Below are 214,555 nucleotides of genomic sequence, written 5' to 3' on the forward strand. Positions count from 1 at the left end.
AGGATTAGGAAAGGTCAAGGATCTATCGATGAGAGAACATGGAGAATTCGATCGATTCGAATTTTCAAAATTTTCGAAAAATGTTACTTCGAGATCACGAGAGGGTTAGAAAGAGTCAAGGATCTATCGATGAGAGAACATGGATTGGAAAGTTCGAAAAGTGTTAAGTCCATGTTTCCATGTATTTTCGAAAGATCACAAAGGGATCAAGGATCTATCGATGAGAAAACATGGATTGGAAACTTCGATCGATTCGAATTTTCAAAATCTTCGAAAAGTGTTACTTCGAAATTAGAAAAGGTCAAGGATTAGGAAAGGTCAAGGATCTATCGATGAGAGAACATGGAGAGTTCGATCGATTCGAATTTTCAAAATTTTCGAAAGATTACCTCGAGATCATTGAAAACAAGAGAATCAAGGATCTACCTGGGAAGAAACATAGACTAAAAAATCCGATCGATTCGAATTTTCAAAATCTTCGAAAAGTGTTTCGAGATCACGAGAGGGTTAGAAAGGATCAAAGATCTATCAATGGAAAACATAAACTGGAAAGCTCGATCGATTCGAACTTTCCAAATCTTTCAAAAGATAACTTTCAAAATCTTCGATAGATGTTATCTCGAGGATCTATTCGAAGGGAAACTGAAAAGTTCGATCGATAATTTCCCGATTCGAATTTCCAAAATCTTCGAAAGATCACGAAGAAAATTAAAAATCTACCGGTGGCAAACATAGACTAAGAAATTTCGTTCGATTCGAATTTTCAAAATTTTCAAAAAGTATTACCTTGAGATCATCGAAGACTACAAGAGGATCAAGGATCTACCCGTGAAGAAACATAGATTAAAAAATTCGATCGATTCGAATTTTCAAAATTTTCGAAAGATATTACCTCGAGATCACGAGAGGGTTAGGAAGGATCAAGGATCTATCGACGAGAGAACGTGGACCAGAAAGTTCGATCGATTCGAATTTATCGACGAGAGAACGTGGACCAGAAAGTTCGATCGATTCGAATTTTCAAAATTTTCCAATGTTCGAAAGAATTGATTCGTCATGCGTGCTTGAGAAAGAGAGAGAGAGAGAGAGGAACGCGGAAGGATAAAAAAATTCGCGCACGTTCGCTTTTTTAAAGTCCAAGTTAGAGGAGGGAGATGGCTGAAAAGCGGCGTGGTCGTTACTCGCGATGCGATAGAGGACGAAAATCGAGCGCGCGGTCCGTGCGACGAATGGCAATCCCACGCGCGTGCAACGTACAACAAAGGCTCGACTTTCTCGTCACGTATCGATAATACTTTGTCAAATCGTGGCTGCGTCGGTGCCGAGCAACTTCCTGTTCCTTCCTCGGCCCGCCTTGCGCTCCTTATTTATGCGTCGCAGCCTCCTATAGAAATATGCATTAAGACGTTCGCAGGTCGTTCAACCCTCGCCTCCTTCCCTCTCATCAATCAATTTAATTCCATCCCGTCAATCTCGAAGCCCATTCTTCCCTATTTCAAAAAAAGAAGAAAATGGAAATCTGAATAATATACGCGAGATACTTTTCTCGATCGTTAAGATTTCGAAGGTAGATAAGAATCGAAGGAAAGGTAAAAGTTTGAATTCAAACCGCGTATCTCTTTAAATTTTCTTTTTCAAGAGATTACGAATTAGATTAAACGATTTGTGAATTGATAAAGAAAGAGAGAAAGAAAAAAAAAATTATATTCTCGCATTCACCCTTCGCGTGTATATAATATTCTTTTAAAGGTTACAAGGATCGAGTAAGTTTGAACGGTTGTGAACCAAGACTTATGAAAATGAATGGAATTTTAAAACGGTTGTAAATTATAATATAAAACTCGTGAAAAAGAAGAAGACGCAAAAAAAAAAAAAATAGCAATGGACCGTAAAGGTGAAATAAACATCCACGAAATAAATATTTGAAAAAAAATATTCGAGGTATCGATAAAAATTCTTTCCCCGTCAACATTCCCCCGCGAATTAAAAAAATTCCGGGAACTCGGGTCAAAGAGCGTAGCCCCCGTGGAATTCCACTTCCAACTATGCAAATTTCAACCGACCAAAAATTCCAATCCTTCTTCTCGGGCGAACGGATCGCGATCCCGCGACGAATTCAATTCCTCAATTGTTTTTTCGAATCTCGCGTCGCGTTCGAAACCGCGAAGCGAAATTATAGACCAGAATTCCCCTTCCCGAGATTACGATCGAATCGAGTTAATCCGCGTTATTATCACCGTCCGATGATCTTTCGCAACTAAATCTTTTTTATCCGATCGTAAATTTGTTTTACGACCAGCTTTCCCCGACCGAGCGTAAGTCAAAGGTTATCTATTTATCTTTTATCATGCAAAATTGCCTTTTATTTTCTCTAATAAATTATTCAAACCCAGAAGTCTTTCGTTTCTTTTTTTTTTTAGAAAAAAAAAAGAAACATTAATTAATTAAATGATTCGTACGTCTTTTTCTCTTACCAAGCTTCTTAATATCCTTCCATTTCATTATTGCCTCTCAACAAATTCGATTCCTCGAATCTCGATTCCGTTACCGATATAACAAAAAAAAAAATAATAATAATAATAAAAAAATAAGAAAAAACAAGAAAAAAATTAAAAAAATCAGGAAATAAGAAATATGGATTGGAGGATTGATCGAGGAACATTGGATTCCGCGTTACGCAGGTCGGAATCAAGAAGGAAAGGAAGAAAGCTGAGAGAGGCAAACGGCCTCGAGCTGTCGATCGAGACCGCTAAGAAGGTCTCGGGCTGGCCGGCATGGCACGCAGTTGCATGAAGACACGAACGTCGTCGTACAAGCTTTTGCGCAAGAGGCATAATTANATAAGGAATATGGATTGGAGGATTGATCGAGGAACACTGGATTCCGCGTTACGCAGGTCGGAATCAAGAAGGAAAGGAAGAAAGCTGAGAGAGGCAAACGGCCTCGAGCTGTCGATCGAGACCGCTAAGAAGGTCTCGGGCTGGCCGGCATGGCACGCAGTTGCATGAAGACACGAACGTCGTCGTACAAGCTTTTGCGCAAGAGGCATAATTATGGCCGAAGAGGAAGCGAGCCGAGTGCGTTAGCACACATAGGACGAGCGTTGAACGATGAACTTGACACTGTGTATGCGCGCGCACCTCTAACAGAGGTCTGCCCGCAAGAGAGAAGAGAAAGAAAGAAAGAAAGAATATATGTGTATATATATATATATATATGTATCTACATACACAATGCTCTTCCTTAACCGCCTACCCATTTTCCTCGCGATTTCTTTTCGCGTTCCACGAGATGAACGACGTTGTCACTCGACGAGACACCTCTCCTTCTTTCCCCCACCTTTCTGCCTGGCTTATCTCTCCTCGAGACGAGGAGGTGACGAAACATTTAAAGTGCAAACGAAAGCGCCACGCTTGCTTTCTCGATCCGGCCAGATAGGGACAGGGATACGGAGTAGCGTGCGCCTATAAATCGAGATTAGAAAATCTAGTTAGAATGGAGGGAGGGGAGTGGGGGGAGACGACCGCGTCTCGATTTATGACACGCTTCGTCTTATACGTCTTACGTATACGCTAATGCCACGGGTTAGATATTATTGGAGAGGAAGAGGAGGTTAACCCCTATCGCGTGACGAATTAAATTTCAGAGAATTAAGCGGTCACGCGACCACTTACGTGTATACGGAGGATTACATTCGTTTGTTTCCGAGTGATTTCCACGTAACCCGTTTCTTTTTTTTTTTTTCTTAAAGAGGAGTTGTTGGCCGAAGTTGAACAGGAAAGTTGAAAAGAAGGAAAACTTTGACTATTAAATTGTCCATCAGGTGGTAACTTTTTTTTTTTTTTTTTTGCTCTCATCATTCTCTGATGAACCTTTCCTATTTGTCGAAAATCAATTTTCTCGATTTCTATCATTCTCTGAATTTTTTTTATCTTCAATTAAAAATCAATTCTCGATTTCTATCATTCTCTGAATCTTGATGAATTTTTTCTATTTTCTATTATTTATTCAATCAAAGATCAATTTCTCGATTTCTATCGTATCGTGTTAAAAGTCGAGAAAATTCGACGATCGAAAATACCAGACCAATGTTCATCGAATAATTTTTCTCAGTATTAAAATTTCAAAAAAAAAAAAAAAAAAATATCAAAATTTCATTCAAAATTGACAAGTCTCCCGCACTCGATGCTTAAATTAATCAATATTCACCATCTTCGATTTTTAGTGTCGAAAAGAATTGCATCGTGTTAAAAATCGCGAAAATTCGATATCGAAAATATCATCAATGTCGATCGAATAACTTCTCTCAGCGTTGATCACCGTTTCAAATATTCTTCGTTCTCTCGACAAATCTCTTTGCTCGATGAATTAATCAATATTCACCGTCCTCGATATTTTGGCCGCGTTAAATTTCTTTTCTATTCGAATATTATTTATTCGTTCGGTCGGTAAGTCGAGCAAAATGGACGCTTCTCTCTCTCTCTCTTTCTTAGAAGAAGAAGAAGAAGAAGACCGTTTATGAGCGTTAAATAGAACGGTGAGAACGCGAAGATGGAGATACGGGGCACGTATATAACACAGGGAAACTTTGGCTCGGAGGCGAACACGTCGTGTAACGCTGACGCGTCGCACGATCACCAAGCCATGACGTATTAAGATCGCGAATTAAGATAGACGATGAATCCAAGGCGAGAGCGGTAAAAGGATATCACACGGGCCCCTCGTACGTGTCAGTTTAGCGTGGAGCATCGCGGAAGAATCGGCCTTCCTCCACGCACGGCCATCCCCCTCTCGACAATTGCCTGCTAACTGCCACTTTATTCCCTTGATAAATTGCGGAGACAAAAATTATATCGCGCTTTTAAGCCCGCCTTAATGGATCCATCCCTTTCTCTTCCGCTAATATTCCGATGACGCGAATAAATATATATATATTTTTTTCCACTCGCAGCCTGTTTTTAATGAAATCATAAACGTTTCATCCAGACAGGATATATATCTCGAATCTTTATCCTGATTATTAATCGTGGCGGAAAACGACAGTTTTTCGAACATACAATTTTATCTTCGTTTCGTAAAAATTTTCACTTTAACACGTTGACTGCCACCCGTTTCTAATCTCCTTCAGGCCACAAGCGTCGCTGTATCGTACTCCAGTAGTTTTACCGATGTTTTAGTAATGCGAGTCTGATGGTCGCAAGAATGTCTCGCATCATTACTATTCTGCAATAAAAGTATTGATAATAGTAATTGTATCGACAATAGTATTGAACAGTAGTACTAACTATATATATATTATATTAATAGTATATTTTGAATATTTTAATTTGGATAACTTGGATTATAATTTGGATAATATGATTATTGAATACCCTTCGACTAGTCGTAATATACTTCTTAGTTGTGAATTGTATATTCGTGTGGCTTTTCCATATACAACTTCGGCCATTTGACAGTCATTTACGATTATTATTATTATTATATAAATATAAAATTATGTTATTATTATTATTTGTTATTATTATATAAATATAATAAAATAATTAAAATGAATTTATTCTTCAATCATCGAATCCCTCTTCCATTTTTATTCTTAATTGTGAATTGTATATTCATGTGGCTTTTCCATATACAACTTCGGCCATTTGACAGTCATTTACGATTATTATTATTATATAAATATAAAACAAAATTATGTTATTATTATTTGTTATTATTATATAAATATAATAAAATAATCGAAGCGAATTTATTCTTCAACCATCGAATCCCTCTTTCATTTTTATTCTTAATTGTGAATTGTATATTCGTGTGGTTTTTCCATATATAACTTCGGCCATTTGACAGTCATTTACGATTATTATTATTATTATATTTTATATATACGATTATTATTATTATATATACGATTATTATATAAATATAAAATTATGTTATTATTATTTGTTATTATTATATAAATATAATAAAATAATCAAAGTGAATTTATTCTTCAACCATCGAATCCCTCTTTCATTTTTATTCTTAATTCCTAATAATTATTCCTATTATAATTCATCCTTTTTTCCACATATATATACAACTTCGGCCATTTGACAGTCATTTACGATTATTATTATTATATAAATATAAAACAAAATTATTATATTATTATATATATTTTTATTTATATTATATTTATTAATTATTATATATATTATTATTATTTGTTATTATTATATAAATATAATAACAAATAATCAAAGCGAATTTATTCTTCAACCATCGAATCCCTCTTCCATTTTTATTCTTAATTGTGAATTGTATATTCGTGTGGCTTACGTTAAAATGCTCGAATAACATTTATTCCTATTATAATTCATCCTCTTTTCCATATACAACTTTGGCCATTTGACAGTCATTTACGATTATTATTATTATTATTATTATATAATTATAAAATATAAAATATAAAATATAAAATATAAATATAAAACAAAATTATATGTTATTATAATCGAAGCGAATTCATTCTTCAACGCATTTTATTCTTCGAATCGCTCTTCCTAATCCAATTTTTCCTACAAACTATTGCATTACATATATACATTCGCTCCCACGTCGAGTCGTACGTTAATCCATCCACCATTTCTAATTATTTCGAAACAGAAATCGCCGGTTAATTAACAATTAAGATCCGGCGAGTCGGTGGTTGAGCAATCTCTCTCTCTCTCTCTCTCTCTCGAAAAAGAAAAAGGGAGAGGAAAAAGAAGGGGAGAAAGAAGGAAGTGGGCGAATCTGGAACGAGATCCAGGCCCCTCGTGGGCTCTCTCTTATGAGCGGTGGAACGCGGCTGTGCGCGGCGAACTCATCTCGACCGAGGCCGACCTTTGCGAAACCTGCAAGTCTCGCGTAACAATCGGCCCCGCTAATCGCTCCACCGATCCCCGATAACTGGGTTAATTATTTTTATACCCGATTATCTCGCGCCAAGATTTATTGGATTACGAGCCGCCGCTTTGCCTCGCTTGTTCCGGGAGAGCGAGATTTGACGAGAGATAAATTTGTTGATAAAGAGAGGCGTAGGATGAAAGTTTTTTCCCCCCTTTTTTTTTTTTTTTTTTTTTTACTTTTACTTCTTCTCGAGCGAAAATTTTTTCTTTTATCGAGACACGTTCGCACGTTTGTTCAAACTTGTTTATTGTTATTATTTATATCCATGTGTCGAGTCGATTTTTTAAGTCGCGAAATTATTACAAGTCTTGTTGGTTGTTGAGTGGAGAAAAGAAAGAAAAGAAAAAGTAGATAGGTAGATATTTTTATAGTGACGCAATGGATATTCGTTTATGTATCCAACATTTGCGAAGAAACGAGGCAGATCGAATTGTTACGCGAGAAGAAAGATATTGGAAAAGAAGAGGGAGAAGAGGATAGAAAAACCGTTTCTTATAATAGAATCCTCGGGGACAGAAATTATCGAATCGACCAACGATCACGAATTCCATTCCCGTCTTCTCCACTTCTCTCACGATTTGCGAGAAAAATTACTCGCAATAATTGCTAATTAATGATCGTGCACGAAGAACAAACGAAGAACCGTTACGTTTCGACAATAACGTGAAACGTCAAAGAACGGCCGTCGCGTTTATATGCAAATTCGAATCCTTCTCACGTCGAGACGATGCCGACGATTTCCTACACGGATATATATATATATATATATATGGATATTCAAAGAGAGAAAGAGAGAGAGAGAGAGAGAGAGTTAAAGAGAAAAAAAATAGAGGAGAAAAGCAACGAGACCGGATTATTATCATTCAGATAGCGAGCGAGCGAGAGAGAGAGAGAGAGAAAGCGTGGATCTATCGGCCACGCCACGATCCATTAGTTATGCAACGCGCAAACCTACCACGCACACACGTATGCGCGCGCATCTCTTTTTACTCGCCTACCGGGTGACGAATAAATTAAGCATCGGATAAACAATTCCTGTTTTTGCGAACTGTCCAATATAAACCGTGATTTATGCACGTGATTTTAACCGGTGATTCGCGGGAGGAGGTGGCCGCATCCTCCGTGATTTATAGACTGTTTATACACGCGTGGTGTCGTCCTTGCGCGGCTCATTTTCACGGCCATATACTTCTTCACGCGGGGAGGTTTAGATTATGGAAATTTCTGGTTGACCCCTCTCCCCTCTTTCGTCGACCCGTTTTTGAATTACGGGATCACGCGATATATTCCGAGCAGACAGATTCGTGGCGAATTGTGAAAGAGATTCGCGGAGTCGCTGTTCGAAGTGAAATGGCGGAGCAACGGTCTGTCTGCCCGTTGCGGTATCATTCCACTCGTCGGCCCACTCGTCGCCGAGGAGACGAGGAAAGTTCGAGGGATTGTTTGCGAAGTTATGGAAGTCGGTCGATATAATTCGAGAATGATCGACGAAGAGTTTGAACAGTCGATTGTATCGATAATTGATTTTAAGAAAAGTAAGAATTATTCAATTCGACAGTCTAATTAGTTGTTCGATATTATACAGAGAGCGAAGATGGTATTCTCCTTAACGCGTCTGTCCATCGCGCTACTATTCTACTCGAGAAATGTAACGCTTGTCCATCAGTGATCAAAATTTAATTTAAGTTGAAGTAAAGTCACTTCGATAATTTATCCTTCGAAAGAGAATAATAATAATCGGAAATAATTATGGTTATGGTTATGTGAAAAGCGAATCGAGTATAATAGCTGCGAATACAAATGTTATTCGAGCATTTTAATTTTTGAATAATTTTACTCGCTTAATTCTATTGTCAGTAGAGAATTGGATAATTGGATAGCATTAGTTGAAAAATTAATTAGTGTAAAATTTCGAACAAAATTATTTTACTTAAAACGCTCCAATATTATTTATTATTCGTTAACTAATAATTATTCGATAATGAATTATCCAATTAATAATCCAATTGAAGTAATTTCGCCGCGAACAAATATTAATAGTGAGAATAATTCTCGAGACATCTATTCTGTTAAATTGTGAAGCATTAATTGAAAAATTAATTAGTATAAAATTTCGAATAAAATTACTTTAACTTTACTTAAAATGCTCGAATATTATTATTCACTACGATCACGATAATTATTCAAGAACGAATTATCCATCTAATAATTCAAATTTGAAGTAACTTCGACTGTTAAAATTTCGCCACGAACAAATATTAATGGAAAGAATACTTTTCGAGATATCATTGTGAATTAATTGAAAAATCAATTAGTGTAAAATTTCGAATAAAAATAATTAAAACGGTCGAATATTATTTATTATTCGATATGATTAACTAATAATAATAAAATTTCGCCATGAAAAAAAAATATTAATGGCGAGAATATTCCTCGAGACATCTATCCATTGTGAATTAATTGAAAAACCAATTAGTATAAAATTTCGAACAAAACTACTTTAACTTTATTTAAAACGAATATTATTCGCTAAAATCGACAACGAATTATTCGACAACGAATTATCCAACTAATATAACTTTGACTTAAAATTAAAATTAAAATTCGACTTAAAGTTAAAATTTCGCCACGAACAAATTTATTAATGATTAAAAATTCTTCTCGAAACATCTCTGTACATTAGGAATAATTCAAAAAAATAGAAAAATCAAATTTCGAACAAAACTACTTTAACTTTACCTAAAATGCTCGAATATCATTCGTTACAATCAACTATAATTATTCGACAACGAATTATCCATCCAATAATCCAAATTTGAAGTAACTTCGACTGTTAAAATTTCGCCACGAATAAATATTAATGGCGAAAATACTCCTCGAGACGTCTGTCCATTGTGAATTAATTGAAAAACCAATTAGTATAAAATTTCGAACAAAATTATCTTAACTTTATTTAAAACGCTCGAATATTATTCGCTACGATCAACTGTAATTATTCGACAATTCGAATTATCCAACTAATATAACTTCGACTGTTAAAATTTCGCCACGAACAAATTTATTAATGATTAAAAATTCTTTTCGAGACGTCTCTGTACATTGTGAATAATTCAGAAAAATCAAATTTCGAACAAAATTATTTTAATTTTACCTAAAACAGTCGAATATCATTCGCATTGTACAAAACTACTTTAACTTTACCTAAAACGCTCGAATATCATTCGTTACAATCAACTATAATTATTCGAATTTCAACGAATTATCCATCCAATAATGTTAAAATTTCGCCACGAATAAATATTAATGGCGAGAATATTCCTCGAGATATCTATCCATTGTGAATTAATTGAAAAACTAATTAGTATAAAATTTCGAACAAAACTACTTTAACTTACTACTTTACTTAAAACGAATATTATTCGCTAAAATCAACTATAATTATCCATCCAATAATTATCCATCTAATAATCCAAATTTGAAGTAACTTCGACTGTTAAAATTTCGCTACGAACAAATATTAATGGCGAGAATACTCCTCGAGATATCTATCCATTGTGAATTAATTGAAAAAACCAATTAGTATAAAATTTCGAATAAAATTAATTAAAACGGTCGAATATTATTTATTATTCGATACGATTAACTAATAATAATAAAATTTCGCTACGAAAAAAAAATATTAATGGCGAGAATATTCGACAACGAATTATCCATCCAATAATCCAAATTTGAAGTAACTTCGATCGTTAAAATTTCGCCACGAACAAATATTAATGGCGAGAATACTCCTCGAGACGTCTGTCCAGTTGCGGTATCATTCTACTCGTGGCGCCGAATCAACCGAATTGCTCCACCGAAATTGAAATCCGCTCGTCAGCATTAGTCGTGGCTCGTTGCAAGCCCCGTCCCTACGAATCAATAAGCGCGCAAAGCCACGTGCGATAATAAGCACGTGTCCAGGGGTGATTAAGCGGCCCTTAAGCGGCCTCCTTCCTCTCCAACCTTGATAATTTTCGCTCGCTTAATCTGCCCCCTCGCAAAAAGCCACGATCGTGGAAACGCCGCGCGTAAGGAGAACGCGTTTTCCGCTTCGTTGTCCGCTTCGACTTACGAAAGCCAAGTATCCTCCAGTATTTCTCCTCGAAAAACTCTCTTTCTTTTTCCTTTTTTATTTTTTAAAAAATCCCTTTTCGTTACAGAGAGCGCGCGTTTCGATTAAGGAGAAGGTTTTCCGCTTCGTTGTCCTCCAGTTTCTCCTCGCAACGCTCGACTCGAAAAACTCTCTTTCTTTTTCCTTTTTTATTTTTTTAAAAAATCCCTTTTCGTTACATAGAGCGCGCGTTTCGATTCGATTTTTATTCGAAGGATGATAAATCGTAATAAATAAATATTATTTATTTATTATAGGGATTATCGTGAAGGTGGATGATATTTGGATGAGAAACGAAAATTCAAAGGTTTTTCTTTAAATTTTGAAATCTGAATAGTGATCTTGTGGAGCGCGGGTCGATAGGTTCGATCGAGTGGAAGAGAATGTGAATCCACTTGTTTAGGGATGAGACGGGGTTGTTTAAATTGATCTATATTAATTATGATAATTTTAAGAATTATTTATAGAAAATTAATATTTAATTTAATAAATTTTAATTTATATAGAATTAATTTAATATTAATTTATAAATTTATAGTATTTAAAATAATTTTTTTAGGTCTAATTTTTGGTTATAATTTTTATATATATACGTTATTAGGAAATAAATATGGAATATTTTATATATCATTTATATTTATAAATTTTATTTATAAAAAAATTTATTTAAAATTAATTATATTAATTTTTTTTAATTATGAGGTTTATTTTGAGAAAACTATAATTGAAATGTTTAGTGGAAAATTTATAGTTTTAATATTAAATTTATATGATATAAAAATTTCAAATATAATAACAAATACTTTTTTGGTTATAATAATTTATTTAATTTTTTTTATAGTTTATTTTATTGTTTTTTAATTTTTTTATATAAAAGTATATAAAAATTATTTAAATAGCTTATATTTACAGCATAATATTGAAAATATTAATGAAAATTTTTTAAATTTTTTAAATAATAACAAAATTTAGTTAGAATATTTAATTATTCAAATAATTTATTAACAATAAATTGCTAAATTTTAGCTTTAATTAATTTATATACAATATATATATACATATATTAAATAATGATTATTACTAAATAATAAAAATAAAAGTTGTTTAAAAGTTTTTGGTCGAGAGCAAATGTTTGCCGCGGCGACACAGACTCGGCGCGAATATCAGTTTAAACAGAGTGTGAAAATATTTGACGTGGACAAACGGAGAACGGATACCGATCGGTTGGCGGAAATACTTTCGCTCCCCGCGACTCACGAGCAAAGGGGAGCGGGCAGCCGCGACATTGAGCCAAATACTTTCCGTCGACCTATACGACGACGACTCTTGCAAACGTTACGAAACACCTACCTACCTAATATCCTATACCGTATATAATAATCGTTATATCGGTATAATTTATCATCCACTTTCATTTCCATCCCGCGTAATAATTCTTCTAAATACAACTCCACTTTTTTACGAAACGAGAAATTACACTCGAAAAATTTATTAATCCGTCTACTTTCGTTTAATAATCCGTTTTAATAATCCTCAAATCACCCGATGTTTACGAAACGAAAAATTAACACGCGATTATTAAAAATTAATTAGAATTACCGCGAGAGAGAATATTTTTAGAAGGATTTTTTTCTCTTATAATAATAAAATTTAATTAGAATATTTAATTATTCAAATAATTTATTAACAATAAATTGCTAAATTTTAGCTTTAATTAATTTATATATAATATATATATATATTAAATAATGATTATTACTAAATAAGGATTTTTTCTCTTACGCGGATTTCTTACGCGGAACGAAGAAGAATTTTCTTGCAACGAGAAGAGAAAAAGGATTATCGAGTTACTCATCCAAGACGCGTTACTTTCCTCCGATTCGTTTAGACGATAAACTTTCTCAACGCGTAGATCCTATCTCGCGTACAGAAGAGGAAAAAAAAAAAAAAAGAAAAGAAAAGGAAAGAAAAGAAAAAGAAAAGGGAAAAATCTCTGACTAATCTTTACACCAAGAAGATCGCGCGATAATGAACGTTCATCCGGTCGAACACAAGCCGGGGACGAAAAGGAACGATATCCCTCGAACGAGATAATTTATACACCGCGCATTATCATTACGACATTATTCACTTATTCGATCGGTATTACCAAGCCCAATTATCAGCTCCGCCGGAAGGAAGTGGCGTGCAATAGCGCGCTCTCTCGCCAACCAACCCTGTCCCTTAATCACTCGCATTGCCACTTGGATTCTTACCTTTCCATGCGTTCACCGATAAAATCCTAAAAGCGAGCGAGAGAGAGAGAGAGAGAGAGAGAGAGAGAGAATGAGATTTTGGCGGGTTAATCTATTTCATATTTGACAATTAAACGTAATGGATTGCAAAAGCAAACGATGGATGAGAGAAAAGAATTCGAGAGAGAGAGAGAGAGAGAGAGAGAGAGAGAGAGAGAGAGAGAGAGAGAGANAGGTTGATGCATTTCATATTTGATAATTAAATGAATCATGATGGATTATTTGCCAGCAAATGATGGACGAGAGGAAAGAAAGAATTCGAGAGAGAGAGAACGAGATTTTGGTAAGTTGATCTATTTCATATTTGATAATTAAACGAATGGTGGATTGCTAGCAAAGCAAACGATGGACTAGAGAAAAGAAAGGATTCAAAAGAGAGAGAGAGAAAAGAAAAGAGCGATTTGATCGCCATCGAGGAACGAAAGAGAGAGAAAAAGAGAAAGAAAACGAGATTTTGGCGAGTTGATTTATTTCATATTTGACGAATATTCATATTTCGTAATTATAAATAAAATATAATAATAAAATATTTCATATTTCATAATTAAACGGATGGTAGATTGCTAGCAAAGCAAACGATGGACTAAAGGAAAGAAAGGATTCGAAAGAGAGAGAGAGGAAGAATGATCTCGCGTCGTGGAAGAAAAAAAGAGAGAGAGAGAGAGAGAAAAGAAAAGAGCGATTTGATCGCCATCGAGGAACGAGAGAGAAAGAGAAAGAGAGAAAGAGAAAGAGAGAGAGAACGAGATTTTGGCGGGTTGATGCATTTCATATATTTCATATAATTAAATGAATCGTGATGGATTATTTGCCAGCAAACGATGGACGAGAGGGAGGAACGATCTCGCTTCTTCGATCTCGGAAGAAAAAAAGAGAGAGAGAAAAGAAAAGAGCGATTTCATTGCCATCGAGAAGCGAGAGCGAGAGAGAGAGAGAGAGAGCAATTACACGGCCGATAATAGGATTTCACGAGCGGAGGGGGGGATAGTGCCAAATTGTGCTCGAGAAAGATCGAGGAAAACGAATCGATTCGAGATAATTTGACACGATGATGATGATGATGATGATGATGATGATGATGATGATGATGATAATGATGACTATGCGCGACGATCGATGTCAATAATGTCGTGGGATAAAATCCAATTAGATTCGAATGGAACAATTTTGGTTAATCGTTACGAAGACGATCGAATTAATTGCTACCGAGTAAATGATTGTTAAACGCGTGTTTTATGATCCTATTGTGTACGTTCAATTTTCGTGCAACGAATTATAAATATAGCTGGCCTCGTCTCTTTCAGAAAATCAAACTTTTTCTTCATAAATACACTTATGATTTTTTTTTTTTTTTTTTTTNATAGTAAACCCACATAATTTAAAAGAAAAAAAATGAAAATTTAACATTCAACTCAACACAAAGTTTCACGAAACGAAGAACAATTACGAAAAGACGAGATATTCTTTTCCTTCGTAACAAAGACTCTCGGTAACTCTTGGTCGAGCACGAACGAATGTACATATGTTAAAAAGATACACCGATGAATTTCTGATCATTGCTCACAGAGAACGGTTGTGAAAAGTTATGCTGTCCACGAATAATTAACCGCAAATCGGTTAAAATCGAAAGATTCAACAATTATTATTATTATTCTTACGTATATTACAAATTCGCACGAAGGGAAGGGAAGAGAAAAACAATGGAACATCGGAAAAACAGATTTCAGAAGATGAAGCGTAAAGCAGGTGGAACTCATTCGTCGTGCAAATGGTTCTCGATTTACGCGATGGCCCGATCATAATATCGCGTTACACGAGGCCGCGAATTGGTAATTAGCAATTTACATGCTGCGACGAAATCATTTTCCCCCCCTCCCCCTCCTCCTCCCCGGGAGAAACGCAACTCGATTCTCGACTCTCGGTTAAACGGTTATTAGGGAGGGCGATTCCTATGCCCTCTTCCTGTGCCCCCTTCCTCTGCGACGATGGCGTTGCAATCGACGGTGACAATTTTATGGGCGGGGGGGGGAGAGGGGGAGGGGACGAGAATATCGCGTGTATCGGCGCCATCGACAACGCAACACCGATCGAATCGTTCCAACGGCTAATTTCTCAGGGGCCGATATCTGTGCTCTCTGTCGCGGAATTTTAACGAGATCGGTCACGTGACGTGACGCTTCAAGGGAAGAAACACCCGTGGAAATTTAAACATCGCGATCCCCTCCCCTATCCTTAGTAATAATAATAATAATAAGGATGATGATAATAATAAATGAAAGAAAGGAAGAGAGAGGGAAGGAAAGAGGGAGAAAACTTAGGGGAGAAAAATTAGCTCGGCTCGATTATTATAGGGGCGAAGGGATGGACACCATTTTCTTCCTTCCTTCCACCAATCTATGTCCCCGTGCAATCTATATATATATATATATATTTCATCGAGTAATTTCATCGATAAAAATAAACGATCTGGAAGAGATCCGAAGAATCCATAACATCCATGTATGCCAGGCATACAAATTGCGACGTATCGTGAATTATAGAAAAGATCGAGAGACGCGCGTGCAATTCTGGAATCCGTGTCAATCGCGAAAATATATACATATATATATATATATAATAAACCGCGCTCTTTATTCCTTTCTATTTCAGGCTTAATTTTCAAACGCTTCGTTACCCCTCGCCCCCCTCCCTTCTCGTCCACCGAGAAAATACGCAAATACGTTACGCCTTTTTTCTTCTCAATTTAACTTTTCCAACGGAGGGAGGGAGAAAGAAGGAGAGAGAACTCGTCATCGGTAACCGAGCAATCGTATCGTATCCTATAAAATCCGTGGAGCGAGTTTTGAAAAGTAAGAGAGAGAGAGAGAGAGAGAGAGAGAGAGAGAATGGTCTCCAATCTACATAAAAAGGCAATAACCCGTGTTTACAATCGCGAAACGACGACAGGTTGAAAAGCTGTGGAGAGAGAGAGAGAGAAAGAGAGAGAGAGAGAGAGGGGGTTCGTCGAACTTTTTCACCGCGTAACCGTCTAATTAGCGTCGGCGTACAAAGTGGAGTCGCGCGAACGTGACGTCACGTATTTATAAATAATTACGTTATGGGAGGAGGGAAGCGTCGTATCGTCACGTTTCAATGCCGCGCAACACCACCGTCTTGTAATTTTATTCGCCAATCGTGTATTCTCGATCCCTCCTCCTCCTCCTCCTCCTCCTCCTCCTCCTCCCTCAAGGATACTCTTCTCTGCACACTCTCTACAAATCTTTTATCCGACGTAATTCTTTCGTTACGAAAAAAAAATTCTCGGTAATTCCATCCACTCTTTTCCTTTTTTTTTTTCTTTTTTTTTCCCCCCCTCTTACTTACGAAAAGGAAAATAAAATCGTAATCGAGAATAATACGAAGAAGATCGAAAGATCATTTGCCAAGGGATATCTGGGAATATAAATTTCCTCGGGACGAGAGAACGAGTGTTGTTGTAAAAAGGGGAAGGGGAATTTTTCGTTCGTTACCACTTTAATTTTCCCGTATCTCGACATGAATATTCAAGCTCGTTTTCACGGAGAACAATTCAACGGGCTCGTACATATATATATATATACCAACGTGCACACGAGGCGAACACGTGCTAACAGCGCCGCGAACGCGATCTCGATCACGCTAAAGTGCGTGTCGATAGATACGGAGAGGAAAGAGAACGAGACGCAATTACGCGAATGTGTCCCGATCGTTCGTCACGGTATTTAGCTTCGTGCTTTCTTTCGGCTTCGGTTAACAATGACGCGCGCGTAATAAATATACGGAGGCGAAGGGAAAGGGGGGGGGGGGGAAAGAAAAGAAATATTTAAAAAGAGGCGGTTGCTCGAGGTAAAAAAGAAAAGAAAAATGGACGTCGTTTGTTGGCGAGAGGAAGAGAGAGAGAGAGAGAGAGAGAGAGGGGGGGATATCTGTAATTATCCAACGAAAGCAATTAAACGGTCAAGCATGTGCTCAGCATCACTGGATTTCCTGTCCACGCGTGTTTTGCATTAATTATTTCGTCGGTACACGTTCTTCCCATTATACGAGACACTCGGAAACGTATAACCATAGATCGAAACTGTTAACCACGATAAAAGTACCGTACAGCAAAAGCTGTATAACTTCTGTTGGACCAATCGCGTCGCCGCGTAGCTCTCGATACGACTCTCTGTCGTCCTGTCGTTTCTTTTTCCTTTTTTTTTTTTTCTTTCCTGTTACTCGAAACAAGAGTTGAACTATTATCTTTTGAACGGGATATCGAAATTAATAAGGGGACAATTCGATCGATTATTCGTCGAGATGAAAAGATGGGGGGAAAAGGTTGACGATGGAATGGAATGGAATGGAATTTTGTGAAAAGAGTTCACGATTTTACAAAATTGGAATCATTCACGTCGAGGTATAGAAATTTATAATTCCTTTTCGAAATACCCGATTCCGTGTAAAAAAAATTTCTAAAAGAAAAAGAAAATCCAAGATTCCTTTCAAACCTTAGAAATTCTCGAGGCTTCTAAGTAAGAGGATGGGAATAGAAGCAGAGAACGTAAAAATTACCAATTTCATATTCCATAATAAAGTAAAAAAAATTCCTATAAGAAAATCCAAGATCTAAGATTTCGTTCCTTTTAAACTTCGTGAGAGGATGAGAGCAGAAGCAGAGAACGGGTCAACTTGACGATTTCTACGTCAAAATAAATTTAAAATTCCGTTCCAAAACGCAAAAATTCGATTCCATAATAAAGTAAAAAAAATTCCTATAAGAAAATCCAAGATCTAAGATTTCGTTCCTTTCAAACTTCGTAAGAGAAACAGAAACAGAAACAGAGAACGGATCAACTTTGACGATTTTGATCGAAGTATAAAAATGTATAGATTCTACGAGTAAGGTAAAAAAAAAAAAAAAAAAGAATTCACGAAAAAAATTCAAGATTCCCTTCAAACCTTAGAAATCTTCGAGACTAAGCAAGAAGAGGATAAGCAAAGAACGAGTGAAAATAAATTTATAATTCCAAAACGCAAAAATTCCCGACTCCATAACAAAAAGTATTCCTATCGCGAAGAAACTCCAAGATTCCCTTGAAACTTTAGAAATCGTGGAGGGATTCGAGGCAAGAAGAGGACGATAGAAAGAAAAGCGGGGAACGGCTTATCGGCCCGACACCATCGATTCGAAAATAAAACGCGGGCTTACGATATCGTCCCGGCCGGCGATAAGCGTTAATTAACGAAGAAAACCGCGAAAAAGGGGGTATCTATCACGGCGAACAAGCCCGTGGCACGGTTGGCGCCGTCTCCGGGCCGCGATACCCCGCTAATTGCGGCTAATTACCGCATCGATAACGCCCCGTCTCTCCCCTTTGCCTCGCGTGATTTCGATGCCACGAAACGCCGCCGACCGTTACCATATACCCCTCCGAATCGGACCATCGAGCGTCGTCATCGATTACGCGCCGTCCACGTAAATCGAGAGAGAGAGAGAGAGAGAGAGCGACCGATCGAGCGAGAGAGAGAGAGAAAGAGAAGCTGGTAGTAACGCGGCACAGCCTCGAGGAGCCTGAAATAGAGGAGAGCGAAACTAGTTTTTACCGTAAATCCGCGAGCAGAGAGAGAGGAGTCGGAAGAGTTGTCGCGGTCGGATAGAGTGGAAGGGAGAGAGAAAACTCGAGCACGAACGCGACCTTCCGAAGGGGACAAAGGGACTCGTGTCCCGACCACCGCCCTACTCTCTCGAAATACTCTCCTTCTCTATACATCTATATATCTACATATATCCCTCTATATCGAGGACAATTCCAGTAATTCTTTTTTCTAAAAGAAAAAGAAGAAACCGAACTTCGAGATTAGAAAAATTGAAAAGTATCATTTACTATTTAAATCTTAAATAGTATTATTCGTCTCTCTCTCTCTCTCTCGTTTTAAAACAACTCAACGTGGACGACGAGATAAGATTTCGAGCGAAACTTTGCTCGAAACTTTGCTCGAAAGGTGGAGCAAGGGGAGGGAGAAAAAAGTAGCGCGCACCGTGATCCCGTGGCGTGCTCGGAATTGAATCATACGAGGCGATCGATTCCAGCATCGAGATACCACGTACACCGGCCAACCTCTCTCGCCACGCTCTCCGACAACACAGCCGTAGCCGGCTCAAGGTCGCGGTCCGCCAGCCAAGGGCTGCATGCAGCACCACGGCCCGCTGAAAACTCTAGCCTTCGGCCTGTACGCGCATCTCGCCTCGCAATCCTCTCTCTCTCTCTCTCTCTCTATACATACAAACACACATAATATACATATATATATATATATATATATATACATATATATGTTTATATATATGTTTATATATATATATATATATATGTATATATATATATGTATATATATATATATGTATACACATACGATTGGACGATTTCGGTGGCTCCGTTTCGGCGATTAATCCCCCTCCCTCCCTCCCTGGCCGCGCGTTCCTTCGCTGGCGCGGCACGAGCGGCAGAGCGGTGAAATCGATCCGGTTCGTTGAACCTCGAAGGATGAAGGAGCTGCCTTGTCCCGACGTATTCCGTACGAAACGCTCGCAGCCGATCCGATCGAACGAGACGCGACGGCAAAGCGGTTCGTAAGGGGATCTCTCTCCTTAGAGTCGCTTTTCGAGCAATCGAAAAAGAGGGAACGCGGAGGAGGAGGAGGAGGAGGAGGAGGAGGAAAGGGGGAGAAACGGCGACCACCGTTTGTCCCGAGCCATTGATCTCTCTCTCCGAGGAGAGGGATTGCCACTTTTTCACCAACGTTTCCACTTCTCGAGCTGCGTCCCGGAGCTTCGTCTAGAGCGCGTCGACTCGATTAACCGAACATAAATACGTTTGTTGGAGGGGGAGGGGGAGGGGGCAAAAGTGGACGTCTCTGTTTCAGCTGCGAAAAGAAAGGAAGGAAGGAAGATGATTCGTCGAATATTATTATTATCACTTTTAACATCGTTCGCTTCGGTTTACACGATAATTTCCTTCGATATTGCTTCTTCCCTTCCCGCAGGCCGCGTTAAGTGATTGCCCTTGAACGGCCGTGTCATTATCGAAATCGTCGGTCCCTCGTTTTTCTCTCTCTATCGACTCTTCTATTTCGGATCGATATTTTCCAGGATGAGAGTTTCTCTAAGAGCGCGATATCGTGACTCGGCTTACCAACTTTTTAGCTCCCAGTCCTTCAGCTTTTACGACTCGGTTGCGACTGCAACGGCAAGTCGTGTAAAAAAACGGTTTTTTATTTTTCAGTTCTTTCTTTCTGCGCGAGGTAGTATAAACGAAACGAAAGTTGCGAGGATTGAAAACCGTATCGATACAGTAATCGCACTTGAGGATACTTTTGCGATTCAATATTCGTGCATCGAGTTATATATAAATTTAAATAACGTTTAAAGTACAAAATAAACGAATAATATTTTTAATTCTTCTCCGTTATTATCTACTTAAAAATCGCAACGACGATATTTATAATTTCAATTTATTATATCGAGATGAATCCAGATATTTTCCTTCTCCGCTACTATCTAAAACTATTTAAAAATCGCAACAAGCGATTCATTTCTATATAAATTGCAATTTTTATTATTTACTTTTATTATTTATTTTCTGACGATTTGAAAACAATCGTGAGATAGAAGAAAAGAATCGAGTTAATCGATTGATTTGAGCGATGTTTGATTCATGGATGGAGCACGAGGGGGGGGGGAGAGAGGATTAGGAGGTAATTTGGATGGAGGTCCGGTTTTTCGCGGGCGGAAACAAAAACGTAATGAGAGCGCCCGTGAAAAGAGGGACGCGCAGCCGCAGAGGGAAGCTTGCGCCGTGCAAAAAGGCAGAAAGCAATCACGATCAGGCCCGAATATGGGCGAGTAAGGTCAGGGTGCGAACGCAGCTGAGAACGAGGAATGCCATTACGCGCGTTTCCAACCCACTCGTCCACGCTCGTCTCGCTCCTCGATCCCTTTCTCCCTGACCCCATGCACTCTTCCTTCTTTTTTCGACAAACGGCTCCTCTACGTCTCGAGACCAAGATTGGATTTCTCTGCTACCCCCCCTCCCTCCTTCCAACCTTGAATTTTCTTTCTCTAGAGTTATCCGCGCTGCGCTCTCTGTGTGCGCGCGCGCGTGCGTGTGTGACTACCGAAAAAAAAGAGAAAAAAAACAAAGAAAATAAATCTTGCACGAAGGTAGAAAAGATTGGATTCGTGATATGGCGAATCTCGATTATTTTCTCGTTCACGGAATTTAACGACAGAGAAAGTAAGGGCGAGAGAAATAAGAGAGGCGTTTTCAAAAAGTTTACAAATAATTCGCCCTCCATAGTTTGCCCCCCCCCCTCCCCGAAAGATCTCAACGACCCACTTTTCTTCTTCTTCTTACGTACAATTTCGAAAAACACGAAAGGAAAGGAAACTTTTCGAGCGTAATAATTCGATTTCCTTGTAAAGAGGAAGAAAAGGAAAACAACCTTTCGATTACATCTCTTTTCTCAAATTTCGTCTCCGAAAAATTGATGTATCGGGGGCCGGTTGCTAGACTAGACTAGGGGGGGGAAAATTAGAAGGGGCCAGGATGGGCCACCTCGCGTTACGCGCGGCCGGTTATTTAAAAGCGTGGAGAGAGAGAGAGAGAGAGAGAGAGAGAGAGAGAGAGAGAGAGAGATGCGAGGTGGATACATCCTCGCGTGTTTCGATCCGCGGCGAGTAGCGCGCGCACGCCGCGGCGTGCATCGCAATGCAGCGCAGCCAGCATAAAACAAGCTGCCATACATGGGGCGACCGTCAGCCGACTCCGGGTTATAGCAGGACCAGTGCCCGCTTCGAGCGCTCGGACCGAGACGAAGAAAAGGGGGGACGGGCGAGGAGAGGGCGAGGAGAGGGCGAGGAGAGGGCGACTCGGAGGAGGCAGAGAGAGAGGAGGTGAGTTTAGCCGGGGTAGAGCGAGGAATCGAAGATCGAAAGGGAGGAGAGACGCGGTGGGGGAGAAGGAAGGAGAGAGAGAGAGAGAGAGAGAGAGAGAGAGAAGGTGGAAGAAAGAGTGGACCGAGGTGGAATCGAAGATCGACGGGGGAAGGGGAGGGGGAAGAGAAGAATCGTAGAGAGGAAGAGAGGAAGGAGGAGAAAGAAATCCGGAGAGTTGGTGGAGCGGCGTGTTATCCACGGGTACACGCGCACTCCGAGGCCGTGTTCGTGAAACCGGGCCTCTCGAGATAAGCCCGGACTCGCTCCTTACGAACCGAGCACGTGAAAAGGTCTCGAAGGTCCTCGACACCCTCCCGCCTGCAACTCGATTTTCGTTGGACACGAGCGTACAGAATGAGAAGAAGGAGCAAACTTTAGGAATAATATCCGTCGAAACGCGTATCGAGAGACGAGTTATCCATCGATTCTCCGCGAGCAATTATAAATCCGAGTGGATGCGCATTAGCGTAAGAAGCGATGAGGCTTTCGTCCTCGTCCACGTCGGAATTCATTTATCCGCGTCGGGCCCATTATAACGTTCGACTACTGCTTGCACCCGCTTGCCAACGGGAGAAGAGAAATCTTCCCGACGATCCTAATCTCCTAATCACCTTCCAGGTTGGCGAGAGAGAGAGAGAGGGCGTAATTCAATTCGAACGATTTACGGCGTTTCGCTCGTTCGATAATCCTCTCGGCCAACTTCCGATACCATTACGGCCAACGATAAAATCGGCGAGTCGATCCCGAGTATGATGTAAATTAACCGTTCCCCACTGTCGTAACAGCTCTGTTACAGGCATCCGTTTGGTTATAAATGTATGTAAACCACTTAAGACTTAAGGGATTAAGTAAAGGAGGGACGACGCATTGTCTAATCGTTGTTCAACTTTCGTTTTAGAATTGCAAATTAGCATGCGTGTCCCCCTGTTGGGTGGATACTAGATACGAGACTCGTTTCAAACTCGTCCAAAATCGTACGACGTAATGGTTATGCGTGTTCGATCGTACGAAGATATCGAACGAATAATGGCCGGATCGTTCCAATGACAAGAAATCCTTGTACCCAATATATATATATATATATATATATATAAGAACGGCTGTTGTGAAAAATGTAAGTAGATGTATTATCGGTGAGTTATCTCGACCAATGGATTCAATTTCCTTTCGTTTCTAAACCCTCTCTCTTTCTCTCTGTATCTATATATCTCTCTCCAGAGATGACCCACTTTTTAATTCCTTTGTCCGTATATAGATCCGTAGACAAAAGTCGTTATCGTACGTATCGCGTTTTATAAGAATATTTCTCAACGTTTGCCTCGAAAACGATTCCCTTTCTCCAAAAATGGATCAAGCGAGATATGTAATTTCGAGGAGGATACAATTTTCTCGAATAAATAAATAACTTTCGTCAACGACATCGTCGCGATTAAATTTCCAACGAACATTCAACGATTAATCTCACGAGATATCTTTGGACGATTCGTTAATGGGAAAATGGCGATTGGACGGAAAACGACGAGATCGAATTCCGCGCAACCTTGTAAACTGGCGGTTACAAGGCGTTACACATATCGCGGAAGGTGTCGAAGTAACACGCCCACGCGAGCACGAGTCAGATGGATTAGACAGATACATATGCTTATTGGGTTGCCACGCTTCGTCTTCTCGCCGCTTTTCTAGCCACGCTTCCGTGGAACGGGATTTAATTTCAGGGAAGCGTTGAACAAGATGTTTATTCGAGTTGGATTTTACGACGCGGATACTTTATCTCTCTTTCGATTTTTTTACGGTGTGCGTAACGCGTGTTAAAAGTGTGCATCGCAGGTTAGGTTCGATTAACGAGTTGGCTATTGTTGTGATAATAATCCAAATGATATATCTCCCGTGTTGCAACTAAGTTTTGCTTCTTTTTCGATCATTTCGATCGCGTGAAAAATATGTGAATTCGCGAGGAAACAAGTTGATCGGTTTTTCGATAAAGTTCGAAAGAATACGCATGCGCGTGCGCATGCGCGGTACGGAAATATCCCTATTCTAACCTCCAACATCGAGCGATCACGCGATGAATAAATTCTTTCTCGGATTATTTTCGAATGTTACGGTGAAAAAGGGGAGGGGGAAAAAAGTACGGTAAGACCAAAATATGAACCGGAAAAAAGGCGAGAAGGATTTTCCGCGTTTCCACTCATCCACGAAATTAATAAATTATTACGAGAAACGGTAAATCGAAGCAAAAAGCGCGCGAGCGTTCAAAAAGTGTGGAAGTCGGGGTCAAAGACAAGGGGAAGAAATAACAGTATTAGTCATTTTGATTCCGCCTTAACGATTGAAGCTTAATGTCCAGGAAGAGTCGGCGGATGGAAGATTGAACCGTGCACAAACGCCGGTTTTCTTTCTCGCTTATCACCATATTTACAGAGAACCCGCAATTTCATTCACGGAACGATGACTCGTCGAATCGTTTTGGAACGGAGGGGAAAAAAAAAAAAAGAAAAGAAAAGAAAAGAAAAAAAAAAAGAAAACGTTCGCGCCTCTGTTCTCTCTCCGCGAAACACATCTCTGACGTTGCAAATTCGTGTCGCGAAACGAATCTCGGTTTCACAGGACGGAAAGTTAGTCTCTGTTTTTTTTTTTTTTTTTTTAATTGAACGTCGAAAACGTCGAAGGCACGACTATTCGCGTCGAGCTATTAACGACAGGCGATCGCCTTGACATTTCTCCACGGAGAACACAAAGATAAGGAAAAAGAAAAAGAAAAAGAAAAAAAAGTTATCTCCAAACAAACCTTGAACTTCTCCGTACGAGATTATTAATTTTCTAAAAATTCTTCTCCTCCGTTGTGAAAATTAAAATTTTTTAATTTTAAGAGATATACAAAATCCACGTACCTATTTTATTTATAATTAATTCCCCGCAAGTTGGAACGATCGTCGAAAGATATCTTCAAAATACAAAATATTTTATTACGTGGTAATGGTTAAAAATTGAGGAAAAAATCACACAATCGGAGGAATAAAAATAGATAATCGAATAAAACGTTCCGTCGAAACCGATTCGCGGTGAATTTGCCGGACAAGTCGGTCCCCGTTCGAGAGGATCGAGAGTTTCAATGACGAAACGAAAGCAAAAAGCGGGCTAACGGGAACGATCGATCGTTTCGCGCGGGACCGTGTCTAAACCGACTCCGATCCGGAGGAGAGCGTCCTCGATCTAGAATCGATCCCTAGGAGAATCGAGGGAGGGAGGTATCCTTGGCGGAGGGAAAAGAAAAAAAAGGACTCGAATCGACCTAAACGCGACAGATCTATTCCTCTATTCATCGCTCTTGCGCGCGTCCCTTTGCCCTCGATTCGATTTGTCACGCGGCAGCCACTGAACGCTATCCATACCTCTCTCTCTCTCTCTCTCTCTCTCTCTGCGTCTGGCTTCGCTGTCCATCAGGAATCGACCAACCCCGATCAATCTCCTGTCCTTGGGCCTTCGAGTATCAGTCTATCTTGCAAATTGAATTTCCGCCAGTGTTGGAGAAGGGAACAAGTTTTTCAAGGGGAACAATTTCTCAAACGTTAGAAAGATTTTTGAAAGGCAGATCTCGGGCAGCGGTTTTCAAGATCGAAGAAATTTTTTTTATTCTACGCGATGCGCCAACTTTCGTTTTTCAAAGAACATTTTTCAATAATATCTTCCAATTTTTAAAAGATTCTCGAAATATAAATTTTTAGAAAGTACTAAAGCGAAAGCGAGATGTTTCAAAGGGATTACTTATATCAACTTATATCATTATGATGGAGAATGGTTGCAAGTCGCACGAAACGAACGCGACCTCTCGAAATCGAAAACGCGGGAAGGAAGTGGAAAAGGAATCTCGACACGGGGAGGAAGGAGAGGGGGAAAGAAGAATCTTTGAAGAAAATCTGGCGTAACGCTCGGTGAGAACGGAAGCACGGCTGAACCACGTTGCTCGACAACACGAGGGGAGGGAAAAGTTGGATCCCTTCGCTCGCCTCTGAAATTCCATCGTCCGCGTTTTCCAGGGGAATGCGCAGCTATGGAAAAACGAGATCCGGACTCGTGGAATCTTTTCTGCCTCGTGGCGCGCATCCTCGTGGCCAGTTTTCTTTCGTCGCGTAGGGGGGCAGGAGGAGGAGGAGGAGGAGAAAGAGGATGATCGGTCGCAGCCTTGAAAGCTGTCCCCTCGGGGCTGGCAAGTGCAGGTCGATTTACACGGCGCCATGGCCGGTGGATCGGCGTGGAAATGCGTGGCAAACGGCGCCTTCTTTTTATTAATGAGCCATCCTCGAGCGGCGAAGGTCGTGCCTCCGGATGATCCTGATTAAACGAGCATTGAGCCACGATCCACCATCCCGAACGAAAGAAATTGATTATTTCTGCCCGTACTTTAATCCGTTTCTTCCTTAACGCGACTGATCCATTAATCAAAGCCGAGTCGCACTACAGGATTCGATTCCATTGTGGCCAGGGAAAAAGAATCGCGCCGCGATCCAATCGTATATGCTATATATATATACGTTGCGTGTCGCTCCATTGGATAGCCTTTTCAACCGGCTAATGCGTGATAGGCGTTCCATATAAATTGTGTTACGGTGCAACTCTGCTGAAATAAGGAAACGTATATATATATATATATATATATATTGGAATTTTTCTTTTCATTTTTCTTTCCTTTTCATTCAAAAATTATTAATTTATTTAAAAATATAAAATGTAATCTCAATATTATTATTATTAATCTAAATATAAATAATAAAATTCCACAAATTAATATTTTTATAATAATTTAAAATAAATAATAATTTATATCGTTGATTTCACAAATCAATATTTTTATTAAACTATTTAAATAAATAAAATATAATTTTAAAAATATTAAATTTAATGGAATTCAATGTATTAATAAGATATAATATTCAATTATTGAACCATTACTAACTTTAAATTTAATATAAATTTTCCCATGATTAATAACTATAAATAAATAAATTGAATAGATAAATCTAAATAAACAATATATTATTAAAATAATAAATAAATATTTTAATCAAAAAATTAATCCAATTATTAATATTACTTCTCTTACTAAATTTAATGATACAGGAGACCCTATATTTGATGAACATAATATAAATCATATTAAAGATACAGATGGTATAAAATTAATCATTCCTTTATTTATAAATATTAATCGTCTATTAGTTTGCTTATAAATTACATTAATTAAAAAAAATAATCCAGAAGATCTTAATCCATGAGAAATTATTATTATATATCTTCCAATTAATCTTAATTTTAAAAATGTTAATTTTTAATTCCGCTCAATAGAATGGAAATTTAACGATGCCATGCGGATTTTTCATCCCATCCTATGATTGAACCTTTCCAAGAAACGTTAAACGTGATGCTAACACGTCTTGTCGTCACTAACCATTTTGGATTTCGTTTTTATATTATATATTCAATCGAGCATAAATGTGTGCAACTTTGCTGAAATAAGGGAATGTATATATATATATTTTTTAACTCAGTTAAATAGAATAGAAATTTAACAATTATTGCGGATTTTTTGTCCCATGATGATTGAACTTTTCCAAGAAATGTTAAAAATGTTTTTGTTATATTTTTCTTATGATTGGATTGTTAAAAAATGTTAAAGATGATTTTGTCATCGGACATAGCAATTTTGTATTTCGTTTCTCGTATTTATGAGAAAGTAGATTATATATATACTTAATACAACTTAAAATTCTCATTCCAATAATTAAAATCCTTCTAATCCTCTGTCCTAATTTCCACGATAAATTAGTCTCATTATTCGATGAATTGAATGAAAAGTAAATTATCTTCCATCCATATAACATGTCACCAAAAATAATCTCTCTCTCTCTTTCTCGCGGACACGATCGAAGCGCCATCTCGATCGAGGCGCAATCTTATCCAGATTGTCGACAATAGTACGAATTCGTCCTACGAAAGAAAGATATATGTTCGTCAAGAGACGCAACTTGTCCCCTGGATTTTCGTTCTCGTGCCAGAACGAGAACTTTTTCTTTTTTTCCCAAAAGTCGCAGTTTTAACACCGCAACGACAAAAGTCGAGAGCTGGTCCAGTCGAACAGCCGGCCTTTGTTATTTACGATCGGCGATACGAGTATTAAGTAACGCTGCTTTCACTGTCGCCTACACGCCCGCTCGAATTCCTTTTTCGATACTCCCAAATCCGATCGACAAAACTCGTGTCGTTCACCTGACTCGTGAACAGGATTCTTGCTTCCATTCCCCATTGTAATCCATTGTATTCGATATATTGAATATTGATATGATTATTTAATAGCTGACGAAATACGTTTGGAGAAAAAAAATCGATTCTCGATTTCAATAATAATTTGATCCGAGATCGAAGATTCGAAAGAAAATTACGAGACTCGATGTCCAATCCAATAAAAAAATTTGATAAGGATAAAAATCTCCAAAGAGAATTTAAAAAAGAATACACGGAATGAATGATAATTGTCGATAAAGTTCCGCTACATCGTTCGAACTCTTGCGAAGAATTCGATTCGAGCAAGATTTATTATTACACGCGCGGTATGACGCAATAGGATCTAAAAGTGTATGACAACCGAGATATCCACGACACTGTGCTTCTCCACGCTTAATCTCCCTCTATATCTCTAACGTTACAAGATCTCGAATGCCCGATAAGCCTGCCGACCAATCAACTTTAAGCAAGATAAACTGCCCCAGCGAAATCCCCTAACAATTTACCAACCTACATTCATCCGTATGCTCCAAATGAAGTCATAGTCTTCCTTACATACATATCCTATACGAGACAAATTATTCGTATTCGATTCACTCCTTCCGATCTATTATTTAACTTATATTTCAAAAAATTCCCATTGCTTAATCTCAAACGTGACGTAGAAATCGTTGATGTAGAAATCGTTGACGTAGAATCGTTGTTCCGTGATATTTTCCGGTTATCACGGTTATCCGGCAAGCAAGTCGACTCGTGAGACGCAACGAGGCTCGAGATACCCGTTCTGGATCCCGACAATGGGGTAACCTTGAATTTAGCGGAGCGGAAACGGCGGGCCGCCATCTCTCTTTCTCTTCCCTAATTACTTTCTCTCCGAGCGAGCGCCGTCTATCGGCCAGATCTGGTCTAATATGAGCGCGAAGGAACTATCCTTGGCGCGCGCGCGCCTATGACGTAACAGTAACCTACTTCCGGATGGCGAGCGCGAGCTTCGTTCATTCACGAAGGAGGAAGAAAGAAACGGAACAAAGAGACGCTTGGAACTCTCTCTCTCTCTCTCGTTTTATCCTGGCCTCCGTGTTGCAACCTCCGAGTGTAGTGGTTTTCTTCACGAGTTCGCGCGAGGTGTATATGGTTAGAGGACGAGCGTGTCGTGGTTATCGGCGTGGCATCTGTTGCACGATACCAGGCCGCGGATCGTTGCATTAGACCAAAAGCGGCGATGAATGGCCGTGGAAACCGTTCTCCCTCCGACGACACCCGACGCCACGGGAGATCCTCCTTGTAATTGGCTTCGAGCCGGGAACTGGGTTAATGACGCGTCGAAACGTGAACGCGCGCATGCGCGCTTTTGCAACGACCAGTCGATACGACAGTTTTTCTCTTTTTCTTCGATCTTTCGTTTCGAATTCTCGCTCGTTCGATCGAAAATTTTCTCTTTCGCGTTATCTTTCTATTGAAGATTTCGTTAAGCGGGGAAAAATTTCCGTTCAAAGGAACGAATATTAAGTGTGCAAACAAGTTCCTTTTTCTTCTACGATCGTAATTTCTCACCGAATTCGAGTCACTTTATCGTTCGTGGCGCCAGAGAGCGTTCTTTCGTTTTTAAGACTCGCTCTAAGAGTTTCCTGTTCTGTGCAACAATTTCGAGCAATGCTTACTTTTTTGCGCTCCAGCTTAGGAAGAATCAGGTATCGAAGCTACTGAAATGGTTTGTTCTCGGCACTGGGAGAGAACGTTATATCTTACGCAACGTGCGAAAAGTGGTAACGAAGCCGGAAATTTTAATTCGGTAAACGACGATCGTTCAGGCGCACCGAGAAAGTTCGACTGTACGGTGAGTCAGATAATCGCTCGACGCGAAGAATTGGCAGAAAGGCAAGCGGTATCTATCCGACAATCAATAATCTTGTACTTGATTTATACAATAAAAGGAGGAGGAAATGGATAAAATCTTGAATTTGGAAAAAAAGGGAGGGGGCAAGGAACTTATTTGCACACCTAATAAATCTCGCTTCTCCAAAAGGAATGGAGAAAATATACATATATATATTAAAATTCCACGATTCCAATTTACAAGTTGGAAGAAAAACATTGGATTCCAGCTTCGGCGCGAACGATTCCAACGGCGAAACGATGGAAACGGAAAGAGAGGGAAAGGATCGATATAAAGATCGAAGGGTCCGGTAATAAGGCTGATTATGCGTGTAGAGTATATTCGCTACGGCCAATTTGGAGGCAGGGCCGATATAAATAACGAGTGCGTGGCGGAACGGGCGAGCGCATGCGTAAAGCTTGCGTAAAAAACGGACGTGGCCGGCACGCATCCACCCCGGGGAACGTGCGAGGCCTGGAGCCTGGCCTATGCAACCGGCACCACGGCCGTTCGTGCGCCGCGAAATAACGCTTGGCTAACGATCGACGCTAATGGCAAAGGAGGAAAGGGATATTAACCGTCCCCTTTGCGTGGGAGCGACTCTTGCTTTTGCTAGAAACCAACACCGAGCCGAGAAGGGAAGATCGAACGGCCAATCGTTTGCGACCCTTATGAGAAACACGAGAGGAGGAGGAGGAGGAGGAGATTCGATCGTTTAGAATCTCGCATTGTTTAAATTTTAAACTTAATCAAAGCTTCTAAGTTTATGTGAGATTAAAAATAATTTATATTTCTCGTTAAACTTATTTAAAAAAGAAATTATATTGAATATAATTTATTTATGTTAAAATGTTATAATTAATTACCAATTTAATTTGTAAATTTATATTAATGTAAACTTTTGCCAATGTCAATTCGAAATTAATTTTGCAAATAATTTCTCCACGAATGATTTCAACATACTGATATTAACGCGCTCGTTCGATCGGCAAGAGCGGTATCGATAATAAAGGACGAGCAAAGGGAAATGGTATATAGGGAAACTTGTTCACCTGAACGAGCTCTATAAGTATGATAAATTAAGACATTCGTCGTCCGTAACGTGCAATATACATATCTACCGGCAGCCGGCCGGTAAAAAGTGTCCCCGACAGGGTGTAATTTAATTCAAGAGATTACGGGTGAACGTATTCCTTTCCAATAATTTTATTAACCCTTTATACAACCATCGCGATTTATCGATATAAAAATTCACATTCGATCAACTTTTTGAAATTTTATCGTACCGAAAGGAAGTCGTAATTCAAAAAACAAACAAACAAATATCCTCTATCCCTATGATTATTTTTAATCTATAGAAAAAAAAAGAATCATCCATCTTCGAGGATTTCCAAGATTCTCCAACCGTCTCGAATTCGATCAACTTTTTGAAATTTTATCGAACCGAAAGGAAGTCGTAATTCAAAAAACAAACAAACAAATATCCTGTATCTCTATGATTATTTTCAATCTTTAAAAAAAAAAAAGAATCATTCATCTTCGAAAATTTCCAAGATTCTCCAACCGTCTCGAATTCGATCAACTTTTCGAAATTTCATCGAACCTCCTCTATCCCTATGATTATTTTTAATCTATGGAAAAAAAAAAAAATCATCCTTCGAGGATTTCCAAGATTCTCCAACCGTCTCGAATTCGATCAACTTTTCGAAATTTTATCGAACCGAAAGCAAGGCGTAATTCAAATAAACAAACATTCTCTATCTCTATGATTATTTTCAATCCGTGGAAAAAAAAAAGAATCATTCATCTTTAAGGATTTCCAAGATTCTCCAACCGTCTCGAATTCGATCAACTTTTCGAAATTCCATCGAACCTCCTCTATCCCTATGATTATTTTGAATCTATGGAAAAAAAAAATCATCCTTCGAGGATTTCCAAGATTATTTTCAATCTATGAAAAAAAAAAAAAAATTATCCATCTTCAAGGATTTCCAAGATTCTCCAACCGTCTCGAATTCGGTCAACTTTTCGAAATTTTATCGAACCTCCTCTATCCGTATGATTATTTTTAATCTATGGAAAAAAAAAGAATCATCCTTCGAGGATTTCCAAGATTCTCCAACCGTCTCGAATTCGATCAACTTTTCGAAATTTTATCGAACCGAAAGGAAGTCGTAATTCAAAAACAAATAAACAAACAAACATCCTCCCTGTGATTATTTTTAATCCGTGGAAAAAAAAAAGAATCATCCGAATAAAGGAAACGCGTCATCATCCATCTTCGAGGAGGGATTTCCAAGATTCTCCAACCGTCTCGAATCGTCCGGTAAGAGGAAAAGTACAGGCGGAGTAGAGGAGATATTACCATAAAGTATACGTATACGCGAAAGGATCACTTTCCCCGTGTACGTACGTATCGAAGGAAGAAGAAGAAGAAGAAGAAGGGGACAGGCGAATCTAAGGAGGATGGCTGTTAACTCGGCACGGGTACGGGATGGCATGGATATGCCGCCTTACTAAATATGCATATTCTCCACGCTCTCCGTGTCCCGGCGCAACAACGGTCGAAACACGTTTCAGGATATCATCCGAGAGGCGAACACAATGGGGAATGAAAAGGAGGAGGGACGTAGGCGCGCGTAGAAAACCTTCTCTCGATCCCAGATGTTGCAGAATGCGGTTGACATTTCTCGGCAAAGTAGAACGTTACTACTACGTTCGATTTGCCATCGATCTGCTTTCTCTCTCTCATCCTTTTCGATTTCACTCGAAGGGGAGGAAGTATGTAGCATTGTTAGTCGAATCAGTCAAATCAGTTTTCCTATATAAAGATTAATTATTATGTAAGTTCGTTGTTAACAAGTTCGATCGAAAGTCCATATGCTAATAGACGGTTTATTACTGAGAAGTTACAAGTTGAAAAGTTCTTGAAAGGGATTCTAAGAGTTCGAAAGATTCCTCCAATTCTCTCTAAGCCCCATCCATGTTCATCGGTGGCTACACAAGCGACCAATAACACTGTGGACCAAGCTCGATCTAAGGAAAATTCGCCATTCACAAGTTTTCCCAGAAAACTGTTTACGATAAATATTATAAAGCGATCGTTCAAATTTTTCAATGTCTGAACGATCGTATGTGAACATCGAATTCTCGAGAATTCGAAGATACGATGACGATTCGAGAATCTAGAATGGATCTTTGGAAAAAGAATTTTTGACGAAGGATTATTAAAAATCAAAATGTGAGGAGAGGGGGAGTCTTCTGATGAATCATCGAAAGGAATCATCGGCCACTTTACAGTTGTCGGCGATAAATTTCTATCCGCGCGGAGAATGCTCGCGCATCAACGGATCGATCAAGATGAACGGAAGATGAATATATTCCTCTCCGTAAATGGAAATGGATCGAAAAGACTCGTATCGTATAAATATAAATGGATACAGCGATCACGAGTATTCAAAGGTATTTATTGGCATAAAGCATCGATAGATCGATAGATCGATCGATCGATCGACGAACGTGTCGCAACGCGGAGGCGACAGTCATTTGTAGGGAACGAAATATTTCTTCGGGCGTTACGCGGCGCTCGTGACATAATGAATATAGTATGCAAGCCGAGCGGGGCCGAGCTTTTCAGGTCAGCTTCCTGCTAACGTCGACAACGTAATTGATGGATAGCTCGGTTTTGCACGCGTCTCGACACGTGTCGAAACATCTGTTCGATAAATAATTATTAATCTCCCCTCCAAACCTGCCTACGTACGGAGAACAAAAAAAAATGAAATCGGGATAAGGCTATTATCTATTATCGTAGCAAGTATTGATATGATTGAAACAATCGCGAACCAGACCGGTCCATCCATTAACTGATGAAAATTGTGCGTGGAATATCGACGATTCTATCATGAGAAACGATGCATCGAATTAGAACTGGTTAAAAATTTCCAGAATAAAGTTACTTCGAGTAATTACTCGTTATAATTGCTCGAATAATATTTATTCGTGTTATTTATTACAATCGATTCGTTTCTCGTATAATCTCAGGCCGTTTCGCATTATTCGCTATTATTATTACGTTTCGAACGATAAATTATGAAAGTAACTTTATTCGCAACTATTAAATTTTTCCCCATCGCTACGCGATTCTCCAATGTCGCGTGAGTCATCATCCACTTAAATTTATCGCTTAAACGCGTTTCGACGTGTGCTGCCCTCTTAACGGACGGAATCAGGGAATAACTCTATTTATTATCGGAGTAGTATTGAAATCGATATTTTGAAACGGTCTGCAGACGTGTGTCCAGATCGTGAACCAGATCCACTATGGAATGAAAATTGTGCGCGAAAAAAAACGATGGACGGGTTCGATATTGGAATTCGATCATGTTCCAGAATTGGGCATTAAAAATAAAGTTATTTTAAGTAATTATTACTTATTAAAATTGCTCGAATAACATTTATTCGTATTATAATCGATTGTATTATAATAATTAAATGTAATACCTATTATAATCGATCCGTTTCTCGATATATATATAATCTCAGACCATTACGATTATTCGAGATTATTATTACGTTTCGAACGATAAATTGTGAAAGCAACTTTATCCGCGACTATTAAATTTCTCCCCATCACTGAAAATGTTCCAATGTCGCGTGAGTCATCCACTTAAACCTATCATCGCTCAAACACGTTTAGATGAATTTCATTCCACGTGAGGAAAAACTTTCGTTCGATTTATATGGAAGATTTGTACGAAACGGAAAAAAATCCTTCGAGGATGGATAATTATTGAATTACAAAGCAAAAAAAAAAAAAAAAAAAAAAAAAAAAAATTGCGTTTAATCGTGGCGGTAATGTAATTTTGTCGTTAATAGTTGATTATTGAGATTCGAATCTCGAAAGCGCTACCTGGCTATTATACAAACGATGGTAATTCGTGCCATGCGAGTAATTAACTGCATCCAAACGATGTATTTTGCAACTGTTTGGTAGATATGAAAAAAAAAAAAAAAAAAAAAAAAAAAAAAAGAAAAAAAAAGAAGAAAAGAAAGAGCCGGGGTTCTTAGCTCGCTTTCTTATGCGGATGATTTATGAGCGGGGATCGCGGGTCTCGCTTGCTAACAAGCTGGCGCAACTTGCAAAACGTCAAAGCAACGAGCATCTTGTGTATAATTTCGAGTGACTGTTTAACGATTTCTTTTTTTTCTTTTTTTTTTTTAATTCGTAAAACCGTGCGAGATTCGAGACGCGACATAAAAAAAGGGGAGGGGGGAGGAAGAAATTTGGATGTTAACGAAGGATTATAACGCGAAGGAGCTCGTGTTAATCTCGAAGAGACAAAGAGAATTCTTAAGATACCAACAATTTTGATGTTATTTCATCACTTGGCAATCCTTCTTTTCGCGTTCCTATTTCGCCCATTCCTATAATAAATATCATACGAAAAAAATTTTCGTATGAAAATTGTAGTTTCTCATTTATACCAAACTAAATAAATCTAAAAATAACAAACGATATCTCGACGATAGTTTATATCGTCGATCAAAGCGAACGTGATCCCGGACACGTTTTCGTTCCAATCTGTTATTCCGTCAGAAAATTCAACGGGGATCATCATCGAACACGATCATCGATCGATGGGTAATCGATGGCGAGAGAATTTCGAGGAGAAGTGGTTCCCGTGGCAGCCTTCAAAACGTCGTTTTTCCACGTTCTCGTGCACGCTGGATTACACGCGATAGGTCAACAACACGTTGCTCGGGATTCTATCGCGGCCGAGCATGAAAGTGTGTCGCATTGTGTATGTGTGTACGTGTGTGCGGGAGAGGGAAAGAGACGCAACGATCGCGACCGATTGCGCAAAACGCTTAAATCTTTGGAACGAGTATAACGGGTATCCGTTCAGTATGCCACGACAGCGGCATACAATGTGCACTAGCCTATACTTGTAACACTTCCCGCCACCCGTTTGCCCTCTTGTGTCTCGTTGTCGGATCGTCGTTACTACATATGTACGGCTCGGAGGGAAATGGGCGCGTGCGACGTTCCATCGAGCCGGCTGAGAATCGAACATATCCAAAATTCCAAGATCGAATTGTCTCCTCTATCGGTATAGTAGAAATCTGTACACTTTTATCGCGAAAACTCTTGGCGCGAGCCAATTGATTCAAACCCATCCCTCGAATCGACGCAATTACAATTTTAACAGTCTCGAGTCGAGATCGATTAAGATGTGTAGATTCGTGTTGATGCGAACGGACGAGCGTGTCAAAATATCGTAAAATACAAAAGGAATCAAAAGGATGATTGGAAGAAATTCGAATTTCGGTTCCGTAATTATCCAATTGTGAAATCTATCTAAACGATCCCATCGTCGGTTACCGTGATTTAACGTTTCAAATTTCAAATTGCGTGTCCTATTAGAGATTGGTGCGCGCGCAGAGTGGCAGTATACCGTATCTAATCGCAGCACAGGATTTGTGCATATGGAATAGCGAAGCGCGCAACACGGTGATCTTACACGACTGCCTATTATCTCGTTATAAACGTTACAAACAAACCAGTCCCTCGTAACGCAATGCAACAACTGTCAACTTCATTTACCAACTTCAACGTTCGCATTTATCCCTATCGCGTACGTTACCCACTGACAATAAGTGTCTAGAGACTTATGGATGACAATCTACAATCGTGCGCGATGCATAATTCCCCGCTTTAATAACCATCATAACTCGCGAGCGGGGATAAAGAGCGTAGAGTTCTCTTCGCCCCATTCTAACTCTATCGAATGCTTTTTTTGTTTGGAAACGAACAAAGCCGCGTTTCGGTCTGGTCACACGCGCACGTACACACACACGCCCTATCTTCATAGATCATGCGCACTCGTCCTTCGTCACGTTTCTTCTTTTCTGCGCCTTCCTCGTTTTTTCGAGGTCCTATAATCCCAGCGTTTCTCAACCTGCATTAGATCGATTCGATTTTTTTCTTTTGATCTTTCGAGAATTTTCTTTTTTACGATTACGTCGTTTGGATTGATTTAAAAATTAATTGTAACGCACTTTGGAATAGAATTCCTCGTTTTATGGATCGTATTAAATTTTTTAATGCCTCGCCCCAACACTTCGACAATTTTTTTTTATGCTTCTCCGATATATGTAACAGTTGGTTACGCCGATGAATTACTTTTAAAAAATTAACTACCATGCATTCTGGAACAAAGTTTCGTATTTTATGGATCGCATTCGATTTTTAATATCCCGTATGCCTCTCTATCGATTATTTTACCGTAACACGTTTTCTTTCTCTCGAAAAACACTACGATGAACGAACGAAATTTCGTATAAATGTACTATTGCATCTCGTTCGATTTTTAATATCTCATCACGTTTCAAAATCTTATATACCTCTTCATCGATTTCTTTTCCATTGGATCGCGTATCATCATTGCAAACTAAAAAAGAAAAAAACGTTATTATTTAATTATTTAACGTATTATTTACGTTATTATTTATGAAAAAAAGATGGAGAAACGCTGCTACAATATATATATATATATAATCGAATCGAGTTTAATTTGCGGTTCAATATATCGATCCCTTCTCGATCCCTTCTCGATCCCTTCTCGATTTCTAGGAAGCGGACGCGGCTTCGTTTTCGTGGATGAATGGGGAGAAGGCGGCGGATCCCTGTTCCAAGGATTTGCTCGGGGTTTTGTGCGCGTGAGAATGGTATCCCGACGGTATTTCGTAGGTGATCTGGGTCAGTAATGGGAGTGTGGGTTAAGGTTGTCTCGGGGTTAATCGAAGGTTAATTGCGCGCTATTTTTATCGCGGCGAGGGATAGGAAAGGTGAGATCAGACGAGGAGACGAGCCGTGTTCGAAATTCAGTTCCCCTTTAATCGAGTCCCATTTCTATTCCATTTCGGATTAATTCGAGGATTAGCTCGATTCGATCGTAAAATTCAAAAGTCTTCTAGGAGAGGGGGACGAGGAGGGAAGGAGGTATAATAAAATGAGCAGTAAAATCGGATTGAAAGTTTCGCTCGTTTCGATGTACTAATCGATTATTTATTTTCTAGATAGAATTTCGTCCGTTTTCGTATTCAATTTCGCAAAGACAATTATTCGAATCACAAAATTTTTCAACAATCACGACCCTCAACCCTTCAAAATTCTGTATCGAATCGTATGTAGCGTTTTATTCCTCGATAAAAAAAACATCGAAACTAGGTCCCCCCCTTCAACTTTCCAGAAACCGGCTTCACGGATTCCTCGCGATCGATCTAAACTCGCCTCGACGCGGTCTCGGTAGAATTAGCACGCAATACCGTTTTTTAACCTAGACACAGAAAATCCACGAGCACGGTGCACGTTCCCTCTCGAAATCGAATGTCTCTTTTTTTAACGATCGTTTTTAACGAACGAATATCGGGGATAGGGAAAGGGGCATACTTCGAGCGTCCACGAAGGCCGCGAAATTTACGCTCGCAATACGGAATCGGGCTTACAATCATCGCCGTTTATCGGCGCTGGTTTATGTCGGACGAGAGGGCATGGTAATACGCATCTCTCGCGAGGAACGAGGCAATAAACGTTGTCCCAGACAACCGAGGAATTCATCTCACCGTTTTATTAACACCACTCGTGCTCGCTTTTTACGCCGCAACGCGGCGTTTAATAACAATAATTTATAACAATACCGCCTTCCTTCCGACCCGACCAACCTTTCCACCACCGTTCTTCTTTTCTTTCCAGTTAAGGATCGGTGTATACGTTCGACGAGTAGAATTCTTCGTTCGTCTTTTTTTCCTTTTTCTTTTTTTTTTTTTTTTTTTCTTTTTAGTATTCTTCTCGTGACAAAGGAATCGACCGAATTGGCGAAAAATGATTGCTTTAGAGACGGGGTCTTTCTGAATTGTAATTAGGGAAAATATCGAAGAAAATTGTTCCATCCTACAGCAACAGTTTAATTTTCTAATCTGAGAAGAAGAAAAATCGAAGAAAAATTCCATTATTCCATATTCTATTCAACGAATCTCCAAAATTGTACAGAATCTTCTAAATTCACGAGATCCATCCACGAAATACGAATTCAAATCGACACGATCTTCCGTAGAATAGAGATGCGACAGCGTCGATAATAACCCTCTTTACCGTCCGAGAGCAAACGACAGAACTTTGAAAAGAGAAACCGAACCTTTCTTCTTCTTCTTTTTCACCGCAGAAACGATCACCAATTCTACCGCGATTTCTTCCACTTTCTTTCGCCTCGAAAGAGGGACACGAATTATCGCGGTCGTTACGCCGTCTGAAATTGTACGCGCAACACCGTGTTATTCGCGAAGGTCGTTACAAGCGACGAGCGAGCCCCCGCCACTGTGTCAAACGGTTAGAATTGCCGTGGCGAACAACGTGAAAATGAAACGGGAGCAACCGGCGAGAGAGGAGGCCTCCCCCTCCCCTCCCTCCACTCCCGCCACCGAAGCTAAGAAGCGAGCCAAGCGAGCCTCCATTGTGCGCCGTGAAATCTTAGACACCGGGTCAGAGACGAGTGGATTATCCGTCCGCGGGTTAAATGACAGAGGTCGCTAGGTTCTACGCAACCGTTCCGTTGGGATTATTCGAATCGCTTGCGTTGCGAAGTTTCGCTTAAGGGGGGAGGGATCCTCGTGCGAAAAAGTTGAGCGGAGAGTTATTGGCTTCGGCTCGATTATCGATCGTTCGAAATTTAGACGGGGTAAAGTTGTTTTTAAACTCTAACTATTTCTTCCTTCGAAGATTTTCCAATGTATCAAAGTACCATTCGCTGCTGGAAAGAAATGCAAATGGACAATAAAGACGATCTGTATCTAAACCTCGATACATAGAATTCAGAGTTATTCTAACGTATCGATATGACATGACAATTTTTTGGGGGCTAATTATGATTCGTAACGATTTAATCTATAAATGTAATTTCGCATTCGAGTAGTTAAAATGATAATCTAGACATATTATAGATAGTTTTGAAAATAATTTCTACGATTTTGAATATTCAAATTATAGCTCTTCTATCATTATATCAGACAAAGTGTCTGAAATGGAGAAATAGGTTTGCTGCGAGACTTCTTTTCAGCGGTGAATAGCAAGTGGTAATAGTAGAAAAAAAAAAAAAAGAAAAAAAATAATCGATAAAATTTCGAACGAAATTGGAACGATTAGAGCGAGTGTTATCGGTTTTGAACGCGCAACGAGGAATCTCGGGCTCGAAATCGGGTAAAAAAAATTCCAGCGGCCGCCCCTCGTTTCACAAAGGGCGGTAAGCGATACTTAAGGGCCAGGTGGTCGAGGAGCGCGCACCACTCTTTTAATAAAGTACACGGGGCGTATTTGGTAGCAGAATCTTTATTGATTTCTGATCCCGATCCGCACGCGTAATACACGGCTAATCACCGCGATGCTGCACCACCTGATCTCCCTAATACCAGGGGCCGGCCCCTTAATAGGTACAATCGGTATATGAAAGCGGTGTACCAAGATCGTAAACTTTAATACTCGATCTCCGTTCGTCCAGATACGTGCTCTGGATCGTGCTCTCAATTTCAAGTCAAATTATAAACTTGATCGATGTGAGAAATTGGAAAATTCAATTTCTCCGCTACATTTTTACGAATATATATATCACGAGGACGATTACGAGATAATCCACTATGGTGGATGAACGGAAAAAGATATCGGTGATAAAGATCGAAAGATCGTTTCACTTTTCAATTAATTAGATTTTCCTCCAAGCCTAATCCCTCCTGTATTCTCACCGTCGATCACCGTCTCGAATCTGAACTTACCGATAACATCTTCCAACGTGCTAATTATCCGACTTTTCAACGAAACAATCGGCTGAAAAAGGTCAAGATCTAGGCGTGAGACGAGCAACGCCACGCGTTTCCACACGACAAAACGATAAAATCTCGGGACCTTTTAAGACACATCCGGGAAAAACTGTTCGTTCCGGTCCAATAAACGACAGCGATTTTCGCACGATTGTAATTGAAATTTAATTTTAATTACGTTTCTTACTTTTCCAGATTATTAAACCTTGCAATTTCCCTCGAGTAAAGATATCCATTTAATCGTGCACGAAATCGAGCACGAAATCGAGCACGTTCATCTTTCTCATTATTCTCTCTCTCTCTCTCTCTCTATTTTTCATTGCTCGGAAACTTCAATTACGCGTGTCCAAACATTATACCCAGAGACCCAATTCGCCACCGCCATGGGCGATTATTATTATTAATTCATGCAGCTGTGGTCGTGCAAAAAAAAAAAAAATAACACGTGACCGAGCTTCCTGAGCTGGTTTCGCCTGGGATCGTAATTATCGTCTACTCGAGTCGTCTAAGCGCCTTTCGTGGAAGCGTTGCGTGAAACTCGAGGAGGAATAATGCCGTGAAAGTGTTCCTCTCTTCTGTGTTTCTGTGTGTCCATCCGAACGATAGTTGGCCCGATAAAATAGCGCATTTACGACTAGTAGAAGAAAAGAAGGAAAGAAAAAGAAAGAGAGAAACGCGCGCAGCGGCGAATGGACGAGTTTCACCGAACCGAATGTGCTGAAACTGAGGGGAAAAAAAAAGAAAGAAAAAATTATCGTGTCGATCCGTTACGATGAAAGTGGAGACGACGAGTGGAGAAGATTGGCCAATGTTGGCTAATGTTTCGACCATTTCAACGCTTTTTGCCATTCCTATATATTCCTCCAACAAGAATTTATTTCGAGACGTCTAATTAGCGGTTGTTATAAGTTGTATCTACACATTACTCACTCGATTATTATTCGTCACTGTCTAGTCCAAGGCAGTTTTTTTATTTAGGAGATAGAAAAATAGACGGAATGGAGAGAAGGCAAAGTCGCGTGAAAATATCGAACGATTGTTTTCGCGAAACGTAATTAAATTATTTCTATTTTGAAATTTTACGTTCACAGAATAATGAGAGTTATTAAACCAATCTGATATATGATACAAACAAGGCTGAGAATATAAAATCGTACTCGTTAAAACGAACTGATCATACCCGTCCCTATGTATCCCAAAATGTTAATTAAGTCACGTGATTGATAAAGTAAATAGCGGTGGTTAAGCGTGGACTTAAAGAGTCGAGCTCGGATCATTGGCTTCGGGACAGAGGCGCCACAGTTATCGTAATTATTGTAATTGGTGTTTACGAGAGGCCATGAACAGAGTCACCGGTCCGGGAGCATTCGAGCGAAGAAGACGACTCGATCTTCCGGTTCTTCGACGATCGAAGGTCGGTCGAAGCCTCGCTCCATTATTCGTTTCGTTCACCCACTGTGTTATGCTTTGATCAATCAATGGCGGGGGAATATAATTTATAAACGATCGTATCATGGAACGTTATCCTCGGAGGATATTAAGAGACATCGAACTTTCGTTTTTTTTTTTTTATTTTTCTTCGTAGAATGTTCGTAAATTTATCTATCATCATTTTCGATCCCTCCTCAATTCTTTTTTCTATCTTCTTTCTCTCGTCGAGTTTTCGTGCGCAATTTGAACATTAAGATAATTAACGAGTAATGGCGAGGGAATATAAACTTTTCTTCGAAAAATGTTCGTTTCTCGATCATTCGATTTTTATCTTCCCCGTACAATTCTTTTTTTCTTTCTTTCGTCGAGTTCTCGTGCACAATTTGAATATTAAATAATCAACGATAATTAACGAGTATCTAATGGCAAGGGAATATAATTTATAAGCTTTCGTAGAATGTTCGTTTTCATTTCTCGATCATTTGACTTTTATCTTCCCCGTACAATTTTTTTATTTTCTTTCTTTCGTCGAGTTCTCGTGCGTAATTTAAGCATTACGATAATTAACGAATATTTAATGGGAACGTTATATTATTCCATCGGAGGAGAGATATCGAATTCTCGTTTTTTTTTATTTTTCTTCGAAAAATGTTCGTTTCCATTTCTCGATCATTCGACTCTCGTCTTCCATGTACAATTCCTTTTTTTATCTTCTTTCTTTCGTCGAATTCTCGAGTTCAATTTGAGCATTACGATGATTAACGAATATTTAATGGAAACGTTATATTATTCCATCGGAGGAGAGACACCGAACTCTCGTATTTTTTTAATTTTTCTTCGAAAAATGTTCGTTTCCATTTCTCGATCATTCGACTCTCGTACAATTCTTTTTTCTTTCTTTCATCGAGTTCTCGTGCACAATTTGAATATTAAATAATCAACGATAATTAACGAATACTTAATGGCGAGGGAATATAATTTATTTAATTTAAGCTTTCGTAGAATGTTCGTTTCCATTTCTCGATCATTCGACTCTCGTCTTCCCCGTACAATTCCTTTTTTTATCTTCTTTCTTTCGTCGAATTCTCGAGTTCAATTTGAGCATTACGATGATTAACGAATATTTAAAGGGAACGTTATGTTATTCCATCGAAGGAGAGAACTCTCGTATTTTTTTAATTTTTCTTCGAAAAATGTTCGTTTCCATTTCTCGATCGTTCGACTCTCGTCTTCCCCGTACAAATCCTTCTCCTATCTTCTCTCTCTCTCTCGTTCTCGTGCGCAACTTGAGCATTACGATCGATAATTAACGAGTACCTACTTCCTCGTACAATCTGCTTTTCCTACCTCGTAATTCAAGCAGTTCCAAAAGAAAAATTTCGAACCGCTTTCCCTCGCTCCGATTTACAAGAGGATGAAAACGAAGGAAATTATGGATAATGGGGTGAGTAAGAAGGTGATCGGCGCGTATGCAAATTCCCCTTTAATTCGAGGGGAACGTTAAACGACGCTAATTCGCGAAACGATGAATCGGCTCCATAAATTTCACCGTAATCTCGGTTAACATCGATCAAATCGGTTTACACGGCGACGTATTTAGACTAGGGCTCGCGTCCCAATTAAAAAAAAAAAAAAAAAAAAAAAAAAAGAGAGAAAACGTATCTCCCATCCATATAGGGAGCGACAAACGCATCCATCTCTCCACCACCACTCCACCACTTTTCCCACACGGATAACTATTTTGCATTCCAGAAACGATCGTTTTCCAACGGCCTCCTGTTTTGCTCGATCGGTAATTGCTTCTGATAAAACGTTGCTTTATCGCGCTCACTTCCTACAACCAACCTTCTCCTTCGTGTACTCCTCCTTCCGCGGAAAGAAAAAAGGAATTCCCCTCCTCTCCCTTCGTCGAGGAGGGAGAATTCGTGAACCGAGGATTCGAAAAATCACGATCATCGTTTAACCACGATGCAATCTGACGCAACTTCTCAAGCCCCCATAATATCAGCTTACGAAAAGGAACCGGTTCATAAAGCGTTTACCAAAACTATTTCGAACGTAAGCACCACGAATTATCGAGAGCTCCCCTCCTCCCTCCCCGTCATCCATCGAGAGGGGCTGTTAGCTCTTGAATCGAGATCAACCTCGAAAACCGCAACAATGTTGCTAAGTAATCCCAGATCGAATTTCATCCTTTTTTCTCCCTCCCTCCCTCCTTTCGTGCTCCAGAATGAGAGAGGAGGAGAGAGTATCTCGGCCGTCGCTCTGTTTCGATGTTCGAAACTGATAATACAGATGTTCGGATAACTCGCTTGAAAACGAGAGTCCGCTCGTTTTATTTTCCGCCCATCGCTGGGATTACTCTAGCGTGGAAAGTCGGTAAGCGTCGCAACGCATCGCCGGTCACAGTTCGATGAGCTCTCCTTCTTTCTCTCTCGAAAGAGAGAGGGAGAGATCTTTGAATTCCTCTTCTGGAAAATATTTTGTACAATTCGTGCTCAATTTCTCTCGATTATCAATTTCGATTATACATATTCTTGTTATCAATTTCGGCTTGCAAAAGTTTTTTTCAGGTGCTCGAGGGAGGAATGGAAAGGGGAGGGAAGACGCGAGATCGTTTGCAAGACACGTCGCGCGATGACAAATTTACGATTCAGATCTAATCGCGTGTGATTAAGGAAGCTCTCTCTCTCTCTCTCTCTCTCTCTCTTTCTCTCTCTCCGCGAAACCCGTCCTCGTTCCTGGGATGTTCGCAGATCGAACTGAATCTGTGGTATCCCAATTAGCGTGCAATCGGCATAATTATCAGGGAGGGTAACGTCGGGTATAAATATATGTCTTAATGATGATCGAAATCAAAGATCTCGGACGAGGACTTTCGTTTAAAAAGAAGAAGAAAAAAAAAAAAAAAGAAAGAAAAGTCACTTCCTGTTTACGATTTACCCTTCTCAGAGTAAAAGTGGAATAGTAACTCTTCTTGCAGAATTTTAATTAACAATGTAAATTCTCGCTACGATTCTCGATCTTGAATTAAAATGTTTCGAATTCTAAGCAGAGCCTCCTTTCTAGATCTAGATTCTAGATTCCACTCCTCTACTCATTTCAATCTTCGTTTTTCAAATACGCGCTTCTCTGCCTTATCGATAGAGACCGATCGAATCTCGACTCGATTCGACAAGAAAGCTCGGTGACCGTCGCTTCTTCGAACGAAACGAGGAAACAAAGATTCCGACAAGATCGATCGTCGAAACGCGGGACGTCTATCGAGCAGAACGAGAAACGGATCGAATCCGTTCCCTCCGCGATGGAGAAATGGAGAAAGATGAGCGCGGTGTTGGTAAACAGGCGGAAAATCGATCGATCAAAGCGAGCGGCGCGAAGAGGATCATCTCCTCGTTCCTCGAACTCGTTCGATTTCCCTCCCGTTCGTAAGGGGCGTCCGGCTAATTAATCAGCCGCTTAGTCGGCAATTATTCAGCCTCGTTAACTCGCGAGAGGAAACGAAGCGAGCGCCAGTGTACGATCTTTCCGATTGAAAACCGATCCAAACCGATTCTTTTCCGTTTCGACAAACGAAACCGACAAACCGGAGAACCTGCTCACCTTCGCGGAATCGATATCGATAAGCTCGACGATTGATAAACGACGAGCCTCCCCTCCTCCCTCCTAATCGAGCTTCCTTGTCACGTGTACGGATAGATCTGTTCGCGCCTCGTCTTATCGGCGAGATTAATTCAATAAAATTTTCGCGAGTCTCCTTATATAAGATATGATTTGTAAAAATTCGAGGGAGGGGAAAGGGAGGGATATCGAGACCAGCGCTGTCTGGCGGTGATCGAGTGACGGGGGATCGATAAGAATCGTGGAAAATAAACGAGACTGACCGGCAGCCATTTCAAGCCGCTCGACGACCGTGTCCTTGCGCGCATTGAAATCACCGGTATCAACCATCCGGATTATTAAGACGTGTACATCACAAGCGAAAAGTTTAAAAGCGAGCGATAACTTTTGAAGAAAGTCGAGACGCTCCCCCTGCTCGCTTCTTCAGGCAACGTATATACGAAAAATAAACGAACGGATCTTCTTAATTCGAGAAATCGATCTGCTCGATACGATACGATACGATGCAATGAGTAAAAATTATTCGTCTTTTCCTCGGGATATATCGAATAAAAAAAGGGGGGAGAAGAAGGTGATGATCGGATAAATAGGCGTAGAGGGGATCGATAGGAGGCTGTGTGCGAAGTCATCCTGAACTTCGTACATCAGCCTTATCTCGCGATACATCGAACCGCGGTAGAAATGTTTAATTATCACGTCCATTTCTTCCCCGTCCAAAGCCAGTTAACCGGATAGCCAGTCTCCCTTTTCCTTTCGTCCCAAGGCGAGTAATACTCTCTCTAATACGACACGTATACGTACGACCGTAGTACGTTCCTTTACAAATATCCCACCAATTTTCTTTATCTACCATCCTCGTGTCGCGACTCTCGCATAATGTGTACTTTGCATCTCTATCGATCCATGCTACGTGCAAAGTACATACACGCAGTATATACGTGTATATATATATATATATATGAGTTGTTCGGAAAGTAATTTCGTTTCTTCACGCGAACGTCGCTAGTCGAATGTTTTATCCAGCCAACTTCATTCTAAACCGTGTTGTTAATTATTATATTTTGAGAGTTGACATTTCGTGGTTTATTTATATAAGAAAAATTCGTTTGATTCTTTGTTTTTTCTAGTACGTTCCTTTACAAATATCCCACCAATTTTCTTTATCTATCATCCTCGTATCACGACTTTCGTATAATATATACTTTGCATTTCTATCGATCCATACGCGCAAAATACACACCCAATATGTATATATGAATTGTTCGGAAAGTAATTTCGTTTCTTCACGCGAGTGTCGCTAGTCGAATGTTTTAACCAGCCAACTTCATTCTAAACCGTGTTGTTAATTATTATATTTTGAGAGTTGGCATTTCGTGGTTTATTTATGTAAGAAAAATTCGTTTGATTCTTTGTTTTTTGTAGTACGTTCCTTTACAAATATCCCACCAATTTTCTTTATCTATCATCCTCGTATCACGACTTTCGCATAATGTGTACTTTGCATTTCTATCGATCCATACGCGCAAAATATACACACGCAGTATATATATGAATTGGTCGGAAAATAATTTCGTTTTTTCACGCGAGCGTCGCTAGTCGAATGTTTTATCCAGCCAACTTCGTTCTAAATGTTATTGTTATTATTATATTTTGATAGTTGGCATTTTATTTATATAAGAAAAATTCGTTTGATTCTGTGTTTTCTGCGCGTGATAAAAAAGACCAAAAGAAGCATTTTTATCTATTTTACTCTTTTATCACCGAAAAGGTAAGAACATCAGTATCAAAACTGGTTTTCAAAACTTCGACATTAAAAATATGCCACGGAGGACACATTTCTGGAAGACCGGTTGAACATGATGAAGACAAAAAAGACAAAAGGCTTAAAGGCACCGATCGAGGGAAACCGACGACTAAATAACCGACTGGAGAAACTGCCACGAGATTGAATTTCTCCAATGTGTGATCTCGCGAAACGTGAAACGATTCGATGTTTCATTGAAAAAAGAAAAGAAAAAAAAAAAAAACGAAATTACTTTCCGAACAAGCCAATAACAAAAGACATACAAGATACACAAAGGAAGGAGGAAAGGAAGGATATTCGTGAGTTTGCGCGCGTGCCCTATCCCAGAGAGAATATACAAAAGTATCGCGAGAACTAGATGGAGGGCGTGATTAAGGGGCAGCGGTGGGACCACACGGGGCCCTTTTACGGTCAGCCGGGACCCGTCCACGGCTAACAATGTTTGTTATACGCAGAGACGCACGTCGCGGAATGTACGCATTATATCATTACGCATTATTACCCATTACATACCTCGTTACACCGTGTGTATATCGTATATTATGCCGCCAAGTCGACGGAGGAAAAAAAAACTCTGTGCGATTTCTGTGGACCGGTGATGGGACTGACTCGCGGGACCATTACCATGCAACCTGCGAGAACCCGCGTATATATCCGCGTAATACATGGCAAGGGATATCTAATTGTATAGTAAATAACCTTGGTAAATTACGCGTATAACGCCGGATAAGGAAGGGGTATTGTGCGCCACCTATCGCGACATCGCGTCAATCTCCACCATTGTCGCGAGTACATTCGAATGCGCGATCATAGGCAACGCTATGGTGAGTTATGGTGTTCTCTCTCTATCTCTCTCTCTCTCTCTCTCTCTCTCTCTCTCTCTCTCTCTCTCTCTCTCTCCCTGCGATCGTTCTTTGAGGCAGGATTATTTTTGAGAATGTTTCTTGCGGAATTAATTATAGTGTGGCGAATGTATGATTTTTGATTGGTCATTTTTTGAATTGGCCATTTGAAGAAGATTTTTTTATTAGAGATTATAAAATTGGATGAAGACACTACGTTGTAACAATTGCGAATAACAATGTGCAAAAGAGATTAGAGATTTTTATGGAGATAAGATGATAACGAGATATTGTGGTGATATCGTAGATAAATTGTTGCAAAGATTGCAAAAAAAAAAAAAAAGTTTTAAATACGAGTAGTGCGAAAACAAATCGATTTAATTAAAACGACAACTCGATAATTCCGGAATTTATCTTTCGATAAATAATTCATATCTACAGTTTCATCGTAATCCGATCTTTAAACTCTTGAAAAAAGTTCTCTTGAAAAAGAGATAACGAAAATCATAATGCATCATCTCCATCCGTGATGTCACGGCACTCACAAAATTCGAATTAAAATTCCGAACAAAGAGCCGATTAATGCATAGATTACTCACGAAAAAGGCGATTCCGCGAATTGAAGCGTTGAAAGAACCGTGAAACCGACGCAACCGGGTCCGGGCGTAACCCGGAACAGACAGGGGTTACGCAACCCGTACGAAACCTTCCAGCGTAACATTGACTTTTTCAAGTGTAATTGCCTCTCGCGCGCTCCGATTACTAATCGACGCGGCCGGTGAACGTGACACACATTCGATTTTAACCTCGCCGCCAGCCACTGGTGCGCACCGCGTTTGTACCGGGCCATTGTCCGCTTCGAGCATAGAGAGAGAGAGAGAGAGAGAGAGAGAGAGAGAGAGAGAGAGAGAGAGAGAGAGAGAGAGAGAGAGAGGAAAAAACCGCGGGAAAATCGTCGATCGCTCGTGGAAAGAAAGAAGTGTTTCGAAATGGAAGAGAAAAGGAGAGAAGAAACGAATGCATTCTGGAAGGTAAGGAAAAAAGAAAAAAAATGATACGTTTAGCCTTCGAGCAACGAATGATTCCAATTGAGTCATACGTGGGTTATTACTTTTTTCTTTTTATTGCTATCTAGAAAAAGAAAAGAATTCTGCAAAGCTGAAAAAAAAAAAAAAAAAGGCAGGTATAGCCTTCGAACAATGCGGATAGTTTGGATTGAGTTATTACTTTCCTTTTATTTAAAAAGGAAAGGATTCCGAAAGATTATTTTTTTCGAACGAAATTTACAAATATGCGCACGATGATTGATGAAAAAAGATGTAATGCTTTTTATCCGTTTCTTCCCGAGAGGTAACGTTAGAAACAGTTGCGTGAAATTGTCCGCGAATTTGGCTCAAAGGGATACGAAATCGAGAAGGTGTAGTTTATATGAAAATAGGGATGTAGATATTATGTTAGATAGCATTTTGAATACGTTACGTGATTCCGTTCTGTAGCGGAGACACGCTTCGAGCGGTGCACCGCAAGGGAGGCAACGTTACGAGGATCCGGATTTTCAAACCAGTTCGTCCGAGTATTAACAGTTAATAATAGTAACGTGTAATTGCGATATTCTAATATCGGGCGTGGATCGAGAGAGAAAAATGCGAATAACACGTCGAGTTTGTAACAGCTGCTCGGATCGAACAATATGGCTTGACGCGATATATTACTATAATAATTAGGTTCATCTTTGATCGGTGCAAGAGACGATTCATTATTCAACAGAGTTGTAACGTGTTAATATAATGAGACAGCAAAATTATACGTCTCGTTCGATCATGCGAATATAGCCACTTTCTTCTATTAAATCTTGGAAACTGGATACTTAAATATTTGAATATCTTCGAGAGATATTAAAAAAGCATAAAAAAATTTAAGCAATACAAGTAATACAAATAATAAAAATTGCTCGAGCGTGGTGATATAAAGAGAAATAAGAATTCAAAATATCTCGAAAAATAAAGGGTTCGACGAATCAAATATGTATTGGATATTTTCAAAAAATTGGCAACTCGTAGACTAGTGTTCTGAAACTTAAGTACTCGCAAACTCGGCTACCCAAGAATTTATGTACTCGCGAATCAAGGTACCGGAGAACACGGATATTCGAGAATACAGATACTCTAGAATGCAGGCATTCAAGGGTATAAATTTCGACGGCGATCAACACGCTCCTCCGTTCGTAGGACGAACCACTAACGGTAAGGGATCAGCGAGAAAAAGGGCAAAAAGACGAGAGACGAAGAAGAGAAAAACGACTTACCAGTCTCGATTTACGATCATCTTGTGGGAGAAGTCTCTGCCCCTTTGACCGCCATTTTTTTAAGATGACGCTAACAAATGGAGCGCATAGAATGTTTCGGAGCCCATCAACTCAGAAGGGGAACTCGGAGGGGTCGGCTTTGAAATGTACATGAATCACGATGAACGAAAAGGTTGCCGCACGTTTCGTGGAAGACGACGAACACAACGATTGCGAAGAAAGTTTTTTTTTTTTTAACGACGATTCGACATTGTAAACAATGGAGCGTGTGCCTCTCTTCGGGCAACGGAACGATCCTAATCGTGAAACGTGGAAACTGTGGTAGCGATAATCGTACGAATCATATTGTGTTGCTTAACTATGATCTATATTGCGAATGATAACCTTGGTCTCCAGAAATGGGACGCCATTTGTTCGACCATGAAATAAATAAACTTTAACCGTTCCGATATCGGTTTAATTCTTTTACGGATTAATATCAGTATAACCGAGTAATTACGAATCTATCTACCGTACGACGATCTTTAATAGATCGAGTGGTAAAAACACTCGATCGGTTTTCAGGACGTACAATCACTCAGCCTCGGACAAGTATCAACCGTTTTCTCGATCGAACATGGAGAGTTCCGTTACCCTATTAATTCGCCAAAAATTCCAAGAAACCCGATGAAGCAACCTGGCCCTCCGGGACATAAGGTCCACTGGACACGTCGCTACGAAAAGGATATCCAACTTAAATTTCCACTCACCTGCTCCCACTGCCTCCGATCCAGAACGTGGTGAACGACGGTCGCCGTGAGGCACGTCCGCTTGCAAACTAATTTTTGTTTTCCCCACTGGTAACTCCACTATGGCACTGTATTACTGTATGTGTACTATACGTATCTAACTTCTACAAGTATACGTAGATACCGGGCGTATGTTCCCGAGACCACGAAAAGGGGATGCGTTCGCGAGCCGAGGCGACAAATACGAGAAAATCACGTGAAACCACCGTTTCGTATTTCAATGTGCGCCGGACGGAAAAATGTCGAAAAAAGACGAAATAACCGGCGGAGAGAAAAGGAGAGTGACGACTGGCCCTGCTCTGACACAGATCACTGACCAATTCCGCTGGAGGACTGACGCGATACTGACTCGACATCGCATCTGGCGAGGAGCGCGACAACCGGCTTCGCGGCGTTCGGCCGGCTTCGACCAACTTCGGCACCGTTCGCCACTCGAACCTGTGGCTACGGATTTGTACGCGTATTCAACGAACGCGCGTCCCTACGCGATCGTAACAGTGTGTGCGTACAAGGTACTAGGTATAGTACATCAAGGTAAGTAACGTGTACGAAGGTATAGGTACGCCCACGCAATTTAGGCCCCTGACGATAATGAAGAACTCGGCTGTACCTTACGTGAGCGTGCATTATGGCCGCGTTCGCGCGTTGATACCGCCTCGCGGAACGTGCGCATTTCGATGTGCGCAGTTTGATGGTGTGCGTGCGCACACCATGGAATTCGAGAAGCGATAACGTTGCAATTTTTGGCAAGAATAACGTTAATCGTACAAACATTTCTTCGATCGTACGTTTGCTTCTGTGAAAACGGTAGGTTTAGATCGCTATTATCGATAGCATTGCTTGAAGAAAGAGATACGCCGGAGGATGGATAGAAATGTAATACCGAGGGCAATACGACGAAAAGTCACGTTAATTGCGGGATTATTGCATTAACCCTATTTTTTTTCTGCTTCGTTTCACATTACGCTAAGTGTATTACCTTGTAGAAATATTGCCGCGTATCGGTATCGGGCCTTTCTTTCCTATGGAGAGAAACTGGTTTCACGTTTTGCACACGCGTTCACTAATAAAATCGCGACAGCCGCGAGCGATAATCGCAGTAACCGCGCTCGACTTTTCGATTCGAACTAATTTTCGATACGTACGTAAAATGGCGTGGCGCGGTGATCGATGTTCACACCGGCCCCCTCTATCGATCGTTCGGCGAATCGTAAACCAGGGAATTATACGATGCGAATATTATATATTTAATAAAACGTATTTCATCAAGAATCATAATTTTTGCACTCGCTTTATCCATATCAATCGATCTTCTTCGAAGTAGTAAACAAAAAGAATCTTCCTACATCTATCACCCTCCGCGTTAATTTGTCGTTGAAGATGTAACGAGCACACGGGGGAGTATGTACAAGTTACGCGAGTACGTTACCGCATCTTACGCGTAACATACTGCAAACAACCGAGTCCGACCGAGAGTTGAAAGAGAGAGAAAGAGAGAGAAAAAAAAATCGGATGTCGCTTTCGAGGATCTTTAGACACGCATATACGAACGAGTCGCATATACGAGAGGACGCGCGCGTTACCCGGCAGATTTAATTATAAGTAATCCCGCGTCCTCGGTGAATTTAATGCGCATGACCATGGATCGAAGATGCAAGGATTTAAAGCCGTGTTACCGGCCCCGTTATGAAAAACCGACATTACGCCTGATGATACGGACTCGCATGCGGTGCCACGTTTCTGAATAGCGGAGGCGGAGGAGTGGAGGGGCGCGCGCGGTCAGACGGTAGAAAGAAAAGGGAGGGGGGGAGGGGGAAAAAAAGGAAAAAGAGATAAAGAAAAAAAAAAAAGGAAGAAGGATCCATACGCGGCAAAGCAACACGCTAAACAGTACATTTGCAATCATGAGGGTTGGCGGATATGTAAATGTACGTGAGACATTGATCACGCACACAAGGTGCGCCATACCGCGCGGGTGTTCGCGTAAATCCTCCTTGTTTTTCCGCCAAGGGAATAACGAATGAACGCCAGCGGATTCCAGGAGAGTTCGGACCCCCTCCCTCCCCCGCCTCCTCTCGCGCACAATTAAAACGAGAAACACGGTGGACAAGGTGGAAAAGCGTTGCGATGTAAGACACGTTTTGCGAATATATCAGACTACGTAGCGAAATTCTACCGAGGTCTTGCTCGAAACCGGCTTCCTTAATGAGAATCCTATTTTTTTTTTTTTTTTTTTTTCCTTTCCTCCCTCCTCAGATACTTTAATTGCCCGCAACCTCCCTTTCTCGCCCTTTATACCGATCCTTTCTCGCTTGCTTTTAACGCCCTTTATTTGTTTTGCATCGATCCACGCGCATTCCCCGCGCTTTATTGCCGATCGAAGAATTTACAATCCGGTGTGTATAAAGCGTTCGAGACGAAATAAGTGGATAAAATTTAAGGACCGACGATTCTCCAAGTATCACTCTATATACATATATATAAAATGGAATCCAGAGAAATAAAGAAGACAAAAGAAGGAAATAAGGAGGGGAGAGTAGGAATCGTAATCCGCGTGGAATTAATTACGTAATAACGAATCCATTTCAACCCCTTCCACTTATTGCACGATAACTTATTACACGATGGCCGCGAATCTACGTGGAATTTAACCTCGAACTTCCGTCCAGGGTTCGCACGGGACAACCGTGTCTCCGGTTATGAATCAGGTCGAACGTTTTCCCTGCGGTGCAGCAACGACGACGACGACGAGACGATGAACCGCGAGGCCGGATCGTGAGATAATTATGGAAATGAATTTCGATCGTTAGGGAGGCGTGGACGCTGACGTCCTCTGTGACACGACCTGCCCTCGACCGAACATACCCACCATCATTTTCCCTACAATTTTCGTGCCTGCGTGTAAACACACCGAACGGTATATTATATCGTATTACTACGTTCCTCCATCGCTGGCCAACGAACTTCTCCACAAGCAACCTTTTCGAAACGGTCAACGTGGTTCCCCGTTTAATTAGAATCCAAGCGCGACGACAATTTGCACGACGAGAAGTTTTTCTTTCTTTCTTCGGTGAACGGTTATCTCTCGGGTCTATCGTGCGAGATGTGCTTAAATCTTAGCTCAATGGTTGTGTATAGTATTGTATATAAGTGTTAAGTGATAAAGAGTTTAAAGAGTTTGTAAATTTTTAATTTCGCAAGAGAGATGCGATTAATCTTCGAATTCTTCCTCGCGCGATACTCTTCCGTACATTTTTTCCCTTCTCGCTAGGATTAAACGTAAAGAGAGAAAGAAAAAAGAGAGAAACATTAATTTCCCCGTCAATTTCTTATCATGTTTCGTTACAGGTGACGAGCGACCTCGAAATTCCAAATGGTCGATTTTCGAGCGAACACGCTCGATTCCTCCGCTTAATTACGCATAAACGTCGTTAAGATATCCTAATCGGCCGGGGACAGAGACCGTTGGGCCGGTTGGTGAAAATTGAATTCGATCGAGGCGAATTCAGAGACATCTAGGACGGAACATTTAACGGAAAACGGCTGGACGCTTTAACCGTCGGATCGGGTCCGGGTTTCGAGTCGTTAAAAGCACGGTGAATAAATTACGCGTGCAATATCCTATCTTGGACGGAGTAATTATGGATCTCCTTCCAACGAAACGAGTAAATATGTCTCGCGGATGAGATAGAAAGAAAGGGGAAAGGCGCTCGTCAACCGGATTGGATGGAAATACCGCTTCCCGACCGCGTAAAAATCGTGCAAATGAATTGGAAGTTGTTACATTCCGTGCGAAAAATCCATACGTGATTATGGTTACGAGTCGCTAGCGTACGAGTAGCATGAGGAGGATCACGGAATGGGCTTGCCTCGTCTCCACTTCATTAGCTCCTCGCTTCTTTTATCACGTGTCTTCGAGATATATATTTCTCGAAAATAGTCGGAGAGCGTAGAAACGGGGAATATATAGGCGTTGTACATCGATTTTAAATCGCCAAGATCTTGTATCAAATTGTAACCGATCGACACGAATTCCTAAATAGAGATTATCTCTTGGAACAAGTTTGGTATGGGATAGGAAGATTTGATACGGTAGGGATCTTGGAACGAAGCGTTTTACATATAATTTTCATAATATCAATTTTTTTTTTGAATCGTAATAAACGAAATTTATCGTAGAATTAGTATGTAAATTGTCGCGTAAATGCCACGGTAAATAAAGATCAAGGACTAGTAACAAGAATCGCGTATTTATTTCTTCCATGATAGAAATTAGTACTAATCTAACTTATCGAGCGATCTATCGATGATTTTTACAAAATCCTCGTTAAAATCGGATACCAACGGATTCGAAAAATTTCGAATAAACTTTATATATATATCGTTATATTATATTTCACTTATTCGATGCTTCGAATGATATAATTTATATATAACTCGTTGAGATAATTTTCTAACTTCACATCCGTGAAAAGGATAATCAAGCGAAAGAATATGCCATTGGAAAGAATAGTTAAAACTTTCGAACAAAGTTACTTTGACCGATTATTCGTTAAAATGCTCGAATAACATTTATTCTTAGCTATTATAATAGATATTACTTTTCGTATATAATCTCGGCAATTTGCCGCTACAATTATTTCCAATCATTATTATTACGTTTTGAACGCAATAAATTATGGAAAAGTAGCTATTAAATCTTGCTCATCACCTGACGCCTACAAGTCTCACCGACTGCGGTCCTTGCCACGATGCGCCACTTTTAGGCCGCTGTTAGAACTTACATACATCGATTTTGATCCCGTTATGGTCGCCGTGTTTTTCCAACCGACACGGTGCACGTACACGCGCACGCGCGTGTACGTATCTGTGCGCAAGCGCATGCGTGCGTGTGTCGGCCAGCCATTCCGCCTATATCTGATCTTTAGCGTCGTCATTACCGTAATTGCGGTTAATCGTGTTTGCAATTTTCTTTCGTACCCACGTGATCCGCGCGCGGCCTCCGCCTTCAACTTCTTCGCCGCCCCGGCCGACGTATGGTTAATTCATGCTGCCAATTAGAATAGTAATTCCGTTTCATCCTCCGCTTCCACACCACGAGCGAAGAACCCGATCCTCTGCCGTGTGCCGTGGCATGGCCTTGGCATTGTGACCCATAAATAGCAATGGAAATTGAAATAAACCACGTTCCTTCTCTGATATTCGCGTTCTTCGTTTACCGAAATACGAAATCCCCGAAGGAGAGAAATTTCGTAGATTTTCACCGCTATTCTTCAATGATTTCTTTTTTTTCTTTTTTTTTTTTTTATTTATCGAGCTTTTTTATTTATCGGATGTTTCGTCGTCCGTGTCAATTTTTTTCCCGTTTCAGAGATATTTATCAAAGACGAGTACGTATGTTACGGGAATAAGTTTTCAAAAATCATTCGAGATTTTAATTCTCTTCGAGATGAAAGGGATCGATTGCACGAGAGAAGAAAAAAAGGAGGGGTGAATGATAAAATCTTCGGTTTCGCGTTATCACCTGCCACAGAAACTTGGCACCGCTCGCTTCAATGGCTTCCTAACAGTGTACAACGCCACGAGAAACCTGTTTGTCATGTAGCTCGTTCTATGGATAATATTAACAGCGTTCTGTTGCTCGAAACGTACCGGCTTAAAGGAAATCGTGTTTCTCGCAGCCCGCTCGCCGATATTACGCGCCGGACAATAAAACTTCCTTCCTCTTCCTATCACGTGACCCCCCCTCCCTCTCCTTTCCAAATCACCGGTTGCTATAGCAATGACTACACGGCTAATCCGTGTAAATTAGTTCTGAGGAAACGATGTGAGTGAAAAAACGCTTGGACAACTCCGTCCCCATTTCGTGATAATTTCGACAACAAACGAGACGTGCATACTATTTTGATTCGAAAATGTTTATTTATCCAAACGAGACTCGAGAGACGAACGATTCGAAGAGTTACGTCTTTCGCTCCTTCGCGAACAAACGACGATACTTTTATCAGACGATTTCTCGCCGCGTGTTTCCCCCTCCCCTTTCCCCCCCCTCGCCGTGAATAATAATATTTTTTAATCGCGACAGATATATAATTGCGCAAATTCAGTTATTGCGCGCGTTATTGATAAAAGAGATAAGAGACGTTCCGTTACGATTTCCTCGATTCTTTCGAATTGCAAGAAAGAAAAAAATTAAAAAAAATTGAAAGATATATCGATGATAATTGTACAAGCATATCGATACGTGCAGAAATGTCAAGTTGGAGGAATCGATCAAACTCGTCTCACTCACCGAAGAGCGTGTTTTTTCCAAAAAAAAAAAAGAAAGAAAGAAAAAAACGACGAAACTGTTATTCATCCTCGACTCGATCTTTCGATCGAAATAACAAATAAAAGGAGAGCGTTGAGAGCGATTGAGCTCACTTCCTGCTCGCTCGTTCGACCCGGTGGCGCGATGTCGTTTGTCACGTTCTTTCCCTTGCTTCCCATTTTTCTTTCCTTAAGATCCTCGAGGATCTTTTTTTAAACGTCATCAGACGGGAGAACCCCCGTTACCACGACACGCTACGCCTGCCGGTCCCCTACCAGCAGATCCAGCCTCGCATAATTTTCACCGCGGAAGATGTATGAAATGTTTAGACCCGGGGAATGTTCGCCGGGTCAAAGTACGGGGTTTCGCGCGAGGGAGGGGGGGGGAGGGGAGGAGAGAGAGAAGAGGAGACGCGCGTGTATATATCCGATTGTCGACGATTTCAACCACCCTGCCAGTGAAGAACTAACCAGATGAATCGTTGGAACGTAAAAGTGTATCTGATTCCGTAGGAGGTCCCGCTATTTGCCCCGTTCTAAATGGAATTTCGAATGGAACGCGAGTTTCGAACCTCCTCTTTTCTTAAACCCTTTTCTTGCGCGTTTGGCTCGCTCCACGCGATTTCATACCCGTTCCGTGAATTTCTTTTAAGAGTTAAACTTGAAAATGAGATTTCGCGTACGAATCGACAAGTATGAAACTTTTGTAGCTTTTGATAGTTTATGTATCTTTATTTATCTTTTGTAAGGAAGGAAATTTTGTCACTACATTGAAGTATTCGTTATTATATTTTAATAATAATAATTATTGAGATTCGTATTTATTTCCTACGTTTTCCAGGGCGATGAAATATCGTTCGATATGTTTCATTTTTGTTATTTTTAAGTCGAGAACAGATCTTACAGTAACGTGCCCTCACACTCGCCGTCTATTATTCTTATTTTTCTTATACGTCTTTATCTTCTTTATCTCTATCAATTTCTTAAGGAATAGAAATAATTTCGTTATTTAATAACGAAAGATTATCTTGAACCGATGATAACGTGCTCTCACATTCATGTCTATTATTCTTATTTTCATCCTCTTGTGCTATCTTTATCTTCTCTCTATCAATTTCTTAAGGAATAGAAATAATTTCGTTATTTAATAACGAAAGATTATCTTGAACCAATGATAACGTGTTCTCACATTCATGTCTATTATTCTTATTTTCATCTTCTTGTGCTATCTTTATCTTCTCTCTATCAATTTCTTAAGGAATAAAAATAATTTCGTTATTTAACAACGAAAGATTCATCTTGAACCAATATCCAAATAACGTGCTCTTACATATTCACCGTCTATTATTCTTATTTTTCTTATGCTACGTCTTTATCTTTATTGCTATTTTCCTTCTTCCTAATTCAATTTCTTAACGAATAGAACTTATTTAATAACGAAAAATCAAACTTATCCTCCAACTAATTTCATTACCATATTCCATGCTTACAAAACTCGAAAACTTTGAAAATAATATTTCTATTCTTACAATTATCAAATTAGGAATAACACTGAAAATGTATTTCCAATTTTAGATAAAAAAATCTAACCTAATTCGGCAGTATATTATTCCACACTTTATAAAATTATAAGCTAATTAAATTATATTCTAGGAATCTATATTCGCGAAGCGATATTTTAAAAAAATCAAATGTAAATAAATATTGTCGATCGAATTATCGCATCGAATAATGACTGAGAGTCACCATTCGAGCGCAAAGGATTAATATTTCGATCCTTACTCTCTTCTATTCTTAAAAAAAGAAATATCCAGAGAATAAGAAACCTGAACATCCATCGTTTGAAATCTCTTATCAAAAGTGAAAAGTGGCTCATAAATTTATTACATTTATATTATATGTATAAATTTATTATATTTATATTAATAACTCATAAATTTCCCTGGCAATCGCACGCGTGCAAATATAAATTACAAGAACTGAAAAACTCCGCTTCTCGAATCGACCTTTCTCCCTCCGAAGGGGACAACATTATCAAATGATTAAATTTTTTTATCTCAAATTAAAACTAAATTTTCGTTTAATTATCGTTTAATTTAAAAATATCGTAAAATTTTCGTTTAATTTATGTTAATCCGAGTATGACAATCGTAAGAATAGAAATATTATTTTCAAAAAAAAAAAAAAAAAGAAATCAAAAAAATATTATTTTCATTCATATATTCGTTAAGAAATTGACAACGCGGTGGAAAAAGAGGGGAAACGAGGTATTGACACGTTCAACAGGTGGCTGCGCGTCACACGCGGAAAATGATAGATGGCGATCCACGGCGAAATTCTACTCCACGCATTCCAAAGGAGGACTCTATTCCCCTGTACATCTCGTGGATTCCGCGATCGAGTCGATCTGTATCGAAGGATGTATATATATATATATATGTATGTATATGTGTGTATTTATTTATTTATTTATTTATTTATTTATGAGGCTCGTAGCAACAAATTAAAGCATCGACATCAATCACGCCTCCTCGTTTTCGCTTTTCTCCATTTTCTCCTCCTCCTTTTTTTCCCCCCGCGGAAATTCGTTTAACGATGACGCGTGCGCTAATTCTCTAACGAGAATTCTCCCGTAGATCATCGTAGGACGCGGTTCTTGCGTTTTACGTTGCAACTATTAGAGCGAGTTGTTAAGAAGCTCGATAGGGGTGATCGATACGAGGAGATAAGATACGAGATTTCAATCTCCTCGAGATGGAATTTTTTAAATTCCGTTTCGAAAATTCATCGAGATTGTTCACACTGAGAGAGAAATTTTGTAATAAAAATTCCACACGATTCGTTTATCCATCTCGATTTTCTCGATACTCTATATATATCTTGAGAGAAAAACAGAAATCGTTGAATATCGATCGAATCGTCTTACGACTCGATTTTAGATATATCGTTTTCGTTCGAAAAGATTTTTAAAATTTCTTGGGATTAAGATGCGAAATTAAGAAAGATTCGATTAGGGAAATGTCCAATCTTGAGAGAAAAACAGAAATCGTTGAATATCGATCGAATCGTTTTACGACTCGATTCTAGATATTTCGTTTGAAAAGATGATTTTTTAAAATTTCTTGGGATTACGATGCGAAATTAAGAAAGATTCGATGAAAAAAGAATCCAATCTTGAGAGAAAAACAGAAATCATTAAATATCGATCGAATCCTCGAGTCGTCTTACGACTCAATTTTAAATATACGTTTCGTTTTCGTTCGAAAAGATTTTTAAAATTTTTTGGTATTACGATGCGAAATTAAGAAAGATTCGATTAGGGAAATGTCCAATCTTGAGAAAAAACAGAAATCATTAAATATCGATCGAATCCTCGAGTCGTCTTACGACTCAATTTTAAATATACGTTTCGTTTTCGTTCGAAAAGATTTTTAAAATTTCTTGGGATTGCGATGCGAAATTAAGAAAGATTCGATGAAAAAAGAATCCAATCTTGAGAAAAAACAGAAATCATTAAATATCGATCGAATCCTCGAGTCGTCTTACGACTCGATTTTAAATATACTAAAAAATATATAATATTTCGTTTTCGTTCGAAAAGATTTTTAAAATTTCTTAGGATTACGATGCGAAATTAAAAAAGATTCGATGAAAAAAATATCCAATCTTGAGAGAAAAACAGAATATATATACTCTTGATTCTTCGATAGCGATATTTGGAAATTTATATTTGGAATATTATATTTGGAATATTATATTTGGAATATTATTTGGAAAAAGAGAAAGATTCGATAAAGTATCGATGATCATCACAATGTGAACCACCGTAACGACCTATGCAAGATCGTATTGCTTTTTTGCCGAAAATAATCTAAATTCCATCGTTCCAAGATCCGAGCAAGTTCCGGGAGAGTTTAATACGAACGCGAGATCCGTCGTTACGCTTTATTTGCGTATAGAGCCAATCTCATCGACATCCTACACTTAATTAAAGAAAAAGAGTTATCCGCGCTTATTACCACCAAGTAGTAGCAACGTTCCCACCGCGATTCGATATATCCACTCTCTCCTTCTCCCCGTCTTCTTTAAAAAGGTAAAATGGTAAAACGCTCGATCCCGATGAATTACACAATATACGAACGCGTTATTCGCATCTCCATCGCGGGAGAAGACGCGACCGAGTTGCGGCGAAAAATAAGATGATGGAAAGATAAATGATGAGACGGATCGAAGCCGATGGATCTCGATATTTTTTTATTTATCGATATTCTTTTCGGGATGCGAAACGAACGGAGCGGATGATCGACGATAAAGCCATTTCAATCAGAGGAACATCATTGATAATCAAACGCGGTAGGACCGCAGCGTCACGCAATCTACGTCGCTAGAACGAAGGCTGGAACGCCGATGATAGGAAACGACAGGCGTCGTGACTTTCCGCTCGGAATATTCACCGTTGTTGAAAAACGAAAACTCAAGTAGGTATAGATGTGTGTGTATATGTAACTGAGTAACGTGCTATTTTTCGAATACCAAAGGGCTAATATAGGCGCGTGTAACAGGTTCTTCGATTCTATATTTTACCAATTTTTGCTATTACGAGTAATAATTCGTTTATTAATAACGATCTGTGGTTATCGAGTTTAACGTCGAGTTTAACGTCGTTTCCGAAATTTGCACAGGATTCTTTCTTTCTTTCTTTTTTATTCCCAGAGAATATTGTTGAAATCGTTTCGAGTAGTAAGACGCGAGGATTCGATCGATATTCAATGATTTCTGTTTTTCTCTCGAGATTCGATAACGCGACATCGAATCTTTCTCAGTTTCGTAGCTTTAAAAATTTTAAAAATCCACCTTTTCGAATGAACAAATTAAACGTAATTCTAGAATTGAGTAAGAGGATTCGATCGATATTCAAAGATTTTTTCTCTCAAGATTGGACATCCCCCCAATCGAATCTTTCTCAATTTCGTATTGTAATCCCAAAAGAATTTAAAAATCCACCTTTTCGAATAAATCAACGAAACAATTCTAGAATTGTTTAAGGATTCGATCGATATTCAAAAATTTTTTCTTTCAAAATTGGACATCCCCCCAATCGAATCTTTCTCAATTTCGCATCGTAATCTCAAGAGAATTTAAAAATCCACCTTTTCGAACAAACCAACGAAATAATTCTAGAATTGTTTAAGGATTCGATCGATATTCAAAGATTTTTTCTTTCAAAATTGGATAACGCGACATCGAATCTTTCTCAGTTTTGCATTGTAGCTTCAAAAAATTTTAAAAATTTACCCTTTCGAACAAACCAACGAAACATAATTTTAGAATTGAGTAAGAGGATTCGATCGATATTCAAAGATTTTTTCTTTCAAGATTGGATACCGCGACATCGAATCTTTCTCAGTTTCGTAGCTTCAAAAAATTTTAAAAATCCACCTTTTCGAACGAACAAATTAAACGTAATTCTAGAATTGAGTAAGAGGATTCGATCGATATTCAAAGATTTTTTCTCTCAAGATTGGACATCCCCCCAATCGAATCTTTCTTAATTTCGCATTGTAACCCCAAGAGATTTTAAAAATCCATCTTTTCGAACGAATTCTAGAATCGAGTAGTCGTAAGAGGATTTGATATTCGATATTTAAAGATTTTTTTCTCTCAAGATCGGACACCGCGACATCGAATCTTTCCAATTTTGCATCCCCAAGAGATTTTAAAAACCCACCTTTTCGAACGAAACGTATTCCTACCAACAATCATGCGAACGAGAGACGCGTGAAACTCTCGAAACCCCCTTCCCCTCCCCTGTTCCTTCCCAAGTGTTCAATTTCGCGGCCGATCTGCCTCGTAACCGCGCCTAACTAACTAAGGCCCGAGCGTTTCCGCGAGCGAATCGCGGGGGAGAGAGAGACAGAGACAGAGACAGAAAAAGAGACAGAGAGAGAGAGAGAGACAGAGAGAGAGAGAGAGACAGAGAGAGAGACAGAGAGAGAGAGAGAGAGAGAGAGAGACAGACAGAGAGAGAGAGAGAGAGAGAGAGAGAGAGAGAGAGAGAGAGAGAGAGACGCTGTTAGGTCATCGACGTCCCATCGATCTCTCTTACCTCTTCCTCTACTCGCCAGACACCATATTGTTGGCGTTCCCGGTGTTCGCCTCTGTAATTAGTAATTACAGAGGCCGACAGAAGTCACGGCTCCGGAAGCGAGCCTTGTCCGCCGCGACTCTTCCATCCCCCTTCGCCCCGTACCCCTCCGCTCCTCCGTCTTCGGTAGGAGAGGAGCAACATTTAATATCCCCCCGGGGAGAATTGTCCAATAAAGCCGAGTCATTGATTGGCAAGACTGGTTGGTGGAAAAGGTGGTGTTGGTTCACAACAAATAGGCCCGGATAAATCTTGGCCTCGATTAAATTTCCTTGGTGCGTTTCCTCGGATCGGGCGACAAGGACGCGAATCATCGTCGCAGGGGAGGGGGAAAGGAGAAAATAGGGGGATTAATAGAGGGAGAGGGGGATGAGATACGGTGCCTCGTAGGCATTTCGAAGAGGGTTCTTGGAATTTTGGATCCCTTCGATTTCTTCGCCGAGTTTACGTGGATGTGATCGAGGAGGAGGATATTGGAAAATAAATTTTATAGATTTCGAGTAAAGAATTTCTTCGAATCTTCGATTTCTTCGTCGAGTTGCATGGATATGATTGAAGAGGAGGATAAGTTTTGTAGATTTCGAGTAAAGAATTTCTTCGAATCTTGGACCTCTTCGATTTCTTCGTCGAGTTTGCATGGATGTGATCGAGAAGGAAAATAAGTTCTACAGATTTCGAGTAAAGAATTTCTTCGAATCTTCGATTTCTTCGTCGAGTTGCATGGATGTGATCGAAGAGAAGGATATTGGAAAATAAATTTTATAGATTTCGAGTAAAGAATTTCTTCGAATCTTCGATTTCTTTGTCGAGTTTGCGTGGATGTGATCGAGGAGAAGGATATTGAAAAATAAATTTTATAGATTTCGAGTAAAGAATCTTCGATTTCTTTGTCGAGTTGTATGGATGTGATCGAGAAGGAGAATAAGTTCTACAGATTTCGAGTAAAGAACTTCTTCGAATCTTGGACCTTTTCGATTTCTTCGTCGAGTTTACGTGGATGTGATCGAGGAGGAGGATATTGGAAAATAAATTTTATAAATTTCGAGTAAAGAATTTTTCCAAATTTTCTTTGTCGAGTTGTATGGATGTGATCGAGGAGAAGGATATTGGAAAATAAATTTTATAGATTTCGAGTAAAGAATTTTTCCAAATTTTCGATTTCTTTGTCGAGTTGCATGGATATGATTGAAGAGGAGGATAAGTTCTATAGATTTCGAGTAAAGAATTTCTTCGAATCTTCGATTTCTTTGTCGAGTTGTATGGATGTGATCGAGGAGAAGGATAAATTCTATAGATTTCGAGGGGCTTGTTCAAATCTTGGATCTCTTCGATTTCTTCATCGAGTTTACGTGGATGTGATTCGAAAATAAATTCTACAGATTTCGAGTAAAGGGCTTTTTCGAATCTTGGATCTCTTCGATTTCTTTGTCGAGTTGTATGGATGTGATTGAAGAGGAGGATAAATTCTACAGATTTCGAGTAAAGAATTTCTTCGAATCTTGAACCTCTTCGATTTCTTCGTCGAGTTTACGTGATTCGAAAATAAATTCTACAGACTTAAAATAAAGAACTTCTTCGAATCTTGAATCTCTTCGATTTTGCATTCACCGAGTTTGCATGTTTGATGTGATCGAGAAGAAGAATAAATTCTATAAATTTCAAGATAGATTTTTAATTTACAATAAATTTGAATAAGAACTTTCTTTCAAAATGGAATATAATATTTTCCAGATTTCCAATTCATTAATCCCAAATCCAGATAAGAAAAATCGTAAAAATAGAACATATCCTCGATACAAACAAAATAAACTTCTTCACTTTCACAATTAATATTTTCCCTTTGTCCCATAATTTTAAAAAATCTTTCGCCTCCTTCGAAACGAAATTAATTAAATGAAACGAAACGAAATGAAATGAATTTCGCCACGTTCCTTTTCCCCTATCCTTTCCTATCTAGACCACCTCTCCATAGCTTCCATATCTTATCGATACGGGGCATGGAACACACCTAAGCGCAAGAAGATCGATCGGTGAATAGGCGAGTTAAATGGGCGAATGAATAACGGGCCAGCGCGGAGCGTGAAGAAGATAATTGAATGAGAAACGAGGATTTTTATCGCGCCACGCGGATGTTGCGCGTCTATCAAACCGGAATGAAAGCGGCAGCTCTCTCTCTCTCTCTCTCTCTCTCTCTCTTTTTTCCCCTCCCCCCTTTTTTCCTTTCCCCTTTTCCTTTTTAGTCGGGGTCCACGCCGGTTGCGATAGGATCCCGATAGGAGGTCGAGCATTCGCGATACACGTTTCACGAGATTTATGTAATATCGGGCAATGGACAACGAGCAACTTTGCTCTCGGTTTTACTCGCTCGCTCGCTTGTTACGTGGGCCGCCGATTGCGCGGATCGTGCTGCGACCGTACTTTCGCTGTCGATGCTTCGACTATGCGTGTAGAAAGCTCGATTTACCGCGAAAACGTGTCAAAAGGTTTTTCTTTTTCTTTGACAGAGAGAGAGAGAGAGAGAATATATATATATATGTATATCCGCATTCCCAACCTTGACACGTGTGCGAATTGGTGAATCCTTTTGAAACTCGATACCGAAAATTCGTGACACGGTCCTTTCTCTTTAATCCTTGCGAATCCATAAGCCGATTTCAGCCGATTCGATGCGCCAGCGTATATATATATATATATATATATATATAATTATTCCAACCTCTCTGGCTTCTAGATCAAAGCGTTTAAAATTGATTTTAACGCGGGGACTTTGAATTGTAAAAAAAATTTATTCTTGTAAATATTTATGTGTGTGTGTATATGTCTGATTCATGAATATTTATTAGAATCAGAGAATTATTATTTTAATTGTATATCGAATTGTTCATCAAAATTTTTGTCATCCAAATTTTTCCATACATTTTCTACGTTCGAATGTGCAAGGATATTACAATATCCAAATATCTCGTGAATTCTATAGATTTCGAGATAGATTTTTAATTTATAATGGATTTGAATAAGAACTTTCTTTCAAAATGGATGTCCTCATCCATACGTTCCAACGTTTAGATATTTTGTTATAAATTTTTTATATCTGATTCACAAAATTTTCGATTCACTATTTTATATTATAATATGCATAGGATATTACAATATCCAAACATTTTCTTACTATTCAGACATTCCTCGTCCATACGTTTCAACATCCAGATATTTCATTTATAAATATTTTATATCTGATTCACAAACTTTTCGATTCATTATTCTATATTCTAATGTGCAAGATTTGAATATTATAATATCCAAACATTTTCTTACTGTCCAGATATTGCTCATCCATTCCAATGTTCAGATATTTCGTTATCCAAATATTTCATATCTGATCCACAAAATCGAAACCTTTCGATTCACTATTTTATATTATAATATGCATAGGATATTACAATATCCAAACATTTTTTTACTATCCAAATATTTCTCATCCATACATTCCAATGTTCAGGTATTTCGTTATCCAAATATTTCATATCTGATCCACAAAATCCAAATCTTTCGATTCACTATTTTATATTATAATGTGCATAGGATATTACAATATCCAAACATTTTTTTACTATCCAGATATTTCTCATCCATACATTCCAATATTCAGATATTTCGTTATTCAAATATTTGATATTTGATTTACAAAATCCAAATTTTTCGATTCACTATTTTACGTTCCAATGTGCAAAGATACAATATCCAAACATCCCCATCCATACGTTCCAATGTCCAAATATTTCATAATTAGAATATATTTCATATATTCTAATTCACAAAATCCAAACCTTTCAATTCACGTTTTAATGCAAGGATATTACAATATCCAAACATCCGTATCCATACGTTCCAACGTCCAGACATTTCGTTATCCAAACATCTTCTTACTATCCAAATATTCTTCATCCATACATTCCAATGCTCAAGTATTTCCTTATCCAAATATTTCATACCTGATCCATAAAATCCAAACCTTTCGATTCACTATTCTACATTCTAATGTAAAGATATTACAATATCCAAATATCTTCTTACTATCCAAATATTCCTCATCCATACATTCCAATGCTCAGATATTTCGTTATACAAATATTTCATATCTGATTCACAAAATTCCTTTCAATTCACTATTCTACGTTCTAATGCAAAGATATTACGATATCCAAACATCTTTTTACTATCCAAACATCCCCATCCATACGTTCCAATGCCCAAATATTTCATTATCCAAATATTTCGTACCTGATCCACGACATACAAAATCCAAACCTTTCGATTCACTATTCTACATTCCAATGTAAAGATATTACAATATCCAAATATCTTCTTACTATCCAAATATTCTTCATCCATACATTCAAATGTTCAAGTATTTCCTTATCCAAATATTTCATATCTGATCCACAAAATCCAAACCTTTCGATTCACTATTTTATATTATAATGTGCGTAGGATATTACAATATCCAAACATTTTTTTACTATCCATATTTTTCATCCATACATTCAAATGCTCAAGTATTTCCTTATCCAAATATTTCATATCTGATCCACAAAATCGAAACCTTTCGATTCACTATTTTATATTATAATGTGCGTAGGATATTACAATATCCAAACATTTTTTTACTATCCAGATATTTCTCATCCATATATTCCAGATATTTCGTTATCCAAATATTTGATATTTGATATTTGATTTACAAAATCCAAACTTTTCGATTCACTATTTTACGTTCCAATGTGCAAAGATACAATATCCAAACATCCCCATCCATACGTTCCAATGTTAAAATATTTCATATCTAATTCACAAAATCCAAATTTTTCGATTCACTATTCTACGTTTTAATGCAAGGATATTACAATATCCAAACATCCGTATCCATACATTCCAACGTCCAGACATTTCGTTATCCAAATATTTCATATCTAATCCACAAAATCCAAACCATTCGATTCACTATTCTACGTTTTAATGCAAAGATATTACAATATCCAAACATCTTCTTATTATCCAAATATTTCTCATCCATACGTTCCAATGCTCAGATATTTCCTTATCCAAATATTTCATACCTGATCCACAAAATCCAAACCTTTCGATTCACTATTCTGCGTTCCAATGCAAAGATATTCCAATATCCAAACATCTCAAATATTCAAATATTCCCCATCCATACGCGCAGACAAATATCCAAATATTTCGCCAATTCATTGTTCCAAACGCGCGCAAATATCAATCCGGAAATCACTTTTTCACCCTTATTTAAAAAAAAAAACCCTGTTAATAAATTAAAACCGATACCGAGGAACGCAGCGAGGAGGAAGAGAGTTGAAACACGAAGGAACGTTATCGACGGCGCGTAAACCAAAGGAATGCACGGTGCACCATGACCGTAAACCTAATGGTTTCTGTCATTATACGAACCACTAATTATCGGGGAGATTGATGGGGACTTGGCTGACTATTAAGTGGCCGCAAATGATACGCGGCGGCCCGATCCCGGCTAACGTACAAATTAGAAACGGATAGGAAAATACAGATCGTTAAAGTTTAGACCCGATTTATTCCGATTCGAGAATACGGTCGCATAACTTGGCGCGATACGCGTATACGAATCTTTGTTTAATTAAGTTTTCCTTACGCGAGGCGAGTAATTCGAACAGAATTCTTGATCTGGATGGTTGGAAGCAAAGCCTCTCCCTCCGTCCCCGCAATTAAAACCTCGCTCGCAAACTTAGATCTTTATCGCGAAAAGAAATAGTTTAATATCATCCGCGATAAACGAGCTCTCTCGAATTATTTATTCGATTTAGAATCGGATGGATTTCCCGTCGAATGGATTAACTTTTGGATCTTCTCCTCTCGGCAATTTTTTTTCGATTGGAAATTGAAATTTCGCGTAATAATTTAAAAAAGGAACGAATTTGAATTTCCCCAATGATCGATGCATTTAATGCGATTGCTTCGTGAAATTTTCCTTTCGAGAAATTTTTTTATAAATTTTTCAATTTTTGTATATTTTTGTGTTATATAATATTTCGAGTATATCCCATCATCGGGTATTTTCCTATAATTATTGTTCCTAACGTAACAAAAGAATGTAATGTAAAAAGAAAAGAAGCGAGCTTAAAATTAATCTTGGCGATTAATCGAAACTCCAAGTTGGTAAATTGGAGTTTTTTTCCGCGTCCGAGAACGCCATCTATTGCCATAATTCGATTATTTTTCAATGCACGCGATATCCTTACCCTGTACAAGGGAACTTTTACCATAAGATGGAACCCTCTCCCTCCCCCCTCCCTCCCCCCGTGTACATACGTGCCAGTCTTAATCTGATGGTCCCTTATGGCGAAACTAGAAGTGGACAAGGGTACAAGGCTCGTTATGGGAATTCGATTCTCCTAGAAAATTCTTCGAAGCCTCGAACACCGAGATTTCCAGGAAGAACAGCGTCGGTCGTGTTCGAGAGGCGGGTCAATGCCAAACTATCGTCGCAAGTATTTGACGAGAGTCTCTCATCTCGTCGTTATTTGTCGTAATATATAGGCGTTACTCGTGCCTGTTACGTGATGAAGTTTGGAAAAAAATATTTCGACGAATGTTTCGAAACAACACAAAAAAAAAAAAATGTTATCGAGTAATATTCAAATATATACTCGAAATATATTTCACTCTTCACTTCGATGTGAATCCATGTGAAACAACGAAGTTGATCGATCAATTTCAAGGTTCGATAAATTGCCAACGCATGGTGAGTTTTAAAAGTGGCTTTGTCGGATAGATTGATTATCGTTTGATTGAATGGCAATCGTACGTAACGAGAATCAATCGAAACACGGGATCACATGCGTGATACATCTGTTATATTCGTTGTAGGAAGTTGCGTCCGATTCTTATGCTTAATAATATATTCTACGAATACGGGTCACGGTTCAGGGATAATCAATTTGTTATCCACGAGTATCCTCGTGGATCCGTCACGTTCTATTCGCTTGATTAAAACGTCTTTGAATATTTTTGAATGTTATGCTCGGGGAGACGATTTGTCTATAGATATTTTTATAGAAATCGAATTAGGATGCGAATTGAACGTTGTAATACGAAATATAATGGGTATATATTTTTTTGCCATACCTGTGCATTAAAATATTTTAAAATATCTTTTAAAAAGAGATATTTATTGAAATATGTATGTTAATTCCATGATATATATAGGAATGTGAACATATATAATAAATAATGCGTAAAACATGCAAAAACTGGACCGAATAAACTTTGTTAAGATTTTGAATCGATAGGTTAGGCAAAAAAAAAATATAAAATTAATGAAATATGTTCATCATCTAATGATGAAGAAGAAAAGAGAAATAAAGTAAAAAATTAAAATTAACACCATCTTTGAAATATTGCAAATGAAATATACATAAAAGAAACAGAAAATATAAGAAAAGTATAAAAATAAGGTAAATACGTACCGTTAGCGCCATCTCTTCGCTTTTGAAGAGATATTTCTTTGGTATTTCCAAAAAGGATAGAAAATAGTAAGAGAAGGATAAAAAATAGTATAAATATGGACTATTAGCGCCATCTCTTGAGTATCAAAGATATCTTTTAAGAGATAAAAATTGACTACGAGCGCCATCTCTTGACTATTTTGAAAAAAATATTTCTTTGGTATTCCAAAGATGGCACTGATGCGATTTATCGACGCAACGCGATTATTTATCGACGCGACACTAATTTTTAAAATCTAAATCTAATATAAAATTTAATATTCTATAAATGAAAAGTTACTTTAAATATCATATATACTCGATAATAACAACTCGATATCATAATCGCTATATCATAAATTCAACAGAAATAAAATAAAAAATAAAAAAAAAAATAAAAAAAATAGGCTAATTCATAAGTATAATAATTGAAAGCAATCGCGATATTTTTTACAACGCAACACTAATTCAAAACGCGAGATTTTTAAACGCAACTCTAATTCAACACGTTATTAATCAATCGCAACACTAATAAAAAAATCACGATTTCCATAATGATTGGATCCTGTGGGCCTGCATGCAATCGGCCAGATAACACAACAACAAATACTACATATTAAAACGAGCATAGTGACAAAGTAGTAACAATGACTTCCCATTCTTTGGACCCCAAAACAAATCCAAAAAATGAGAAGCCATTCGTCGCAGCCCTCTTCGTGACAATTTGTCGGGCCTCTTCGGTCTTCTTTCTTCGGGCGCGATGCCCGCTGAAACTTACAACTAGGCTCGAGATTTCCTAATAAACGAAAAAAAAGAAAAAAGAAAAAGAAAAAACAATCTGAACGCGTATGGACGACCAACGATCGCAGTGACCATTGTCCGCGCATGCGCAGAATCTCGAGCTCAACGGTCGCGACCGCGAAATTCGAAAAATCGAAAGAAAAGTCTCAGCTCCATTCTCGATTTTTCAAATTTGATTTCCAGAAACAGATTGTCACGCGAAAACGCGCCTACCCGACCAGAGACTGTGACAACCTGCCCGGCCCTACCTACTTATTAATTAACATACACACCAGAAAGTATGCTACCTATCCTACCTAACCCTATATTTAAAAAATGACAAAACAGGCATACCAACACATTCATTCAACGATTCTCAGGCATAATACCCGGGCGCAAAAGCCTACACTAGGGAAAGCGTCCCGGGACACCTCCGACACCCGAGCTTGGCACACTACTTTCACACTCTAACTTTACGTACCTTTTAACTGAAATCGATTGACGATGGCTAGTGATCATTGCATAAATCGCGATGAAATATTACGTTTCAATTTTAATTACGAAAATTTGATCAATGAATTCTATGTATTATCTTTGAAAGAAATTATTGAGATAAATGGTACGAATTTCGGTACCGTTATTTAATAAAAAAAAAAATAATAGAAAAATCCGCGTGTTTTATTTAATAACAATATTAAATATTTTTATTGTAAATTGATAATTATGAATAAATTTATAATCGTAACGACGCAATTCCACAGCCTAACCACACACACGCAATGTGGAAAATACGTCGTGCACTATCACTAACTCATCGTCAATCGCTGTTAAAAATTAATAAATTAATAAATCATCGTGCACATTACTTCTCTCTCACCCAAGTAGCACCTGGGCACGTGAATGAGATCGAGGCAATGAACACGGAAGGGGTTAAACCTGAAAATCCTGAGCTAAAAAGATAGATTAATAATGTTTTGTATCTAACGGGCTAAAGAATTTCAATCTTATGATTTCATGATATTTCAAATTTTTAAAACTCAATTTTATACTTTACTTTTTATCGATATAAATTGTTCATTAAATATTTTATAAAAAGAATTATTAATTAAAAAGAGATATAATAGAAGATTAGAATACAATTCATTGAAATAATTGATTAAGAATTAAAAATTAATATCCTCAGACGATTTCTCCATCAAAGCATATTTTCGAAAATGTGAAAGAAATTAAAAATTTTTAGCTTTGATTTCAAAATCTGTCTGTCGCGAAGTGTCTTCTTACACTTAATATTTAATATAATTTCGAGAGGAATAATTAATTTGAAAAATTAATAATATTTAAAAAACGCGATGTGCAAGAAGACCTAGCCTAATTAATAATAAATAAAACACAGAAAATATTACTACTCATGGGTATAATAAATACCCATGGTCACTATGCTCGTTACACAAATCTACGTATACAACCAATCATCCGTGTCGATTCGGACCTTTCGTCCTACGACATGATTGAATGACCGGAGGAAAAAAAATGCATGCGACTCACCATTAGATGCGAAGATGTTGCTGATCTATTAGAAAGTGGTCCATCGTGAAGAACATCATTGTGTAGGAGGATATGGAAGCTTCTTTTTGAGAGAAACACTGATTTTAATATGTATCCGAAACGAACATTTTAAACTATTAACTATTAAATTATAATCGATGAACAAACTGACTCTAATTTCGCGTTATTTATTTCAAAGAATTTAAGTAAACTATTACGAAGCAAACACTGACTCTAATTTCGCGTTATCCATTAAAAAATTTAAATGAATTATTCCGAAACAAACACTGATTCTAAACGATTAAATAAGTAAATAAAAAATAGTTTATTATTCAAAAAATTATTAATTATAATAATAATTAGTGATTGAATATACGCGTATTAATTAAAAAATAATATTTAAAAAACAAAAAATAATATATATTAAGAAATATAATTACTGAAATAAGTAGTACCTGCTACAAATTAACACGTCTAATCGGTACGAATTTCGACGACAGAATGACGCGTTACGACTCGCGACATTTCTATTATTGAAATTTGTATGGGAAGGAATATGTTCGATAGATTGACAACAAACATATATGGAACATATATATAGAAATATATCGAACATATATATATGGAAATATTCTAAATACATTTATCATTGAAATTATGTTGACAATCGAATAATAATTTACACAAACGAAAATCACAATTGTAAAATAAATGTTTAATAATATTAAAATAATATTAAAACGAAATAATAATTGAAATCAAATTCGAATCGAAGGCTTGATACAAGCAACCGGTAATTGTCAAATAAAAGAGTATCGTAAATGATAAAAAAATATAAAAAAACTATTTAATTTTGAAATATTGCTTAATGATTAAAACAAACACATATTATTCAAGACTATAAGGCAATAAATTACACAATTAAATATATAATTACACAGAATTTATGAAATACAATCTATCACCATAATTTTCAACTGTAGACTGACGTCATGCGCATTACAATGCGCACTAAACATTATAGAAGTCGAGATGGCGCTATTAACAGCGGAAGGTAATTGTAGTGGTAACTACGTAAGTAATAATTAGATGTAAATTTAAAACTGAAAATTTTTAAATATGAATTATAATTTTTAAGATTATATTAATATTTTATTAATTTCAAAATTTATTAATATGATATAATAATTTATAATATAATGATATATTTATTAAATATTGTATAAAATTTCTTTTGACATCAAAGTTATTTGTATATAATATAAAATTATGCGTAAATTTCAAATACACGTTTTATTCGTTTATTTATTTATATTTTTTCGTTTTTATTTATTATTTAAAATATATTTATTTATAACTACAATTGTTTCGCATGTTTTATTCGTAATTATCAATATATTATTATGATCGGATGAAAAATTGTTGTTTATTATCTATAAATGATAAATTAAATATTTTTTGACATAAGTGATTTATTTTTTAAATGTTTAATTATTTTTTTAACTATTTATTTATTAATTTTATTTTTTAATTATTTATTTGTTTTTTTATTGATTCATTATATATGCAATAAATTTGAACATTTTTCAAAGAGATGGCGCTACTAATTAAATGGTAAAAAAGAATTATATTTTTATATTTTTATCATACATATATTTTAAATATTTTGTATTTTTATAAATAATATATATATATATATTTATTTTATTTATATTGTTTAATGTTATATTAACTGTCTGTTTGAGATAATAATTAATAATCGATATGAAGCTACTGAATTAAATATGAATTAATTATAATATTAATGAAATAGAACATATCAAACTAATATTATTGAATATACTTCGCTCATAACTTTTTTTTGATAAATTCTTCTTTTTAATTTGAAAAACTCTTCAATAAAGATCGATAATCATCACTACAGCAACAGATTGCAATTAACTGATGTTCTTTGCAACTATTCGCATGCAAAAATCGACAATCCGCTAATTTACATTGGTAAGGTAAATCGTATGTATAAGGATCTGTGCAGCAACATGCATCGTGCAATAATTTTTCTCCGCAATAAGGAAGAACAGAAGTGTCGCACAATGGACATTTCCTGAAAAATAAAGAGAAATTAGAAAATTAAAAAATTAAAATTTGTATTAGCAATTAATTACAAAATATACTTTACTTGTTTTGAAGAGGTCTATAAATATAATCCGTTAGAAAATTATAATATTTAATATTGTCTTGATATGACTCCGTTTGCAACGTTGATGTGAATGGTAATGTTAATTTTTTTTCTTTTGCTTGATTGTCTAATATGCTGCTCTGTTCACCTTATTAGCATATAAGTTAAAAAAGATAAAATATATAAATATTGTTTCAAAGTTAGAATTGAAGAATTAAATATTTTTGTAAACAAATAAAATAAAAATGTACATCAATAGTATCTTCTGAATAAGATTGATAATTTTGAATGAAATTATAAGTGTCAATATACTCACTTGATTCAGCAATAGTATACGATTGTATAATCAGAATGGTGGCGAATATTACCATGATAATATGCATATTTTTCACTAGATATCGAGACACACTTTTTAACACTTTCGAATATAGGTACACTTTCGGACAAAATAAATTTCTGCAGATTTAATTTCAATTTCTTTTCAAAACTTATGCAACGTATATAGTTACAACACGCTCACTTACAGTAGAATCACTTTAATGGTCGATCAGCAAATACCCGTTACTCGTAACAGATTCAGATGTTCCTCTCTTTTTAAAACGATAAGTAAAAAATGAGATCAATCGCTAAACGAATTCTAGATAAGTTTCTAAATCTATTTTTAATCGTTTCGTTAATAATATTTTTTAATGTATTTTTTATCGTTTTAGATTGAAATTTCGATTATCTTTTCTGAGATTGAGAAAAAGTGCGAATCAGGGACGAATTTTGATTTGATAGAAAGTTAAATACTGTACAGATCCGGTTTAATTTCGCAACCATAAAATTTTATTGCCAACCATAAAAAAAAATTTTATAAAATTTTTGTCTTATGGCCTATATAAATTATAATAATTTCCTTTAGTTATTTAAATTATCTATTATTAAAATATTATTAAAAATATTTAATAATATTTATATTTTGTTTCGTCCAATAAGTTTTTTATACGGTAAATTCTTCTTTATCTTAAGTAACGATAATGTTGCAATAATTCAATTGTGAGCAAATTTTTACGCGTCTCGTGTAATCGTTTTATCTTATTGTTTATAATTAAGGAACTATCGTTTACGTAAAATTGCATCACATCCGCAACGAAAGAAAAAAATTAAAATAAGATTTCAGATACACGTTTGCACATTATTCGTTGCATTTCACCCATTAAAATACAAATACAACCACTATTATATTCATTTATATTTCTTTGTACAATTACATTTCTTCATATACTATATACACGAGAAATCGCAAAAATTGTTTCTATCAAATTAGTAAAAATTTCACTTTCGTTGCCACGTGTCATAAACATTCATTTGTCTTTAATATTTCTTGTACGATGAAAAAATAATTTATTAAAATAAAACTTTTATGTATATATAAAATATTTGGTATTAAACGTGTATTATTAATTAGGCCGGCTGAAAGAGCAACCTGAGCACCGTTAATATCGCCAGGAACTTTATAAGATTTATATTCGTTGATGATCCTGCTGCATTTGCTAAATATTTCCCTGAAAGAAATGAATTTAACGTGAAATAAAATTCTACAACTACTAGAATTTAACAGAAAATTGCCTAAGAAATATCTTACAATGAATAATCTTTCTATTAAACTTTTAATATCTTCCAAGATATATTTTTTATGAAAATTGTTCTAATCTATCTATTCTTCTTCGTTCTTCTATTAATTATAAAATTACGCTCATTTTACTCGCTCTCGTCAATTTTGCGTTTATGCAACAATATCTAATATGTTTTATCATAATTATAATTAAAAAGTAACTTACAAATAGAAGCTAAGTAAGAATGACAACAACATTCCCGTAACCTCGCGTATTCAGCACAATCTCCAGCTTGCACTTTGCATTCCTCGGGCCCGACACGACAAGTGTGCGTCACGAAGGGAAATACCTCTGAAACAATAGATTCATAAGTGCAATGAACAGAATTTCGATATTTAAGAAAAGTTTAAAATCAATTTAAAATAATTACATATAGAGATTACATTAGAAATTCGTTCAATTGGTCTCATATCATATGAATATTTCGATAAATACTTTTAATTTTTTCAAGAATATTTTTTTTACAGAATATTTTTAATATTCTTTAACTTCAATTGTTTTATGGGAGCAAAAAAAAGTTTATTTTCAATTAATAAAGTTTTAACTAATATTTTTGGATTTATAATGGAGATATCACGATAAATAAAACTAACCTAACTTTTATTACTTGTATTAACGATCAATTCGTAATGAGAGTATTAAAGGTTTCCAATTTCATATCAATCGGAACAGAATACTTAATAATTGATAAGAATACTATTCGAATTAAAATCATTATCTTAGAATGTTCAGAAGTTAATTTATAAGAGGAATTTCTTTCCTTTAATTTTTTTTTTCTACTAGCAGTGGATAAAATTTTTTGAATTATTTTTTATACGATCTTTAATTATTTATGGAATGAATAGAATGAATTTTCATTATTATTTCTAGTCTACTGTTATTTATAGTATACTGTGCATAATCGAATCGATTGATTAGAAATAAGCAGAAAGAAGAACGTGTGATTCATAAGATTGATCAAAACGAACTCATGTATTCGATTCGTGTACACGATGCGTGCAGCAATGCAATTTTATTGCTACTACCATCATTGTCATTCGCATAAACTTGGCACGCATTAACAGTAGCAAGACTAACTAGCATAAAGCGTTGTTACAAAATTAACTGTTTACAGGTTTTTCAGGAATCATTAAAACGTTTCTCGTACGTTACAGCTAAAAAAATACTTATACAATACAAAATAAATTATTTTAAGGACTTATCTTCAACATAAATTTTAATGTTTCACTTCAAAAGATTAATTATCTTTCTCGTTAAAAATACGCAAAAATTATTTATCTATACACAGATAACTTGTTAAATATTTACTTATTTTATTTTAAAAAATGTATCTATTTGCAATTATTAACATTTTTAATATTTTTTTTAAAAGAATTGTTATTAAAAGAAAAAATTATTAGCAAGTTTTCATTTGCAAGTAAAAAGAAAAAAAAAAGACAATGAATACCCTAATGAAAATGGCGGACGATTTTAAACAAATAGATATTACTTATTTGTGCGAAACAAGGTCACCGGAAAGATTAAACTAATTAGAAATTCGAATAAATGGAATTAGAGGTGAATGGCCGATAGCTACGTAAAAAGTACGAACGAAGAACGCGCGGAATACCCAAGTGTTCCTGTTTAACGGCTATGCGACGTGTTTTGCGTGAATCACCTGGTATAGCCACCCTGTGCGCGAACGCATTATACTCGCGTGTGCCTGACAAGGATGAATCGTTAAACGAACAACGATGATTTCCTGAACAGGTGATTGTCCTTCCGTTCAGCTGGATTTGAAGATACTTCGCAAAAATTCACGTGTCATTCTTCAAAGTTTCTCTTTCTCGAAACAAAAAATGTTTCCATTTTATATTTCGTTGCGGATCAGATATTAGATTGATCGAAAATATTTTCGTGCTATTTATTTTTATAATGATATATCTATGCTCGTTTCTACTTTAAAAATACATAAAAATGTTTTATCTTCGATAAGAAGAATATTATATTTCGTTCAAATTTTTCGTTCAATAACTTCGTTGATAACAATTTGGAAAAATTGTTTCATTAATTATAATATCCTATATTTTTAAATTTAGATCACAAGATCATTATTATTCCGTAGTAGGAATTATAAACACTGTGACAATTTTAGATTCTATTATCATGATTCGTTGCGAAGTGTTGCATAATCAAACCGACATCGTTTGTATGGTCAATTCTTCACGCACGAATTGTTCGCACACACATCGTTCTTTCTTTTGATCGATTTTTACACGTAAATCGATGAAGGACACGCCTAAAAACACAAGCAACAAGTAATTGTAAAAAAGTGAAACAAAGAAATCTATTAGAAATCAAGGTGATGGTTCCATTTTCCATAATCATTGCAACATTGAATGTATAATGCAATATAGAATATAGAAAGTTTTGCATCGTTGTAAGACTTTTCCAAAAGATAGAAGAACATTGTTAAAGAACTTACCGTTAACACTGCCATCGCAACAACAATGATCATTTATCACACTTTCATCTTTGCAGTAAGTCATCTCTGTATTCGTGCAAGGCTTGCATCCTGGGATTGGTCCTGCAAAATTGAACGAAATATAATATTCTTCTTATTGAAGATAAAACATTTTTATGTATTTTTAAAGTAGAAACGAGCATAGAGCATTGGAATCTTTTATAACATAGAAAGAACATCCCATATTCCTTAAGTAAGTAAAAAAAATTACAGATTTTTAATGTTCAATTAATTAAAAATTACATTTCATTATCCTCGTTTCGATTATAACATAGAACTGTTATTAAACGAGACTATAATCTCATCAAATCGAGAGAGTACATGTATAATTCACATTAATTGGTGTCTCGAGGTTTTACACAATTGTTTTGAAATTGTGTCGTGATGTTGTAGATTATACTGATGTTATGTCATCTTAAATATTTAGATATTATTATTTATCATTAAATAGTATATACATAATAATAATAAAATTAAATTAAATTAAATTAAATCTGGATCTTATTACGATTAACCTTATTACAAGGATACAGTTCAAATAAAAAAATAAAAAAGCTACCAGCGAGCGAAAATATTAAAATTGCATGAATTACAGATATTGATTTATTCAAGGATAATTTCAGAAATAGCATCAGAAATACTACTATTCTCAGAATTGTATATATGTTGCAAATCACTGAAATATACGCTGACAAGCTGAAATCGTCAAACAAAACAAGTAACCTTGGTTTTTCACTTCCTGTTCACGATAACTATTACGTTTGAAAAAAAAAAAAAAAAAAAAAAAAAACAGAACAAGAAGATCTTTTTTTTTTCTAACAATTATATTTTCAGATATCAAAAACAAAAAAAAAAAAAAAAAAAAGAAGGTAGCCTTTGCAGATCATGCAACAAATCTAGAATCTAAATCAAGCGACAATCATTCGATCGAATACCTTTCACATCCATACCCGCTGCAATAGTTGAACATAAAGGCCAATTAATAAAATGAGATTTCTTCAAGTTATAATTGATCGTGTGAGGTTGAAAGTAACCGAAGTATCTGTTTAAGCGGATCAAAGGGAAGTTATTTTCGGAAGGAAAGATAAATAGATTTTCGGTGCTTCGTAAAGATGCTTTATAGACCAGACGTTAGAATGAAGTCGGACAAGGGGCTTCAAACATGTAACGCTTTTAGTATTGAAAAGTGGGATGTATGTTAAGTACGTTAAGTTACCGGGATAGAGCTGCAACTTTTTCGCCTCGTTAATTGCCTCCTCGTAGAGGACTTCATGCTCAAGGAAATATTCCTCGTCCGGATGATGGTTCACCACTGTGACCGATTCGAGATCACCGAGGATCAGGATCAGTATCAACACTCTAAATGTAGCGGCGTGGTTCATGCTAAGCCCTCTTCTTCGACATCTTCGATAATCGTCGGGACCTCGATGCTTTTACATGGATACCGCTCTCGCTTGATTCTGCTAATAAAAAATAAATTATTTATGAAATTACTTACTAATTTTTTAAGATGAAAATGATAAACAAATAAAATAATTTCGATATATTTTCTATCGTTGCTGGCGGAATATCTTTTCAATCTCTCAAATAATTTCGTAATTTTAATTTTACCACCATTGTCCACAGCTTTTTTATATAGTTTTTTCTTCATTATCCAGACTTGTTTCATACGCATAACATAATAATTGTCGTAACCGGAAGTATATGCAAGATTATAGGATAAGCATACCGGTGGGAGGGTACTATACGATATGAACGATAACGATTGTTTAGCATTATCGTCATCCAAGGTAAGTTTTGTGAAAGAACTTTTATATTCAACACGGCTGTTATCAAGGTGTACGTACATTTTATACAAATATTCTTCCAACCGTGTAATCGTTGCGTCAAGCAATTTTTTTCCGCCGCCATTATATAAATATGAAAATCTATTTAACATTATATTTTTAATAAATTAATTAATTGCATTTATCTTCGATATCTACATCATCAAAGAAAATAAATATTTCAATGCTTGCTTTAGTCATCGGATTAAATTACGGCGTAAATTAATATTAAAATTATATAATTGCATCACCTTATCGTTAAATCTATTATGCATATGCTTGGCTTATGTTCTAATGTTATAAGTTGCACGCGAAATTCGTTCGTGTAGTTTTGATATCGATCGTTCAATTCATTTCATTTTGGGAATGATTCATCCTTGAATGTTACCCCTGTTGGGTAATTTTCCTCGAGTTATACGTTATCCTGTTTTCATATCTAGATGTTACAAATTTTATTCTTAGCTTTTACACAAATAATATAAGTTAAAACAAAGGATATGTTTAAAGGAAAGATAATAAAAATAAATTATAATAAGTAAAGACAATTAAAAGACAGAGAAAAAAATTATTTATAGATGAAATTTGAATCAAAACGTATTTTGATGTACACAGAATGACGATAAAATAGTCCAGCACACCTATAAACGAAAAGATTCAAACAAACGGAACGATCCATGATCTTCGGACAAATACCAATGTCTATTTGTGTAACATTACAATTTTGCTATATCCGCTCCGTTTACGCTTTTCTTTAAATATCAATTTTGTGAAATATGAATTTCTCAAAACAATTGTTTTGTTCATAAATTACGTTTCGATCCTCATCACGATTCTCAATTTACAATACCTATAACAAAATGTTTTATAATTAATATCTGAAACGCATACACAGGTTTGACAAAGCTGTATATAATAAAAAAAAAAAAAAAAATTACAGAGTGTGGAAGTAAAAGAATAGTGACAAGAAAAAACGAGATAAATACAAGAAGTTACATTCGCTTTGTGAGTCACAATGACAAAGACAGATGATCGTTAATTAAACCCAATTAAGGGCCCTGTACGCGAAACACGGATGTCTTGACTTTTCGAATCAAGGTGGTATCGCGGTATGTCTTCCTGTTAATTGTTGTTCTCGTTTTAAACATGGATATTTCGTTTTTTTCATCAGAATTCAAGAAACATGGATAGAGAATTGACCGTAAATACATTTGAAGACGTAAAGTTAATTAAGGTATTGAACACGATATGACAGAAAGCGGACACGGTTTATCTACTTGAGGAATTACGTCATTACAGTGCTCGTTTTCTGGAGACTTTGAAGAAGACTCTGAAGAAGAAGACGTGTGAAACATGGACAATGTATATAAAAGAATAATGGTAAGAATATTGAACGAAGTTAAATCAAGGTTAGTTATAAAACTATTAATGTTGTAATTTTATAACGCGACAAGGAATCATTGGCATTAAGATTTCAATTAAACGTAGGAGTATTTTCTAATTTTCTTGAAATAATATTTTTAAAATATTATGATATGTTTAAATATAAAATAGTTTTTAATAATTATAAATAAATAAAGATATAATATCAATTATTAGATTCCATTAAATAATTTTTTACGTGCAATATTTTAAATTAAAAACTGATATTAAATTAGCTATTTTTGTATTACATTAATGCAAAAAATCTCATTAAAAATTTGTTTTGAAATTATAAACAAAGTGAAAATTCAAATGTTTTGTTCATACTTTAGAATAACAATATTATTAAAATTATTAAAATTCGTATTTCAACAAATCATAATTGACACAAATGTTTATTATAAGAAGTTTTCATCTTCTTATCTCAAATATTAAAATAAAGATGTTCTTCCCCCATCGATAATGAACATTGACACTTGTAGCGTCTACGCAAGAAACGAAACGTTTGTTCATATCTAAAGTCGATTTTTTTAATTATATTTTCGAGAAGAATCACTTTATCTTTATCAACCTTTGACTTCGACTCTTAAATTATCTCTTTTCCCCTTTTTTTACTATGGTAAAGAAGGAAAAGATGATAAAGGGGAAAGTTATTACACTTATCTTCTTATCGTAGCTGAAACCTAATTTTAAAAATTTATAAATTTGATTATTTTATAAAATAATTTGTACAATAAAATTATCCAATTTATAGAACATCTCGATCAATGTACATATACTTTCATTTTATTCTACATTTTCCGTACAAAATATTGTATATATTGTATTTTACTTCTTAATAAAATAAAAAAAATATAATGTAATATAATATAATAACATAATATAAAATATTCTCTCACCATTATTTCACCCCATTGAATACTCGAACAATCCATTATTGAAAATCCGTTTTTCTCGATCGAATCTTTCGAAGTATCATGTTCAAATTCACTGGCACAAAATAATTTCAATCACATTCAACGAATCACCTGCATTATATTTATATTCCTAGAGATAAAAATGAAAAGGAAGAATAAAGAGAAAGATGAAAGAAAATATCTGTTTTTCTCGATTTAAGAGTTTAAAAGTTTATAAATTGTTGCATTGTTGATAAAATGTGAATAAGAGAGAATGAAAAACGTAAAGTAGTTATAAAATTTTGTCCGACTGGATAGACGTACGACCGTCGAACACTACAGGCTGCGTTGAACTGTCGGCCGAGGGCTGAAAAGAGTATTAGGCACCACTACCACCATCACCATCGTACTGTTCCATACTACTGTTACTACAACCACCACTATTATAACCAAACTTGTTTAAGACGCATGTTTAAGACAATGTTTAAAAAATATTTAAAATTATTTGAAATTAAAGTTTGGTTTATACTTTCACTTTTTGTTCGTATACGTATGTACAATATCGTGATTTCTATTTAAAATTATTTTGACGATAATTGACTCTTGACAAATTTAATTTTTTTTTTTATTTTTTATCTTACATATTTATAATTTTTTAATTTTAATAAATTAAAAAAACTAATCGTTAAAATAATTTTGTATCTTCGAAATGACGATATGAAATTTAAAAATTTTTTTTATATCATACAAACTTCTTAAAGAAGTATTACAATTCTCAAAAATATTAAATTTAAGATACATTTATTTCATGATCAATGTTGGCTCTATTCACATTTAATGCGCTCATATGTACATTTTTACAGTTCAAAACTCTATAACAAAGGATACGTGCTTCAGAATATAAAATATTTAATCATTTGTATAAAATACGTTATGAACCGGCATATGATCTGCGTACGTAAAACCGCAATTCCAAATTAGATGGCAGCATTTGTACTAGTTTTTCAATTCAAATTCATAAAAAAAATACTTAAAGTTCTTATAAATTTTATGAAATAGAATGTATATCAATATATTAATTGATATATTTCGAAAAATATCTATAATTGTCGAACAATTGAACATAAAAAATTTTTTAATTTATAATAAATTATATTATTATCAATTTTTTAAAATATATGAATTATTGACGTATCAGTAAATTTTAGTATTAATAATTCGTTAATTTTGGAATAAAAGAAAATAATGAAAAAGATTTAATTTAAATTAAATTGCTAAATTAATAATTTGTTTTTTATAAATATTAATTAATTTATATTTTTAATTTTTCAATTATTCTATTAAATAAAATCTTATATTATAAATATTTTAAATATTAAAATTACAAATCCTTTTAATTATTCAATTTACCAAATTTACAATTGCACATATTGCAATCATTATTTTTATAAAAAAATCGTAGTTGGAAATATTTCTCACTGAAGATTACGTATGTTGTGTATAGATCATTTTGGCTTTATAGTAGACATCTGGATTTTTGTAGGGATAGGTCCAATGTACATATATAAAGGCTTCGTGAAAGGGCATTTATAAGAAAGCATTAAAAACCTTGCGAAGAAGGGTCGGTACGTTGCTTATTGATCTTGTCGGCGAGTCCTGCCTTGATTCAGTCCTATATTCACTGATAATTTTAACATTAAAAGAATATTTTTATAATTTTGTTTTATAAAAAATTATTATTTTAATAAAATAAAAAATAAAAATAATTATAAAAAAAGGATATTCCAATTTCTTTCTTACATTAAATTCTTTCTCTCTACAATCAATTTTAAAATAAAAATATAATACAAAATAAAAATATAAATATATTTTTTTTTTCCAAAAATATCGACAAACATATATAAAGATTAGCAAAAATTTATTAATTGAATTATAGTGAAGTATAGATAAAAATAGAAGAAATCCTTTATTGATCCTTAAATACAGGCCATGAACTTGACAAGGATATTTCGATATAGTAACAAAATATATTTAAAGTAAAGTATATGCAATATTCATGTTTCTTTGACCCGCATGTTTGATTTTTTGTTACGTTCGAAACAACTATTTTTTTATATAACTATTTCTATAAATATTATATCAACAAAATAAATGCTTACCAATAAGAGTTTAAAAAATTATTTAAACATTGACCTTTTAAAGTCAAAGTAATTCATAAGGATTAAAATTGTGTAATTCGATTAATTTATTATATTCTATTTATTATGGGTGCGCCATGCCTAGCCCTCGCACGCTCCACATACGTTTTATAGCGACACACCTTATATGTGGCCCCTGGAAATGTACAGGTAAAATGATCAATTTATAGCCACAATACGTCTGCTTACATATCTGATTGACATTCGTTACCTATACGTCAGTAATACACATAGATGAATTCTATTTAAAAATAAAATAATAATAATTAGAAATAATATTTTAACTAATTGCTTATTTTTGATATTCAATATTTCAATATTTAAAAGTTATGAAATTAAAAAATTTTTTATTTAAAAATATATATACCTTATAATTCGTACATGATTTACAAATGCAAAAATTTCTTTTAATAAATATTTGAATATCTTAATTGTGATAATGTTGAATTGTATTGAATTATAATTTCTATGATCACAAATTTATACAAAATTAATATAATATATTAATATAATATTAATATAATAATTATAATAATTAAAAATTAAAACAAATTTAAATTTCCTTAAAAAGAAACATACTTGGAAAGAAACAGAAACATAAAAATTTAGGTTAGGAAATAAGCTATATGTAGATTGTTTTTATGTTTCCTCATCGATTTTATTGATTTACATTGATCCGGTTCTGCTCACTATTAACTTGTTTCCATTTAACTGTTTAATTTTTCTAGGTGAAAGAAACTCTCTCTGGCAGTGAGACTGTTACATCTCAATGAACGGTTTATTTAGTTTCCTGTAGTGTTAAACAATGCGAACGAAAATGAACGTAGGCGATAATACACGCGTGTTCGCTTGTAACTATTCCACTAATTAATTATACAATCTTTAAATGATAATTGGAGCATTTAATCCATAAAATTGGAAATATTTTATATATCTATATATTTTATAATCTATAATATTTCAACATGTATATATAATAACTAGTTTTATAAATATAATACATTATATCATCCCTTTCTTATAATTGGTTTATCATATACATACTTTTGATTTATTTTTAAAATAGAACAATTTGATTGGTTTATTGTATTTAAATATGAAACAAGTTTGAATTCGCGCTTTTTTTATATTATTTCTATATGTCATTGCAGTAAATAAAAAGAATTTGAAAATACATGCGCGAAAGAAACTATTGCGCGCCTTAAACTACATTATATACAATTTGTGCCGCATTGCATAGTTCAAGCTGGAAACGTCAGCACTCTAAATAGAAATGTCTTGAGAGAAGCGCAAGAGAAGTGCGGAATTCTCCATCTATACAGTATTTGTTACTTTGTAATTGCATATTAAGATATAAACTTCTATTTATATTTGCAACGTAGAATCAAATTATAATAATGTCATCTGAGCCAATATTAAATCCTGTAAGTATTATTTTTATAGATTAAAGAATTATTTGACCTAATAAAAGTAACAAAATGACTGTCATTTTTGATTGATTAAGAAAGAATACATACATCTGCAATGCTGATATAATTACAATGAAATCTAGTTTGTCCATATATTAAATGAATTATTTCATTAAATTTTTCAAATTACTTTCAATTTTCTATGTAAAAATCATATTATATAACATAAAAAATTTTTTTAAATATATAACAAAATTGAATTGAAAGAATAGAACAAAATAATAAATGACAACACAATAATATAATTTTTTAATGCAATTTAATGCAATTTAAATAAAAATATAAAATAATTGAATTTATCTAGTAATTAATTTATATAGTTTAATAAGTTCATATTTTATATTTTTATTTTATGTTTATGTTTCAAAATAATAATACATTTTTATATTTTTTTTGTTTAAATTAATTTATCTTTAAAAATAATTTTTTTATTTAAATAGCCTATTCCTTATGTGGGATCCATTGAAGGAGGTTTAAAACCTGGAAAAATGGTAAAAATTCAAGGCAAAGTTTCTCCTGATGCTGTACGTTTTGCTATAAATTATCAACTAGGACCTAATTTAAATCCAAGAGATGATATAGCTATTCATGTTTCACCACGCTTTCCAGAAGGATTTATTACTAGAAATCATATAGAATCAATGACTTGGGGTATAGAAGAAAATGAAGGTCCTATGTTGATACAACCTGGCCAAGAATTTGAAATTCTTCTTTTATGTGATCATAAATGTTATAAAATTGCCATAAATGGCAGACATTTTACAGAATTTAATCATCGATTATCATATGATAAAGTGACACATTTGGTTATTGATGGTGATGTAGAAATACAATCCATCTCATATGAAATTGTACCTATAGATCCGCCTAATTCTCCTAAAGTATTATCTACACCAGATGTACCTATTGCTAACTTTGGCCCACCACGTAATTAAACATTTTATATATATATGTATATATATATTTTTATCAATTAGATAGGTGAACAATTTTAAAAATTGTGTAATTAGATTTATATTATATTATTATAATATAAATTAATAATATTATATTATAATAATTTATTTTTTAAATAAATTGCTATTAATTTTTAGCTCCTGGAGGATTATATCCTACAATACAAGGTGGATATGGTCCATCTCCAGGTCCTGGTTATGGCCCACCTCCTTCAGGTCCTGGTTATGGTCCACCACCTTCAGGTCCTGGTTATGGTCCTCCACCTAATGCATATGGAGGTTTTCCTCCAAAATCATATGGATATCAACCTGGATATGAAAAGCCTGAAGAAGAAGATGCATTTAGTGGTTGTTTGGATAAAGTAGGCCTTGCATTAGGAGGATTAGTTGCTGCAGGAGGTATAGCAGCTGCTGCACATGCTATAAATGTATATAATCCGAATATTTCAAAAGTAGTAATATATATATATATATATATATATATATTAAATATATAATAATATATAATATTATGTATAATAATTTAGAAAAAAAAAGAAGAAGTTGAAAAAGATCAAGAAAAGTCTGATGCTTCTAAATCAAAAACAGAAAGTGAAAGTGGCTTAGGAAACCTTGGCTCTTTGGGTGCAGCTTTAGCAAGCAGTTTAGTGACCAATGCTTTAAGTAATTCGCATGCACAACAAGGCTATCCCTCCCAGCAATCAAGTAATAGTGGTGGTGTATTAGATTCTATTCTTGGAGCATTAGGTATGATATAATAGATACATCTTATACTTTAAAAATAAATAACTCTTTTCAAATTATAATAAAGATATTTTAATTTGTTTATAAATAATGATAATTATATAATTCAATAATAATTAAATATAGAAATTAAAAAATATAAAAATATTTGATAATAATAATATTTATTATTCATTACAAATCATATTTATATTAATTAAAAATCATAAAAATTTTACAATTAAATTTTAATATACTAATTTTATATATATATATATACATAAGGTGGAAGTAGTGGAAATAATATAGCACCACCTCCTACAAATCAGCCAAGTGATCCATTGACAGGAGCCTTAGGATCTATTATTGGTGGTGTTTTTGGTAATGATGGAAATCAAAAATCAAATTATCAGCCTTCAGGAGGTTATGGAAATTATCAACCTTCTGGTGGATATTCTAACCAACAATCAAATTCAGGTTCAGATCTTTTATCTGGAATAGGATCAGCAATTGGCTCTTCTTTGTTTAGTTCAGCTTTAGGAGGTCTTACAAAACATGGTAAAGATGTAAGTATAAAATGCTTTAAGAATTATAAATATAAAAATTTTTTAATCTATTTATATAATTATTTTTATACAGAAATCTCACGAAGATAATCATTCAACTCCCCCATCAACTTATACATCAAATTCTATGAGACCTTCTGATAGTTCTGCTTCTAATGATTCTTCTTCAGGACATAATCTAACAGCAGAAGAAATTTCAAAAGGCCTAGGTTTGGATGACTAAAGTAAGTTCAAATAAAAATTCACATATAATGAAAGTTATGCTCTCTTATTGTTATTTAATATAAAATGAATTCTATTATAAATATTACTAACTGAAATATATACACAATATGTTAGGAATGTTTAAAAGGCAGCTAAGTATATTTTTGGCATAGAATATTTTAGTAAATAATAACAAGAAATATAATTGCTTAAATCTCTATTAACAAAATTAATATTTTTGTAAATATAAGATTATTTATTTAAAATAAATTTGCTCCATTTATGTTTTGATAAATAAGTAATATATAATCAATTATAAACAGAATAAAATAAAATATTTGTAATAAAATCTTTTTAAGCTTTATAGTTGAAAATTTATAGCCAAATTAATATTTTTTAAGATTTATTATATTTTTATAAAAATAGCGATACAATTTGAATGCGTTAATAGAATACAAAATACTTTGTTACTTATTTTATTTTCTTAATATATAAAGAATAAAAAATATATATGTATAAAATATATATTATATATTATAAAAACATATTAATAAATTTATTCTTGATGAAAAACTTCTATTGATGAACATGTTTCCAACATATTTCTATGTTTTTTCTGTAATGTAATAAGAACATTAAATATCTATAATATAGAATTAAAATGTTTCAATAAACTTACATTTTCAGATTTTAATATTTCAAGTTCTCTCTTTTTTTTTCGTTTAAAGAATCCGATTTTAAATAATATTAAAATTAATAATATTAATAATAAATTTCCTAAGAAAATTGATAAAATTATAATCCATGTAGCAATTTGTTCAGTTATTAATGAACTTAAAAACATTGTAGTCACAATAACATTATCAGATTTATGTCCAATTTTTTGAATAATATGATCTGATTCCAAAATACTAACATTTCCGCTAGATAGAAAAAATATAATATCTTTTCCTGCCATCATTGCTGTAATAAAAATTTTAAAAAATAATATTTTAAACATATTATAATTTAGAAATTATATAAAAATATATTAGACAAAACCTTACATTTAAAATTAAATAAATAAAAATCTAATATAAGTGAAAATTTTGCAATAGACAAAGAATTTAAAAATGGGCCCAATTTGTATTTAATATATGTACATTTTACATTGTTATTTATACAATCAACATAAAGTGATTTATTTTTAGATGGAAAATTTATAGAAAAATTAGAATCTGTTATAAACTTTTTTGATGTGTATTTTTCAGTATTTGCAGTATAAATTTTAAAATTATCAATTAAAGCAGTTGAAACTGTAGAGTTTAAATAGGTACAATGAAATAATTGATTATCCATATAGCTGCAAGTTGTGTCATTTATATTGATAATTTGTATATCTCCAATAGATTGCTTCCAGAAAGTTGGAATACTAAGTGTTAATATAACTTCATTAATTGGAGTAACACCAAATTTCTGAATTTCATAAATATGTTGAAACTGAATGCTGTTTAATTTTTTATCTTCATTTTCAAGAAAATATGAATATAGATCATGTTGGGCTTTCCTAAATGAAAATAATTGTAGTCATCAATAACAATCTATATATGAATAAAATATGAAAATATAAAAAAAGGAATCATTAATTAAATAATAATAATTAATAAACATAACAATACTAACCCTGTTATTGCTATATCGATATCAGTATCAAAATATATAGTAAAAACATTTATATTATTGAATGAATTTTTTTGTTCACTTTGTGTACTAAAATTGGTCCACAGTTGTACATGATCAATATCAAATTGAATTTTACTCATATCCAAATTTAATATTAATTTTTTCTAATAAAAAGATATAATTATGTTATATTTTTAAAAATATTTTAATATTTAATATAAAAAATAAATTATATTTACGTTTTTTTTAAGTGGATTTCCAAGATCACATATTACTTCTAAAGTATTATTTTTATAAAAATTTTCTATACATAAAGATGGTATACTTGCTAATGATAATATTTTTGGTATATATATGTATATTTTAGCTTGATATGCAGGTTCATCATAATTAAAGACATCTAATTTAAATTTAATAGTAAATGTAGATCCTATGATATATCTATTACCAGACTTTAAATCTGTTGAAAGTGATATTTTCACATCTGAAGTACAAATATTATCTTCACCACAGTCTACAGCAAATGGTAATTTTATTAAATCTTCAGTTTTAGAAAGTAATTTATTTATGATTGCACAAGATGTACAAAAAAAATTCAATTTTCTCTCATTGTTATTTAAGTTCTTTTCCAAACTAATTTTTACAGATATTTCAATTGGATTTATTATGTTTTGAATATTTTCCTAATAAATTAAGCAGATATAATATATTTTTATTAAAAATAAATATTTTTTTTTAAACATATTTATAAAATTTTACCTTTAAATGTATTTCAATATTCTTGCATAAATTTTTAGATTTATGTAAAGTTTCGGAAAATTTATAAATATTAATATTATTTTTTTCTATGTTACAATAAGCCCTTCCATATATTTCATCGATTTTCAAAAATTTAACAACTCCTAAACATTGTTTAATATTAAATTCCAGAATTAATATTAAATATTTCTTAAGTATTTATAAGTATTTAAGTATTAAAAATATATTAAAAATATTATATTAAATATATCCAATTCTATCATAAATATTTAATTATTTATTTATATACTTACGAAGGAGTTTAGGAGCATTTATTCCATCATAATATGTGCATACATTAATTAAAAAAGAAGAAGAATTTATTAATAATTTTTTATCTTCATAAATCAATTGTGTAGTTATTGTTACAACAGGTTTTGATTTTATTAAAACAGCTTGTTCTGATAAATAAGCTCCAACTGCAATATCAGGATATTTATCACCATTTATGTCACGAGGTTCTGAAATTGAAATCCCAAATCCACGAATATTTTTTCCAAATTGTTTTCCAATTATTTTTTGACTATAATGTCTAAGTAATCCATTGTTATTGCCATTAAATATATATATTGCACCAGTCCCTTCTTCATATGGTGCACCGACAGCAATATCATTATAACCATCATAATCAATATCACCAAGACAAGATATAGTAAAACCAAATCTACTTTCAGATATTTTTCCATCAAATGATTGTTTTTTAAAATTTTCCTAATATTAAATGTTTGAATGTAATATATATGTTATATTTTAATATAATATATTTAGAATATACAACATACATTAGATAAAGCAGTATATACATATATGCGACCTTCATCTATATCTCTTGACCATAATGGTGCTCCAACAATTAGTTCATCTTCAGCATCGCCATTGAGATTACATGACGTTAAAGCAGCACCAAAATATTCTCCATATTGTTCACCTCTTAAAAATTTCTTTATATTTATTATTGCATTATTAGTTTCAGGAAAAGTAAATATAATAACACTTCCATTCATATTTGAATCTTTTGGAGCACCAGAAGCAAACCATAATTCTCCTTTTATAAAATAACCAGATGTTACTGCATATCCTAAATAAAGTATAATTATAAATTATTATTTTACATATTATTGATAAATAAATAAATATTTTTTAATATTTTTTTATATAAATGTTTTTTACGATTCATATTATAAAAATAATTAGTATTAAAAGTGTACTATTTACCGAAATAACTATTTTCACGAATTCTTTTTTCATTTTTAGTTGACGGAATTATAAATTGTATTTTCCCATAAATTGGTTTTTTAACTAATAAAGGTAAGCCTTTCCAATTAAATACACCAGGACTACCTAATATTAAATTCCATTTTAATCCAGATACCATATTCATTGAAAAACCAACTTGACTCATTTCAAAATTATAAACTTTTCTATTATTTGGATATATAAAATTCGAATAATTTGAAAGTGATAAAATTTTGTTTTCAACTTCTTTTTCAAAAAATTTAATATTGTTAACTAATAACAAGTAACAAATACCATTCATGTACCAATTATATTTGTCTTTTTTTTTCCATCGTGGACCACAAACCTATTTATAAATTTAATTAATTAATTAAAAAATATTAATTATATCTTCAGATATTAATTATATTTAAAAAATATATATGAAGAAATGAATAAAGAATTTACATACCACAATTCTAGGATTGGTTTTATTTTCTATAGCAATTGTTGCACCAATCCAGGCATTATCTTTAATTTGATTCCACTCACTATATTCACCATTTCCACTTTTATCAATAATCCATTCCTTACAGGTTTTATTAATTGAACATTGATATACAGTACCTGGTTCAATTACATTTTTTATTGTGCTTGAATTTGCTCTGGGAGCACCTACAAGAAGTATGGAATCTAGCCCTTCTGTATAAAGTGCAACAGAAAATCCAAAATAACTTCCTCGTTGATTATTAAAAGTTTTAGGAATATTAAATATTTTAACATTATTAACATCTAAATTATATGCTAATGTATTATATTTTAAAATTATAAATACAAAAATAGGAAACCATATATTAATTTTTAATAAAGTTAAATATACCATTTTGAATTATTAATATTAATAAAGTGAACAATCAGAAAACATTATATGTACTACTTTTAAAACTGGAAGAACTAAGAATTTATTTACAGGAAGTGGTATTTACAGGAAATATATATATATTCATACCACACAATGACATCATAAAGAAATTAATCATATTTAAATTTAAATTTCTTATATTTATACTTTATATTAAAATTAAACTGAAACTTATATTTGATATTAAATAAAATAGAGATATATAAATTTATTGGATAATAAATTAATGCATAAATTTAGATAATTCTTTCCTTTATTTATTATAAGTTAATAAAGACGTATAAATGCAGGATTAAATAATGCAATATTCTTAATTTGTTTTCAAAGCTAAACATATAAGAAAAAAATGTATATCAATTTATTGTTTTATTATTTTCCATCACACTTACAAACCATGTCAACAATATACATTAGCTGAATCATTTATTATAGCTAATGCAGCATTAATTTACCTATAATTCTCGGCGGTGTCTTGCTGGAGTTTCGATTATATACGATTTAATGGTCATATCCAAACATGTTTATTTTATTATAATAAATCGAATTCTAAATAATTGAGACGTCAATTGTTAATAATTTTTAACATTTGAGACTACTAAATTCGCAACCCTTTGTACCAATTATGAAATGTTGTAATTAGATTATAATCAAAATTGTTTTAAATATGGTGAGAGAAGATTTATTTTTTTTAAGACAGTCTTGCATCATAAGAGATTCCAATAAAATGTAGGATACATATGAAGATAACAGAAAAATAATAAAGTCTAAAAGAAGATAGAAAAACCGGTCATATTCGCATGTGAACAAACTTAGTATTATAAAAATATACTTCAAGGAATCACAGATTTATTATGTACAAAAGGAAAGGGATTAAAAAGTCAAAGGTAAGGAGCTTAATCGGAAGAATCGGTTGTAGTTGAAATAGTTTGAGACAAGGGTTTAGATCGAATACGGTAGCTCCTTCTTACTACATTCACTTTTTTTCTAAAATATTCTAGATTTTTTAGTTTTTGCTCGTGATCTGAACTCTCTGCATCATTTTGATCTTTCTGTGCTTGTTCACCATTTTTTTCACTTGTAGACACTCCTGATGTGATACCACTGTCAGGAGTTGAAGGAACTTTGCTTGATTTGTTCACTGACATAGATGAACCATCTTTTTGAACTTTTATTGCATTACTAACATCATTTAAATAAAGCTTCCAATCTGATTTCTTTTTTTTTGTATCGTAATCAATTTTTTGTCTTTTACTCTTATTTTTAGAAATATCACTTTTTGAATTACTTTTACATTTCTTATGTTTTCTTCTGTGTACTTTTGTAGAAGTATCAGAATCAGTTTTTGAATGTTTTCGTTTACTAGAAATATCATTATCTTCTGAACTACTGCTACTATAATTTGAATGTTTTGCATCTCTTTCAATATGCACAACATATCTTGATCTTCTAGAAACTACACCAGAACTGGTACTAGGTTGAGTTGTATCAACAGGTTGTTCATCACTATCAGAGTCACTATTAATTTGTAGCACTGCACACTTTATTCCAGCTCTCCTGATTTCAGTAATTTTACCATGTTTTCTTTTTATAAATTTTAATTTTGATTTAGATTTACACTTAATTTGTGTATTGTCCCCTTCACTAGCAGAACCTGATGCAGATGGTTCTGACACTGCAGCTGAAGTATTATTTGTTGGTTCACAATCTACAGCTGCAAGTCTCATTAGTTTTTCTCTACGATATGCTATAAGTCGTGTTATACGATTTGGAGACTCTAAAGGTCTTTCAGGAGCTACACCACCTCCAGAGGATCCATGAGATGCCAATGTTACTGCAGGTCCCAAAATACTTAACATCAATTGACGATCAGATGCTATAGAATCTATAAAAAAAAAAATATTAATATTTTATTTAAAATTCTTTATAATTATAATATTATTAATATATATTATTATATTATTATAATAATTTCTTATTATTTCAATATAATTTTAATTTAAAAATACCATCAGAATCTGTTGCGCTATAAACCCGTCCAGCTATAAGATTACTTTCAGAATCACTAGGAGTTTGAGGTGCTGTTGACATATCTTCAGAACTCCAACCTTCAACTTCGCGTTGTACTAATGAATCAAAGAATGCCATCATTCTAGGATCTTCTCTGGTTGATTGATGGCTATAATCATGTGTCATAAATTGACCACTACGTAATACTAATCCAATATATTCATCATGTGTAAATACTCTACGTTGCCTCTCTTGTTTTCCATCATCTCTCTAAAGTATAAATATAAAAAAATAATAGTATATGTTATTATATTATATTAAAAAATATATACAGAATATTTCAAGATGAATGATACAAGCAAATAAACGGCGATTTTATATATAAAAATGACTTAACAAAAAAAATAAATTTTTTTGTTTTCAAGAAACTTTTCAAAAATAAATTAATTAAAATTTTTTCATATAAAATCATCTTTTATCTGCTTGAATTACTCATCTTAATACATTTTATATTAAAATTATTTCATATTACCTTTAATCCACCTAAGCAATTACTTCCAAGAGGAAACGGACTCCAAATCTTAATAAGTTTCTCAACTCCGGATGAAGCAAAAATACAACTAGCTTGATTGTACCGTACCTGATTTACAATAGATCTATGACCACGTAATACCATATGTGCAGAATTTACCCATTTTACATTCTCAGAAGGAATTTTCCACATGTATAAATTAAAATCATCAGAACCTTAAAATCATAAGTTGAAATATATATACAAATTTATATTTATTTATAAATATTATTATAGCGCATTATTTACCAGAAAGTACATATTCATCATTATCTCCAGCAAAACAACATGATTTCATTGTGCAACTGTTATAATATCCAGGGTGATCAAATTGACATAAATGAGTAGAAGAGTCTACAGCATAAAGTACAGGAGGCAATCTTCTTCTCAAAGCTAATAATCTATTACCTGCTGCATTAAATCTAACATTCATGCAACTTTGAGCTGAAGTTTCATTTCCATAACGTAATATAGGTCTGCAAATACAAAAAGATTGTTATTTTTATAAAATATTTTTATATTTTTTATTTGCATTGATTACTTACTTTAAAGGTTTTCTTACATCCCACATGCTAACACCTTCTTTAGCATTGGCGGTAGCAAGCATCCTAGGTTCAATAGGATTAAACATTACAGAGTGAAAAGCAGTTTTATATCGTGCTAAACAAAATGTTTCCATAGCACTAGATCCTCGTATATCATAAATTAAAACTCTGCCATCATCGCATGCACTTGCAAACACATTGTCATTATGTGGATGTACTGACAATCCATAAACAGGCTTTTGATGTAAAAAGAAATTCACAACATCTCCCCTTTATTATAAAAGAAATAGTTATTTAGTTTTATATGATCAGACAAAATTTTTTTTAATAATAAAAATTTCATACGTTCGTAAATCATGAACAATAACTTGATCATCATTTCCAGCAGAAAATATTTTTGTTTTGCTACTATCATAACCAAGACAAAAAATGTTACTAATATGTTGAGCTTTCATTACTGCAGGTTTGCCTACATCTTGTATTGCTTGCTCCACTTTCCATAATAAAACTCTTCTGTCATCACCACCTGTTACATTAACAATAAAATATGTCAAATTATATTTTCATTTTAATAATCAATTTAATATATTAAAAAAATCAGTATCTAAAAAATAATACAGTATAATTGTATAATTTTATATTTAAAATATTACACGGTTTTAATTTTCCGTCAAACTTGAATTTCCTAAGTCGACGGGCATAGTACCGTAAATAAAATAAATAAAATACATTGTTAACTTTTTACCAGAAACAAGAAGATCTCCTTGATTCGAAAATTCAATTGCATTAACGCATCCATAATGCGATAATAGATCTTTCCTAAACAAATTTTCGGAGCTTTCGAATCTAGCGTTAACGAGACGTTTACAGTAATCGACTTTATCGTCGATTTGTCTTTCGACGAGATAGGAAAGCGGATTACAATTGGAAGGACGAGCCATTTCTTCTTTGCAGATACTGATATGTATATGAAAACGGACAGAACCGTCGTCTTCACCCTTCGTCCCTTTCTTCCATGTATCCTGTAACGAACGCCCGTATTCTCTTCTTCGATTAAATAATCCTTCGTGCACTTCAAAATTCTAAGACTATCTCATGTATTTAGAAAAACAGGGAAACCTACAGAATAAGAAAATTTGTGGCGCAATCAAATTTACGAGATTATTATAGGTTGTAACTATTATAAGTCTTGTCGTGGTCGATCTTATATTTATTCTGTGACAGACGTGTCGCGAATATACACCTCACAAACTCACACAAGCATAGGTTACATGAGACGCGTATCACGCACCAACGCACTTCTGAACGCAACCAAAGTATTAGATACTTACATATACACAGGCGTTTCAGCCCACCCGAACAGATTGTCTTACTCGAGCACGATCAGCTGATCGCTATCCAGCGGCTCCACGTTGCGGTAATTTTATCTTTCTATTTCAATCTTTTATCAATATTTTTGAAATACATACATTTCTGATTAAATAATTATATTTAATCCAAAATATTTTCTTTCTGTGTTTTGATTATTTATTTTTATTTGCATGTGCAAATGTCACTTACAGTCACTACTTAAACTTAGAAAAACAAGAAGCATGGATACCGGCGCCGCGTTGCGTATCTCACGCGTACTTCTGACTGGACCACCTGGTAAGTCCGCCACTTTTAAAAATTACGAAATATTTTAAAAATTATTTATTACTAACCTTTAAATGTTTTAATATGCTTTATATTTTTATTTTAATTATTAAAATTTTTGAATAATTTGAATTTTCATTATAACATATGCAATTTTAAAAATATTATATAATATAATAAATAAAAACAATTTTACTTTTTTGAAAATTAATTTTTTGATTAATTTTATTTATTATTTTATTTAAAAAAAAGGAATTTATAATAATTTTAAGTTAAAATTACTATAGGTATAGGAAAAACTACAGTATGTAAAAAATTAGTTTCAATGATAGAAGAAGAAAATTATAAATTTAATGGATTTTATACTGAAGAAGTTAAAGGTCAAGATGGTAATAGGATTGGATTTGATATTGTGCTAGTAAAAAATCGTGAGGAAAGAACAATATTGGCACGAATTGAGTTAGTATTATTTTATAAGTATATAAAATTTAATCTTTTTTTCATCTGAAACAATATTACTTGTAAACAGAAACGTCATAACTCACTCACAATATTCTAAATATAAAGTGGGAAACTATCATGTATTTCGTAATAATTTTGAAGTGGCAGTATTACCTATCTTTAATTCTAATGCAGTAAGTAAAATAGTTTTACATATTATTTACTTATTCATATATATATATGTAATATATATATATATGTAATCAAATCATTAATTTTTTATTTTATTTAGGACATATTGATTATAGATGAAATTGGAAAAATGGAATTATTTAGCCAAAAATTTCAAGATGAAATAGTAAAATTATTTTTTGAAACTTCAAATAAATCATTTGTAATTGCAACCATACCTCAAGTACATAAAGTACCACCAAGATATTTATCATTATTTCAAAAATTTCATAAAGATGAAAGATGTAAAATTATTACTGTAAATCGTCAAAATCGAAATAACTTACCGGAAGAAATTTTTCCTCTTATTTTTTAAGGCATAATTTCTTTTTTTTAAGAAAAACAATATGAAATTTAAATACATTATAAACATCGTTTATTATTAACAAAAAAACAAAATGTTAGATTAAAGAGATCCTTCCAATCACGTTAAATTTATGAAAAAGTAGTCATCACAAATAACGTGACAAATAGTGACTGGCTGGAAAATTGTACTACATAGTCATGCTAGATCGCATATGTATTAGATATTTTTGTAATAATTATTATTTTATAAAAACCACCATTATTCCTTAAAGAATAAATTAAAAGAATAACAGGTGTGTTCATTACATGTTCAGCACCTTCTGCAAATATTAGAATATAAGTTAATCTGTTGAGATCATTGAGATCATTTATTCAGTTTGTGCGTGAACATTAATATCTTTAGTGAATAAGGTGGTTTAATTGAGGGTACAAAATAGAAACGTTCTCTTTGCGTCATTTCATTAAAATGAAACATAAATTGCTAATGAGGCATTGTTCTTATCATAGACAAGAAAATTTGATACATCTGTTCGCCAGTTGTCAAAACAAGCAAACTTCTTTCATTTTTGTACCCATCAATATTATACCTTCATTGTATTTATTATGATACAGAAGATATTCTTGTTCCTAAAAAGAATACAGTATTTTATTGTTGGAGAAGCCTAAGCCTTTCTCACCTTCTCCATTTCGGTATCAAATATATTACGCACACTTTGATTGGGCTACTCGTATTCAGTTATTGTTATTCATTTATTTATCAACAGTACCTAGGGTGTTCCACTAGCACATGAATTTTAGTAGAGAATTAGCATATGCCATTGGCCTTACATTTGGATGAGGCTGAAAAAAATATACATTTATATAGTGCTATTAGAAATTCAAAAAATTATTAATTAGTTTGTAACATACCACTCCTTCATATGATGTGAAGTGAGGTTCCATATCTTTGCCATTAAGTGTGATAAAGGCACCCCGATTACCCATAGTATCACTATAAATAAAAAATAAGATAAATATTTTTATATTAATTAATTTTATAGAATTTAATAATATATGTTTATATACCAATAATTTGGAGCAGAGAACACAGTGATACATTTTCCATCATGGCCAACTTCATATCCATCATTTTTTACTTCATGACTTCTTACAATGTAATCAAGATTATTTATAGTAAGGAAATTTTGTGTAACATCAGGACCAAATTGAACACCAACTCCTCTTTTACTAGGTGCTCTTCCAGGTTGTGGTTGTGGATCTGACCATAATAATTCACACATTAATCCTTCTTCTGGTGGTTGTCTATTTCTATCAATTTCTCGAATTTCTTTTAATGTAACATCATCTCTTGAAAATAATCCACCATGCATTACCTATGAAATCCATAAATATTATAATTTATATGTACATCATGTAAACCATGATTTATGTGTATATAATTATATATATTTAACTTTTATCTGATTATATATAAACTTACAAGTATTCTATTATTAAGACAATGGGCAAGAGGAAGCCAATTATAAACCTCTGTAAATAATTCGGCCATTTGAGCAGAATATTTTGCTTTGACTTCACCATCAAATCCATACATTTGATTCATTGTGGCAGATTCATGATTACCTAAACATTTATTTTACTATGAATGAATACATGTTAATGATACAAATAGATTGATAAAAACACACCTCTAGACATAAAAAAGTGATTTGGATATAATAATTTAAATCCAAATAAGGTGAATATACATTCTACAGAAAAGGAGCCTCTATCTACAAAATCTCCATTGAATAACTATATAATGATTAAGAAACATATGAATACATATGTATTCTTTTATTTTATTTTATTTTTTTTTCTTTCATTTGTACTAATAATGTATTTATTTAGTAAATTAAAATATTAATTTTTAATAAATTAAAATATAGTAATCTAATCTATATACTATTATAAAGGATACATATGGATTAGTTTCCGATGGTAATCCATTTAATTCAAATATATTAAGTAAATCATAGTACTGTCCATGTATATCTCCACAGATAGTAAATTTACTATCTTCAGGAATTGTAATATCAACTAAGCTTGGTTGTGCCATAAACCATGCTTTTACATCTAAAAGAATTTTATAAGCATATTTACGATGTAATTTATTTTGTTTCTTATACCATTCTAATAGATCTTGCATAAATTGTAATGTAACTTTTTCATCTTCAAGTTTAGGCCCTGTATATTCATCTTCAATAGCTATAAAATAAGAAATTAAAAGATTTCTCTTTTAAAAAACTTGTGAAATAATCATAATCAAATAGTTATAATATTAAACAATATTATAATATTAATAATATTATACAATAATTAAATATAATAATTTACCCATGGCTTCTAAATTAATCATATCAGCTATATTTTTCTTATTTTCTTCTACAGAAATTGCTTTTTCAAAGGCTAACATTTTTAATGTTTTACAACATTCTGTATATTTAATCATTGCATCTTTATCATTTGGTCTTGCTTTAGTAACAGTTTTATAATCCTTAAGAGCTAATTTGAACTTCCCAAGTGACATATGAGCTGCGGCTCTACGATAATATCCTTTCACATAATTTTTATCTAATTCAATAGCTTTTGATGCATCTGTAAGTGCATATCCAAAAAATTCTGTTTTTAAATAAGCAAAACTTCTATTTCCATAATAAACTGCCACTGTAGGATTTAATTCTATGGCTTTAGTATATAATTCTATAGCTTTGGTGTAGTCTTGATCTGAAAAAAAAATAATTAAAAATAAGATGGTTGAAAATAAAAAATATAATCAATGAAATTTTAATTATTTACAATACTTATTATAAATGCATTAAAATTATAATAAAATTTTACTAATTAAATCTTTTTATATTGACAAAATAAACACTATTTATTTAATACATCAAATAAAAAATATATAAAATTTATCATCATAATTGTACATAGATTGTAAAATATTAGATATAAAAATAATTATTTAAGATAAATTATTTAAGATTTATAATAATGATATAATAAACAATATGATTATTTTAAATTATTAATTTTTAATAATAAGATTATATTCGATAATTTAATGATCATTTATGTTACAGAAGTTGGGTTAGTTTTAAATGTACACGTGACTAAATTATGTTATTTTAATAATAATTATGAATTTTTTCTTAATTTGATATTTAAATGTAAATTAAATAACAAAAACAAATTTGTAAGAAAATTTTGTAAACACACTTTTAAAATACTCATTTGCTTCTTCTTTAAATTTTTCCGCTCTGGCTGCATCTTCTGGCGATATTACTCCTGTAATTTCTGCGTTTTCACTCATTTTGCAATTTATATTAATAAACTAACAAGACGATGTAAAATGACTTAAATTATATCGAAACGTAGATAATAAATAACACATTAAAGAAATAATTTTTTTTATATAACGGTCTTTATGCAGACACACTGAATATCGTGAAATCTACTCAACTACCCCATAAAGCGATTCGATTAATCGAAGTCGAGAAGCAACGAAAAGTATCGATCATTACGATTCAAATAATATAGCCATATGAGTAAATAAGTAGATACATTGTAAGATATTATTTGTATAAATTTAATATTACTTGTATACTACATATAGCATACAATATAATATAAGATTAACATAATACCGATTTTATTTGCCTATAATAAATATTGTTGTTATTATAAATTTCTTTCTTTCTATATTATAAAAATAAATTTTGAAATTGATTAAAAGTTTTTTTTGCTTTTTATATATTATAATAAGTAATGTTTATACATAAACTATAATGTATAATTTTTAGAAATGAGTTCTATTTTGGTATTGCAATAAATATAATAACAAAATAGAATTAATATTTTTATACAGAAATATTTAAATATATATATAATATACTTTATTTTAGAAAGAAAATTTTTATCTTCTCTTGTGTGTTTGTTGTACAAATAAAATCCGAAAATAACAATTATAATTTTAGAAATCTATTTAAAAGATATATGTATGTAAAATAACAATTCTTAGGGAAGATGATGAAAATATATTATTGAATACATATGAAATATCGTACCTCATTTGTAGTTAAAGTTACGTAAAGACTAAAAGCAATATAGATAAGAAAATAGCAAATAATGAAAGAAAAACAGAGATAGAATAAAAATATTGAAATTAGCATTATCTTTAGAATGTTGCAAATAAAACACAAAAAAAGAATCTAAAATATTGAAAAAAGTGTAGAGTATGAATTGATCATCAATGCCATCTGTTAAGTACCAAAGACATTTCTTCTTTGCAAGATAGAATTGAAGATCAGTACCATCTTTTAATGATTTTTAAGAAATATAATTCTTTAAATGTTTTTAATATTCCAAAGATGGCACTATATATTTCATATATAAAATTTATGTAATTATTATATATAATTTATATTTTATAAAAAGTATATTTTATAAATTAATTTTTTTTTATATGTTCTAATAAAAATATATATATTTTATATATAAATTAATTTTTCTAAATATTGCTATGAATCTATAGTTGTGTAGTAATAATAAAAATAGTATTGTAAAAATTGTTATATTATATTGTATTAGTATAAAAAATTTATATAAGGAATGCGAAATAATTATTTGAAATCTTTTGATTTTAATTTTTAGAATTTACTTAATAATTGTTTATAATTATTTAATATGTATAAAGAAAATTAATGAATCATTTAAATATGAATTATATTTCATAAATTATAATATTTTAATAATAATATCTTCATAAAATGTATTGACGTAAAATTCCAAATAAGCATTTTTCGTAATATATATCTATAAATAGATCTGTAGATAAAGTAGGTATGTAAACTGTATATAAAAGAGATGATACATATAAATGAGAGGTAGTTTACAGTTAACGTTCATTTAAGTATTATCTGTAAATAAAATACTTTAATTGTATAATTATAAAAATATATTGTGATATCAAGAAAAAATAATTGTTTAATATATATGTGAAAATATTTGGTTGCTTCTTAGAAAAAGTAAAATTTTATATTATAATATATATATTTTATATTTTTACTTTAAAAACGATCTTAACGAATTTAAAATTTGAAATTTACGGGAGATCATTGATTTAGTTAACCTATACTTTACAGAATAAATAAATAAAATTACCATATGTACTAAAAAAAAATTTACATGCATAAAATATTATAAATATATTAAATATTATTTAAAAAAAACGCTATTATGATAGCTAAAGTGTTCCGAACAATGTTTAATGGTGTACAAACTCTGACATCTTCCAGAATGAATTTACTAAGTACTGCTGAAGCTACTTTGCAGCTAGCTGCTTTACAAGAACGTTGTATTCTTGTTGATTCATATGATAAATCTATCGGTGATGCTACAAAGAAGGAATGTCATATTGTTAATCCTGATGGACAAGTTTTACTTCACAGAGCATTTAGTGTCTTTTTATTCAATAATAAAGGAGAATTATTACTTCAAAAAAGATCTGCTACTAAGGTAAAATATTTCTTATCATATAGAAAATTCTATGTTTGCATTGAAAGATATATTTGAATAATATAAAATAATATTTTTTGTAGGTAACATTTCCAAATCATTATACAAATACATGTTGTAGTCATCCATTATTTGAAATTTCTGAAGAAACTGAAGAACATGATGCAATTGGAATTCGTAGAGCAGCACGAAGAAGACTTAATTATGAACTAGGAATTCCTCTGTCACAAATATCAATATCAGATTTTGTATATTTAACAAGAATTCATTATTTTGCAGTGGAAAGTGAATGGGGTGAACATGAAATAGATTATGTACTATTTATACAAAAAGACAATTTAAAATTAGATCCAAATCCAGATGAAATTAGTGAACTTTGTTGGATATCACAATCAGAAATTAACAATTTTGTAAAAAATCTTAATGCTCCATTAACTCCTTGGTTTAAATTGATACTTGAAAATAAATTGCCGGAATGGTGGAATAATTTGCATTCATTAAAAAAATTACAAGATCATAATACAATACAAAGATTTGTATAAAATTTTTTAATTAAAATTTTCATGAAATTAAAATTACATAATTTTATCATACTAATTTTTTTAAAAATTTTAATTGATTAAAAAAAATAATAATATTCGATTAAAATTAAGAAATTTAAATTATAAATATTAAAAATTTTTAACAGAAAATTTATACAATACAATTAAATTTTTTTATGTAATAAGTTGTATACTATAAATATAAATACTATAATACACTATAAATTGGTTCATTGGTAAATCGATGAACTTTGAGTAAATATTATATATATATATATATTATAATCAAGAAACATAATATAATTTTGATAACTTTTGTGAACAATTATTATAAAACAATTTATGAATATTTTTTGCAAACATTTTTATTATAAAAAAAATAATTTTATAAATATATATGATGAAACAAATCATTTTAAGTGTTTATTTTTTACAAAAATATGTAAATTATTTATTAAATTATATCGTATCTTCCCTCTATTAACTTGAAGTCTCGAAATGGGAAAATTTGGAACAAATTATATGTATAATACTATATATATTATATAATATAAAAGAATAATAAAATCTTTAAAAAAATATTTAATACAATCTATTCAAAAATTCCATACAAAATGTCTCGTACGCAAATAAGTAATTACATAAGTATGGAAAATAACACGTAAGACGATAAGCAACCCATTTAAAAGATGTATCTTTATTACCGTAATTATTAGTGTATTTTCCCTTCCCTTTCATATGGTTCATTCATGCTTCCATGACATGCTTCTTCGTGGGTGGACTATATAAACGTGTTTATTTCTGTTCCTCATTCTTTTGTGTCTCGCAGGAGCTCTTACATAAACATCGCGTATAATGTTCTGATTATTTATTTTAGTAAATTGTGTTTCGAATTGTTTAAAAAATCGTGTCCTTTTTGTGTTACAAATTATATAATTTTTCACTGGGTCTTTATTTTATTTTTACTTTATTGCATTTTTTTTATTTACTTTCGCCGAAAATGCGTCATTTTTCCATAATATCGATGATTATGTCTTTGCTACCCTTAATATTAACTATCGATTGTGTACTCGGTCTATATGAAACGGCACCTCATATTATTGTATTCATGGCTGATGATTTGGTAAGACTTGATAATATAATATTTTATTTATATTTTGATTACATGTATATATTTTTTTTCAATTACTTTTATTGTAAATAATAATATATTTTTCATAAAATGTACAATACAAATGAAATAGAGATAAATATCAATATAAAGAGTACATAAAATCAGAAAATTTTTTACACAGAGTAATTATACGTTGTAATAAATTTTTGGATTTAAAACGAATAAAAATTATTATTCGTGTGAAAAAAATGAAAGTTTCTTTAAAAGAAGAGAAAGGCGAAAACAATTAAATTTTTCTAAATAAGTATTTTTCTTTTTTATTAAAAAAATTTTTATCCATAGATTATAACAAAATGAATTAATAATTAATATACATAAATCAAAAGAAAAAATTACAAAACTTGTGTATTTATGCGAAGTAGATCTACATTAGTTTCTACATTAGTTATGCTTGTCTACTTTGCTTAATTCGCTATGATTAATCTGTAGTATGAAAGCGGTTTGAATTAAAATTGTCCTTAGTTAAGGACAATTAGTGTTGCTCGAAAATTACCTACGCCTCCGCGTTTAACAAGGATGCTGGTGTTTGTGACTCACTCGTAACTGCAAAACAAAAATCTTCCTCTACCGCGATATATCCCTCTCCAATACTATATTATCATATTTTATTACATAATATCATACATAATCGTTTGTTATTTTCTCCATAAGCGTAACTTTTTAATATACTTAAAATTAAAAAAAAAAAAATCTGCACTTGCATTGATACTAATTGCTTTTTCAAATGTATCCATAATTCATAAATGGTATGGTGTGGTATGATGAACCGTTGAGAGAAGACGAAATTATTTTTGACAGAAAAAGCAATTGCGGAAACTTGTATACATTTACATACGAATACATACCTACGCATATATCTAATTCGATAATATTCATATTTTAAGAAAGACAAATTGAAAAGTAAATCATCTTTAACATCTTTAATAAAGAAACATAATAAGATTCTTATATTCTATATATTATATAGACTATGTTCATTTTTTTGAGAAAAAAAAAAAAAGATCTTGTCAAAAGATTCCTTTCGATACGATGTATACCTTGTTGGACAATTAACAATTATCTTCTTTAAAACTGATTACGTTTATTTGAACGAGAAGAAAGGATTCTTTTATCTACATATTTTACATTGTGATTGATAGGGATGGAACGACGTTGGTTTCCATGGATCGAATCAAATACCAACTCCCAACATTGACGCTCTCGCGTACAATGGAATTATATTAAACAGACACTACGTTCTACCGTCAAGCACACCATCTAGGACAGCTTTTTTCACCGGCCTCTACCCGATTCGTATCGGTATATGTTGTTATATGTATATGCATTTGAAATAGATTAAATATAATTATTAATAAAAATTTAAAATCTAAAGTTCGATAAATCAATAATTTATAACTAAATTAATAATAATAATAATAATGTCAAATCAAAGATCGATTCAACAACAATTCGGAACAATATTCAATATATGATTTGGAATTATTTCTTTCTTATTATTAGGGATGCAAGGGGAAGGAATTCGTGGTGGGGAGCCACGAGGTCTTCCATTGCACATAAAAATTTTGCCGGAGCATTTACGAGGTTTAGGATATATCACGAAATTAATTGGGAAGTGGCACATAGGATACCACACGCCACAGTACACGCCATTGCATAGGGGGTTCGATTCGTTCTTTGGTTTTTACAACAGCCACATCACGTATTACGATTACGAGTACTCGAATCAGGTGAATTTTTTTCTTTGAATTTTATTAATTTTTCTTCCTTCGAAATGTGAAAAATAATTTCATCGGGGAATAGAAAGCAGTTCTCTTCCCCACAGAATATGACCGGATACGACATGCATCGTGGGGATGATCCGGCGTACGGAATTAAGCGGGAATACGTGACGGATCTGTTCACCAAGGAAGCGATCAAGATCATCGAGAATCACGAGCTTCCTAGACCCCTTTACCTTCAGATCTCGCATCTAGCGGTTCACGCGCCTATAGAACAACCGGACGACTTGAGCAACGACGAGATTATACAGATTCGCGAGCCGAATCGGCGGAAATATGCCAGTAAAAAAAAAAAAAAAAAAAAATCGAAAGGATATTTAAAAATTTTCGAGTAACTTATTCGAGTTGAAGTTACGTTATGTGTGCAATGTGTGGTTATTTTTAGAAATGGTGTCGAAATTAGACGAATCGGTTGGGCGTATAGTTCACGCGTTAGGCGAGAAAGGAATGCTGAGGGACTCCCTAATCCTGTTTCTCACCGATAATGGAGCAGCTTCGATCGGTAGATACAGAAATTACGGCTCGAACTATCCATTAAGAGGAGTAAGATTGCATATCTGTTACATATATCTTTTTTTTTTTTTTTTATTTATTTATTCAAAAGTTGAGTTGAAAGAAACTCGATTTCCTATTTTTTTACGGAATCAATATAAATCGATCTCGAATAGTCAAGTGATAGTGAATCAAAGAAATTTTAGGATATTTTAAAATATTATTATTGCAGACAAAATACACTTTATACGAGGGAGGGGTGAGAGGGGTGGCGGCATTATGGTCGTCGAGATTGGAGAAAGCAGCCCGTGTTTTCAAGAAATTGATACACATAACCGATTGGTTGCCCACCCTTTATTCCGCAGCTGGTGGAGATCTAAAGGATCTAGGCGAGATCGATGGGATCGATCAATGGCGCGTACTTAGCGAGGGGCAAGGGCACGGCAGAGAGAAACTTCTGTTAAATATCGACGAAGTTATGAAAACCGAGGGGGCGATATACAGCCGGTTCAAATTGTTGCGAGGTAATATATTATCGAAGCTACATGTAAAGAAAAAAAATAAATAAAAAGTAAAGTAAAAATTAAATCGACAGATACGGAATATTTTAAGAATTTTAGAAACAAAATTTTTAAGGTTCCATCGGGAACGATTATTACGACAAATATTATGGGGATTCCGGAAGAACGTTAGAGACACCACCGTACACGGAAGTGGTGTTGAAAAGCGCTGTTTCTCAAAGTATCACCTATCATCTCGGCGGCCCAGTGACACAACCAAGCACAATGATACAATTAAGGCGAGAAGCGACCGTCCAATGTCATCCAAATGTGACATATTATTACAGGCACTCGTTCACATTTTGTAACATGACGGAATGTTTATTCGATATAGTGAACGATCCATGCGAAACAAAAAACATCGCGGAAGCTTATGCCAGAGTAAGTGTTATAAATCGTCCTTCAATTATTTCTCATTTAAGATCATATTAATATGCGTATTTGCAACAAGTGTTTACTTTCTGACGTAATCGATGCAATGTATGCATCTACGTATCGTCTGATGTTCTCAAATTTGCAATTTTAATTTATCTTTTGTATCTATCTATTGTAGATGACAATAATATCGAATTAAAAAATAGCAACAAATTGATATGTATTACATGATTTGTATTACATGTTTCGCATAAGTAGCTTTATTAACCTAACTTAATAAGTTAAAATTAGATTATCATATACCCGTGTAATAGATTAACATATAAACTTCTTTGTACATTCAGACATAAGTTAGTATAAAAATGCTAATATTTTTTTATCGTTTATTCGATCTAAAACAATTCAAAGTGGACTGGTTATAAAAATATTCGAATAAATATTCGAATAAATAATCTTAATCTTTTTAACAATTTTAAAATGTTACGTAAAAGATAATATGTATAAAAATTAATATTAATATAGTATAGTTTAAAAATGGAATATTTCCAGTCTGTATTTAATCACAACATTTATACGTTTAATATAAACGTTTAAATCTTTAATATCGTCATTTGCACAATATTCGTTCAAATTGTGTTGTGTTTATAGATCGCAAGAGATTTGGATCTTTACTTGGAACAGTATGGTCGTGTTTTAATGAAACAAATTAAAAAACCGGTGGATTGGTTGGCCGATCCAAAAAGAAGGAACAATACATGGGAACCATGGATGAATTCTAGAGCCACGATATACGTTCAAAACATCGGAACTGTATTCGTCAATTTAGCATATTACATTCATGTTTCGATCATTTTCATTTCGGTATTGATGAACAATTTTATCTGATTGTATAATATTTGTATAATTTATTATCAGATTGATAATATTTCGAGAAGGATGTTAATAGCATCGATAAATTATCAAAATTCAATCGATTTGATTTCAAACGACACGATATTTTAATACGATAGTAACAACAACTTGAACAATTTCGTAATACTCCAATGTCTTCCAATCTTTTTTTTTTTTTAAATCCTCTTTTAGAGTGTTTAAATATCTTTTCCTCAGTAAAAAAATGTTTTCGTGTTTTAAACTTAAACTTATATAAAGTTAAAAACGTATAAATTTTACAGTTCTATTGGATAACATGATCGATCTGTTACAATTGTTATTGTTGATATATTGTTAATATAAGCATAAATTCATCTATAAATATAATCACGTAAATTCGTTTATGTTAAAAATAAATGTAAAAATATGGCTGGCAGATCTTAGGCTTGACTGATAAATTCTGAAGATAAACAAATTTAACGAGACAGAAATTGAAATAAATGACTTCATATTTCCGTAATTAAGTAATTCAATATATCTCGAATAAAATTTTTTAGCGAAAAATTCTCATTACCTGGAATAATTTAAGTTATTTAGAAGATTACACATAATTTAGAATGTTCATTTTCAATTTATATATTCATCAATTTTTTGCGTATTATGTTAAAGAAATATCTTATAAAGTTAAAATAGGTAAAAATGATGCAGGAAAAAATACATCAATATTGTTTGTACAATTTTATATTGTTATCTTTTAATAATTATGTTTTTTATAGGAAATTCATTATATTTTCTGCAAATATATTTCCGTAAAATATATTTGTTTTTTGTTGATTTTTTAAATATTTATATATGTATATAGCATATTTCATTTCTCTTACTATTTAAAAATTGCTTATTTCTTTTCAAGGTAAAAGTTAATGAAACGAGTTTTAACGATTAAATACTCATGTAATTTTAATTAGTTATGAATAAATGTGTTATCTAATTTATGTATGAATCATTTGCAATTATGCTAAATTCTGTATATATATATTCTTTTTTAATAAAAATAAAATAGAAAATTTAACAAAATTCACAAGATTTATTTTATTTTACATATTTATTACATTGTGTTTTAAAAATTATTAAAATTAATTTATATATTCTACTTATTCTTTCTATAAAAATCAAGTGATAATATTAAGATTTCAGTTTTCTAGCTATAAAAGAACCAATTCAATACTCTTAACCTAATTTTTCAATATTATAAATATGTATTTTCATTAAAACAAGAGAAAAATTTTTATTGTTATCTATTTTTTATTATATGTTTTAAAAAATAATCAAGAAATATTTTGTTTTGATTTTAAAGTTATCGATTATTAAATATAATTATTTTAAATTATAATAATTATTTATTATTAAATCTGGATATATTTGAAATATTATTTAAATTATTTTAAAATATATTATTTTGTTTCATAACTTTTTAAAATAATATTTTTAATAACAAATTTGTTATTTAATTTGTTATATAAAAAAATTTGTTTAAAAATAGCGATGGATAAAGAAAAAGATAATATTCTAACGATTACTGGTTACTTATCTGCAAGGGAACGAGACAGTTCTCCTTGACGAATGTGCAATGTGTTTTCGATAGTTGCAATGCAGGCTTTGACGTTAAGTTATTTTGCTTAGGTGCTTAGTGATAACAGTCAGAATGTACCATTCCATACTTTCCACGCGAGTGATATAAAGACAGCACGTGGTAGAGATACGTAATAAATGTAAGATTCCCGATTTTACATCGTTGTGTTTTCGAGTGGAACTTTTTTTGAAAAACGAATCTAAATAATCATTATGTGCAATTTTCTCGTAATTTGCATTTAAATATATATATGTACGTTTTATCTATAAATAATAAATAGATTGTGTCATGAATCATTGATTATTATACTATTAGCATTTTTTTTTTTATTAAAAATTTCACAGTGAAAGATTAAAATATTTATAATTAATCAGAGTGTATATTTCTCTTTTATCGATCATACAATGTGAAAACCATAAATATTTTGAACAATAAATGACATGATTTGAAGAAGATTCGATTAAAGTGTTTCTGTAGAATCGAATCGATGTGAATGAAATAATTAAATACAAGTATTTACATGAAGTGGAATATATGGAAGTGGAAAAAAGGAAAACTTTCTTTCTCCTCGTAGCGTCTGTGATTTTTATAATAGGATGTATATACGTCTCGATCCAGGAATCAAAACTATGGGAAAGAGTTAAACGACCAAATATAATCGTGATCATGGCTGACGATCTTGTAAGATAATATAATCTTTCTTAAGTTTTAAGGACGATAAAAGAAGCAATTCCCATTTTATAGCCGTGTTCTGCATACTAGATTAATTAAGAAGCGATCTCGAAGAAGAAATAGCGACGATTTTATGGTTTTAGATAACAGAAATGATTTTATCTATTCGTTGTAAACATATCGTCTAATTAAGTTGCTTCGAGAAGAAAATTAATGATTCATATTTACAAATTAAGTTAATAGTGATTATACAAGTATATGATTATATACTCACTTATTTGCTAAATCAAATAATGGGATAATTTGTTAACATTTAAATATTATCAATATCGTGGACATATCAGATTATCCTGTTGGAATGTAATTAATATATAATCATTCGCATTATTCAATCATCACTTCATCTTTAAATTCGTTATCTTGTTATCATTTCAATGCAATGTACATGCATCGCAATTCGTTATATGAATACAAATCGGACAGCAAATAAACTTGACACGAAAAATATTTGATTTTGTTTTATACTGTTCCATATCTCGATACAACGAAATAATAACAGAGAAAATGAAACTTCAATATCATTCATTTTTGAACATCTGAAGCAACTTTCGATCCCACCTTAAATAACCGCCTACCAATTATATGTAAATCAAACTTTACTAGTCACTCAATTCTTCGAATTTCTCATCAAGGGGTGGAACGACGTGAGTTTTCATGGTGCCAATCAAATACCCACGCCGAACATAGACGCCCTGGCCTACAACGGCGTTATATTACAACGACATTACGTCCTACCGATATGCACGCCATCAAGGACAGCCTTTCTCACAGGCCGTTATCCCATTCGAACAGGTACTTTATTAATACCATGTATCCGGTCGATATTCAACATATATTCGTTTTGGTGTTTTTTATCAGTAGCATAATTGTTAATACGACGCAACGTATGTCAAAGTATAATTTATTGTCCATTGTGAGTAATACTCAATGTCATCTTGTTGCAAGAAGTGTTACGAGATGATAGAGTGATTTGTATTCCATGTCGAAATAACGAAGAGGATTTATAAGTCTCGATACTACTTGAATCAAATGTGTACATATATATATAAATATACATAGGCTTTGTTCATAGAGACATTGATAAAAATTGAGGTAAAACTAACAAATCAAAAGAAATATTATTATATATTTAAGAAATATTATTTATTCTGTTTGAAAAATTTTGATCTGTGAAAAATTTATTATTCGATGAATATTATGAATGGATATTAATATAGTAATAAATATACGTTAAAAATATCGGAAAATATTTTGTTAAACTTTGATTTTATAAAGAAAAACTGTATACCAATAAAATTAAATTCTTTTCATTGTATGTTTTACGTTTTTCATTGTAAATGATTACTTTTTCATCGTTTTTTAATCATCGTTTTTTTTTTTTTTTTTATAAATTTATCTCACGTTTAAGTGTTAATTTCTTTAAGCAATAAATATATATTTGTACATTTTTTCATAACAGGTATGCAAGGTTATCCACTAAAAGCGGGTGAACCACGTGCGATACCTCTAAACAACACTCTTCTACCTGAATATTTGCGAAAATTAGGATACGCCACGCATCTTGTAGGAAAGTGGCACGTTGGCTATTATAGTGATTATCACACACCAACTCGTCGTGGTTTCGACACGTTCTTTGGATATTATAGTGGTTACATCTCATACTTTAATCATACCATTAAACAAGACGTAAGTGTCGTAAAATAACAATATAAAAGAATGATTATAGAATCTTCAATAACAGATATCTTAAACCTTTCGAAATCTTTGATTTTTTCAGAATCACATTGGATACGATTTGCATTACGACAATTCAAAGAATTTGTCCGTCAGTTACAATTTCGAATATACAACCGATCTTATTACAGAAAGGGCCGAAAATATAATTAAGAATCATGATCGAGGAAAACCTCTTTATCTTCAATTATCTCATTTGGCTGCTCATTCTAGTGATGCAAAAGAGGTTATGGAAGTTCGCGATGAACAAGAAACGAATGTCACTTTAGAATACATCGAAGATTATAATAGGAGAAAATATGCGGGTACGCAATAGAAAATTAATCTAAAATTATAAGATAATCATTGGTTTCAATTTTCATAATTACTTTCTCGCAACTTGTCCTATTTTCAGGCGTGGTTACTGCGATGGACGAATCCGTTGGCAGAGTGATTAAAGCATTGGAACAATCGAATATGTTGGAAAATTCAATTATCGTTTTTATGTCTGATAATGGCGCGCAAACTGAAGGATTATTGGAGAATTATGGGTCAAATTATCCATTGCGTGGGGTAATGAAGGGATACATTTGATATTTTGTTTCTTATCGCGTATCAAGATATTTCGACATTTATCCCAATGTATTTATAAATTAATATTTCAATGTTTATTTTCAGTTGAAATTTACACTTTTTGAGGGTGGAATTCGTGGTGTGGCATGCGTTTATTCGAGATTAATACAGAATTCCTCGAGAATTTCCAATGAATTGATGCACATAACCGATTGGTTGCCGACGTTTTACTCAGCGGCTGGTGGTAATCTGGAGAATCTGGAAGAAAATATGGACGGTATCGATCAATGGGATACAATTGTCTCTGGAAAAGAATCAAAGCGCGGAAGCGTGTTGTTGAACATCGACGAAGTGGAAGGTGTTTCTAGCGCTTTGATAGGAAAATACAAATTAATTAACGGTAATTAAATTTATTTCTATACGAGATCTGATATTCGCGAACTCGTCGCATAATGTTTTTATCTGGATGAGCTTGTGAATTTTATTATTAGATTTAATTCTACTTTTTTTTTATTATACAGGAAAAAATATTCAGTATAGTGATTACTATGGCGATAACGGTACGAGTGTGTCATATCCCGAGTACAATGTATCGAGCGTTTTACATTCAATTGTCGGTTCTACTATTTTTCATACGACAAATTTTACGTTAAATATCGAGGATGTAATTAAGCTTCGAAACGAGGCAAGGGTTGTTTGTAATAATTTCACGAGTTACTCGAAATGTGTGGACAAATGTTTATTTGACGTTTACAATGATCCTTGTGAAACGACAGATTTGTCCAACGAGCATCCTGAAGTAAGTATGAACATTAATAATTAGATAAAAATTTTTTCACAAATTAAATTTAAATTGACATAAAGATGCTGTTAAAAAAAAATTTATTTCATTTACAGATTGTCAAGAAATTAAATTATTTTATCGCGGAATACGAAAAAGTTTTATTACATCAAACGAACGCTCCCGTGGATCCACGTTCTTATCCTGAAAATTTCAATGGGACATGGATGCCTTGGATACAATTATCCCCAAATGAAATCCCAATTTTTTATTGATTAACGATTTAGATAAGCTACCGGAAAAAATCTATTCAAAATGATATTAAGCCAAGATGATTTTGTTATTTCATTTGCAATGAAGCAAAGATTGCATTTATTATATTTTACAAATAATTTTCAATAATTTTCAATACTTCATATTGTATATACTTACACATCGTTATTTAATTGCATCTAACTTAATAATCTAAAGAAAAACATACAATAAAAATTATTGTAAGCAGTAGTTATAATGATTTCGAATGATTCAAAATTAAAATACGAATGAATTTATTTCAGTCAATTCTATCGAATAGAAAAATGTTTTTCTAATTTGCCTGATGTTTCAGTAGTTTGACGGAGAAGCCACTCCTGCGTAAGACTCCTGATTTGAGAAGGGATGGGAAAAAGTTTATCACCGGGGGATTAATTCCTTTTTTTCTCGGCGACGTTATTATATACAGATTATGCAGATGAGACGCCATTCCTCGAGAAACACGTTGATATCAATTTAATTGCATGACATCGAATTAATTAATCTAGGTCTTCGCGAAACCGCAACTTTTGATATTTTACAAAATTTATTGGCATTTCGCAAACGAACAAAAGATTGGCATTGCACTGAAAGTCCTCGCAAAGAATCGCTAATCCTATCCCATATATCAAACAAAATTATTAACATTATTCCTTATATTATTGCCTCATTTATCAAGAGATTTTAAATGACTCAAAACAGCAACTGAATCGTAAATATTTAAAGAGTTTTTGTAATCAGTAAAAATCAATAATCAAACATTTATTTCATACGTCAAACGACTATATTATTAACATTGTTCCTTTTTTTTTTTTTTGTTATCATTCTATTCATCAGAAGTTAAATGATTCGAAGCGTCCGGATCGTAAATACCTAGAAGAGACTACATCTGTTCATCATGAAGGGAAACAAACGTATTACAAAAATCGGTAATCGAACACCTATATTCCATATATCAAATCATTAGCATCTTTCCTTTTTTTTTACTTGTTGTTTTATTTATCAGGAGTCAAATGATTTCAACTCACCTGGATCGTAAATACCCTAGAAGGGGCTATATCTATCTATCATAGAGAGAAACGCGACAATGCGCGTGAATAGAAAACACGTTTCTTCCAAGGCGATGAAATTTCCCGGTTTGGATGATCCGTGACAATACGTGAATCATCGGAAGAACGTTCGCATTAATTGCGAGGTGGGTACTTTCACCTCGGCTGTGAAAATGACGGTTGAATCGAGCAGAGAGCGGTGGCGTCGAAAGAGACGAAAAGAACGGGTTAAAAGCGGTTTATTGGCGGAGGACTGCAAAGGATGGCCGCTTCTTTCGTTCCAGATTATTTCCTCCCATTATTCGTCGAAGACGTCTACCATAAAAAGGGGGCAAACAGATCCGGCGACAGCTGCTTGGCTATTAAAAGCGACTTAAACCTCAAACCCCCTCGACACGATCGCAAAAGTTACCTCTCTCGTTCCACGGCTCCTCCCTTCTTCTCCACCACCCCTCGCGATTACGCACAAAGCCAACGCGTGTACACACAGACCGAGACTTTTCCTAGCAAATAAGCAAATTGCTAAATGAGCCGTAACGCCATCTTCCGCGGCCACAAAGAAATAATGGGGAAGAAAGATCAAACTTCGTAAGGGAGGCGCGTGATCTTTTCCTCGCGTGGAAAAAAAGGAAGGTTTCCACGATTGGGAAAATTGTATCGTTTTTTTTTTTTTTTGATTTAAATAAAGAATCTCGTGTAAAGAAAGGTTCGGTGAATCGCTATCCAACGCCCTTAGGATTTTAATAAGTAAACGGAAGTTCTATTTTTTTTTTCTATTTGATTTTCTGGGTTTTTTTTTCACAGTAAATAAAAGCTTTGACACGTCAAAATGAAAGATTTAAATTAAATCAACGAGTGAATACAGCTTTAAAAAATTAGAGATTCATAAGTGGAGGGGAAAAGGAAGAGACTATTGAATTATATGGGATTTCGAAATAAAGTTTTGTACGAACGTTTTGCACGCGCTCAATCTCTTCAAGTAATCAACAAATTGAACAGTCATTAGTATTAATTGCCTCATTTGTTAATTACCATTAACGCTCTTGTAACGATTTGTACGCCATATTACGAATCCTCGATCCGCACAGGCTACAAAACAGTTTGGGGTAAGCATTTTGTGTCCGCGCATTACGTAAATTCTATCCATTGACGTAATTAAAAATAAAATGGAAATATATTCTATATAAATATGAATTTTTACAACCTTGATCTCTGATATTTATAAAATATAAGAATACACTTATATATTATTTTATCAGCGCATAACAAAATGAATAAATCGAAGTTGAGTATAATTTATTAGTGAAAGAGAGACAAATGAAAATTGAGGTCCATTGTTCATATCGAAATAGATTCTTTCGTTCTTACTTCGAACGTTAGACTGATAAAATTATTTAATGAAAATATGAAAATGTTAGAGAAAAACGACGAAAAATTTGAGATAAAACCAAACGACTACCGGAGAATAAACAACCGGCTCTTTCTAGATACTTTCTGTGTGATATTTCTAATGGTAACTTCGAGTTCTCGAATAATATACGATCCCGCTTTCTCTTCGAAACTAATTGGCAAATCGTACACGTAATTGGTTCAATAGTTAACTGTTTGCCCGGCTTACCACATTCTTTGGATAAAAGAGTAAATATTATTACGAATAAAAATAGAACAATCTCAAATCCTAATTTAACAGAGAAACGGGAAATTAAATTATTAAAAAATCGAAAATTAAATTATATTATAATACAGATTTTCATAAATTAATTTAACTTGTTTTATCATTTACATTTCATGTTTGAAGAAGGGAAATACATATGTGCAATTTTAATGGAACTATAAACGTAAGTGACGATATTACGGTAAGAATACTTAATTAGAGAATTACTTGTCCTGAATTCTTGACACTTTCATCTTTCCCTTGCATCTGCTTCATTTAAACAAAGAATATAGCACTATATTTGTCATATTTACTTTAAGTAAGGGATGTTAAACATTTTAGATAAATATAACTCAAAATTGTCACTTTTCCAAATCGTAATCCTACAAAATCATTTCTCTAATTTCGCTATTGATTTAAAAATTATCACTATAAAAACTATAAACTCTTAATTTAAGATTTTACAGGAAAAAAAAAAATTGTTCTTTACATCCCAATTAACCGAAACTATTTTCAGTCGGTAATGCATGCTATCGCTTTGCTTTTGGCTTGATACGACGAACACCGGTGGATCCTCTCCTCGCAGGTACGATCCTCTCCGTTCACCAGAGGCTCTAGCAGCTCGTAGCCACGGATCTTTGACCAGTTTCTCGCCTCCTCCCTTACTCGTGTGCTCGCGTTCACACTCTGATCGCCATCCCTGTGGCCGGTTCCTCGTCCAACGAAAAACGAGTAGGTGAAGTAGGAGGAAATAGAGTAGTAGTAGGAGGATTCCACCTCCACGACGACCGGCAAATCCTGCGGGACGGCTCGACGGACACCTGTAACCACGCAGACTCCCTGCAGCACGGGACGGTGCGAAGGAACTTCCCCGATAGGGAACTCATATTGGTCACAGATCATTCAGGATACCGCGCGTTGACGTCCGGTCTGCTGCCTCGATTGATCATCCACCACGATCAATCGTCGTGTGACAGTGGATGTGCCCGGGATAATTCCATTTTACTACTTGTCGACTAGTTTCTCCAATATATTTTAGCAAGTCAATGTATATATGTATGTATATATATATATATATGTATATATCGTGCACGATATGTTTTCATCGATGAGGAACTCTCGGTTGAAAAATTGACGATAATTGGCGATGCAGGAGGAATTCGCGTGTGTGATTTCTAAGGCTACTTTATCGTCCTGTCGGCAACTGTAATTATTGAAAGAGTGTATATCTTTCGATATAAAATTTATATATTCTTCTCTTCGTAAAAGCTGCTTGCGGTATCCTTGGTTGTGTCCACTTTCAACGAGTTTTTTGATTAATTGTTTTTCATTTTTCTTTTTTTTTTCTTTATTCTTTTATTCTTTGATTTTAGAATTTTATTGTTTGTTTTGAGAAGAAGAATAATCTGAAAATAATAAAGTTTGGTTTTTATATGTATTGGGAAAAGTAGTGTGAATATTTTATAATAGAATTGATCGATGATGGATATATCAAAGGTACCGCGATTGTACGTGAAACGATCGACCGATCATCGAGAGAAACACAGTGGTGGACCCTGAAGAAAACGTGATCGTATCGCGTGTGAAGATAGAGAGTCTTGAACATTCATGAAACAAAAGTTTTTATGCGTCAACGACGAGGAAGAATGCCGATCTTCTAGAATGTAAAGTGACATGAAGATGACGATAATAAAGAGAAGCAGTGCTAAAGCTTGGCTGCTCTTGCTGCTGTTGCTGATTCACGATGGCAGGTGCATCAAGTGGCTGTAAGTAACTTGATGATATTTTTAAAATTTTTTTTTTTAATTTTTCAATCGTTGTTTCTCTCTCTCTCTCTCTTTCTCTCTCTCAGATTTTATTATCAAAATTTTATTCAACACAAAGAAAAAATTCAAAAATATTTTTATTTTAAAATTTACTTTTTAATTTGTCTAAAAAATTTCTCTAAAATTGTTGTGAATTTCAAAATCTTTTTTGTGAGCAGTAATACACTTTAACATTTAAAAGCATAAAGATTTCTTTATTAAAATTTACAACTTTATCCAATTTTTTACTTACTTTTCTTTTGCACAAAAATCATCAATTACAAGATAATTTGTACTTAATCACGGTTACACGGTGTAAAGGAATTTAAATAGAGTTCTAGAAGCTCCATTCTGTCGAAGCACCATGAATCCTTCGGTAACAAGCGGCTTCGATGTTCTCACATTTGTTCACGAAGGTTCCGTAGGAGTCCTAAGATTAATGTAGGTCCGTTAATGAGAAACAAATAGGTTACCAGATACCACACGTATACGTGGAGCAGAATGGTAGGAAGGCGAGGATTATTTTACTCTATTATGAAGATTTCTTCTTTTACTTGTTCTCTTCCTCGCGTCGGGCCCCCAAGGAACAATAAGTCTCAACAAGGATTTATTATACGTTCGAAGTTCTCTTATGCACGATGCATCGAATATAGGTTTATTAAAGTATCGTTCTCTGACCAACGACTCGTAAATTCTCGTGAAAATATCGACTGTAAACGTAAAGAAAAATTCTATTAAATTCTTCGAAATTCGAGAATAACAATTTTTTTTTCTTTTATTAAAAGAGTGAATCAAGAAATCGCCATTGGCGATAATATTTCAAGAGATGCTATTAAGAATGATCAATGATAAAAGATAAGAGAAATAATATTTTAAATAAAGATAAACCAGTCCACAATCATTCGTCACTTGGCTCAAATAGGAAGGATGATGAAAATGGCTAAGAAGCTTACTTGGAATGGAGATAACCAGTTCGTTACTTCAAAGAAATAAACGGGATTATTCTTACTGCTATCATTTGACTTGAAAAGTGGATCTCATACGTATGATAGCAAAAATAATCGAATCACGAATATACAAAAAATACAAAAACGCAACGATCCTAACCTTAATTTTTTTGATACCAATTGAAAAGTGGATCTCATATGTGTGATAGCAAAAATAATCGAATCACGAATATACAAAAAATACAAAAACGCAACGATCCTAACCTTACTTTTTTTGATACCAATTTTTTTTCTTCTTATTAACAATGAAATTAAACACTACTCACTCTGATAAATTAAATAAAAAATAGAGAATGCAGAATTAACGATTAAAAAATCAACAAGGATTATCCAATTTTCCAAACTTTCCCCATCTTCCTCTCCGAGAGACCTTCGCGCGCGATTAATCTTCTCCCAACCAGCATCGCGAAACCTTCCTCGTTCGCCGATTCCAGCCTTAATTCCCATTCTTGGTATCAATTAATCCACGCCTCCCCTCCGGCTCACCCTTCCCCATTCCAATTCTTATGAATCATTGCCAGTTCCTCCGCGTACGGACGTACGGATGGAATCGTTGACCGTTATACTTGGCCGTAGCTCGCGAACCATGAAGATATTATTCCCATTATCATTCCACGCTGGCCGGAGGTGATCGCCTTCTCAAATCTCCTCTTCCTTTATTTCACTCGTAGCCGCTCGCCGTTGACGTTAATTGTCCAGTGATTCGAGATGAATTTCATCGGGCCACGTTCATGGAAGTTGCTTATATATATATTATTATATATATATAAGGGGCTGGAAAAGCGGAAACAGAAAGAGAGAAGCCTGCTCTGCGTCGGATGATGAATGGTGGAGTGATGGTGGTTTCGCGTGCAAAATCAAAATACGAGTGGAGCGGGGAAGGAAAGTACTACACGAGGAAGACAGCGAGGCTCGAGAAACAGGGTGGAAGATTAGGGGTTGCCTGCGATTCGTGATTTATAAACGCCCTTTCCAAGAAGCCTTCTCTCTCGCTCTCTCTTTCCCTCGTCCCCGTCACTCTCGTCGATCCCTCCGCCATCATTCTGTCCCCCTTTTCCCCTTTTGTTTATAATTATCGACACCGGTGCGGAGGGGTAATCGAATCGAGCTGGGAGATCGGAAGTCGTGAACACGATTTGTCGCCGTATACGACGACCGGAATCGTACATCGATCCCTCTGTCACGTCCAGGCCTATAAAAGATGCGTGTGCTCTCGTTGGGGGCCGACCTTACCGAGAAAATTTACGAGGCTCGGTTTTTCCTAATTGTGCCTTTACGAAAGAAATTTCCTTTCTCGTAGGAAAGCGTTGTTGCATTGGGGAGAAAATTTTGATAATTTGGTTCGTCGGTGGATAAATCTTGAGTACATGAAGCGCACTGGAAAGTATAATTAAAATTTTTATGAATTGAAAATTCTCTTTTGTGATTGGATTTTTGATCCAATTAAACTATTATTTTTAATTCACACGCAATTTCAATTTTAATTGTTAAAGTGATATTAATAATTTTCACGAAGTTAAATGAGCTATTTAAAAATTAAATAATTCGAATGAATGAAAGTAAAGGGTATTTAAGAAGATTTAATGAAATGCTTGTTAACTTGTCAAGTTAAAAAACATTTACAGCATATATAATATACGAAGAAGTAAAGGATCTTCAACTTCATTACATTCCCGTTGAAATATTAAAATCGAAAGTAACGGGATAGCGAACAATTTAAACGAAGAAATTCATTAATCATTTAGCTAGAGATCAAGGAAATTATTTTATAATTAAAACCATCGTTTTTTTTAAATACCTTGCCTCTTCTAAAAATTTGTGAAATTGGTTAGGAGGCTCCTTAGAGAGATTAACAATCGACTTATAATAAATTGCACGAATGTCATTGATTAATGTTGAATTTATAAAAACGCGTGGATGTTGGTATTTATAAATCTACACATAAGCGTGCGTTATACTTATCATGGATTTGTTGCTCATAAATCATCTGTTGCATGATTTGTGCGAAACGTAACAGGTATTATCACATAGTTAGATGCTCTTCATACAGGAGAAAATGTAGGAACTATGTATCTTTATTCGTAAGTGTTAAGAAATCTGAAATTACAAAAAATTTTAATGTAAAAGACTATTGAAATTTAATACAAAATTTCTAATAACATAATAAAAAAATAAAACTATTATAGACAATTATACTAATTAATTTACATAACAAAATATAATAGTATACATAACATTATAATTAATAATTATAGCAATAAAATTTCTCGAAGTACTCTACTTATTAGTTATGGGCTTGTAAATTTAGAAAGAGAGAAAGAAAGAGAATTGATTGGTTTTTAAGTATTCAAATAACCTCGGGAACCCGGGCTATTTTCAAGCTTGTAAACTCTGTGTTTTATGGTCTATATGTCAAAGCCAATTTTGGAATCCATAATGTATATCTTTGCATGGATCCTCCCACAAGAATTCTCAGACGTAACACACGTTCATCGATAAAAGTATCAATGGAATATCAATATCAGCGAGACATCATTTAAATTGCTACCGAATATGGAAAATTACGATATCTCGCGTGTATTTTCGCCATAGTTTCGTTCAATTCGTAAAATATTATCGATTATTGCCACGTTCATTAATGATTTCAATTTCTTTTGTATCCTTACACAAAGTAATACTGTTGTATATTTCTCGTTTATATTTATAGAAATATCATAAATATTTATGTGTAATATTTGAATATTTCAATCGTAAATTTCATATTTCATATTAGGAAATTGTATGTATTTTAGAAGTTTAATAGTTTGTCATAATTTCGTCTCATTTTTTAATATATCAAATTTTCTGTAATCATATAAAAGTATCGATAAATAATGCATCTTAATATATTTTAAACAATTAATATTTAAATCTTGTAAGAAATACAATAATGTATTCTTTATATCTACTGTAAACATTTATAATTTATTAACGAGGAAGAACAAAAAAGAATAGGAAATGACCGCATTCGGACTTCTAACGTTAACGGAACTCGAAGACTTCAGTTTCGTTTCGTCTTTGACAGAAAACGGACTGGTGGCCGCACACGAGAGACCACAAGAATGGTAGGAGCCAACCTATTATCAGCCCCGTAAAAACATTACTTTACGATTCCACGAGTCAAAACGAATTTCAAAATTGCATCCGACACCGGTATGCTCGCCCATTTGGCCGTTTCGAAACGTACGTCACGCAGTTTTATTGGAGCTCACTGCATTTTCATAAGAATGCACCTACATATATACCGTAAACGACCATGAACTTCTTTGGAGGGATAAGTTTGTTCCTTATACATTACAGTTTTGTGTAATGGATCGCATAAAGGAGACCGATCAAATCCGCTTCGATTTATAGTTTTCGCGCCAATTTAGGGTAGAAACATTTTGCGAAAAATCTCATGGCTCCCGATTCGATCGATTCCAAGGAAATAAAGGAACCGGTAGCATAACTTCCACGAATTATTCGCACGAATTCGATCGTGTTATCGCATTTACGCCTCATGTTTCAGCAGGCAAACTGGTTATTAAAATTAGGTACGCTCATTTTTGGAGAAAATTAACTTGCTTTTTAATAGAATGATAGTGATAAATTATGGTAATATGATAATATATATATATTAGTTCTTTATGTATGTATTACAACATTAATTAAATAATTTTTTTTTGCTTTGTTCCTATTCGAAGAAGATTAAATATATTTTTTAATAAATTCTTTTTTTTATGATTATGATATAAAAAAGAAATTTTTATAAATTCGATACCTTGTGTTTCTCCATAAATTGGCTAATACAGTATTTAAGATCGAGGGTGTGCCTTTTGTAACAAATGTCACTGAGCAAGACTTTCGTAAAGGTACTGAATACATCAATATAATCCATAATGATCGTATACAAATAAGATAGGGGGCGATATATTCTTCACTCGTGACTCTGTCTACAAGTTGTCGGACTTGTTGCATACCAGGTGGTCTCGCGAAACAAGATCTTGGCTGTGAGATTGCCTCGAAAATGCTTTCATTGGCTAATTGAAATGGTTATCGACATGATATATACTGTGTGAATAATAACTCGTAACAAATCTAGGCGCGAACAGTGCAGAAATCGGACAGTCTCTGTCACAGTATTTACTATCATCGAATAATTTATCAACTTTCATGAACGAAATTGAAAAACATTAATTGTAAATATCCTTTATATCCTAGAATGTTCGAAGTGAAGAAAATGAAAATTATTTGTTTTAAATCTGTCAATCATATTCTGCAAAGAAAAAAGTTGAAAACAGGCATAGCAAATCTTATACTTACATTAAAATAATTATTGCTTATCAACCAACATGTTTCATACGAGCAATTTACATAATTGTACGGCCAATCTTTCAAGTGTCATTTGTAGAACATTGAATCTGCCTTCTTCTGAATTTGTTTTAGTCGCGTCATATTTGTAATTTTTTTTATTTTTTTCCAAGTCTCCGATGAAATGCAATGCAATTTTATGTATGCAAATAAAAAGGAGAAGAAAATATGCTGTGATACTGATTCATTGCATGAGAAGTAGTTAAAATAATAAAACAATCATTTAATTTTTTATTTTTCTTTGATACACTAAATTATCTTAATTCTACAACAAAGGAATAATTTTAGTTATAAAATAAAAAATATATATATATAAATTACACAATTGTAATTGTAGAAACAAATTTGATGATTAAATTTGAAAATAGTGAAAAATTGAGCAAACGACGAGCAATGCAAAAATGCAATTAGTTTTTTATATATATCCGTATTTGATGCATGAATCGATAATGAACCATGTAGAAATGTATTTCCCAAATCTGTTTTGAAACAAGTAAAATAAATTTGCTTCTTTTTTCCATTGACAAAAAGAATTGAGTTTCCTTTCTTTCATGATATATGTCACTTTCACGTAAGTGGATAAGTAATTCTGTAGAAATATCAAACAATTCCTTTTCAAATTAATTTCACTTACTATCTTTTTAACGTATAGTATTAAAAAGACAAATAATATTTAAAATACATAGAGATTTAAATATAAATTAAAAATTTCTAAATTTGATTCTACAACAATTAATATAACCAAGCGTTTAATATAACCAAAAAATGTTATATCACGATTTCGGAAACACCCTATATATGACGCGACAATCAACGTGTTAAACGAGCGTTGCAGACGAACAAGAAAAAGTAGTTGATATCGGAGGCAACGAGAACATAAATCCTGTAGGAACGGGAAACGCGAACATTTACGATTGTCCCGTGCTTCGAGCGTCATGAACGGAGACAAACACATAACGACGCACACGGCATCTTGGAAACGACAGCAGCGCCACGGTGCGGCAATCAGCAAGCGAATAATGAATTAGAGGAATGGCCTTTTGATAGGGTAATTTCGAGGGTAGGCTGACACGGGGTTGGCGAGCCGACCATTCCCAGGGCTGTTACGTCTAGACGTATCCGTGCTTGAACCATTTCGACTTTCAGGTGTCCGTAATTATCCTCCATATGGTTTGCGCCATGGTGCACGTATCCACCCGCACCGCTTAAACCCACCTTTCAGCTTCATTCCCTATAATTTTCGAAATTCACCCCTGATTTACGATTCTTGCCCGAACTGTATATGAACGATTCACCCGTCCAATATCAAAGTCGTTCCATAATGAACTTTCAATTTAAAATTTCGATTTTCGATTCGATTACCCACGAGAAAAGATTCTTCACGATCTTCGAGTTTTCTATTCGATTATTCGCACTGGATCTTTCATATCGATCTTTATTAAATCGATTGCATGATCTTGCTATCAATTGACTTTCGAGAGTAAGAATTAAAGAGAATATGGTTAAATTTACGAAAGAGAATAAAATTTTTTATTTGCAGAAATGAAAAATAGAAGAGAGTTAGAATTATTTTTTGAGCATAGAAGGATTTTAAAAGTTTGTGAATAAAAACATTTAAGCAACGAATATGGGTTTGAATAATAATTTTATAATATTAGGTTAGTATATATGAAATTCTTAAAAACTTTAATCAACTATGCTTTTACCAGTTACTTATTTTACTTAACTTGAAAATATCAGAAAAAGTAAATTTGGACTAGAATATAACGAATAATCATTCTTTTTTTTTCGTTGAAATGTATCGATGAAATCATTATTGATTTAATTCCAGAGCTCTTGGCCGTACCGAAGATGGGTATACATGGACAAGGGAGGCTTGCACAAATGCGAAAAACTCAGGGCTTTTGGAGAGAAAGCAGGCAAGAGCGTGCAGAGCCACGCCAGATGTGATGCCGAGTTTGGTACAAGCGGCGAGGGATACTTCAACAGTATGTCAGCAAACATTTCGACACCGTAGATGGAATTGTAGTAGCATCGAGCGTGCACCAGATTATACGCCTGAATTACTTACTGGTATGTTCTATATTGAAATGCATTTTTTATTTAATATCTTGAAGATCTTTATGAGACTAACCTCAAGGGTCATCTAAGATTCTATTTCGTCAGACATTAACGTGAAAAATGATATTGAACCATAGATAGATAGATATCGATGAGATTTCTTGTTGAAATATAGAGTGTGATTGGTGTAATATGTAACAAGATTGAAAGGAATGAGAAAGAAAGATTAATCGTCTTGTTAATAATAGATATATTTTTTTAGGTTATGGAAAAAATAAATATTCAAATATTTTATTATTTATATATTTATATATATTTTTCTTCAGTTTCTGATTATTTTGAATTTTGAATTAAATGTAATATAATATTATTACAGCATAATAAATTAATATAATGATTTCTATTATAAATTACTTTGCACATATAAATTATGACAATGATTTGATATAGTTCGAAGCGTTATATTAAGTTTTCGTAATTTATTTGTTTCATTAATGCATGAACAAGCAGATCAGAGAAAGTGAACAACTGACATTCGCAAACTGACACGAACATGTCTCTAACATTAAATTTTTTTCATTCAGAAATCATACTACCTATCATTGTCATAACTCACTTCCTATATATACATATATATATATGTATATATATGCACATAAATGAAAGTTAAATCATGATTTTTTTCAATATTTTTTTATTTGCTACAATACTTAACACAATATTTAATATAAAGTTATTATGTTTGTTTGCAATAAAAAATCATTTGTCTTGAAAAATTATTCAATTTGAAAAACAATTAATTTTGATAACCACAAAAGCAGTTATATACATATAAAAAAAGACATAACTTTAAAATAAGTATTCTTTAAGGTATTTCACAATAAATAGGAAGACCTTGAAGAAGCGGCTCAATTAGTAGTCATTATCTAACCAGTGCTTCCTTTTCTTTCTTCTACCTCTTGCTAGCAATGCCGGATTAAATGTTCGCATTTGACGATAATTATATTATAAATAAAAATGTTCCTGGGCAAGAGGATATCCTTCATTAATGAGAAAACGGAGAAGCTCGTCATGAGTTTCGGAGTGGTGATGAAAAACACACGGTTCCTCAATAAGTATCGGAGGAGCAGAAAAGCCGCCCTTTCGCTACTGCTATGCTAATCAGCTTTCCTTCAATTATTTCAAACCGGTTACGAGCAGAAGAGAGACCATGAATGCGACCTCTAAAAGGCACCACGGACCATATTATTACCGACTTTATTCGGGACCGTTCGAGAGATTCGACTTCTTACCTCGTTAATTGCCCATTTCGAAGATTTCTTATTAGAAAATCGCGGCATCGTCGCTTCGATCTTCGATTCACGACATTTTACTAGTCAATAAAGCCTAGGTAACAAATTCTTACATAACAAAAATAAAATTGACGCAAATTTGTTAAGAAAATTATTTAGAGAGCAAATTGTACAATGTCTGTTACGAAGGTGATAATATTTTGGTTTAATTTCATTTTTTTATTCAAATAATTAAAAAGTTATATTTCATTAACTTTATTAACTTAATGCAATAATAAAAAATAAGAATGAAATGAAAAATATAAGAAAAATGTTTTGTTTTCTTATAATAGGAACCAGGGAACAAGCATTCGTATATGCAATGTCAGCAGCAGCTGCAGTTTGGAGGTTAGCGAGAGGATGCGCTCTGGGCAGTCTTGCAGCATGTTCCTGTGCCACACCACCACGAAGGGAGCCTCCATCACCTTCTGCCTTGATCTCACCTTCATCTTTCACTGCGACATCTGTCTCTTTTGGAACATTGTCTGCCAGAAACTCTTTCAAATGGGGCGGTTGCGGCGATGACGTTAGATCGGCGTCCAGAATGGCCAAGAGGTTTCTCCAAGGCGCAACGCCTCCAGGCACAGGTGCAACCGCGAAGTTTATGCACGCTGTTAACATGCACAACAACCGAGCGGGTCGAAGGGTAATCGAAATAATTGTACTGATATAAAAAAAAAAAAGGGGGATTTATTAATATTAATGAAACAACTTTTCAGTGATATTTTTTTCGTTTGCACGAAATTTTAATATAATATTATTTGCATTATATGTATAATTTCTGAATATGTGGTATGTAAAAGTAATTTTTATATCAAAAACACCAAAATTTGTTTTTTATTTTCTTGCAAGTCAATTAAAGTTTATCTTTATGCATTTTATCATTATAAGGCAGTGGAACAATCCTTGACCCTTGAATGTAAGTGTCATGGAGTGTCTGGATCATGCAGTGTACGTACCTGTTGGAGAGGGCTTGGTTCTTCAGGGCCGGCAGCAGCAGGAAGTCGTTTGCTTCGAAGATATGCAACTGCAGCAGAAGTACGACCAAGATCAGGAGGCAGATTGCCACCCTTGTATCATCACGATAATCTATTATATACCACTAAAAGTCCAGACTATTGTCTTCCCGACAAGAAGAGAGGAAGTCTTGGAACTGTTGGCAGGTAAATTTTTCATTTTTATTTATTTATTTATTTTTTTAACTAACATTGTAAAACCGGTTTCACGCTAACAGTTTACAGTAATTATTTTGTTAATATATGACAGTTGCACGTTCTTATTTTTCTTTTTATACTACAAGCGATTTCACTTAGACTCAACTGTTCACTAGATTTACTGTTCAACTTATTGAATCTCCTGTTTTTCTTATTTAGTTGTCACGTTTATAATTCTGAAATTGACGCAATAAATGAAAGTATGAAATTTTAAAATTATTATAGGATTTACAGTATTATAAGTATATTTTATGCAATCATTTTATATATTTCAAAAATCAATTGCATAATTGCATCTTTGTCAAATATTATGTCAAAAATTATTACAACAATTTCAGCAAATTTTTGTTATATAAATAAACTAAAAGAAATACATAATTTACATGAATATACGAGTTAATTTGAATAAGAAAATAGATTAGTTATTCAATCATTTGACTTATTTATAACTTCCAAGAAAAATTCAATTCAAATTCGAAATTTCAGAAAAATTCTAAACTTTACAGAAATATAATTCAGAAATAATATCTACAATTATTTCAGATGACGATTATTTCAAATGAAAGTCTACAATTATTTTGAATCATTTAAACAAGTAAAATAAATAGATAAATACATTTTGGATGAATTAAACAACATATAGAAATGAATGGAGATAGATCGTTTCGTTATTTTAAAGAAATAAGCAAAGAAATAATTATCATCAAGCAAAAATAAATTCAGTGTCCTTGATTTACTTATATTTATATATTTATGCAGCAAATAATTTTGGTTTAAAATGATTTCAAATTTTAATACGAATACCTTGTCATTGATTTTCTTATCCTTTTAATGTAGTCAGATGTTATCGCCTTACATTCGTCAGAGACTTTATTCGATTCGTTAGCAAAGAACATGTAAAACAAGCATCTCATAGATAGGTGAATGGAATTAATTATACTAGTTCAATTTATCAAAGATTTTACTAAGAACTAGTTTTATAACATTTTATAAAATTTATAACATAATATGTTTACATCAGAAAAATAAAGAATATTATGAAATACTTTCAATATTTTAAATTCCAGTAAATTCTATGAACTAGAAATCAAAGAAATTTATAGTATAATTTATATTATACATATTATAAAGAACACATGTACAATCTAAAATCGATAATCGTGTGTTGACATGTAATTGTATGACAAATTTATATTAATACCTTTCTTATTTATTTTTTATTTTATCCATAATAATGTTCGTGATTGTTAACTTAAAAGAAGAAAAATGGATGACACTTGCAGAAGTTTTGAATATATAAGTGACATCTAGAATGGATGACGTACAATATTGCAGAACATATTCCATCGCTAAATTTAGTAGCATACATATTTATTCATAACTGGTAATATAATCTGATGAAGTATATAATGTATTTAAAATATGCATTAAAATCGTTTCATACAACAGCATGGTGGATTACAATTGAAAGAGATAAAGGAATATAATTTCTTTTTAATTAAAAAAAAAAAAAAAAAAAAAAATGAGAACATAGCGAAACAGTTTCATAAAGAGGAACATAAAACGAGAGGAAAAAAAAATGGAATTGCGCAGCATTTTGGTAATCGAAAGTTCATGAACCTTTGACCAAGATTCTTTCTTTTGTCGCCAATCATCGAAGTTCGTTCCCTTTTTACCGCGCACTCGATCGATGAATCTTTCATAAGACTCGCTTGAATACGTTTCACCGGAGTATACATTTGTGTCCCTGATTACTTTTACTTTTTCTTACTTTAATACCAAATTGTAATAAAATTTTATAACGCTAAAAAATGCTATGATTTTTGAAAATGATTTTTTTTTTTCTTTTTAATGAATTTCGCAGATAACTTTATTATAATATCCTTTAACATATTTCTTCTTTAATATATGTAATATAATATTGAAATAATATAATAATTGTAATAATAATATTGAAAAATATTTTTATTTGTATGAAAAATTTGAAGAAAATTATTTTTCAAACTAAAAGAAGGATTCTTAACGCTTAACATTTCATGATTTTATGATTCGTAAGACATTTTTTTTTTTTTTTTTTTTTTTTTTTTTACTTCGATCAGATATTTTCAGAAATATGAGAGGACGTTTCGCATAGCCATCATCCGCTTTTCATTACGTAAAATAAAATCGCTTAAACGCGAGAAAAAAATGGACAGGTATCTAGTCGATGCATAATGCAGATATCGCACACGTGATATTTCAGGACGGTTTACGATCCGCAATTCGAGGTGATCACAGTGTACACATACATTTATTCCTGTCTCTGTCTCTGATCAACTAATCGTTATCTCGCGCTAATAAAATACCTATTTCCATTCTGTAGATCCACTCGATTCTTCGACTTGTTCCATTTTCTATAATAGCCACACACAACGAATTCCTACACCTCGATCTTAGTTATCGTCCGCGTAGCGAGATACTCGCTTATTTATACGACTGCGTCCGATAATTACCTATGAGAGAAGACCTTCGAGATAGGGCGGAACCTCACATTTTTCCAACCGATCAGGAAACCTGTTCTCGAATAAATCTTGTATTTTACGATATTTTAACGATTCTACCATATAGCTTGGCACAAGCTATGAAATTTCTTTCGTTTTACTCAGAATTTGACTATTCAAATGGTATAAGCATGACGCATTTGTTATGACGACATCGAAGATAGAATTTCTGAAATTGAATAGTGAAGATCTTAGCAGGGCCACCAGGATCCCCTGTGGATTCTTTTAAAATTGAATATTTTAAGTGTATTATTAGTATTCAAAATATTTATTAAATCCTTTTTTCAATATTTAATCAATTCAACGAGTGTTTACGACTCGATTGTTTATTCGTAATTTAATTTTCCATCTTTCAATTTTTTTTTTCTTTTTAAAGAAAAAAAACATTTTTAACGATTTTCTAATTCGATGATCAAACACTATATAACATTTATTTCGACATAAAAAAAAAATATATATATATATATCGAAACATATATCTCGTTAATTCCTAACGAGAGATATCCCAAGGGTTCTACGTAATAGGAGAAGGTTTATTCAGGTAACAATCACTATTAACACGAGCGGGAACAAAATAAAGGAAATAAAGATGTTTCTTTCTTTGTTGATTGCATTCGCTACGGTTTTTCCGGCGGCAAGGCGAAAGGAGGAATCTTCGTCGCTCTGAATTATTCACGCCTCGATGTTTGTGAATTAAGATCATCCACGGTATTCCGGGACACGGTGACCGGTTCTAGAAGGAAGATGCAGAAAGATCGCGGCGAAACCCTCCTGGCTCTTTGTTTCATTTGGCCAACCCTATAAATCACTCCTCGAATCACCATCCGTACTATTAGGCAAAAATTAATGTCATTTCCGTTGCATCTGACAACGATCGATCGTTATCATTAGTGCAGTGGAATGAGGCGGCACAGAAATAAAAATGATCTCGATATCCTGGTATAAATAGAACGTAGCGATAACAAACAGCCATTCCAATAAAAAAAGAAAATATATATGTATATATAACAGACGTATATAAAATAGCAATTCTTTATCAAGCAGTTCTTAAACAAATATAAAAATAGATATAAATGTTAATAAAGATAAGAGTATAATAGGATACACGATCGATTCATTTAAGAAATACATTCTACCAGTTTCATAGTCTGTTAATTACGTGTAAATAGATACTTCATTTCGAGTGTTTCGAGTGCTATTTATTTTATCTCTCGCGCGAAAAGAAAGTTGAATTTTTTTTTTTTTTTTTTTTTTTTTTTTTTCCAATAATTTTCGATCAGAAAATGTCTAATGGATGAAGTCAACTGGTAAGTCAATTCGTAAGGCTAATCGGATGCTAGTTTTGGACACGTTAATATTTTATTTCCGTCGGTAAATATATGGTACCAAGTTTCCTTTGGGCACCACTGACTGGTCCCTACCAATTACAGGTTACAACCGGTAATTATAACCCTCCGTATAATTATACAAAGTAGGCGTGGTGAATGTTTATTACGCCCTCGGCAATTTCACCGTATACTTTTCGAAATCGTTTTTTCTTGACACTACACCTGTGTGTAAAATGCGCGTCGTAACATGCGCGAGGACAAACTTCCGAGAGACTTTTCTCCTTCCCCCCCCCCCTCTCTCTCTATCTATCTATCTATCTATCTCTATCTCTCTCTCTCTTTATTCGCCGTAAGATGCGCAATATTTATGGATCACCCAAACGATCCAGAGATCGAGCATTAATATACAGAGATTATAAGGATTTAAGGATTTGAAATCCTCGAAGGTTTATTGAATAATTTTCTACTTATTTTTTATTATTCTTTTTTATCATTCTCTATTATAAGTAACAAAAAAAAATATTCGACGATTAATTTGTTTCCTTTATAATTTAATTAATGTACATTTTGAATGATCGTTTATTACGATAATAAAACGAATTGATTTCTTATCAGTGATATTGTGATATTACAATTAATTGACCTATAATTAACGATGTAATAAATACCGTAATGATCGTAATAAGCGATATCGATCGTGTAATAATTATTTTTTTAATTATTAATATTTTCTTGGAGTCAATTTTGATCTTGTAATATATTTTAGAGATAACTTATTTGATAAAATTTTTTTCTTTCAGACAATGTAACGGCAGCAGTACCGGATACGAAGGTTGCGAGTATCTTTGTTGCAGTCGGGGACATGTGACGAGAACGGAAGAGGTTTTAGAGAGATGCGATTGCAAATATATCAGTTGCTGTTACGTAAAGTGTAAAACGTGCAGAAAAGTTATGAAAACGTACGAATGCAAATAAATAAACGGGGATTCGTAGAAATTTTAGAATAAAAAAATTGATCGTCGAATCGACAAAAATTCATTTCCATCGCTTTTCACCGCATATGGTATTCCCCGTAAACGATAAAATTGTCCATTGCGTTTAACGAGTAATACTTATTTATATATGGCGCAATTAATTGTCGTGATAATTTAAAACGATTAAAAAATATTACCAGTTGGAACGCGTATTTGTAGTTATTTTTAGAGATCGTCGATATTATATAGGGGGGAGAGGGGGAAACGTTGATGCAAACAGATAAATTATATAATTACTTAAAATGAATCATCAATGATGAAAAAGTTGAATTAAAAAAAGAAAAAAAAAATACGTTATATTAAAGATAAAAGAACTTAATAAAAAATTCTTATTTATCTCAATTATTTATTAAAATTAATAAATCTTCGATAAAAATATAATATAGTGTTGTCAACATTTTTCAAAATATTGAAAAGATATAGATATCAGATCAAAAATGATTACATTGATTATATTTGATAACAAAATAATGATAAGAACAAAGGACAACACTGTTAGATATATTGCCCTCTTTAGTTTAATTATCCTATCTAACATTTTTTACAAATAAGGTCGNAATATTTAGATAGGAAATTTCAATTAAAGAGGACAGCATAGACAGCATGTTAGATATAAGGCATGGTTAGTCGCTATGTAAATAATTTGCTAAATCCAAATTCGACGTAGTTTGTATTAAAAATTATGTTCTAATAATAAATCATCACTTGATATAGAGAAAACACACGTTTATTCACTTCAAAACTATCGACTATTATACTACGATTTGTACGATATATATATATATAACTGCGACACATGCAATTGGTGAGTAATAAAATATATTCATTATAAAAATCGTTATCGATATAAATATCGAGTACAATAATGAAGTGATAAAAAATATATGTTACACTTTGAAGAAATTTTTAATTTTTGTGTATTTTTTAATTACGTTATCATTATTGATCGTAAAATTTTGTATAGATGATAAACTATCGTATAAAAATATCATTTGATCTATCGTATATTTTCTATTTCTTTCGGTTTTTCCGTTTCATTCGTTTCATCCGTTTCTTCTATTTTGATATCTAAATCTTTTATAAGTGCACACCATAATATACCAGTCCCACAATCCGGTTGCTTTTCCGATGCCCACCAGAGAGCCGACTAAAAAATATATAACAAATTTATACACAATAAATAATAATTTTTTCATATTATTTCTTTAAAAATAATGCATAAATATATATATAATATTTAACGTTAAACAGCAATAAAAATAAAAGGAATAAAAATACCTTGATGTTTATCGGTAGAGCCGGAGGAAGAGGATCTACTTTTACATTCATAAATCTAAGCATATCATTATAATCCAATTTCCCATTCTCGTTCGTATGAATGCTGTATTATTATTAAAAAAAAAATAATAATGTCATTTATTGTTCAAATTATTACAAGTACGTATAATAAATAGGAATGAAAATTTTAATATTTAATATTTAATAATCTATACATACTGGTCAAGCATAGAATTTAAAAGTTCTACGTCAATTGGAACCTTGCAACCACGAAGAGTAATATATATTCTATCACGTGATAAAAATCCTGTTCTTCCTCTGTCACAATTATGTAAATCTTCTTCCAAACGATCGAGATCGTTCCACAAGGTTCGTATAACCTCTGTATGTATTAATTGTCTGAAAGAAGGAAAATTATCGATATTCCTAAAATATTTAAGGAATTTTATATCGCTATTTTTAACATATTTCAATTGGTTTACCTTATGAATTCCCGAGTATGAAATTCTTTCTTCTCGTGAGACGAGTAATGTCGAGCAATTGTAATTATTTCGTGTTCCGTTATATCATCTTTTAAATATTGAAGCAAGATTTCTCTGGGAAAAAATTAGTAGAATATTATTTTAAAAATAATTAACCAATAATTCGAGCAATCAATTCGAGACTTAAAATACCTGAGTTTTTCGTATGGCAATATTTGATCCTCATCGTTTAATTTCTCTGTTGTATAAAGTTGTATAAATTCCTTATAAACTGGTTTCAACGCTGCCCGTATCTTTTCTAGGATTAATTTTGCGTTAGCTTTTGGAAACTGGAAAAAAGAAAAAGAAAAAAAAATCGTAAGAGAAACGTTTATATTTCAACGACTTATCAGCGTCGAATTTGTAAGGGAACGTTTAATCGCGCGTTTTAAAGCTCAAAACTGTAGGAACAGTAAAAACAGTGAAACGTGGTATAAATTATTGAACCTTATCGCAATGTAACTCCATGTAACGAAGAGCATAAATGTCAGCAGAGATCATTTCGAAGATAAAATTGTTCAAGTTAAGACGTGCTCCAATATAGAAATCTTCAGGCTTGTAATAATCCGGTTTCTTGCTTACAAATATCTCTTGATTAGGCAACATTATTGGCATCCTCTTCTGGAACTCGCATCGCGTAAAACCTATAAATTTCACGAAAAACGCATAAAATTGATAAAGAAATATTCTAGGACAGTATTAGTAATTTTGTAATATTTAAATAAACCGCGATCCCTTTTTCCCCGTATAAGAGATTAGGCAGAGATTAAAATAATTGATCCAATTTTTGTGGCTGTAATGTTAAGAATTCAATAATGATATTGGATTAATAATAATAAGGAAAGAAACGTTTACCTGAATTTCTTTTCGCCAATTCATAGATAGAAATCGTATCATCCATAAGGAAAACCCTTACAATAAATATTCTATCTTCGTTTTCTGGTATATTCGATATCATTTTTGCTCTGAATCTTAAAACGTGACTGTTAAAACCCTCTCTACGAAAAAGAGATATATAGGAAAAAGTTATAAAATATATTTTATTTAATTTTGTTTTGCAATTACGCTTCTGAATACACTTACTTATCGTAATGCAAAAATTTAGTGATATCTTTTTTCGGTGGTTGCGGTATCATAGCAAAACAATTTCCGAGAGAATCTTCGTAAGTGCCGAAACCATTGTAAGGTGGAATATATTTTTCCATTTTTATGCAAATCTCATCACGTTTTCGAGGTCTTTCCATTGGTGTAAATTCGTTCAAACCATATTTTTTCCTTTAGAACAATATAAAGAAAACATATATATATATTATATTTTCAATTTATTCTATCTTGTAAATAATTAATTTATCAATTTATTGATAATAAATTAATCCTCAAATATTCTTTTTATATTTTTTTTTTTACCTGTAGAATTCCTTCGTAAAAGCATCCATATCTGTTATAATAATTTTTTTACCAAAAATATTTATTTTTGCACCGATACTAAGCTCATTTTCTTTATAATACTCTTTATTAACTTTTCCAGTGTTCAATGAATCTATCGTGTAGTAACCATGAATCATGTCCTCTCCCAACACATTCAGAACAGAGAAAAGATCACTCGTTCCAATTGGATCAAGTTCACTAAAAAACTGTCAAATTCCAATTTTCTTAATTTTTTTAAATTACTTAAGAACTTCATCAAATTAAATTTATAAATAAATGAAAATATTTTAAGAAAATTAATTTTATTTATTTTTTTTTTTATTTTAGAGATTAATTTATTATCTTGCAAATGTAATTCGTTCATCATTTTGTTCTAGGATAATGAAGTACTGTGACTTAAGGATAACGATTTACGTACACATCTTTTTAGGAAATACGAATTCTTACTTTAGGCACTTTCATACGTCGCAGAAACATAAGACCGGTATCTCGTCCAGAATTCTCTGGCACATTCTCTTTAATCTCCATTGTGTTGTCGCAAAGAAAATAATGAATTTCAAGATCATGGACAATGCCATAAAGACTATCCGTGTCATCCCAATAACCATAAAATCGAAGTACTTGTCTATCATATTTTAAAAAATCGCCGAGAGTATCAATCGTCCGCTTTGGATTCTTTGGAAATCTTTCCTGTTTTAAATCAATTATTTCATTAATTGTATAATCATAACTGTAATATATTTTATGATTGTACTTTTAATTATATAACTTGCCTGTTTGTGAAGTTCCATATGGGGATCTTTTGGTATTTCTATAGGATCTGGAACTGGGATTCCCATACGATTTAAAAATTGTCTTGTAAATTTATCGCAGTCTACAATTTTATATACTCTTCCATAAATTTCCGGTTCTTTACCGATATTTAAATCAATAATATCGTAGAATCTATATCTTACTGGATCAGGCATTGGAATTCTCTGTCTTCTTAATAAAATACCTATATATATATGTTTTATTTTTTAATATGAAATGTTATTTATAACAAAAAAATTATATAATTTAATTGTATTTATATATTATATAATTAAGTGAAATAATTTTTTATGCAAAAAAATAAATTATAAATTTTCATATAAAATGTTATTATGCTTAGAAGAAATCCAATAATAAGAATAATGAGAAAAATAATAAATAAAACAAATATCTCGCAAAAGTTATTAAATCATTTACAAAATAACTAAAAAAAATATTAATAAAAATATAGCAACAAAAAATACTGAAGAAAATGCACCGTTAAACCTTGCTCAAGACCACTATTAATCACGGAAGGTTCAGAAATTTTCATTGTTCCATCCTCCAAAAAGAAACTAATATTCACTACGCGTACTTGATAAGCTGTGTTTCTTTCATGAACCGATTCTTGAAAAAATGCTTTAAACATCAACCTCTAAAAAATACATTGAACCTTATTAAAAGTTTTCCTATAGATATATTTAGTTAATTTATAATTAACTTTTAATCAATTCGTATTAATTATTGCATATTATCAATATTAATTATTCTTATAAATTATTGTAAATTATTATACTTGGCCATCATAGGCAATCCAAGGAGGTAATTCATGAGCTTCTCCACGAGCATAAATCGATGGAAAATGAATAGGATCAGTTTTATCAAACTTTTCTGATAAATAATAAATTCCATCATGAATCTTAGTGAAAAATTGATTTCTACAAAAGTTTGTTCGACCAATCTAAACAAAATAATAAATATTAATTATTATAAAATAATAAATAGCAATAAATATTAATATTTATTTCTATTTTATTTTCTTTCTATTTCATTATTAATTTTTACATTACAATTCTTATTTTATGTTTCTTTTTGATTAATCTATTTTAAATATTATAAATATTTTATTCTCACTTATTCTCTCAATATTCATTTCTTACTACGTTAATATAATGTTAATATATTAATATATACGTATTGGTTAATTAAACATAAAATATAAGATTTGAAAAATGACTTACGTTTGTATCGAAATTAAATCCTGGAAGACATGGAAGTTGTGCATTTTGCTGCATTTTACAACCGAAAAACCGAATTAATTCATTAAATATAATTCGTTTGAACAATTGATAATCACTGTATGAAATCACTTTACGTATCTGGTATTGATGTAAGAATATGAGTTACTATTATTTACTATTGTCGTGTTTCCTTGGAGATATAAATTTCGGTCAATTTCACGAGGAGAATGATGAATCATGAAATATTACAAATTTAATGCATATATTTATATTTTATTATCATCAACAATTTACAATATTATACTGGTAATATTTTATACCAGTATTCGCATAAACATAAATTTATATAATATATAGCAATATATAATATAGCAAAAACTTTGGTATAAATATAACATATATATATATTATCTATAATTTGATTTAATAACTTACGCTAACAATCATCTTTAATGATACTGCTTTATTATTAGTTTTTTAATGTATAATATGAAGATTATAATATTAATTGGTAATTAATTTGTTATTTAAATTATATAAATGCTATAATAATAACAAATAGTAAATAAAGCAACAAATTAAGAAAAATATTAAGCAAATTAAAAACAAAATAAATGTTTATTTAAAAACCAAAAATTTTCAAATCAAATACTAAATAAATAAATTAAGTGTCACATAATGCACGTAATGGTATTATTATGCATGAAATTATAGCATATAATATTATGTATTATAGCAATAAAATATTTTAATAGTATTTACTTTTGATGAAACTATTCTATAAGCATAGATGACATAAAATAATGTGCAAAATAGATATAAAATTAGTTTTATACCAATGGACGGTCCAAGTATAAACAGATAAACATATTCATTGACAGTTTCTCAAAATTCATATTGTTTAATTGTTTTAATCCAAATTTTTTTAAAATTTGAATAATGCATAGAATTTGATGTAACTATATAATTATAAATATTAGCGTTTTGAAAAATCGCATTGTGGAAATTCAACAGATTGTCTTCGAAAACATATAAACAATTGGTCAAATCTCCACTTGCTTTTCTTAAACTTCTAGTCCTTAGTCTCTGGTTGTAAATCGTACCAGCTCGTGAATGATTTTGTAACATCAATTTCATTCAAATTTATATGAACTTGACCCATTACGTTACTTCCGGTCGATAACCAACCTTTTTGTGTACATACAGACACTTCCAGTATACGACTATTTAAATCAGCTTGAGAAACAACATATTCAAATTGTTCATCGAATATTGGATTACAATTATCCTTCATTACTGCTGTTTTACGTTTGGTTTCCTTATGACGATCAGGAAGAAGATATAGTTTTACATATGGATCTGGTATGTTATGCGGATCATTTTGTGGCAGAGGTAAATTACTGTAATAATGAAAAAATTATTAATCTAATCACTATAAATAAAAAACCATCTATTAAATTTCATGTTGTTGAATTAAATTTCACATTGATAAATTACATACGCTATTTTGTGTACGACAATTATAAATTTCTGTCTTTGTACGCTATAACGTAAAGACAATTGTATCCGACCTAGTTTAGCATCACCTACGGATGATGTCATATTTGGATTTCTATGAATTAACTGTGCATTTTCAGTAACAGAGGATGGAGCAGAAGTAACAACAATTAATTCCTCTTCTGCTGTACCTAGTTCTTCAGGTATAATTACAGTACCAGATTCAATACTCGGTGTTAAACTATTAACTGAATCTTTTGACGATTGTCTTTTCAATGGAGAAGAAGGAACTAAAAAAAATATATTATGTTTTATTGAATATAAAAAAAATTATTAAAATGATGAACTTACGACTAGTTGATAATGTATTACTAATATTTGATTCTTGACGTTCGATTTTTTTCTTTAGTTGGTTGATATCATGATCATCATCATCTTCTTCAGAAGTAGATTCAGGTTCCTCATATTTTAAAATCTACATTGAAATTAAATCCATAAATATACAGATATATTTATTATTTATAAAAAATGTATAAAAAGTTTAATATAATTTCATACACTTAATGACATAGATAATATTAATTTGCTATCAACTTCAGCCATTTGCAAATCATAAGGCTGTTGTGAAATTTCAAGATTATTTTGTGTTAAAAGTAAAGAAATATTGTAATTCATTTCACCCACTATAAGATTAGTTTTTTCATCTGTAATCTAAAAATTAATATAAATGCTTAGTATGAAAATTTGATAAATAAAACAAGACTTAAAAATATGTATAACCTTTATATGTAAAATACCAGTTTCTGGATTGCTAACTAAAAAAGTGAAACCTTGTTCCCATACTGGATCACAAGAACGTAACATAGTAGCTGTTCTTTTTGTATTTCCACCAATACTTGCTTCAAGATAAACATCAGGCTGTTTATTTCCTCGAACACACTATAATTCAATAATAACAATTCATTTTTTTTATAAAAATTTTAATTTTTTAAAAAATTAATTGTTAATTTAAATTAATCAATATACTTACTGGTAAATTTTTTGCTGAATCAATATAAAGTATAAGAAGAGCAGTACTCATTGATGTTACTCTAAGTTCTTGAGTTTCCACTAAAGCCTATATGTAATTACAAAAATACAAAATTATTACAAAATTTAATAATAAATATTAAATAAATATTTAAATTCTATTAAAATTACATACAGCTTTTAAATCAACAATATTTTTTGATAGTTGAAACCATGTTAATCGTAAATGAATCATGCCATGTTTTGCTTGTTCCAATGAAATCCACTAAAAAATAACATATGTATTATGTACATTATATATATATATATATATTAAAAATTTATTATTGTTATAATACTTTTATACTTACTGTATCAATATTTCCTTTCTTTTTCACTCTACTAACTTCAATAGTAGCCCTATGTTAATGTAAGAAAAGAAAATAAATATATTTATATAATATACCTTTATATAGTACTATATAGTACTTTATATGAATCTTTATATGATACTTTATATGAACTATTTGAAATATAAAAAATTATAGTAGTCATTATATTATTTGAAATGATAATTATAAGAATATGCTTGATGATCAGTACATTGAAATCCATGATGTATGAAATTTCATGCATATAAAGCAATCATGCAATATCAGCAATATATTATAATCTTTGACATTCTTTTTACAAATACATAAGCGATACATTCGTTTATGTTATATATACATTCATTATATATACATCACATTATGTATACATTTATAATGTATACATTCATATAAGCATCTTATAATATTTTATTTTTTAAATAATTTTTAAAAATATATTAAAATATATTATATAATTAACAATAAGATAAAAAGAGTAATATGGTGACATAAATTGTCATTCTATTATAATTTTACATTTTATAATATTCTTATAATATATCATGATTGTTTATCATGATTTTTAAACAATTTTCTTCAATAACATGCATCATAATAGCAGTAGAATATTTTTAAAAATATGAAACATCCTACTAATCTAACATATATTCAAATTTTCAAATGCATACTATATTTGCCTGGAATACAGTGCTTGCTACAAGTAGCAATACCTGCCAAGTGGATCATCTTGACCAGCGTTGTCTTTGTCAAAAAGGTGGGCAACCACTGTGTTGTAATAGGCTCCCAAGCTCTTTTCCACTATAAACTGTCATCATATAATCTAATTTAGTTTTTTTTTTTTTTATTCAGTCACCTAATCACTCTCATAAAATTAATAAAATTAGAATTAAAAACAAATTTTAAGATACTTAATTATTATTACTATTATTTCATTACTATAAGATTAATTAACACATGATATTAAATTTATTGAAATAAAAAGTGTAATGAAAAAATACTAGCATATCATATAATAATCAATAAATCAGGAAAATAATTCATATCATACTACCAAATATAAAATGAAAAATAAATAATATAATGATATAATAATTAAATAGAATGATTTTTAATAATTATAGTAAAAAAATATTTTGATTAATACAAATCACAAATATTATTATATAATTAAAATACTTTATAAAAATAAGCATAACAACAAATATATATATATGGCACATATTATAAGTCAATTATAGCATAGTTATAAAATTGAATAAATTTATAAATTATTATTATATAAATTAATTAAAAAATTATATATTAATGGCAGGTAAGATTTAAATATTAAGACAATTTCTGTTAATTGAAATTTTCAATTTTTGTTATACTATTAAATATTATACTATTAATAAATCTACTACCTGCCAAGAAAGTCATCATAAGGGATGGTTAATACATCCCTATCCCAAAGAAACACCATAATATTCTGCATTATGCATGAGTAGATCACAGCCTGTGTCAATATGATAATATTATGAAAATAATATATAAAAGAACAGAAGTTTTTATAAATCTTTTGTTTATAAATATAAATATATTATTACTATAAATAAATAATAATATCATATATATATATATATGTCATGTAAAATGATAAAATGATGATATGAATATAATTAAAATGAATATTTTAAACAATAAATAATATAATTAAAATAAAATAAAATAAAAAATAATTAATGTTATTAAAAAAATTTAATTTTATTCTAATGGTAAAAAATTTATTTTAAATTTATTATTGCATATTATAATATTTATATTGCGAAAGCACTATATGATTATTATCATTGTAAAATAACACATACACACCAAAAACCATTCATAAACCAGAAATTACAAATACTATACAATATTGCAACATTAACATGCTCCCAACTTTGCATGACTAACAATAATATTTTTAACATGCGATATACATAAATAATTCATTAAAATATATATTTAAAACATGAAAAATGATAAAGTTAAATTGAAATTGAATGATAAAATAAATTGTAATTATTTTCAATTATAATTAAAAAAAAAAAGATTTAAAAAAATTATTAATTTTTAATATCTCACCTTGAAAATAAAATTAAAAAAATATGTATATTGTTTTATTTTCATACCTTCCAAGACTTTCATCTCCTTTGGTGTCATCATAGTCCCATAGTAGTACAGTAATTTGTTGAGCGATGGCTGACGTCACGGCACACTAGTTCCACATAACACATTGCACATCACATACATACATACATACCAAAATATGAAATTAGACTGATTTATGATTTAAGATGCTTCCGATCTATCTATAAAGTAGTCATTTTACATGTAGTTTTAAGCAAAACGATAATTTATATAAATGGACAATGATACATTATTCATTGATTTACTAGGAAAAAGCATTAAAATGTTAGATCAGCAACATCTTATAACTAAGACAAAGTTATAAACATGTAAAAAAAATAATAAGATAATAAATTATAAATGAAATGATAATGAATATAAATAAATTTCTAAATGTTTTATTGTTCTTTTTTCTTTTTTTTTTATGCAAATTTTCAAATATTCATTAAATTATGTGCTTTTATATATTTAAATAATATTTCTTACCACATAAAAGATGCTGTGCTTGAAATTTCAAAAGACTTACAAGAAAAAATTGTAGCAAAGCACATGCATTAGATATTATCAATATTTAACTTCTTATAAAAAAAAATATACATACCTCACACCAGAAATCCCATTTTGGATTCACAGTATTATCTATAGTTTTTGTCCTAAATTCTTGTGCTCCAATATTTATAATGGCATATGGGTCAGATTTACCTTTACCCAACATCCCTATGTCCTTTTTCATAAGATGTTTTGCTTCTACTACATGAATCCTTAAAACACCCTCAAAAATAAATATAATAATATTAAATTTTGCATTGATATAATTATATTATATAAAATATTATAAATATAAAATTTACTTCAGGTTCTGGTATTTTTAATGATTCAATTGGTATTGCTTCACTTAATGGTATAACAATTTTGTTTGGCAGTACTACAAAAGCTGCTATTTGTTCTACTATTGTTTTTCTTAAAATTTCACTATATTAAAAAAATATTTAATTAATTATATTTTTTAAAAAAATAAAAAATAAATTTGTTTAACATTTTTTCATACTTAAATCCAGGCAAATCAAGAACATCTGCAACTCCAATCAAATTAAAATTAATAGCTGGTGGATTTAAAAAGAATGCTTGAACACCTCCAATTATAGGCATTACAGGTAATAATGGTTTCATAACTATTCTCATCATTCCACGAATCTGAAAATTAATTGTATGCATATTAAATAAAAATTAAAAAACTTATTTGAAGATTCTTACCTGAAAATCCCTAATACCACCTTTTATATTTCCAACTGAAAAGGTAATATCACAGTCACCAGCATACCTGTAGAATATATTTAAAAATATATAAATCATATAAAATAATATAATAGAATTATATATAATAGAGTATAATAAAATTTATACAATGATTTACATACATAATATCTGTATCCATAATGACTTCATTTCTTGAAGTATTTTTATCATATGCTTTAATACCATAAATTTTTAAAGGCTATAATTATATATGAAAATTAATCATACTATTGTCATTGATTGATTGAAATAAAGATAACCATACAATATAAAAGTTCACTTACAATACGACCCAAAACCAATCTTTCAAATTGAAATCCTTTTATCTTAAATTCTGCCAATTTTTCTAATATAGCAGGTTCTATACTTTGTTTGCAAAGTTCACGAGCAAACTGATTAATGTTTGGCCAAACTTTATATAAAACCTTAGAATATAAAGAAAATTAATTATAACTAACGTAAAATAAAAAACTGATATATATGGAATATTCAAATAATGTAAAAAGATTTCTCATACTTTATTTAACCATTCAGCTCTATCAAAATCAGGAAAATAAACCCAAGAAGGTAATTCATCTAATCTGCTCATTATCAATTCTTTTTCTTTAGCCATAACACTAGCTTGGGCAGTAATTAATTTTAATTCGTTGTCTTTTCTACGCTCTGTTTTCCATGCTATCAAAGCAATTGGTCCAATCAACCATGCTATGTTCAAATTTAAATATCCCCAACTCCAAATAATACCAGCAGTTGCCAATTTAGTCAAAAATGATATGGTTAATGAACCAATATTCATATATGGCCAAGGATTTGGTTTAGATATTTTATTGTCTTCACATTTATTTTCCATTTTTTTTAAATAATAATCAATTTTCAATGTAATGTTTTATATATTATAATTATTTTTTATAAATATTTATACATAACTTTTTGTTATGTATAAAAATTAATTTTCTTAATTTTTAATTACTTTATTTATATTTTTCCTGCAAATATAAATTTTTTAATTTTTTTAAAACAATTTATAGTATAAAATACTAAAAAATAAAATTAAAATGTTATGATTAAATTATGATGTTTAAGCAAATATTAAACATATATAAAATATTTCATAAGCATTATTTTTATATAAATTAATATTTATTGAAAAAGAGAATAATCAAATCACATTGTAAAAAAATGATTAAATATAACTATAATAATATTATATAGTTAAATCATACTTAAATATATAATCATATATAATAATCTTAATACTTAAGAAACTAGTAAGTTGTTATAGATTATGATCAATATCAAAATTTCATATTTTTTTATTGATTATCACTGATATTAAGTAGTTACAAAATGATTTTATGATTAAAATCTAATTTTTAACATTGATAAAATTAATTACATATATATACAAATCTATACTCATTGACATTGTATTTTTTATTAAAATATACAAAATAAAAAACATAAGTATATCTTTAAAATTTTAAAGATTAAATTATTAAACAATAATTATGAATTATTATTTATTTATTCAAAATTATATAAAAGCAAATTTATCAATTCAGCTTTGCATTTTCGACAAAAAATGAATCATCAGTAACATATAATATCACTTATGTATATGTAATTCCTCTGTTATACTGTTTTTATTAAACTTTTATTAATAGTTAAAATAATTAAAAACAAATATAATAAATGTTAAAAATATATTAAAATAATACGAAAGCATACATAACATTACAAATGATATACGTAATACAATTGATATATAAAATTAATTTTATTTTATAAAGTAGATGTTTTCAAATACAAATTTAATTATACATATTATTATATATAATTTAAAATTAAATATAAATGCAGATGAAAAATTGTGCAAATTTAAAGTTATGTGCAAGCATTATTAGTTTCGTTAAAAATTGATAGTTTCATATAATTTGCTTACACTTATAGCCGTATACTTTTGTATAATTTATGAAGCCATTGTTTAAATCAATACAATTAAACGCAATAATACTTCTCAATTTAGCTTGAAGAGAAATAAATGATTCCAAGGATCAATCAATTATTTTATGGAAATATCTCTTGAAATGATTCAACTTATATATATGTAAGCACGATTTATTAGCAGCTAACTTAACACTCTTTATAGCATTGTGAATGTGCCAAAAAAATTTTTTTCTTATTATTTTGTAAAATGTATTTATATATTTATGATTTTATTCAAAATTTAATATTAAATAATTAAAATAAAAAATGAAAAATTAAATTAAAAAAGAAATTACATAAAATACTATATTTATAAAACAAAACAATAATTTATATGAATTATTTAAAAACATAGAAAATATTGATTTATTTGAAATAATGGTAATTAATAAATAATTTCTGTTTCAAAATTAGAAAAAAAATCATCATAATTGTTATAAAAATATTTTAAATTATTTCAAATATTAAATAAAATAACATATTATTTGAAAATATATTTTAACTAATAATAATATTTCTTAAATAATATTTTAAACATATCCGGATTTATTCTATGGTAAAGGGATATGACGTCTAGTCAGCTGATAGTATGAAGTTGACTGTGGTCATCTGTCAGGACGCCATTGTTATTGTGAAAATTTTGTTGTGAAGTACAGTATTCTTTGTCTGTCTGTCTAGTTTATATTATCGTGTATTTGATATTAAGAAAAATTATACGTGTGAATGTATTTAATATATTAAGAAGAAAGAAAACGTGCTAATGGGTCTTATTTGTTCCACAGCACAGGTAAATAATTTGTAAATAATATTTCGTTTTTTTTTCTTTATACTTATTTTCTCTTTAATTTATTAATTATTTTATTAATTGTGTAATTGTTTAATGTAATGTAATTTAATTTGATTTAATCTATTTTTTAATTAAAAAGTTTTTTTTCTTATTAAATTATCCAAGAAAAAATAGATAAATCATCGAAACTTAATTATAATCTTATGTCATTCGATTATAGATTATATTGACTTTTCGGAAATCAATAACAAAACTATATTTGTGTAACTATATTTGTTTTGTACTTGTATAAATCAATATTTATAAATATTATTTATTTTAAAGTGTTTTTTAATTAGCGTTTAATAATTTAATAATTTAATAGTTTATTTTTAGCGTTTTTATAGTTAAATAATAACTTTTAATATAATATTTAATATTATATTAAATATAAAATATAAAAATATTATATAATATTTTTAATATAAAATTTGAATAATTATTTAATTTGAATAAAAATTTATAAAATATAGTATCAAATTATTTAATATTATATAATTTTTCTTATAAAAGAAATATAACATGAAAATAAATATTTAAAATAAATACAAAAATATAAAAATAAATACTTATATATAATTTGTATTGATTTGGATATTTTGTGATACAGCTTGCTTGCCTTTGTGGAAGCACAGCTTGCAGTTTCTGTTGTTCTCAATGCCCAACATGTCGTAACAGTACAAGTACTCGTATTATGTATGCATTATTATTAATGCTAGGAACAATTGCTGCTTGCATTACATTGGCTCCTGGTTTACAGGATGCACTTAAAAAGGTAATATTTTCAAATTTCGAAATGTAATAGATATAAAAATAGATTTATTATTTATATATGGTTTTTTTATAGGTTCCATTTTGTAGCAATAGTTCAAATTATGTGGTATCAAAATTCACTGTTGATTGTGAATCTGCTGTTGGTTACTTAGCAGTATATAGAATATGTTTTATTATAGCTCTTTATTTTTTTTTAATGTCAGTCATAATGATAAGAGTAAGAAGTTCCAGAGATCCTCGAGCTCCTATACAAAATGGGTATGATAACAGTTAATTAATATGATATATCACTAACTGTTAAATTTCATAATTACTTATATTTTTAGATTTTGGGCTATTAAATATCTTTTAATAATTGGTGGAATAATTGGTGCTTTTTTTATTCCTGAAAAATCATTTGGAACAACATGGATGTATTTTGGAATGATAGGTGGTTTTCTTTTTATTATTATTCAATTAATTCTTATTGTTGATTTTGCCCATTCCTGGGCAGATGCTTGGGTAGGAAATTATGAAGAAACTGAATCAAAAGGATGGTATGTGTAATATAATGTTATATTATTATAATTTATTTATTTTGTATAATAAAATAAATATATAATTAATTTGTCATAGGTATGCTGCACTTTTAGGAGCAACATTATTTAATTATATTGTTTCTATTACTGGAATTGTTTTACTTTTTATATATTTTACACATGTAAGTTTTTATATAAAATTTATATAAAAACATTTTCAAATTCATTTTTACTTACTTTTATTCTTTTTTATATAGGCCGATAGTTGTGATTTGAACAAATTTTTCATATCTTTCAATCTGATTTTGTGTGTGATTGCTAGTATTATATCAACTCTTCCAAATGTACAAGAATATAATCCTCGATCTGGTCTTCTTCAATCATCTGTTGTATCATTGTATGTAGTTTATTTAACTTGGAGCGGAATTTCAAATAGTCCAGGTAATATTTTAAATATATGATTTTAAATATATTATAAAATTTAATATTATTAAATATATTTTATAATAACTATTTTATGTGTTATTTGCAGATCATGAATGCAATCCTGGATTTTTAGAAATAATTTTAAATGATGCTGATTCACGAAATCGTGTTGCTTTTGACAAAGAAAGTATTATTGGCTTAATTATCTGGTTTAGTTGTGTACTGTATAGTTCTTTACGTACTGCATCTAAATCATCAAAGATTACAATGTCTGAAAACATTTTAATTAAAGATAATGGAGCTGGTATGTAAATATAATTGATCATATTTCATTGATTTTCAAATATATTATTTCCAAAAAGAAAGTCTTTAATTTTTAAAAATTTTTTTTTTTATTTTGAACTATATTACATCTATCTTCATTTGTACTGATGAATTTTAATCCATAGTATGTCTCAATGCTCGTATAAATGAATAAAAGATGATTTTATATTCTACTCCATGAAAAAAAAATTAAAATTTTTTCGATAAGGTTTTGTCTTAAATAAATCAAATTTAAAAATTTTTCAAATATAAAAAGCGAATTTTTTTAGTTTCAAAATTCACCAGTAATTTTATAATAAAAATGTTCCATATTATATAATATAATATATAGAATATAGAATATATATATTAAAACATTAATAATTTATAAATATTTTTAATAAACTGAATTTTCTTCATACAGTCAGGAATGCAGGAAACCAGAATCTTATCGACAATGAAGGTAGGCACACACTATTAAATTAAAATTTTTAGATTTTAAATTCAATATTTTCATTTTTCCTGTTTCATTATTAAAAATAACTATAAAGTGAATAGTAGCATCATATTGTATGCATATAATATATTTTTATAAATTTATATATATAAATTTTTATATAAATTCTTTATAAATTTCTTATATAAAATTCAATTAATTCAATTTTTACCAAATTGTACAATATTTATTTTTTAATATGATTAATTTTATAAATTAAATGTATATAATTTGCGCTTAGTAATAGCGTGTGCCTGCTTTCAGTTTTTATATTTAAAAATTATGATATTTTTAACATTTTTTTTAATATCATTAGTATTTACTAAATTTCATGCTATAAAGATACTTTCTTTTCTATTATTTTTAGTTTATTGACACATGTGATGCTACTTGATTTAATCAATTTTTCATTTTACTTATATGCATAAGAATTTATTTTATGCATGATAATATAATTTGTAAATCTTGTTATATTATTAATTCTAGTAGGATCATTGGGTATTTATAATTACAGATAATTTTTTTTTTTTTAAGTTATTTCTTCTTTTCATAATTATAATTAGATTATACTCTGGTAGAAGGTCGCACTGCTGATTCAGAAACTGGAAATGAAACTAAAGTTTGGGATAATGAAGAAGATTCTGTAGCTTATAACTGGAGTTTCTTTCATCTAATGTTTGCTCTTGCCACTTTATATGTTATGATGACACTTACTAATTGGTATCAGTAAGTATTTATTATTCATTTTGATTTATATAACTTTTCTTCTAAATGTATTATAATTAAAATTAACAAAATTATATTATCTTTATAGACCAAATTCCAATTTGGATACATTGAATGCCAATACTGCTTCAATGTGGGTGAAAATAATATCTTCTTGGATGTGCTTAGGATTGTATATTTGGTCATTAATAGCTCCAGCAGTATTAAGAAATCGAGATTTCTCTTAAATATTATTTTTATGTCAGAAGTGGTAATTAACAGGTATATAAATTTGCATGATATAAGATTATTGCTATTTTATATTTAATATTTAATCTATAAATTTTATTATTTATGAGCTTCCATAGACTATGTTATATTCCATGTTATATATAAAGTTTCATCTTTTAGTGAGATTACTTAAAAATCTAATTACTTTATATATTTTTTAAAATCATATTTCTTTGTTTATAATATTTAATTAAAAGTATAACAAATAGTAATATTATAAATAATAATTACTACATATAACATAATTATATATTAATAAAAATCATTACATATATAATATTATGCAATGCTATTTTTGATTTTGATTATATATAAAATATGGAGGTAAGAGGTAGAATATTTTATAATAAAAAATATAAATTTATGTTTTTTAGATATTAAAAATTATTTTATTGTATGCATAATTTGAAAACTTATTTTTTTTTATTTTTTATTTTATTGTTTTAAATATTGTTCTTTTTCTTCTTTTAACTAAATTGTATTTTTTTAATTTCAGTTTTTGCAATACCTGCATAGTTATAAAATGTTCATCTATAGAAAATAACTTTGTAAGTATCATTTGATACATTGTAATTTTATTCAATATTTTTAAGTTAATATTTTTTTTCGAATATCGTATCATAGATAATACATTTTTATATAAATATATATTAAATAAAGATAGTAATTCAGTAATTTATAAACTTTGTTCAAAAAAAAAAATATAAATTTTTAGCATTATTGCTAAAATTTTGTTTTAAATAATAATTATTTTAAAATAATATATAATTAAAATATAAATTACTTCTTATATGTATTTTATATATTTAAGATACAATTTATATACTCTTGACAAATTTTAGTTAATTAACTTTAAAAATAGTGTATAATATTACATCAAAATATGATTACATTCTATATATGCATGTATATATATTTACGAATTTAATATCGTATTTTACATTTAATAACTTTAATGTGATAATAATTGTACACAGAAATATTATTTTTTAAAGATATTCTTTATCATAATTAAAGTAATAAAGAAATTAAATTCAAAAAATTTAATAAATTATATTTTATTACTTCCTATTTATAATAAATTTATTGTTTTATAATTAAATAATAAAATGTCAAAAAATATATGTAGAAATTATTTTGAATTCATATTAACTTAAAATATTTTAATTTTTAACAATAAATTTAAATATAAAAATATTAACTATAAAAATATTTATAATAATATTTATAATAATAACAAATTTATTTTTAACATAAATATTATTGCATGATGGAACATTTAAAACATAAAGTTTTTAAGTGAATAAGATTGTATTAAAAAAATTGGTAAAAATTTTTCTATATATGTCTATATATTGTTTAATAAATTTTATAATATTTATAAAAGTTTTAAAAAATATAATATTAAGATTATAAAAATATATATTATTTACAGATACTTATTTATAAATCAAATATAATATTTATATAAATTATAATTGTTCTTAGCTATCATATACATTGTATATGAGGGTAAGTTATTTTACTAAAAACAAAATAAAAATTTTAGATTACTATTTACAATAATTTTGATCATTTAAATTGTAGTTATTGATAAAATTATTGCATTTTCAACAATTTTGTTGTTTTTGGCACTGAAGATTTTGTCATTAAATAATTTTTAATATTTTGAAATGGTGTGTCAATTAATAAAGTGAGAGTTATTGACAACATAATAATCCACAAAAGTTCATGTAAATTGAACTGTAAAAAAAGATTATTAATAATTAATATATATATTTATGCATACATTTATATTACAACTTACTTGCATGCTAAAGAATTCAAAATGCTCAGCACTTCGAATGCTTCCAACATTATAAAAGAATATTGGAAACTGTGTTAAATATATTGCATAACTCAATTTTGTAGTGATCAGAAAACCTTTCCATGCTAAAAATTTACCGAACCAACCTAAAAAAAAATTTTATTCATTAAATTGATAATCATTTATGATTATATAATCAAAAATAATTGATCTATATCCTATAAAATTATTTTTACCATTTGTATTTCCAGTATGATGCATCACAATTACCCATGCAAAAATAGCACACCAACCAATAGGAGCAAATGCATTATACATTGCTGCATCTATCGGATTATATATATAATTTATAGATCCCATATGTGCAGGTCCAAAAAATGCACAACAAAACATTATTGTACATAAAATCCAACCTATATATAAAGTTATCTAAAAAAATATAAAAATTGTTACATAAGAATATAACATTGTATCAATTGATAATCTACATCCATATATACATAAAATAAATAATATAAATAAATACTTACTTTATTCATCTTAAAATCTTTAGGTAAATATCTTAGTAAATAACCGATGAAAATTCCTATTATATAAACAGTTAATCTATGTGATGGTAGAATATATGAATAATTTGCAGTATCATATAATTGTTTTATTCTGTAAATATAAATAAATGAATAAATAAAGATATAAGAAAAATTACATTTAATGTACTTAACATTTTTTTAATACATTAACTTACGATGTACCAAAAAAAACATAATTATTTAATTTTTTATAATAAGTAACAAAATATCGAAGTGCTGTTGAAAATAAAGCACATATAACAAGAAAAACAGTTCCAGTCTTTGGCTTCTTATAAAGGAAAAGTATCATTAAAGGTGAAAGAATAAATAATTGAGTATCTATACCTAGATGATGAGTATGTGTGAGACACTAAAATTAAAAAAATATTTTATAAATATTTCTTAAAGTCGTGATTATTAATTTAATATAAAATTCATACCATAGACTCAAAACCAAAATAATTATGGATAAATAAAAAATTTCTCCACCATGTTCTTTTACAAATATTTGCATGTTCAGTTACCACTAAGTTCCATTGTGGTCCAGAACCAAAATAAGGTAATACATAAGTACACAACAATATCAGAGTCGCTAAAGGTGGTACTATTCTAAAAAAGAAAATCATTATTTAATAAATAATAAATCGTAAATTTTAAGTTATAAAATTTTATACTATAAAATGAATTTAAATATCAATATATTTAAAATTAGAATATAAAATAATTTATCATAAAATATAAGTCAATTATTACCTAATTAGACGAGATAAGTATTCATCTTTAATATTTAAATTGCCATTTTTTTTTAATTTTTCAATAAAAGAATATGATGTTAATAGACCAGAAAGCATTATAAATGGATCTGTATAAAGACTAGCAGCTCTTCCTATGACAGTCCATGGTTTACCAAGATACTGAAAAAAAAAAAAATTATAGATTTCCTTATTGTTGTAATGAGTTAAAATTTTTTAAATAGTACAATCATACTTCGCTCATTTCTGTTCTATTTGAATAAGGATTAAAAAAAAGAGCCATGCTTTTATGTGCTAAAACCAACATTATAGCATTTACAGCTCTTACACCATGAAGTGTAGCTATATCATTTTGTCCTCGTTCTAGTGATATAAGCTTTTTAAAGTTTCGTTTCAAAGAAAATGATAAAAGTAGTTCACTTGTTGATATTTTATAATGATCATAACATGCTGCTATGATTGTTAATGCAAATATTGCCATGAAAAATAAACTGAAAAGTTAATATATACAATAATATATATACATATACATATATATTATGATAATATACAATAAATATTTCTTACCTGACAAACATAGTTTCATTTGGTATAGATTTTCTTTTTACTTGACACATTTCTTTGTTCACCTTTACTGTAATCTTTAGACCAGTTTGAGAAGTATATCGTGTAAGGATATCATGAAGAGATGTTTCAACATCTTTAAAATTACATGATGCTGGTGTACAAACTGCCCAGTTTACTATACTATATCGAGGTAGTCGATGTCCAGCCTAAAAATAGAACAATATATTAATAAAAATAGAAAAATATTTTAAATTAAGAAAATAAAATATTAAATTATTTTTTTTTCTTATGCTAAATTTTACAAAATATCACATAAATAATATATATAAAATGAAAGAATATTTTATGGATATTTATTAAAAAAAAATTCATTGAATAAAATAATGTTTTGTTATAGATTTCACATAAAAAATTTACATATATAAAATTATAAATATCATAGAGTCAAAATAATATATATTATATTCTGATATTTTTATCATATTCCAAAACACAAGATGTAATTCCAATGCAAAACATGTTACATGTAATACGAATCACTTTCTCAAATCACGTTACGTTGTTTAAAAGTATCGTATTGATTATAAAACTTGTAGTTGTCGCAATGAAAATGAATTAAGACTATTAAGAAATTCTGACATAATATCTTTATTAATTTTATCTTTGTAGATTTTTTCATTCTAAATACCCGAAAGCAGAAATGTTCCATCATTTTCAAAATTTTTGAAAATTTTTTTTGAAAATTATAAAATTTTATAATATAATAAGTCGTAATTTGTTTTTTTATGTATTTTAATATATATATATATATATATTATATACATAGATTTATAAATCACCGTGTATAATAATAATCTTATTAGGAATTATCTGCACACTTAAAAGTGACAGATATTCTACTTAAAATTCATATGACATTCCTGTTTTCGTCGTAGTTGTGAATCAAATAAATTATTTTCGTTTTATTCTTTGACAGATTTCCTCTGATGTATCCCGATTTACATAGATATGTAATACTTGCATAGAAATTCGCTGATCGATTATGTATTCATTCATAATAAAGTTGCGCATATTGAAATTCTACAAGCATTCTTATGGTATAAATTCCTTGAAAAACTTTTTCCTGATTTTTTATTATGTATACAATTTTAAATTCACAATATAAATATTTATATTAGAATAATAGTTTATGAATTAAAATTTAATTTAGAATTTTTTTATTTATTTAAATAAAATTTTATGTATTTTTTCGTTTAAGTAAAATATATTGTGTAATTATATTTATATACTACATTTATTTTTTTATGTTTATAAATATTAATATTTAATTGACTAGAATGACGTATCAGTTATTTTTAAATGTTCCTATTCTTGAATGCAAAAACCACATTCAATCCATCATAAAATGATGTTACATTTTGCGGTTTTGAAAAAGTACAAAGAACAACTATATATACATTATATATACATACTTACATCGGTAATATTGCTTTTGAAAGCGTAATGCGAATGCACTAACCGATGAAGATGCTTCAAATCTATTCGTGATTCGTCGATTTTCAAGTGAAGATACGCCAAACAATATTGTCCTTGAATTCCTTCGCTTCCCTGTATTCCGATACATTCGTCGAAGTCGCCAAACTGATTGATATTTCCGTTCAGGAGTCCAGATGGTATTTTCGCCGTTGCATCGTACACTTCAAAGAAAAATATAGTTATATTAAATACAGTATTAGAATCAGCGTATAATAGAATCCATATTGTTTTTGTGAAGTATATATTCTTATAATTATATATAGATATCAATATAAAAGTAATATTATCAATATTTAACAATATAAGAAAAATTATTAAAAAAATTTTGGAATTGAGAAATACATAAAAGAGAATTCATTGAAATTTAGTCTTCTCATGAATAATGTGGTTTTCTTAAGAATGATGTAACGAAATGATAAAACTGCATAAAGATACGTGCTTATTTGTGTTTAGTAATTTGTCGGTCAAATTTTTATTCGAAATATGACAATAAAGCACAGGTGAAAGTACAAATTGAAAATTGATGTTCAGAGAAAATTTACGATATATACGGGAGTGAAAAAAATATTATTGAAAAATATGAATACTAAATACTTTTACTATGAATACATATACTTTTTTTACTATTTTTTTGATTTAATAATGCTATGAGCAATTTTTATTATGTAGGATTTATTATGTAGGATAATAAGGATTATACTTACTTTTAAGAGCCCATAAAGTGAATTTAGCGAGTTCCCTATGAAAAATTTCGGAATGTTTTTTGCATTGAGGACTTACTCGTCCAACACCAGGATTATAAGCTGGAAGAATTTGTAACAATCTTTTTGCTTCCCGATCGATTTCCTCAGAGAAATCATCTAAAAAACAAATTATTGATTATTTAATTATTGATAAGATTGAATAATATACATATTTTAACGACAAAATTAAAAAAAAAATTATAAAAAAATTCATCTCTGAAGAGATTAGAAAGAAGAATAAGAGTAGTCCAAATTTAGTGATTGAAAGTTTTGACGAAAATTTCAACATAAAATCAAGATCGAGACAAGGTCAATTCAAGAAAGACTTTCACTCCCGTGGAGTTTGTCTCGAGGATACAGGTGTATTGCAATGAAGTAACATGTTTTCTACGTGTTTTGCGTACGTACGAATACAAGATTTCAATGCAAAAAGAAAATTTTAATACGGTCGACGTTGATATCTTGCTATTCACGTTAAAAAAGTATTTTCGGAACGTTAGCTATAAAAAAAAAAAAAATGTGACTTTTTTCTAAATTTATTTGATCCTTATGATATCATCATTGAACTATGAAAGACATTTCAGGAATGTCAGATTTCCAAGAAGATCAATGTATTGAGAACATCAAACGGTTTTAACAAATCGAAACTAAAAAATATATTCGTGAAAATAAATGGTCTGAAAATTATACTTTGGAGTGACTATCATTTACACATTCCTTAGATAATAAAATATATCTAGAAGAGAGTTATTAAATACTAAAAACTAATACTGATAAATTTTCTATTAACTTGAGTGTTCGTGATTGAGCAACGATTAATTTGATGCGAACCGATTTCAACATTGATTTAACAATAAAGAGAACGTGTTAATTCTGATGCGATGTAAATGAGAACAGTTACAATAATGGATATGAAATCACGTGTGAAATTACTGAAACACAATTTACGATATATGATTATTAGCAAGTGAAATATTGAAATTGTGAAATATTTGTATCAGTATTCAAAGTGCTTATTATCAAGTTTTAATTTCATTTATTAAACATTTCTTATTAATTACAATTCATTTTTACTTATAAATTAATTTAATTAATTATCATTATTATTATGCATTTAAAATTTATCTCAATTTTCACTAAAAATGAAAATTGTTTAAAACTAATAGAGTTCTGTTTATTAAATTTTAATTTGACATTTAAATTTATGAATATACTTCATTATCATAATTATCTCGATTTATTCATATTGATTGTACCGACTAACTAATATTTACATAGATAAAAAACCTGCTAATCATAATTCGTATTAAACAAATTTTACTAGAAGTTAAAAGAAAATTCAAAATAAAAGATAAAAAAATATATCATTTGTTTCTATTTTGCATTCCATATATTTTTATATTTTTGTGCATTTTTGTGCACATACAAAATTTAATTTTAAAATTTAAAATTGAACTAGCATTTATTAGAGAACACTTGTTAATTTGTCAATCTAAGTCGAAGTATCATATTATTATCTCTGTAAATTCAGTGTTTTTACATGTTTTTACATGTTTTACTCTCAGTATTTATAATACAACGAGAAAAGTAATATTTCAATATGAAAAATAATAAATTAAAAATAGAATAAAATTTTTTTATTTAAACTTTTCCTAAGAAAAATCAAATTATTTTCCAGTATAATCGTTCCTTTTTTCAATTATATGACTAATTATTGATCACTAGGATATTGAAACATGCAAATAAACCATCAGTGAAAGTTACAATCATTTTTGTCACGAATACTTATTTGAAGTATTTTTATATATTAAATACAAAGAATAAATTAGATCTAAATTAAAAAATAAGAGTAAAGCTGCATATAGCATGCATATGATTATTTTAAATCATATTTATCTTATTTAAGATAATATCATATATATCTTATTTAAGTTTATCGTTCATCCTTAATTGATTCTCATCGATATTGTTTTAATAATCTATTTAAATAAATAGAAATTTTAAATTAAATCATAATTTTTGAAAATATCATCAGTTTCTTTCAAAAAAATTTCATCATATTGTTGTTATTAATGTACTGCGTACATTATAATGTTTTGTTGATAGAAAATATGTAAAGAAATGCAAATGATAAAAAAAATGATAATAATTAGCATTAGCATTACTATTAACATATGATTTTTGTGATCTTAACGTGAAAATCTGACGTTGAAAAAAAAAACATTAAACGAAAAATCCATTATCTATTATCGTTTACCACTCCTATGTATACATTTAAAATTAACTTTTTTCAAACCTGATATATATAGTTGCACAATAATTGACCAATGTTTCTTCAATCTCAATTGCACTCATTAATGAATATGAATAACGAATAGTGTTACAAATACATCGATTGAAATACTTAAAGAACGTTACGATTTATTTATTTGAATATAGTATTCATTGATTTGCGTTTTAAATTAAAAATCTTAAAATATTCAATATGTAAACAAGATACTGAATAATACACGTTTATGCACGTTCTAGTAATAACGAATTTTAACAATCGTATATAAAAATAAATTTATATATTAATTTACAATTATGAAAATAAAATTCTTGTTATAATACATTAGAAAAATAATTTTTACATTAGAAAAAATATTTATTTTTTATACATTGTTTATACATTATTTTCTTCTAATATTAAAACTTACTTAATTAAAGTTTTAAAATTTAATATATATGCTATACAATTGATGATATATATGCATTTCTGAAAATTTATTTTAAAAAATTTTGGAATATTAAAAAAGATTAAAGGTTAACTAGTCTATTATTAGTAGTCTATTTTGTCACGTGTAATTCTTAATGATCTTAATAACTTATAAATATTCAATTACGCTTTAAACATATTAACAAATAATAAATGTAAGAATTTTCGCAGAAATTTTGAAAACAAATAAAAATTTTCAAATAAAAGATATTAATAATTCAACGCTAAATTCTGTAAATAATGAGAAAAATTCAGTCATATTTTGGTTTATAATTTGCCTTATTTTTTTTAAGAATACAGTACAATTATTATTTATCATTTCTTTACTATTATTTTATTCGTTAGAGATTCTATCATATGTAATATTATTTATTTTACATCTTAAAAATTCATCAAGGTATATTTAAAAATATATAATAATGGTAGGAATCTGTCTATTAAAAGATTTATAGAAATCTAGTATTTGATGTATAAATAAATGTAAATATTGTCATCTATCTAATTGCAAGAGTAATTAATCTTTGTTAAAACCTTGACATATTAAAACATGACCTATACATATGGTTTTGTATAAAACTAACATTAATTTTAGAATAAAGATTAGAATTAGAAAATATCTACCTCTGGGATGAACTAGTATTTATCTTCCATTATCAGTCTTATTAACAGAATACATAAATCAAGAAGAAAATTTTATTTTCTTTTATAAAATTCATCTTGTATTTTTTTGTTATATAAACAATATATTATATGAAGTTTTTTAATGAAACAGATTTTATCCATTGAATTTCAATTTATAACTTATTACTTTTTTTATTGCGTGCTAGATCAATTAATCGAGATTTTTCAATATTAAATACATGTTTCCTAAAAAATAAAAAAGCATTTAATTAACATAAATGATTTATTAAAAGAAATTATGAAAGAAAAATAAAAATTTTAATAAAAATTTTGATTTTAATTTAAAGATATTTAATTAATTTAATTTAAGGAAAAAGAATGAAAATTTCGATTGTAATGATTCGTGATATTTCACATATAATTTATTTATATATTATTCAACTCGAATTATTATGATTAATTTAATAATTAATAAATACACGATTTAATAAAAATGATATTACTAAAATACTTTATTACTAAATTACTTTAATAAAAATGATATTACTATTACTACTATTAAAATGATACAACTTTCGTGAAATAAAGTCATAGATACATTCGAATCTAATAAGCATTTCTTTCTATTATGTAATGCAATGCTCATACTTACCAGTGATCGTAATTTTATAAAATTATACAAAATGCCGGAACTATTTTTTTCTTTTTTTTAATTCTTAAATACGATTGTAAATGTCAAGGTTACTCATGTAATAATTCGAAAGTTGAATGACTTTATGATGATGTGTCGAATGTTTTAACACACTTATATAATGAAGCTTTTAATCTTTTTTTTTTATTCACAGTTATATATACAGTTATTCTATATTTTAATTTCTGTTATATATGTGCATATAAACACTTAGGATTGGTTCAAATGAAAGTTTCGCAGAAAGAATAATTTGATGTAATAGAATTTTTTTTGTAAATGAACACATGACTAGTATTTGAAGATCGACTTAGTTTGTTTCAATGAAATTATATATTTTTAAATATGAAGAGATCGATTCATCTCATCATTTCTTATAATAAAATTATTAAACAAACTTTTGTATTCAGGTTAAAGAACATATCTTTAAACACTTATGTAAGAAAATAAAAATTATATTGTACGTAATATAAATAGATATAAATATAATATAAATTCAATTTTTTCTTCGACGAACGATTTCTCGATATAAAAAAAAAAAAAAAAAAAAAAAAAAAAAATAGAAAATTACAATTTTATTGATGGAATTACTTTTATAATAATATTTTTTTAACAATACTTTTTTAATAATTTTTTTAAAATGATGCGTAGAAATGAATTCACTTATGTATTAAAAACATAAGATTTAATTAATAAAAAACAAATTTTTTTCTTATAAAAAGGTAAATTTGAATCAAAATTATATATTGTTTCAGCTTCTTTCGTATTTATCATTATACCAACAAAGATTAGGATTAAAACTATGTAAATTCATAATAATAATAATTTTTATAAAATCAATTTTGTTACATATTCAAAAACAATCATGTATAACAATTAAAAATGATTATACTCGTATATTACTCATTCAAACGAGAAGTTTTTCTTTTACTTCTTTTTCGGAACCTAGTGACACTTAGGATGCAATTAATAGCGAAACTAAGCGTATATAGCAACCAAGAAAATCCAGTATATCTATCTAAATTTGAAGTGTAGTGTACAAGTTGTGACGAAATATAGAAAGTAATTTCATCAAGATTGTAATCTAGATTTTCTATTTTTTTCAGTTCTTCAAAATACAATAAATACAAACGGATTTGTAATGAGCAATTATTCTTAAATGCGATGCATTTTTTTACGTTCAGGTTCATTGATTGCTGCGAATTTGACAATGTGAAATACACGTTGCAAGATAAGTAATAAAATATACGTACATATAGTAAATTGAATATGCAGATACTGTACGTGGTTGAAAATCTAACTTAGTAACTTATATTTCGAAATATTGAAAGTAGTTTCGCTTTTTTTTTTTTTTCTGTCGTTCGATTGACCCGTAACTTTTTGTTTCACTTCATGCTCTTGAACAAATATTGAAAAAAAAAAAAAATGTGATCATTTCAAATTTATTTTTTCACTTTGCAAATGTGACATCATTAAAGATTGTTTTTCTTAAAAATTCTTCTTTATAATTTTTTTAAATAATAATATTATGATATATATAATAGTAAAATATGTAATAATAACAGATTAGAAAATAATATAAGAAAATGTAAGAATAATGTATAAGAAATTGAGGAAAATTAATATATATAAATGTAGTTATTAGTTCCAGTAATAAATTATAGTAAAATTAATTTTAATCTTGAATAATAGAGAAAAGAATATAGATGCTCTATTTTTAGAGCATATCTACATATTTAAAAGGAATGGAAAATATCTATGGATGGCATAGTTGATGAAAAATAAATTATCCTTGAATAATAATCATGAAGAATATAGATCTATTTTTAGATCATACCTATTTAAAAGAAATGAAAGATATCTACGCGTGACATAACTGATGAAAAATCATGATCGATCTTGGTTATAATGAATTAGATTTTAGAAATATCGTTTTAATTTATTATGGATCTAGCATCGATTCACCGATATCGATTTATAAATTTTGTCTATTTTTACGATAAAATAATGAAAAAAATTAGAATATATAAATCGCACTAATATCCTTTAAAGAAATATCTTTTAATTTTCAATTTTTCGAGGAATACATCGATCTATAATTAAATCACGTCTGATCTATAATTAAAATCTAAAATTATCAATTGAAAAATGAATAAAATCTCATTATTAATAATTATATCAACAATACTAGAGATATTTTTCTCACAGGAAAATTCTAAATCTAATAATCAAAATTTTAATATCTCGATTACTTAGAATCATCACAATATTAAAATATTTTTATATTAACTTTTAACGAAACTCACTGTAGAAAGAATTGGTGTGTGGATCATCCAGCTTTTCCGTGCGCAACGTGTCCTTGCTCGTCTCGATCGTGTGATTCCTCTGGTTCTCGATCAGCTCGATCAGCGTGAAATTGTTCGCGGATATGGTTTTATTTCGTGACAGTACCAGAAGAATTTCTTCCTCTTCCAGGGTGTTCAAATTGTTAGATGTCAACACATCCACCGATTTTCCGGCATACGACAGTTTCACTAGAAAAACTATCGTCCATATTCTCACGAATATTCCCATATTTATAGAGGAAAAAAAAAAAAAAAAAAAAAAATACAACGTAATCGTATGAATCGAGTGATTCGAGTCGAGAAAAATTTTCGTTCGTTGTCCAATTTTATTTATAGATAAAAAAAATCACAGAAACTGAATAATATCTTCTAGATTCGACATTGATACTTTGGAGTTTATGTTAAAGTGTATGAGATCAATATTGAAATTCTTCACAGATTGAACTTCACAGATTGTCTCTCGGGTGTATACGATCGACACGTAAATTCGTTTCGCTTTGAGATAAAGAAATTGAAAAAAAAAAAAACAAAAAAAAAACAAAAAAAGACAACAATAGAGAAAAAAAGAGAATTTGCAAAAGTGCGCCACCGAATGTTTCACGAACTCTGTATTGCTTGATCGTCCGAAGGCGAGCTTTATGAGTGATCGTGAAACGACGAACTCACCTGCGGTCAGGAATGGGGCGAAAGAAGAGGGGTGAATACTGAGTTCCTCTTTCTCCCACTCTGAACCATCTTCAAAAGATCTTCCTTAAATTCTCGATTGTCAGATTGATTGAAATAATTATATAAGCGATAGATTTGTTATTTTTCGGCACGTGAAAACGAAATGTTAATTATACGCCTTTTATTCATTTTTTTTTATCTTTATTTTCTTAATTAAAAAAAAATTTGAGAGAAAAAAATAGACATAGTATATTTTATTCCACCTTGTTGGCAAAGCTTTTAGCATAATTGTCGTATTGCGTTTAAAAGTATGCAGATTTTTAAAAAGTAAATGATTTAACGTTAGAAGGATATTATAAAAGTACTACGAATTGAAATAAAACGTCTAACTGTGAAATGTGATTTAATTTTGTTTTCCTTCTTTATATGTAAAATTATCAAATATAAATAAATAATAAATTTTTAATTATAATAAATATGTATATTTAATATATAATTATAATTGTATAATAAATATGTATAATATCTTAATAAGAGAAGAACAATATTTATAATATCATGCATCATATTCCATATTTTCATATTCCAATATAAATATTTTTAATACTAAAATACCATTGTATTTTTTTTTTTCAATTTTTATTCTTGGAATTAAAATTATATTTATATATGTTGAATGATATGTATCATAACGAGATATCACGGATGTCTGATTTGAAAATTTCAATTTTTTAATTATATTTTTACACATTTTATTATGTATTTTATAACGCGATTATATTTTATCGTAGTGTATTGTTTCAGAATCAAATATGAACTTTTATTATTTTTTGTTCTTTATTTATCACTTTTTATCACTTTTATTACAACATATAATTTTATAATAATTTTAATAATGTAGCATAAAAAAACAATTTATGTATTAAAGAAAAATATAATAAATTAATCTTTACGATAAAGATATTTCAATTTTATGATGTTGTAGTTGCGATGTAATGAATGAGATATCTTTATAACATGTTGTCACGCATATAACGATACAAAGGATGAAGGATAAAGTAAATAATGGAATAGATGGAAAATTTAAAGGATGACTGAAACAAAACGCACAAAAGTTGATATGCAAAAAATATCCATTGAAGCTTATTGATTTTTTTTAATTGACTTTTTTTTTTTCATTATTTGCATCGTTACAGTTCCTCTAAAAAAAATTACTGTTAATCATTCGTTGAAGAATATGTTATCTTTGTTACACACGTGTAAATTACGATAGAGAGTGGGTCGGGGCCCCTTGTGTGTTGCATTCTTTAGTAATTGTTACGACACATTTAACGCGTGCTCTCCATAAATTAGATTTTTGATTCTTCATTTTCCGCAACTTAAAATTTAATAAAAATTTTATTAGTAAAAAAAAAAAAAATTGTACCGATACTTTTAGACAATTATAATTTAATACAAAGTTAATCAGTTAAGTAATATCAAAATATATTTTCATATTATATTGAAAATATAAATATAATAAAGAAAGAAGAATACACGCAATATATGTTTAATTCAGAGGAGACGAAGTAATTCATTCTTAAAGAAAACTATTGAAACGTCCTTAAACTTGAATTCATACAACGAATACAAATAAAAATTCAGACATTCTAACTGAATTTTAATCGCTACTTCTGAACTTTTATACGTGTATTTCTTCACATATGTATTTTCATCAGATCTTGCGTTCACGTTTCTACTAGATATATAGACTATTTTTTTCAATTTTTCATAAAGCTAAAAAAAAAATGCAATAATATACATAATATATTTGTAAATATAATTTATATGACAGTTAGTTCCGCATTCATTAGCTTGCGATCAATTATTCGAACACAAGCATGATGCATACGAAAGTACGGCATACGAACTGACGAAAATCATCGAATCCACAATGCTCTTTATGTGTCAATGGATCAATGAGTGCCAGCCAAAGAAAAGTGAGAATAATTCATTGTCGATTCATATAGCGCATATAGCGCGACTGTCCTTCTCTGCACTATAATGTTACGCATAGCATGTTAGTTATTTTAATTAAAGCTGGATAGAAAATTGCGCATGTAAATGCCATCGTACAAGTTATTGAACTTAATATCATTTTAGCCATGTGAAATACAGTTGAAAATGAATCTGGTTATTGATATGTCTTGATAAATTAATAATATATTGTTGAAATTAATTGAAATTAATTATCTGAGATATATTGAAAAATTTATCAAATGTTATAATGAAACATTATAATGAGAAGTTATTGTGAAATTGAAATTATTTTATAAAAATTTAGTATTATAATTTAATTAAGTCATAAAAATAATTTAATTTTTTTTATTTAATTTTATGTTTTTAAGATTATAAATTATTATTCCGATAGTTAAAATATTAGATTATCCTTATATAAGAAAAATATACCAACAAACTTGATTACATGAAAAAAACGATCAGTTAAGAGCGATTGAGTAAATTTGAAAGAATTTTGTAAATTAAAAGAATAAATTACATGGGAAAAAGAAGTGAAACATTTAAAATTGAAAAATTACCTCAAATATGTTTAGTTTTTTTTTTTTTTTTTAATGAAATGATTTATTTTGTACTTCATTTTATTTTCATTATGAAGTGATATAAAATTTTCAAGTATCTTCACGCACTTATTCAAAGAAGAAAAATTCTGACGAAAGCGTCGCTTACGTAATTATTCGTCGACGGCATGGCCACTTCTGTTCCGCATTGTCCAGTTTGAAATTTATACAGTTACACAAAGTACGTGATGATTATGAGTAATGTACCGAATCTTATAAAAGGCGGCATGAGAAAAGTTTGAGGAAAATTTCGATTCGTTACACGAATAATTTATTTAACGCACTTCTTTTTATTCAAAGAATAAAATCATTTCATCGATTCTATAAGGAAATGTGTTTATTAAAAAAAAGTATCAAAAAAAAATTTTTTTATACTATTTTTTCATAATATAAATATTATAAAATTGAATCAAAAATAATTTTTTAATCTTTAGAATATCTTATTATATTCTTATAATAAAAAATTTTTAAAGAAATCTTAATATAATATAAGAATATGTAATTTTTTAATTAAAGAAATTTAAAAATGTTTTTTAACAGCAAATTTAAAAATTTTATGGTCTAAATGTATATTAATACATATATATGTAAGTATTAAAATCCTTGACCTCGATTGCAAAAATGATTTCCTTTTGTCAAATAGAAATCTATATATACAAAGATTGCATTAGAATCGTGTAATAAGATGCATATTGAATATTTGATTAAATATGATATTTATAATAGCTGTAAGATTTATAATAGCTATAGATTTGTTTTGTAATATTATGAATAACGTCTAATTATTTAGTATTTTAGGTAGTTAATAATAATATAATAATTTTTAATAATAAAAGCATTTTGTTATTTCAATTTTTCGATCATATTTATTATGTAATCTCACAAAATGGAAATCTTATTTCAACAATTATATATTTTTATGTTTTTATTTCATTTTATTTTACTTCATATCAAAATTTTATATGAATTTTTGCATTTTTCAATTATTATTCTGAATATTGCTTTGCTTATAATATGCTTAAACAAAGACAAATTACAAATTATTATATTTCCAATTTATTGCAAATAATAAACTTTTCAAAAATTCTGCTTATTATTGATTCTGATAGATGGCACTATATTCCAACATAAGTTCCAACATATTGTTTATTTGTCCGACTGAGCAAGATATAATTTTAAAATAACATATATTTATAATTTTTTTTACATAAAAAAGAAGATACAAAATTATATAATCATACAATTTTTTTAAAAAATATTAAATTTAATTTAAATTTTTATATTTATTCAAATAAATATATACATCTTCAAATCTATTTTTTAAATAAGAAATATAATTTATGTTGTAAGAAATATAATTGGAAAATAAAATAGAGAAATAAAATTTTCGATTATTGAGAAAATATAAATTCCTAGAATAGATAATCACGGTTTCCAAAATTTAATTATTTATTCGGTAACTATCGGGAAGATTCGGCAGTGATCGCGTCAATGTCGAAGTCACGACACACAGATACAAAGAAAATCAACATCGATGGTCGTGAACACCCTGACCTATTCGTTTCATGAGCATAGGCAGACCGAAATCAGACAGCGACGCGACGGTTGAAAAATTATGATAGCATCTTCGTCGTGGTCATCGTTCTCTTTCTTTTTCACGTCACTACTACGCTACTGTGATTGGCCGGCAAATGGTGGACGAACCGTTGTGTTGTTCATTTCGATGACGCGTATATTGTGTGCGTAATCGTGTGCATCGACTGAAAACCATTTGGCAAATTTTCTGGCACGACATCTTGGCCATTATCCTCTTACTCGTAATTTTTTCATCGTTTCGTGCATCATATATATATTATTGTATTAAACGATTTCCTTGTGAAATGATTGTGTACTTTGATTCGCGCAGTATCGATTCGTAGACGGTTGGTTTACAACTGGCATGCATGCTGTATAGCACTCACAGCACCCACGCTGACAGTAAAGCTCTGACTGCAGAAGCGTATGTTGTTATCCCAGTGCTCAGTGATAGATACTTAGCTACGTACACGGAAGAGAAACGCTATCAACATCTCGATGGTGAGTTTGTGAATTATTACGTCATCTGTCACGTCATTTCTTATCATATCATATACATTAATATTCTCTTGAAACATTTTGATATTTGTAATTTATCATCATTGTTTTCGATAAAATATTATTGTGTTCTCCCCACTTCGATCGACATTCTGTCTTTATGTACTTTATACTACTATTCTTTTCAGTTACTGTCTACCATTGTATATATAGATATGTAGTTCTTTTATATGCACTAAAAGTTATATTTACGTGACAAATTAAATTTATGGCTGATTAACTTCAGAGTAAATGTTTTTAAAATGTAATGATTCTATTGGTAATCAACGATATTACGAAATTAATCGTAAGATTTAATATCCTGTGTCTATCATAGTCAAATTTCATGTTAAAGCACGTGGTACTGACGTAAGATATACATATTTTGTCGTAACTATGTATGTACGCAGTATACGTACGAATCGATCACTGACTTTTCAGGGTTATTGCATGAATAAGACTGTAGATTCGAGGAGTAATGTCGTTAAAAAATAATATATCAATAAATATTTTATTGTTTTCTTTACTAAATAATTGCAAATAACTTTGAAATGATATTTATTAAAAATTAAGTAGATTAATTATTATAGTAATCAAATATATTTTTTATTATTTTTTAAACTATTATTAATTATTTTTATTAATTATTTTTATTATTATTATTTTATAATTATTATTATTTATATATTTTATTTAAACAAAGTTCAAAAAATTCGATTTTTCCATATAAAAAATTCGATATCAATTTATTTTTTGAACAAGTTATTTTTTTCTATTAAAATTCTATTAAATCTTGTTAAAATGTTTATTATGACTGAAGTTTCATATTTTACAGAATAGATTTCTTTAAATACATGGCCACTGTTCTAATTTTTCGATAAAAATATATATTATCACGTGAAGGACCACCTGACCTGCTAAAAATAGCACTCATTTGTATCTAATCTTTAAATGAAATCTTTTTTTTAAAAAATGAAATTCGATTAAAAAACATTTTATTGTATAGAATATTTTTTTTCATATTTCTTTATCATTGATGTTTTTAAATACTTATATTAGTTCAAAATAATGATATATGTAATGATATATGAAAAAATAATAATATACATATTACTATATTTATTTTACATATTTATTTTACATTCTTATCTTCTCCTCTAATTATTCATAAATTTGTTATATGTATAATTTTATATTCAAAATTTATTTTAATCGCGTGATATGCTTTAACGTATTTTAATACGTATTTGAACGTATCACTCAATACACATATGAATTATGTAGTTGAATTTTAATTAAGTTCTACTAATTAAATGTTATTGCGAACAAACATTTTTTTCATGCAAGGTTTCTGCGTGCTTTTATGAGCTAGAATAATCACATGAAAAATCGCAAAAAAATCACAAAATAATAAAAATCATATATATTAGTAAATAGATCAAATGAAAAGAAAATGAAAGAAAGTTCATGTCATACAATCTGTGGAAATAATACTATTTATTTTTTTTTAAAATTACAAAATATAAACTATATAGATAAAAGTAATTTTATTTCTTTAAAAAATTTTTTATTTTTCCTTTTTTAATTTTTCAAATGCAAATTAGATATTTATTTTATAATTCATTTCGTTAAGTCTTATTAAATAATAAAATATTAAATTAAAATTTTAATACAGCCTAAGCAAATTAAAAAATATATTTAATATTAATAAATATATATAGAATAAATATATTTAAATATATTTAATATATTAATAAATATATAATAAATATATAATAAATATATTTGATATTGATATTATGAAATATTAATAAAAAAAGTTAAAAAATATTACTAAAAAAGTTAAAGAAACAAAAATAAAATTTTCTTGTAAAAAAATTAAAATAAAGAAAAAATAATGAATTATTATTTTATATTAAACTTAGATTTGTATTATAAACTGAGATTTATATTATATTAATAATAGATTTGTATTATATTATCATACATTATTTTAAATGTTTAAATTTATTTATGAATTCTATGTTTTTCTTTATCCTATTAAAAATCAAACTATTTGACTCAAATCTAATTAATTCTTATTTAAAAATAAAGAAAAAATGATTTACAGAAAGATTACAACAATTTAATAAAAGAAACTATTCTTTTAAATAATGAATCAAAAATTTATAATTTCATAAATATTTTTTATATATATTGTTTTCTTTCTTTTATTTATATTTATTGTTAATATAATATATTTTAATCTTAAGTAAAATATAGTATAAAAAAAAAATACTTAGGTGAAGCTGCGCAAAGTATCAGTGACAGGGAGAAATTACCTTGCCGTTTTCGGTTATTCGACATTCAAAGGATACAGAAGAAAACGTCTTGTGCATGAAAAAGGTATTTTTTGTTCAGAATGTTCAGAATAATTTAACTATTTATGCTAACAGAGGCATTAATATTTTGACTAACCTCGGTTTTTTTCGTTCATAATATGAATTTATTAATAAGGTTTTATTTATCTTTAATCAGAAGTAATTATTCTTTTATAAAAAATGTGTACTATGAAGAAAAATACAATTAAAAATAAAAAAAAATTAAAAAGTAATCGATAAAATATTCAACTTTCTATCTATTATTATGAGACGACCTACTTTTTGATATCATATCATACAATGTTAAAGAAAATTAAATATCAATATTTGATTATTTTCGTACTGGAATATTTGCTTTGAAATAGGAATTAAAGAAACTAATATTTTGAATATGTGTATCAGATTCTTGTTTATTTTTTGACAAGTTTTTTATTGGTATATCTTTTTATAGAACATAAAGTATATTACCAACTAAAATTAGTTTTTTGCTTTTTTCAATATAAACTTCAAATATAAATATATTTTAAAAATAGTATAAAATATATTAAATATATTAAATATATAAAATATATTAAATATATTAAATATATAAAATATATTAAATAGTTACATGTCGAAAATGTCGTGCATGATTTATCTCTTTAATTTTTTATATATATATAAATTGCATATAAGTATTAAAATAACTAATCTCTTGCATATTTTAAAATTCTTATTATATTTACTTGTTGAACAATATTTTTATTTATTGAAGACATATTAAAAAAAAAATGAATAATACGTGAAATAAAATCGCATCAAATATATATCTATAAGATAAAATATATCTATAAGATAAAATATTATTTTATTTTTAGAAATATGTTTTTTATATATAATAAGGAAATTCGATTTATTCCTATTAAGACTTATATTCAAAGATAAATTTATCGCTTTTAATCATTTTGAAATTAATTGTTTTTGTATCTAAGCATTGAATGTTTCTTAATAAAAAGAAAACAAATTTTATCGCGTATAGAGTGAATCGAATGAAAACTATTTTTATATTATTTCTAATTGTTTAGTTATTCAAAAAAATATTTCATATCAAAAAATATATTTTACCGTAATATATATTTAATAAATAAAATATAATTTATAATAAATAATCGACTATTATTTCAAATCGAATCTACAGTAATTTTTTAAGATTTACAAAAATATAAAGATTCTATTCTTAATTCAAATTCATCTACAATAAATAAATAAATATTTCCTATATATCAATATAATATGGAAAGATTAAATAGGGTAAATTTTATTTCAATAGAATTTCAGTTTAAAATTTCTATAAATTACAAGTTTTAACTCTACAAAGTTTTTATAAATTGATTTCCACTTCTTATTTAAATCAAATTACCTCTAGAGAGAGATATTTTATTTACTTTGACTTAAACTGTTTTCTTGCAACTGTATATAATCATCTTATTCAAATTCATAAATTAATTTTTTCTTTACTACTTGTACAAACTGAATTAGCCTTCTCAACATAACCATTTAATTTGGAAAAAACAGAAAAAAAAAAGATAAAAATTAAATAAAAAAATAATAGAATCTGAAAAGAAATAGTAAAGTAAAATAATTTGATATGTTCATGATTCACAGCATTGAAAAAGATGCTAACGCCGGGACGATCGGGACCAATCAGTCCCGAGGAGATCGGCAATGGACCTGATACAAAAGATCCTGGTGCAACAGGAAATGGTTCAGGGACGTATGCGCGTGGTACGCGCACCCCAACCACATATGAGACTGATGAAAGGGCAAAAGAGTTCCTTTCGACCGGAAGAACTGGAAGGAGAAATGCTCTAACGGAAATCTTGAGTCACCATGCAGAAACAGGAATATTGGATTTGCCAGATCGTTTTGAAGAGCTCACCATGGAAACAGGTTAGCCATATGAGCAGTAAATTATCTTGATTGTTTCATTGATCCACGAATATGACAAACAGGAAAATAAGAAATACAAGGTGCGTCTTTTTTCTTTGTTATTTATATGATTATAAAAATAGAATTTTTATCTTTCATAATCAAAGATCAGTGAATTTCTGAGCAAAATTTAAGATTATTAAAGTATATTAAATTTTAATATATTTATGATAAAAGTGTGGAATATAACTTGATAAATCTATATAAATATATTAATATTTGAACACTGGGACTGCATATAATATAATGAATAAAAGTATTTGAAGATAGCAGATATAAATTTCGAATATATTATGTAAACAAAATATATAGTAATAATTCCATTGATTTATTAAGTAACTCTTATTCTGCTGTGTTTGAGTTAATGATAATAAAAATAAAAAATTAAAATATGGAATATGGAAAAATATGGAATAAAATTTTGTATAGTTTATTCTTTAAAAAATCAATTTCAAAAATATATATATATATACTTATACATATGTATATATAAGTAACAATTTATTAATTGTACTATAATATTTTATATATAATATCTACATAATTTTCTGGGAATATATGAAAATCTTAATCATTAGTCTTCACTTAAGAAGAAGAACAAATATATATTATCAAATATATATTATCAAGAGTAAATATTGCATCCATAATTAGATATCTACATAATTTCATATTGATTTTAAATTAAATTGTATTTACACGACCAATTTGCAGGTCAAACGAATAACAGCAATCAAGATTCAAATTCACCGGGTACTTCAAAACAGCAAGGTTGACGCGGTTCTGGATTCGTTTTTATAAATTTATTGGTTGTAATGTAAACACGCAATAAGGAAAGTGTCGTTTGAAGTTCTATAGGAAATTGCTGAAATATCATGAAGTTGTTTTTCTCTTGTGTCAAATCAAACTAGATCTCAAACTTTACGCACAGTTTATTTCGTCGCTATATTGGTGCATACTCGGTGAGGTCGCTTGAAAGCCAGTCATATAAGTATGCAAATACATGAATATTGACATGAATATGTTATTGAAATTGAAGCTTATTGTTTGTAATGATTACTAGTATGACGCAATATCAAGTGGTTTGATTATTAAAAGAATAATATCGAAGATTTAGTAATCTTTATATCGTTAATAATTATTAGTACTCGATTAATATTTCGAGTTCTATTAATACTCAAAATTCGTACAATACAAAATTATTTGGTGTCTCGCGAAAAAAATTTTTCACATTGATGTGAAATCTATATGATAGTCATAGTATGTTTATACGTATGCATATCCATGGGTGTCTTGTAAATTGCGGATATGGTTAACAGGGATAATTGTATAATTATTCTATACATAATTCTTTACACGTTGTGCGTATGCTGCGTTTAGGATTTAATAAAAATATACAATAAGTTTTTAAAAGGCAGGAGGGAGCACTTTTTTAAATAATATATGTACCATTTATGTCGGTAATTTTTCTTGATCTTTTTTTGTCATTAGCAATGATTTATCTTTTCAAATACATTTTTTTAAATTCATACTTAATATATTCAATTTTTTTGCTATTAAACTTTTCGCATCCATAAATGAAATATTTCTTGACTTTATATTATTTATATTATATCATGTATAAGATATTTCACGTATCTTTTTCTTTCTTTTTTTTTTTTTTAGAACGCAAAAAATCTCATTATAAATTCAGAATCTCCACTATAACCTTTAAGTAATCTTGGCTTTTATAATCTTTAAATGATTCTCCACTATGACTTTTAAATAATCTTAACTCTCTAATCATGATCTTCAAGTGACCTTGATCCTCCATCATGATCTTCAAATAATTTTGACTTAACGAAAAGATTAGTATTAAATAAAAACCATTAGATATTTTTGAGAACAAATTTTTATATATAAAATTTGTCTCTTGAACGTATAAAAATTGAAAGAAAAATACGCAGTATATCTCATCTGAGATGTCGTATAAATCATATTGTATCGCTAGATATTTGTGGATGTGAAAAGGTTAAAAGAATTTTATAAAGAATAGATCAAATATATATATATAATAGTATGATAGTACTATGTGTAATGAATTATATTGAGTTTTATAATAATAGTACGATATTCCAGCCAAAGATCAAAAATCTTGTCGATTTTTGATTACTATACTGTCTAACATTGGCCTAATATTATTTAATCTTATTTAAAACTAATATTTTTATTCTCCGTTATTAATTAATAAATAATTAATAAATATTAATAAATTCCATATGTTTTATGTAAGTGTTACATTTAGTTTATTTAAAAAGAAACATTTATCGAATTAAGTATTTATTATAGAAATTTTAATTGTAATTTTGTTCACATTAACAAAAAAATATTACTAAATTATTAAAATTTTCGTAATCTTGCCAATTTCAAAGTATACTTCATTAAATACCTAAGGATATATATTTAATCTGTTCCTAACATTTAGTAACTTAATTACAGCAACGAATATTTACATCTTAATTTTCTAAATGTGCTTTAAATACACAATATTTTAATAGTACAAATAGAATTGGTTACTCTAGATTAAATTTTTTTGTTAATGTGATTTATATTTATATTTAATATAAATAGTATATTTCATTGTAATTGAATATATAATTAATAATAAATTGCAATACATGTTATGATTGTTGATATTTAATGTATCAAATAGTGATATAAAATAGTGACTATAAAAAATATAAAATTCGTATTATGTTTTGCTAAAATTAAACAACTAAAGCAATTATTCAAGTCAAAGAATTTTATAAAAAAGATTCTTTATATTTTCAATAAATTAAGAAATATGTTTAGAAAAATATTTTATGATATTTAAAACTATACAAAATGATAAATTATATAAATTACTTTGAATATATATTGAATTCGTATTGATATTTCTTATTGTGATTCTAAATAGAATATTATAAAATTTTATTTATTATGTATTTATGCATTTTTCTCTCAAATAATAAAGTTATCCATGAAAAAAAAAAAATATACTTTTTGATTGTATGTAGTAAAATACTCAATTTGAACACTGTACTGTAACGTTGGAACATCTTATATAAATACATATAATTTATATGTTTAATTCTTCAATTTATTTTTCAAGTATTGTTTCAAAAAAATGAAATCCTAACAATATGAATAATTTTGAAACTGATTATAAAATAAGAGAGAAACATATTTTTTTCAAAATAAATTTTTTTTAAGCTTATAAAATAACTAGTAATTTATTATATATCATTCTTATGCATATTTTGTATATTTGTTGCAATATTTTAAATTGATTTTATTTTATTGGGATGAATGAATATTTTTCGATGATAAAATTTCTGTTCGTAATAATGTACAGTGCGCTAATTGTGTACAAAATAATAATAACTTTTATCTATGTTGATATAAGAACTTGTACAAATAATAATAAGAACATTAGATCTTTTAACTATCGAATTGTAAATACATATACCAACAGGATGTTTTGCGTGTAACAATAAACGACTGACGAATGATCTCGTGTAAAGGAACTGTTTGTTAGCGTGTTATTTTATTTTTGTTTGTAAGATTTTAGCGTTCCAAGTATTTAATAATATTGTTTCACGTATGTATTAGACTTTTGCTACAATTTAAATACGAATAAATTTTATTGTTACTATAATTAAGAGGATAAACACAAGTAAACAGCATTGAGCTCCTAACAGTATTTATATAAATGATAATTAACTTAACGAAAAAAATATAATATATAAAGATTAGCAAAATAATTTCGATTCAATACTTGTAATGTTTTACATTTTGATTGTACTATTGAAAGAGAAAATAGAATTTCTATAATTTATACATGATTTTCGTTACGAAAATAGAATATAAATATAAAATATAAATATATATATTTATACAAAATACTCGTCATTCGCTTTGTATGATATAATTTTAATCTTTAGGATCCCAAGTTTTGGAAATAACGCTTTATGGATTTTTCTAGAATCCAGCAATTGTGTCAAAAGTATGTTTAAAATGAAAAACTTTATTAAATACTTTTCAATATTAAAATAATTTACATAATAATCTATAAGTCAATATTTCCTAATGTTGAGTAATATATATTTAATATAAGAAGATAATTTTTAAAAGATAATATTTTAAAAGACAATATAAATTATTTCAGTTAGGGATCTAAGGATTAATGAATTTATAAGTATGGGTGCTACTATTTATTTATATAATAATTTATAAATTCTCTTCATATTAGTATCGATACGTGCAATTCAAAATGTATCTTAGCGACAAAACTACGAACAACTAGATAACATTCTATGATACGCGATGAAACTATTGTTAATAAATAATGAATGTCGATCGATGAAAAATCTTGTCGAATAGTATGTACAGCAATGGCCTTCACGATTTAAGTCCATTATTTGAGACTATTGTGTTTAACGAATAAACACGATTGTAACGATGTACGCCACTCGTGTATGGGAACAGAATCATAAATATAATTCATATTATATGTGAATCGGTCATCGTGTTTTCTTTATTCCTTCTCTCTCTCTCTCTCTCTCTCTCTCTCTCTCTCTCTCTCTCTCTCTGATTGTTTTTATGATAATCATCTTGACTTTGAAAGCAGTAGCAATTATTGTGCAAATAATCGAAACAAACCCTAGTGCAGATACAGAACTGTAATCATCATTTTACGACTCTTCACGCAATATGAATATTTAATTGAAACATGGTTGCTAATTATCCTAGAAGTGTAATTTACAACAACACTACACTTGACAATAATCTTACATGATTTATTATTTTCTTTGGCGCGGTATACACGGAACGTAAAATACGGATGTTTGCATCAGATAAATATTTCGAAGAAAATAAATATAATCACGATTTCCGTGGAAGTGATTTAAAAATTATTCATTAGAATCTCAGATTAATCTCTTTTGTAAAATTTAATTCAACGAAAAATAATTTATCACGAAAATTTTATTTTTATTATTTGCTGTAGGGAATTTTAACATTTGTATAATATTTTTAATCCGTGAATGTAAAATATTATATTCGTTTTATTTCGGTAAAAAAAAAAAAAAAAAAATATTTTTCATATGGTTGAAGAAGGAGTGATTTCATTCTATTTTAATTTATTAGTTTTTTTCCCCCCATCTTTAATTCCCATTTTCCATACATTTTGAAACTCGACAACTTCATTACATTACTTGTAACAGATATCGGTATGAACCTATTACAATTATCGTTGGAAATTACTAATCGAGGGTTTTTGTTAAAGAGAAATGGAAACGATGGCAACGATGACATAACACATGGTACAGAAGATATATTGGTTTCCACGGTTACAGAGAGAAAGATATTAAAATGGGCCGGAATTACGAGACAAGATCCATACACGCACCCTTTTTCACAAGCAAATGCAAGCGGCGTAACAATGGAAAAATTCTGTTTACACAACCTGTCAGCTTGTCGTATGTTCACGTATACGGAATACTATAATAATACGGAATACTACTGACGTGAAAGAGGAACTAAACACCAAGCTATTGCAACACGATGTATAAACATCATTAAAGTATAAAATTATAAATGATTTTGATTTTTATTTGTATACGTGCGAATCTTTTTTTTTTTTTTTTTAAATATTATATAAATTGTCGCACTAATTGAAATATGTTAATTTCTTAAAAGTTTATAATCGATATTTTGACAAATTATGTTAAAAAATAATACATTTTTTTCTTAAAATAAAAACTTAAATTTATTATACATAATAGAAGAATAAAAAAAGTATCATTTAGCCTGATAATACTGAATGTTAACTTGGAAATAATCTTTTGAAACTATCTACATTATGTTTTACATATTTTTATATATCGTCAAATCTAATAGGAATATTAATGCGTTTTAAAATATATATCTGTGAAAATAAATTCACATGTAAAGTTTCGCAATATATGGATCTTATAAGAAAATAATTTATCACATCCTTCTCGTATGCCCTTTCTAAACGACAACAAAGCGAAGATATGATTGATGGATCACTATACAGATAAATATAACAGATCGTTAAAGATTTGAACAAACATCAGAGAAACATCTGCTCCAACAAAAAAAAAACAACATCACCTCACGGATACTTTCTCCAGAACGAGCATTTACATATATTTATAATACATATATTTATAATAATAATATTCCAAAAAAAAAAAAGAAGAATATATAATAGAAAATATTAAATCATACTTTATTAACGCTATACGATGATAATCATGACTACATTATCTTTTCATAAAAAGGGTTTTCTTGTTTTATCAAAGATATATATACACATATCCGTGTTTGTAGGCCAGTCATCATCCTTTCTTATCTATTATATTAGCTTTGAAATAAACTCTATATCGAACTTCGTATCAAACTGATCATACGAAATATAATAGAAACCAAAACGAAGTGTGAATTTTTAATCGAAGAACTGATCAAACCGGGGATAGGGATTCGAATATTCGAATAGGGAAATCCATTGAGTACCTTCGATAGGATGTATCGGCCATCGAGCAACTATTTGCGGCAAGTGTGTCAAATGTCCATTCATACATAAACCTATACTCAGTAGTGCATATCTGTAATAGTCTCAATAGTGCACATATCTTCTCTGTCATAGTTAATATACACGCTATATGATATATAACTTGTGCTGTCGTATATCTTTTAGTTCATTTCATGACACGTTCTACACTACGAAGAATACGTATATATTCATCACGTGGTATACCTTGTATTTGTAATCCCACCCTTTTAATTTTTCCTTTATTTTCTCGTCACACCTATCCCAGTTTCAACGATCTTAGGCCGCTTTATAAAACTTCATCGTGATATATTTCACGCATGTTCTACAAAAAACGAGTCGTGCCGTTTTCGCTTTTCTACGATTTATTTCTTTTGTGATTGATTGCGCTTTTTTTGGATATTTTATTTTTTTTTTTTTAGGCGATAAAGTGTTTGAACTTGATATGATGATGATGATGATGATGATGGTTCGTCGTCGCTTTGCGCGCTATTTGTGATATTATTCTTGTTGTTGGATCGGTATTGAATGTTTAAACGTTAAACGAAATGGTGTAAAAATGTCGATTTACGATAATACAGGGAAAAACTTAGATGGAATGCGGCCATTGAATGCGCCAGCTGTCAAGTATCAAAATACATTATTATTCAATATTAAGTACGTATAAAACAATATTTCTATTTCTTGCACTTTTTCTATTGTTTTACATTTTTTTTTTTTTATTATCTTTTTCAATTACAATAACTTTGCGTTGATTGTATTCATAATAATCCATGGCTATATCACTAATAAAAATTAAATAATCGATTTGTAATTGTAATATACATATAATTAGATAACGAATCTAGATTCTTCTATAAGACTGCAAATAAGAGACGAGAATAAATCGTTTCTCTGTCACGGATTTTTACAATTGCCCACCAGTTCACCACCCCATTGAGCCAGATTTCTTTAATGGTTGTTCAAGCAAACGTTTATCGAGTTTCCTGGAACTATGTATAAGACACTCTCCACCCTTTTGACGCATGATAAAACTCTGAAATAACGAGTCTATCTTCTGTTCGCCATGCGATCCTGTGCTGTGCATATCGTTGGTCGCGACGCGCTTCGAAGAAGGTTTACAGATCCTTGTGATCCAATATTTTATGTGAATTTTACCATTCTTCGATTAACTTTCTTTTCTTTTCTTTTTCCCTTTTTTTTTATATATATATATATGTTGAATGAACGTTTCGAGTGAATGTGAAACTTCATTTCTTGCGCTCAAAAAATTGAAAATAATTTAATATGTGTACCTAAATATATCTTAATAAATCGTGATCCATTTTTTGCAATCAATTACTCGATCTTACGTTCTCAAATAAATTAAATTTTCAGGTCGCCCAAGAGCAGTTCAAAGTTTGGCAAATTCGACAATTTGAAAACGGAAATAGAAACTATCGGAAGTAAATTTCTATGAAAATTTCTACTAATATTCGAATTTAATCTATTAATATTCAATTCGAATTGCTTGTTTCAATTGCGTTAGTATTTCGTTTAAATTTTCAGTGTCGGAACCAGTATCATTTTCTGCTAATTCGTTTAATCCAAAGACTGACAGTTTACACGCATCCATGAGACCGATCATTATGTTGGCCCAATTCTTTTCTTTATTCCCTGTGTCGGGGGTTAATAGTCCCGATGCGTCGTATCTTAGGTGATTTTTTTTTTTTTCAATCAATGAGATATTAAAAATATCGTGTATATTAAAAATTAATTCAATATCGCTATCTATCTTTTTTTTTTATACTTAGATTCACTTGGCGCAGCCCGAAATTTATATATTGCACGATATCATTTCTGAGTTCATCGATAATGACCATTTTTAATGTTTTAAGAATTGTTACAACTGGGATAAGTTCAATAAAAATGAGTAAGATTTTTATTTCTAATTTTAACGAAAATTTATAAAAATTTTTAACATAATTTTAAATCGTCATTAATCGAATCATTTATTTATCGTTTATTTTTATTCTTAAGCAACATTTGTTTTCAATGGAACGAATTTGATCGCATCTTTCTTGTTCTTAAAATTGGCTATGCGATGGCCCTGCTTGATGGTAACTTGGGAAAAGCTTGAGAAAGAGCTTTCACAGAGACATAGAAAAATTTCCAAAATCAGTCTGTCCATGAAATTCAAAATCGTGACCATAGTGGTAATGACATTTGCGTTAGGTAAATGATATTTTTCGTTCATATTATATTAATTCTTTTTAAACGCAAAAAAAAATATTTTTAATTTAATTTTTTTCAAAATCGCGATAAATATTTGCAGTTGAGCACAGTTTATCGATAATCCACGGTTACTTCAAAGCGAAAGAATGCATTGAATTTCATGGAGAGCAGAGTATTCTTGCTGTGTATTTCCAGATGCAATTTCCACAGGTAAAAACAATTTTCCTTCGAATATTTTTACAAACTGATCTCTTTTTAAAAAAAAAATAAATTTTTAGAAGAGAAAGTGTTCTAAAAATAATAATTTACATTTAATTAGATATTTTCTAGAACTTCATACAGTTTATGGAAGGGAATATTGGTAGATATCATTAATATCCTCAGTACATTTTCATGGAATTTTGTGGATTTGTTTCTCATTCTTATCAGCATCGCTCTAACGGATCAATTTCGACAATTAAATAGCCGCTTGTATTCTATAAGAGGAAAGGTAAGCAGTTATAATATTTCTCTATTATATATTTATTTTCTGATGATTTACTAATAGTAAAATTTTATTAATAATGTTTTACTCATTTCTTTTATTCAATCTCCCACCTTTTCTCTATCATTCTCTCTCACTTATTCTCTTTGTTTTTTGTCACATGCTAAAAAATTATATTATTTCTTGTATGATTGCTCTAATTAAAATATTATAAAGTTTAGCAATTTATATTATTGTTTCTAATGACGAATTGGTCGTTAGTATCATTTCATTGTTAAGGCAATGCCGGAATGGTGGTGGGCCGAGGCAAGGAGTGACTACAACCATTTGGCAACCTTAACGAGACAACTGGACTCCCATATTTCCATTATGGTTCTCCTATCTTTCGCCACGGACTTATATTTCATCTGCATACAACTACTTTTCTCTTTCAAGTATACATCACAGAAATATTTATTTATGCATGTCGTTTCGTTACTATTATATAAATATCTATTGTAATTTATTATGTAATTCTCTTCTGTCATTTTCCATCTTTGATCTACACATTTTTTTAATCTATTTAAAAATTTATAAATCTTCAATTTTACTTCCATCATTCTATGTGATTAATATTGCTAATTACTATATGCCATACAAATAGACATAGGATAACTATTAAATATTTGAACAGCCCGATGCGAGGTATTATCGAGAAAATCTATTTTGGATTCTCCTTTGGATTCCTTTTGGCTAGAACAACAGTAGTTTCACTGTGTGCTGCGACGATTCACGATGAATCTTTACTTCCGGCACCGATTCTCTATAGTGTTTCCAGTAGCAGTTTCTCCACAGAAGTAAAATTTCAATCTTAATCAATTTGTATAATTATATCGTATAATATATATATAATTGGTTTATTATTTTTATAGGTAATGAGATTTCTATCACAAGTAACGACAGATAACATCTGTTTGACCGGTATGAAATTCTTTTCAGTGACCAGAAGTCTCGTATTGACTGTATGTATATGTATAGATATAATATTCATATATTGATATCCAATCTGAAATGTTTAATTTACAAATTAATTACTATATTTCAGGTAGCAGGAACCATAGTTACATACGAATTAGTTCTAGTCCAGTTTAATACTACTCAGCAAACTGATGCATCGAACACTACAATCGTATGCGAGGTGAAGTAATTGCATTTTCAAGTGTCTTTCAACTTGCAAATGGAATTTTACCTAAAGTATTGCATTTTTTGCTAAAAAATTCATTTGCTTTTAAATTTGCATATATAATTATAATATTTCAATAATTTGAAATGAGTTGAGCTTCTGGTTGAATTGCTGTATTATATGCATATATAATAATGCTATTTAAACTAATTTAAAAATAACTTGACATTAAAAATGATAGGGATTTTTTTTAGTTCAAATATGTTAAAATTTTTTTTTTAACTATATTTATATATATTTAATAAACACAATAATCAGCATTTTGCGAAGAATTCAAATCTTGTGTAAAATATGTTGTTAATATAATCTTATAATAGCTTTATATTCTATTTTTATTTAAAATTTATTTAAGATAATCTTTTATTTCATTTTTCATAATGCACCTCATATTTAATATTAGAAATATATTAATTTAATTAAACAATTATTCATATATGTAATCTTGTAATAAGTATTATATATTATTTTATTTGTTTATATGTATATATTGTTTTATTATAATCACAAAGTAAATTTCTTCATTAGAGTACTTGTATATGTATATATATAATGATCACATTATAGAATAATCTTTGAAATAAATTATTTCTTTCCATTTATGATTTTTGTTTAATTCCATAAATTGTGCACCAATTATGAATTTATATAGATTCTCATATAGTTTCCATTGTATTATATTCAGAATAATTTACTGAAAGTCATAAGAATACAATAAAACCATTGCCTATTATTCATATATATTATAGAGAAACAAATTTATTTCTATATCTGGCTTTCTGGATATTTGTAGAAATTGTATATAATTATAATAATGTATATATGTATATAAATACATATGTAAATACATAAGTTGAGAAATATAATTAATGTAATTTTATCTTTATTTTGAATAAGATTGAAATTTATTTATTAATCTGTTAAGAAAAATATTTTTATTAAGAATGTTTCTACATTATCTACATTCAAAATATAATTAACTAATAATATATTAGAAAAATTTAGAGAATATATTATATATATTGAATTATTTATCAAATTTTGAACATATCAATCACATAAATATATTTTATATAATAAATATAGGTATAAATATAAATATATATATATAGGTATATAATACATTATTACTGATAACAGATTAATAAATTTAATCAATCTTTATCAAATTAGTTACAAAAATCTAAAAGCATTTTTATTTAAATTGAATTTTGCTTTCTTGACTTTTGTTTGTTTGTTTTAGTTGGTCTCGTTGGACTCTCTATCCTCTTAACATCCTTATGAGGAAAAAAATAATATCTTTCTTTCTCCACTTAGTGTTATATATATAACAACAGATTTTATATATTTTAATTAGATACTTGAAGATATGATAAAATAATTGGTCATATGAAAATATCATTGCTGTTTTATATTTTGTTAGCTTCATATTTTTGCAATTAAAATAATGAAATAAATGTTAAATACTTTATATTTTTTAAAATTATTTTTGAAACCCATAAATGTATGTACTTAGTTGTAATCACGTATTATTATTTGTAAAAAAATAAAAAACAAAATAACAAAAAAACTTTGTTATTAATATTACAATATTAAACAAGCTGAAAATATCACTGATGCATCTAAAATTTAATTAATTTAAGAATTTTGTTTCATATTCCCATATTTTCAAATTCCAATACAAAATATCATACAAAAAATGAGAATATTAATATTTAAAAAAAAAAATTTATATGATATATATTTACATATTCACACATTTTCAGAGTGATGCAAATTAAACACATTCACATCAACATAGATAAACTGCTCTCCTTTATCCTATTTTTAAAAAGATGTTTTAATTATTCAATTGATAATGATGATGATTGAATATTTAATCTATTTTTATCTTTCATTTATTTTTTTTCATTATTTATCTTTATACGCTTCATCTCATACGCTTCTCTTCTATCTAATTATCGACAAAATATATTTTGTCGATAAATAAGAGAGCGATCAAAAAGTTTTCGAAACTAACGCCATCTCGTGTTTGGATATTCGAAGCTCCGACTTGTTATTAGCATAGTAGAATGTGCAAGGAGGTATGCGAAGTTACCGACAAGGAAAGCAACATTGTGCGAGAAGGACAGAGAGAATATTTCCCCGCCCCTTTGAAAACATTAAATATAAAAATCATTAATTATTCATTTTCTATTGAAAATTTCTGCATATTTAAACTTGCATCTTAAAGCTGACACTTCAAAGAAGTTTCTTATATTAATTTTATTACAAAATTCTTTTTCATTAATTTTTTATTAATGATTATTGCGTCATACATACTGTCTGATGTATATAAAGACGCCATATTGAAGTTTAATTAATTATTCAATTACTACTTAAAATTTTTGCATTTTTAAGTTTGAATCTTAAATTTAAAGCTTTAAACAAGTTTCTCATGTCAATTTTATGCAGAAATTCTTTTCTATTAATTTTTTATTAACGATTAATGAGTCATACCGTATATCGGCTAATGTATCGAAGACGCTACATTGAAATTTAATTAATTATTCATTTTCTACTTAAAATTTCTGCACTTTTAAGTTTGCATCTTAAAATTAAAGCTTCAGACAAGTTTCTCGTATCAATTTTATGCAGAAATTTTTCTCCATTAATTTTTTATTAACGATTATTGCGTCATATATACATACCGTCTGATATATATAAAGACGCCATATTGAAATTTAATTAATTATTCATTTTCCACTTAAAATTTCTGCATTTTTAAGTTTGCATCTTAAAATTAAAGCTTCAGACAAGTTTCTCATATCAATTTTATGCAGAAATTTTTTTCTATTAATTTTTTATTAACGATTAATGCGTCATACCGTATATCGGCTAATGTATTGAAGACGCTACATTGAAATTTAATTAATTATTCATTTTCCACTTAAAATTTTTGCACTTTTAAGTTTGCATCTTAAAATTAAAGCTCCAGACAAATTTCTCGTATCAATTTTATTACGAAATTCTTCTCCATTAATTTTTCATTAATGATTAACACATCATATCAGATCAACGTTATTAATACGTTTTTCATTAATTTCTTATTCTTATTTAATTTTTTTTAAAATATAAATATATACATTTAAAACGTTGTTTTCTCTCTTACTTTTCTGTATCAATTTTAATATGAAATTTTTTTTATTAATTATTTATTGATTAACAACGCATCATATTATTTAATACATCGGAAATACTATATCAAAGATTAACTAATCATTTTCTAATTAAAATTTGTATACTTTTCAGCTTGCATCTTAAAGATAAAATTTTAAACAAGTTATTCGTATCAAGTTTAATGTGAAATTCTTTTTAATTAATTATTTATTAACGATTAATATATTATATCAGATTGGTATTATTCATATGCAATATGTTTTTTTATTAATTTCTCATTCTTATAAGATTTAATTGTAAATATAATTATATGTATTTAAAGCATTATTTCCTCTTCTATTTTCACATATAAATTTTATTTCTAATTTTATTGTGGTTTAAATGAATAAATTGATTATTCATTACTAGATTACGTGATGGAGATTTGCAGTTAACGTACATTATATAAGAATCATTAATAAATAATTAATGAGAAAGAATTTTGTAATAAAATTAATATAAGAAACTTCTCTGAAGTGTCAGCTTTAAGATACAAGTTTAAATGTGCAGAAATTTTTAATAGAAAATGAATAATTAATGATTTTTATATTTAATGTTTTCAAAGGGGCGGGGAAATATTCTCTCTGTCCTTCTCGCACAATGTTGCTTTCCTTGTCGGTAACTTCGCATACCTCCTTGCACATTCTACTATGCTAATAACAAGTCGGAGCTTCGAATATCCAAACGCGAGATGGCGTTGATCGAAAACTTTTGTCGCGCTCTTACTTATCGAAGTGTTAAAAATATTATTTCGAAAAATCGTTTTTAAAAATACTTAAGAGATGGCGCTAATTCTTAATTCTTATTTTACTTCATCTTTAAAAAAGTATCTTTGACATTCAAGACATAGTATTATCAGTCAATTCTTATTTTTTTTTATTTTTCATCTATTTTTTATCTTTATATATTTTATTTGCGGCATTCTGAAAATAATACAAATTTCAATATTTTTATCATTTTTTTTTCTTTGTTTATACTTGTTTTTGGCTCATGATAAAGTGGTATGAATTGAACATATTTCGTCATTTCTCTTATAAAATTGCAATAAATTTTAATTTTTAAAGAAAAAAATTTCTAATTTCTAATAAATATATTTCTGGAACAGAGATTTTTTAGAGAGATTTTTTAAATTCTTTAATTCTTGAGCTCTCAACTAAAATTCTCAAATTAAAATTTAAACTCTGAGAAATAATTTAAGATTGTTTCTAAACTATTCAATAGAGTAGATTTTATTCGAACAAAAGACATTTGTTATAAATAAATAAATAATCTTTTTGTAAAAAATTAGAATTTGATCCAACTACAAATTTAGTGCAAAATGATGGCTAATTGCCAATGTAATATCTGATGTAATATAAGCACAATCACGGATATAATGTATGATTAAATAAACAAACATGACATTGACTATCTAATTTCGTGTCATTCGTATAAAAATAGTAAACTAGTAATAAAATGTAGATATTAATAACTACTATTTTTACATAATGTAATGTACATTAGTCAAAACTTCATCAACATCGTTCAAACGAAAATAAAAGAAATAAATATATTCGCAGATTTCTATGAATAATTTTTCTCAACGGGTATCATTTTATTTATCGACGTTTAAATGTAAAAATGTGAATGCGAAAAATAAAACGAAAGAAAACAAAACAAAAAGAAAAAAAAAATGTAAAATGGCGCGTATACGAGATACAAAAAGATATGTATAAATAAAACATAAAAGAAAGAAAGGGAAAGAAAGAGTAAGTGAGAATGAGAAGGAAGAAACGTGGGAGAGAGCGTTGAAAGAGGGTTGCCAGTTGCAACCTTAACACAATTCTATTTCTTTCGATGCATCAGGCCGTGTGCTGAAAATGACGCAATCGAAGTGGCGACCGCGAGAATCTTCTGAGGAGAAGACGCGACACGTACGTAAAATGCGCTCCCTCGTACGTATGTACGGTAGAAAAGAAAAAGGCTGCGCGAAGTGGGGTGAAACGATCCGTAGTGGAAGACGAAGAAGCGTCTGGTCGAACGAGTAGAATCGTACGAACCTTCATCGTGGCCGCAATAGCGGATCTTTCATACTGGTGCCCACGTTAACATTTACGACAGATAGCGAGTATCAGTCGTACGTGCAACGACCAAATACGTTTATCGAGCGACAAGTTCAATAAGGTAGCACCGACGAACGAATTCATCAACCGAATTATCAACCGAAAAAAAGGAGAACGAAGTGAAAAGGCAAAAATGGTTTACGAGAGCGACTTCTACACAACTCGACGACCCTACTCACGGCCTTTAGTCTCGTCTTACTCCATCACGGTCAGTATATATGGAATTGCCAACAGAGCGGGATGAAGTATGTCTTAATAATGTTTTTTGCTGGATGGCACTAACGTCGAATAAAAGCGTCAACTATGACACGGGAACACTTTAACCGAGACAATCCTTGTTGTACGGATTTTAATCGATCCAAGAGTCAACGTTTCGCTTCTCCTTTCAAATTCTCGATCGTTTCCAAAGTTTTTTTCCTTCCTTTCTTCGCGTCTCGATTTCTAACCTTTACGACGACGAACGATTTGTCAAAATGGCGAGACGTTGGCTCGTTCGCGATCGAGAATACAACGACACTCCTTGATTACCCTTTTTATTTCATTCACGAAATCGATCAACGACAGTCACGGTTTATCAACGAAATACGGATCGTTGTATCGCTGTCGATGGATCGAATTCGATGCATTTCGAAGTCTCTACTTCCACACTGTATTCCGGCCATTATTATTATTATTATTATTATTATTCATTTACCAATGTTGTCACTGTTGCTACAATTGCTCTTTGACAAGTTTTTCTTCTCAAATCTTGATACATGCACTCGGTGTCTCCCGAAAAATGAAACGAATACTTTGTTCGGTACGAATCGATCGTACTTAGCACAAGCCTAAATTTCAATTAACGTGCACACTTAACAGCACGGATCAAGTATGCCGTCGAGTATCAATTACGAGAGTTAAACCAGATATACGACTGCGCAGTAATAACCTCCAGTTTACGGAATTAATTTGTACCTGCATCAAATAAGCTCTGACACGAGTCACCCGGACGAATTAAACGGACGGGAAAAAAAAAAAAAAAATAAAAAGAAAGATACCTGTTGAATGATTTGTTTTCGACAACATCCTCTGTGTTTTGTAATGCACTTGTACACACATATATGTGTTATATCTCCCAATGTAACCAAGATTTTATTATTTATTCTACCAATTGTATGCTTCGTGTATTCGTTTGTGTCAATAATTGGGATTTAATTGGGATAGGAAATTATTGTTTTAAAGAGATGGAATTTGTTTCAATAAGATACGAGCGATCGTATTCGTAAAAATGATCGCTAGATTAAAGATAACTTTTTCTTTTCCTTTGTTTGTTTATATTATTTGTTTATATTATTTTTAAGCCCTCTTAAACTTCTAATTTGCGAATCATGTATCTCGAATTTTAACGAGTTTCACGTTTATAAATATTAAACGATATTTTCATCTTCGAAAACGAAATATTCGAGAATTCGTATAAAGCAGTGATTCGAGGGCAAAGGAATTAGAGAAACGACTATTCATAGCGTTGCAGCCATTTTCCGGGACTCTTAGTCGCGTTAAACTTAGATATCATACTGACCCGGCAAATTTTGGATTCGTGAGCAGCAAAAAATGTATTTCGAACTTGCACGTAATTTCTTCTATTACGAAAGACTAATTCGCGTTAAAAAAAAAAAAAAAAAAGAATAAATAAGTAATAAAGAAAAATGAACGAAGAAACGAATAAACCACAAACCGAACTTTTTTTTACTTAAACTTGAAGCGAAGAAAATAAAGGAAATCGAGGAAAATTAGTGAAATTTCTCGAGAGGAGAGAATTTTTCAACTTTGTGAACACAAATTTGGATCGATCAAGACCGATTCTCCATCGGTTGATCATGGATCAATGGCATCGTTAAAAGCTGACCCGAATACCTTACTTCCCAACGATTCTAACCATGTTTTGAAAGAGAGGTCTCTCTTTCGAGAGAGAAAGAGACCGAGAGCATCTCGAACGATTCGAAGGAGAAACAGAGACGGATGTAACGACACGCGCACTCACACCAGGGGAGGAAAGAGCGTTTCGGTGGTCAAAGATATGTTATTAAGATACTTTCCGTATTTCTTCGTTTCAGTAGAGGGGATTCTGCGAGCATCGGTGTTGCGTTACTCTGCCCTAATTTAGACTCACGACGTAGACCAACGATGTTGACTCCCACCACTAAGGGAGCTAAAATTCGTCACGGAAATTCATATGTGATTTTCTCACTGGCCATATTTGCTTTTGTAACCTATATATGTCGCAAAAGCTTCGTGTTTCTCGGATTATTGTTCCTCGAAAATTTCGAAACATTTAGATCGATAATGCAATTTCCTTCTATTTTTGTCGTCAAAAACCTTGGACAAAATGGAAGGGGAAACAGAATTTTTTATTTTTATTTTTTTTTCTTACACCGTATATCATCTGAATAAGATTATGAACAATTTTATGAGAGACAAGATAGAACTAACGAGCTTTGATGGGAATTAATTAATAAGATAAAGATAAAAATGTTTCTAAAATAGAACGATAATTATAAAATATTGAAAAAATAAAAAGAGAAAGAGAGAGAGAGAGAGATAAGCTGAACGCTCAACGACGTGTTTGGAGAAACGAAGAGAAGGAAAAATCTACGACAATATACGATATTACATTGGAGGAGCAAGCGTAAGGAGGGATCCGCCTTAAAAAAATCTCGCTCAACAATTCGGAATGTGCGGAGGCGAGCACGAGGGCGCCTTGTGTTGCGTTCCTTGTATACCATTCACTGTTGCTTTCGTCTATTTTTACGCGAGGATGAGAAACACGCTACGCGCTATAACCGTGGCAGAAAATAATCGAGAATAATAAAATAGCGAGGAATCATCGGGGAAAGGAAAAGGACGACGTTCGTATTTTCCTTATCCAATTCTATATTCGTCCGCAGTAACCGGAATGGCGGTGGCACGATCATTGAATAATTTAAGATTCGTCATTTTAACTCGCGTTGCTACGATCGATATAAGTAAATATATGTATATATATATATATATAGTGTCGCAATAATAATGGAAGAATGATGGTGTGGAAGTGAAGACGAATCGAAAGGGATCAAGTTTCTGATCGAAGCTCGGCGAAGATAATAATAACAATAATAATAATAACAATAACAATCCTGAAAAACAATTGATGATCGAGAAGAAGAATACGAGGGGGCAGAAAACGCATCACGAACGATGATGATGAAATTTACAGAAACAGGACTACTTCCCCTGGGAAAAAGTGCCGTTTGTCCCACGACCATCCTTGGTACCGGAACCGTTCACGGTTTGGGGTCGTAAGAGACAGGATCCTAAAAAGGAATTTTACCAATACGTGACCCTGAGGGATAAGGAGGGTGTCGTGCGTGGGAAGAACCCCTCAAAAGAGGATCATGCCCGCCAATTGGTGGCAGGTGGTGCGGTGTCGAAGGTCAGCTTGGATGCCGCAGCCGAATTGGCGAGGAAAGGGCACGTTTTCGGGAAAGGGGTGCTTTCCAGGCCACAGACTACCAACAGACACGTCGCTTTACCGGCCAGCGGTCATACCAAGATACTGATGGCGCTCCAAACGCCATCTTGGTACCGATTTTAAGGATAACCCGCGAACGAATTGGAACTGCATATTAATGGAATATTACGTCTCGTGAAAAGATAAACGGACGGGTTTCGACACGACTGATAAACAATTTTGATACCTTTCCTCCTTAGAATTTACGTTAGATAATACGAATACTTGTCAGGACGAGACTGACTTTATTGATTCTTTGAATAATTAATCGAACGATTTAATAAAATTCTTTCTCGAGAGTTTCGTAAATAGATGTAATAATACAATAGATTAATATTTTCCGTTTTCAAATTTTATGAAATAAATAGAAGGGAGCGAATAAATTGGAACAATCTCTATTATTTTCTATTATTATTACGAACAATTTTATTCGAAATCGTGAATGATTATCGCGATATCGTATATAGAACGAAATAAAAATATTTCTCGATTTTTAAAGATCGCGTTTAACCGCGGGAATTTCGTTCCCGTTAAACGCGTTTAATATTTTAGGCGAATAGAAAGTTTTTATTCGACCCGTATATCTATAATTAGGAAGGCTCGATTTTCCAAAGAAGAATCGATGCTTGAGCAAGATCGAAGGGGACAAAGTGAACAAAGTTTTTAGGTCGAAAACTAATGGCCGAAACGAGACACCGAGATGCACCGGTGCATATGAGCAAAGAACACAAACATAACTTATATACACACTATCGCGTCACGTTATGTATGTGTTTCTTGGCAAGTTGGCTTGATTCAAGTTGCTCAACGTTGCACTCTAGAGTGTCCTGAATATCTCGGCAAGGAGACATTATTAATGCATACGTGTACCGCTCTACGTTTATAATTGGCCCGCACGTTGTGTGTCTACAGATAGATATCGAATATACATTAAATGGCGAGATCTTATCTTAGCGATCCTCCTCTTTCCCCTTTTCCCTCAACTTAACATCAAGTGATTAAAAAATTATATTCGTGCTAATTATCACGATTCCCTTCCAAAAAAAAAAAAAAAAAATAATAATAAAGAAAATTCGTTCAACGCTTCGTCTGAATTTAATTTAAAATAAAATACTAACCGAACGTGGCAAAATGTCGAGATATCCTTTTTCCTTTTTCTCGATAATCGATCATTTCAAACGATCACGCAAGCGAGATGAGATCAGACGAAGGTGTACCATGACTCGAAGTTTTGCGAATTATTATTCGTATTATCGTATTATTGGCGAACGTGTGAATGCGCTCGCCTCGAAAGTATCGTTCGAAACGATTTTAAAAATTTTCCAACGCGATCGCACATTAACGTTCACCAATGTTTACGATAATTCGCAAAAAATTCGAACTTTCTTATTTTTCACAACCCGACACACAATGTCCTCTTTTCCTTCGGATACATGTTGTTCCAAAAGACGGAGAGCAGAGCGAATGAAAAAGCAAATTAAATTGATCGAAATTATACCTATATGTGTACATATATATATATATATATATATATNATATATATATATATATATATATATATATATATACACGTATATAGTTAGAAAGAGAAGAGTGTTCTTTCGAATTTTCGAGAAATGGAAAGAAATCGAGTTCTGTTCTCCGGAAACGCCTCTGTTCTCCACATTGTTGACCTTGTGTAACCCGAATCTATAGACGCCTCGGCATTACGTGGTCCGTGACTATCCGGAAGTCGGGGTGAGGTCTGCTCAAGAGCAGTACAGCTATGCCTACACCAACACCAGCTCGTCGTCTTCCTCCTCCTCCACGGATCCGTACAGTCGCCGCCCGCGCAAGTCCAGCTACAGCGAGGAGAGCGTCTACAAGAGGGAGAGCGGCCCGTACGGATCGTACTCGACCGAGAGATCGACCAGGACATCGAGTGGCGGCGCTCCTGGAAGCTATCATTCCTCCTACGAGTCCCACACTTCCGGCCGTTTGCCAGGCGGCACCACTTACCGCCATTTCTCCTACCGTGTCTAAATTCCCGATCTCCAACGACCTCGATCGAGCAGCAGCCTCCATCTTCGACCCTGGAACGGAACGGAACAACGACCCCGTTTCTTCCTGTTTCTCTCTCGCTCGATCGAAACTGTTCGGATAGGGAGACGAGCTTTTTCTTTCTGTATCTTTCCTTGTATCTTTTCTATGATCGGTATATAATCGTCGTGGTTTTCTCCAATCGCAGTGATTCCCAACCTTTGAGTCGTGACTCGATTCTTTTTACATTCGGTTTTTATATTCATTATATTCTTTTTTCTTTTTTTTTTTTTTTTCTGGAAATTTGAAAAGGAGAAATTTGAAAACGGTCGTGGCCAATTATTTGAACGTAATAAAAAAAGGGGTTGCAACTCGAGAAAGGTTGGAATACGCTGTTCTGTTCATTATCTCAAGTAATAGCGTCGATCAAATTATGTAATCGCGCGATGAAAATCGATCATCTTGTAATTTGGATATTTTGAAATTGAATGGTGTTAATTATTGGCTGTTGTTAAATTATATATAAACGATGTATTGGATATTAAAAAATATGTATTTGTTACACGAACGATACAAATAACAAATTTGGAATTACGCTCTACTTGTTTTAGCAATTTTATTATTTTTATCGATTGTACGTGTGGGAGTGTTTCTTCTTTTTTTTCTTCTTCTTCTTCTTCTTTTCGCTTTCGAACCAATGATTTTATTTATATTATCCGTGTGCCAGCATATATTTCGTTTCCTTCAGCGTGTGTGTGTGAGCGTGCGCGCGCGTGTGTGTGTGTGTGTAACGACAGTGTGTGAATTAATAAAAGAGAACGCATTACAAGTATCTTTGCAATTTATCGGACATCAAACATCGAACATATTGATCACTACTCGAACAAAAAAAAAAAAAAAAAATACGTGCGTTCACTTTTCTGTGTACCAAACTGTTAATCGTGACTAACATCTTAAAACCAACCAATCTCGATAGACACACAACGCGACAATCGGCCAAATAATTCATTTTGTTCCGCGGATCGTTGAAAATTTATTCGTCATCACCTTTTTTTTTTTTTTTCTTTTTCTCTCTCTCTCTTTTTCTCTTGGCCCAAGGTACACTTTTCCTTGCTTTTCTATTCCTCTCCGATCTCAATTAATCGGAAATCGCGCATTAATCGATCACGTTTCGCACACGAACGATTTCGACCGACGGTCGCCAATTCTATGACACGCACGTGTGTAAACGAAGGAAATAGAGGGAATGAGTAAAGTGATGCGTGAAAAGAAAAAAAAAACGAAAAAAAAAAAAAATGAATAAATAAAAATAAAAAATAAAAAAAGAGTGCAGAAAAGGATATTGTATTGCGAATTATATTACTAACCGGGTGTTGTTCTTCTTCTTTCTATTTATTCTGCTTCCCACTGTGACTCCTCGTCCCAATCGCCGCCGTCGGATCGCATCCAATATCGTCGAAAATCGATTCGAAAACGAAAATCGCACACAAAACTCTGTAAATACGACGAAAAACCGGGGCGCAGGATCGACCGATTACATTACCGATCTCTACGATTCTTCAGGTAAGTAGCATGGAGTTGCAAGCTAATGGAGAACAGAAAAAAAAAAAAAATAATAGCTCGCTTGAATCGCAAAAAAGTACGGCAAAAGCAAGATTTTAACACAGTCGATTTTTGCAAAATCATCGATTCTCACCGCAAGATTTCTCTTCTTCTTCTTCTTTTTTTTTTTTTTTCTTTTTTTAAAGCTGCTCACAGTACGACGCTTTTCTGCTTATTCCATCTCCTCATTATTAAACCGCATCGTCGACCGCATCTTCGCAAATCATCCATAGTATCATGGAAATTACTGGAAACGTTGTTTCAATCACGACGATCATTAGCGCAACGCCTGATCGACTGCTTTAGCTGCTGATCGCTTCGAAATCGGTGAATGAGTGGTGGAAAAGAAAGGCAAAGACGGAGGAGGAGGGGAAAAAATGATTAGAGAGGATGATTAGAGAGATCGTAGATTGGCAAAGCACTGTTGCAGATTGCGATCACAACGATTGAATGTAATAAATCTAATCCGATTTTCTTTAATCTCAAATTACTGGAACACCGTTTCACGATTGCAATCACGATTGATCATTAGCGTAATTTCTACTTATCGTTTCTAATCGCATCAACGTCAATGGGAATGAACGGAAGAAGGAAAGAAATGCGAAAGAAAGGGAAGAATGGTAGCTATTAATCAAATTAATATCTAATCAATTACTGATTGATATAATGCCTATCGAATATTATCGCATTGCTGGTCACGAATAAATCCATTACCATGAGAATGAATGGCGGAAGAGAGAGATTGCAAAAATATTGCTATAAATCGCTATTAATCAATACAATATCTAATCTAAATTACCATTGCCATTGCTGATCGCGAATAAATTCGTTCCAAAAAAAGAGAAAGAGATCGTAAGTTGCTAAAATACTGCACAAATTGATCGATATAATCGAATATTGTCGCATTGCTGGTCACGAATAAATTATTTATTACCATTACCATAAGAATGAATGGCGAAAGAGAGAAAGAGATTTGCTAAATTACTGCTTCAAATTGCTGCTATTAATCGATTACCATTGCCATCGCTGACCGCGAATGAATCCAATATCGGAAGAACGAATGGCGAGGGAAAGAAAAGAAAAGAGAGATAAGCGAGAGAAAGAGAGAGAGAGAAAGGGAGGAGAGAATGGACAGCGCAAATGCTTGATAGGAGCACTGGCTTGCCCGAAGCTAATTGTCGCTGATGCCGCTGGGAACGTAACGATTAGTCGACGAATTAGTAAAGCAGAGTTCGTGCCTCTAGTTGAGAAGCATTCCCCGCATGCCATACGTGGCTCATAAACGGCTCGTCACCGTAATCCACATGCCGTATCATACTGTGTACTATGGCGGCACCCTGATACCGATAAGAGTTCACTCGCGCGTACGTCCAAGCGTCCTTGCAGCTGAGCTCAACAGGATACGCAGCCTGACAAGACCGTCCACCGAATCCTACGTGGAAAAGTATCTTCAATCGAAGGATCGCATCGTAAGTCTGCCTAAGATATCTCCTTCGATATCTCTGTTTCAACGCAAAGAAAAAAAAAGAAAAAAAAAGTGAGAAAAAACAGTCGCATCGTTCACGGCCATTAAGCATGAGTGTCGTCACCATCATCATCACCATCATCATCATCATCATCATCCATGTCGTCGAGACATGCCCGAATCATCGAATCATTCGTGCATCGTCGCATCTCTTCACGATTACAACCCGTTGTTCTTCGACGACATCTGGCATCATCGTTCGGCGGAATCGCGTCGTCTTTTTTACACAAGATCGAATTTTTTATACTTTTACGATTGTCATCGAGTACATATATATATATATGTATTATTATATTATTGAGAATTTGTCTCAATTACTCGAAGCATGTCTAAAATTATTGAAATTTTTAAACGTCCCATCTTGTAACGCCGCGATTATATATATATATTTTTTTTTTCGATTTAACCGAATAACGAAACGATCGTTGTTATTGGCTAATACTAATTCCTGTCTCAGAAACAGAGCGAGAATCTTCGCACTGTATATTTTACGTATCTCTCTTCACAGTACTTCGACGACGAGGCGAGGGAAATACGTGCGAGAGTGGATTCCCTTCTTCGACGAGTACACATCTTCATCCCACGAGCCGTAGCAAGGTATATTTAACCGTTATTCGCTATAAAAAACGCGAACGAACGCGGCCGTTTCTCTCCGTCTCCGTCTATCTCTCTCTCTCTCTCCGTCCGATTATATCCATCCACTTTCCACCCATACTCGGTAATGCGAAACGACTTTTCGCTTTTTCTAGCGACTTCGCGGAAGAAATAGTGCCGGAACGCATGCGCAGCGGGGATTACGTCCGCCGGCTTATCTCGGGCAAGCACAATACGAAGAAGGACACGATAGAGCCGGTCTCATGGTACGAGGTACCCGATCGAGGTAACTTTGGTAATCTGGCGTGTGTTAAGTATGTCGCCGGCAAGCCACACTCGATCAGGAAACCCTACTTCAAGGTCGCCGATTTACGCCCGTCCGACATCAAAAACGATGTCAATTTTCTCAGTTACTACAGCAAGAACCGCGTTGCGGCGGCTAACGCCTGTGAGTAATTATATACCGAGGATCACAAAACGACGATTACACGAATACAGACCGCCGATAAACTCGTGAGGACGCGTGTGACGCGTGTGTTATCGAGCTGTCCTAAAATTTCTCTTTTTATTATACGCAACATTGCTGTTTTGCACGAAAAATTGCACGATCTTTTTTATACTTGTCATTAGGATATTTATTTATTTTATAATTTTTTTTTTACGAATCGTAAATGGAAAAATGGAAAGAACTTCTAGGACAGCTAGATATATATATATATATATATTTTTTTTTCGATCGAATCTTTGTCGGGAACGGACGATACGAACGAATGAAAATTTTTTTATCCAAACACGGAACATGTAGAAAGGAAGATAATAGAAATAATAATAGTCACGTTATTACGAGAAAGATCGAATGACGAATAATTATCGAAGATGCATAATTATTAATCGTTACATCGTTCGATGTGGAAATCGAAAGAAAGTGAAAAAAAAAAAAGGGCGATGTTATTCGGCATTACTTTCCCGTACATTTTTTTTAATATAAGATATATCTTGAGGAAAATTTTGGAAAAATAAAAGCGGCCATGTGACGCCGTTGTGTGTACCTTTCTTTTTTTGGTTTTTCTTTCCCGCTCGGTTTTCTACTCTTTTTTTCCACTCTTTTTTGGATGGATTGCCATTGGATTCGCTCTGATCTGTCAATTTTTTTGCTGTGCTGTGTTACTCTTGTTTTTTTTCTTTTTTCTTTTTTTTTTTTTTTTTTTTTTNCCTCGATCGTTACGTAGTTTCCTCTTCTACAATCTTTTTTTTTTTTTTCCTCGTTCTTTTGTATGTATGTACAGATTTTATTGTTATAAACTGTGTCTAATTAAAATATGTACACGTAGCGACACGAAGGTGTGAGACGTTGTTTTTTTGTTCGTCTTTTTTCGTTGTTTACTTTTTTCGTTTTGCTCGTCTCTCGGGCTCGTCGATATCTCGACAATTGACGGCAATATTTCGACGTCGATATTTCGAGTTACGGAAAAAAAGAAAAAAAAAAAAAAAAAAAGAAAAAAAAAAAAAAAAAGGAAAAGAAAGAAAGAAAGGAAAAAAAAAAGAAAAAAAGAAAGAAAGAAAGAAAAAACGAAAACTGAGATGAAAGCAACGATTTTTCACACGAAGGGGAGAAGTGCAGTGTCGGGCAGAACCAGATGACTGGGACACGTAAATAGGGGTAGAAATGGCAGAGGAAGAACCAGTTGGGCTTTTTTGAACGTTTCAGGCAAAGGGTGGAGGAATCGGGTTCCAGAGCTGTACGAGGATCCGACAAAAATGAAACGGAAGGAGGAGGAAGAGAATGAGAGTGAAGCAGCTGCCGAAGAGTGACGACGCTCGCGTTATTAAAATATTTTTTCTTTTTTTTTTTTCTTCAAATTTACAAAAATCCACACGTTTTCACAATCACGTGCGTGGCACCTTGCACACAACGATCACCAACACGATTGCACCACGAGAGAATCAATTGTCGATAAAAAAAAAAAAAAAAAAAAATCTTTCGCACGGAGATGTATAATGCGCACAGATTAGAAACCGACTGATTGTGAATTTCGTTGAGAAAAAAATTGGTCGAACTAATTAAAAGATTGATTAACAACACTTTTGCTGTCGGTTTTCGCACGAGTAATGACGAAAAGACTGAAAAAAATAAAAAAAATATAACAAAATAAAATAAAACGTTAACAGCGGTTACGAGTAATCGTTCATACGATTTTCACTTAAAAAGAAAAAAAATAAACAAACTCTACGCGATTTCGAGAAATTCACCAATTACTCCTTGTGTATATATATACTAATTACGTAAAACTTGTCCGATAAAAAAAAAAGAAAAAAAAAAAATAAATATCCAAATAAACCAATGTCCGATGATTAAAAGAAAAAAAAAAGAAACAAAAAACGACGATCGTCGATTGTTTTCCTTGCACAAATAATCGGAAAGATTAGAGGAGCTGGCTATCCGAGTGAATATGCGTTTCGTTCGAGGTAAGCTTCATCATGCGTGCTTTTGCAGATTCTAATAATAATAAAATCAGGCCGATTTTTATATTTTTCTCGCTGAACCGAGGTTGAGTGGTTTTTTTTTTTCTTTTTCTTTTTCTTTTTCTTTTTCTTTTCTCGGTTGTCGAGAAAGGAAATGATTAATCATTGATTGCAACAAGAGCGATATTAAGAAAAAAAGACTATACAAAATGATATCGCAGCGGCTAAAATCTTGAGAGGGGTGTGTACAAGGAGGAACAAGGGACGAATATCCTCCCCCGTGCCACAACCACGTTTAAATATTGTACATATGCGATGCAATTATCCTAACGATAATCGTAACAAAAAAATATCGAACCCATTTTCATCGAAGCGACAGATGCGGTGGAATCAACGTTAAGTATATATATATACATATATACCGTGTGTCCTTTTCTTTTAATCGACCATCATTCGTGTTTGTATAACAGGAAATAATCGAAGCAAGACGAGAATAATAATTTCATCGTTTTTTTTTCTCTCTCTCTCTCTCTCTCTCTCGTGATAATAAATTACATCGTAATATATCGTCGTAACAAAAAAACCAAAAAAAAAAAATCAATTTCAGGAATAATTTCATAATATTCACCGATATATTCTGAAAATTCTGAAATCTTCTAATATGCTAATTCATTCTCAGTCGCACACCATCGTATGTTTGAACGTTTAATTCTTTTCTTTTATCGTTTCTCACGAAGCTTTTCTATCATTATTGTTGATAAAATTAAACGTTGATTAACAAAAGTTGATTAATATTTCTAACTTCTTTTCTTTTTTTTATTTTTAACTTATGGCTTTGTTCCATTCGTTTACATTCATCTCTTTCTCTCTCTCTCTTTTTTTTTTTTTTTTGTTTCATTTTCAGATACATACGAAATTATATGGAAAATATGTTATTAATCGTTAATCGAACATTTATGTTTCATATCATCATGTATAGCCCCAGATCAACCGATGACGGAAAGAGAGTTGCGGAAGGGTCAGTAGAAATTTCTCTAACAATCGTCGATTAATTCGTTCCTTTCTTCTTCTCTTACTTCCCTTCAATTTTTTTTATTTTTTTTTTGCTTTTCATTCATCATTCTGACAAATTTTAGCGCGAGCGTTGCAACCCGATTTGGACGAGTCGACCCTGAGAAAAGGTAAAAAGGCCTCTTGAAATATCCCGAACGTTCCTGAAAAAAAAATGTGATCGTTTCGTGTGTCTAGTAACGGATAAAACGCGTAGAGAAACGGAATCGAGAGCGGAGAAGAAACGTGGATTCTCCAGTCGCGAGAAAATTCTCGAGGAGGAGAAGGAAATCGTGGAGACCGTGAAAGCTTCAGTGACGCAATCCGCGCCTGTGAAAGAGGTTCAATCCGTGCCAAAAGCTGCGACAGAAGCTGAATCCCCAAGCAAAGCCGAACATCCTGCGAAAAAACCGGAACCGGAAGCAACGACGGAGCCTGAACCGGCGAAACACCCAGAACCCGCGAAAGAACCCTCACCCGAACCTCCAAAAGAACCCACGCCTGAACTCGAACCTCCAAAAGAACCCACGCCTGAACCCCTGAAAGAACCTACGCCTGAACCCACGCCTGAACCCGAACCCCCGAAAGAACCTACGCCTGAACCTACGCCTGAACCCGAATCGCTTTCAGAGACTGGAAAAGCGGTGGAATGGAATCAAGGAAACTTAACAGAATCCGCGAAGGACGATGCGGTAGTGGAAGAAGCAGAAACGAATCGAGAACCGGTAGAAGAATCGAAGAGAGAGGTTAACGAAGGTGTAAGTGAATCAGAGGAGGAAACTGATGAGAAGCAGGCAACGACTGAGGATGGTATGTTGTTTCGAAGCAGGGTTGGAGCTATATCCGTTGAAAAATTAAATCTCGAATAAAATCACTTCGAGTAATTATTTGTTAAAATGAATCGAATTTTCACGATCGAATTACGAAATCATATATCGTTGTTTAACAAAAAAGCAAAAAAAAAAAATAAATTTCAGGAATAATTTCATATTCACCGATATATTCTGAAAATTCGAAATCTTCTTAATATGCTAATTCATTCTCAGATCATCGTACGTTTGAATTCTTTTCTTTTATCGTTTTATTAAAGTTTCTTACGAAGCTTTTTATCATTATTGTTGGACTGACATAACCGATGGATTATCATCGAAGTGAATTTATTCGTTACAACTTCAATTATTATAATTTATATTATTTAATTTCGCCCATCGCTGTTTCGAAGGAAGGAAGAGTCGATTTAAAGAATTTGTGGATAAGTATATCGAACAATTAGCGGCGAGTATGAAATACGTATCTATAATACGACGTGTCTCTTATGTTGCATGATATTCGTTTCGTAACGTGTATGATTCCTTGTTCGGTTTTAGAAATCTGTATCCTGTATATGCATTGGTAACAACAAAACGGGATAAATAAATAATTCTCACTTCCCTTCAAACAGACACTTAGCGAGGAAAATTTTCTCACGTTTCAGTGAGGCAAGATAAGGAGGAGGCGGTCAAGAGAATAGAGCAGTACCTTATTAACGCTGCCGAGCAGGCGAGGTGGGTAGCCCTAATAGTGGCCTAAAATTGGCACCTATCGGTGATAAAAAAAATATTGCGCAACAAATCGAGACGGTTTGAAAATGATTTCGACACGCGTTCATACGCGAAATCGATCAACTGTTGTAACATTGAACTCGGCCAGGTGACCTGGTAAAATCCTGGCTTCGAATTTGACATGCTTGCCAAAAAATATCGATCTCTGAGATGTCTGATTTATTAGATAATAATCGGGCGATTAATGATAATTTGAAATTTTGCTTGACCCGTCGCAGGACCGAAGAGGAGCGTAAAATAGCTGCCGAGGAAGAACGGGCGAGGCTAGAGATGGAGGAGACGAAGGCGTGGGAGCAGCTGCAAATAGCACAGGAGCGGGTAGCTCATCTCGATGAGATTATCGAGCAAGAAAAAATCGAAGAAAAGAGGAAGGCAGAGGAGGAGAAGATCGAAGCTGACCTCTTGGAAACTCGAAAGATACTCGAGGAAGAGAGGTAAGTGAGGTAATTTTGTTCGAAAAAAAAAAAAAAAATGAAAAGAAAACCGAGTTTTCTTTCTTTCTCGGGATCACACGATAGATCCTGATGCACGACAATTAACGTATAATCTTTTCTTCCCGTAGAAAGTTAGAGGAGGCTAAAACGGCGGCTTTGCTGGCGGAACAGGAGCGGATGTTGATCGAGGAACAATTGGAGAAAACGCGGGAGGAAGAGGAGAAGGAGGAAAGGTTGGCGAACGTCACCTTCCTCGACCAAGATCGGGAAGTGAAAAGCATCGATCATTGTCGCGACGACGAGATAACGTGCGATATTACCGATCAAGACAGGGAGGAGAAGCCCTACGATCCAATCACCGACGACGAGACCCAGGTAAATATTTTGAAACAAATATCGTTTGCCATTGTCGAAACAAAAAAATTTTCTTCCAATGAGAAATTTTATATATATATATATATATCTTGTTTGTTGCACGCGCTGCGATCCAAAGATCGAAGAGGAGGATGCGCACGAGGAATGTGAGTGCGACATGGCGGAGAATCCTTTCGTGGAGGAGCCGGAAGGGGCGGAAGGAAAGCCGGTGACCGGTGGGAATAGCGTGGAGGAATCGTCGAAAACCGAAGAAGTAACGTCGGGCGGAGAGGAAAGTTTCGTGTGGGGTGACGAGGATGATTAAAACAAATCCTCCGAGAAATCGTTCGTGCTCGCATCTCTTTAAATAATCGCGACTCGTTGTCGTTGAGTCACGGTATAATAAGGATGAACGTTTGATAATTTGCTACATTGTTAAAAGTATTCTGTTTCGAATCGTTTCTCTCTTTCTCTCTATCACATTTTCGATTCTATCGTTAACACAATTCGTATTCTATCGTTAATTACCCATACACGCGATTTTTCTTTTATTTTTCACCAATGAAAATCGCTCGATCGAGCTTCAATCTCGATTCTTGTCGGTTTGCTCGTCATTCGTTGCACTTGTGGAGAAAAAAATTTCACGGTTTTGATAAAATTGAAAATAATCTTTCCAATGGATTCTTTATATCTTACATATTCAATTATTGTTAATATTAATCGTTGAACGATTTTAATTTTAATAATTGTATATCTTAGTTGATTCTATTATGGGTCTCCGAGTTTGTGCAAAACTACTTGTACAAAGTAGAAAGTTGACGAGAGAGAGAAAAAAAAAAAAAAAGACAATTTCTCTTTCGAGAGAAACAAATTGTTTTAGTAAGTTTTCAAGTTGTATATGTAGAATATATGTTATAATGTATTTATTTTATGTAATTTATCTTACGACATCGTCCAGTTCCAACTTATTTCTCTTAATCGATATCAGAGAATGGTTTACTAGGTCTTACGTAACGTATAAATAATGTACATCCTGCTATAATTGGAAATGAAAGCGAGTATACAGGAAATTATTAATTTCATAAAACGATTAAGCTGGAAATGGAAAAGTTGAATGAAATTTTATAGATATCTACACGATGCGATGTTTCTTTCATTCTGTTCTAATTTTTTCCGCGTCTTGTTGCTAAAAAAAAAAAAAAAGAAAAAGAAAAAGAAAAGCGAAAAAAAAAATATTATTTATTAATTATCACGTTATTCTTGATACACTGCACTTTTCATACTTTTAGCACTTTCCTGTATATTTCTATAATACGTATTTCGATTATATACACTTCTCTAGCAATAAATATGTAATTAACATTCGAATATTTGTGATAAATTTATATTCTCTACCTTCTTTCATATATTCAAAAGTCCGCTTCATATTTCGATACATTTTTTTTTCTTTAAATATTGAAAAATTCGTTAAATATTTTGCCTTTTTACCTCTAAAATTGATCGCTAATATTATTTTCGAGTTGATATTAAAAAACGTAAATGTCACGATTATAAGGTCACTTTCGTAGGAAGAACAATCGCGTATACCTTAACCTTGGTTAATATTACGTAACATCGTAGTTAATACAAATACCAGGTAAATCGATAATAAAAACATCGATGATCACGTGTTTCAGCCTACCTTTGCTGCAACGATTCTTCTATAACTATGCTCGAAAATAATATCGAAAACTGATCAAAAAGAAACTTTAAAATATTATAAATATTATTGCACATACCGCTACGATTATAACATCAATTTCTCTTCAATCTTTCTTTTCCAATAGACCGATAAAAATATACTCTCTACCTATTTAGCAACTTTCGAACCCCAGCGTATCCCTAGATTATTCAAAAGTATCACGTAGAAAGTACGAAAAAAGCGACGCCTGGAAAAGACAGAAAAATTTTATCCTTAACCCGTCGATAGGATCTCGAAACGCGATCGACGATTATATATTTTTTTCCAAAACGAAAAGCCGTAAGCGACGAGGCGAAATCGTTGGTAAAAGGCAGGAGGGTCGTAATCAGGAAACCGATGATCGTCCGCCGACGACGGTGCGTTGGCCTGCCGTCACTACCATAATTTTCGAAAATGAGCGCCGAGATTAGAGAGAATTGACGTCATAGTCGCGACAATAAAAAGAGGGATTCGTTTGTCCGTCCATTTGGTGGAACAGCAACTTATACTATACCGTATCATTGAATCGTCGATGATGAATCGAGAAAGCGGGATGCGGCTCGTAACGCGCAACCGACGTGCGTTATGAGTAGATGCATCATGCGTGTACGTGTGTAAGTATGAAATTCTCGCGCATGCGTAGTGTGCAATAACTCGAACGAATTATTTTTCGATTCGAGGAATATGAGTATATGAGAATGGTTGACTTTGATCTTGTAACAAGTTCGAGGGAAATCGATATCTCGATTTCTTTTTTTTTCTCCTTTTTCGTTGAAATATTTAGGAATTTCGATCGTTACGTATAAGCATATTTATTTTTCTTCCTTGTATCCACGAAAACAACTCGATCGAATAATAAAAATTCGAGCGACGATTTTTATGAATTTAAAAGCTTGTTTGTTTTTTGCGTAATCTTACTTACTGCGATGTTTTCCAAAGCGAATTATTTAATTCATAACCTAATTCAATTTTGTTTAGTTGCGTGCACGCGGTTTTGTTGAAATATTTACGAAATATATATATATATATATGTTCGTCGAATAGCTTTTGTAATACCGTGTATCTCCGTTCTGTACATGACATTGGCAATGAAACAGACAGTTTAATGCGAATGTAAGCGCAAAAGGGACCTTGGAAAAGTCGATTCACCGATGATAAACCGTGTTTTCTTTCGAAACACGTAACGATTCTTGTCCCCGTTCAACAATTCTCGATTTTTCAAAAGATTCGAGAAAAAAACTAATCGAAGAATAACGCGAAAGATTAAAAAAGATTTCGTAAAACGTATACTATTAACAAATAAATTATGTGACCAATCAAACTTGTATAAAATAAAATAATTGCAGTTGAATAAACGAGCGAGATCGTCATTGTTGTCGTCATCACGAATCGATGACGAAGGTGCCGCTTTACATCGAATCGATAATAGCGCGATAGACGCGAGACCTTTGCTCTAACCTTAATGCTTCTTTCCAACAGACGAAAATATGGAAAAAACGAAGAATAAAGGAGCAAAAAAAAAAAAAGAAATATCGATCAACATCAATGCCACGAAAATATTTTTCCTATCCATGAGTTTTGTTTTCGGAAAGGAAAGGAAAGGAAAAGAAGGGAAGATGAAATCGATGAGGGCAAAAGTAAGTTGGTTGTCCAATGTTCGGGACAACTGACGTCAGTGCAGAGTTGTTGGCGCCACTGTCCTATGACGTCATTAGGGGTGTACTTGGGGTGGTATGCGGGGGTGGTCGAGGTTTCAGAGGCGTAGAGTTCAGGAAGCGGCGATAAGAATTTTCCCGATAATCCTGACGTCGAAATAGAATGCTTAATCCGTCCAGATTAAGGAAAGGTTATCACGAACAACTTAATGATTATTCGTCCAGCAATTTTTTTGTACCAATGGAATATCTTAATTGAGAAGGAAGAAAACATATTTTCGCATTCGATCCTGATCGATCATTTGCGTAATCTTTATTTTTAATTTTAATTTATCGAGACGAAAGAGGCTCGTTGATTAAAACGCGCCTCTTTACGTGTGAATTAAAAATTAGTGAAAAAAGAAGAAAAGAAACAAACGCGATAAATTTTATTTCGTTTTGACGATTATTCAGCTTGAATTCCAATCCAATTTCGTCCAATAAGTGTCGCTATTCGATCGACGGGGATGATAATAAGACGTCGTGCGTTATAAAAGAAAAAAGGCGGTTTGATAACGGATAAGAAGTGTAAATTCATTGTTACGCCACTGGTTCAGGCTGTCAAACACGTGCCACCTCCAACCCTCCAGGCCTCCGCCATTTTGGTGTTGAAGTTGGGTCTCTCATCCTCTCCCGTCCATGTAATCTCACTTCGCACTACTCCAACCTTCCTCTTACAAGTCTACGTTATTTTACCGATTCTTTGGCGCGAACCCAGTGGCGTAAGCGCGTATAAAAAAGCAATCGTAAAAATGATAGATGGAGACTAGCCCGCGAATGCCCTTTTCGGCCTGAATGAATTACGAAACTAAATTCTGCAACGATGAAACCACGATACTCTTTCCTTTCTCGTTCTATTTCTTTTCTTTCCTTTTTTTTTTTTTTTTTTTTTTTTATTTGTTTTTCAATATCCACCGATATCTTTACGGGTTTTTCGTTTTGGCAACGGAAGCCGCATATACGCGAAACTTCTCGTAAATCTTTAAAGGAAGAAGAAATTGAAATGTTTTTTCTCTTTGACTTCTTTTTTTGAAGTAGTGGTTCGTTAAACGAAGTGGATAATCCGTGAATTTTACGCGAATGCCAAAAAAAGAGGAGTGCCATTGAATTCTAGGATTTTAGGATCGGCTATTAACATCGACGTTTTAAGGACGGAATCTCTGAAATGGCTCGTAAAAGAGGACATGAAATTCAAATTGCAGAAAATTTTTTCTTGAAGTAAAAAAGTTCTTTTCTCATTTTTTTTCTTTTTTTTTTTTTTTTTTCTCCCACGTATGACACGCATCTATAGATGTATATCTCTCGAATGATTTGAATTGCTATCGTGTCATATTCACGTGTAAATATAAAGTAACGCGTGTCATCGATAAATTTCATTACGCTTGAAAATGAGAGCAATATTCGGAAATAGGTACTCCATACAATACTACACGTGTAAGTACGTCAGTATGCAAGCCTCACGTGATTATTTAAACCTATTTATAGTACGGTGATGCGGTGAAATAGCGGTAAACTGGTGAAATTCCGCCAATCACGAACAAGAACTTTTCATCGAATCGATGATAGCGTACAGGCGTTCACTTTTGAACCGTTTTGGATCGTTTCTTTTTTCAGAAGAGATCCATCATTTTTTTTTTTTTTTTTTTTATTTCCTTTTCTTCTTTTCTTTTTTTTTTTCCACGAGATATCGCCGCGAGATCAAGAAAGACTTTTAGGAATAAGTAATAACGCCTCGATACCGAAAAACAAACGGTTTTTCTTTTTTTTTTTTTTTTTTGCAAACCGAGAGGAACCGTGAGTGAAATTTCCTGCTTTAAAACACACGTACATAGAGCTCGTACGTAGAGTGTTGCGCGAAGCAAACGATACAATTGGGCAAATGAAAGTAGGTGACTGCGAACAATAAGCCACGATGAGCCAAGAATAAGATTCTCTATTCACCGTGACGCATTGCAGTGAATCACAATTGAGACACGTCACTCATCGTTGAATTTACGAACTGTGAACTGTGAACTCACACACTTTCGAACCTTTCCTTTCTAATATCCTACGACTCATCATTTCGATGAATTGAACGGAACGAAATCGAATTTATTCTTAGATCTGCATAAGACCTTTCAAATTGTCTAGATTTATCAGTGTTATGTGCATAAGATAATTGATCCTCTCTCTCTCTCTCTCTCTCTCTCTCTCTCTCTCTCTCTCTCTCTCT

At 31.5% G+C, this 214,555-nt stretch overlaps 19 protein-coding genes and 3 long non-coding RNA genes across 47 annotated transcripts in view; 10 read left to right on the forward strand and 12 right to left on the reverse strand.

The window, feature by feature from the left end:
- Positions 1-52,611, reverse strand: part of LOC122715368 (misshapen-like kinase 1) — a 194,818-nt gene extending 142,207 nt beyond the window's left edge. For both annotated transcript variants that reach the window (XM_043937506.1, XM_043937505.1), the window contains exon 1: positions 52,152-52,611. The gene's annotated coding sequence lies outside the window, so the exon portion shown is untranslated. The remainder of the gene's footprint in view (positions 1-52,151) is intronic.
- A 23,745-nt stretch (positions 52,612-76,356) lies between these two features.
- Positions 76,357-78,005, reverse strand: LOC122714952. The gene is made up of 3 exons (XM_043936764.1): positions 77,000-78,005; positions 76,684-76,831; positions 76,357-76,608 (listed from the first exon to the last, which is right to left on the reverse strand). Exons 1-3 carry the CDS (start codon positions 77,064-77,066, stop codon positions 76,386-76,388), a joined length of 438 nt encoding a protein of 145 aa, XP_043792699.1. The 5' UTR covers positions 77,067-78,005; the 3' UTR covers positions 76,357-76,385.
- Positions 78,006-78,045: 40 nt separating this feature from the next.
- Positions 78,046-85,557, reverse strand: LOC122714950. Of its 2 annotated transcripts, none has more exons than XM_043936763.1 (5): positions 84,989-85,557; positions 82,061-82,307; positions 80,806-80,907; positions 78,507-78,632; positions 78,046-78,230 (listed from the first exon to the last, which is right to left on the reverse strand). In XM_043936763.1, the coding sequence occupies exons 2-5, from the start codon at positions 82,224-82,226 to the stop codon at positions 78,130-78,132; spliced, it is 495 nt and encodes a 164-aa protein (XP_043792698.1). In that variant the 5' UTR covers positions 82,227-82,307; positions 84,989-85,557; the 3' UTR covers positions 78,046-78,129. The 2 variants fall into 2 exon arrangements, with proteins under 2 accessions (XP_043792698.1, XP_043792697.1); XM_043936762.1 differs by having other exon boundaries at positions 82,061-82,304; positions 84,989-85,556.
- Positions 85,558-86,465: 908 nt separating this feature from the next.
- LOC122714953 lies at positions 86,466-88,025 on the reverse strand. Its single transcript, XR_006346747.1, has 5 exons — positions 87,763-88,025; positions 87,551-87,649; positions 87,395-87,424; positions 87,145-87,319; positions 86,466-86,666 (listed from the first exon to the last, which is right to left on the reverse strand). It is a non-coding gene; the product is annotated as an uncharacterized LOC122714953 (long non-coding RNA).
- A 400-nt stretch (positions 88,026-88,425) lies between these two features.
- Positions 88,426-91,154, forward strand: LOC122714949 (pH-response regulator protein palI/prr-5-like). Of its 2 annotated transcripts, XM_043936761.1 has the most exons (7): positions 88,554-88,607; positions 89,093-89,176; positions 89,262-89,579; positions 89,747-90,036; positions 90,136-90,355; positions 90,617-90,897; positions 90,971-91,154. In XM_043936761.1, exons 3-7 carry the CDS (start codon positions 89,294-89,296, stop codon positions 91,118-91,120), a joined length of 1,227 nt encoding a protein of 408 aa, XP_043792696.1. In that variant the 5' UTR covers positions 88,554-88,607; positions 89,093-89,176; positions 89,262-89,293; the 3' UTR covers positions 91,121-91,154. The 2 variants fall into 2 exon arrangements, with proteins under 2 accessions (XP_043792695.1, XP_043792696.1); XM_043936760.1 differs by having other exon boundaries at positions 88,426-88,607; positions 89,093-89,579.
- A 503-nt stretch (positions 91,155-91,657) lies between these two features.
- On the reverse strand, positions 91,658-95,659 carry LOC122715208 (integrin alpha-PS4-like). Its single transcript, XM_043937192.1, has 10 exons — positions 95,249-95,659; positions 94,777-95,143; positions 94,344-94,639; positions 93,816-94,272; positions 93,523-93,665; positions 93,003-93,446; positions 92,764-92,927; positions 92,148-92,647; positions 91,793-92,064; positions 91,658-91,717 (listed from the first exon to the last, which is right to left on the reverse strand). The coding sequence occupies exons 1-10, from the start codon at positions 95,657-95,659 to the stop codon at positions 91,658-91,660; spliced, it is 3,114 nt and encodes a 1,037-aa protein (XP_043793127.1).
- Positions 95,660-95,965: 306 nt separating this feature from the next.
- On the reverse strand, positions 95,966-100,363 carry LOC122714880 (DDB1- and CUL4-associated factor 5). Of its 3 annotated transcripts, none has more exons than XM_043936628.1 (8): positions 100,153-100,363; positions 99,567-99,843; positions 99,167-99,347; positions 98,822-99,091; positions 98,526-98,752; positions 98,238-98,452; positions 97,705-97,975; positions 95,966-97,580 (listed from the first exon to the last, which is right to left on the reverse strand). In XM_043936628.1, the coding sequence occupies exons 2-8, from the start codon at positions 99,760-99,762 to the stop codon at positions 96,592-96,594; spliced, it is 2,349 nt and encodes a 782-aa protein (XP_043792563.1). In that variant the 5' UTR covers positions 99,763-99,843; positions 100,153-100,363; the 3' UTR covers positions 95,966-96,591. The 3 variants fall into 3 exon arrangements, with proteins under 3 accessions (XP_043792563.1, XP_043792564.1, XP_043792562.1); XM_043936629.1 differs by lacking the exon at positions 100,153-100,363 and adding an exon at positions 99,945-100,095; XM_043936627.1 differs by lacking the exon at positions 100,153-100,363 and having other exon boundaries at positions 99,567-100,075.
- On the forward strand, positions 100,103-101,447 carry LOC122714882 (nucleoside-triphosphatase THEP1). 3 transcript variants are annotated; one of them, XM_043936632.1, is made up of 5 exons: positions 100,103-100,238; positions 100,384-100,468; positions 100,744-100,915; positions 100,986-101,091; positions 101,190-101,447. In XM_043936632.1, the coding sequence occupies exons 2-5, from the start codon at positions 100,414-100,416 to the stop codon at positions 101,442-101,444; spliced, it is 588 nt and encodes a 195-aa protein (XP_043792567.1). In that variant the 5' UTR covers positions 100,103-100,238; positions 100,384-100,413; the 3' UTR covers positions 101,445-101,447. The 3 variants fall into 3 exon arrangements, with proteins under 3 accessions (XP_043792567.1, XP_043792568.1, XP_043792566.1); XM_043936633.1 differs by having other exon boundaries at positions 100,199-100,238; positions 100,401-100,468; XM_043936631.1 differs by lacking the exon at positions 100,103-100,238 and having other exon boundaries at positions 100,363-100,468.
- Positions 101,448-101,484: 37 nt separating this feature from the next.
- Positions 101,485-105,031, reverse strand: LOC122714881 (serine/threonine-protein phosphatase 5). Of its 2 annotated transcripts, XR_006346732.1 has the most exons (9): positions 104,693-105,031; positions 103,811-104,200; positions 103,395-103,681; positions 103,123-103,228; positions 102,915-103,057; positions 102,500-102,807; positions 102,344-102,425; positions 102,145-102,274; positions 101,485-102,061 (listed from the first exon to the last, which is right to left on the reverse strand). XR_006346732.1 is itself a non-coding variant. In XM_043936630.1 (8 exons), exons 1-8 carry the CDS (start codon positions 104,784-104,786, stop codon positions 102,215-102,217), a joined length of 1,470 nt encoding a protein of 489 aa, XP_043792565.1. In that variant the 5' UTR covers positions 104,787-105,030; the 3' UTR covers positions 101,486-102,214. The 2 variants fall into 2 exon arrangements, 1 of the variants encoding a protein (XP_043792565.1); XM_043936630.1 differs by having other exon boundaries at positions 101,486-102,274; positions 104,693-105,030.
- Positions 105,032-106,359: 1,328 nt separating this feature from the next.
- On the forward strand, positions 106,360-107,604 carry LOC122714901 (isopentenyl-diphosphate Delta-isomerase 1). Of its 2 annotated transcripts, XM_043936674.1 has the most exons (3): positions 106,360-106,500; positions 106,771-106,990; positions 107,074-107,604. In XM_043936674.1, exons 2-3 carry the CDS (start codon positions 106,772-106,774, stop codon positions 107,530-107,532), a joined length of 678 nt encoding a protein of 225 aa, XP_043792609.1. In that variant the 5' UTR covers positions 106,360-106,500; position 106,771; the 3' UTR covers positions 107,533-107,604. The 2 variants fall into 2 exon arrangements, with proteins under 2 accessions (XP_043792609.1, XP_043792607.1); XM_043936672.1 differs by lacking the exon at positions 106,360-106,500 and having other exon boundaries at positions 106,510-106,990.
- Positions 107,605-108,351: 747 nt separating this feature from the next.
- LOC122714816 (arylsulfatase B-like) lies at positions 108,352-113,847 on the forward strand. 2 transcript variants are annotated; one of them, XM_043936507.1, is made up of 8 exons: positions 108,352-108,655; positions 109,846-110,005; positions 110,207-110,433; positions 110,514-110,766; positions 110,870-111,027; positions 111,209-111,500; positions 111,613-111,917; positions 112,560-113,847. In XM_043936507.1, the coding sequence occupies exons 1-8, from the start codon at positions 108,533-108,535 to the stop codon at positions 112,794-112,796; spliced, it is 1,755 nt and encodes a 584-aa protein (XP_043792442.1). In that variant the 5' UTR covers positions 108,352-108,532; the 3' UTR covers positions 112,797-113,847. The 2 variants fall into 2 exon arrangements, with proteins under 2 accessions (XP_043792442.1, XP_043792443.1); XM_043936508.1 differs by having other exon boundaries at positions 108,353-108,655; positions 110,529-110,766.
- Positions 113,848-114,719: 872 nt separating this feature from the next.
- LOC122714874 (arylsulfatase B-like) lies at positions 114,720-118,540 on the forward strand. The gene is made up of 8 exons (XM_043936614.1): positions 114,720-115,092; positions 115,776-115,935; positions 116,603-116,829; positions 116,921-117,182; positions 117,272-117,429; positions 117,535-117,829; positions 117,951-118,228; positions 118,327-118,540. The coding sequence occupies exons 1-8, from the start codon at positions 114,946-114,948 to the stop codon at positions 118,483-118,485; spliced, it is 1,686 nt and encodes a 561-aa protein (XP_043792549.1). The 5' UTR covers positions 114,720-114,945; the 3' UTR covers positions 118,486-118,540.
- A 2,820-nt stretch (positions 118,541-121,360) lies between these two features.
- On the forward strand, positions 121,361-138,458 carry LOC122714693 (protein Wnt-11b-2-like). Of its 2 annotated transcripts, none has more exons than XM_043936275.1 (5): positions 121,361-122,970; positions 130,237-130,478; positions 132,091-132,443; positions 132,689-132,960; positions 137,680-138,458. In XM_043936275.1, exons 1-5 carry the CDS (start codon positions 122,879-122,881, stop codon positions 137,852-137,854), a joined length of 1,134 nt encoding a protein of 377 aa, XP_043792210.1. In that variant the 5' UTR covers positions 121,361-122,878; the 3' UTR covers positions 137,855-138,458. The 2 variants fall into 2 exon arrangements, with proteins under 2 accessions (XP_043792210.1, XP_043792211.1); XM_043936276.1 differs by lacking the exon at positions 121,361-122,970 and adding an exon at positions 129,913-130,063.
- On the reverse strand, positions 123,229-124,391 carry LOC122714694. The gene is made up of 3 exons (XR_006346689.1): positions 124,283-124,391; positions 123,538-123,719; positions 123,229-123,439 (listed from the first exon to the last, which is right to left on the reverse strand). It is a non-coding gene; the product is annotated as an uncharacterized LOC122714694 (long non-coding RNA).
- Positions 132,332-135,422, reverse strand: LOC122714695. Its single transcript, XR_006346690.1, has 3 exons — positions 135,357-135,422; positions 132,757-132,950; positions 132,332-132,461 (listed from the first exon to the last, which is right to left on the reverse strand). It is a non-coding gene; the product is annotated as an uncharacterized LOC122714695 (long non-coding RNA).
- A 431-nt stretch (positions 138,459-138,889) lies between the features above and the next one.
- LOC122715091 (EF-hand domain-containing family member C2-like) lies at positions 138,890-143,227 on the reverse strand. The gene is made up of 14 exons (XM_043937016.1): positions 143,174-143,227; positions 142,729-142,893; positions 142,440-142,587; positions 141,914-142,137; positions 141,588-141,830; positions 141,120-141,346; positions 140,796-140,987; positions 140,568-140,710; positions 140,160-140,356; positions 139,866-140,002; positions 139,674-139,787; positions 139,411-139,590; positions 139,192-139,294; positions 138,890-139,060 (listed from the first exon to the last, which is right to left on the reverse strand). The coding sequence occupies exons 1-14, from the start codon at positions 143,225-143,227 to the stop codon at positions 138,911-138,913; spliced, it is 2,277 nt and encodes a 758-aa protein (XP_043792951.1). The 3' UTR covers positions 138,890-138,910.
- Positions 143,228-143,884: 657 nt separating this feature from the next.
- LOC122714702 (extended synaptotagmin-3) lies at positions 143,885-150,453 on the reverse strand. 4 transcript variants are annotated; one of them, XM_043936293.1, is made up of 16 exons: positions 150,032-150,453; positions 149,799-149,939; positions 149,637-149,713; positions 149,473-149,539; positions 149,267-149,412; positions 149,070-149,190; positions 148,820-148,990; positions 146,781-146,875; positions 146,050-146,098; positions 145,875-145,964; positions 145,701-145,787; positions 145,451-145,609; positions 145,229-145,381; positions 145,043-145,145; positions 144,675-144,960; positions 143,885-144,573 (listed from the first exon to the last, which is right to left on the reverse strand). In XM_043936293.1, the coding sequence occupies exons 1-16, from the start codon at positions 150,362-150,364 to the stop codon at positions 144,246-144,248; spliced, it is 2,406 nt and encodes an 801-aa protein (XP_043792228.1). In that variant the 5' UTR covers positions 150,365-150,453; the 3' UTR covers positions 143,885-144,245. The 4 variants fall into 4 exon arrangements, with proteins under 4 accessions (XP_043792228.1, XP_043792225.1, XP_043792226.1 ...); XM_043936290.1 differs by having other exon boundaries at positions 145,022-145,145; XM_043936291.1 differs by lacking the exon at positions 146,781-146,875 and adding an exon at positions 147,474-147,565 and having other exon boundaries at positions 145,022-145,145.
- A 1,659-nt stretch (positions 150,454-152,112) lies between these two features.
- Positions 152,113-158,175, forward strand: LOC122714704 (probable serine incorporator). Of its 5 annotated transcripts, none has more exons than XM_043936295.1 (12): positions 152,113-152,287; positions 152,937-153,101; positions 153,174-153,358; positions 153,427-153,636; positions 153,716-153,800; positions 153,876-154,059; positions 154,151-154,348; positions 154,772-154,810; positions 155,407-155,569; positions 155,658-155,830; positions 156,336-156,387; positions 157,898-158,175. In XM_043936295.1, the coding sequence occupies exons 1-10, from the start codon at positions 152,261-152,263 to the stop codon at positions 155,794-155,796; spliced, it is 1,395 nt and encodes a 464-aa protein (XP_043792230.1). In that variant the 5' UTR covers positions 152,113-152,260; the 3' UTR covers positions 155,797-155,830; positions 156,336-156,387; positions 157,898-158,175. The 5 variants fall into 5 exon arrangements, with proteins under 5 accessions (XP_043792230.1, XP_043792232.1, XP_043792233.1 ...); XM_043936297.1 differs by having other exon boundaries at positions 155,422-155,569; XM_043936298.1 differs by having other exon boundaries at positions 155,425-155,569.
- LOC122714703 (nose resistant to fluoxetine protein 6-like) lies at positions 157,326-168,814 on the reverse strand. Its single transcript, XM_043936294.1, has 12 exons — positions 168,187-168,814; positions 161,775-161,930; positions 161,011-161,231; positions 159,535-159,740; positions 159,203-159,458; positions 158,969-159,129; positions 158,656-158,824; positions 158,392-158,585; positions 158,177-158,306; positions 157,883-158,075; positions 157,647-157,792; positions 157,326-157,582 (listed from the first exon to the last, which is right to left on the reverse strand). The coding sequence occupies exons 1-12, from the start codon at positions 168,452-168,454 to the stop codon at positions 157,439-157,441; spliced, it is 2,244 nt and encodes a 747-aa protein (XP_043792229.1). The 5' UTR covers positions 168,455-168,814; the 3' UTR covers positions 157,326-157,438.
- Positions 168,815-172,921: 4,107 nt separating this feature from the next.
- On the forward strand, positions 172,922-180,351 carry LOC122714919. 5 transcript variants are annotated; one of them, XM_043936702.1, is made up of 4 exons: positions 172,924-173,323; positions 173,413-173,582; positions 177,623-177,907; positions 178,661-180,351. In XM_043936702.1, the coding sequence occupies exons 2-4, from the start codon at positions 173,450-173,452 to the stop codon at positions 178,720-178,722; spliced, it is 480 nt and encodes a 159-aa protein (XP_043792637.1). In that variant the 5' UTR covers positions 172,924-173,323; positions 173,413-173,449; the 3' UTR covers positions 178,723-180,351. The 5 variants fall into 5 exon arrangements, 4 of the variants coding, with proteins under 4 accessions (XP_043792637.1, XP_043792638.1, XP_043792636.1 ...); XM_043936703.1 differs by having other exon boundaries at positions 172,924-173,245; XM_043936704.1 differs by lacking the exon at positions 172,924-173,323 and adding an exon at positions 175,901-176,003 and having other exon boundaries at positions 173,449-173,582.
- A 4,663-nt stretch (positions 180,352-185,014) lies between these two features.
- On the forward strand, positions 185,015-189,831 carry LOC122715337 (gustatory receptor for sugar taste 64f-like). 2 transcript variants are annotated; one of them, XM_043937452.1, is made up of 12 exons: positions 185,015-185,201; positions 185,922-185,989; positions 186,093-186,240; positions 186,338-186,456; positions 186,564-186,758; positions 186,859-186,968; positions 187,078-187,248; positions 187,504-187,676; positions 187,916-188,078; positions 188,154-188,243; positions 188,327-188,419; positions 189,705-189,831. In XM_043937452.1, exons 1-12 carry the CDS (start codon positions 185,104-185,106, stop codon positions 189,732-189,734), a joined length of 1,458 nt encoding a protein of 485 aa, XP_043793387.1. In that variant the 5' UTR covers positions 185,015-185,103; the 3' UTR covers positions 189,735-189,831. The 2 variants fall into 2 exon arrangements, with proteins under 2 accessions (XP_043793387.1, XP_043793388.1); XM_043937453.1 differs by lacking the exon at positions 185,015-185,201 and adding an exon at positions 185,649-185,660.
- A 3,678-nt stretch (positions 189,832-193,509) lies between these two features.
- Positions 193,510-210,297, forward strand: LOC122715202 (caldesmon-like). Of its 3 annotated transcripts, XM_043937186.1 has the most exons (12): positions 193,510-193,969; positions 200,831-200,869; positions 202,153-202,377; positions 202,942-203,030; positions 203,183-203,475; positions 206,470-206,508; positions 206,627-206,671; positions 206,739-207,350; positions 208,015-208,084; positions 208,360-208,575; positions 208,704-208,950; positions 209,069-210,297. In XM_043937186.1, the coding sequence occupies exons 1-12, from the start codon at positions 193,895-193,897 to the stop codon at positions 209,252-209,254; spliced, it is 2,136 nt and encodes a 711-aa protein (XP_043793121.1). In that variant the 5' UTR covers positions 193,510-193,894; the 3' UTR covers positions 209,255-210,297. The 3 variants fall into 3 exon arrangements, with proteins under 3 accessions (XP_043793121.1, XP_043793123.1, XP_043793122.1); XM_043937187.1 differs by lacking the exon at positions 202,153-202,377 and having other exon boundaries at positions 193,511-193,969; XM_043937188.1 differs by lacking the exons at positions 200,831-200,869; positions 202,153-202,377.
- The last annotated feature ends 4,258 nt before the right edge of the window (positions 210,298-214,555 follow it).

This window comes from Apis laboriosa, unplaced genomic scaffold, assembly GCF_014066325.1.
Source record: "Apis laboriosa isolate Shangri-la unplaced genomic scaffold, ASM1406632v1 scaffold34_cov151, whole genome shotgun sequence".
Lineage (NCBI taxonomy): Eukaryota > Metazoa > Arthropoda > Insecta > Hymenoptera > Apidae > Apis > Apis laboriosa.

Excerpts from the sequence above, each read along its gene's own strand:
- LOC122714816 (XM_043936507.1), top strand. The coding sequence starts at position 108,533 with ATGCGTCATTTTTCCATAATATCGATGATTATGTCTTTGCTACCCTTA. Across the intron at positions 110,006-110,206 it reads CCTCTACCCGATTCGTATCG|GGATGCAAGGGGAAGGAATT; the intron begins GTATATGTTGTT and ends TCTTATTATTAG. Across the intron at positions 111,028-111,208 it reads CGAACTATCCATTAAGAGGA|ACAAAATACACTTTATACGA; the intron begins GTAAGATTGCAT and ends TTATTATTGCAG.
- LOC122714919 (XM_043936701.1), top strand. The coding sequence starts at position 173,450 with ATGCTGTATAGCACTCACAGCACCCACGCTGACAGTAAAGCTCTGACT. Across the intron at positions 173,583-177,622 it reads ACGCTATCAACATCTCGATG|CATTGAAAAAGATGCTAACG; the intron begins GTGAGTTTGTGA and ends CATGATTCACAG. Across the intron at positions 177,908-178,660 it reads AGAGCTCACCATGGAAACAG|GTCAAACGAATAACAGCAAT; the intron begins GTTAGCCATATG and ends ACCAATTTGCAG.
- LOC122715202 (XM_043937186.1), top strand. The coding sequence starts at position 193,895 with ATGGTTTACGAGAGCGACTTCTACACAACTCGACGACCCTACTCACGG. Across the intron at positions 193,970-200,830 it reads TCTCGTCTTACTCCATCACG|GATCGACCGATTACATTACC; the intron begins GTCAGTATATAT and ends ACCGGGGCGCAG. Across the intron at positions 208,951-209,068 it reads TCACCGACGACGAGACCCAG|ATCGAAGAGGAGGATGCGCA; the intron begins GTAAATATTTTG and ends TGCGATCCAAAG.
- LOC122714950 (XM_043936763.1), bottom strand. The coding sequence starts at position 82,226 with ATGAACCACGCCGCTACATTTAGAGTGTTGATACTGATCCTGATCCTC. Across the intron at positions 80,908-82,060 it reads AAAGTTGCAGCTCTATCCCG|GACCAATCCCAGGATGCAAG; the intron begins GTAACTTAACGT and ends TCAATTTTGCAG. Across the intron at positions 78,633-80,805 it reads TTGCGATGGCAGTGTTAACG|AGGTATTTCCCTTCGTGACG; the intron begins GTAAGTTCTTTA and ends CTATTGTTTCAG.
- LOC122714693 (XM_043936275.1), top strand. The coding sequence starts at position 122,879 with ATGAAGATGACGATAATAAAGAGAAGCAGTGCTAAAGCTTGGCTGCTC. Across the intron at positions 130,479-132,090 it reads TACGCCTGAATTACTTACTG|GAACCAGGGAACAAGCATTC; the intron begins GTATGTTCTATA and ends TTCTTATAATAG. Across the intron at positions 132,961-137,679 it reads AGTCTTGGAACTGTTGGCAG|ACAATGTAACGGCAGCAGTA; the intron begins GTAAATTTTTCA and ends TTTTTCTTTCAG.
- LOC122714703 (XM_043936294.1), bottom strand. The coding sequence starts at position 168,454 with ATGGGAATATTCGTGAGAATATGGACGATAGTTTTTCTAGTGAAACTG. Across the intron at positions 157,793-157,882 it reads TCATACTGGAAATACAAATG|GTTGGTTCGGTAAATTTTTA; the intron begins GTAAAAATAATT and ends ATTTTTTTTTAG. Across the intron at positions 157,583-157,646 it reads TTGAATTCTTTAGCATGCAA|TTCAATTTACATGAACTTTT; the intron begins GTAAGTTGTAAT and ends CTTTTTTTACAG.
- LOC122714882 (XM_043936631.1), top strand. The coding sequence starts at position 100,363 with ATGTGCAAATGTCACTTACAGTCACTACTTAAACTTAGAAAAACAAGA. Across the intron at positions 100,469-100,743 it reads ACTTCTGACTGGACCACCTG|GTATAGGAAAAACTACAGTA; the intron begins GTAAGTCCGCCA and ends AAATTACTATAG. Across the intron at positions 101,092-101,189 it reads CTATCTTTAATTCTAATGCA|GACATATTGATTATAGATGA; the intron begins GTAAGTAAAATA and ends TATTTTATTTAG.
- LOC122714704 (XM_043936295.1), top strand. The coding sequence starts at position 152,261 with ATGGGTCTTATTTGTTCCACAGCACAG. Across the intron at positions 154,349-154,771 it reads AATTAAAGATAATGGAGCTG|TCAGGAATGCAGGAAACCAG; the intron begins GTATGTAAATAT and ends TTCTTCATACAG. Across the intron at positions 154,811-155,406 it reads GAATCTTATCGACAATGAAG|ATTATACTCTGGTAGAAGGT; the intron begins GTAGGCACACAC and ends AATTATAATTAG.
- LOC122714874 (XM_043936614.1), top strand. The coding sequence starts at position 114,946 with ATGGAAGTGGAAAAAAGGAAAACTTTCTTTCTCCTCGTAGCGTCTGTG. Across the intron at positions 115,093-115,775 it reads TGATCATGGCTGACGATCTT|GGGTGGAACGACGTGAGTTT; the intron begins GTAAGATAATAT and ends TTTCTCATCAAG. Across the intron at positions 117,430-117,534 it reads CAAATTATCCATTGCGTGGG|TTGAAATTTACACTTTTTGA; the intron begins GTAATGAAGGGA and ends GTTTATTTTCAG.
- LOC122715091 (XM_043937016.1), bottom strand. The coding sequence starts at position 143,227 with ATGCAGCAAAATGCACAACTTCCATGTCTTCCAGGATTTAATTTCGAT. Across the intron at positions 142,138-142,439 it reads TAATAGTGGTCTTGAGCAAG|GTATTTTATTAAGAAGACAG; the intron begins GTTTAACGGTGC and ends ATATATATATAG. Across the intron at positions 139,788-139,865 it reads TTGCCATACGAAAAACTCAG|AGAAATCTTGCTTCAATATT; the intron begins GTATTTTAAGTC and ends ATTTTTTCCCAG.
- LOC122714702 (XM_043936290.1), bottom strand. The coding sequence starts at position 150,364 with ATGGAAAATAAATGTGAAGACAATAAAATATCTAAACCAAATCCTTGG. Across the intron at positions 145,965-146,049 it reads AGAAAGGAAATATTGATACA|TGGATTTCATTGGAACAAGC; the intron begins GTAAGTATAAAA and ends GTTATTTTTTAG. Across the intron at positions 145,146-145,228 it reads TATTATCTATGTCATTAAGT|ATTTTAAAATATGAGGAACC; the intron begins GTATGAAATTAT and ends ATTTCAATGTAG.
- LOC122714949 (XM_043936760.1), top strand. The coding sequence starts at position 88,581 with ATGTCATCTGAGCCAATATTAAATCCT. Across the intron at positions 90,356-90,616 it reads TTCTATTCTTGGAGCATTAG|GTGGAAGTAGTGGAAATAAT; the intron begins GTATGATATAAT and ends TATATACATAAG. Across the intron at positions 90,898-90,970 it reads TTACAAAACATGGTAAAGAT|AAATCTCACGAAGATAATCA; the intron begins GTAAGTATAAAA and ends ATTTTTATACAG.
- LOC122714901 (XM_043936672.1), top strand. The coding sequence starts at position 106,712 with ATGATAGCTAAAGTGTTCCGAACAATGTTTAATGGTGTACAAACTCTG. Across the intron at positions 106,991-107,073 it reads AAAAAAGATCTGCTACTAAG|GTAACATTTCCAAATCATTA; the intron begins GTAAAATATTTC and ends TATTTTTTGTAG.
- LOC122715337 (XM_043937452.1), top strand. The coding sequence starts at position 185,104 with ATGTCGATTTACGATAATACAGGGAAAAACTTAGATGGAATGCGGCCA. Across the intron at positions 186,457-186,563 it reads GATAAGTTCAATAAAAATGA|CAACATTTGTTTTCAATGGA; the intron begins GTAAGATTTTTA and ends TTTATTCTTAAG. Across the intron at positions 188,244-188,326 it reads CCAGAAGTCTCGTATTGACT|GTAGCAGGAACCATAGTTAC; the intron begins GTATGTATATGT and ends ACTATATTTCAG.
- LOC122715208 (XM_043937192.1), bottom strand. The coding sequence starts at position 95,659 with ATGGTATATTTAACTTTATTAAAAATTAATATATGGTTTCCTATTTTT. Across the intron at positions 93,666-93,815 it reads AAATGCTCCTAAACTCCTTC|GAGTTGTTAAATTTTTGAAA; the intron begins GTAAGTATATAA and ends AACAATGTTTAG. Across the intron at positions 91,718-91,792 it reads AGAGAGAACTTGAAATATTA|AAAAAACATAGAAATATGTT; the intron begins AAATCTGAAAAT and ends ATTACATTACAG.
- LOC122714881 (XM_043936630.1), bottom strand. The coding sequence starts at position 104,786 with ATGAGTGAAAACGCAGAAATTACAGGAGTAATATCGCCAGAAGATGCA. Across the intron at positions 104,201-104,692 it reads AGCAAATGAGTATTTTAAAA|ATCAAGACTACACCAAAGCT; the intron begins GTGTGTTTACAA and ends TTTTTTTTTCAG. Across the intron at positions 102,808-102,914 it reads GTCTTAATAATAGAATACTT|GTAATGCATGGTGGATTATT; the intron begins GTAAGTTTATAT and ends TGGATTTCATAG.
- LOC122714952 (XM_043936764.1), bottom strand. The coding sequence starts at position 77,066 with ATGCATATTATCATGGTAATATTCGCCACCATTCTGATTATACAATCG. Across the intron at positions 76,832-76,999 it reads GTATACTATTGCTGAATCAA|GTGAACAGAGCAGCATATTA; the intron begins GTGAGTATATTG and ends TATGCTAATAAG. Across the intron at positions 76,609-76,683 it reads TATAGACCTCTTCAAAACAA|GAAATGTCCATTGTGCGACA; the intron begins GTAAAGTATATT and ends TTTATTTTTCAG.
- LOC122714880 (XM_043936628.1), bottom strand. The coding sequence starts at position 99,762 with ATGGCTCGTCCTTCCAATTGTAATCCGCTTTCCTATCTCGTCGAAAGA. Across the intron at positions 99,092-99,166 it reads ATTGTTCATGATTTACGAAC|GGGAGATGTTGTGAATTTCT; the intron begins GTATGAAATTTT and ends TTTATAATAAAG. Across the intron at positions 98,753-98,821 it reads GATGTAAGAAAACCTTTAAA|ACCTATATTACGTTATGGAA; the intron begins GTAAGTAATCAA and ends TTGTATTTGCAG.